This window comes from Silurus meridionalis, chromosome 4, assembly GCF_014805685.1.
Source record: "Silurus meridionalis isolate SWU-2019-XX chromosome 4, ASM1480568v1, whole genome shotgun sequence".
NCBI lineage: Eukaryota > Metazoa > Chordata > Actinopteri > Siluriformes > Siluridae > Silurus > Silurus meridionalis.
Genome location: NC_060887.1, coordinates 28,419,806 through 28,636,597, shown reverse-complemented (window position 1 = coordinate 28,636,597; position 216,792 = coordinate 28,419,806). Strand labels below are relative to the sequence as shown.

The 216,792-nt window shown below is 37.0% G+C and overlaps 10 protein-coding genes across 40 annotated transcripts; 7 read left to right on the top strand and 3 right to left on the bottom strand.

Annotated features, from left to right (window-relative positions):
- The first annotated feature begins 4,668 nt into the window (after positions 1-4,668).
- Positions 4,669-28,215, top strand: tmem200ca (transmembrane protein 200C, genome duplicate a). Its single transcript, XM_046846159.1, has 2 exons — positions 4,669-5,220; positions 22,458-28,215. The coding sequence occupies exon 2, from the start codon at positions 22,491-22,493 to the stop codon at positions 24,099-24,101; it is 1,611 nt and encodes a 536-aa protein (XP_046702115.1). The 5' UTR covers positions 4,669-5,220; positions 22,458-22,490; the 3' UTR covers positions 24,102-28,215.
- A 13,282-nt stretch (positions 28,216-41,497) lies between these two features.
- On the top strand, positions 41,498-112,871 carry epb41l3a (erythrocyte membrane protein band 4.1-like 3a). 16 transcript variants are annotated; one of them, XM_046846493.1, is made up of 26 exons: positions 41,498-41,514; positions 71,449-71,600; positions 72,020-72,211; positions 78,647-78,751; positions 78,839-78,881; positions 79,650-79,725; positions 79,997-80,215; positions 81,687-81,774; positions 86,656-86,700; positions 87,928-88,080; positions 88,173-88,270; positions 89,578-89,753; positions 96,002-96,216; positions 97,271-97,318; positions 99,481-99,516; positions 99,842-99,907; positions 102,251-102,439; positions 103,646-103,735; positions 104,021-104,680; positions 105,748-105,876; positions 106,742-106,870; positions 108,630-108,761; positions 109,070-109,168; positions 110,222-110,302; positions 110,623-110,738; positions 111,757-112,871. In XM_046846493.1, the coding sequence occupies exons 2-25, from the start codon at positions 71,460-71,462 to the stop codon at positions 110,731-110,733; spliced, it is 3,321 nt and encodes a 1,106-aa protein (XP_046702449.1). In that variant the 5' UTR covers positions 41,498-41,514; positions 71,449-71,459; the 3' UTR covers positions 110,734-110,738; positions 111,757-112,871. The 16 variants fall into 16 exon arrangements, with proteins under 16 accessions (XP_046702449.1, XP_046702451.1, XP_046702460.1 ...); XM_046846495.1 differs by lacking the exon at positions 41,498-41,514 and adding an exon at positions 51,297-51,316; XM_046846490.1 differs by lacking the exon at positions 41,498-41,514 and adding an exon at positions 54,725-54,863.
- Positions 112,872-118,203: 5,332 nt separating this feature from the next.
- zbtb14 (zinc finger and BTB domain containing 14) lies at positions 118,204-120,273 on the top strand. The gene is given in 2 exon segments (XM_046847383.1): positions 118,204-118,975; positions 118,978-120,273. Coding segments are annotated over 2 exon segments (1,434 nt in total). The 5' UTR covers positions 118,204-118,341; the 3' UTR covers positions 119,778-120,273.
- Positions 120,274-120,890: 617 nt separating this feature from the next.
- top1mt (DNA topoisomerase I mitochondrial) lies at positions 120,891-140,160 on the top strand. Of its 12 annotated transcripts, none has more exons than XM_046847371.1 (24): positions 120,891-121,042; positions 121,490-121,585; positions 122,946-123,039; positions 123,118-123,170; positions 123,259-123,319; positions 123,452-123,477; positions 123,594-123,665; positions 123,967-124,000; positions 124,075-124,151; positions 125,050-125,116; positions 125,396-125,727; positions 127,275-127,390; positions 127,470-127,591; positions 127,718-127,840; positions 127,944-128,131; positions 128,393-128,537; positions 130,048-130,191; positions 130,311-130,493; positions 130,708-130,776; positions 130,861-130,975; positions 131,844-131,971; positions 133,749-133,843; positions 134,352-134,501; positions 139,839-140,160. In XM_046847371.1, the coding sequence occupies exons 2-24, from the start codon at positions 121,503-121,505 to the stop codon at positions 139,939-139,941; spliced, it is 2,580 nt and encodes an 859-aa protein (XP_046703327.1). In that variant the 5' UTR covers positions 120,891-121,042; positions 121,490-121,502; the 3' UTR covers positions 139,942-140,160. The 12 variants fall into 12 exon arrangements, with proteins under 12 accessions (XP_046703327.1, XP_046703329.1, XP_046703328.1 ...); XM_046847373.1 differs by having other exon boundaries at positions 120,968-121,042; positions 121,494-121,585; XM_046847372.1 differs by lacking the exon at positions 120,891-121,042 and adding an exon at positions 121,055-121,183 and having other exon boundaries at positions 121,494-121,585.
- A 12,592-nt stretch (positions 140,161-152,752) lies between these two features.
- On the top strand, positions 152,753-160,381 carry LOC124385316 (protein APCDD1-like). Its single transcript, XM_046848572.1, has 5 exons — positions 152,753-153,214; positions 154,078-154,255; positions 154,413-154,932; positions 158,423-158,744; positions 159,017-160,381. Exons 1-5 carry the CDS (start codon positions 153,142-153,144, stop codon positions 159,445-159,447), a joined length of 1,524 nt encoding a protein of 507 aa, XP_046704528.1. The 5' UTR covers positions 152,753-153,141; the 3' UTR covers positions 159,448-160,381.
- vapa (VAMP (vesicle-associated membrane protein)-associated protein A) lies at positions 159,804-169,156 on the bottom strand. Its single transcript, XM_046848573.1, has 6 exons — positions 168,932-169,156; positions 165,603-165,755; positions 163,387-163,490; positions 162,805-162,885; positions 160,947-161,126; positions 159,804-160,769 (listed from the first exon to the last, which is right to left on the bottom strand). Exons 1-6 carry the CDS (start codon positions 168,987-168,989, stop codon positions 160,608-160,610), a joined length of 738 nt encoding a protein of 245 aa, XP_046704529.1. The 5' UTR covers positions 168,990-169,156; the 3' UTR covers positions 159,804-160,607.
- Positions 169,157-171,137: 1,981 nt separating this feature from the next.
- Positions 171,138-184,625, top strand: ppp4r1 (protein phosphatase 4, regulatory subunit 1). 2 transcript variants are annotated; one of them, XM_046848571.1, is made up of 20 exons: positions 171,138-171,219; positions 171,438-171,482; positions 172,696-172,780; positions 173,046-173,152; positions 173,804-173,946; positions 174,247-174,393; positions 174,489-174,596; positions 174,748-174,813; positions 175,620-175,778; positions 176,059-176,189; positions 176,715-177,412; positions 179,633-179,775; positions 179,924-180,016; positions 180,234-180,419; positions 180,525-180,686; positions 180,866-180,966; positions 181,059-181,179; positions 181,375-181,503; positions 182,063-182,204; positions 183,553-184,625. In XM_046848571.1, exons 1-20 carry the CDS (start codon positions 171,213-171,215, stop codon positions 183,714-183,716), a joined length of 2,937 nt encoding a protein of 978 aa, XP_046704527.1. In that variant the 5' UTR covers positions 171,138-171,212; the 3' UTR covers positions 183,717-184,625. The 2 variants fall into 2 exon arrangements, with proteins under 2 accessions (XP_046704527.1, XP_046704526.1); XM_046848570.1 differs by having other exon boundaries at positions 171,152-171,219; positions 172,645-172,780.
- A 1,216-nt stretch (positions 184,626-185,841) lies between these two features.
- twsg1b (twisted gastrulation BMP signaling modulator 1b) lies at positions 185,842-194,608 on the bottom strand. Its single transcript, XM_046848575.1, has 5 exons — positions 194,440-194,608; positions 193,570-193,722; positions 191,419-191,518; positions 190,882-191,145; positions 185,842-186,868 (listed from the first exon to the last, which is right to left on the bottom strand). Exons 2-5 carry the CDS (start codon positions 193,714-193,716, stop codon positions 186,687-186,689), a joined length of 693 nt encoding a protein of 230 aa, XP_046704531.1. The 5' UTR covers positions 193,717-193,722; positions 194,440-194,608; the 3' UTR covers positions 185,842-186,686.
- A 2,830-nt stretch (positions 194,609-197,438) lies between these two features.
- Positions 197,439-203,901, bottom strand: ssr1 (signal sequence receptor, alpha). 2 transcript variants are annotated; one of them, XM_046848254.1, is made up of 9 exons: positions 203,690-203,901; positions 201,967-202,094; positions 201,779-201,878; positions 201,281-201,543; positions 201,041-201,117; positions 200,828-200,906; positions 199,687-199,780; positions 199,300-199,314; positions 197,439-198,717 (listed from the first exon to the last, which is right to left on the bottom strand). In XM_046848254.1, exons 1-9 carry the CDS (start codon positions 203,868-203,870, stop codon positions 198,650-198,652), a joined length of 1,005 nt encoding a protein of 334 aa, XP_046704210.1. In that variant the 5' UTR covers positions 203,871-203,901; the 3' UTR covers positions 197,439-198,649. The 2 variants fall into 2 exon arrangements, with proteins under 2 accessions (XP_046704210.1, XP_046704211.1); XM_046848255.1 differs by lacking the exon at positions 199,300-199,314.
- A 5,948-nt stretch (positions 203,902-209,849) lies between these two features.
- Positions 209,850-213,487, top strand: LOC124384795 (serine/threonine-protein kinase pim-1-like). 3 transcript variants are annotated; one of them, XM_046847737.1, is made up of 9 exons: positions 209,864-209,923; positions 210,443-210,667; positions 210,837-211,151; positions 211,239-211,333; positions 211,962-212,009; positions 212,266-212,638; positions 212,716-212,892; positions 213,215-213,310; positions 213,427-213,487. In XM_046847737.1, the coding sequence occupies exons 2-9, from the start codon at positions 210,472-210,474 to the stop codon at positions 213,429-213,431; spliced, it is 1,305 nt and encodes a 434-aa protein (XP_046703693.1). In that variant the 5' UTR covers positions 209,864-209,923; positions 210,443-210,471; the 3' UTR covers positions 213,432-213,487. The 3 variants fall into 3 exon arrangements, with proteins under 3 accessions (XP_046703692.1, XP_046703693.1, XP_046703694.1); XM_046847736.1 differs by having other exon boundaries at positions 209,850-209,879; positions 213,215-213,466; XM_046847738.1 differs by having other exon boundaries at positions 213,215-213,466.
- Positions 213,488-216,792: the final 3,305 nt, after the last annotated feature.

Here is a 216,792-nt window from a genome sequence, read left to right as displayed (position 1 = left end):
AATGTAGAACAGCTTCCCTGCATGTAATCACACCACCTGGAGTCACTTTAGAACTACACAGAGTTTACATGGACAGGTTTTCTCTTTGAAATCAGATTCATTGGTCATCAGAAAAAAATTACTATAAGCTACTAAAAATGCAGAGGATCTGTGTTATATTATCATCTGCAAGATTTACAGTGCATCCGGAAAGGATTCGTCGGCGCATTTTATGTTACAGCCTTCTTCCAAAATTATTTCAAAAACCATATTTTCCTCAAAACTCTATATATATTTGCAGCATAAGTATTCACAGCCTTTTGCCATGACACTCAAAATTGAGCTTGGGTGCATCCCGTTTTCACTGATCATCCTTGAGATCTTTTACAGCTTGGAGTCCATCATTCATCTTTTCATTATGGGGTATTGTTTGTAGAATCTTTTAGGAAAATAATGCATTTAATCTATTTTGTAATAAGGCTGTGAACACTTTCCGCATGCACTGTGTTTCTATTCAGTTTAAAAGACTAGCAACTTGGATTCAGGTATAAATATTATGCTTATTATTTTTAGCTTGGTTATTTCTAGCTCTGCCTTACTATTAAAACATTAAGGGGGACCTTTCAGTAGTTGCATTAGCTCATCTAAATTGCCCTGTAGGTGTGAATGTGTGTATGCATGGTGCACTGCGATACACTGTGTGTGTTCCCAACAAACACTCATATTTAAGCTCTGGATCCAGCACAACCTCAACCCATATTTCTTCTTCTTCTTCTTTCGGGGTCCTCTACATCTGCCTCTTTAAATTCAACTACCTGCATGTCTGCCCACCACATCCATAAACCTCCTCCTCGTCCTTCCTCTTTTTCTTTTTCCTGGTGGCTCCATCCTTAACATTCTCCTACTGATATACCCCATGTCCCTCCTCTGCACATGTCCAAACCCATATATAATGAGATGAATTTTGTACATTTTTCTGTGAAAAAGCTAATTTTTCCTCATAAAAATGCAGCAACCCAAAAATTAACACCACTTATTTGAGTTGCATATCGAATGAACCTGGACCATTAATCCAAACCTGATTGTCCCATGGGGTCTTAGTGTCCCCTTGATGTTTTAATCAGTGCTTATGCATTCTGGCTGGTATGTACACTGTGATTGCATGCATACGTCTGGGAACACACAAGTGGTCATTTAGGCTCAATAAATCCTTTAGCTGCAGTGAGAAACCGGATGCATTTATCAGCCATTGCTCCTCAGAGACAACACTCTAACTGATGAGATTCATTTGAATGCTGACTGTTGAGGAGGCAGAGTAGGAAGGATGAGAACGATGAGTGGTCCAACTGTTCCAGTAGTGTGCTGTGTCCTCCAGCAAAATGGGCTGCAGCAGTCAGACTGTACGGGAAGCATCTCTTTAATAAAAGCACACACAGTGTTGAACTTTTGTTTTTATTAGTTTAGATGCTAAATATGGTCTTAGACTAGAAGCTAAATCCTATGAAATATGAGAATTTTAATGCTTTCTTAAACACTAATTCGGTTATTGATTTAACACAAAAAAGCTGAATAGCTTTTAACTTTAGAATGTATTATAATAATTCATTGGGACGTCTCATTTTATTAAAAATGTCAGCAACATAATAATTGTAATAGTGTACAAATAGTGCGCAGAAGGCCAGGGATCCTGATTAATGTCCAACAGTTACTGAAAATGAAACCCATTCTGAACACTGGTGAGTTTAATAATGAACATGTACTTATATTACTTTAATTTTAATAAGCAAGTTGCATTCAAACAAATTCTGATCATTTCCTCAGACTTTCCATTAATGATCATATATTTTGTGAAAAATTACTTTAAAAAAAAAATCTGATTTTAAATATAGTCTTGATGTATCTACATTAACGAGGGTGTTTTTCTATATTTGAGAATGAACAAATCACGCTCCAAATAAATCTTTTGCAGATTCTCCACACCAAAATAAGTAAGAGATGTATTTGTTTTGCAGAGTAGCTCATAGACATGGCATGGGAATGTGTTAAATTTAGGGATGAGTACATTTTCCTCTGTTTCTTGCTTAATATAAACATTGAATGAAGCTCTTGCTCTGTAACTGTTTCATTTGATGCATTGTGCTGCATGCTTAAGATTGGCTGAAAACAAAAAATATATGAACTAGCATGTGTATTAGTGTTCCTATTAAAATTGATGCAAGGTATTTATAAAGCCTGGGTGACACACCAGACCAGAACAGAACTTAATCCGATGCCAAACCCCTACTGGCATGTTTGCATGTGGGAAATAGAACATACATAAAAACCACACACAGTCTGCTTAGTTCAGGATCGAATCAGTGATGCATTTAAAGAATCCTGCAAACTAAGGGCTTCTTACTCACAGCATATCCACAGCATACATGATTCAAACAGTGTAATCATTTTGGGTGGTATAGCGGTACAGAATCTGACCGCATTTCTCTGTCTGTATGAAATTTTACATTTGTGTCTGTCTGGGTTCCAAATGAGTTTTCTGATTTCTTCCTACCTCCTGAAAACATGCAGGTATATGCTGAATTACTCCTAGGTTTTAATGAGAGTGTGTATATGTGTGTGCACACATGATGCCCTTTTGCATTGGCCTGGCATTCTGCCCAGTGTTCTGGGATATGATACAAATCCCTTGTAACCCTCACTAGGATAAAGAGGTCACTGAAAATGAGATATTGAGGAATTAAGTAAAAAAAGGAATAATCTTACTCTTTTCCGTAAGCCACTTAACAAATTGGGATTTAATTATGTTCCAATTATTCTGTCAGAGTCTTGCACTCAATCAGTTCATCACTTAAATGAAGCATTTGATTAATTTGTTTTAATAGCATGCTAAATGCATAAGAGTTGTCATGTAATTCATTACAAAATGCTCCATGTCACATTGATTATGTGTGGTGTGAACCAGACTTGTTTTTTATGAATGTTCTTCAGCCATATTGCTAGAAATTATGCAATATACAGTAATGTTGAAATGATCAATTTTCTAAATAATGATATATATATATATATATATATATATATATATATATATATATATATATATATATATATATGTATATATATATATATATATATATATATATGTATAGTAATAATGTGTTAATTTGGTTGCATTGTTATGACAGATAAACTATATGATCAAACGTACATGGACACCTGTCAAACACACTTATATATCAGCCTTCCCTGAACTTTTACCAAAAACATGGATGCACAGGATTGTGTAAAATGTCTTTGCTTGCTGTAGTGTTACAGTTTCTCTTCACTGGACCTAAGAAGCATAAAACTGTTCCAGGTCTGTGCATGAAAGAAGCTCCATAAAAACATGGTTTGACAGAGTTAGTCTGAAAAAAAACTCAAGTATTCTTCATCGAACTCTGACCTCAACTTAACCAAACACCTTCTCAGAGCCTGACCTGACATCATAGCCCGTGATCATCTCAGTCACACTCCAAAAGCCATGTGGAAAACCCTTTCTAGATGAGTGTCAAGTTTTTATAGCAGCAAAAAAAATGATGTGGATCTGTATACAGTATCAAATCCTGAACACTGGCTTTGTTCTGCACTCTGTACAAACTGATTTGTCATCCCTCACTTCAGAACGAACCTTTCAAAGAAATGTCACACAGTTTTACATGTCATTTACATTACAGCATAACCTGATATCTGTAATAACGTAGATTCTGTTATGTTCCACTGTGTTCTGTTTTACAGTTTAGAAAACCACAATATCTTTGCATTGCTCTCATGAGTAAATGATCTGTTTTGATTTGTTTATTAAACCTATGTGGATGAATTTATTTGAAACACTATAGATGTGTGACCTGCTTTGGTCTTCCATTACACAAAGTACTTCCCTGATGCTTTTATGTGTAAAATACCTGCTGGCCTTTTCTAAAAGCTCACTGTATTAATCAGTCTCTCTCTCGCTCTCTCTCTCTCTCTCTCTAGTTATATATCTACCTTCTCTCTCTCTCTCTCTTTCTCTCTCTCTCATTATATATCTACTTTCTCTCTCTCTCTCTCTCTCTCTCTCTCTCTCTCTATATATCTACCTTCTCTCTCGCTCTCTCTCTCTTTCTCTCTCTCTCTCTCTCTCTCTCTCTCTAGTTATATATCTACCTTCTTTCTCTCTCTCTCTTGTCTCTCTCTCATTATATATCTACTTTCTCTCTCTCTCTAGTTATATATCTACCTCTCTCTCTCTCTCTTTCTCTCTCTCTAGTTATATATCTACCTTCTTTCTCTCTCTCTTTGTCTCTCTCGTTATATATCTACTCTCTCTCTCTCTCTTTCTCTCTCTCTCTCTCTCTCTCTCTTTTGTTATATATCTACCTTCTCTCTCTCTCTCTCTCTCTCTCTCTCTATCTATCTATCCAACTATCTCTCTCTCTCTCTCTCTCTCTCTCTCTCTCTCTCTCTCTCTCTCTCTCTCTATTTACCTTCCCTCTCTCTCTCTCTCTATCTATCTATCTATCTATCTATCTATCTCTCTCTCTCTATCTATCTATCTATCTATCTATCTCTCTCTCTCTCTCTCTCTCTCTCTCTCTCTCTCTCTCTCTCTCTTTACCACCCCCCGCTCTCTCTCTTTCTCGCTCTCTCTCTCCGAATACGGCGGTATCATAGCAACAACAGCCGCGAATCAGCGCAACATCAGCATCCCGCCATCATGAGCGCTGGATTAGGAGCGCAGTGTTGCTGTTTCCTCATACCATGCCCTGTGCATAATCCCACAGTTTTAGAGAAAACATGTCTCCTGGCTGCTTTATTGGATTATTAAGTTACACTTGGGTCGGTGGAAAGCCTGGTGAAAGCCTGGGTGGGTTTTAAAAGCGTAAACCGAAGTGAGAATCCTATATACTGACTCCAATCTGGCAACCCCGCCTGGCTGTGAACTCCGCGCTCCGGACTGGGCGCAGCGCAGCGCCGTGCTGACGGACTGATGGACGTGTAGACGGAGAGACGCGAGCGCAGGGACAGAGGACGAGAGGAGAAGAATGGATAACGCGTAATGAGAAGATGGAGCCGAGCGGTTTGTCCCTGTTCATGCGGAATTACGCGCGGGTTCCCCGGGTTTTCTTTTTTTTCCACACTGCGCAAAATGATGATCTCGGCGCACAGAAACTTTTGTTGATCGTCGCTGAATCTGGCTGATGCCACCGCTGCTTGATGATTTCTCCCTCTGTAAGTAACGTTGCTCTATGAATGCAAAGATGCAATTTATTCATCCTAAACACATCCTATTTTCCTAGTTTTGAGTCGAGGTGCTTTTTTGTGGATACTCTCACGTCGCAGGAGCTCAATTTTCTTTTCTTACAACACTGCAAAATCATCTCCATCCCCTGTGTTTGGAATTGTATCTGTGATTTCTGTAGCCCACTGTAAATAAGCATGTAAACACCTGAATAGTGAGCTCAGCTCGAGTATACCTACTGCCTATACAATTATTGATACCATGCTCTGACCACTGTCTCCACGATTTTCTCTCAAAACCATTGCTTTTAATCAGAAATGGCCTTTATTTGTTGTTTTTTCTTCTAAAACCCCAGGTCTATATATAACCAAAGTATAGAACATTCTCAAGGCATTAATACATCATCATTTCTTTTTCAATGTTGGTGTACTGTAGGTACACCAGTGCAGATTAAATGCAGAAGAATGGTCTCAGCAGCTTTCATCAGAGGCACCTTCTGGTTGACTTTATTAATATTGTGCATTATTTGGATATTGTTTTGCCATGTGCTTTGTGGAGATTTTATTATCCCCATCCATCATTTCTGGATGCTCATATGTGATCCAGTCCCATCAGTCCACAGCAGCAGGATCATGGTCTTCTCATTGCATGAAAACATACACTGCTGTAATTGTGGTCTTTGTCAAGGCTCAAGGAGCCACAAATACAGTTCAGTAAATGGTGGGGAAGAGCAAAGACCTCACAGGACTTTTTAATTATTCAGATCCAAGTCAAACAAAACAGTGCAAACAATACAAAAGAGACACAACTAGGTCAACTAAAGCATTGAATAGTGTATATAGATTTTTTTTAATATATATATAGAAATAGGATCCACAAAGGAGGGCTTGTGTTGTTGAAAAAACTATGTTGCAACAGAACCTCTTTAACCTCTATTAATAAAACCTGGTGAACCTGGTGAACATATTCCCTAATCCAGTCTGTATCAGAACAAATTCTTATCCAAAACATTGCATTAATATAGAAATTGGCTCTTAAGGTTTTATTTCACTGACGTATGAGATCCTGTGAGCACTTATTGTTTTGATTGACACGGCACAGGTCGTGCACGTGAACCTGTCTTGAAGCAAGCATTGCTGTATCTGTGATGTTTCCTATAACCTTGCAACAGAAGCTTGCAGACATTCGGCTCGGTTATTGCGAGGATGTCAGCACTGAGTACATATCGGATGCAGAGCTCTGATAACTATATCACACTAAAAATAGAAGTGGAGCATTTTTTCCCACTCTGTCATTTTAAAAACATGCACACCTCAGACGTTTATAAAGTCAGAAATTCAAGGGGGGAAAAAGAACAGTTGGAGAGATGCTTCTTGGCAGCAGTGGCTGAGCCCTGTAACCACCTGAGGTTGATCTTTTGAGCAGGGCTGGTGGATTGTTTTGTGCAGAAAGAATGATAGCATGCTTTTATTCTTTAGAATGGATCGCTCCCATGCTTCACTCTCCAGTAAAGAAATGAACCCCTTTGATTATTTAGTCTTGAAAGAAAAGCAGAATAGATTATCAATCAAAGAGTTAAAACACTAACCTACTTTAACCTCCACACACATAATATATATATATTTTTTTTTTTTCTGTTTCTTAGTTTGTTTTTGCACCATTCTGTATAAACTCTAAAGTCTGTGGTATGTGAAAAATCTGTAGTATCTAAAATACTCGAACTAGTCTGGCACTAAAACCCTTGCCACAGTTTAAATCACAGAGATCACATTTTTTTCCAATTCTGATATTTGATGTGGACATGATTTTATATATTGTGCTTCTGCTACATATATTGGTAGAGTGTGTGTGTGATGCTTTGAGCAATGTTCTACTGGAAAACCTTGGGTCCTGGCATTCATCTAGATCTTACACTGACATTAAGCACCTACTTAATCATTATTAGACCAAGTACACTCCTTCATGACAGCAATTGCAGTGACCTCTTTCAGCAGGATAATGCTCACTGCCACAAGATTGGTTTGGGAAACCAACATATTGACAAAAAGACAACATAATTGACTTGGCCTCCAAATTTCCCTGACCTCAATATGATCTTACACCTGTGTGCTTTACATGCAATCCATCGAGACTCCACCTTGCAACAGGACTTAAAGGATTTGCTTCTAATGTCTTGGTGACAGACACTTCATCACGTCTTGTGGAGTTCATGTTTCAACAATTCAGAGATGTTTTCTATAGGGAGGCCAATACACAATACACAGCAGGTTTGATCCCAGAATAATGAAACAAGGCTGGTTCTAATGCTACCAACATCACATATGAGAATGGATCTCCAAAAACTGGCTTCAAGATATTTATAATGCTCATTATAATGCTCAATATAAGAATTGGTTCCTCCAGAGTAGTTTCGATATATTAACAGGTTTTTTACTTTCTACAAGGCTTCCTCGTTTAATTTCTTACTTAAAGGGAAATAAATGGTTGCAGATGTGACTATTTAAATAAATACTACTATAAAGCATTTTAGTTAGCTGGTGGACCACCACAAGTCACTAGAACAATATCAATGCATATTAGTATATTTTCTACACGTTTTTCAATTTGTATTGTATCTTCTTCTAAAACATTTCTGAAAACACAACTCCAAAATCTCTTGTTCAATTAGACAGGGTCACCCTGAAAAAACCCATTCCTTCTTAAAGTAATGTTTTATCACAGTATAAACGGGATCAGTCCGAAGAACTTTGTACTGATTTGCTGTCAGATTTTCCTCTAGAGGGACAGGTGGACCCAAAGCAAGCCAGCAAAATGCCACAGAATAACAGCGCCACTGGTTTTTCCTTTTATTAGTCACCTGTCTGTACATAAAACCTTTCAGAGTTGCCCCAAAGAGACCCTTTAACCTTTTTTTTTTTTTTTTAAGTGTACAATGTCATTGGTATCTGAGATATATTCATCACATCTGATCTGTACTCTGTGACTTTGCTCAGTATAATTATTCATCAGGAGCTACATATCAAAATCCTTTTAATCTGTATGTACCAGAGAAGGAGAGATTTCTCTTTAGAGCACTCCAGTCTGTTATAATGTTCTCTATAGGATTCTAGCTAATGCTGATCACTATCTCCTTGGCAATGTCCTTTTGGCTTGCTCATCAGGCTTCGAGTGTCTAGCTGCTTTGCTGCAATATGCTGTTGAAATGCTATACAAATAAAAGGATACAAGTCAATTTAATCTTCAAATGTATATCATTGAAAGTATTATATTAGGGATCATAAGGGTTGTAAACATTTCCTTATATAGTCATCAGCTTGGATGATCAATCATTAAACTAATCTGCCGTCGCCTCTATTGTTTACCCTATAAGTGAGCATGATGCTGTTTTTGTTTTATTCCATGTCACATGAAGTAATGTGGCTTCTTATAGTTTATTCAGGGAGTGGGGGTCGAATGAAAATTTATACTTTGCCATCTCAGTGTCTGACAGTTTAATTTTCAGATTTATTCATCCATGCTACCGCAGATCAAAGTGAACGTTCACACTGTGACAAGGACACACACACATACACACGCACACACACACACACACACACACACTTGTTCATGGGCAATGCTCACTGTAATAAAATATATTATAATACTGTACCATAACATTCACCGGCTGAGTTGGTTGTAAAAGTTAGCTAGCTGCTGCAGCCTCCTCATGGGTGCTGAGTGTCGAGATTCTGTGTTTAGAATGGGGACAATAAGGGTAGTCGTTAGTTTAATGATCATGTTCTTGACTGGGGCATATTTCACTGCTTGTTAAACTCTATATAAGCTTATCACTAGGCCATGTGGAGCTGCCTCATTATTAGAATATCCATATATATATATATATATAAAGTGTTGGGCAGTAACGCGTTACAGGCAACTCCATGCCTGAGGAGCTAGAAGCTAGAAGCTAACCCGGTGTTCTGTTCTACATTGTTGATAGTTTTCATACTTCAGCTGTGAAAGGAACATTTTTAGGCGCTCAACACAACAGCAGAAGCCACTTTAGTTTTTGATTGTGAATATATTATTCAGCTTGTTTTGTTATTTATTTCAGAAATCCTTGTGATATATTCAGTGTGTGCTGGTCTGACTTAAATAAAATAGTGTTTAAAAATGACTTTGTGTTTAAGTCAGTTTTGTGTTTGTATAGACCATACGCATAAAAGGGCATTAATGGGAACATTAAAAAAGGTTCTTTAAAAAAGTAACTAAAAAGTTACTTTTAACAGTAACGCATTACTTTTTGGTGTAATAATCAACAAAGTAACGGAGTTACTTTTTGAATGAAGTAACAAGTAACTGTAACTAGTTACTATTTTTTAGTAACTAGCATAACACTGTATATATATATATATATATATATATATATATATATATATATATATATATATATATATATAAAGGGAATGGAATATTGTGGTTGTTTACATTAGTTTCTGCAAATAAAATCATTTAGAAAATGACATAGTGAGGTTACGGCTGCTGCCTTTTACACTTTAATGCATATAAGGAATGTGACTTATACACGTAGCCTGAATCAGATGCTGAAGGTTAAAGCTGATATCGTGTTTGTTTTGTGCATTTTGTGAATGGAGTCAAATCTCAGCCTCCCTCATGTTTACCTCCATTATCTATAATGTGTCATTTGGGAACATTTTCACTTTGTTCTAATAGATTTGGTGGACTGAAATTGCTACAGCCATTCCAGGTTTATTAACAACATAACTGTAGCAGCTCCTTTTCTATCATTTTTATCTCTGCTTGTGCATTTGGGTAAACACTTCATTAGATTTCTCTCACCGCTCTGCTGCCTGCTCATCTTTAAGGTCAGATGTACATGCTGCAGATTCATGCTGTGAATGGCTCATCCTCCAGTCTATAAATTTCAGCCATTGACCTCAGGGACGACTGTGAATGTATGTGTCACCCTCTCAGACACTTTTCATTACTGTGTTTACACTTATTCTCTGCTGTTTGCTTTGAGGAAGGGAAAAAATAGACCAGAGGTGACAAACATATGGCACACAGGCCAGGGCTGGCCTAATAGAGGTTCTAATCTGAACCACCAGATTAATATTGAATCTGATTTCAATTAAAATTGAATTAAAAGTAAAAAAATAATAATTTTGCTATTACTCCACTAGGAGGCATCATATAATAATACTATTAAACTAAACATGCTACTCTGTAAACATGCGTTTCCCACAAAAAATGGTCTTAATACATATGCAACTTTGTAATTTTCTGACACTATATTATTAACTTGTTTCATGAAAGTGGGAAAGCTTTAAATAGTGGTTTCCCCTCAATTGCTACTGCTAATCAAATGAAATAACTGTATTGTTTTCAAAAATGTTGTGATATTAGTACCTTACAACACAGCTTGTGCTGAGGTCTTGAAAAGTATTACATTAAAAAGCAATAATGTCCAGACCTACAGAAGTATGGAAATTCAGAAAACATTTTGGAAAAAAAACTGTAAAAGTATATACTTTTGTGACAACACAGTCTCCTGGTATTTTGTTATATGGTCACAAACTTTAATCTGTTTATTCGTGTTCATGGACACGAATTTCCCTCTTTTTTTATATCACTCAGCACAAATGCCTCCATACATCTCCATCTACATTGCAATGGAGGCAAAGGATCATGGGTAATGCTGACAGAAATGACAAAGGTAATCTTTTTCCCCCATTTTTTTTATCAGACAATTAGGCAGAAAAAATATGGTTATGGTTAGGGTAGGAGTTAGAGTAAGAGTTAGGGTAAGAGTTAGGGTAAGAGTAAGAGTTAGAGTTAGAGTAAGAGTTAGGGTAAGAGTTAGAGTAAGAGTTAGAGTTAGAGTAAGAGTTAGAGTAAGAGTTAGAGTAAGAGTTACAGTAAGAGTTAGGGTTAGAGTAAGAGTTAGGGTAAGAGTTAGAGTAAGAGTTAGAGTAAGAGTTAGGGTAAGAGTTAGGGTAAGAGTTAGAGTTAGAGTTAGGATAAGAGTTAGGGTAAGAGTTAGGGTAAGAGTTAGAGTAAGAGTTAGGGTTAGGGTAAGAGTTAGAGTAAGAGTTAGAGTTAGAGTTAGGATAAGAGTTAGGGTAAGAGTTAGGGTAAGAGTTAGAGTAAGAGTTAGGGTAAGAGTTAGAGTAAGAGTTAGAGTAAGAGTTAGAGTAAGAGTTAGGGTTAGGGTAAGAGTTAGAGTAAGAGTTAGAGTAAGAGTTAGGGTAAGAGTTAGAGTAAGAGTTAAAGTAAGAGTTAGAGTTAGGGTAAGAGTTAAAGTAAGAGTTAGAGTTAGGGTAAGAGTTAGAGTAAGAGTTAGAGTAAGGGTTAGGGTTAGAGTAAGAGTTAGAGTAAGAGTTAGAGTAAGAGTTAGGGTTAGGTAAGAGTTAGAGTAAGAGTTAGAGTAAGAGTTAGGGTTAGTGTAAGAGTTAGGGTAAGAGTTAGAGTAAGAGTTAGAGTAAGGGTTAGGGTTAGGTTAAGAGTTAGGGTAAGAGTTAGAGTAAAAGTTAGAGTAAGAGTTAGGGTTAGGGTAAAAGTTAGGGTTAGGGTAAGTGTTAGGGTAAGAGTTAGAGTAAAAGTTAGAGTAAGAGTTGGGGTTAGGGTTAGGGTAAGTGTTATGGTTGTGGTATGAGTTAGGGTAAGAGTTAAGGTTAGGGTAAGAGTTAGTGTTAGGGAGAGAGTTAGGGTAAGAGTAAGAGTTAGTGTTAGGGTAAGAGTTAGGGTTGGGGTATGAGTAAGGGTAAGAGTTAGGGTTAGGGTAAGAGTTAGAGTAAGAGTTAGGGTAACAGTTAGAGTAAGAGTAAGAGTTAGGGTTGGGGTATGAGTTAGGGTAAGAGTTAAGGTAAGGGTAAGAGTTAGTGTTAGAGTAAGAGTTAGGGTAAGAGTTAGAGTTAGGGTTAAGGTAAGAGTTAGGGTTAGGGTAAGAGTTAGAGTAAGAGTTAGGGTTAGGGTAAGAGTTAGAGTAAGAGTTAGAGTAAGAGTTAGAGTAAGGGTTAGGGTTAGGGTAAGAGTTAGAGTAAGAGTTAGAGTAAGAGTTAGGGTTAGGGTAAGAGTTAGAGTAAGAGTTAGAGTAAGAGTTAGGGTAAGAGTTAGAGTAAGAGTTAGAGTAAGAGTTAGGGTAAGAGTTAGAGTAAGAGTTAAAGTAAGAGTTAGAGTTAGGGTAAGAGTTAGAGTGAGAGTTAGAGTAAGGGTTAGGGTTAGGGTTAGGGTAAGAGTTAGGGTAAGAGTTAGAGTAAGAGTTAGAGTAAGAGTTAGGGTAAGGGTTAGGGTTAGAGTAAGAGTTAGAGTAAGAGTTAGAGTAAGAGTTAGGGTTAGGTAAGAGTTAGAGTAAGAGTTAGAGTAAGAGTTAGGGTAGAGTTAGAGTAAGAGTTAAAGTAAGAGTTAGAGTTAGGTAAGAGTTAGAGTAAGAGTTAGAGTAAGGGTTAGGGTTAGGGTTAGGGTTAGGGTAAGAGTTAGGGTAAGAGTTAGAGTAAGAGTTAGGGTTAGTGTAAGAGTTAGGGTAAGAGTTAGAGTAAGAGTTAGAGTAAGGGTTAGGGTTAGGTTAAGAGTTAGGGTAAGAGTTAGAGTAAAAGTTAGAGTAAGAGTTAGGGTTAGGGTAAAAGTTAGGGTTAGGGTAAGTGTTAGGGTAAGAGTTAGGTTAGGGTAAGAGTTAGAGTAAGAGTTAGGGTTAGGGTAAAAGTTAGGGTTAGGGTAAGTGTTATGGTTGTGGTATGAGTTAGGGTAAGAGTTAAGGTTAGGGTAAGAGTTAGTGTTAGGGTAAGAGTTAGGGTTGGGGTATGAGTAAGGGTAAGAGTTAGGGTTAGGGTAAGAGTTAGAGTAAGAGTTAGGGTAACAGTTAGAGTTAGGTTGAAGGTAAGAGTTAGGGTTGGGGTATGAGTTAGGGTAAGAGTTAAGGTAAGGGTAAGAGTTAGTGTTAGAGTAAGAGTTAGGGTAAGAGTTGGGGTTAGGGTTAACGTAAGAGTTGGGGTTAGGGTAAGAGTTAGAGTAAGAGTTAGGGTTAGGGTAAGGGTTAGGGTAAGAGTTAGGGTTAGGGTAAGAGTTAGGGTAGAATTGGGGTTAGGGTTAAGGTAAGAGTTAGGGTTAGGGTAAGAGTTGGGGTTAGGGTTAAGGTAAGAGTTAGGGTAAGGTTAGGTTAAGGTTAGGGTAAGAGTTAGGGTCGGGGTAAGAGTTAGGGTTAGGGTAAGAGTTAGAATAAGAGTTAGGGTTAGGGTAAGAGTTAGGGTTAGGGTTAAGGTAAGAGTTAGGGTTAGGGTAAGAGTTAGGGTTAAGGTAAGAGTTAGGGTTAGGGTAAGAGTAGGGGCTAGGGTAAGGGTTAGGGTAAGAGTTAGGGTTAGGGTAAGAGTTATAGCAGTATATTCGGTTTTAATGTTGTTCAATAAGCTCAGGTTATCGGGGACTACTAAATTCAATTATTGCTTGATTTTTATCTTTAAAAATCCCTAGCAGTTTTCTGTCAAGACTATAAAAAGGATATATCTGATGTCATGCATTCCTTTAAGTACCACTTTCCACATCTCCGTATTGCTGAATGGTGAAGCATAGCAGTGATACATTGTGTGGAATAAAACTGTGCTATAATTTCTCCAGTACAAAGCAATCTATCAGCCCTGCCCAGGACATCAATCGCAGGTGGTTTCAGAGATTCTTTCTCTCTCTCTCTCTCTCTCTCTCTCTCTCTCTCTCTCTCTCTCTCTCTCTCTCTCGTTCTCTCTCTCTCTCTCTCTCTCTCTCTCTCTGTATGTCTTTCTCTCCAAACCTCGCTGTATATGGAAAAAAAAAATGCTGTGGCGGAGTACCCAAAAGACATGGAGGACTATGTTCTTCAAATGACCATATTTGGGTCTAACAGGAGGCAACATTTATGTAACGTGTTGGTTTTGGTTTTTGAAGTTTTCCTGCATTGCAAGGAAAAATATTTTAATGACCACTGCTCTGTGGCAGTAGATTCATTACCACAAATTAAGACAAATGTTCACTGAATATTCCCAGAAGGGAGCAATTGTACTTGTGTCTCTGCATGTCACCCTGCTGCTATAGGTTTGATGGACTTTTGGTTGTGGAAGTCCACTGTAGAAACTCTACTCAAAGATTTTAGTCTCTTTCAGTGAACCCAATCACAACAATCCAAAAACAACTACAATGGGTATTGAATTCAGAAATAGCAGTACATTTTTCAGACTCTATATTACTTAAATACATGATGTGCAATGTTTTTTTCTTTTTTCAGAAGTTAAAATGATAATGGGGTTTTATCTTGTCTAGGAAGATAACCATAGAAAATGTACAAAGCAAACTCAATAGAAAAATAGTCTGAAAAATACATGAGGTTTTTATTCTCCAGACCTAATTTAAAAAGTAAAATGTATAACGGTTACAGTTGGGTGACAAAATAAAGGAAAAAACCAACATTAAGTGTCTTTCTTATGTTGTAGAGCACCATTAATCACAACTCTACACATCTTACTTTCTAAAGATCCTTCAGCTGGTGCTTTTGATGATCGAAGAGTGTCAACATCTCCCACAGGTTTTAAATTGACCTATTTATATATCTATGTAAAAATAAAACTATTTTTTAAATGGAGAATATTTCAAAACATATTTCATCAGTGTCTCGCTTCACAATCATGTTCTGTTTACTCCGATAGTTTAGGAAATCAGAGAGAGGTGAAATTGCACCTCTGAGCCACAGTGTGATCCAAGCTGTCTGTTATCATTGCTGGATCTCCAGGTATCTTTTTAGCCATCTGTTTGTGTAATCAGATGTTGTTTAAGAAAAGCACATTTATTTATACTCGGTGTGTTTGTAATGGGAATTTAAACTCATTGTGATATACAGTGAGGAAAATAAGTATTTGAACACCCTGCTATTTTGCAAGTTCTCCCACTTAGAAATCATGGAGGGGTCTGAAATTGTCATCGTAGGTGCATGTCCACTGTGAGAGACATAATCTAAAAAAAAAAAAAACAGAAATCACAATATATGATTTTTAAACTATTTATTTGTATGATACAGCTGCAAATAAGTATTTGAACACCTGTCTATCAGCTAGAATTCTGACCCTCAAAGACCTGTTAGTCTGCCTTTAAAATGTCCACATCCACTACATTTATTATCCTAAATTAGATGCACCTGTTTGAGGTCGTTAGCTGCATAAAGACACCTGTCCACCCCATACAATCAGTAAGAATCCAGCTACTAACATGGCCAAGACCAAAGAGCTGTCCAAAGACACTAGAGACAAAATTGTACACCTCCACAAGGCTGGAAAGGGCTACGGGGAAATTGCCAAGCAGCTTGGTGAAAAAAGGTCCACTGTTGAAGCAATCATTAGAAAATGGAAGAAGCTAAACATGACTGTCAATCTCCCTCGGACTGGGGCTCCATGCAAGATCTCACCTCGTGGGGTCTCAATGATCCTAAGGAAGGTGAGAAATCAGCCCAGAACTATACGGGAGGAGCTGGTCAATGACCTGAAAAGAGACCACCGTTTCCAAGGTTACTGTTGGTAATACACTAAGACGTCATGGTTTGAAATCATGCATGGCACGGAAGGTTCCCCTGCTTAAACCAGCACATGTCCAGGCACGTCTTAAGTTTCCCAATGACCATTTGGATGATCCAGAGGAGTCATGGGAGAAAGTCATGTGGTCAAATGAGACCAAAATAGAACTTTTGGGTCATAATTCCACTAAACGTGTTTAGTGGAAGAAGAATGTGGTATCTTCATGCTTTGGGGGTGTTTTTCTGCACATGGGACAGGGCGACTGCACTGTGTTAAGGAGAGGATGACCAGGGCCATGTACTGCGAGATTTTGGGAAACAACCTCCTTCCCTCAGTTAGAGCATTGAAGATGGGTCGAGGCTGGGTCTTCCAACATGACAATGACCCAAAGCACACAGCCAGGATAAACAAGGAGTGGCTCTGTAAGAAGCATATCAAGGTTCTGGCGTGGCCTAGCCAGTCTCCAGACCTAAACCCAATAGAGAATCTTTGGAGGGAGCTCAAACTCCGTGTTTCTCAGCGACAGGCCAGAAACCTGACTGATCTAGAGAAGATCTGTGTGGAGGAGTGGGCCAAAATCCCTCCTGCAGTGTGTGTAAACCTGGTGAAAACTACAGGAAACGTTTGACCTCTGTAATTGCAAACAAAGGCTACTGTACCAAATATTAACATTGACTTTCTCAGGTGTTCAAATACTTATTTGCAGCTGTATCATACAAATAAATAGTTAAAAAATCATACATTGTGATTTCTGGATTTTTTTTAGATTATGTCTCTCACAGTGGACATGCACCTACGATGACAATTTCAGACCCCTCCATGATTTCTAAGTGGGAGAACATGCAAAATAGCAGGGTGTTCAAATGCTTACCCAAAATCAGGAATTTAAAATTTGTTATGTTTTGTTGTTTTATATCAAATGCACAAGCACATGCCATTTTTACAGTCCCCTAAAATAATAAAACATAGCTAAAAGATAAAGCATATTTCCCTCTCATTAAACTTAGTTGTGGGCCATGGTTAAAACAAGAACTTGAAATGGCGGAGAATTCATGTAAGAGTTACTGTCAAGGTCATTAAGTTAATGAGTCAATGACAGAGACAGCACAATAACATGGAATTAAAACCATGAATAAATATAAGACGTCATTACATCAATATTATACAGAGCTACACATAAATGCTTACTATAGTAAAGATCAATACTATTTCTTAATCTTTCTAGCATGAGGATATGTTTCGATGGAATCTATGAACCACTTTCACAGATACATTTAAGTAAGTTTGTTAGTCAACTGCTGTAAATGTTAATGCCAGTGGCGGACGAAGTGCACAAAGCACGTACTTAAGTAAAAGTAGAGATACACTAGATCAAATATTACTCCAGTAAAAGTGCTTCCTTTAAACTTTCACTTGAGTAAAAGTACAAAAGTATTTGCCTTCAAATGTACTTAAGTATCCAAATACTATGATTTGTTATGACTATACTGTTCCTATTATCATTTTTTGTTACAAGACTTGTTGCTTAATCAACTTAGTTTATGTGACAATACTCTAATGTTACTCTTAGCACAGTAATCTATTAAGAATTATATAGAATGATATAAATAAGACAAACACTGATTGATATTTATTTACATTATCAGTCCAAAACCTTCTGTTCAACTACTTGAAAAGATATTGTGTAAATAAGGTCACGGGTGTTGTGGAGAGTTCAAGTCAGGAGTTTCTTCCATCATTTATTCCTCTCAAAATGTTCTGCTTGCTGTTGAACTGATGCTGAACTGTATGTTGGTGCTAATTAGATACCACCAAGCAGCAATCAAAACAAGTTCAAAACCGAGCACACGCTCGACGCTGATTGGTGTCTTGCTGCGTGTTTGACCAATTAAGTTTTTATTCGCTCATTAATAAAAAAGGAATGACTGATTTCGCAAAAATGTAGTTTAGTAAAAAGTATGGCATTTGACTTTGAAATGAAGTGAAGTTGAAGTAAAAGTGTGAATGCGAATTTACTTATTTACTGTCCACCACTAGTAAATGTAAATGACACAAACACTGCACCCTGCACTTGGAATTGCACAGTTCCCCCTCTATGTATTTTCTTATCAGACATGAAAAAAATCATATCGGAGAACAAGACATGGTTTGCAAAATCAAGAGATCTGATTATTAAAATTAATATGCCATTTAAATAAAGCTCTTCAGGCAAAACAAAAACAAAGCTACAATGTAATATCCACTATATTAAGCTAACTGGTTAATTAGAAAATATTAAATATAACATTTTCGTGTATATATATTTTTTTTTTTTTTATATATAACCTTTATTTCATGCCCTTTCATGCCGTTTTTATCTTTGTATATTGAATTGAATTGAATTCAATTTATTTTTATTTGTATAGTGCTTTTAACAATGGACATTGCCTCAAAGCAGCTTTACACAGATAATGTGGTGATTAAAAGTGAATATGTTCTTTATAAGTAAGTTTGTCCCTTGGCTATGTTTCTTACTCATTAATCAACAAAGATGACAATATTTAAATAAAATCTTTTTCTCTGGGTTATTATAAAAACTGGCAACTGTGTAGTGTTATTCTGAGCAATTTAGGTATCTACATGTTTGTGCTCGGTCAGTCACAGGTTACTGATGTAAATCCTCAGAGTTCCACTTCTTCACTTCAGGCTAGAGGTGATAAATGAGAACAGGCAGGTCGGATGTCCCTGATGTACCATTACTTGGCTCACAGGAGAAATCTGTAGTAAGAGGTTCGTAGCCAGAGCCAGTATCAAGCTCTAGTCTTTTACCTGTTTTCATGTTACCAGACTTTTGTCAAGAGGTACTTGTTTAGGCAATTTAAAATGCATTCTTCTTAAAGCATGTTTACATTCCTATAAGCTGTTATATAGCAATGTAACTATTTGGTTGAGTTTGTGTGGCTTCTTTACATCTACAGGCTGTATTGTTATGCTGGCACAAAACATTATTTTCTCCAATATTGATAGTTCATTGCTAATTTGTTTGGGTAAAAGTAGCTCTTCTTCCTGCTTCTACCCATATGCTATTCTCATAGTCAGAAGAAATGAATGTGTATGCTCTAGCATGTGTGGAATTAAGCAACATGGGAAGTTTCATTCAAAATTCATAGATAAAGTGTTAATTTTAAATATTTTTTGAGATAATTCAGATTTGAAATGTTGGCATTGTACAGAGAACATTATATTGTTAATAAAAGCAATGAAATATAAAAAAAACTATCATGAAGACAAAAATAGTAAATATTAGCTCTACATCCTAAAGCAGGGGTCTTCAACATTTTTCAGGTCAAAGACCCCTTAGGCGAAAAAAACATGAGGCAGGTACCCCCCTGATACAAAATGTATCAACTGATATTAATAGAAAACAATCGTATTATGTTACATATATAATTATATGTTATATTATGTTAAGACAATTACAACTATGTTGTTGTACATGCATCATTATCTGTATAATTTTATATATTTTCAAAAAGATTTATGCATCATAACAAACATATTTTGCACCTGAAATCACAATTTATTAAGTTCTTCACAGTTGCCTTTTATTTTAATAGATTTGCGGTTTCAGGTTGACTATTTGTCAGGCTGGAAGAACGAGCAGAAGCCGAAGTGCAACAGAACAAAGATGTGTTTAATGATGAAGGGAATGTAGATAAACCAAACCAGCAGTAAGCACGGGATCACTGAAGGCACAGGCAAAGAGCAGTTCATAAGATATATCCACAGAATAGAACCACAATGAAATAAGTCCTTGGTGACAATCCACTAAGAGATAGTCCATAGAAAGAGCAGTCAGAAGGTCCAGTGATGTTCTCCAGACTAATCGGTAGAACGGACGGGACGGGGAGTGTTTGGAAGTGTGTGCTTATATAGTGTGAGCTGATGAGAGTCAGGTGTGCATGATTAGTAGGACGGGGAGCTGCTAGGAGGAGTGTGTGGCTCAAGAGAGGGTGTGGCTGGTGGATCCCTGACACTATTATACATTTACATGAACATTAGATTTAAGTTGAATAGATCTGTGGTGTAACAATTATAATATTTTCAAAATTAAATATTTCATCTTTGATGTTTTTATCCATGTTTTTTTAACAAAAAGTTATTTGTGATTCAACATTAATTAGCCGACCCCCTGCAGTACCACCGTGGACCTCATAGGGGTCGCAGACCCCCGTTGAAGACCCATGTTCTAATGCAGTGGTCCCCAACCCCTGGGCCAATTGGTACTGGGCTGCACAGAAAGAATACATAATTTACAATATTTCCATTTTATTTATTATCTGATTCTAAACTATGTTTTATTTTGGAAAATTACCAGATTCTCTCCTCCACATCTGTCTATGACTCACTCTTGATGCATGTCATGATGCCTCGGTCACAAGTCTTACCTTCATCCTCTACCTTCTTAAAGTGGCTGCTCTGGCCGTTAACACATAATAAATTACCGCTACATTCAAACCCCCAAGCTAGCAAAATGAACAAAAAAAAGCACAGTGGATTCACGTTTATTATTATATTTAGAAAATACCAGTTTTTATGTCGGTCGTATCATTTTATTTTGTTGTATTTATCCGCCACACCTTAAAGGCCGGTCCGTGAAAATATCGTCTGACATTAAACCGGTCCGTGGTACAAAAAAAGGTCGGGGACCGTTGTTCTAAGTTCTGTTCTAAGTGCTCACACAATAAACTAAATACATAAAAAACACACAAGGACAGTTTAAAGTAGGGAAGTAAAGATTTGATTGGGAATCACAGCCTCAACACAAATCGTGTTTTTTTTTTTCTTTCAAACTAATCTTTATGAATAGTGTATAAACTATCTATAAATCACCTATATACATCATCACTTCACCTGTTCAGTTTGGCTGAGCCTGTGCCCGCTCCTCTTTCTCAGATTCCTGTTCTTGGCTGACAAAAGTAGAAGCTAGTATGGTTTTATACAATTGTGCATTCAGAGATTTTTTTTTATGCTCACCAAAATTGTAAAAAAGTGCTAATTTGGTTTACAGTAGACTTTCTGCCACATCTTTTATCAAGAAGGCATTTCCCAGTAGTTTCTGACAGACTTAAACCAGCCCTTCTTGCATTAAGAACCATGCCACAGTTACTGAGATAAATTTTTTTTAACCGTGAAGTTTGATGTGAACATTAAAATGAAGCTCATGACGTGTGTCTGCATGAGCTCATTCATTTCTCTGTTGCCAAATGATTGGCTGATTGGATAATTGCATGACTGTGCATGTGTACAGATGTTTCTAACGAAGTAGAAGCAGGATCATGCTTAGATGTAATGCTTTTTTTTGCATTTGATTTGTGCCATGAGGATAATAAATTCAAGTTTTGATTTTATTTAGCTATAGAAGTCTAAATGTAAGTGAAGAATATTCCCAGAAACCACATAGGAACATTTCAAATAATTTGTCATTTTCCTGAAGGGCACAGAGAAGGGCCATCACATTTTTGTGTCTGGGTAGTTTGCGGTTGTATATTACATCTTGTTTGCAGACACATCTGTCTGGGAGGCAGAGTATAAGTGCTCTCCTGGTCTCCCACACACAGCTGTTAATCTGGCTCACTCTCCAGGTCTGCATCAGACACCATACCACTACACTGCACGCATACGTTCACAGTGACAATGCCGCTATCCTTTAATTCCTCACATTCCTACAGCAAATGAACAGATTTCTTACCATCTGCTCAACTAGCATGCCTTTTCAGATATCATTTATCTAAAGTAGTTAAATCATGTATACTGTACATGCACAAGCCACCCTCCCACCACCACTAGGACTGATTTGACACTGTTACACAGCAACATATGCTCCAGTTTATTATTTACTCTTTGGCTTCTTTATATGCAGATGCTTTGCATAGCTATGCTGTTTACTTGTTTGCAATAAAACATTTATGATATATAGGTCTTACATTTGAACATCATTCAGAGATATATTATGCAGTTAAGCCTTCAACCCAGCAAAATGAACACATGCTTATAATTCTCACATTGTATGCAGAAATCAGTACATATTCACCCTGACTGAAGCAATAAAAGCATTTCTGTAAAGCAGAGACTGTTTCTTCATCATCATCATCATCATCATCATTATTGTTATTACTGAAGTGTTTATTGTTGTTGTTGTGGGTGGTGGTGGCTTGACTGTCACACCCATATGTGCTTTTTAAACAGCTCATTCCAGATTTATTCCCTGTTGTAATCACCTCCACTCCTCTGGGAAGATTTGCCACTAGATTTTGGCATGTGTCAGTCAGCTGCAAGAGCATTTGTGAGATCAGGGACCAGATTTTGGGTGAAGAAGGCTGTGGATAAGTCATTGTTCCAGTTCTCTGTGTGTTCACTGAGGTTGAGGTGCAGGCTACTCAATTTCTTACACAGCAACTTTGGAAAGTTATGTCTTCATGGACCTCACTTTGTGCCCAGGGGCATTGTCAGTGCTGGAATATGTTTAGTGAAATGTGTCCTTAAAACCACTGCCTACAAAGACAATATTGTGCTTCTCTTTTGTGTTTAGTTAAGGTTCATATTTAGGTGTGATGATGAACTCTGCATATAGTGTATATGTTTTTGTCTCTTCATTTAAATAAAACTTGTGAATTTACTCTAATAGTCTGATTCTTGCTCTGTCTTTCTGTCAAATGCAGGATGATTAGTTGACCACCAGTTCAGGCCTCATTATGATTGCTACTGGAGGCCTCCTGCGAATCTCAGCAAGACGCCAAGATTCCCTCCGTGCCAAAAACCGGGCAGAGAACAAGCGGAAAAGAAAAGCCAAGAAGAAGAGAAAGAATGAAGTGGTGGTTGTGAAAGGAAAATTGAAGCTATGTTCTATCTCTGGGCTGATTGCTGGACTGGGCATTATTGTGCTGCTTGTTGGGATTGCCTTGGCTGTACTAGGCTATTGGCCTAAAGGAAGTTCTCCTTACCCAGAACTGGTCAAAGTAAAGGGTTTACAGAAACCAGCTTGGTCCAATGACAGAGGAGGACCCAAAGTATTGAACTGGACCACTAGTGGTAAGCTTGTTTATCAGCTGGAGCAAGATGTTCTAAGCTCCAATTATACTAATGGCACAACTGAGAAATCACCAAAGTTGAATGTCTTTGCTGAGTTTCTAAACAGACACTTACATTCAGACAAACTAAAAGTGTTTGGACCATTGATTATGGGCATTGGTATCTTCCTGTTTATTTGCGCTAATGCAGTACTGCATGAAAACAGGGACAAAAAGACAAAAATTATTAACCTTAGGGACATTTATTCAACTGTTATTGATATTCACAGTTTGCGATCCAAGGACAATGCTTCACTCAATGGATTTGTGAACTATATGCAATCAAAGGGGGTAGAAGGCAATTCAAGCTCTGTATACAATGCTGCTATGCTAGCAAAGGGCTCGTGGCCATCTTCAGGCTCGTTCAAACAGGACCAGGATAGCCTGCCTTCATCCAGAAAGTCATCTACTGGAAAACTGGAAGGCTTACCTTTGCGTAGTCTTGCTATAACAGACACAGTGTATAGCATTTGCAGGGATCCGTCACCAGATGCCAAGCAATGGAAGACCAAAACTTTTGGGACCTCCCCAGTCAATGCTTTCACATTACCATTGATCAGGCTCAACCACAGGTCAGCAGGAAACAGAAGGGGTTCAGATAAAACCGGGGAGCTCAAAAGTGAATGTCTGGATTCAGATGCTGTTCGTCATTGCTTGGAGTCTCTAGCAGCATCAGGGAGTATCACCAAAGCCAAAGTGAAGACTTCTCACGCTCAAACCATTCTTTCCATGGACTCAGTGGAAGTTTATAAGGGTAGCAACAGCCTGCAGGAAATGCCACACCTCTCCCTTCAAGGCTCTCGGGTGCAACTCCTTCCTGCCTCACCTGGCCCTAAGGTGACAGGCTCTCACCTGTCCTTAAGTGCCCTGTCAGACTACTCAAGGTCCATTGACTTGGGAATCTGTCCATCCACCCCTTTGGATCTGCACATTGAGCGAACCAGGCGACGTAGCTGTCCTCGACTGGAGGGCCTGAGCAGTGGGGGTTATATTAAACTTGAGGGTCTTGGAGGGGAGTCTTTTGAGTCCACCGATGTGACAAGTTTCAGTCGTGGAAGTTCTTCTGAACTTTTATCGAAAGAGCAAGTTTCAAAAAATCCCCTTGCCCAGGAGGAAGGTGCCTTCAATGAATCTGATCATGGCTTGATCAGACAGTACTCAAACAAAGAAAAACTGGTGATGATTTCCCATTCAGACACTTTAGAGGACCTGGAAATAGAGAGTGTAGAACTCTAACTGAGCAACCGGATTGTATCAGAGAACTTGTAACATGAGGTCTAATAGAGATATTACATACTAAAGACATTACAGCAATGTATATTATCCCTTTCAGAGTGAAAATGGATACATTAACTTGCTGTGCGGCCTTGGGTACTAATGAATATATTATCTTCCTTTCTTTGGAATTATGTTTAATGCCTTCCTGAGACCAAGAATTGAAAAAAAAACTTGCATTGCAGAGAAGAGCATTAAAACCTGCTGGCATGCAAGGAACATTTATTATTGTTATTTAATAAGCAAAGTAAAAATGAGAAAAAAACAAAAAGAAACAAACAAAAAAAAACAGTTTTGAAGTGTGGTAGCACATCTCTCTACAAGGTTCCATTTTTGTATTTACAGTAGAAAAACAATATGTGGCTGTTTCACCTGTCCACTAGTGTGTTTCTTTCTAGTTAATTAACTTGCTGTCTCAACAGCATGTGTTTTATACGGTAGTGTCCTTGCACTTTTTTTATATTAACCAGGATAATGGTTTGACTTAATACATAGCAATATCTTATTTGAAATTTCATCTGCCTGTGGGAGACGCATTATGTTTGCATTTGACTTTGGATGAAAAGTTTTTATTACAACTGTATGTTTCTTTTTAGACATCTTGCCTGTTTAGAAATCTCTGTAATGCTTTGTGCCTGAAATCTGAACTAAGTCCACCCTCTAGCACAATGACTCATCGTCAGAATCATAAGCACCCTTTTTCCATTCAAGTGATCCTGGAATCCTGAGTGGGGTTTTTTTCACAACTGATTATAAGTGTATAATACCATATAGTATGTTGTACCATGTCATCTTAACTCAATGTTCCTTGTATCGAAATCATAAAGTCACGATATTCATATGTTTGCAGTATTTTCTCAAATATAAACTAGAATCATGAAACTGATGTCAAAGTAGTCTTTAAGATTCTGGTATTCAAACACCACACAATTTCCAGGTTTGACCTGATTTTACAATGGATTAAAGCAATGCAAATAGGCCTAAAAAAAAGCCCAATGTTTATCATGTGCGCAAACTATACTTTTCTACTTGAATTTCTCATGTATGACTCACGCTTGCTTCATGCATGTAAAACCTATATAATATAAAAGTTTTAGTTTACAATACATATATAAAATTATTTGTATCGAGAGATGGTGCATGAAACACAGACTGTAAACTCAGGCTAATGAAATGCATTTAAATATTATTATAGCAAGAAGGATTAACATTTTAAAATGTTAATCATAAAAAGGTTAATAAGGAATAATGTGCAGAAATGTTGATCAAGCAACAAATCATTTTGATGTTAAATGTTTTCCGCTTCATATAAACCCATTAAAACAGCTTTTATGTTTCTTTTGTTGATTCCTGACCACAACTAAAACCTCAATTCCAAAGTTAGGAAAAATGTAAAATGTAAATAAAATCAGAATGTTATGATTTGCAAAATATGATAAACCCATAATATATTCACAATAGAAAACATATAAAATTATTATTTTTGGAAAATGTACCAATTTTTTGAAAATAAATATTAGAAATTTTAAATTGAAAGGTTGCAACACATCTCAAAACCTTTGTGACAGGGCCATGTTTACCACTGTGTAGCATCCCAACTTCTTTCAACAACAGACTATATACATTCGAGAACTGATGAGACCAGTTGCTAGAGTTTTGGGACAGGAATGTTGTCCCACTTGTGTCAGATATAGGATTCTTAATTAACAGTCCTGGATCTTATTTGTCACATTTCTTGCTACATGTTGTACCAAATGTTTTGAACTGGTGAAAGGTCTGGACTGCAGGCAGACCAGTTCAGCACCCAGATGAAACCTTGCTTTTGTGATTAATGCAGTATGTTATTTAGCATTGTCTTGCTGAAATATGCAAGGCCTTCCCCGAAAACTGAAAGCATTTGTTGCTCTAAAACCTGTACATATATAATTTCTCCAGATTCTTAGAATCTTTTCATGATATTTTGTACCGTAGTACAAGTGTTTGTAATCCGATGTTAAGGAACATTATTCTGAAATTGTTCTACAATTCGCAGATAAGTGAAACGCTGCCATTTTTACTTCTGAAAGTCTCTACACCTTTTATGCCCAATCATGTTACTGACCTATTGCTAGTTAACCTAATGAGTTACAAAATGTTCCTTCAACTGTTTCTCTTTTTGGAACACTTAGTATTCCAGCCTTTGATTGCACTGTTCCAACTTTTTTTGAGATGTGTTGCGGGAAATTAATTCAAAATTTACCTTAAAGATTTTTCCTCAAAATGGCACATTCCCCCAATTTAAACACGGTATATGTTTTCTGTGTTCTACTGTGAATAAAATATAGGTATATGACATTTTACATTTTACATTATAGGAATTGTTTTTGTATTGTTTCCTATTGAAATAATGATTCCATAATCTCATTAGATGAACTTAGCGCTCTGGCTGGATACTAAGCTTGGGTTACTGTCTATGTGACATTTTGGTACTCTGTGTGATCTTCCTGTTATTTACAACAAAAAATGCCTTTACAAGGATTACCTACACTTAATTGCCACTAGGAATGGATGTGAGTAAGTTTTGCCCTGCAACTAATTAATTTTCCCATTTAGGTTGTGTCTTTGACCACTCTGACCATCCTGACCAGAATCCAGCACACATTCTGTGTTTTATATTTAGGGTATTGAAAAAAAAAAATGTAACTGCTCCCTGAAGAAATTTCTGAAAATGTTAAAAAAGGTTTGTTTGTTTGTTTGTTTGTTTGTTTGTTTGTTAAAAAGGTTGTTTGTCAGTTTGGTAAGGTAGCGTTATTGCCAAGATTTATAACACCTGTTTTGATACAAGTCCAGTTCACATTAAGCATTTAAAATGATGCTTTGTCACAGCTCAGTCTTGCAGGCTAGATTTGACTTGTCATTACCCCATCTGATATTAAGCACTAATCACTGAGATAGACTCTTCTAACTTAGTGGGTTCTTACATCAATATTATTGTTAGTAATTATATTGTAATGTAAGTTTAGCACATCATGTTGACTGTAATGTTCTGTAAAAGCCTCACATCATTTGAAGGTTTCTAAAGAAGAAAAGATTAGGCATCTTACCAATAAATAAAGTCAGAGAATGAATATTCTTTGGCATCTGCTTTACTGTAGGCATCAGTGCAACTGTTAGTGTCAGTGTTTATTTATATTAACATGGTTTATAAACATTCGCTTAATGTACAGCCAGGTTCCTGGGAAAATAAACGCAATGCCATTTGTATTTTTGCATTTTGTTTGGAGCATTAAATATTATTTCAAAGTTGTTTCTTTATCTGAATAACCTCTGCATGCTATTTGAGTTTTTCAGCAGTGAGTAACCCTCACCCCAGGAGAGTTTAGAGCCTTGACTAATACACCATGCAGTGGTTTAAATTAGATTTTTGCTTTCTTTTTAACAGCCTTACTTTACACTAATGTAGTCCAAACTGTGTTGTTCCACCTTTTATTCATGCCTCAGTTTCACAACAACTAAACAATTGGGGAAAAAACACGAGTCACACTGGCCTAAATACACACTTCAACAGCAGTACATTGTAGATGAATATGTAAAAAAACAATAAAACCGAGAGAAAGAATAAGAGATACAACAATGTTGAGAGAAACAAATCAGTGTCTGTGTATCAGTTTAATGACTCATGAATTGCATATGACTCAAAGCAAAAACACTTGGACATAAGCCCTGTATATATCAGTTATCACTGCTATTACTTATGCTGCAGTGAGTAGTATTGCTGTCTCACATCTCCAAGATCCCTGGTATGATCCTGAGCTTCGGTTGCTGTCTGTGCAGTATTTCTGTGTTATCTCTATTCTTATATTCTCCTTATGTTTGTATTGGTTTCCTCCAGGTTCCCTGGTTTCTTCACACCTCCTCAAAACACACCAATAGGTAGATGACCTATTTTAAAATGGCCTCTGTTTGTGAGTGTACAGTATGTGAATATGTGTGTGTAGCCCTACAATGCTCTGTCAGCGAGCCCATGGTGTACTTCTGCTATGTGCCTGGTGATACTGGGACAGGTTTTGGCTCCACCAGCACCCTGACCACAATAAATTGCTTTCTGAAGATGAATATATTTCTGTGTACATTATTTCTTATTTGGTGGAATTAATATACATCAGGGGTGTAATGTTGCAAGTATTTGTATCGAAATCTTTCAGTACATGTTTTTTTTTCAGTTTGGTACACATGTGTACAGAATGCAATGCTTTTTACCTGCAGAACATAAAATCTGAGTTCCCTCACGAACGTATTAAGTGGCAGGCTGCAAGTTTTTTTAGACTCCGGCTTGCACTTTGAGCGAATTTTTGTTTTATTATTATTACTAATGAAAATTTCATTACATGAAACACAATACACAATAATATCAGGGGTATCCTAGCTCTATGAATTCTTTAGCATTTTATGTAAACATTTGTTTAAGAATTTCTCTTAAAAGGAGAAAATCCTGACAATTCCACATATCGAGAAAGTGAATGAATGAAAGATGGAAGGAATGAAGGTATTTGTTAAAGAATATTAAAATGAGCAGAACAGGTAAGTAGATCATATCTTTAAAAAATTACATAGTAAATGTAAACACACACACACACACACACACACACACACACACACACACACACACAGTATTACCCAAATGGGGTCTAACAAATGTACACCATTTAATTAATTTTTCCATGTATTTATTATAATTAATTTATTATATTTAATTGGTGACAACTTCTTAATTTAAATCAAAATAATAAAAAAAAGTGTATTGCATTAATTTGATTTATTCTATTTTATTTTAATAAAATATTATAAAATATTATATTTTTATATATTTTTTTAACCAAGCAGTCTTTTAATAAAATGATGCTTTACAAATTTAAACTGTTCAAATGTTAATGATCACAAATGTCAATAATAATAACAATAATAAAAAAAGGCAAGCAAAAATTGTTTCGCATTTCTTCCCTCTAACCGTAACGAGACTGAACAAAACCGTGACTTAAAAAATCGCCCTAATAAAAAAAGTTAAATTTAGTGCTTTTTTTAATGACGTGATGAATGCTGCTGCTATTATATACTGTATTTTCATTCATTAATTTACTTTTTTTTATTGTAAGTCACAATCTTTGCATCATTTATCTCTCCCTGTGTAATACTCAAGCCTTGTTTATTACTGTCTGCTATTTTTTCTCTTACTCTTTCCCTCTGTCTAAGCATCCAGGTGTAGATGACCTTTAGAACAAAACTAGTGTTTATTGTAAACTGCCATTATTGGTTCTCATCTCTCTCTCTCTCTCTCTCTCTCTCTATCTATCTATCTATCTATCTATCTATCTATCTATCTATCTATCTATCTATCTATCTATCTATCTATCTATCTCTGTCTCTCTCTCATGTCCCTTTAACTCTATAGTAGATATTTAAAATATAGAAATGTAATATAATTTCTGTCCTGCTTTGAATCTTTCCTCTCTTTCACTTTTCTTCTATATCATGCTGTCTCTCATGTGCTACATCTTTCAGTATTGTTTGAATATTGGATCAATATGGTAAAATGCTTTTAAATGCGAATTGAATGTCTCCTATTACCAGGATTGTACTCAGGAGTTAAGTGAAGATAACAGGATTTGGGTGGCATGTGTTCATATTTAACTACCAGTTGACCTGACATTATCATTATGCAGAAATTAACTAGATTCATATATATATATATATATATATATATATATATATATATATATATATATATATATATATATATATATATATACACACACACCGCTCACTTTTCAGCAACCATTTCAGTAAATTTTCAATGGACAATAAATTAGAAATAAAACCTGGATATATTTCAGATTAGTCAATAACAGCTTGTATAGCAGTACAGATTTACTGTCCTCTCTATCTATCTATCTATCTATCTATCTATCTATCTATCTATCTATATATATATATATATATATATATATATATATATATATATATATATATATATATATATATATACAGTGAGGAAAATAAGTATTTGAACACCCTGCTATTTTGCATGTTCTCCCACTTAGAAATCATGGAGGGGTTGTCAATTGTCATCGTAGGTGCATGTCCACTGTGAGAGACATAATCTAAAAATAAAAAAAAACAAAAATCACAATGTATGATTTTTTAACTATTTATTTGTATGATACAGCTGCAAATAAGTATTTGAACACCTGAGAAAGTCAATGTTAATATTTGGTACAGTAGCTTTTGTTTGCAATTACAGAGGTCAAACGTTTCCTGTAGTTTTCACCAGGTTTGCACACACTGCAGGAGGATTTTGGCCTCCTCCACACAGATCTTCTCTAGATCAGTCAGGTTTCTGGCCTGTCGCTGAGAAACACGGAGTTTGAGCTCCTCAAAGATTCTCTATTGGGTTTAGGTCTGGAGACTGGCTAGGCCATGCCAGAACCTTGATATGCTTCTTACAGAGCCACTCCTTGGTTATCCTGGCTGTGTGCTTCGGGTCATTGTCATGTTGGAAGACCCAGCCTCGACCCATCTTCAATGTTCTAACTGAGGGAAGGAGGTTGTTCACCAAAATCTCGCAATACATGGCCCCGGTCATCCTCTCCTTAATACAGTGCGATCGCCCTGTCCCATGTGCAGAAAAACACCCCCAAAGCATGATGCTACCACCCCCATGCTTCACAGTAGGGATGGTGTTCTTGGGATGGTACTTATCATTCTTCTTCCTCCAAACACGTTTAGTGGAATTATAACCCAAAAGTTCTATTTTGGTCTCATTTGACCACATGACTTTCTCCCATGACTCCTCTGGATCATCCAAATGGTCATTGGCAAACTTAAGACGTGCCTGGACATGTGCTGGTTTAAGCAGGGGAACCTTCCGTGACATGCATGATTTCAAACCATGACGTATTAGTGTATTACCAACAGTAACCTTGGAAATGGTGGTCCCAGCTCTTTTCAGGTCATTGACCAGCTCCTCCCGTGTAGTTCTGGGCTGATTTCTCACCTTCCTTAGGATCATTGAGACCCCACGAGGTGAGATCTTGCATAGAGCCCCAGTCTGAGGGAGATTGACAGTCATGTTTAGCTTCTTCCATTTTCTAATGATTGCTCCAACAGTGGACCTTTTTCACCAAGCTGCTTGGCAATTTCCCGTAGCCCTTTCCAGCCTTGTGGAGGTGTACAATTTTGTCTCTAGTGTCTTTGGACAGCTCTTTGGTCTTGGCCATGTTAGTAGTTGGATTCTTACTGATTGTATGGGGTGGACAGGTGTCTTTATGCAGCTAACGACCTCAAACAGGTGCATCTAATTTAGGATAATAAATGTAGTGGAGGTGGACATTTTAAAGGCAGACTAACAGGTCTTTGAGGGTCAGAATTCTAGCTGATAGACAGGTGTTCAAATACTTATTTGCAGCTGTATCATACAAATAAATAGTTTAAAAATCATATATTGTGATTTCTGGATTTTTTTTTTTTAGATTATGTCTCTCACAGTGGACATGCACCTACGATGACAATTTCAGACCCTCCATGATTTCTAAGTGGGAGAACTTGCAAAATAGCAGGGTGTTCAAATACTTATTTTCCTCACTGTATATATATATATATATATATATATATATATATATATATATATATATATATATATATATATATATATATATACACATATATAAAATATCTATTTATTTTGCTCTTCCTGCAAATTATATTAAACAGAGTTTGCTCTGCAACACAGACTATCTGTTATCATCTAACTTTAGCACTGTAATGTTGATTTCCCATCAGCTGTGAATTAGCTGTCTATGTGAGGATGCCTTTCTTCAGCACCCTCTCTAAAAATTTTCTACCCATAAATGTGTATACACAGTTCTATAATGTATATACTGTTAACTGATATACTGTGACCTAACACCACATCCATTACACGATTATTTATTGTTAATTTGAGGTTCTGCTAGAAATAAACACACTACATGTGAGTTGTTTTTGCACCTATTTGCAGAATATATTTTTATGGATGCAAAGCATGCCACATTTGAGTAGATTTTGTCAAGAATTTGTCAAGCTGCATGTACTGGAGATTTACATTTCATTCTAATTATACACAGCTTTAAAAATGCACTTCAAGAACTGGATTACATTATACATGATAATAGATTAGATAGACAAGGGTTAATTTAATGTCACTACATGTGACATTAAATTAAGTATTCTATTGTTAAGCCATACCTTTTATCTACATACTTCTGTGCCCTGTTCAGTCATATGTAAATATCAGATATTGTACATGTATGATGAGCTCCAGCTCGTAACATGTATACATGTAAATTCTGTTTACGCTCAGGCCGAAGCTGATTAGAAATTTGTCTAATTCAGGGTGAACATACTGTATAATTATTACCTCTACCATTACAAACATTGATTATGTTTTTTTTTATATAACGTTCTATTCCTGAGAGGGCCTGTAGAATCTCTGTCACTCTTTCAGGGCAAAAGTACATAATAAAACATCCTGATCAATATTTTATCTTTGCATTTCTCTGAAATGACACTTATGACATAACCAGGACAAGTCAGACCTAATGCATTGTTAAATCATTTATTTCTGCATACATAACTATAAAAATATCTCAGTCCACATCACCATGTTTTAAGTACTGCAAACTCAATGAACCATGTAACATCCTGTGACTATGATGTGGTATAATAAAAACAGAACATAGACAAATTTGTAACAGATTTATCATATAATTATTTAATGACATTTGCAGACCTGATAATTATAAATGTTTTATAACAACATACATTTTTGCAGTATATCTTTTGCATGAATACCCCTAAATGTAAAGTTTCACTAAAGTTCTTTACTTGTCCTTTTGCATAATACTTTAATATTTCATTGTCCTAAAAGACAATACCACAATACCTTAAGGTTTTACTAAATTATATTCCGGGTTAAATTATAAGATGAATTATGTGCACATTTACATACATTTGTACTTACTTTATACATTTAGGAAGCTAGAAAAAATATATTAATTTATATCTGGACACTGTGTCTGAAATTTGTAAATATGCATGTCAGTGTTCACTCTGGCACTTCTCAACATACTCAGAAAATGTATAAATGCTGAATAGGAATCTTTCTTTATATTTGTAATTGGTATTACCTAGAGCTGAACTTATTTTGTTCAGATTCTATACACAATTGCAAATCAGACACCAATATCAGTCATAACATTATGGCCACCTGCCTAATATTGTTTTGGTCCCCCTTTTGCTGCCAAAACGGCTCTGACCTGTCGAGCATTACAGCTATTAACTTCTTCAGCAATTTGAGCTACAGGAGCTCATCTGTTGGCTCAGACCACACGGACCAGCCTTCGCTCCCACGTGCATCAATGAGATTCATTGGACCACTTTTGATAGATACTGACCGCGGCAGACCGGGAAAATTTCACAACAGCTGCTGTTTTGGAGATGCTCTGACCCTGTCATCTGTCCATTACCATTTACACCTTGCCAAATTCACTCAAATCCTTACGTCTGGCCATTTTTTCTGCTTCTAACACACAATCAACTTAGGGACAAAATGTTCACTTGCTGTCTAATATATCCCACACACTAACAGCTGCCATGATGAAGAAATAATCAGTGTTTTTTACTTCATCAATCATTTGAGATGGTTTGGACACGTGCAGAGGAGGGACATGGAGGATATCTGTAGGAGCATGTTGAGGATGGAGCCACCAGAAAGGAGGAAAAGAGGAAGGCTAAGGAGGAGGTTTATGGATGTGGTGAGGGAAGTCATGCAGGTAGTTGGTTTGAAAGAGGCAGATGTAGAGGACAGAGTAGTATGGAGACAGATGATCCTCTATAGCGACCCCTAATGGGAGAAGCCGTAAGAAAAATATTTACTTCACCAGTCATAATGTTGTCATAATGTTTTGAATAGTTGGAGTATGTATACAAATAGCTAAGAACAATTATTAGCAAAATTATTTACTAGAAGAAATACAAAAGATGCTGCCCATTTAAAGCCTAAATTGGCTCTAATTCACCTACATCAGAAGCTAAACAATTAGTCTAGTGCTATTTATAAAGGTTTACACGACAGAAATGTTAGAGAAATATACATTAGGATATTTATTTATTTGAAATTTTAATGCTCTGTAACTCAAAATTTCTACAACTGTTAGAATACGATTCTGTCAGTACGATTACAACACAGAAACAACCAAATTAACATGGTTTTTAAAGCCTAGAGTTCTGAAGTGCTGTTCACCAGACTTTCTGAGCCACTAGGTGGCAGGATTGTAATACTTTCTCCGAATAGCACGTGACTACAGATTACACGATAAAGGCTATACTGCACATTTGTGCTGCATATTTGCATTTTATATTGTTGAAACTGTTATATTCGAATGTCAAAATGGTATAAAACTCTATAGAGTGTAAATTAAAATTAGGAGACGACTTCTTCCTCTTTTGGCTGCAACCGGTAGGGGTCGCCATAGTAGATCATCCGTCTCCATACTACTCTGTCCTCTACATCTGCCCCTTTCAAACCAACTACCTGCATGTCTGTCTTCACAACATCCATAAACCTCCTCCTTGGTCTTCCTCTTTTCCTCATTCCTGGTGGCTCCATCCTCAGCATTCTCCTACTGATATACACCATGTCCATCTCAATCTCGCCTCCCTCACCTTGTCTCCAAAACATCCTACATGTGCTGTCCCTCTAATAAACTTATTTCTAATCCTGTCCATCGTCGTCACTCCCAACGAAAACCTCAACATCTTTATCTCTGCTACCTCCAGCTCCACCTCCTGTCTTTTACTCAATGCCACGGTCTCTAAACCATACAACATCACAGGTCTCACCACAGTCCTATAAACTTTCCCTTTCACTGTTGCAGATACCCTTCTATCACAAATCACTCCTGCTATCACTCTTCTCCACCCACTCCACCCTACCTGCACTCTTCACTTCTCTAACACACACACACTCACTGCACAGTTGACCCCAGGTACCTAAACCTTTTTCATTACTTCTGACACTGTTAAATCACAGATGTGCTGTAAATAAATAAGATGAGATCATTTTTTTTTTGTTTACATGTTTTGATTAAGGTTTGAAATGTAATTTATCCTCCTTTTATTTTTAAATAATTGTCTCATCTGCCAATAAATCTGTTTAGAAGTGTCACTGATAGACATAGGGTTGAATTTATATCAAGAGTTAGACTTAATATAGAAAGTCAGAAGACAACAGATCCTCCAAATTATAGGAAAAAATAAAGACAAATAGACAATCGGTTTGGGAACTTGCAACAACAGCTGGATTTTGCATGATCAGTCTGCTTGCCTGTGATAATCACTCTGTTTTCTTTAGAAGATTTTTTCCTTTGTGTGTTTGTAGACGGATTCAAATAAAAGTATGTTTACTGACTTATTATACAGAATGTAGTTGTTGAATAATGAACCGTATGATAGTTGGTATGGTATGTCAGGCCGACATCATGAAAATTACATGGAGAATATGTCAAATAAAATGGCACCAGCTGCAAAGTGTACTTCCTTCTTTAGTCTGGAATTTTCAAAGAACATTAGAACCAAGCTCTAAATATACAGTGATAAAATATGTTTTCTCAGTTGTGTTTACCTATGTATCTGTAATCAGATATTATCTTGTGAGAGATGTTTTATGATCGTTTTCTGTCTTTTTTATTTATTTATTTATTTTACCAAACCATTGTCCATTAGGCACACTGAAATATAATAAGTGCATAATTATCATGCTAGTGTTGCACTAAATAATCCAGTTATAATGATACACAACCAAAGCACATCAGGCTCATCAGGCAAATGCCTGCTCTTGTCAATTTCAAGAGCATTACTCATTGACACATTTGGATTAATGAAAGCACATTAATAAATGATGCATTATGCATGTTGGGGAGAGGGTAAGATGTGACCTCGGTGCTCAGTCAGAGCACAGAGGCGGATGGGTGTCTCGGGGTGAGTAACCCTCTCTGTGTATTATTGTAGCTATTTGTAATTTTCTCACGGGATGATTTTACATTTTAATGTTCTTTATTCCTCTTTTTGATTATGCTGGAAGCTTAGCAGACCTGTGTGCCCACTCTATGGACTGAGGTTTGTGAGAGTCACAGATACCCTGTGGTGAAATGAATTCTGTCTACAAAATTGCTTCTGATGAAATGAAGTTAGGAATCTAAAAATAAGCATAGAATCAGCATAGAATCAGCAGACACACTTTTATCTGCCTGCTTCCCATGGTGTTCCTATTGATTCTGCAAGAGCTCTGCTCTGCTCCATTCAAAGCTTTGGCTAGCAGCCTGGAGTTAGTGATTATCTGAACATGGCAGTAGGAAAATCAGATTGAAATTACTAGTCAATGTTTTCCATGTGTAATAGGCTAATACAATTTCAAAAAGTGGTTCTCAAAATGGGGCCTACATGCTGTGTTTGCAGAGGGTATTTATTATTATTATTATTATTATTATTATTATTATTAAGAGTAGTATTATTATTATTGTAATTGCAGGATGATGTATTAGTATTAGGTGTATTAGAGAGTCAAGAGGCTTTTATTGTCATTTCTACTATACACAGTGGTACACAGTACACACTAAAAACGAAACAACATTCCTCCAGAACCCTGGTGCTAAACTAAACAACACAGAGCTACAACACAACTCAAAACTACATAAAGTGCATTCAATGCAACCTAGTGCAAAGAGAGTGCAACAGACAGAGAGTGCAGACAGACAACACAAGACAAAACACATAACCCAAGATAGCGCCGACCAGTAAACCTACTGTATACTCTGATTATTAAGTGTAAAAACTATAACTGGGAGTAAATATAAACAGACACAATGCAGTGCAAAAAACAGCAGTAGCAGCAGTCAAGAGGTGCAACAAAACAGCAGGTAAACAGTGTAATGCGTTTCAAGTATAAATAATTACAAATAAATGATGGTGGAATGGATTGCGATGAGTAATGAGTGTGTGTTAAGTTCAGGTTGTACAGTTCGGTAACACACATTTGAGTGAGTGTGTGTGTGTGTGTGTGTGTGTGTGTGTGTGTGTGTGTGTGTGTGTGTGTGTGAGTTCCATTTCAGTCAGTTCCATTTCATCAGGTTTAGATTAAAATAAAAGCAAAGTTGTTATAGATATTCATAAGCAACTGCCACATTCTACCACTCCCACCCTGTCTTCTTTTTACACACACCAGTTTACTGAATGTGTAAATGCTGCAGTGTGCACTTTGCACAAGCTAACTGACTATACTAAGGAGGCATCAACACAGTGCCATAAGCTGTACAATATCTAGCTTCAAGAAAACATATACAGGGTCAGTTTTACTCCATTTCCTACAACCACTGTTATTTGTGCTTTAACACTAAAGCGTTTATTCGGAAACCACTATTTTTTTCTAAATCGCAAACAAAATTGCAATACCTACACCGTGTTCTTGACCAAATTTGAAACGTGACCAAATTGTTAAAGTAATTAATAGTTAATTATACATACTGTATATATGACACATTGAATGATCACTTGAATTTAAGAAATTTCAGATTAGGCACTGATGTGTTTTTATAATCACAACTATTTATAATTTTTTTTTAATAAGTAACATCCAGTTTGAATTCTGGCATAAATAAAAAGACAAATAACAACAACAACAAGGATTTATTCATTGTTTGTTTTGCTTTGTTTCACAGATTTACGTTTAATAAATAAGTATATATATATATATATATATATATATATATATATATATATATATATATATATATATATATATATATATGCAATTCATTGTGATTCATAGGATATTTAAGAAGATAAAGGAAATAATTTCAACCTGGGTTTTACAATTACCTATAAAATTAATGTTGCTAATATTCTCCTGAGCAATGTTTATGGCTTATATAGGAAAGCAGTGGAGTATAATAATAAAACTAGATCATATTCTGCAAACAGAAGAGGGTTTGTGATGTGTTCCATACTAAAAAGGATTCATAACTGCAGATGTTTTAAGCTTAAGAGCAGAAAACTGTGTCAGATAAATAGAAGCTGTGTGTGTAGCAGAAGTTTGCCTCAGGTTATCATATTATATCTGATTCATGTTACGCTGTCATGGGTAACAAAGTACGATGTTGCTTTATAGTATGTGTACTGATTTGGCTCTGATGCACAAAGGTAAAATCCCTCACATGATCACTCAGCTATCTGTGTTTACTTTAAAAATCTGGGAGAGGAAGAATATTTCTTTATTTCAGGTGATAAATCTACTCTGAATAATCCATCAAATAGCAACAGTAGTACAAAATCTTTAGCCAGCCCTGGCATGGTGTCAATTTGCCTGCAGCAAGGTTGTCTGTCCAACCAAGCTCTAAACTATTATTTTTCTCTAGATAATGTATGACACCTGCATTATTTTACTCTCTGCCTCCATATACTGGAGTTTACATGGCAGGGTATGGGTGTATACCAGTAATTCTTATGGATCGAATAATTTTACAGACATTATGCATGACATTATCCATCCACTGACAGTTTAGTCTTTTTTTGTTACCTGACATGCTACACTCTGTGAAGCATAAAAGCTGCTACTCCTATCATTTTGAGCTTCTTCAATCTCTAGCTCCTGCTTCTTTGTTTGACTGCTTATTGTCTCTTTTTTTGTCAATATAAAGATTCCTCTGATAACTAGCACCATTATTGTCAATCAAACAAAAAACATACAAACTGAGCTTTTAAGAAGTGATAAATCATATTCTGTTTGGAGAAGGTTACAGTGTTACAATGCTGTAAAGTCCTCCAAGGCCACAGTTCGACCCTAAACTGGTGTTTGTGTGGAGTTACTTGCCTCTGTATTTGTTAGAATGTATTAGTCCTGCACACACAGTTTTTCAGCATAGTGAGGCTTGTAGCTCTTTAACTGCAACTCTGACAAGGATAAAGTGATTATGTGAATAATCTAATAATCTTAGTCGTTCGATTTTGTCTATCTATAGGTAAGCGTATATTATTAGACTGTCCGGCAGAGGTCAAAGTTAAGAGCTGATACATTTCATATAAGTAAATCTTGGTCTGTGCAGACAAGCCACAATTGTTCTTGTAGAACTAAATAAATCTATATCTTGCTGTGACTTTTCTTTGTTACACCCCAAAAACTATAAAAAAAAATATTGTTTATTATGTAATAATATTTAAAAAAAGTTCTATAAGCATATCTTTTCATTTATTTGTTTTTAATTATTATTTTCGTGCTTTTTTTTGTTGACAACATGTACAATTTAATTCTAATATTAAGAGAGAGGGACAGAGAGGGAGAGAGAATGAGAGAGAAAGGGGGGGTATTTGACCCATTACAGTAGCAGCTGTATTTATCTACTAATGTATATTCATTATGATAGATAGATAGATAGATAGATAGATAGATAGATAGATAGATAGATAGATAGATAGATAGATAGATAGATAGATAGATAGATAGATAGATAGATAGATAGATTTTCATTGCATAGTACAGCAAGTGCAGATGAATATGTACAGGCTATAAAGGTGTGAAAATGTGCATATACTAAGTATACTAAGAGTATACATATAAAATGTATATATATTATAGCAAGATGTGTGTAAGGCACTGTATATTTTCATAAATATGAGATAAATGTACAATATGGGATATGTACAATGAATGTAAAACTGTACAAAAGTAAGGCACAGTGTATATATACAGTAGATGATATATAGACAATCTAGGATGTGCTATGAATTTACATTTATACTAAGTTTTAATTATCCAGAGATGATATGAAAGTGAATCACTTGCCATTGAATGTTATTAATGCAATTAATTACTTTTGAACAATTTGCAATACGCAGGTTCATTTGTTTTGAAGGATACCCAGTTATCCAATCACCTTTCATCACGGCATGCCCCAATTATCATAAGTGGGCGTGGCTTGCAAAGCTGCGCGCGGGAGCCTGGTTTTCAGAAAGGGGCGTCCTTTAGAAGACAGACTGGAGGGTCTGCGTGTCTGCGCAGCTCACGTATAATATACGGTGTCTAAACGTGTGCGTGTGTTTGTGCGCGTGATGCGCAAGTCGCTGGCTTTCAGGTCTCTGTGCAACGCGTGTTGGAAGCACTAGCGCACTTCTGATATTTCTCTAGAGGTGTGTGTGTGTGTGGTTTTTTGGAGTAACCAAACAGATACTGAGCAGGTATGTAAGCCTTTTAAATGTGATTCGTCCCACAGAAACTGTTTTGCGGTGTAACATCTGTTTGTGCTGTTACACCAGGCATTCTGCATGCATGCACAATAGTTTAATTAACGTTACATACCATTACTTTGTTGTTTCTTTGGGACTTTGCGGCGCGCGTGTGTGTGTGTGTGTGTGTGTGTGTGTGTGTGTGCTGAGCTGAATTTTGATTATTATTATTATTATTATTATTATTATTAATTGTTCATTGTTTGATTTCGGTAGCTTGTTTCACAGCACTGGCTTATGCTGCTGTAGGTGTTTTCCAGGTGTAAAAGGTTGTCAGCATATTTTTATTGATTTGCAAAATAAATGACCTTTAAAGATTTTCTAGTGAATTTGTAATTTTCATTAACCCCCCTTTCAAAAAACAATGCCCTAGATCTATTTTACTAGAAAAAAAAAAAAAAAAAAAAAAATATATATATATATATATATATATATATATATATATATATATATATATATATATATATATATTTATTTGTAATAGAAGATTTATGAACCTGTCATTATTTCATGTGCCTTTGGTGTGTTTTTAGATGTATTTCTTCATGTATTGTGCATAATGCCTGAAACTTTATACCTTTTGTCAAGCATAAACAAAAATCCTCTTATATTAGTCTATCTGAAATTGTTACATCCATTTTTCAGTCTAATTTGTGCACAATGTATCTCACTGCACCTAAATGTATGTTTTAACATGAGTATTTTATGAATGAATGAAATACATGTTACATAATATAATCCATTGGCAGCTGCTCAAAACCAGTGACCCGTAACCAGGCATTCTGAAACCACCACATAGTCTGTTTAACACAAGATCTGCACAGACTTCTGTCTGTTCCACCACTATTGAGGAATAGCCCATGACATTTTCTTATAGAAATTGAAAGCTATTTTATCAAAGTTATATGACAAGTATTATTAAAAAATGTTTTATGATTTAATTTCTCATCCCTTTCTATTGTGAACGATCTTGGATCTTCATCGTAACGGATGGATCGACCCTGGATGTGCCGGATGTTCTGCAATTGTAAGTACATGTATAAATCACTGACTGTGTGCTGTGGTTGGATAAAATCTGAATTGTCGTGCCGTACCTTCATTGCCTGCTGTTTCTGTAGTGGCATAAATCAACACACAGGCATTTCACACACTCCCCACGTGGGGATCAGTGTATCCAGATGGTTTCCATTTTGGGACTCATACTCATTCACAAAACTATCAAAGGATTTGTGGGTGACCAAGAGGTATAGTCATTTCCAAATCAAACAGCATCTACATCAAACTGCTTTCCTTTAGGTTAGACTAAATCTACAGCACTTTTCAGTCAACGCTGTTAGCTGTGAATAAATGGCATCAGTCAAGATAATAGTGCAAATTTGTGTTTATGTTCATTTTAAGTATGATTTTTCACTGAACTTGTTGGGCTTGTCTTTGTTAAGTGTCCTGTTTTGGGTTTTTTCCCAAATCGCCTGGTTTTTAATCCGCTAAACTCCAGCATGATGGATTAAATGCAACAAATTCTGAAGCCTTACAAACCAGAGATTAAAAAACACCCACATCTAGCCAAGTCTCCAGTGACTGTGCTGTCAGTGTTTTATTTTGTTTTACCACATTAATTTCAAATGACCTGTTCAAATGAGCTGAGAGTAGTAAGGGGAAACCTCGAGTGTTTTTCCATTTCATCCCAAGCCCAGGAAGCATGAGCGCTGGAACAATCCAAATGATTGCTATTGATCAGCTGTTATAAATCACAGTCCTCTCAATTACCATCAAGCCCTAAATAGCTCAGTTGCAAGAGCGACTTATTATACCTTGCTGATATACAATGTGATTGCATAAATTACTGGAAAATTGTGAATTTCTGTGGAGAACTGTGGGAACTGGAATGCTGATATGAGGGAGAAAATATTTCTTGACTCATATGCCACAACTCACATTCTCTTGATGCTGGTCTTTAAGGGCTTTATTTGCTAATAGACATTTGTGTGTTTGTGTTTGTAAAATAGATTTAGGTTTTTGGTGTATTTATGTATATTTATATGAATAATATTCTACTAACTTGTGTATGTGTATATATATATATATATATATATATATATATATATATATATATATATATATATATATATATATACAAATTAGTTTTGTCATTCATTAAATTCCAGGAAAAGGTGTATATTATATTTTCACTTCAAATTGATCTGGTGAAGCTTAAAGGTGCAGATATAAAGACTTTGCAACTTTCAGATGCCTGATGTCTGTCTAATGTACAATATCATGTATAATCTTAAAATATACATTTACTGAATTGGTTAAACTTTGTCAAGACCAGGCTAACTCATAATTCGCAATTGCAACGTAGCCACACACACACACACACACACACACACACACACACACACACACACACACACCATAGCTCTACTTGTTTAATTTACCTCAGGTTTTGTTTGATTTATGGACAAGAGGAAGCTCATTTTCGATCAATACTTTTGTATTGACCGAGCATGACCATACAACTTCCATTTCAGTCAGATATTCTATGCAATGCTCTATCCAAAAGGTCAACTTATTTGCTCTACTCTTACAGTCACACTTCTTCGTTCAGAGTAGTTCATATTTTCATTATTTGATGTTAAGCTTGGAACTGAATCTAAAAACATGTAGTGTTTATTATTTCACAGTAGCCATTAGGGTTTTACATGGCTTCCAGCTGTACACCATGATTGCTTTATGTGATCCATGCGGAGTGACTCCAGTGGGGCAACACTGACTTTTCATGTACTAATATTCATCATTTACTGTTGAACAGATTTGAGTGCCTCAGTTTTTCTGAAGCTAACTCTTGTAGCAAACTGTGACTGGATGTCATTAGTAATTATACAAATGTTGTTTTTAAAGGATGTTGCTTTTTTTTTTGCCACATATTTTGTATGGTGTGCATTTTAATGTGAGGTTTGACATGTTTTGGGCATGTATTAATGAAAAACCAAATGTTCTTTCTGGAATAGTCATAAAAGACAAACAGTAATCAACAGACTCAGTACCTCAGCACTGATTAGATCCTTATAATTTAATCTGAGGTATTTGATCAAAAGATAAAGTGTGTAGCACAGCATGACTTTGTATTTGAGAACCTTGATCTAGACATCAAGTTATGAAAGTCTGTAAATAAAAGCACTAATGGTATAACTGGAATTTCGCATGCCATACTTTTATATTATTGAGGTGGCTGCATTTGTCGATTGAAAGCTGACTCAAGTGCCAGATGCATCAGTTGGGATTTGTCTCTCAGACACTCAGACTTGATTAGAGGCTTAAAAATAATGAACAGTTGGAGCATTCAATGCTCCCTTATGTCTCTGTCAGTGATGAGTAACAAGCACCCTCAATAAAGGCTTTTTTCTCCAGTCATGATGCTGCATAGTGACAGCAAGTAAGCATTGCAGGTAACCGTTTGCAGAAAAATGTAGAACCTTATCTCCTGATTGCATCTCTTACACACACAAAAACACACGAAAAATGTCTATATTTGTTAGTTGAATAATGAGTTTCTGATCTAACTAATTCAAGGCTAATTCAAGACGGTGAAATCTTCAGCCATTTGATTCATTTGTCCACTAGGGTTAATAGCAGAGAAAGCAGCTTGTTTTATCTATTTGCAGTGTAAAATGATAGCTTCACCTGCAGAATATGAAGTGTCATGACATTTTCGTAGTGCTCTGTTCATTTGCTCTGCTGTTGGTTATAACAATAAATGATCATTTGATTTGCTTCTTTGCAAAAAAAATGGTCATTTTTTATTAATATTTGAATCTTTGTTAAGTATAGAAAGAGTATCCCTGAGATGTATATTACCATTGTAGAAAACCAGGAAGACTTTTTGTCTATAGTGCCTATGTCCAATATCTCTTGATTTGTGGTCATACAGATGTGTGTGTGCAGGTATTTAAACCAAATCACAGGTTTTCACCTAATGTTCTTTGCAAATAAACTGGTACAAATACGGTTCTTAAATCTACAGGGTGTCCAAAAAGTGGACTCATCGGCTTGATGATGAGCACCTTTGCTTGTAATCAGGAAGCCAATGTTTTCCCTATGGATAGAGCGTTTTCAACCAAAGACAGCTTTTTTTACAGTATGATTATTGCTGATTTTTCAAACGGAACCAGTGAGATAAATTGCTGTGTCATGGCAAGAGACAACTTGCCATGACAGGCACTGCTTGGTTACTGAAGTTACTGAATACAAACATTTCTCTTATTAATCTAATATTTCCTAATACATTTTAATTAAATCCTATATTCTACTATGTAAACCTTAGAGAATGTTGTGTTTCAAAATCTTAGAAGATCAGCAGTTCATCAAAATCTGGGACAAACAACCATGCCACAAAGTCTCTGTAGTCACTTTGTTTTCTATTCAGATATTTGATGAGAGCATTAACTGACACTTTTGATTTGTACCTGTCTTATTTATGTTATGCTTTAAGCTGCTGCCACGTGATTGACTGATTGTATAATTGCATGAAAGTGGCCGGTGGGTGTGAAATGTTTAATCCCTGTCTTTGGATCTCAGTGTTTTATCATTCTCCATTGCACAGCCAAATTTGACCTTATTTAACACCCCATTTACAACTTTTCATCTCATTACCTAGGTGTTCATGAATTTGCTTTGACAGAAAATGCAAAACACATGTTTTTGTAACCCTCCAGGACACTGGTTTGAAAATCCTGCATTTTGGGTGTTTTTTCTCGTTATTCTCTTTTTAGATCTATTTATTTTTATCTTAACATCAAATACAAACAACATGACCAATACATGACTGCATAATATGTTTCATTCAAATAAATACATTTATATAAGTATTTATTTGGTATTCTTGTATTAGCAGTGTTATGCTTATTAGAGGTGTTTCGCATGACCTAATTTCAGCAGTAACAGCTGACAACAGAGACAGATTATTACATAGCAATGTCTCTAATACGCAGGAGCTAAATAACACATACAGAGCCGTCCAGAATTTTTTGCATTCCTCCAGAAATGTTAGTTTAAAATAAAAAATTACAAAAAATAATTCAGATTTCGCTTTCAAACTATAGAAACAAAAACTCACTTTTTAGAAATGATTTTTTTAAATAATATTAGTTCAAATTTAAGGTATATTTGAAATAAATTTAAATAAATTTATATTTATTTATTTATGCAGAACAAAGAACCATTTACTAGTAGTCTTTAGGATGCTAAAAGCTGAAATTCCTGAAATTTGTCACATCACTGAACTATATAAAACACATCTGACAGACATTTCAACCAGTACTGATATAGAACAACGTGATGAGCTTCATTTTTAAAGTAGGCTATTCAGTTTTTTCAGTAGAGTTCTTTTTTGAATTAATGTTCAATTCTTTCTCTGCAGTCTAATTAGTAGTTAATTGTTTGAGTGTATAGGATTGCTTTCACTCTTCCCTACCAAGATACATCGATCTGTCTGCAGTCAGTGATCTCACTGGGCAAAAGCGTAGAGTGTCACCAGTAACACTAGGAAGAGCCATATTCCCAAAATAACACCTCAATTTTATCTCTCTCTCTCACTCATATATACATATATATTATACTCGCATGCAGACAGACACTTCACTCTGTCATTTTTTGCTATGCTATTCTGTATTCATTTATTATTTGGTCTTAAGTAGTTTTGTGTGTGCAAGTATTGTCTATGAATTAATGTGTCTATGTCTGGATGATGCCCATCTGGGCTTTTCAGCAGAGTGTAAGGAAATGAAAGAAAAACATAATGTGGAGAATATGTCATAGCAAAAGAGTATTAATGTGTAAAGAGTGTTAACGTAAATGTGTTATAGTTACTCTTTTAATAATGAGCACATTGTGAAGTCAAACCATTATATGCATTTTAAGCATCACATTATGGCTTTATTTTTAATTTTAGGCATTTTAGACTCATTAATACACATTAAACTTTGTGCTGTTTTTTTTTTTTTTTTATTGTAGAGAACTTTATACGATAGGATTAAAAATAATAATAATAATAAATAATAAACTTTTTGAAGTGTATTCTTCTATTTATAAGATGTACAAATTACATGTGGAATAATGTTATTCATAATTTATTATTTCAGCAAGTATTTAAGCTGTTGCTGCGAGAGCGTAATGTACCACACATTCAATGGCCCCATTTTATCTAAGAATACCAGCTGCTCTTAGTTGGCAAGACCTCACCCCCAAATTCCAACATTATAATTTGTTATTTAATACAACAACTGTAAAACTTTTTCTCAAGTGCTCGAAATCTGGGTTTTTTTTTTTTTTTTTGTCTATTTATTTTACATTAGAGTCACATAGTGCCACCTTGTTACATTAAGCTTTTACCATTACTGTATATAGGAGAAATTAGATGAAAAAACAAAAACCTAATACATAACATGACAATAACAAAACAATTGGGATTATTTTTGCTGACTCATAGTCAGGCTTCCGAGGATAGGCTTTAGAAATACAGAACCATAACCAAAGGGGTTATTAAATTTAATGAATGAATGATTTTTGCTAACAAACAGCAATGGAAGAGTGACAAAAACAGCTTATCAAAACCACAGTAATAGGATCCTGGAAAAATGTAAAAACACCCGATATAATCAGTAACTAGGACAGTAATATATATCAGGTAAAAGGTAATGACATAATGATCAAGCAGCCATATGTTCCAATTAATTTTACAGTATGACACAACTATAACAGTCTGTGTAACTGGTTTAAATCCCTGCTGTTGATTAAATCCCATATTTTAGTTTTTACAGCATATGATAATATATCTGAGCTCTAAATGCCAGTTGCTTAAAGGTCTTATGCAAGGCAGCATTTACTATTGGTAAGATTGTAAAACTCGAATGGTGCTTTCTGCTGACATACAAGCGATCCACAGCACTATATTCACTTCTATAGTGCGCATTTCCATTAACAAGGCATAACTGCCTACAGAAGTTTCTGATGCACACCCTATACCAGCCCTGATTCATTAAACCTAGATGACTGTTTCTGTGTTAACTGCAGTGGAAGATAAATGCAGACCTTTATGAACAATAATATTGGAAAACCCAAGGCCTATAGATTCATTTTCTCTTGATGTTATTCACACATTTTCTCAAGAAACTAGAACTGCTTAATCTAGAGCAGCTCCCAAGCCTGTAACTGACATCATTATGGAAAAAAATCAATTAACCTGGTCATTTTATTCAAGCTATCTGTGAATATAGTGATGGTGAATTTCACTTCTCTCTAGCCTAGAAGCAGTGGCCCATCATAAAACTGTATTGCCACGCAAACCCTTTCCTAAAAACCTTGGTTTAGTAATCTCTTGGGAAATAATTTGAAAGGGTGATGTAGAGAGTAATGTTTTTGGAACCTTGAAAGCACCCGTTTTTTTACAAAATAATATTGATGGTCTTCTTCTATCTGCTTTGTATGTGTTCCAGTAAAGAGCCTCTGAGGTAATTTGGCATTCATGAAAGTTAATGGAATATTTACAGTAGCATGAATAAAACATGATGGATCTCAGAGTCAGCTGTGGTTGCCAGGCTCAAGGTTTGCCCGAGGATTAATTGTAAAAACATTTTAATGACATGTATGTCGTTCAATGCTTTTAATATTACTCCTACTTCACTTCTTTTGTCTACTTAATCAGTATATTCGCTGGCTAATAAATATTGGGCTTTGCATTTTTGAATATTAACTCCAGCCAGTGGAGGCACTGACCTTGCCAATTAGATGACCTTTTTAGAACGAATAGGTTTGTAAAATATAGGAATAATTTGCCTGATGGTAGCATGACCCCAATACTTATTTTTCCTTATTTTCCATGCTTAATTTATCATACAGTAACATTCTATGCTGGAAAAGTCTAAGATATTATAGAATTGTAATCTCTCCTCAAAGACACACAATCATGAAATGATGAAGGAATATGGACTGAAGGTTTTTTTTGTGCAAAAAGGTTTTATTTATTTTTGTAGGTTTTTTTTATTTTTATTTTTACCTTATCACTTACTGTTTGGGTTTGAGGGTCTTAAAAAGGCATACACCCTAAATGTGTGTTTGCCAACTGGAATTTAGAGTGACATGTCATCTGATGCCTGCTTCACCCACTGGAACTGTGACATTTCATTCCGCATAGCAAAGTGTTCAGCAGCAGACATGTCTGTCATTGCCATATAGAAACTGTTAACAGAAATGATTACTTATGTCCTTTTTTCCACAATTATAAAGTTTTTAACAGAAAAGTTTCAATAAAATAGTAATGCTAAATGCCCATTCTTACAAAATATATTCAAGTAACAAAGGAAGTACACCCTCTTTGAAGTCTATAGTTTTATTTATTAGGACATAATAAAAATCATCTAGTCCTTAGCAGGTTTGAGATTTAGGGAAATACAACCTCAGATAAACAACAGCACATAACATACTACACTGTCATTATTTATTTTACAGAAATAAATTCAAAATGGAGAATCCCGTGTGCAAAATTAAGTACATCTTGTGATTCATTAGCCTTTAGAAACACCTATAGCAACAAAAACTGTAGTTGAAGTAATCGGTTTCTGTATGACTTTATTATTCTCTCACATTGTTGTGGAGGAATTTTGACTTGCTCTGCTTTACAACATTATTCTAGAGCATTGAGATTTGTGTGCATGTGTTTATGCACAGCTCTCTTAAGGTCCAACACTAGTTTTTTAGTTCTGGACTGGGACCAAATTGCAATAAGCAGATTTTGTTACTTTTCAGCTGTTCTGTAGTAGATTTAATGGTGTCCTGTCACAGGCCCCATTTTGGCCAAGCTTTAGCTGTTGTTGGATGGGTGGCCTTACATTTGGCTCTAGAATACTTTGGTATACAGAGGAGTTCATGGTCGACTTAATGGCTATCCAGGTCCTGTGGCTGCAAAAAGGTGCCCAGCTCCTGTGGCTGAAAAACCAACCTATCTTCCCTCCACCAACCTGCTTGACAGTTGGTATGATGTGTGTGTGTGTGTGTGTGTGTGTGTGTGTGTGTGTGTGTGTGTGTGTGTGTGTGTGTGATATGCTATGTCTGGGTTTTGCCAAACATTCTGCTCTGCATTATGGCCAACCATCTCCAGTTTGGTGTTTTCTGTTCAAAGACTATTGTTGCAGAAGTCTTGTGGTTTGTTCAGATGCAACTTTACAATCTTTACAATGGCCATTGTAAAGCCATGGAATAGACTTCCTCTTGGCAACTCTTTCAAGCAAATCATACTTGTTCAGTCACTCTAATTATGCTGCCATGAACTTTAACATTTAACTGCTAACTGAGGCGTGTCACTCTGAGATGTAACTCTTGAGCTTTTTGCAATTTCTCTAAACATTGTACATTCTGACATTGGGGTAAATTTGCTGGTACGTCTACTCCTGGGCAACTGTCTTGAATGTGTCCATTTATAAATGATCTTCCTCACTGTTAAATGATGGCCTTTACAGTAAATTGTTTGGAGATGGCTTTATAACCCATGCCAAAATTATGGGCAGCAACAACGGCTTATCTAAAATAATTGCTGATGTCTTTACTCCTTGGCATTGTGTTAGCTCACACCTTAATGCTCCAGACAAACAAACTGTTAAAACTTGGTCTTTCACAAAGGTGGACACACTTGCTGGTGATCAGTTAATTAAAGCCAATTGATAGCACCACCTGGCAGCTCCTTACGATATCCTCTTAAATTCTATGGAAACAGTAAGGTGTACTTAGTTTTTCACACGTTTTTTATTTTTTATTTTGGCTCTATTTTTGTAAAAATGATAATGCAGTTTAATATGTTGTGGTGTTCATTTGATGTTGTATTTAACTAATTTTAGGAGTGTTTTAGTTTTGTGTTCTTTCTTAATCTTTGTAAATCCACTGTAAAAAAAAAATTAATTAATTAATTAATAAATAAACAAAAACCTTCCACATGTCAAATTCCTCTTCCATTTATCAAATTCTACACGGTTTGTTTATCTTGGAGGCGTACATGAACATCTCAGGGATTATGGTCAATTGTCCACAAACATTTGGCCATGAAGTGTAAATGATTAAATGGCAAACACACATGATCAAAGAGGAAAGGTCAGAAAATATCAGAAAAAGATTTTTTTAATTTGGTGAATCAAACACTGAAATAAATTTATAATGAATATTAGCTGTTATACATGAATTCACAGATCATTTATTTAAGCTCTGTAACAGGTTGTAAGGTCTACAGGGCATTTCACACACTTAAAATCCGCATTCCGTTTGAGCAGCAACCTGCTCAGTTTTCACAGCTTGTTGAAGAGCACTTGTAACTAGGTTTCTGCTTAATAAATTGAGTGACCTGCCCAACACACCAAAATCAGTCAAGCAGCAAATTCATTTAATCACTCTGGCCTCCTTTTACTCTATTAGATAATTGTGTTTCCTGTGTTCCTCAACATGAAGCCACAATACTAAACTGTCATGAAGCTACTAAACATGAAGCTTGAGCAACTCGTATCAGTGAAGGGCTTAAAGCATCTTATCATTGCACTTAGAGTTTTCATAGGTGGCTCTGAAAGTAAGAGCTTCACTAAAGAGCTACACTAATGAACTTTACATACTCAACGTGTTACAACGGCTTGTATCTAAACAGTAGCCTACCAAGAAAGTCATTGTTCACTGTCTTCCTCCTTCCTTTCACAACTACTGTATTTCTCTCAGGAGTTTATCTTTTGGCATCGTTGTGCGTTTAAAAATCACCCGGTGGAAGTTTTTCTCCCGATGCCGTGCAGCTCAGAACACAGGTGAGGTGCGTTTTTTCGTTTCCGTTCGGAAATTTCATTGGTCTAATGTTATGTCGCTCAGTTTTTTGGCTTGAAGTTTGTGAAACTGGGAAAAACCCAGAAAAAATGTATAAATGAGCTGCTTCGTTGTTTAAGCCGCAGGGTTCAAAGCGTAGGAAAAAAGTAGCGGCTTATAGTCCGAAAAATACGATATATGGAACACAGGTGCTAAGCAGGCTATCACAGGTCACCATGCACACAACACCATCCATTTCTATTATGGTATGTAAAGCATAAACACTAGTGCTACTGGCTGTTAGTAGAGGTGAAATATGGTGAAATAAGAAATAGAGGTGAAAAAAATGGAATATCAAAATTGTTTGAGCCAAATAGAATTTGCCACCAGTGCACCTACTGGCAGGTTTTTAATTGATGCCAGGAAACCTTTGTAGAGATATGAGTGAAATAGTCTATATATCTATAGACTATTTCATGTGTGTGTGTGTGTGTGTGTGTATGTGTATATATGTGTATGTGTAAAATGTGTATATATGTGTGTGTGTATATATATATATATATATATATATATATATATATATATATATATATATATATATATATATATAAATATATATATATATATATATATATATATATATATATATATTATTAGACTATTTCACACGTGTGTGTGTGTGTGTGTGTGTATGGTTGTGTTGTGTTGTGCTACTAGTAAGGCGCCTGTTCATCGGTCTTCGGTAGAATGATTAGACTAAGCTACCTCAATATTAAAGAGACTCAGACTCATCAGCATGCACAGCAAGAGCATTCCAAGATGACAGGAAACTCAGGTTAAGGAGAATGAAAGAAATTAGGTGAGAGAGTGAATGTGAGGGTATGTGAACAAGGAGACATGAGAGAGAGAGAAAGAGAGAGAGAGCGCACAAGGTGAAGAACTTGAGGGTTATTGAAAGAGAAACAGGAGAAAAAATGTGACATTTTGAAAGCAACAGAGCAGGGAAAAGAGATTAGACAGAAAGACAGGATGAGAGATATTTGGACAGAGAAAGAATGCAGGATTGAGACTGTCAGTGGAACAGAGAAATGTCTGGGCACAGTGTACAGATGAATATTGCAGCAGCACATGTGGTTACTAAGCAGTACAACTTTATTACTGCAGCTGACAGTCTTTGTTCAGGCAGCATATAAATATTTTCAGTTACATTTAAAATGGTATAAGGCACTTAATCTTGATCATTTAAACCGATGAATTGCAAGTTTGAATATAAAATATAATATAAAAATATAATGTAAAAAAAAAGGCCATAACTGATATGGTTTAGATTTATTAGTCATATGTGTTTGTAGTTTATACATCAAGCATTTGGAGAAAGAAATCAAAATTAGATTAAAGTTAATAGGCTTTACATGTTTTCAAAATTTTTAATAGTGATGGATTTACATGAACTTTTTGAACTTAATTTGAGATTTTTTTACGTTTGATTTCATTGAATCGCCATTGTTACATGTGTTACCTGAAGCTGGATGTTTTCCAAGTCGAAAGTCAAACAATTTATGCCATTTACATTGCCTATGACAACCTATAGGGAAAAAATGATGGAGCCACAAGGAGGCCTTTTACAGTGACAAGCATTTAGTGTTCCTCATTTGCATACTTTCTTGGATTTTAGTAGCCCACATACATTGCTGTTCTTTTTTTTTGCAGTCTGTTGCTCTGTTATATTGAATATTTCGCACGAATGTATAGCAATATTGGTGGCTGATCAATTGAAAATTTGGCATCAGTTGAGCAATGGTCAATCTTATTTTAATTTTCGTGTGGAGCAAAATAAATACTTTCTTTCGGCTTCTCCCATTAGGGGTCGCCACAGCGGACCATCCACATGTTTGATTTGGCACGTTTTTACGCTGGATGCCCTTCCTAACGCAACCCTCCCCATTTATCCGGGCTTGGGACCGGCACTAAGGCTTGTGCAACCCTAATGGCTGGGGTTGGTTCCCTGACCGGGGATCGAACCCGGGCCGCAGCGTTGAGAGCGCCGCATTGTAACCACTAGACCACCAGGAAACCTGTGTGGAGCGAAATAAATAAATAAGATTATTATCACAAGGGTTGTGAGATTGCCAGCACTGTGAACTTGGCATGTTAATGAATATGAATGCATTATTGAGATTCAGCTGATAGACACAAACACAAATATGAATCGCAGATGCATTTGAAGGTAGAAGTGTTGCGTGACTTAATTAACACGAAACATTTAATCTCATGGTTGTGGGTTTGGGTCCCAAGATACCTATTATTATGAGTTGTTGGTGGATTTATTAACCATGATAGAGAAAGGTCTGTCAATCTACTCCTGTATCCAGGAACCAAAACTCTGGATAAAACTTGCAACTTTCCACAGGGTTTCCATGAGTTGGCATTAACATGATGGCACATGGCATGAGTGTAAATAGATAGATCGATCAATTTAATCAAGGAGAGGAACATTCAACTCTTATTTAACTTATAGGACAAAGAAAGACTTTATTAATATGAACAGACTGCACATTGCATTTACAGCATCCCTAATAACTGCCTGGTCAGGATCGCTGTATTTTTTTAAATAATAAACGCAAACATAATTAAAAACAGTCCTGCCACATCTCCAGTTGAGATTAATTATGAACATCAGTGAGGTATTAGGAGAATTCAGACACCATGCTGACAGTGGCATTTCTGCCACTATTTGTTTTTTCAGTGTTTCATGAAATAACGAGGCAGTGAATATATTTAATAAAAAAACACTTTCCAAGTCTGTTCATTTCTACTTTGGGTTTAAATACAAATACAGATCCAAATACTGATGATTAGATAGATAAGAGTGGTAGCTCAGTGGTTAAGGTGCTGGGTTACTGATCTGATCGGAAGATTGGGGGTTTAAGCCCTGCTGTCGCCAAGCTGCCAATCTTGGGCCCTTGAGCAAGGCCCTTAACCGTCAGTTCTCCAGAGGTGTTGTATCATGGCCGACCCTGCGCTTTAACCCCAGGTTTCAAACAAGCTGGTATACGCTTCATAATACTGCGAACAAAAATCACTGTGCAAAGTGTGCTTCAGTTTGACTTTCATTTATTGATTAATTCATTAAAAAAAAAAAAAAAATATATATATATATATATATATATATATATATATATATATATATATTATGAAAATTGTATGGGGGAAGGCTAATGTATATATTGATGCATTTCTGAAACAAAAATGCCATTAAATACAGACTTATGTGCAATTTCTTGAAAATAAAAGAAGTTTGACAGAAAAGCAAGAATGAAGGGCTCTATAGGGGCTCTCCTCTCCCAGCATGCTGCGCGCTGTCCCTGTCCTTGTGTGTGCGCGTGTGTGTGTGTCTGTGTGTGTGTGTGTGTGTGTGTGTGTGTGTGTGTGCGTGTGTGTGTGTGTGTGACACCAGTGAGTTGAGCTGCTGCTGCGAGCAGGAGAGAACACGAGGAGGCTGAGCACCACACCGGGAAACCGCATCACATCACAGCGTTTACTGAATAACCGGTAAATATGAGTATTCCGCTGTTTTGTTTACACCGCGGTGTGTAAAAGAAGGAGAACGCGTTAAAGCATGCCTGGAGAGCTCAAAGTGAGATCTTAACATCTCAGCATCCCAGCATCCCAGACTACACTAAAGAACCCTGTAGAAAAGCCCTACAGTACGGTATGTTATTGTGTTACAGTATCGCGGTAACATGCGCATTAGATGCGGATCATCAGCGTGTACATTGATTACATGAACCGCCGGAGCGATCGGAGGCGCGGCGCGGTGTGAACGCAGTGGGGGAAGGTTATAATAAGGCATAAGCGAGGCTGTGATGGAGATCTCAAAGGGAACCGACATTACGCTGGAGGTACAGTAGCAGGACGCAGGGATGCGCTTAGAGATGTTCTTCTGCGTGCGTTTTTTCCCCGTGACACCGGGACAGCTGATGACTTGCGTTAAGTTGCCGGCCTTCTTCCCCCTTTTTTTGCTTCTGCAATGCGGCGGGTGTGGTTTAGGTTTTACAGCACTGGGCTCACACTGTACTGTACACCAGCTTACCTCTGACTTCCACTTACCCCTCGCTTCAGATTTGCCCGTGGTTTCTCCATGTCACTGGATCTAAATCCTTTACATGCTGTAACGCCTCTCTGGAGCTCTGCAGTGACATGAAGCAGAGCCAGATGTGGATTTATAGGCTTAGGCCCGGTGCTGTTCTCTGTGCTGATGTGTGACAGACAGAACAACACTGCTTATTCAGCATACTTGACCTTCAAGTCCATGCGCTTATCTTCATTTATATATCTTTTTTTGTTCTGCTACTGTAACCTATTTGCAATCACTGTCGTTGAATTGTATCCTTGAACAGTTTGATTAGATTCTCTTGTAGTTATTTTATTGGCTACACAAATGCAGGAACACCGAAAAAGTATCTGAACATTTTGTTGCAAATAAATGTATAGGCGGGATCACATGGGAGACTTTTTTCCAACTAAAAAAACATAAGTGCTTTTATTTAAATGTCTTTACGTGGTATGTTTGTGTATACCCATAATATTATATTCAGATTCATCAATTTTTATTTTTATTATTGTCTGTTGTGGACAATGGCACGCCCTACTGCATGACTCAGAGGAATCACCAGCATTAGCATTAGCCTAACTGTAGTGAAGACTAATTCTGCTCTCTAAGTGCAGGGGCGCTAGGGTTTCTGATTCGGTGCTCACTCTAGTTGCAATTACTCAATTACCTAAAGGTGTCATAAGCAAACAGAATGGAGTATGTTTATTCTGTGCCTGAAGATTGGACTCTATCTTTAATCAGCACATTAATCATCAGGTTAAGAGCCATGCTTTTGATCTGTTAAATCTAATCTAAAGTCTGTCTATTGTCAATTTTACAATATCAGACTATTCAAATTCCTGTTTGGAAAGTGGTAATGTCATTTTGAATATTATTAATACTAGATGTCGGTATTAAATTATTAAATTTTTTTAAATGTTTGCTGAATATGTAATCTATGCATCTAGCGCTACAGGATAACTTACATCCATGTTTTGCTATATATCCATGTTTTTATTGGAATACCTCTTGTCTCTGGGTCGAATATGATTTTCTACTTTACAGGCTGAATATCTAGCTTCTAAGGCCATGTGTGTGCAATAAGTACATTGTACACCTTGTACAGAATTGTGTGTATGATGATGAAGAGAAGGCAGACACTTCATATATTAATATGTAAAGGACACTTAAGTTAGTGATTTAAGATTTTGCAAAGTCTCAGTTGCAATCCAAAAAAAACCCAAAATAGCTTATGCATTTGGAAAATCGAACTGAGTGTGAGCCAAACACTGAAATTCGGTTTCAATTTGTACAAATCACTAGAAAAATATGATGCCAATCTTTTAAAGAAGACTTTTAATTCATAACATAAAAGCATTTTGTTCTAAAAAGTCTGCCGGTGACATTTCTGAAGAGAAGCCACCCTGTCTATAGATAACTTAATCAGCTGCAACATCAAAAACTGAACAATTTCTGCTGAATTTCATCTCACTCATTTGATTAGTTTGATGACTAATGGTGATTAGAGTGGAGATAAATAATGTATCTCCAAGGGCTTACACTTTTTGATGCTCTCACTAAGTGACAACTCACAAATAAATTGGTTCACTCAGCAGTTAATGTAGCATGTTGCAACTTTCCTCATATCACTGGTATTAAAGTATGGGCATTGCACATTGTCACAAAGTTCATTTTTATCAGATTAACATGTATGCTGGTCTGTAAAAAAAATCTTCCCTTGGTCTCACTTTGACATTTTCTGCTCTATATAGTTCTAAAAGATACAGGTTTTCCTAATCTGAAATATGGTTCTTATTTTCATTTATTTCAATCAGATGTAAGCATTAATCTTTAAGCCTCTCTACCTCTAAAACCTTCATTTATATATTGCATTCAAAATCCACTGAAAGATCCACTCACCTCTGTATCTATTGCCTAATTTACTTATGGAGAATTACTCTAGTGGCAAATTTTAAAAATGACTTGGGAAGTAAGTAATCAATATGTGCTTCATCAGCACTTTGTCAGCGATATTTTCCAGTCTCTGTCTCTTCACATAAGATAAAATACTGCAAATTAATACTTTTAGCCTATCACTTTTTTCTCTTGATTCAACTGACCACATATTAACATGAAATAATAATTTATTAACCATATAATTTTAGTGAGTTTTAGTTTTTTTTTTTTTTTTTTTTAGCTTTTAACATATTTCATTAGGTCAGTTAGCATCTGTGATGAAGCACTTTTCTCTGTTATAATGATGTGAAGGTGCAAAAGCATCACAGATATTTCGACAGCTGGTATATGTTTACACATTGATTAAACAGGCTTGTGTCTGTTTTGCGTTGGCTTGTTACTATCCAGCAATGTGAACAAATCTTCGGAAAAACAGAAAATAAAAAAGTTATGCTTTTAATGTTTTTTGAGCAACATGCGTTTTCTTTTTGTATATATGCAACAAACTAAGTAAAGGGTAAACACACAAGAATTGGGCAAGAAAGTCTGTTCTGTGGACAGTGAGTCCAAATGTAAAATTTTCTGGCAATAGCAGAAGACCTTGTGAGAGCAGGAGAGAAGATATCAGCAGACTGCCTCATACCCACAGTCAAACATTTAAGTGGAAGCTTAATCGTCTGATGTTGTTTTGGATCAGGGAATGGTGGAGACTTTTTCAGAGTGAAAGGAATACTGGCTACCTACTGGCAGCATCATGCAAACAATACCAAAATGGCTACTATTCTATACTTTAATGCCATGCAATTCCATCTAGACTGCAGCTATCTGGACCCATTTTCACCATACAAGACAGTGAGCCATACGTCCAAGCTCTGTAAACTATATTTAAACAGCAAAAAGTTGGTTGAAGAGTTATTCATCGTGGAATGGCCTGGCCAATAACCACATCTTAATCCTATTGAACCGCACTGGAATGAACTGGATCGCAAGGTCAGAAAGAAATACCAAAAAATACCTTTGAGAAATTTTACAAGAAAAATATTTCTGATGAATGTTTGGAGAAATGAACTGCTGAGAGAGTGTAAAGCTCTTATTCATGCTAAAAGCGGATTTTTCAATAAAAAATTAAATGCATGAAACAAAAAAAAATGCACGTGTCTTTCAAAAACGATGAAAAATATTGTGTTTTCAAACTTTGACAGGCACTATACAGGTACACAATTAGTAGTTAAACAAACCCACAGTCAAAACACAACCGTTGTTTATTATTATTCTTGGGTATTATCTAGAACAGGGGTCACCAACGTGGTGACCCAGGTAAGGACCACATGAGAGCCTTTTCTAAAAATAGCTGTTTCCTACTTTGTTAAATCATTGTTGATACTTATTATGAGATAATTAACACGATCAGTGTCTTCACATAGATGAATATCATTAATTTTTAAATAATAACATATAATAAAAGGTAAATTGAGCAAATTTGTTATTTCAGATCAAACTAAAAACTGTGGGTATCAAACTGGTAGCCCTTCACATTAATGGTACCCAAGAAGTAGCTCTCAGTTTCAAAAAGGCTGGTGACCCCCTGATCTAGAATTTAGCCACATTTCACTTTCTTTATATTTCTTTTACCAGAAAAAAAAGGTGTTAAAAGTGCAAGTGTTTTTTTTAGTTTTCAGTTGCATTTATTGTGACTAGTTCACATATATTATTATTGCTTGTCATGAAAAAACTAACTCAGGAACAACTTCCACAGACATGCTATTATGATCAGCTCAAGTTCCTGTTTCCTCCTGTTGGCCAAATCTGACTCAGGATGAAAAATGAAAAATGTCTATGTAAGAAACATGAATGTATCAGTCAGAAAGTAAGACAATCACAGTGTAACCAGATTCAGTCAGGAAATATTGAAATCATTATGCAGCAGATGCTGGTGATAAGAACAGCAAGAGAAGTTATTTATTTATAACCACTTAATTGAATTACCACAGTGCATAATTACGTGTCAAAATCCATGAAATGTTAATAGCATGAATTAAAGATGATCATATTCATAAATTGTTAATATAGTGTGCCTTCATGTTTACTCACATTCTTATAGATGCTCAGCCTTTTTTTTACATCTTACTATAAAACAAATTCTATAAAATACTAGAAATAAAAATTTGCGAAAAGGCTGGAAATGGCAGTGGTAAATACATATTTTAAGAAGAAGGAGGAGCAAAGGATGACGTATAAAAGCAAAGGAATGATGATCCGCTGTGGCGACCCCTAAGGGGAGAAGCCTAGAGAAGAAAAAGATTATCATCTAAGCAATTATAGGCAACAGTTTTCTTATTGTGATCCTGTCTATGGTGTATTTGTGTATTGTTCCTCCTTTCATACCTCATCTCAAAAGACATGCCAGTGGGGAAATTGGCTAAGGTGTGTGTGTGTGTGTGTGTGTGTGTGTGTGTGTGTGTGTGTGTGTGTGTGGACATATGATGGACATCTTTGGTGAATTCTCTGTGCATGAGGCAGGAACAGCTTTAAGATCATGACTCTGGTCAGGAACATTTTGCATCCTCCTTCTTCTTGGAGGACTTGACAAGTAGAGTTAAGCAGTTTGTTAAAATCAACAACACTCCAAGTTCATTGCCTCAGAGTATTACAGTTACATACGTCCTGTTTAATTTTTGCTACAAACACATTTTGTTTCTGTTCGTATAAAATGTCCATCTACAGTATTTACTGCTTTCAAGAATGTTTTATGAACTCTTTTACCAAATAGCTAGAAATGATAAACATGCTTTAAGGCAGACTTAACTTTAATTTAACATTAATTTCTTTAATACTATTTTTAGTTTTTATCAGAAATTATTCTCTCAGTTAATCCTTTTAATCTGCATGCTAACATGTCCTCGGGCAGTATTCATTCTTATGCTCAGCTTTCTAGTCTTACAGAATAACATATAACAGTCGAAAGGTACAACAAACAATACAGAATATATAGATATGCAAATGAGTACATGCATTGGGTTACCGTTTAAAGTCAATCTTATTTGTGCTGCAGCGAAATAAATATACAGCTCAGTTAGAGAGTTCCCTAGTATGAAAAGCTTCTTCTTTTTGTCTTTAAGATAAAATGATCATGCTGCCATCCTTAACTCCTGTTGAGGTAAGAGGGGTTCCAAACATCACTTGAGTGGACCATTTCATCTCCACAGGAGGTGTTCTCCATTTCCTCTAAGAAAAAGAGGCACACAAGGCACATGTAAAGAGGGACCAGATGCAGTATGGCTTAGAGGTAATTGGTTGAAGCACTTCTGAGCTCAGTCTCGTACGGACTTTATCTTTAAATAAAGGATTAAGGTGGAGAGACGTGAAAAGTAGGGACTTTGGGGCCAAGCAGCTTGGTAGCAAAGGAAAGCTATTTCAAAAATCAATTATGGTTGGTTTGGGATTTTTTGGGACATATTTGTTCCTTTTGAAAATAAAGATATGTGCATTCGGTGCATTTTATCTAGTTTACAGGTAGCAAGTTTATTATGTATTGAGAAGAAAATCTTAATGAGAGCATTAACACAAAACATTATTGGCAACATGTAGATAAATGTTGTTATTAAGCATATTCATTCTTTTCTATTAAGTATTTAAAATTAATGAAGAAACATACCTGCATGAATACTAATGTTTATAAAATCTGTAAAGAATAGATTAGTAAAATAAAACCATTGTCACTACATGAGTAAACAGTTAAACATTTATGACTTTAGGCTGAAAAATAATATGTCATATCTTCCTGTTTTGGGATTTGACATTAATTATCTCATCACTGGTAGTACATAACCCCAGTTACACGCTGGTCACTGAGGTGCTCAAATTATCAATGCAATTATTTTAAGGATCTGTCTATTCTGACACATTCATTTACATTCCCAAGCCTAGTTTACCAAATACAATATAAAGGAGTATCAAAGCAAGCACAAAATTGTGCTAGCCATGTTAAACAAATTGATACACAGTAAATGAAAAAGAAAAATTGCATGGATAATTTTTATGGACATGGGTATAGCAACGATTGATAACTACATTTTTGATTTTTTACATTGTTTGTATCACATTTATTTAAATCAAATTCAGTATCACACATTAGAGGATAAATCCCTCCAGAAATCGAACTATAACCCTTATACTTAGTGTTCAGACCAGGTTCACAGTTCACACTTTGTGAAATTTTCATGCACATCGTTTTAACATAATGGTATTCAAAGTCATTAATCTGTTTTTTTGCCAGCATCCCTATATGTTTTCCAGGAATTCTACAAAGCACATCAGTATGTCGTTTTGTACAACATCTGCAAATGTAAACTGCATATAGGAGAAACACTGAGTATTCAGTCTGTGCTGCCCATTTAAAAAGTTGCATGTTCACAGAGGACCCTAACACAGAATGAAATTTCTTTTATATCTTACGAATTTTACAATTTTGTTACAAAATAAAAATGTCAAAAAACACCCAGTAAACAGTGATTTTAAACATCTTGTTAATAAAAAGAGGCCAAAGGACAATGTCCAGGCCAGTTGTGTGTCAGGAAGGCTATTATAACTTAGCTAATCACTCTTTAAATCTGCTGTAGGCAGAAAAGCTGCCCAGAACACACCAAACAAAATCTTGCGGCGGATGGGATTCAACAGCTAAAAGACCACTAAAAGAATCTAAGGTTAGAGTGAGTACAACTCATCAAAACTGGGAAGTTAAATATTAGATAGTGGTGATGATTTTACAGTCTTAACCTGCATAGCATGGATTAGCGTCGAGAGGACACTGCTAATACTTAAAAAAGGCAGCCCAAGGCTTGCATCATGGTTTTTGCTTTAAAGCTGTGTTAACTTGGAAGTTCATTTCACTCTTGGTTTTTAAATGTTAGTACGTGAATGCTGACAACTTGTGAGATAACTGTTTCACATTGATGGCCTGAGTGTTACCAAATGAATGTGTAACACACACCCTCCTGCTCAGTGTTGCCAGCTGTTCTGGCTGAGCATGTTAAGCCTATATACTGGCATCAGATCACATGTTCTAATTATAGCCCTCTGTGCACGGTTGGCAAGAAACACTGCGCATTCAGCAAGACCTTCTCTACTGTAGCCCATAGCAGCTGCGATCCTGCTGTACATCAGTGTTTACTGCAAACCATAGCCCCTCATAGATCATGTGGGAGGATCTTGGTCCACTACCAAACGTATGCCATTTCAGTGAGTTGTTTTCTTTTCTGTTTGTGCTACGGTTGCATTACTTAAATGTGCAGTGGCTTTAAAGACACTGGCTCAGTCCATTAGGATTGGTCTTGTGCTGTGAGGCTATCAATTCACAGCTTTAAATCGTCTCAAACTGTGAGATTGGTTACACATAGAACAGCACAGCTGAGACCCGATGTACCGATCACCGGGCTATGTCACTGAGGTAGCCAGCAAATAATGATTTTGCTATTTCACCACTCTTTTTATTTATTGCAAGCTTTACTAAAAAGGCATGTTTTACAATTAACTAAAGCCTTTGTTTAAACTTGTTGTGGTCAATGTGTTGTTACTTAATACTTTTGTACTGTATGCTGGGGTACAACTCAATGTAGCTGTTTTTGTATTTGTACATACCTAGATACTTATATGTTGAGCGTGGTCTAACTTGGAAGGCTTTTTATTATTATTAAAATCTATTGAACTTAATTTAAATCTATTTATTAAAATCTATTCCAATGCATTCTGGAATCACTCCAAAACATTTGGGAAGCCAAGTTCCACAGGTAGAAATAAAATCAATATTTTCTAATAAATTTGTACTTCACACAGTTTCTCATAATGTAAACAAACTAGTAACCTAATTTAAATCACAGAGACCATGTATCACACAGTACCTCAAGATCTTTGCTGTTTGTCCTGCAAGCCAAAAGATTTCAGCTTGCTCATTCCCAAAGAAGAGTGCAACCCTTCGATTAGTGTAGCTTTTTGTTTTGCCAGTTTTGATGCACACATTTAGTCACAAACAGATGCCATGCTAGCCTTCTGGGCAAGAATGAAAAAGTACCCATTTTTTATATGTTTAAAACATCAGTTATCTTTGTATCTGTTTCAATGTTATTTGTGTCTGATTTGAGCACTGTTCATTCAGTCTGTTACCAACGATGCACTTTTAAAACCATGATTTTTCTATGATAAATATAACGGTTGTTTTATTAATAATTACTTTTTTCTTCATTTCTGTTACATTAGTATAGTGATATTGTAGTGTGTATATAATGTATTGCCAGTTTGGTTTAATGAAGCTTTATCATATTCTATGCAAACTTGCATGTTGTAAAGGTTTGCTAAAGATGGCATTTTTCCTTTTATTTAAGGTGAGCACAAAGCAAATTCCTTCCCATCCAGGTTGAGACATTTTATTTTGTTTATAAGGATCAAATAGTCTCTGTCGGGCCTGATGCAATATTTATATATTCTTCCTACGGTGATATTGTGCAGTGTTTAAATTAGCTTTATTGCTGAACACTGCCAGTGCACTGCCATATGAAATGTGGATAGTGTGCAGAAAATGGTAAAAAAATTAAAAAGTTTAACCGAACTAGAGTTAAAGTTGTAGGTAGGTTAGACATTGGAAATTAATCTGTAGGCCTGATCTATATCTTTAAACATGTGTGTTGTGTTGGAAAGATTTAATAATCGAGGATCAGTCGTGTGCTCTCAAGCTTTAACATCAAACTCTGAGCTTTAAATTCAAGCTTTAAAGATAGCACATGTCACGAAGATGCAATAATCTTGTTTTCTAGCATGACGGTTAGATTGCAAAGGTGTTTGTCAGAGACACGTGTTTTGCTGTGTGACTTTTTTGTTATTATTTCTGGACAGGTGATACATTGCTCAGAAAGACGAATAAATAACACTCTGGGTGAGGAAAGCAGGTGTTATTGTAATATAATGACATTTTAATCAAAATTTTAAACAACAGGACCTGACATGCAATTTACAATTCAGGATTGGCAACTGAATGTTCTCTTTAAGACTTTCTAACTGAATCAGGATCCTGTGTTTCCTGTGTGTTCTCATCAGGGTTATATTTATCCTTCTCAAAGGAATTAAAATAGTAATTTGGGTAGGAAACACAGCTGTTGGCTTCCTGTTTGCTTTCTTTGATGCTGTGTCAAAATGTGATGCAGAGACTTCAAGTCTTTAGTAGGCTAGTGCTTTAATCTTCCTCCATCAGTCTCCTGGGGACCAACTTCTTTCTTTCTTTACCCCTCTTTCACTACACACACACACACACACACACACACACACACACACACACACACACACACACACACACACACACTCTGTTTGATTTGTATTATGCTCACTCTCTTTCTCACTCTTCCTGGGTCCTTCTATTTCATGCATATTACATAAAGTTCAACTATGTATGATAACCTGTGTTGCATGGAACAGGCTATTTCTAATTCTGTGTGGCTGCTTTGTCTACTCTTTGCATTGAATAGTGAAGACACAAGCTTGTAGATATGTAGTGATTGCTGTACAGCATTACAGTACAACATTATTTAATTGAAAACAAAAGGTTTTCTCATTACCTTCTTGTAAACTTCTTCATAAGTCTTTATATAAGTAAGTTCAAAGTCGTAAATCTTAAACTGATATCAAAAACAACCCTTATGGGCTTTAGACCTAATATTGTCTGACATTATATGTCTATTATGAAATAGAATAATGATGTTGTGGCGGAAAACGTTAAGCTAATCGTGCTAGTTAATTAACAATACATAACTTGGTGATAATGATTTTGTGTTTGTCCTTTTTGTTCAACTACAATACAGTACAATATAATACAATACAATGTCTGAAGTTAAAATGGTGCTAAGAAAAGAAAGAAAGAGAGAAAGAAAGAAAGAAAGAAAGAAAGAAAGAAAGACATTGTATTATATTGTGACAAGCCTTTGTAAGATAAACACTGCAATTAAATTAGATTTATTACAACCTTTATTTCTACATTTAATTTCAGCTGTTCCCTGTAATTCCCACTTTGTGAATGGGAAAACCTTTCACATCCACCTAGTTCAGGAATATTGTTTTTGACAGCACAGATTTCTTTAGATTTCATACGTCCAAATTAATATAGATTTTTTTCTGAATTAAAAACAACAAACCACCTGCATGACTTTTATTTAAGATTATGAAAAGATACTGCAATGCTTTGTATAAACCCATCTTTATGCTGATGTTAAATGGAAACTTGATCGTTATAATTTAGGGAATATTCAATAAACTCTAAATGTTGATTTAGAATTTGATTTACTGCATTATAAATTTTTATTTGCATAACTATTTTTGATAATTCCCTGTATTTTGCAATGGCACTGCTACCCTGGAGTTCAGGCATAAAGTTGTAAAATGTCAAGATGTTTCTCGAATTTTCCATTACAAGAACTGGATGAGTAAGAGGTCTTGAGGAAGGGACTTTATGATTGTTTTAGGCATTCAATGTATTATTTAGTTTAAAAGGACATGCACCTTTTTACTTTTATGTGCATTTCGAAAAGTGCATAGTCTATTACATTTGTCAAAAAACAGTAGTGTTATTAGTTTTCTCCGTTAATGTCAGTATTTTTACTGTGGACTAAAACCTCAGGAGTGTATGAAAGCAATTATGTTGATGTTTACCGATGTCTGAACTGTCCATATGTGGTTACTATGGAAATCAAATCCATTAAGCTGCTTCCATTCACCTGTGTAGTAATGATGACGTGAGGAGCTTATAATAGCACTGCTGCTGGTCATGCCACAATGTGGACCAGTGCGAGTGTGACCTACTTTAGAGTGTACACGCACAAACGAAAACACACACGCACAGACGTGAAATTAAGATTTACTAAAGTGAGAGTGTGTTCTCTGGGGCTGACCTATCCATTTCTTTTCATGTGAAAAAAGCATGTAGGTATTGAAGTGGAACAGTGGTTTCTTATTGATGGCTCTTTAAGAGAGCAGACTGGATTTAGAGGAGGATTTGCAAAAAGTGTTATCATCAGGTTGCGTAGTTAATCACCCTTTAAACAGAAACAACAGCTTTGAGGCGCAATTAGTTGTGCAATACAACAATACAAAGACAAACATAAAGTGGTAAAACATTTCTTTGAGGTATGAACTAGTCTATCTGCTGCAGGCCTTTTAACATATTTAATTACCATATGTAGTTATTTTGTATGACTATAAGAACCAATTACAAGATTACACTGAACAAACTGAACACTATGTTATATCATTACTTTTTTTCTCATAAACATTCAGCCTAATAATTCTTACAAATATTGTACATTGTGGTTTTGTAGATTTGTTGAATCTTACACGTAAAAGATTACTGTCAGGAATCACATCAACCTAAAGCATATCTTTTAGCTGTCCTTAATGCAGCATCCGTAAATTAGTTTAGTAGTTAGTAGTAACATGAACACATCAGACATATCAAATGAAACGGTATAATTATTACCGTAATTTCCGGACTATAAAGCGCACCCATATATAAGCAAATATTTAAATTTTTAACATAAATAAGCCGCACCTGTGTATAAGCCTACATTGAAACTAATTAACTTTACACAGGCTTTAATGAAAGACAGTGTCTGTTACACGGTGTAACGGGTGAAATGTGTTGTGGCTCCTTTAAGAGCAGAGCGGCATTTTGGGAATAGCCAACCGCCGCAATTTTTTTCCGGTATTACTGCATGTGTGCAAGACCGAGGAATATGTCCTTATTATTTTCTGATGCTCATTTCTAAGTGTCTTTGACTAACCTGTAACGCTGTTGCCAAGAAAAATAAAAAAGCACGAGTTTTGGAAACCCGTCTGTGCTTATATGATTTCTGTTGCAACTGGAGTTATTGAGTGAGCAGCAGGTCAAACGTCAGAGGAACCTCATCCATATTTATGATGTGGTGCGGCCTGATTCAGTGGGAGCGCGTCTGATTTAATATAAAAGAGTTTCATTGGTTCACCTGAACCCGTTCCGCAATTTCATTGGTCTAATGTTATGGGTCTAATTTTTTTTGGCTTTGAAGCTTGTGAAACCGGGAAAAACCCAGGAAATCCATAAATTAGCCGCTTCGTTGTTTAAGCCGCGGGGTTCAAAGCGTGGGGAAAAAAGTAGCGGTTTATAATCCGGAAAATACGGTATAAAAAATATATATTTTACAACATGCTATGAATGGCGCTCATACAGAAATAAAAAAAAGGTTGCTCAGCATGTGAGAACAAAATGCTGAAGGATAACATATTCCCAAGAATTTCTTATTAATTTATGTTAAATATTTGCATTAAATAAAAAGTTTTTTATAACGTTTTTACACTTTATATTGTGCAGTTCTTAAATATGGCCAAACCCTACATTTAGTTCATGCTTAGATTCATCTAAGTTCATGCAGTTATAAACGTTTGTTTAACGAATACATACTGGTAGACCAAATGTAAAAATATGTGGAAAAAATATTAGAGCATTGCTTGTGCTCACTCAGTACTGTCACTTCTGTCGACCACAGTGGTTCATTTTGTCTGTCATGAGACAACTTAAATTTTAAAATGTATAAGACGAGTACCTTTTTCTGAATTATTTCAGTGACACGTACTTGTGTGACAGTGATTGGCTCTGGCAGTTTAACTGAAAGGAATTAAACAGTTTCAAGACTTCAGGTATAATGCCAAAGAGAATTCTCTTCAGGGGTCATGACCATAGTAGTGGGTAATATAACAGTTGACGCATACACTAATTTATAGACCAGCATATTTAAATGAAGGACAGAATTTCCACTTAAATAAATATTAGAATTTAATACATTTACTGAAATATACAAATCAGTATTAATATGCTATTTCATTTGTCTATGGTTGTAACTACCTACCTGACTTTTGTCGAAAATGATTTGTAGGGAAAAAAATGTTTGTGGTCTTGATTTAAATATGTTAGTGTTCAAATATTTTTCAGTGTGTTATACATTTCTCCTGAAATATAAATTATATTCATACTGGTATGGATCACTTTTTATTTTAATGAGAAACGTAATCTACCGAGTATGCAACAGAGAAAAAGAGCAAGAAAACATTAATTTTCATCAAAGTGCCCCAAATGTTTGTGTGGCAACACGTGCACAGCATGACACCACTTATCACCTGAAAATCACTCACTGCTTTTCCACTGCTGGAATTTGTCATTTGTCTACTCTGACCTACAAAAGTGCTGTCACTGGTCAGAGAGTAATCAGAGTCATGATAGTATTTTAGAGAAAAAAAACTTAATGTGAAAATACATAATGGAAAAATCCAGCGCAGGCTTAATAACTGCATTCTGTTTTCTATTAACTATACAGGCTATTGTTAAAATTATTTGTGTATGTGAACAATATAATGTGCTTTTTGTTGGCTGGGGAGGTTTCCAATTAATATGCAACACACAGAAACCATAAATTATGTTTATGATTGTGCACATGCCATGAATATCTCCCTTTAAGGACCCTGATGCTACTCACTGCTTAAAGAATATTATTTTTAGCTCTCTTTTTCCTGCTTTGTGCATATTTTAGGAGGTATGTATGGCATTCAGAGCCAGTCTATACCAACTTGACAAGTTCTGATTGGCTGTTTGACCATTTATTCAGTATTTCTCTTAGGTTAATCTATGCTTTTATTCAGTTATCCAAATGTTAATAGTTTGCTTAAACTGTAGATTTTTAATTTTATTTAAATGCACTTTTAATACTGGCACATGTCCCATGGCCTTTGCTGTTCTTTTTCCTGCAGTGCAAAGTGTTGTAGGTTCAATTAGGGTTATGCTAGTGTGTATGTCACACACCCAGCAGACACCATAAGTCTGATCTCCTAAAATAGAACACAGGTGGGCATGTCCCATCCCTCTATCATTTTACACAGTGATAATTTCTCTCATGTGCCACTACAGTCTACACACTACAGTATATTTACAGTCACAGAGATGAAATGTATTGAAGACAAACATGTCTGTCTGTCTGTCTGTCATGTGGTTTTCCAAACCATGGTGGATCCTATACCAAATAATTTGTTATATTTTAAGCCTCTAATGGCCCTGTTGTCTTAAATATAATAAATGATTCCTTGTGCAAAGGAGTTGCTCCAGTAGCATTTAAAATTGCTGCTGTAACTCCTATACCAAAAACGGCTAACGTAGATTTGGGCAACCTCAATCATTTTTGTCCCATTTCTAATCTCTTTCTTGCTAAACTTCTTTAGCGGATTGTGGTTTCTCAGTTGTATACTCATCTCATTGTAAATAATCTTTTCGTAAATTCCACAGCACTGAAACGGCTTTAGTAATGGTTACAAATGTCCTGTTGATTGCTGCAGACTCTGGTTGTCCTTCAATATTGATACTTCTTGACACTGTGGATCACTCTCTATTACTCACTCGTTTGGAAACTATTTTTTGGTGTTTTCGACATGTATTAAATTGGTTTTAGTCTCATCTCTCCGATTATAGGCAGTTTATTTTCCTGGGTGGATATCGGTCTAAAGTTGGTTCAGTTCAATTTGGTGTCCTACAAGGTTCGATTTTGTGTCCACTGCTTTTTAGTATGTACATTTTTCCTCTTGTCAGCTTTTGGGAACTCTTTGTCTTAAGTTTCAACTTTTATGCGAATGACACCCAGATATACATTCATACAAATCCTGGCAATAATGTAGCCATTGGCTATCTTGAACACTGCATTTCTGAGATGAAAATATGGATGCCTCAGCAATTCCTGTGTCTACTTAGTGAAAATTCTGAGGTAATGCTTATCGGTTTACACCATCAAACCAATAAAGTCATCTCAGGAACATATTTTTCAGTTGTTGAAAAATGTAACAATTCTTTATTTTTTTCAAGCATCGATTACTTTAATGTTTTGCTTTTTGGGGTTTTGAAATCTACATTAAACAAATTACAGGTTGTCAAAAAAGGTGTGATCTCCGCTCCTCTGATTCCGACCTTTTAGTTGTTCTTCCTAACTGTTTACGTTCTATGGGTGATTGGGCTTTTTTCTCCCCATTGACATTACACAGGTTGAATATTTTAGTGTTTTTAACCTGCTCTTAAATCTTACTTTTTTGGGATACTTATTTATTTTTTTTCTTAATATTTTTTCCTATTAGTAGTATTATTACTACTATTTATTATTATTAATATTTTTTTATCTTTATTCTTATTTCTTCTTCTATGCCTGGAAAAAGCTTTGAAATGTATATATATATATATATATATATATATATATATATATATATATATATATATATATATATATATATATATATATATATATATATATATATATATATATATTTATTGAGTTTGTAGGAAGAGATTGTGGGCTGTGGCTTTTACTGGGAAATAATTGCTGCGCTTGAGATATACATTTTTCCAACTAAAAATAAATTGAAGTGGTCCTTTTGGTGCCTATAGATTTGTTGTTTTTCATTTCATTGCGAGCATTGTTTTATTTGCAATCACAAGATGTAAGAGCATGCTAATGTTTGAGGAAACATGTCCGCTTTATCCATGATGTCATTGAGCAGTTGGGTGTGTTGTAAACACCATCCCAACACATAGCATAGTGTTCTGTTACAAAATGTTCTGCCAATCATTCAGCATTACGTATTTAAATAGCTGTTTATCATCTTTAGCTGTTTCAGTTATAAAACCTTCCAGCCAAAACTTCTGATTGTGTCAGTATTTCCAGTCTGTCTATGCAGTGTCATCGTTCCTCTCACTGCCTGTCAGCTTCATGTAGATTTGTGACTGTTTGTAACACCCGTAAATTTAGAACATGAAGTAGTTGCAATTTCAAAGCAGTTACAGAGGTGTCGCCTTATATACTCGAATCATAACATCTCTGCGGAAGGGTGTTGTGTCTGCAACTGCATTGCCTCAGCAACACTGTTTGTTTTAAGTGTTCTTATTTTTTTAACAGTATATAAAAAAATAGGTCTGGTAACTAATAGTATGTGTTCTTGCATTAACAATATGCCTGTTATACAATAATAACAATAATACTGTTCTTGTTACAGTGTGAATTACCATGACGACAGAGCCGAATTCAGAGTTAGAAGGCAATCCGGAGCAGCAGGGGGCAGGTGCAGCTCCACCTCACACAGCCCCACCCTTAGATGACCAGCTTCCACCTGCAGCTGCCCATAGTACTCCAGTTAAAAAAGAACAGGTAACATCTGTTTTCTAAATCCAAGGCATATTATTGGGGTGTGTTGTATTTATTTTATAATGTTTTTTAATTCAACTTAGGGGGGATGTTTTGTAATGTATATTTTTTGAATGTTCTGGACTTTTTAACATGCATCAGATTAAAATTTGATTTTAGGTAGGAAACAAAAAAATGTAAGAAAACTCAAACCCTTTTAGAAATATCATGAACCAGGTAGAATAGCAAATAAAAAAAAACCAATGTGAAATGAACTTATATAATGCCAGAAATTGAACATCTCCACCCACCCTTAAGATTAATAAAAGTAGAAAAATGCCTCTAACCCATTCAGAGCACTAGTTCAAAGTTTATTTAGTCTATATGTGTTCGTGATGTTTAGGAGATTGGGCCATTTTCTTTATCTGTTTTCTCCTGAGCAGAACGGCGCGAGAGAGGCAGGGGGTGTTGCACAGGGGAAAGCTGATCAGCAGTCAACTGAGGACGAGTCCACCCCCTACAAGTCCACTTCCAGCAAGCTCTCTAGGTCTCCCATTAAGGTGAACAAGAAGCCCAAAAACATGCAGTGCAAAGTGGCGCTTCTGGATGGTTCAGACTACACCTGTGTGGTGGAAGTGAGTGAAGTTTCTCAGTTCTAACTTTTTTTTTGTCCTCATAAGAACCAGCCATTATGATTTTATTCAAATTTAACCAAGCTTATGTTTAATCTTATTCTTTTTATCACCATGCATTTTACCTAGGGAATCACTTTTGTGAGATACTGTCTGTCTGTGTGTGTTTCACAAATATACTGTATATATATATATATATATATATATATATATATATATATATATATATATATATATATACACACACACACACACACACACACACACACACACACACACACCGTGCTGTGCATCAGGTGCAGAAACTGGCTTCAAAAAACAGACGCATAAGTGCTGCCAGCACTGCTTTAGAGGTTGCAGAAGCGGAAGGAAGCCTCTTCTGGAACTGGCTCACAAGAAAACCTGCAAACATTTTGCTAAAAACAACCTGTCCAAGAGCATGAATTACTGGAACCATGTCCTGTGGTCTGTTGAGATTAAGATAAATTTGTTTGGCTTAGATGGTGTACAGCTTGTGTGGTGATGCCCTGTGAGGAGAACCAAGAAAACTGTGTTCTGCCTACAGTCAAGCATGGTGGTGGTAGCCATGGTGGTGGTCATTTTGAGGGAAACATGGATTACAACATGTACTGTGACATTCTGAAGCAGAACACAATTTCCTTCCTTCAAAACTCTTTAGAATATATATACATACACACATTTAATATGATTGCAAATCTTTTACAGGTGGGTTTTTTATCAGGCAGGGGTACCTGATCTGACTGGTGTCCTGAGCAACAAATTCAAGTCACCACTAAGCAGTGATCAGTGAACAGCTGTGTTTTTTTTCCAAGCATCCAGAACATATGACTTCAATTTTGATCACGAAGTCAATCACTGAACTTTGGCCCACTGTGCTTAGGTACCAAGTGAACTTTTGATCCAAAAAAGTTTTAAAATATAAAAGAAAAGAAGAACATAGAGAATTTGAAATTATTTCAAATGCAAGTCCTGAAATGTTTTTTTTTTACCTTTTACTTCTCAGAATGGAAGAAATATTTTTGCTTAATATTTGTAGTAATCTAAGGGCATAATAGTATAATATTCAGTATGTGGATACAACCAATTTTATTACATAAATTATTACAAATATCTTTATCTTTTATTTGAGTTTTTGTAAATATAAAATCGTGTTGCTAGGTTTGGGTGCATAGAAAGCAATATTCATTGCAATATGTTTCTTAATTGCCCTTTATGATCATATAAAGACTCTCCTTCAACATGTCTACAGTGTCCTACTGATTCCAAGGACCCGAGTTCCATTTGGCTATATAAATCTGTCATGCTGCATTTGTTTATGGTGTTTTAGTTGCTGTCTGTGTAGGACAGTGCTAAGTGTTAAATGACGTCTGCCAAGAGCTAGAATTTAAACTACTCAATGCTGTTTTATCTTAAACTACCGGATTTGGCTGGATTAGTAAATGCGCCTAATCTGTTTAAGATTTCTACTTGTAAAATGTCTTGTCAGGTACCTCTGTTTGTTTATTTACATTTTTATACTGTTAGAATGGCCTATTTTCTGAGCTAAACCCTGATTAGTCTGTTATGCGTACATGCAGATTGAGAATAAACATTTCAGCCTTAATATTCAAATATTTTAACTTTTGCCAACACATTTTACAAGCAAGGTGACACATTTATGACACATAGAAACTTAAGGCTCTATTTTATTTTTTAAGCTTGAGGATTAGCAGTGTATTAAGCAATAATAAAGTATAAAATATATAAACCTTTATAGCCTCTATGTACCAAAACATTCTAAATTTAAGCTAAATTCATTTTTGAACAATTCTTCCACGGCTGTCAGTTAAATAACAGGATGCTTGGGTAGTTAACTGTCTTCTTACTGAACTGTGACACACAATTAGTTTGGCTGCTACAGATAATGAATGATAAGCCACCAGTTTGTTATAAAAAGAGATGTGTTCACAGCTTATCTTTCAAAACACCACCACAGACACAAATTTTTTTATGAAATGCGGCAAGAATTCTCAGTCTGAACAGGCATGGAAATAAATCTCTTTGTTTTATAGCACTGCATGAACCCAGAATCCTGAATAGTTAGGGGTGGTTAGAATCCTTCAGATGCCTTCTTGTCTGCATGCACAAACATGTTGAGACTTCCTGACAATAATCAATCAATCAATCAATAAACAAAAAAGCTAATAAATAGATAAATGCAACTGACAAATTTTTTTTTTGGACCCTTCTGCTAGAGTTCCTACCTGGTTTTCTATTGTCAGGCAGTTTACCAAGATTCATAGAAGCAAAGTTTAAGTGACTGAAAAGGTTAACTTTTGAAGAATTTTAAGAAGGTGCATAGTAATGTTTAATTAGCAGTAGCGCAAGCAAAGCACATGGGTAAGAGACATTTATAATAGATTGATACAGACAAATAGGGTCTGTGCATCCAGTCTGCCTACAAACCATGGTGAATATGTCCACAATGCAGGTGGCTAGTTTCTGCTTAGGCAAGAGACTCTTTTTCCATTCTATTAATTTACAGTTTGGTGATCACATTGTGGGTTCACAAGTCATCTGGCCACAAAAGTATGTAAAGTAATCTTAATGCCAAAACATCTCCAATTGTATTTGCTAAAGTTAATGATCACAGTAATACAGGTTTTTTAGCACCCATTTCAGATTGGCATCTTAGATGGGGAATTAGAGGAGGTCTAATCGGGATCCAGTGCAAGGATGGAATCCGATACAGGGCTCCAGGCTCTATGGCCCTGTGTTGTGGCATGGTGCTGTGGCTACCATATTTACCTATCGAGTAGATGGTCACTTGAAGTGAGCATGTTGGTCAGTGTACCACATCTAGTTGATGATGCCAGGGTGTTCTGATCACTTGCACTGACCACTTTCATTGTGGATAAATGTGGATAGGTCCAGCAGTGGTGGAAAGATATATCTAAATTTTATCTCAGGTCTGATTAGTGTGTTTAAATCTTACCCCTCAAGCACTACACTGCTTTATAGCCAGTATGAAGGGGATATCCATTTTAAATGTCTTTCTACAATGGGACACTACCCCCAAGCAGACTTCTCTCATTAGAAAAGCCAAGCTAGGTCTATGCCCCAATGACTGAAATGAGGACAAGTGTCTGTTTGTAGTATTTGGAATCCAGCCATAGGCTAATAACCTGCTTCAGAACAGCTCTTAGTTCCAGCAACCTCAAGGGAATTACTGTGCAGTTATAACATCCTCAGCATTAACTGGTGCTGCACTTAGAAACCTGACTGAATATGACTTGCATGTACAATAATGTCCCCAGTGAAATTAGCTTAATGTCAGTGAATTGTGTAATCCATTTCATTTTCAGTTGATCTTTTCTGAGATCAACATGAGACTGAGTGCTGAAATGTATACATGGAGAGTGGAAATATCCTAAATGTTCTACTCAATAGTGGCAGTGCATGTTATGTAAAGAACCACTCACAGGCTTTAGATTTTTTTATATGGCAAGTGAGGTGAAATGTTCAGAGGGACCTAGTGCAGGTAGAAAACACAAGTTCAGCAACACAGCAACTTTAAAGTGCTAACTAGAGAACAGCAAAGTGAGAGATCGCAATGCTAATGAGGCAGAAATAACTGACCTGAGAAAAAAATTACCTGGTAGGTCACAATGTTTATGTTTTCTTTATTTTACATGTTTTGATCTAAACTTTTAGCACTAGCACTAGATCACATGTAACATTCTGGGGAATTTAAATAAATCTGGCTGTGAATCAAAAAAAAAGAAAAAGAGAAGAACGTCTTTTTTGTGTTGGTGTCTGTATTTGGTGATTACATAACCAACTCCAGAAACATTAATGACTAGTCAAGTTGTCATCGGTCTATTACCAAATAAAACATTGCAACCTTTCCTCAAACCTTCTTTACAGTAAAGGCCACAAATCCCCTGATTCATGGACAAGGAAAAAAGTGTGACAGATATTTGTTTTTAAGTAAAATGCCACCTATTACAAGACTTTTGAATCAATGCTTGTGTTTTTATTTACATTTTATAAATCATTATTTGAAAGGGTCCAGTGATTTAGAAACAGCAACATTATAGATGCAAATGAGAGCCTGTTCTTTCCATCAAATCATAAATTTTTTATATGACTATTTCTCCTCCTTCTCTTCTCTGCAGTCCCCTTCCTTTCTTTTTTAGTCATGTTCTATTTTTTTTCTAGGCTCATCTGCTATTACACACAGTTGTAACCCCATTAGCTTGTATCTTAATGAGGTCTTTGTTCCAGGTACCTGCAGAATGCTTCTGATTCATTGGAAGTCCTCTGCAACTCTCATGATGAACATTTTAAAGAAATAAGGATTTTTTTACTCCAGGAAAAGCTACATGTGGTGTTAGTTCATTGTAAGAACAGAATAATAGGTCTATAATCATTGTTTATATCATCTACCTTAATATATACTGAAGACAATGAAAGTTGTAGGCACAATTTCAAAGATTAGATTAACTTTTTGCTTTTTAGTCGAATAGAAACGGTGATGGTTGATTTGTTTCTAAATAATATTAATGCAGTCTGACAAATCTGCCCTGATCCATTGGCTAATGAAATAGTGGAGATGTTAAGAGCAGATATCATCCTGAAACACAACGTTGCTATCAGTTTAGATCAGACAAATATTTTACTGTTTACTTCACTTTTTGTTTTATTCAATCAATGCCCCAGACATGTTGCAGAGATCATGCATATAGACACGTATAACAAACTTACGTGAAATGCTCTGCTATCAGCTGTTCATATTAACATGGCAACAAAAACTTGCATTTCTTACTTTATTACTGTATTTTAGTCTGATATTAATATTAGATCAAAAATGTTAAAAAGTTACATTTGAAATAATTTGACTTGGGGTCAATATCTGTGTTTTATTGAACTGATGTAAAATTTAGCATCTTAAAATGTATAATGTACAAAAAAAATACATTATTATTTACCACTAATGACTGTCAATAATAACAGTTTCTGGTAGGGCTTATTTGTGGCTGCTGGCCTTATAGCACACACTGAGCATCTGTTGCCATTATGTTGGGTGGAAAAAGAGTGTGTGTGGGGGGGGTGAGTGCAAGGGAGAAGAGTTGCAGCCTGTCCCCCATTTACTGCCCTTAATGTGCATCAGACTGTCTCTGGGGGTGAGGTGTACTTTTACTGAAATGCTTTCCCCTGTGACAGACAGTAATGCATTGGGTCTCATCTGCCATGAAAAGGCTTAAAAATAGCTCTTCTACTAACTACAGCTTTTCAGGAGCACGGTGTAAAACTGGAATTCAATGCTTGAATATTTCAAGGCAGTGCCAAATGCAGTTAAATGAAATGTAGTAAAAAATTATCAGTTTATAATTGTACTGTAATGATGATGTATTCAACTCAGTTTAAGGAAATGGTAAGCAAAGTGAAAAAAAAAAAAAACTTTTACAAAGAAATATGTTATATTCACAAATATGTAATTTTGGTATAAATCTTCTGATATACTATCCACATGGACCTTTGCGATAATCTTAATGATTGATGTTTTAATTTCTGTGTTTCTTTGAGCAATGTATTAAGAACTTCTTTTGTGTTTACACTCTCCACTGTGCACTGAGACCTTATTTATAAACTCGGGGGACTCTGTAACCATAGATTTCCTTAGGGCTGTCTGTGTTTTTTACATGAAGGTTATTGGATTACAGATATTTATTCTACCAGAGCATCTGATTGTATCTGCCGAAAACAGGAATTGCCACAGCTTGATTTTTGAATCTTATGAACATGCAAAATGCATGTCCATTTACACAACGGATGAATATGATGAACGTTTTTGTTCTTGTGAGTGTTTTTTAATTTGTTTATTTGACTTTTTTTTTATTCCCTATTTTCATCCTAATTTTTATCTTGGTTAATGCATACCTGCCAATTCACAACCACAAACACTAATTAGCTATGTATCTGGTAGAGAAGGCTATCATGTATGTCCAGCCAACCATTAGCTGACATGTGACCAATCTAGTTATGACATGTGAAGCAAGCCAACTAGAAACATAACACTCTCGGAGAAAAGTGCTAGCCACCCCCCTTTCCCTTGCATCAGCGCACAAATGTCCATGAATGGTATTTGTGATATTTGGTAAACAGAGAATGCCATTCCTTCCATCCAATGAGCATAGCCATATTGGTTCTAATGGACTGCCATCATTGGATGCCTGTGAAATGGATGCATGTGATTACTTTTCTGTTGCACCACTCAATAGCCTCATGATGGTGTGACCTCAAAATATACTTGATGTAACAGTTGTTGATAGTAAAGTTAATGTGATGTTATCCGCATCAGCAGTACCAGTTAATGAGTGTATTGCAATGAGTGCATAATGTAATTGTGCTGACAAAGGATTCCTCTGTCCATAGAAGCGAGACAAAGGCCAGGTGATTTTTGACAAAGTCTGTGAACATCTTAACCTTCTGGAGAAAGACTACTTTGGAATAACATTCCGTGATGCTGAAAATCAGAAGGTGGGCTTTTTCTTATTTTAAGATGTGAAAACAATTTACGATCTTTTATTTATGCAGAATATTCTAAGAGCATTTTTATTTCCACAGAACTGGTTAGACCCAGCCAAAGACATGAAGAAGCAAATCAGGGGTAAGTGCTTGTAAACTAGTGCATGTGTGTAGATAATTCAGCATACATCATGTACAGTTGGGCTTTTTACTAAAAATCTAAATAAATAATGTATTTAAATGTATAAATTAAACGTTTCCAGTTGATTTTTCTGGGGAATGCACAGTTGAAACGTGTTTAGAAAGCATTGGGTTGAAACTAAACCACATGGATTAGTCTTGATAAAATATTACCAAGTCTAGTGAAAAATATATAATCTTGTCAGTTAGCTTGTATTACATAACAAACTTGTTATATAATTAATAGGTTTATGATTAGCTTACATGGAGCTTTTCATTTAAATTTTAATCTAAATTCACAGGAGGTACTATTGTGCAAATTGATCATTGTTATTAAAATGAAAAATGTAGAAACTAAGTAGATGACACGACACAGTAACACTCAATAATTATCAAATATCAATTAATTCATTTTTTTACATAATATAATAATTATCTGAATTGGGCCCTGCTAAATGTTCTATTCTGTACATAGTGCATCGAAACAGAGTTCATTACACTGTCTTGTGATGTAATGAAAATTATTGTAATTTTGATTTTATCTTGGTCTTTCTGTTACATTTGCATTTTTCTGTTTTAAATCTCTTGACCTACTGTTCCAGACGTTTGCTTTTAAGTTACCAGTCAGGCAAATGAAATGATTCATAATAGCTTTCAGCTTTGAAAGAGTGTCATTGAAGTCTTAGCCATTACTACTATGGGTGATTTATTTTCTGTTCTTTTCTTTCAGGAGTTGCCTGGAATTTCTCTTTCAATGTGAAGTTTTATCCCCCTGACCCTGCTCAGCTCTCTGAGGACATCACAAGGTCAGAGCAATCTGTTAAATTGCAGTAACAAAAACACTTGAACGTGCAAGCAGAATTATTTAGAGAATTGTTAATCCTATTCATGTGTGCTTGTATTTCTTATTGCTAGTCCTTTTGGAGTGGTACTATTTATTTAGTTAAACATTTTCTTGATTTTTAGCTTTCTTCATTGTAATTGCATATTGTAATTGATATGCTTCAATTTAATTGCCTTCTTGGAAAAAGATGCATGTTTTTTATTGCTGTCTGCTTGTTTCTCTTTGTATTTCAGGTATTACCTATGTCTACAGTTGAGAGATGATATAGTGTCTGGCCGTCTTCCTTGCTCCTTTGCCACACACACAGTGCTCGGTTCCTATACAGTCCAATCAGAATTGGGAGATTACGATCCAGATGAGTACAGCACTGACTACGTGGGCGATTTCCGCTTCGCTCCCAACCAAACCAAGGAACTTGAAGAGAAAGTCATGGAGCTCCACAAGACCTACAAGTGCGCTTCACATAGTCTTTTCCAAGAGATATTTACAGTATTTTACAAAAGTGAGTACACCCCTCACATTTCAGCAACCATTTTAATATTTCTTCTCAAGGGACAATACTATAGAAATGAAACTTGGATATGTTTTAGAGGAGTCAATGTGCAGCTTGTATAGAAGTATAGAATTACTGTCCTCTAAAAAATAACCCAACATACAACCATTATTGTTTAAATAACTGCCAACAATAATGTTGTACACCCTAAGTGATAACAGCTGTATGCTGTGTAACCGTGCAAAGCCACATGTCCTATTCATCATGTTCATATATATGTCTACTTGACAGGACCTTACAAATTTGTGTATCTTGTATTAGAGCAGTTAAAATGTAATGCTTTGAGTACAATTCTCTTTTACTGACCAGGGCCAGGGTCATGGAGGTTTTCCAAGACACGTTCCACTCGGAACAGGCCTTGCAAGGGTTGATCAAAGAAGTTGAGTTGAGGTGCAAAAGCTGTCTTAAAAAAACAGATGCATGAGTGCTGCCATCATTGCTTTAGAGGTTGCAGAAGTGGAAGGTCCACATGTCAGTGCTCAGACCATATGCCGCACACTGCATTAAAACCGCTTTGCATGGTCATCATCCAAGAAGAAAGCCTTATCTGAAGCTGGATCACAGGAAAGTCTGCAAACAGTTTGCTGAAGAAAACCTGTCCAAGAACATGGATTAATGGAACCATGTCCTGTTCATTGAGGGAAACATGAATTCCAACATGTACTGTGACATACTGAAGCAAAACACGAAGCCGTCCCTTCAGAAAATGGTCCGAACAGCAATTTTCCAACATAACGACCCCAGACACACTGCCAAGGTGACAACTGCCTTGCTGAAGGTGATTGAGTGGCCAAGTATGTCTCCAGACCTGAACCCTATTGAGCAACTGTGGGGCATCCTCAAGCGGAAGGTGGAGAAGCGCCGTGTGTCTAACATCCAGCAGCTCCGTAATATCATGATGGAGGAGTAGAAGAGGATCCCAGCAACAATCTGTGCAGCTCTGGTGAATTCCATATCCAGGAGGATTAAGCCAGTGCTACATAACAATGGTGCTCACACAAAATATTGACACGTTCAACACTCTTTTGACATGTTTTTACTGAAGTCACATTTGGTGCCAGTTATTTAGACAATAATGGCTGTATGTTGAGTTATTTTCAGAGGACAGTAAATCTGTACTGCTATACAAGCTGCAGATTAATGAATCTAAAATATATCCAAGTTTCATTTCTATAGTATTGTCCCTTAAGAACATGATAAAATGGTTGCTGAAATGTGAGGGGTATACTCACTTTTGTGAGATACTGTATATAGTTGTATATATTGTGCATGGTATATTTTAATGTTTAACGATGCAAATTCTTATAGCTCTATTAAAGTCAGTAAGGTTTTTTGAAAATGTGTATTATATATTGTCCATCTTCCACCAGAGGGATGATGCCAGCTGAGGCTGAAATGCATTTTTTAGAGAACGTCAAAAAGCTTTCGATGTATGGAGTGGACCTACATCATGCCAAGGTAAAGAAACTCGCTTTATCTTTTTGCTTTGTTACATCATTCTAAGAAAGGGGGAACTGGAGTCATGTAGTAGCTCGTAGCATGACAGCCTCTAACATGAAAATAACATTTTTTGTCATTTTGAAGGAATTTGCTTCCAAAACGAATTTGTTTTAAACAATAAAAATATAAAACTTTCAGTTCATCTTATTTACTGTTTGTTACTGTAGACTGTGATTGCTGACTTTTTTAAAATTATTTTGTTTTATTTTGAATTTAGCTCATAATTAATAGGTTTCCACTGACCAACATAATGCAAAATATATTGGATCCAATGATGTCCAACATATACATATATTTATTTTATTTATTTTTAGGGGTGTAACTGTACACAAATTTCATGATTCGGTACATAACTTGGTTTTTAAGTAATGGTTAGGTTAAATTTTGGTAAAGTTAGGGGGAACAAATTTTTCATAAACACAGATTATTATTATTATTATAATATTTGTGAACATTTAAACTGTTTATATTTTAATAACAATTTTAAATAAAATTCCTGCTTGGTTAAATAATATATAAAATAATATTTTATAATATTTTATAAAAAATAGAATAAATAAAATGCATGCATTAAACTTTTTTATTATATTGATTAAATTGAGTCATCAAATAAATCGGCACATATAAATCGATTAAATGAAATAAATTGAAAAAATTTAATTAAATAGTTTACATTTGTTAGACCATTTTGGTAATACAGGTGTGTGTGTGTGTGTGTGTGTGTGTGTGTGTGTGTGTGTGTGTGTGTGTGTGTGTGTGTGTTTTACATTTAAATTTTACATTTTCTTAAGATATGATCTACTTAACTGTTCTGCTTATTTTAGCATACTTTAACAAATGTTTTCATCCTTTATTCTTTCACTATCTCAATATGCGGAATTGTCAGGATTTTCTCCTGCAAGTTATATCATGCATATAACTGTTTTTGACAAAAAAAAAATCTTGAATCTTGAATCCATAGCCCTAGTGTTAGCCACGGGCCCTTTCCTGGATAGTGGTTGCACTAGCACTATCGATTCTTTATCATTTTAATGCATGCACAAAACAAATTCAATTTCAGGTACGGAGTGAGTATGTCACGGATACACCAGATGTCGGAATATAATCCGGGAGCGAAACAAGGTGTCGTTAATTGATCTTTAACAGAATAAACACAGGAGAATAAGAAACGGGAGTACATAGAATAGACTTAGCTGTAGCGTGCTTCACAAGAAGTGTAGCGAGGAGCATAGGAAACTCGGGGGATCGCAAGAGCAGTATGTAGTCCGGGTGATCTAAGGTAGTATACGGTAGATCGGACGGCGAATGAAGGGAAGAGGGACCTTTTAAGGGCAATGGGTTAATGGGAAACAGGTGCTGGTGATTAATAGGTGGGAGAGGCTGAGCGAGAGTGTTGAGAGTTGGCGGGAGGCGTGACTGGTGGTTCTATGACAGAGTAGCTACAGTGACAATACACTTACTTTAGTTTCTTTTTTTTTTTATTTTACCCCTGGCATTGTTGTGTATGTTTTAATGTTTAATAATGGTCACGCACGGATCAAGAATCAGAAACCGGAATAAAGTCAATTAAGCTTTATTTGCCTTAGTGCACGAAGCAGGAGCTTCCAGAAAAGCCAGCACCAGAAAACAGGTAGGGTACAGAGCATAGAAAGTCCAGGAATGATCTATAGTGCAAACAGTGAGCGAGTGGGAACGGGGGCCTTATAAAGGCGAGTGTAGATTAGAGACAGGGGTGGGTGATTAGTAGGAAGGAGAGTCTGAGCGAGTGTGCTGAGTGCAGGAGGGAGGCATGGTTGGTGGTTCTCTGACATTACCTCCTCCTCCAGGCGTGGCTCTTGATGCCCTAACTCGGCGGTGCGGGGCGGTCAGGATGACTTACGTGAAACTCCTCCAGGAGCACTGGGTCCAATACGTTCTGTCTGGTGACCCAAGAGCGTTTCTCCGATCCATATGTCCCAAGTTCAAAATCTCCTGGACGGAGTACACTGATGGCTGGTCCAGTATCTCCAGAGGAGGAGGATCTACATTGACTCCAGGGTCCTCTGTGGTAGGGGGTGTAAAGGGTTTCATCCGTCCAGGGGAAAAGCGGTGGCTGGTAGCCTAGCACGCATTAGAATGGGGTCAGGCCGGTGGCTTCCTGGCACAAGAAGTTCTGCGCGTACTTGGCCTAGGGAAGGAAATGGTTCCAGCTTGCTTGATCCTGGTTGCGGTAAGACCGGAGGTAGCGTCCCAGCTCCTGTATCTTCCGCTCAGTCTGGCCGTTAGTCTGTGGGTGATATCCAGATGACAGGTTGATTGTGACCCCTAGGAGCCGGAAGAACGCCTTCCATCAGGGAATGTGAACTGGGGTCCCCGGTCAGACACAATTTCGGCCAGGAGGATCAGGGGATCGACCTTAGTATGGTTTGATGGCAAGGCCCAGGAACAAGCGTTTTTCCCTTCTGGACATCCCGTGGGGGTTGACGCTCCCTCGGTCGTCGTCCGGATTTCCACCTCCAAATCCCAAATAAGCAAAAACCGATAAGATATCGGATCATGGTCCAATCTTCTGTCACGCACGGATCAAGACAATGGGGCTAAGAATTAGATTGGGCGGAACAATAGGTTCGGGGTCCGTGTGCTTGTCGGGGCCAAGGATCCAAGACAGGGCTTGCCATTCTGTCATGTTGAAGTGGAAGCATGTGAGAAATAGGGCTTATTTAGCTTGCCGGGGGTTTAGACGCTTGTATGGGGTAGTTATGTCGCTATTGGTGCTCCATATGGCTCTCGCCCATGACAGAGCTTTCTCAGTTAGCAAAGAAATCAGAAACGCTACATTGGATCAGTCGCTGGGAAACTTGTGAGGCTGCATCTCTATATAGAGGTTGACATGCAGGAGGAAGCCGTTGGACTCAGCCGCGTCCCGGAATAAGAAGCTGGAAGAGCCATTGGGCTGCTGGAGGTGGGTGGTAAACCCCCACTGGTAGAGGTCAGAGCGAAGGCCTCCCGGAGAGAGCGGCGGCGAGTTCCTTAATAGGATCCAAGATGGGAACTGGCTGTGGATACATCGAGGTAAGATATCGGTTCATGGTCCGATCTTCTGTCACGCATGGATTAAGAGTCGGAAACCGGAATAAAGTCAATTAAGTTTTATTTGCCTTAGTTTCCAGAGAAGCAAACACTGAAAAACGGGTAGGGTACAGAGCATAGGAAGTCCAGGGATGATCTATAGTGCAAACTGTAGATCGGACAGTGAGCGAGTGGGAACGAGGGGCCTTATAAAGGGGAGTGTAGATTTGAAACAGGTGTGGGTGATTAGTAGGTAGGAGAGGCTGTGCGAGTGTGCTGGAGTGCAGGAGGGAGGCGTGGCTGGTGGTTCTCTGACAATAATAATAATAAAAATAAAAAAATGCTCAAAGTGCGAAGTCAAGACTAAACAAAATTGCGGTCACCTGTGTACCGAATTGAAAGCCCTGTACCGAAATATTTTGCAACAAATACATGTACTGTTACACCTCTAATATATGTATGTATACATACATACATTTTTGTTGTTTTTCTAAATTAAATCTGCCAGTTTGTATTGGGTAAAGTCAGTTAAACAAATATGGTGGTAAAGAAAAAATAATGAATCTGCTTTGCTCACACATTGAATGTCAATCTTTGATCAAATTGTTGGCTAGCTACTTGCTGTTTTGAAATGGATATAAGGCTAATTAATAGTTTGTAATGAGATACAAATGTTGAAAAGTCTGTGATGGTCCTGGGTCACAGCTATCTCCTCACAGATTAAATTGAATTATTAAAGTTTACATGCAAATCGAAGAATGTTATATTTTAGCCTGTAGTTTTTCTAAACTATATGTATGAAAAGGTTTTCCAAGGTGCACGCACATACTGATGCAATGTATGTGTGTAAATGTCTATAGTTCATGTCTCCTACATACATAATTTATTAATGCCAAGAATGACTCTAGAATGTATGTTTTCCCATCACACGTTGATCATATATGTTTCTAAAATGCCAATCCACTTATACGTGACATAATTTATGTTATGTGTTATTTTTTATGTATCTCTGTGTGTTTTTTGTAGCATTTTATGTCCAAAGTGCAGTGTAACAGTGTAAGGACTATTCACCCCTCGAATAACAAAGGCACAATTTGGCATATATAACATATAACAAATTAATTTGCTCTGTGCTGTTGGTTTATAATGAAATTGATAGATTTACCTATGTAGAATCTTTTGCAAAGTAAATAAAACTTTGACACATTCAAGAATATTATTGTTTTATCTACTTCAGTATATGCAGCATTTAAACTAAATTAAACCAAATGTAATTCTTATTGGAAAAAAAAGTTTTGTTGTGCAATTTGGTATAATGAGGCTCCCCTTAGGGCTGAATAAACAATTATGAGGTAAACATTCTGTCAAACTAATTTAATAGTAAGTGGCATTAAATATAATCTGTCAGTTGATGAAGAATATTAGACTATTTTTCATATTGCATAATACTTTTATAAAAAAATTTAATTACATTTGCTTATGAATACATCATTTTCTTTTGCAAATTATAGAGCATGGAAGCATTAATGATTGTTTCATTACAGGTTAATTTTAAAACAATTGGCGACTGTTGGAAAAAACAAAAATAAAAAAACTTTCATAACACTGCTAACCCCAGTGATTTTTCATCTTCAGTTGATGATGTGTAAGATATATATCATCCCATAAATGGTCATTGAGCGGTCTCATCTTATATTACAAGAGACCAAGCAATGATGAGCATGGAAAATGTCCCTCACTTTGGTTAGATCAGCCCTCTTCTTTTTCCCTTTTTTTTACTGAATGGCCTAGTTGGTAGGAAGCTTCTTTGAGTGCTTGTCTCCAGCTAAAGGAGAGGTAAGGCATTTGTGCATCTGTGTGTCCTTGTATGTTTGTATGCTTCTTCCGTCTGACCTTAGTCTTCGTGCATGACCATGAAGTGAAGAGTCCCATTGTCTGAGCTGCAGCTGATTTAGCCACAATACATACACTATTGTGGCCCACTGCCTATTCTCAGTATGCCTGTTTGCAGAGGTTACATTCCCCAGAGAAAGATCTTCTCATAGTTCTACATGTTTCACATGTTACCATAGAAAGCATTGTTCAGTCCCAGGGTAATCAAGCTATCATTTCTGTAAACTATTCATTACTTTGTAAACATTTTTTAAAGCGTTCCATCACTATCAATTAAACATCACATCAACAAGTAGCATTAGTCACAGTCATTAGTCAGAAGGTGTTAAACACCCACTTGTATTTATGACATCCATTATCCTATCCTGAAAACTTCTTGAAAGATTGTTGTAATGGTTTTTGTGTGTGTGTAGGCTTAATAGTTTTAATATCTCTAATAATTAATAGGTGCAAAGCCAGTTGTGATCGTTTATCCTAGATGTTGAATTAAGTAGATGCCAATAGTGTTTTGTACAGCATCTGTCAGCTGTGAAATGCATACCCATCTTTAAAAGGCTTATTTTTGTGTCATATTCTGAATGCCCAAAAAATCTCAGTAACCCTCATTGTGATAACCCATCGCACAGACGAGAAACAAAATTGCATTCGTTTTGTGAGCGATCATTTGAAGCGGACCTGTCAGAGAATTGTATGCTGTGCTAGTACTGCACACAATTGGAGCACAAAGACATGTGGGGCTGACCAATGACATTTACACAGCCCAAAAAAGAACCAGATTAGTCTTCACATTGCCTGCTGAATGTCTAGTGCATTTTCTTCTCTCTCAGGGGTCTTACCTCATGGACTGCTTAACATTGGTTCCACATTCAATTTTTCTTCACATCTGTACACTCAACATTGCGTTATTACAGTGTCACACTGTTTACAAATCATTTTACATTTCGATCAGCCATTGATAAAAAGATAATATTAAACTTTTCTGATAGGCTTGATACACCAGCAGAGCATTTTGGCTCCCAGCAGATCTCTACTGAAAGATTATTATTATTTTGTTTTTATAAAATTTGACATATTACTTTGGAGCCATTTAGAAAACTTAAGCTGTTTGTCCTGTGATTGTTGTTTCTTTGTTTATGCAATGTCCCAGATATGTATCTGATTATTCTTTAGGACTCAGAGGGGGTGGAGATAATGCTAGGAGTGTGTTCATCTGGCCTCCTTATCTACCGTGACCGGCTGCGCATAAACAGGTTTGCTTGGCCCAAAGTCCTCAAGATCTCCTACAAAAGGAATAACTTCTACATCAAAATCCGACCTGGAGAGGTGAATTCAGAACTTACATACTGCAAGGACTTATAATGCAAAATGCTGACAAATGAACGAAATGTGTTTTTTTGTACATTGCTATTGTCTAGTTTGAGCAGTTTGAAAGCACGATCGGCTTCAAACTCCCCAACCATAGAGCAGCCAAGAGACTGTGGAAGGTTTGTGTGGAGCACCACACATTTTTCAGGTGAGAATTGTAAGAGTAGGAGGATTTTTTTTTAATAGTCTGCAATGATTAGTAATAACTTTTGGTCAGTTCTTACATTTTCATGGTTTAGAAATATGGTTATGTAAAGAAATGGGGACATACAAAGAACATACAACTATAGAAAAATAATCAGTAAGGGGGTGTGTGATGTGTGATAGTACCTTATTAAATATGATTATTGGTTTTATTACAGAAATTGTTTGAACTTAATATACTGCAGTAATTTTTTAATTATAAGATAAGATATACCTTTATTTGTCCCACATTGGGGAAATTTCTCGAATTTATTAGTCTATAGTTAATTTTATTCTGGAGCATTTATCTTGTTTGGTTAGTATCACTTGTTTTCAAAAATAAATTTTTATGTTACAGAGTAACCATAAACCTCAAAAAGTCTTCTGGCCTTAGACTTTTTTTTTACCAGAATAACTTTCAGTCTGTTGCCAAGAGTTTGAACTGAAGACTCATTCTATCACTGTTAATTAATCAAACACTACAAGCCATAATGATAGAAATTCATCAACACATTCTAGAATTCAAGCTCTAAAGGAAAGCAACCTACAGTTCTGAGCAGTAAACTGTATCTCGGGGTAAAATCGCACACACTTAATGATGTGGAAAAGTGGGCCACAGAAAAGTGAACTATCATTTCCTTAACAAAACAAAGCCTCAAGTAACATTTAATAGATGTTTGGCTTTCATTCAATAACCTCTACACTTCTGGGAAAATGTTCCACTAGATTTTGAAGTGTGCTTGTGGGGATTTGTGCTCATTCAGCCAAAAGGGCATTATTATTAGATATTATTATTAGATAATATTATTAGCTATTACCACTATCATGCATTAGGAGTCCTGGGATGCAGTCAGTTTCTAGTTCACCCCAAATGTGTTCTATAGGGTTAGGGCTGAAGCTCTATAGCAGGCTACACAAGATCTTTTACTCCAACCATATCTTTATGGACTTTATGTTGTGATTTAGAGCATTGTCATGCTGGAACAGATTTGTGTCCCCTAGCTTAAGTGAAAGGAAAATTGACTGCTACTGCATCCAAGGACACCCTATACATTTGTGTACCTCCAGTTTTGGGAAATGTTGGAATGTCTCAATACGTTTGTCCATATTGTGTGTGTGTATACGGTAGAATTTAAGGATTTTATGTGCAGTTTGTAAAGGCTTGTTGACTTTGGTGAATAATACAATTTTGATATCTGTTTGGTTATGTGACTGTTGTTGCACTGACCTATTAGCATTAGGTAACCAAAGCATATGAACATTATTTACTAGGTTGGTATCTCCTGAAACTCCACCTAAGAAGTTCCTGACTCTTGGTTCCAAGTTCCGCTACAGTGGCCGAACCCAAGTCCAAACGAGACGGGCCAGTTCACAAATAGTTCGTCCAGCTCCCTTCTTCGAGCGTTCCACCAGCAAACGCTACATCATGTCCCGCAGTCTAGATGGAGGTTGGTTCAGTCTTTTGTTTAGTATATCTGTAGTCTATGGTGAAGTGCTATATTCAATGTGTTTGCATATAAAATGTTTAAGTTATGCAAATTAAATCTATACAGTTATAAGGAAGTGATTAACATAACTGAACAAAATTGCTGCTACTTATTAAGGCATTAAAAACCTGAGCCTAAATGGATTGCATTATGTAAATTTATCTTTACTAATTAAAATATTTTACAAGCTCAAAATGCAAAACTGATTAATGTTCAGTTAAAAGTGTCTCTAATTTAAAGAGTAAGGTCAAGTTTAATGACTGCAGAGCTGATGTGCTATTCAGTGACATTGTTGAAACATTATTTCCTCTGATAAAACAGGCTTAAGCAAAGCCCACTACCAGTTCCAGCTACTGTAGTGAATTACTATAAGACATTGTCTAGCATAAAGTAATTATAATACATTTGTGACTGTAGTATCTTATACTGTATCAGTAGAAATTGTTTGACTTTTACACACTCCATTACCATAATCAGTTTTACAGTGTTGTATTTCTTAATCTTACTTGGCCAAGAGCTCACACACCTTAGCAATCCAAACTGTTTCCCCACAATGATGCCAACATGTTTTTGTGCCTCTGCTAATGGCAGCATGTCAGTCAGCCTCAGTGGAGTTTGTGTCATTGTTATCCTTTGTGTTCACATTGCCTTTTTCATCCAGCATGGCCTTTACTCTTTCTCTACCCACTGTTTTTATCAGCTGGCACCAGACCTTCATCAATGTCTTCCAAGTTGCTTTTTGGTGTCTCTTCTGAGAAGTGCTTGTTGCTGTGCTGGGGCGGCTTCTCTGTTAAACTCCAACATTGTTTTGTTCCTTTCTTTTCCTAAAACACATTGTTGAGAGTAAGACAGAAAGACCCACCACAGGGAAGTCTTAAAATGTCTGCTGCCAAATGCACACTTGCATTTTTATTGTCCCCACCCTTGTTTCTAATTAATGGAATAAATTAAAATCATATTGCTCCCCAAGAGCTTACGGAAGCCAGCAGACTTAAATTTGAATCTCAGTTTTAACACTGGGGTTTTGACTACTAATGTTATTATTCTTTTGGATTAAGTGAGGAAACATTTCATTGATGTAATTCACTGAAATGAGCCTGAAATGAAATTATAGATTAAGGAATGTTGTTTCTAATGTAGTTTCTATTATGTGTCCTTTATAATTAGCTCTTCTATACTGTAAAAGAGGACTATGGTTAAACTTCCTTTTGTGTCAGTAACTGCATATCACACACAATATATTAGACATATCAGACAAAAAACACATTTTATCACTTGGGTTTTGAATCTCTCTGTTAAAATTCTTGGATCACAATGACACTCTGATTTGTACATAACACATATTGAACATGTGTATATACTGAATTAAGAAATTACAACGAACAAATCAACTTCTGTGCTGGTCTTGATCATAAATGTGTAAAATGGCCAACTTTTAAAGAGGCATAAAGAACACAATTTGCATTAGCACCTATAAGTAATAGCTGGGAGTTGCAGGTTGATTACAACTTTTCATGCAAAATGCTTTTACAAAATGATACAAACTGTAGATATATGTGAGATACAGTACCTGTCACTTTTAGGGCTTCCAGTGCAATGCATATGCTAACTGCTTATTGCTGCATCATACAGCTTTTCAGATAAACACCGAATTAACTTGATTTAGCAGTCTTGTGTCCTCTGAAGCGAATTGTCCATAGTCTGTCATCACAAAACGAACACATGCTGCTATTTGTTTAACTTGTACACCTTGTGGACTGCTTTTTAGGAAAAAGAAGACAGTCGAGCTCTATTAAGCGAATATGAACATAGTTTGAGCAACAGTTGAAAAATGTGGTTTCTGGAGGAATGATGATTATGAAATTTCTTTAGTACAAGTCTTCTACAGGAAGCACAATTTAAACATTAAAAAAAACACATTAAAAGCATCAGGCATATGCAAGATTTCAGCACATGCAGCTGTTATACAGATAGCAGTTGATATGCTTTATGTGTTTTCCCCCTGAATTTCAGATATACAAATAAATGTCGAATATTATATAGGAAAGCTGCATCTTAGTTTTTAGACACATGTGGCATCTTTTCATTTGTCCAGTCAGCAGGTCTTCTTTTGCTGTTGACTTTTTCCTCAGCTCAGCGGAGCATCCCCCAAATTACATCGACTATAGTCCCAGGACCTAAACCACTTATCACTATGAATGGCACTAATCCAGCAGGTAGATATGTGCATCTACAGTACAACCCTAGCCTAGACCTTAAAAGCTTGCTAATTTGGAAGATTATAGATGCAATGGACTTGTCTGTCTGCTGCAATTCTCAGGCCAGCTCTGCATGCTTTTGACTGTTTAAGCTCTTAGCTCAGCATGTACAAGCTCACTGCAAGCTACAGAATCTCCTTGCTTAGCTTTTTACTCTTTTGTCTTCTGGGAATATTTGTAAGCATGGCTCATATCACTGACTGGTCATTTCAAAGTACTTTTCAAAGTTTCTGGTTGACTAAAATCGCAGGAAATTCCCGAGGGTAAATCGAAGACATTAAGCTGTTGGGTCATAAAGAAATTAAGAATAAATCTAAAATAATTCGAAAAGTACAAATGAAAACATATATCTACCTTTACTTAAAAAAAAACATACATATCGAGATCATACACATGGAGTTTATTAACAGAACTGTAGACAAGAATGTAGTGGTGTGTGTACACTACCGTTTTGGTCATTTGCAATCCAAATTGTTGGCTAAACCAATTTTTTATTGTTTACTTTAGTTTTTTTTTTTTGCTGTATATTGAATATACAGTATTGTTCAAAATAATAGCAGTACAATGTGACTAACCAGAATAATCCAGATTTTTAGTATATTTTTTATTGCTACGTGGCAAACAAGTTACCAGTTGGTGCAGTAGATTTTCAGAAAACAAACAAGTCCCAGCATTCATGATATGCACGCTCTTAAGGCTGTGCAATTGGGCAATTAGTTGAAAGGGGTGTGTTAAAAAAAATAGCAGTGTATGCCGTTGACTGTACAAACTCAAAACTATTTTGTACAAACATTTTTGTTTCTAGGATTTAGCAATCCTGTGAATCACTAAACTAATATTTAGTTGTATGACCACAGTTTTTTAAAACGGCTTCACATCTGTGTGGCATGGAGTCAACCAACTTGTGGCACCTCTCAGCTGTTATTCCACTCCATGATTTTTTTAACAACATTCCACAATTCATTTACATTTTTTGGTTTTGCTTCAGAAACAGCATTTTTTATATCACCCCACAAGTTCTCGATTGAATAAGGTACGGGATTGGGCTGGCCACTCCATAACATTAATTTTGTTGGTTTGGAACCAAGACTTTGCTCGTTTACTAGTGTGTTTGGGGTCATTGTCTTGTTGAAACAACCATTTCAAGGGCATGTCCTCTTCAGCATAAGGCAACATGACCTCTTCAAGTATTTTGACATATGCAAACTGATCCATGATCCCTGGTATGCGATAAATAGGCCCAACACCATAGTAGGAGAAGCATGCCCATATCATGATGCTTGCACCACCATGCTTCACTGTCTTCACTGTGTACTGTGGCTTGAATTCAGAGTTTGGGGGTCGTCTCACAAACTGTCTGTGGCCCTTGGACCCAAAAAGAAAAATTTTACTCTCATCAGTCCACAAAATGTTCCTCTATTTCTCTTTAGGCCAGTTGATGTGTTCTTTGGCAAATTGTAACCTCTTCTGCACATGCCTTTTTTTTAACAGAGGGACTTTGCGGGGGATTCTTGAAAATAGATTAGCTTCACACAGACGTCTTCTAACTGTCACAGTACTTACAGGTAACTCCAGACTGTCTTTGATCATCCTGGAGCTGATCATTGGCTGAGCCTTTGCCATTCTGGTTATTCTTGATCCATTTTGATGGTTGTCTTCCGTTTTCTTCCACGTCTCTCTGGTTTTGCTCTCCATTTTAAGGCATTGGAGATCATTTTAGCTGAACAGAATATAATTTTTTGCACCTCTTTATAGGTTTTCCCCTCTCCAATCAACTTTTTAATCACAGTACGCTGTTCTTCTGAACAATGTCTTGAACGACCCATTTTCCTCAGGCTTTCAAATGCATGTTCAACAAGTGCTGGCTTCATCCTTAAATAGGGGCCACCTGATTCACACCTGTTTTTTCACAAAAGTGATGACCTCAGTGATTGAATGCCACACTGCTATTTTTTTTAACACACCCCTTTCAACTAATTGCCCAATTGCACAGCCTTACGAGCGTGCATATCATGAATGCTGGGTCTTGTTTGTTTTCTGAGAATCTACTGCACCTACTGGTAACTTGTTTGCCACGTTGCAATAAAAAATATACAAAAAACCTGGATTATTCTGGTTAGTCACATTGTACTGCTATTATTTTGAACAATACTGTATGTGTTATTTTTAATATTAATTATACTGTCCGCTACTGTATACTGTTAATGTGTAATGTTAGCTAAGTGTTGTATTTTACAGTTTTTATTTCACATTAGTGGACTTTCTCTGTTTACTGTAACAGAAAGCGAGCGCAGCACGTCACTGAATCTTCCAAACGAGAAACGTGAAGATGAGACCACTGATTGAAACGTTGCTGAAGTGATAAAGGGGAAAGGGGATCGGACTGTCAGTCATTATGCATTTATATGTTGACTTGCCCATCTGATATTTTTATTATGAAAAAAGTAGACTGTTCTTTTGTCATATTACTGAGCGATAACTTGTCCTTTGTATTATCCTGTTAAAATGTGAAGCTCTCATGCAGTATCTGTAATGGTGGTCAGGTTTGGTCCAGTCATTTAAATATGTCCAATGCCTTTCTGCTAGTCTGTCTTCTTACAGTTTGCAATAATATCTCAGCAATATTTTCACAGCAAATTAATTTTCACAAACTATTCATTCTTGCAGAAAAATAAAGTGTTACTAGTGAAAAGTTACTGTACTATAAATGTGATAATGTAAGGTTTGTGACATGGATACAAGATTTGCCACTAGCTAGGGTAGTTAGGTAGTTACCATCACTTGTTCAATAGTATTTTGTCATGCAAGAGTAACTATGGAGAAACTGAAATGACCACTGGCTTCAATATATTGTATTAGTTAGCCTGATTTTTTACCACTAGCCTGTTTTCCTCGACATTTATTACTTTTAGCACTAATCTTCACCTCATACAGGCTTAAAAAACAAATTGTAAGCATTTTTGGAATTTATGCCACTTATGTACTGCCATCCTTATCTACAGAATATAGTAAAACCAACTGAATTACATGAAGGATTGTTTAAAATAAGTCTATAAACATTATTTAGTATAAAAGAAAAGAGAGACATAATTGATGTGCTTTTCAGCCATTAGGGAGGCACAAGCCAGTGCACTCTAAGTGCCGGTCCCAAGCCCGGATACATGGGGAGGGATAAAATATGTGCCAAATCAAACATGCGGATGATCCGCTGTGGCGACCCCTAATGGGAGAAGCCAAAAGAAAGAAAAAAAAAATGATGTGCTTTTAAATCAATACAGGAGAAAAGTTATATTGAGCATCGTTTTAAGAATGATGGCATTTCAGTAAACTGGTCATGTAAAAATGTTAACCTACCTCAATGGTAGTATAATTTAAAGTCTTTTGAATTAATCAATATTTAATTTATATATTTAAAAAAAATATTTTGCAAAATGCCCACATTTAACTAAATCTATGTATAAAGCTATGAATTATTGTATGACAATGACAATTTATTTTATAACTGTAGAAGAGGTGAAAAGCAGTAAAACACCTAACTAAACCTAACGAATAAACTAACGATTTGTAAACTGGTATAAAATGTTGTATGGTTAATGGAATGAAAGGGTTGCTGGGCTTTGACTGTAACTTTAACTGTTTACCATCTATAAAAAAGAATCATAATAGTGTTGCTTAAATATTGCTTTTGAGTCTTGTAGTAGATCAAGGCCACTATCTGGAAATGAAAGCTGCATCTTTGTGTTTTTTGTATGTTGATTTCGCCTTTGCTTTATGCTGTTCTCATAGTTAATGTAGGTTTAAAAATGAATGCAAGATGGCTTTGCTACTTTTGATTGCAATGTCATGACATCAACCCCCATGCTTTAAACATTCTGCATACTGCATATTTTAATTATTATGCAATAAATGACATGGGGTGTGTGTGTGTGTGTGTGTGTGTGTGTGTTGTAGAGATGGGCACAGCATTGTACGGAGCTGCAAAGGGCATCGCCATGAGTGACCTCATCACCACAATTACACCAGAGAAGAAGGCAGAGGAGAAGAAATCAGAGGAGGAAGAAGCGGTGCTTCTAGAAAACATTGTTGTTGAGGAGGAGGACGAGACAACCAAGGCTACAGAACTGTCCCTGCCAAGTCCACCAAGTCCTGCTCGACAAGACACACGGGTAGGATGTCTTTTATTAATATTTTTTTCTTAGAAACCTGCTACAACAAACCCCTTACAAACGGAAGTAGTAATATTTATGCATTGTATTTAATCACATAATATTTGCAGCTCATGAGTAATTAAACATCAAAATAGGTTTTAATATAATATCTTAATTCTTCATTCAGTACTAGAAGCTAATATTCATAATACTCAGTACGGGTACAAAGGAATCCTAAGTCTGAACAAATCCAAACGAATCCTAGACGAAATATAAAACTATTTCAGATCTCTGCTGCCAGTGATTAACATTGCAGTCAAATTTTGTATTGATATTTTTCTATTTTATGGCCTGTTATTAAAATGTATGATGTTGATTGCAGGATTATTTGACTGATTTTGTAATTGGAAAAGAAGTCACTTCATTTAAGTTGTGATCAGAATGTACATAACTGTCCACTACTAGGCCAGAGGATAATAGCACACATTTACATTCACTTGAATAGTAAAAAAAATTTGGGTGCACATAAGCCATTCAGTAAAGTGATTTCTGTTTGCAACCTCACTATAGGGAGTGAAGCTGTTAAAATAATACCTAGGAAACCTGGAGAACTTGTAAGCTACTAAAAGGAAGAGGCTTTTGTTTCCTCAATGAAAATGTTGCTTCACAAGTGTCATATGATTTATTACTCAGCCATACTAAACACTGCTAAAAGATTCAGAAACAGGATGTTTCCTCCTTGAGTATGAGTCCTCCTTATGCAAGACTTTGCAGTTGGGTTAATGACCTGCAATATATCATCATTCGATAGAAATTTGCCACAGTATATACCTCAAACCAAATATCACCACCACTATTTTCTTTACTGATAGAAAAGTAATAAAACGATTGTGTAATAAAACGTGACATAAATGTTTCACATTTTTAACTAACAGCACATCTCAAAGTGTTTATTTCCCTTTGGCAACATGTCGCATACAGTGCAATTTATGCAAAATATACAAGACATAATAGATTGATTTTTTTTCTTTGCATGCTTTCAAATGGATGTGTGCTTGTTTGCACATTACAGACTGATTTTACAGACACTGCTATTGATGGTGAATTGACGGCTACTGAGGTTTGTAATATAGCTCATGACCTTTTTCCACACACATCAGCACATTTATTATTAATTTCTTTGTTTGTTTTTATCAAGTATATATTTTTTACATTACAAAATATTGTGTTTGGACAATATATACTATATGGGCAAAGGTATTTGGACACCTGAATCTTTCAGCCATATGTTTTTTCCCCAATACTATTACCACAAAGTTGGAGGCACACAGTTTTATAGAACAGCTTTGGATGTGGTAGAATTACAGTTTCCTTCACTTGAACAAGGAGAAAAAAGTCTATACTAGCATTACAATGCCTCTTCGCACAAAGCCAGCTCCGCGAGGATATGGTTAGAGTGAAAGATCTTGAGTGGCCTGATATAGATTTCTAACCTCAACCCTATTGAACACATCTGAGATAAATTGGAACTCTGACTGCACCCCAGGCCTCCTCACCCTACATCAGTACCTGACTTTACTATTACCCTTGTGGCTGAATGAACACAAATGTCCACAAAACACTTTAAATTCTAGTGGAACATCTTTCCAGAGGAGTGCAGGTTCTATAAAACAGCAAATGAGGACTAAATGTGGAATGGGAGGTTCAAAAAGCAAATGCAAATCTTATGTTTTAGGTGTCTACAGACATTTGTCCGTATGGTGTATTTGAACATAACAGCGTATTTTTTTTCTGTAGTCATTGTTTTAACAGTTTGCTATAGTGGTATCTACAGATTTCTCATTTGTCTAAAGATCACTAGATTTCAGTGGCGGGCCATGCATTTGGTACCTAGGCCTTCAGTGGGGACTTTCCCCGACTTAAACCACCTCTTAATACCCACACTATCATGTCGCATTTATAGAAACCATCAATACTATACAAAAACCTAATAAAAAGAGAGAGGCATTTCACATATGAAGGATAAAAACCATTTTACTAAAGCAAGTTCAAAACCTCTACACTACAACCGCAACTGTGCACCTACATCATCTGGAGCAGTTCAGAATCAATATTTGTCTAATAACATGACAAAAACATAAAAATGTAAATAAAATACAGTCTACTCACCAGAGATGTATACTCATAATTTGCACCGCTCCTCAGAGGCTGTAATCCAGTGGTACCACTCAGATTTGCTGGTCTGGAAGTGGTGAACAAACCCTTTCCCGGGCTGAGACAAACAAGCTTCTGGGTTGGCCTACCTCTCCTCATGATGTCTAGCTTTTCTTGAAAATTGATTTTTAAGTATGTCAGAGACCAAATAAATTTCTGTTCCTCCATAGGCATAAAAAAGTCTAATTCAGATGTATTTGTGTGCCGAGCGCTACAGACGTGTTTTGCCAGTCAAACTTGGCTGTAACATTTTCCCTCTGACCAACCAATCAGAGAACAGAAAAACGCTGACTCTATTCTGGGCCAGGTAGCTGCCCTGTGAGGCGAATTTGATTGGTTAAAGAAACAGATTTATTTATTATAGAGACTAAGATAAAAAGGCCAGCAGTACTGACTTTGAAGGCGCCGGGCAGATTGACATGGCAGCACATGGAGGCTGAAATCTGATTGGACAAAAAAATCTAACATCCACATACACATACTGGAAGCAGTGCAGCCAAGAGAAACGCTACGAAATGAAGAGAATAAACAGTTGGGAATAAATTAATACAATTTCATGGAACAAATTTCAGAATTTGTGTTGTAAATGTAGGTCAGTGCTTCTGATAGAGAAGGCTTTGCTGGCCCTGACCGCCCGCTACTGCTAGATTTTAAGATCTATAGACCCGAGTTAAGCTCTATGTTTTACAGCATTACAATAAAAAATCTTAAAGCTTATCTCTGTATATACTGTAACTGCATCTCAATATAAATTTCACAATTGAGATACATTTTAGTAATTACAATTTACGTATTTTTATTCGATTAAAGTGCTGTGTAGCACTAAATTATTGGTATTTGACCCTTTTGCAGTCATAGGTTTACAATTGGTGGGGAAGCAGATATTAATATTCAGAAAACCATTTGTTTGTAAATTTTGTCCGCCATTATTATTTATTTCCTGTTAGATCAAAAATTCATTCATTCATCATCCCCATTTTTGTTTTCGCTGACATATTTGATGCACTATTACTCTGTTGATTTTGTTAATGATATAACAATGCTTAATCCTGTGCCTCTCTTTGCCAGTCGGATCAGGAAGATGAATCTGAAATAAGGAACCAGGTGAGAAGACTCTCTGAATGTTATGAGTTTCATTCCAAATATCAGGTATCAGGATCGTTATAGCTGTAGCACCATTATCAGTTTGAGAAACTAAAAAAAAAAAAAAGTTTCCTGATCAGTCTAAAATATCAAACTAAAGAAGTCTAAAATTAGTCTAAAGTACCACTTGTAATGAAAATACCACAGCAAGTATAAGCAGCAGCTACACTTCAAGAAACATCATATTTCCAGAATGTTGATCAAAAAGAAGCTGCTTCACAAAGCTCATCATTTGTGACTGTAGGAAGCTCCTGGTTGATAAATCGATGTCTCTTTCCCTTTGCAGCCCAGTTTTATAAGGAGAATTAAAGGAGAAAATGTGTTTATCAGACATAGTAAACTGATGCTGGAGGTTGGTAAGGAATGGGAGATGTAGTGCATGGAGTGATAACAAAACACTAATAAGAAAAGAGTGTGTGCAAGTATCTCGTGAATGGTGAAGTAACTAAGCTTTCGGCATATGTGGAATTTGTCTAACAGAACAGTTAAAAATCACGTAATAGCTGTGACATTTTCTTAACATCTTCCGTCTACAACTAAGTGCATAGTACTGCACATTGTTAAATGTGTCTTGCTGTTTTAATGTCGTGTTGTGGTTGTGCTTCAACATTAATAATAAAATTGGAATTTTGGCTTGCTTTCTTTTCTAACAACTGAAAAATATTGTTGTTATATGTATTATATAGTGACAACATATCAGCCACTGTGAGATGATTTGTTTGTTTGATTTGTTTGTATTACTTACAGTTATTACATACACTGTAAGTCAAAGTATTTGGACTTAGATTTGTTGGGGTTTTTTTGTTTTTGTTATTTTTGCTATTTGTCAGATGCTGGCAATTAGATGAGGAATAGGATTCTATCAATTATTCAATCGAATGCTTTGTACTTTAAAATTTCTTTATTGTTCACTGTCAGATTTATAAATAAGTGCTTTATTAAAGGCAGCTGTGTTTGTTTTGCTAAAGAAGCTTCTATAAATAACAGACGATATTAGATTAATAGTGTTCCCAAACTCTTTTATCATATTACCCAAAACGAATATTATTAACTAAATGTTTCCCCAAGCCTTGAGGAAAATACCAAACAAAATAGGGACAAACTTACACTTATAAAGAACAATCTTATTGATTCTTCCCTACCACGTTATCTCTGTAAAGCTGCTTTGAGACAATGTCTATTGTTGAAAGCGCTATAGAAATAAAAATTGAATTGAATTGAATAACATTCCAGATCTATAATATAGGACTGTTGTAACATTTTAACATTTTATTATGTCAGAAACATATGTACAATATGTGCAGCATAAGTGACTTTAAATGTTTTTTGCACTATTTCTACAGTCTGCTGCATGAGCAATAACACGTGGTGTCAGTGACACACTGTATACATTATGTACATTTAAAAGATTTAGATGTGACATTTACTAGTGAGCACAGTAGAGCCAACAAAATCGTGTCTATCAGGTTTTCAGTTTAAACTGTAAAATGTTTAGTTAGCACACATTATAAACACACAGTTGAGCTCTATCAATCCTAAAACATTCCATCGCCATCATGATTGTTGTAATGGGCTATACCTCAAAGTGACAACTCTTTCACTAATAATCGTTTTCTAGTCTTGAAAATATAAGACTAGTAAAGACTGACAAACAGACTTTTTCCAGTAGTTAAAAAAGCTGCGTGATAGGTTTTTAAACTGCAATAGGAAAGCTTATTTGTGTTATTACTCACTAATGGTCTACAATTACAGTACATCACAGTACATTACAGTTTGAGATACAATGCTAGTTTGTTTAGCAGAAGTAGATGGACAGTGAAATTTGTTCTTTTTTTGCCCTTGTATGGTCAGTAACGGAAAAAGCCTAAAGTGAGTACCCTATGAATTTTAATGTGGATAGTGTAAATGTGCAAAGAAACATTTCAGCATATTAGTACACAAAATCTCTAATGTTTCCAATACTAATTTATAAAATAAATGAAAGAATACATTTTTGGAGTTTTATTCCCACACTATATTTGTAAATTAGGTGACTTCGTGTGGTTTCATTACCCCGTATTAGATGGTGTTAGTAGCAAACTATCCAGAACAGGCTTTTTCATCTAGATTTTTTTATTTTTATTAAACTAAAGTTTCACACAATTTTTAGTACATTATGTTCTTATTTTATATGCTACTGCTTGAACCCATATTTTAAATTATAACAAAAGATAATACAGGATATTCAAAAACTTTCAGTTGTCATGGTAGTTTAAATAATTTTAACTTGCTTCATTGTAGAAACCTATTAATACATTTTTACTTAATATAATGTGCTCTTTAGTGCATTAGTTGATTTTCACTTTTATATAATAATGTAGGTCTTTACCAAGTTGAATGTTCTTATTCATGACTTCTTCACCGTCATCTCCTTATTCCCCATTATAGTCTTCTTCCCTGTAGTACATTCTTTTTCATGTCAGTTTAAAACTGAACCACGGTGACATAGATAATGTGAAATAGTGTACAGTATAAACTAACCTCTGTTAGTGGTCAATGTAAAAACAAAAATACATTAAATATGGATGGCCAAGTACATTCAATATTTAATTGTATAAGATGGAGCTAGTTCTGACTGCAGGAAAAGTGATGACAACAGACTTAAGGTTGGCAGTGACATTTTTATTTATTAACATAATCTTCCTGTTTTTATCAGGAGCTGGATCAAACACCAGATGAAATGGTGAAACACCAGACCAATATTAGTGAATTGAAGAGGACTTTCCTTGAAGGAGGCACTAATAAATCGGGATTAACAGAGTGGGAGAAGCGTCTCTCCTCATCCCCACTGCGATCCCCACGGCTAGACGAGGCTCCTATGATTGAACCGCTGGAGCCTGAGGATGTAAGCACAGTATTGACCCAGTCACTCAGCCAGCATTCAAAAAGATTTAGTATTTTTTTATGATCGGCCATTTTGATGCTGTGTCTTGCAGACAAATTGCTTTCTTCAGAGACATTTTCATGATGATGTGCAGGTTACTGAATGTACCTAGTAAAGGCTGAATTATTTCCAACACTCTTAACCTTGAGACATTAGTGCTGTGACCGCCACAGCTGACAGATGTTGGGAAAATGATTGGGGCTTGTTTAAAATCTCTTTGAATTGGATCTGAATGAATGCTTTAGATAAAAGCGGAGAATGATTTACTGATTTTCCTCAAGATTGTCGCATTGATTTTTTGCGGCATGGTTGTAAATAAAGCGTCATCTAATGGTCCACATAAAGAAAGTGTGGTTGGAGGTAACAATAGTCTCGAGCAGCTTCACATACCCATTTCAGGGAAGGAGGAATCATTTTCAACTGCACAGGGAGTGCAAGAAAAGTTATCTTTGTTCTATAGCAGTTGCATACCTGCAGGCATTTTTTTTTATTATTTATGATGATTATTTTAATAACATATACATGTAAATATTTTATCTAAATGATTCGCGCGGAAAAATCATGTGTTATATTAATCAGGCTTGACAGTTGTCACAGCATGCATGAATCCCTGGATTGAAGCCAAATTAGATTCTCAGTATGAGTGAGAGACATGCAGCTATGTACATGACAGCTGCTACAAGGTTACAATCTTCCATAAACGTTATATGAGTGATTCAGAGAATATGGTGAAAATCTCTCTCTAAATTATTTGTATGACATCAGGCATTATTTTATATCTTTACAAGTTTCAAGCTTGTTTTTTATTCCTTATTTTTACCGCCTGGTTTTAATAGTGTTTGTTATTTAGATGCATCAAGCCTGTTATATCATGTTTTATTTTTGTATACATTACACATTCTGTTATGCTTTTATGCAGTTATCTTTGTTCTGACTCATGAAATATATACTTATAATTAATTCCTGTCACCATATGAACAAGGACTGAGCTGTTGCTGTGTCAGACAAAAGTCAGGTCAGGGCAAAGTTATGCAATATGTCATTTAAAATAACAGTGGAATATAAATGTCAGACTGCTCGTGCACTATAGATCTCTCTGAGTCATGTTCCCCAATGTGCCGCCTTAAAGAAATGTCTGATATCGCTATCGTTCTACACTTTATACAGACCAAAGAGGATTCAGAAACAATGGATGAGAAGGGGGAGGCTGCTAGAGGTAACCAACAGGACAGCTTGGAGGACGGGAAAGATGATGTGGTAGGTGCATTACAATGTTTTGGTGCTGGATGCCTTTGAAATTTCATCTGACCAACTAAATAGCTCAGATTGTGCATTAAAGTAATTTATTTACTGTGTCTTTTTTTGTAAGCAGACAGAATTATCTGATTTGAGTTCAGGTCGATTTTATTAAATACGTTTAAAGAGATGTTTAAAGATCTATTAGAACGTGTAGGTAGGTACTGATATATATATTGGCTTTAAGTGTGTCTTCCACACCTCCCACAGTGGTACCTAACATGCCTTTCTGTATCTTATATGTAGGAGTCTGATGGTTGGGTAATTATAAACAAGGTTCCACCTAAGGTACCCGAGAAAAACATAGTCGGACACAATATAGTGGGCAGTACTAACACTGTTACTGCTGACGAAGCTTTGGGAGACGTAGCTCTCAAAAATGCATCAGCCATACAAGAGGAAGTACGTAAAAAGGCATTTGCACTTGGCAAGTCCTATGACACTGCAACAGGGAAGATCATGACCACCACCAAAGAAGATGACTTTCCATCCCCAACTCTCACAGTAGAAAAGCTAAAGCTCTTGGATCAAACTAGCACCACAGCTGTGAAGATCATACCAGTCTCCCCTGAGACGCACGAGCCTGCAACCCTGTCAGGCACGGAAGCAATAACAGCACCGGTGATCACAGTTAAGGAAGCAAAGACCCCTTCTCCATCTGAGCCTGCAAGCATTGTGAAAATGGTGGTGGCTGTCTTCTCCAGTGAGGACAATGAAGAGGCAAAAAAGGCTGAGCTGAAGCTGCTTACAGATTCCCCAATGATGGAAGCAATCACTCTTACGCCCAGATCCCCTCGCAGGTCCCCGATTAGATCTCCACTCAAATCTCCATCGAAGTCAGTGGAACTGGTTGTGAGCCCCAGCAAAGGCTCTTATATAACCAAAACCTCTCCAACAGCCAGAGTGGTAGTATAACACTAACACTGATAATTCCAGCACTGTGCTTCCCTCACGGCACCTGCCAGCTACCCAGGCCTGGCTTTCCAAAAGAATTCAAATGAACAAATTAACTTAAAAGCCAGCGCTTTGCAGTCTCAGTACATTATTATGAATGTTCTCAAAGTATATTGCGTTCCTTTGTCTTTTCCTTTGTGTTTCTTTTAATTTTCCGACTCAAATTCCCGGCAGAGGAATTTGATGTCGCTCCTGCTTTTAAAACCTGAGCCTGCTGCTTTTTGAGTCTAGCTTTGACCTGCTTCGTTTTTGCACACAAATGAGCAGCTTATTTTTGTTTTATTTCACTTTCTCCTTTTTTTTGTACCAGGCTTCCTGCTGCCAGTCACACATGGAATGTCTTTGGCTTCAGTCACAGATTGAAGAGATTTCTTTTCCTTTTATGTTCCCTCTGATGTTTATGCTGCTTGATGTGGAATGATGAGGGCTTTATTCATAAGAGGCTACTGAATCCCGGTAGAAACTGATGTAACTCTACTCTTTTTATGGTTGTTGTGAATTGAAATTCATCTGGAATTAAAGAGAAAGCAACAGCATCTCAATTAGAGTGATCTCTGTGGGGTTAAATGGTATTATGCCTTAACTCTGAAATGTCAGTTTTCACTTAATGCACACTTAAAAAGAATTACAATGAAAGTCCTATAATGACGGATTTATAGTCAAACTTTTTAGTGTTCAAGATTTATGTAATTTGAAGCAAATGGTCATTTGAACCAGTGGAATCTGTGGAAAATACTGAATTAGTTGCATCTCTTATGAATAACCCAAAATCAATATGCTAAATTTTGCTAAAATGACTCACACTGGACAGCATTGCAGTCATTGTTTCCCCATGTTTCCAGTTAATATTTTGACAAATTATATGTGTGTGTCTCTGTGTATGTCTTTACCTCTGTGTTTGTTTGTGTGTGTGCGTGCGTGCGTGCGTGTGCGTGCGTGTGCGCGCGTGTGTGTGTGTGTGAATTTAACCTCTTACGTGTGTGTGTGTGTATGTCTGGCTTTTGGGGGTCTGTGCTCAGCCTAAGCCTACATTCGATGAGATGTCTCCGGAGCTCACTGCTCTGTTAAAGTCTGCTCATGAACAGATCAGCACTCGTACCTGGTCTTCCTCTTCAACAACTACTGAGCAAACACGGGCCATCCTTAAGGTGGACTACACTAGAAACAACATTGTAATGTTTACAGCTTGGTATAAAAAACATAGCAAACAATAGGATATAGTTGCTATGGCTTTTTACATTATAGATATATTTAATGTTATATGCACATAGCTATGATTTTATATGCCCTTTTTTTTGTTTTTATAATCACAGAGCTATTGCAGCCTAGCCTACTACATGCTTTTATAGGCCACTGTGTCCCCTTGTCCTTGTTGCGTTTTTGTCTTTAAGCCATTTTTGTCTTTCCATTACCTATTGACAGATTTATTGTTTGGAGTACGAGCGGGGGATTTCTTATTCAAAGTCACACCATGTGTAATTTTTGCACCTACTGAAATTGCAAAGGGACATTACTAGTGTCCGTTCAAACTTATTATATATTATTAATATTATTTTAATTATTTGTTACATATGTGCAATTAACATACAGTTTACAGTTTAACAACAGGTTGTTCGGTTAGTACACATTTAAAATGTATATTTCAGTTACTCATATAAGTCTTTGTGTACTTACTGCATAATGCATAAATACAGGTTTTGTTTTTTTTTTATAATTCACTCAAATATTTCGATTTAAGAATTCATAAAGAAAAATCATTGATGGTCTCAATAACTGCTTTTTGACTTCTTAATTTTGAGTATTTCTTCAAAAACATTAACATAACAGAATGTGCCTTTTTGGCCACATTTTTGCATCATTGTGTTTATGTATTTTCTGGAGTCTTAAAATTCTAAGAAAATTTTGCATTCTTTTTAAAGTCAATAAAGTGCAATTATTTGTTACAGTACCATGTGCTTTTTTTTTTTTTTAAACTGAGAGCTCTGATTCTTATTGTTTTATGTTTTATTGTAGACATCTACCAGTCCTGAGAAGACTGTTCTACAGTCGGAAGATATACAGAAGCTTTCAGAAAAAGACCAGCCAAGAGAAGAGGAACAGGCAGTTGATCTAAAGCAGAATACTGCTTTGGAAAAGTCACAGGTAGAGGCACTTATTTCTCCAGATCAAGGGTTGGAGCCCAGTGTCTCTAAAATTAGCAATGATGAGCCTAGTAGCTCTGTGCATGTCTCAGTCCAATCCACATCAGACAGTGACACAGAACCTGATGAAGCCAGCAGTGATTCTGGCAGCGTGGCAACTGCTGAATTTGACAGGTTCATGTTCTCTATGGGCAATTCCCTCATTGCTGCGACCACTCGGCCCCTGTCGCCCAGTGACAGCGAGTCTGATGATGAGAGTTTTTCTCTGTCTTCCGACGGTGATGAACCAGCCTTAGAAGACCAGTCACGCAGTATGGCACTTTACTCCCCCACCATCCTGAAGGAGCAGAGGGGAGATGCTGAGGGTCACAGTGAGGAGGTAGAACTCCATTTTTAGTGGTGTCCCCTTCTTTTGGCCCCATAATCCACCAATTAGTACCTACACTTCTGCTTTAATTCCTCCCCTGAAACCCAATACTGTCTATGCACTGTCATTTTATCCAGTAGTTCATGTGTGTCCATCAGTGAGCTACACTGAGGTCTCTGAACAAGGGTTTTTTAATGCACAAATTGTTATGCAGAACAATACTGGGAGTTTTAGAAATAGGCTGCAATTTGAGCTTGTCAGGTTTTGAAATGTGTCACAGTAGCTCTGTGTGTATGAGCACACATCTGCATACACTTTCACAACTAGTACTTGTTGTTAGAATCTTTCTCATTGCCTTCGAATGTTTATCTTCTGATATATAAGAGTACATTGAGTTAGTAAAAAAAAAAAAAAAAAAAGGAATTAAGAAATTAGTTGTGTGATTGCTTCTTTCACCAAGTTGCATTATATTCTACAACAGCATACTCAGTCAGCTTTTTTTGAAGCGTCATGGAAAATGCTAATAATATCTAATTATTTGTTTTATTTGGACTTATATATGTATCTGTGGTGAACTTTATAATTTAATTTAGTATTACATTTCTGTTGTATTTATATTCACACTTAAAAAATGCTGGCGCAGCACTATGTTGAACAGTTTTACTGTCATTAAGTGCAACAATGAAAATGCAGACTAACATTATTCTAATTAAATTGAAACCAACCGCATTTAAACCACCCACCTAATATAGTATATGTCTCACTGGCATGGACTCCACAAGTTGTGCTGTGGTATCTGGTACCGAGATGTTAGCAGAAGATCCTTTAAGTCCTGTAAGCTGTGAGGTAGGGCCTCCATGGAATAGACGTGTTTGTCCAGCTCACCCCACTCCACTGATCTTTAATCAGACCTTGCGAATTTGTAGGCCAAGTCAACACCTTGAACATTTTGTCATGTTCTTCAAGGCATTTCTGCACATTTTTTACAGTCGGTTTCATTATTACTGCTGAAGGAGGTGACTTTGAGAACTAGTTGTTCATTTGCTGCCTAATATATCCCACTTCTTGACAGGTGCTGGTGTAAAAGGATAATTGTCATTCACTTCACCTGTCAGCAGTTTCAGTGTTCTGGTAGAACAGTGTATGCTACTTTTTTCCATTTCAGCAATGTGTCATGTTTACACAAGTGTTTTTCTAGTGGATAAGTGTGATGTATATGTGTCTGTGTCCTACCATATTGACATTGATGCCTTTAACTGGAAAGGTTTATCATAATTATTATGTCTTATCAATGCCAAGACTAAAATAGACATAAGAGATTTCCTATGAGAGCGTTGTATGCGTTTGAGATACCACAATGTTCAGACACTATTATCTGCTATTTTCTTTAAAGGTTTCGTCACTGCTCCAGACAGAGGTCGTAACCTTTAGCAGTACATTGCCAGGTGAGACAGAGAGACTTGTGACACAGGAAATGCCAGTGGTCCACACGGAAATGAAGACTATAACATACGAGGCCCTCCAGGTACAATGCTACTCTGCAGGAATAAGAAACACACATCGCAGTGTCTGTATGCATATCATTTTACAATATTTCATTAAAAAAAAAAAGAGACTGCATTGTTTACTGAAAAACAACAAATCCAGAAAACTACAAAACCCAAACTGGGATTAATGCACAAATCAGAATGTGTCTTACCTGATTTGAATGTGTGACTGTGTTGACGTATGAATGCAACATTAATGCAAACACTTTGTCTTGTGTCTTGTGTTTTAATCTGGAATGTGAATGCGTGGATGCTAATATCCCTTTGCTTTTTCTCTTGCAAACAGGGTGAAACAGAAGGTGAGACAGAGCCGGGGATTCTGATGAGTGCACAGACAATCACCTCTGAAACCACCAGTACAACCACCACCACACATATCACCAAGGTACAATCTGCTCATTCTGCCTCATTTTCTCTCTTACTTAAACTTTCTAATGTTCATACGAAATTATTTCTTATACCTGGTGTACCATTTGGGAATAAAATATACATTCAATAAGTTGAATACATTAAAAGAAGCAAAACATTGCTTGTATCACCAGATATGGACATGTAGAGATAAAACCTTCCCAGAATACTTGTCTTCTTGATTCATTATGGTGCCAATGACACAGATGACTCCTGCTCAAGTCAGCTGTTAAATGTTAAAATGTCCATTCTGTAGCACTTTTACCAATAAATCTTGTCACAAAGGCAGTAAGATCACATGAAGAAAAAGAGAAAGAGACACAAGGAGAGCCAAAAGAAGGTCACATCTGATACTGGTTTTTACGTTGCTACTCTTCTATTATTCTACAGTATTAAATGTGTTGTCCAGACTCCTCACAATATATTGAAGAGTCTTTATGATTACAGGAACAATTCAGATAACACACTGCCAAACTATTGCCATTAAAACAAGGAAGCCAAATTGATTGTGTTCTCTGAACGGTAGGGATAGTATACCTTTTATCTCCTTGGAAACACACTGATGTTGGCCAACTGTGGTTGTCTGTGCTTCATGTGTGCAGAGGAAGTCAGATATTGCTTTCCTCCAAGTGTGTTCTTGTGCACTGTGAGGCAACATAAGCAGCTGTTTAAAAATACTCAGATGGCTTGTCTGCATGTCTCAGGGGAAGCACAAGTCTTGAATCTGCCTCGTTTGAAGCTGTTGTGTGAATTGTCTTATTAGGGCGGTAAAAAAATGGGGTATAAATGTAATGAAGTGCGCGAATGAGTGAAGTCTGACCCAAAAAAAAAAAATTAACTGTCAATAATTTAACAGCACACAAATGAATATTTAAGTGCTGCCTTTTTGGATATTGAAGGGTGTGACACTCATTATTTTTATGTACTATGTATTTAGATGTATTTATTTAGTTGTGTTTGGATTGTTGTAAATTATCTTGTTTTTAAGTGTGATTTATTTATTTATTTTTTATTTTTTTATTGCTGTCAGACTGTGAAAGGAGGTGTTTCAGAAACCAGGATTGAGAAACGTATTGTCATCTCAGGGGATGCAGACATCGACCATGATGAGGTGAGAAACACACCATTCATTCACACTGAACAGCTGCTTTAGCTGGACTGCTGGTATTATGAGTTTACAGTTTTAACACTTTACAAGATTCTAATAAGTATCTCCTTTTGAATAATTATTATTCAATTATTATTATTATTATCCCTATTATTTGGTGAAATTCATTCATGTTAAGAAATTATTGTTCACTCTGTCCAGCTATACTTTTTTTTTCTCAACTATTTCCACTTTATCATATGTTAAAGACATAATTTTTATTACTTACATTACTTGCATTCCTACACCTCTGTGTTGCTGTTATGGGGTGCCACTGGGGCCAGGCCCTGGCTCAGGCCATTAAAGAAGCCAAAGAGCAGCACCCTGACATGTCAGTGACCAAAGTAGTGGTTCACAAAGAGACTGAAATCACACCAGAAGATGGCGAGCAGTGATGCAGGTAAGGGAAGAGCCCATCACGACTCTGTTTGACCTGGCCGACTGCGAACTAACGTGCCGCTTTGCTAATGCGCCAAAGCTTTACAAGCTGCTATTTAACCCTTGTCAATTTTGTCTGCATCTAAATCCCATTCACAGATGCTTTGAAGACAAATCTTGCGTGTCTCTCATGCTGGACATTTTGAAACAACATATATTTATGATTTGTGATTATTGTCTGCTTTATGTTGCTTTGACAATAAGCAATGAAGGGAAAAGGAAATTGTTGCTTTAGTGCTGCTGCTAAGTACATTTCAGAGCCATTGCGTTTTATTCGAACAGGTAGAGTGCCCTCTGGTGGACATGAGTAGTAGTACACGCTACTGCAGGTGATTCCTGGTATTTGTCTATGTGCATATTAAAGGATGGAGTGACAAATGAAGAAAGAAAAAAATATATATATATATATATATATATATATCTTTCATTAAATGCAAATATGTACGAGTAATACTTACTTTCAACAAACATTTATTACTATTTGTTAAATCCATCAATAAATCAATTGATCGATTAAAAACATTTAAGTAACGATGATGGATTTATTTATTTGTTTTAATTTATTTACTTTTTACTTACCTAATTAATGATGTGTTTTCAGGTATATCAACCAATTTAATGACAGATTATTTTAAATAACTGTTTTTATTTTATCTTTATTATTATCATATGCAACTCGCTATTAATGATGCTATCAATAGGACTAGCTTGTTCTATTACTTATTGTCAAATATTGTGCATGCATGTTTTAAAGTCTAATAAATGCAATAAATTCGCATGGCATTTTTAATATTTATGGCATTGTTGTATGTGTGAATAGTTACAGAAACATGCTGTTGTATGTCATGCATTGGTGTTGATTAATTGGTCAAGTGGTGCATTCATAATTGACATTGCTCATGTCCTTCTTCATTCTGCCCTAATTTTACTTATTGCCACTTGAAGATATAGTATGCTTAATTTTCCCCATGTTTTTGCAGGATTAGCGTGTCTTCATATTTCCCGGCGCAGTCTCACCTACACTATGTGGAATAAAGGACTTTTTGAAGATGCTGCCTATACAAAAAACAGCATTACAGATACACTGACGGATATAACTTCATCTGAGCACTTCTGGATTCATCTTCTAACAAACACATGCTCACTCTTCACTGCAACACATGCTTACAGATCTTCTGGCTTGCCTGGTCCAGCACCAGTCAATGATACTGCATGACAAAGGGAAGAACACCATTTCTGTAAAGAGAACAAACACTATATACCACGGAGGAAATGCTCAATGACCGCAGTGTAAATTTCCATCTCCCCAACAAACTCCCTGTGATGGGGAAAAGTAAATATGTGACAAGGATTTTGAAATAGTACTAATATTATGACCTACATTTTATTTATTAGAATACTTCTCAATACAAGAAAATAATAATAATAAATAATAATAATAGACTGCATCTGTATGAGCACCCAGTATTTAACCATGCAATAGGTGTGTCATTGAGTCCAGTCACCATGTCCTGTTCCAACCACCTCCACCCTGCCTCTGACTTGTTCCTGCTGAATGTCTGTGTGGCTGAGAATTTGAATGACGTTCTCTTGCTTTGTGTGCTTATTAGTAAAGAAAAAAAGTTTTTACAAGATATATGTCCATTTGTATGTTTTTTGAAATTTAATTATTATTTTCATTTTTTGCCTTAATTGTACTCACCGAAATATCTGACGTATTCAATGAATTCATGCACTGTGACCATATTTGTCACTGACTCCAGGACCTTGCTAAAAATAATGTCTTTGCAAGGCGTCTTCTGCACCACATTCACATTTTTTTTTTCCTCAAAATAATGACCTAGGTGGCATAAATGAGCCTTAAATTGTGCAAACTGGACATAAAATCAGAGCCATCACAAATAGTTTTTTATCCGTTTCCTGTCCCCCCCCCCTTTTAATATTATGATTATTATCGTTATTATTATCATTATTGCTGTTGTTGTTGTTGTTGATGGTAGCTTGTGTGTTTTCAATCCATCATGCTGCCATATTCTCCCTCCATGTTGAATGTGTTTACCTCATAAGCTCAATAAAAACAATATTTTAAAATGTATTTGAGAGATTTCTTGGTTTTCATTCTCTTCTCAAAACGTTTTGAATATACAAAGCTGTCAGGAATGACTATATATTGCAGATACCTTCTTATACAAAATACATTGACATTACTTTCACCTCAATGCTGGAATCAGTGTTGCTTCACACAGTGAGAACTACAATCATTGCAGATGAAGACCACAAGTATCCAACACATCTCAAACTGTATCAAGTTCACCATCCTAGTATTTGCAAACACCAGGATTAATTTACACATTCTCTGCTGAACATGAATTCATGTTAACACTCCAGTGTGAGTTGTATGCTTTGTGTCTTGTTTCTGCAATACCAAGCCTTAATATCGTGCCATAGTGTTTTTGGTTGCTCTGGTTCTTTGGTTTATATCTTTCTTTTGCCCAGGTTACTCTAATTGCACATTGCCTGACTGCTATCTGTATATACACTTTGATTTGTGTAATAAAAATCCAGTTGCAACTGTCACCGTCACTGTCACTTGATACGTGTATTGTTATGCTTGCTCTCATAAGGTTGAAATGTATTCAGGCATTTATACAATGAATTGCTCTTATAAACAATACTGTGGAAAAGTTTTAGTCTGGTGTGATGCTGTAAAGTAAGAATGCATTAACAATAGAAGTGTTAATAGTTTAATCAATTAAAAAAAAGGAAAGTAAAAAGAAAAATCCAAATCAAATCAATATTTGGTGTGATCACAGCCTTTGCCTGAAAAACAGCATAAATTCTTCTAGGTACACTTGCAAGCAGCTTTCTAAAAGAACTCGGCAGGTAGGTTGTTTTGAACATGTTGAAGAAGGTGTGGATGAAGTCTGCCTCGAATCCTTCTAGCTCCTCATGTAATCCCAGACAGACTTGATGCTGTTGAGAAATTATCAGGGCTTTGTGAAGTGCAAAACTAATACATACAGGACTCCTTGTTTTGTTTTGTTTTTTTTTCCTTTGCTAAAGCAAACTCTTAATGACATTGGCTGTATGTCTGGGGTTGTTGTCATTCTGCAGAATAAATTGGGGGCCCATCAGATGCCTCCCTAAAAGTATTGCATGATGGATAAGTATCTGCCTATATTTCTCAGCATTAAGGACAACATTAATCCGGAACAAATCTTAAATTTCATTAGCAGAAATGCAGCCCAAAACTTGCAAAGAACGTCCACCATGCTTCACTGTTGCCTGCAGACATCTGTCATCAGTCCAGAGTGCCTGCTGCCATTTTTCTGCATCCCAGTCCCCTTTTTTGTGCATAGTTGAGTCACTTAACCTTGTTTCCATGTCATGGCTTTTCAGCTGCAATTCTTTCATGAAGACCAGTTCTTTTTTGGACAATAGATGGGTGTACCTATGACTTGCCAGTTCTTTGATGATGGCACTCCTGTTCATCTTCCTGCTAAGGGAAGTATCATGATGTGTCTGATATGCTACAAATAGTTTCCTTGACCGATTACTGACTCTTTGGATCTCAACATTGCCCGTTTGTTTGTGCTTTTTCAAAATTGTATGAACATCCTGAAACTCAGTCTGATGAAAAACCTTTGCCTATAGTTGGCGATGCAGTATAACTACCTTGTTGCTGTGCTCACTCTTGCCATGGTGTGACATGACCTGTGACATGAAACTGTCTTTCACAACATCTTTGTGTTTGGCTGTTCCTCACCCTGTTTTATCCTCCTACACAGCTATTTAATATTTTACATATGAAATTGATGATCATTAGCACCTCCTTAGTATGACTGGTTAATCACACACCTGTTTCTGAACCTACAAAATCACTGACATTACGCAAGTGTACAAAGTGTAAGAAATGAACGCCAAAGGGTTTTCACACTAAACATTAAATTGATTTAGATGTTCATCTGTTCTCTCACTTTGTATTTTGTAAATTGATAAAAAAAAAAAGCCCAATGAAGATACATATTTTTGAAAGCATTCTTACTTTACAGCATTTCTTCACACCTGCAAAAAACGATATCACAGTACCATATGTATCATTATGTTTAGTGCAGCAACACTGCAAACCATGAACCACACACATAACATGAGCGACTTGTACCAACGGATGCAATATAGCTCCAGTGTGACTGCTGTGATGAAAATGATTCCTTCGCCACAAAAATAATGCCTTAGCAGCAGGGGGTTCACAATGGTCTCTTTCCATCCACAGCTGGAGTAGGGGATGACTGAAAATTGTGCACAGCAGTAAATAGGCCACAGTGAGTAACTGCATGACTATAAACCGCACTCACATGGTAGGCGTTATTGAATAAAAAGTGTAGATATAAAATATGCGTACCCAATAAACTGCCGGTGTATGTTTTAAACTGTAATCCTGATATATTAAAACCTGGGGTGTTGTAAATGTAAATCGATATTAAACAATAAATTAACATTTGTTCCATGTTGACTTGTCAAGAGAGACTACAATCAATAGGGTTTTTTTATTGGTACTTTTTTCCAGTTGAACTTTTTTTTTTTGCATTGGAAACTTAAAGAATTCTATGGCAGCATACTTGAAAATTAAAGGTTTTATTGCCATTGTTTACAACAACAAAATCCCCATACACACATAATAACTGAATTTATGTATGTGTCTAAATGAGCACAAATCTCCATAACCACAGTGCAAAAGTTCCCATTAGAGTGAAGATTATAATAACTGCAAATACAGACAAACTGTGAAAGGAGATGTTCAAAAACCACATCCGAATCTAATCTGTCCACAAATGTTTGTCTATATCGTGTGTCTTACACATAACAGACAACAAAAGACCAAAAAGGCTCTCCTCAAATAGTCTACACTGCTATTGCATATAGTAAATGCACAGATACTTACAGATGCGAATTTGTGATTTTTTTTCACATACTGTAGTTTATCGCACATTGTAGTTCTGCTACAAAGTAAGCAAAACGCAAGGTACTGATGTTTAAATAATCTGTACCTGGACGTGCATCCATGAGGTCATGGTTTGCCAAGGATGTTGTAGAAGAACATCAGTGACCTGCACAGATCTCTGACCTCAACCTTACTAGAATGAACTGGAACGTCCTCTGTTTGCCATGTCTGCTCATCTATACTCAGGGCTTGACCTCATTAATGCTCTTGTGGCTGAATGAACAAATTCTCACAGCCATGCTCCAAAATCTATTGAAAAGCCTGGCCAAAAGAGTGGAGCTTATTATAACAGCAACGGGAGGACTAAATTAGAAATGGCATGTTCACAAGATTCTCTCAGGTATAGATTTGATAAGAATCTTGGACATATTGATCCCCCTAAAAAAATTGGTCCTCAGCGCCCTCACGGAAATTCAGCTGTACACTCTCTCCACATCTTTTCTGTTAATGTATATACTTGTGACTCCTGGACTTCTGGATGTCTTCCTGAAAAAGTCATTCGACGTGTTAAATATGTTGTGCAGATAAGTGACCAGGAATTATGGTGTTAAATTTGGGGTTGTAGTCAATGAAGACTCATGACCTTGGTACAAGTTTCATCATGGTGTCTATCGCAATGGTGTTGTCAGAGGTCATGTTGCAAAAGTCAGGTAAAGTCTGGTGAGAGTCAGCAAATCTGGGCCATTTAGTTCCAGTTTAACTAAATTATATATCTTATATATCTTGCTATATAGTAAAACTGTATAACAGGACATCTGTGTGCTTGTAACATTGTGGTAACAGTTTGGGAAAAAACCCAGTTAGGGGTGTAGTGTCCAAATACTTTTGGACTTGTAAAAAAAAATTCAGGAAATGTGACGTCATTACATCAAGTGGGCAGGGTTTAGACCCTTCATCAGTGTCTATATTGCAAATAATAAAAAAGCAGCTTTTCTTTTATCACTGCCTTTTGACTCAACTTATTTTATTATCTAATCACTAGGTAATAACAACAGATTTGTCAGAAGATATAAAGAAGAAATTTCATTTGATTATTCCGTTTGAATACAACTTTTATTGCTATAATAGACCTCCAGGGATTTAACGGAATATCGCACCAGATGCAAGAATACGAAGGACATCACCTCATGTTTTGTTTTTGCTGTTGAATTTCTTCACATGATAAAAGTTTTATCTAACTTTATTTGACCATAATAAGATGAACGGTATGGAAGTCCAGTTCCACTGAAGCTCCGCCGGTGTAACGGCGGGCGCGCAAACCGCGCGCGCGCGCTCTCTCCAGTTTCCCGCGCGTGACAGTGGCCCTTTTGGCGCCAGCAGCTCTGTACCCGCGCTCCGCTCCCTGAGATCCTCCGATTCAGCAACAATCTTTGCGAAGGCGTACGTTAGGACCCGGGGCGCCTGTGCGCTGTTTGCGTAAGCGCGCTGCCTGGCGGCGCAGGCTGCGCACGCCCTCGCTCCCGTCTGCAGTTCCGTGCTGGCGCAAGCGCGTTCTCCCGCGTGTGTGCGCGCGTGCGCGTGTGTGTGTGCGCTCGTCCTCAGGCCAACAAAACACAAAGTGCATTATTCACTGGCGGTTGCGTGACACTCAACGCGGACTTCTCCAGGGGATCGGAGCGCCGCGGGAGGGTGAGGAATGCGCTTTTTGCGCTAACCGGAGCGGCTTTTTTTTCGGGGGCGAACCGCGCGGGCTTTGAGCGGGGATGCCTGCGCGCTCTCGGCTTCGTCATGTCAGGAGTGTTCATGGCTGCTCGTGCTTGTGTCCGTCGTGAACGGGCGTCCATATTACTAGCGCGCTGCTGAGGGGGGAAAGACTCGTGCACACACACATATTCGCGCGCGCACACATACACATATATATACACACACTCACACACTCACTCACACACACGGAGTCGAGTGTGGCCAGACACTCTTCGAACAAGATTTTATTCTACGGATTGCCGGTTTTAGTCGCGGTTATTTTAGTTGAGAAATTGTTGCGTGGGTTCTGATATAACAATGCTTTGCTAATGGTAGTTAGCTGCACTGTTAGCCTGCAAGCTAGCTAGCCAGTTGGCTAAATGCTACCCGTTCTTAGTAGTCTTTAGGGGATAGCATAACAAGATGGTTGCTAACCCGGGTGGCTAATGCGGCAGGAAAACTATAGAAAGAGACAGGATTATTAGCCCAAACATACCTTAAATAGTGCATGGGCATGTCTGTAAAGTATGAAACTCATTCGTGATATCATGTAATATTCAGACATTTCACACACCTTTCCTTTTTCGACTACGGGATGTTAACATCCTGTTAGCTAACAATATTATTTGGCTCCCTAGCTCTGATGTTACCTGTGATTGTAAACTCATTCACTCTTCTCATTCCCAAAACACAGCTCACAGTGATGGATCATTTAAGAAAAAGAAGCTCCAAACATGTAGGATATAAAGATATATATATTCATCTGCTTATTTACTGTAAAAGGTCCTGTTCTGGTTACAACCAATAATAAAAAGAAAAAACATTTAAAGATCCAACTCTAACTTCTAAACTGTAAAAGAAAGTGCTCAAGTCATTGTTTATGTCATCATTATTTCCTAAAAGCAAGGACACTAAACATTTAAATTTATTTCGCTATCTCACTTTCTCTATCTGTCTCTCTCCAGAACCCTGTTCCAGCATGTCAGAAACTTTGAAATATGTGGATGATGAACACAAAACGATTTTCCTGAAGATTTTGAACGAGCAGAGATTAGAAGGCGAGCACTGTGACATCGCTGTGGTGGTCGAAGACGTTAAATTCAGGGCACATCGGTGTGTGTTAGCGGCCTGCAGCAACTACTTCAAGAAGCTGTTTAAGAAGCACGAGGTGGACAGCTCGTCTGTGATCGAGATCGACTTCATCCGCTCTGACATCTTCGAAGAGGTGCTGAACTATATGTACACGGCGAAGATTTCGGTTAAGAAGAAAGATGTCAACTTAATGATGTCATCGGGGCAAATACTTGGAATACGTTTTTTGGACAAGCTCTGCTCGCAGAAACGCGACATGTCCTCCGAGGAGAAAAACGACCATAAAAACGCCAAATATCCCTACGAAGCCCTTGTGAAAATCGGGCTTCAACCGGACGAGTCTCAGTTGAATCAAGACAATGGTGTCCAGGTCATTGGGGACCAGGAAGACACGCCTTCTGACGATATTGTCGAGGGCCTCAAGGCAATCACGATCTAGACAAATCACCCAACAGTGCCCTGCGAGTGGAGGAAGCCACTTCACTTTTGAAAGAGCTAACGCAGGAGGAGGTAAGCAAGGTTGCCTGTTACGATCAGGATGTGGAAGCAATGGACGCTGAGCCCAAAGAACTCGGTGCTCACACCCAGACCCTTGCGTTTGCTGACAGCATGGGGGACGTTAAAGATGAGCAAGCTCCTGGATGGAGCACAGCTACTGCAGACATGAAGCTTGAATACCTGCTGTACGGCCACAGGGACCAGTTCCCCTGCCAGGTTTGCGGGAAAACATTTGTGGACGAGAACCGGCTGAGGAAACATGAAAAGCTTCATTCTGCCGAGAGACCGTTCATATGCGAGATATGTACCAAAGCCTTTACTACGCAGGCCCACTTGAAAGAGCATTTAAAAATCCACACTGGTTACAAACCCTACAGATGTGAAGACTGTGGCAAGTCTTTCATCCGCGCACCCGATTTGAAGAAACACGAGCGGGTGCACAGCAACGAGCGGCCCTTCAACTGCCACATGTGCGAGAAAGCTTTTAAACACAAGTCCCACCTGAAGGACCACGAACGGCGGCACCGAGGCGAAAAGCCTTTCAGGTGTAGCTCTTGCACCAAGGCTTTTGCCAAAGCGTCAGATTTGAAGAGACACGAGAACAACATGCACAGTGAGAGGAAGCAGCTGTCTGCAAACAGCTTGCAGAGCGAGACTGAACAGCTGCAAGCGGCCGCGATGGCAGCGGAGGCCGAGCAGCAACTGGAATCCATAGCATGCTCATAACGTAACGTGTGTGTGTGTGTGTACGCTCAACACACTCACACTAACGCACTGTAGAACAATCTTTTCTTACCCATTTCGATATGGTAAAAAAACAGATGCAGTCTTATTGTTTTGGTCTTGTTTTAAGTTCATTTTTTTGAACTATTAGAATATCAGATCTTGATAGTTTATTAATTTTAGACAGATAAGTTGATTAACACTGTCGGATGTTTTTAATTTTCTTCCAGATGTAAATGGTGCAAGAGTTGTTTTTTTCTCTTTTCTCACTGTAAACTTCATACCAAATGTATTTGAGTATTTGTGGCAGTGCGCTGGGCAGTGAATTGCACTGGCTTACACTTGTTGACACAGTTCACATGCAAAGGTGCCAGATTTGCTAAGGAAATCAGAATGATGAAAATTGTCTTTAAAGGTCAGTCTATCCATCAACTTTATCTTACAAGATGAAAAGATTTACATTATTGATATTTTTGCTGTAATAAAAACATTTCCAGAAGTGCAGACTTTTTTTGTGCATCAGTTGCATCTCTGTATTTTATCTTTATTTCGGTCTTATATTTTGTGTGTGCCACATAAAAATCTATAGCTTTTAAATCATTTGAAACAAACCTGTGGAACTCATTAAAGCAATCCTCACAACCTAATGATAACACTGAGGGTAAAACCAGGCAGGACAATGCATGTGTGCACGTGGTGTCCTATGATGGACTGATATGCATCTTCACATCACACCCAATGTTTCCAGGATAGACACCAGATGCATCGTGACCTTTACCAATTAAATGTTTGCTGAAGATGAATGATGTGTGCCAAACGAGAAATTAAAGATCAGAGCCAAACTTGTCAATAATGGAAATATATTTGACTAGATTGGTCCTCTTTATTGCTTGCCACTATGAAAAAAAAAAGCACATGGTCGGCCATGATACAGTGACCCTGTAAGGTTAAAGGCCTAAGAGTGGAAGTTTGGCAATATTTGGCAACCTTCTGACCAGTAACCCAGAACCTCAACCATGGAGCTACCACTCCCCCCTGGTTTGCGTTTACCAGAACAGCCTGATTGTATTTTTTGTTTTATTTTGTTTTACGTATTTCCCGAAATATTCTTTGGCCTTGTTATGTGACAATGAATAAGTTAGCAGGTTTGAGACGTGTGAACACCAGGCGTCAAATGTGCATTGCTCTATAGAGTGGGAGGCGCCGCTGCTAATGCGCATGCGCAATTAGCACTAGCGAGAACTTGCAAACCTTCAGGTGTGAATAAGGTAAGTGAACGCCATCACTTCTGTTTTGAAACGTGCGTTTCATTTACTTGAAGGAACAACGCCGTTTTGCTCTTTTCACACTTGTGTTAGGGGAAGATTTTTGAAAATTAACATCTCAGAGGGAAATAATACATTATATATGTAGGTGTTGATTTGTCAAAGTTTCATAGTTTAAATTGTTAGGGTTTTATTTTACACCAATTTTTGCTGCTCATTATAAAAAGAAATGCAATATTGTTAATGTCCTAGACATCCTGGAAATCTTGTTTACATTTATAATAATGAAAAAATTGACAAACATAGTATTAGCAGGGGGTCAATGTGAACATCACATTGTGTGTGTGTGAAGGGTCTAGTCCTTCTGATGGATTCTCTCTCTCTCTCTCTCTCTCTCTCTCTCTCTCTCTCTCTCTCTCTCTTTTCAACATTATCACCTACTGCTCAAAGTCAGTGATGAAGAATGAAGGCGGAGGAGAAAAGTAAGAGAGCCGGAGAAGGCCATTCACACAGCAAGAAAAGATCAGCTGAGACAAACGACCACAGGTAGAGGAAAACATTTGGTTTTCATTTATTTGTCTAGAAGTAGCAGACTTGCAGGTAAGTGTTGCCATGTCTGAGATTTAGATTTTAGTAACCATAACCCTTTACACTCAAAAATCATAACTAGCTAAGCAAACACTCACTTTCTGAGCACTTTGTCAGGAGTGCTCACTAATGCTGAGTAGAGACTCCATTTGCTCCTGTACAGCTTTAATTTTTCAAGTCAAGAAGCTTTTGTCATTTCAACCATATAAAGCTGATGCAGTACACAGTGAAATGAACCAACATTCCCCCAGAACCCTGGTGCTACATTAAACAACATAAAGTTATATAACAGAAAACACAGAGTTAAGCTCTGGTAAGTGTCCTCGCCACATAAAGCGCAGCCTTTAGATGCTGGAAACATCCCTTTGGGATTTTGGTAGATGTTATAATTGCACCACATAATTACTGCACATTGTTTAGGTGCACATTTTATCTGCGTTTTATTGGCTTCAGAGCCACTGACTGGGGAGGTTACGAAAAGAATAAAAATCATTGTCCTGTTCGTGACATGGTACACACTGGAGGTAGACATTTAGAAGTACAGTTTGGCCAAGAAGGGATGCAGCAACAATATTCATAAATGCTATTTGAATAACAGGCCCAAAGTGTGCCAAAGAAACATTTCCCATACCCCAGCTTCACCATTTTGGACTCTTGACACAAAGGTTCAACGGTTTTATTCTTCTAGTTCATCAGCAGAAAGAGATTAATCCGACAGCGATATGTTTTCGATTCTTTAGCCGTCTCGTTTTGGTGAGCCTGTGCCCACTGCAACCTCAGCTTTCTGTTCTTGGTTGACAGAGATGGCATTTTACCAGCATAAAACCAGTTTGCCACATTCTCATCAGCAAGGTGTTACTATCTGCAGAAGTGCTGCTCACTGGATGTTTAATTGCACCATTCTGGTAAACCATAGTTCCTGTTGTGTCAAAACCCCACGAGACCAGCAGTTATATAAATAAATACTTAAACTGTAACTGCACCAACAGTAAATCTGGAACTGGGTTGGGGCTTTTAGTTTCAGTAAAGGGGAATTATAAAGCTTTATTCAGCATGCAAAGGCATTCTGTACAGTTGTGTGCTTGCAACTTTGTTTTAACAGTTTGGTAAAGAACAACACACTGGGGTGATGGTCAGGTGTCCATCCTTTTGGTCATATAGTCAATATCCAATGAATTCCACATTTAGCTGGCAGAACACATTCACCATAGTAGTTGCTATTAGGCCACAAATCTAAAAACTAGATGAGGTGTTTGGGTCACAGTGCTATTTAAAACCATAAGTGTGACCTTTTCCTTTGCTAAATTTCTCATGCCAGAATTAGAAAGAAAGCGAAATCGACGAGATCAGGATCCAAGGAAAAACTTGAAGATTCTGAACTGAATGAAAAGTACCCCAGATCTTCTGTAAAGGTAAAATCACCAGGTCTCTATTTTATGTAACCCACATGTAAAATAAGTCTCTTTCGTTAATTTCTCATCATTTCTAAGAACTCTCACTCAAGGATTTCACACAAACCTCTCCAGGAGTCTAAGATCACAAGGTATGTTTAAGGGCAATCTTTCATGCATGTTAATGAAACCTGGTTGTTGGTCATACCTCATTATAAATCCTTTATGTGCTTCTCATAGCTCTGAAAAAGTCAAGTTTGATGCCGAGATCAGTGTATCTGAAGCCGAAAAGGTTAAGGTGGTATGATAAAAAAAATATTTTTGTGTGTACGTGATAATGACCATGTGATGGCACTGTTACCATTCTTCTGGTCATTTGCAATATTCTCTATGAGCTGTGATTTATGTAAGTAATTATGCTTGTTTCTATTAGGATTTGTATGAAGAGTTGGAAAAGAGGCAAGTTATTTATTAGTTGTTTGTTAAAATGATTCCACGCAGTTGTATAATGCTTATGCAGGAAAGGTTATAGCATAATATGAATGCGAGTATGAATGATGATGGTTGTCTTATAGAGTGGATGGAAACAATAACTTGGAGGAAGCAATGCGGGCACAAGGGAAAGCAGAACAAGAAGGATATGAAATGTTAGTGGCTCTAAAACCTTTCATAAACAATTATATCATGGTTGGTGCTGGGTTATTTGACACTATAATATTGATCCTGGGTATTGTTAGTATTTTTTATAACAAAATATAATCAGCCGCTTCCAATTATATTTAACATTTGTTATGAATTTGTATAAAATAATGTAACACCAGTGTTAAATTATTTATTTCTTTGGGAATGGTGTCTTTCAACTCAACTACAACACTACAGTTTTGCTGGCAGTTCTTTAGCAAGAATAAATGTTATGCTGCACATTGATTTGTGGTTTTGTATTTTTAGACCTTTTTTACCTGAGGGAACTAAGAACTATAAGGTATGATGATTATTATTTTTTTAATTCAGATTTATAAAGCCTCAGGCTAATTGCAATGCATTCTTTTATTCTAGTCTAACAGCACTAAAAGCAGTCCCAAGGATCCACACAAGATTACTGATGACGAAGATCCTAAACTCCAAGGAAAGAGGTGCAATTGTGCGATTTGAAAGACCTTTCTTTTGAACTCTCATTCATGGCAGTTCACACAGTGATGTGAAACACCCACGAAACGTTTGCCTATTTTAAACATTATATATCTATTGCCTCAACACTCAGTAAAATTTGAAGGATACAGCCTGAGAGTGTGAATTGAGGATTCTGAGGGGGAGGGGGGCAGATTTAGCTCTACTTTGAGTTCACAACCATGCATTTTAAGACTTTCATAAAAGCAAATAGTTGTAGATTGCTTGAAGTCTAATTGAAAATAGGGCCTGACATCTATGCGATTGACGTACGTTTATATGTATACACACATCAGAACACTAAGTGAATAAGAAAAATATCTATGCTAGAAGATATATTTTATGTCTAAAGGTTTGTGAGCACCAGACCATCACACCCTGACATGGTAGCAAACGATTATGGAGAATGGCATTGCATTTAGCAGCATTAAAATTTCCTGACAACATCCCTGTGCACGCTATTTGAATAAACTGAAATGCTGACTGTCTGACCTCACTAATGCTGTTGTAACTGTATGGACACACTTCCTCATTGCCATGCGCAATAATCCGGTGGAAAGGCATCCAAAAGTCATTAAAACAGCAAAGGGGGATTAAATCAATAATGGGCTGATTGGTCAGGTGTCTGCATACTTTTGTCAATATAGTGTAAATTCATTTATCACACACTGGATGCAGTCCTGTAAAGGATTTAGGAACATTACATTGCTAATTATAACCATAAATGCTGTGAAATGATTGTGTATATTCTGCAGTAGAAGGGTGTGTGTGTGTGTGTGTGTGTGTGTGTGTGTGTGTGTGTGTGTGTGTGTGTGTGTGTGTGTGTGTGTGTGTGTGAATAAAATTATCCTTCTTGCTTTTCAGATCTGAAAAGCTTCAGAAAAATAAAAACAGGAAATGTACTCCTGATGTCAATAGTCATTCAGTATGTGTAAGTGTAGGATTAAAATATTTCATATAATCTTTTAATGTCTGTCATAACTGATATTATCACAATCATCTTCAGAGAGCCCTGCACATTTTTTTCCTATGCTTTAGTTCAGTAAATGATTAAGATCTCCTATGTGATGATTTATTTATGATGCTATATATTAATATAAAGTGTTAGAATGAGGTTACAGCATTAGAGAATCAAATAAAATGTATTAGTTCAATATTATTGTTGATGCTGATCCAATAAAACTGTTTTCTTTTTTTTTTTTTTTTGAAGCAGATTGATAATAGCCACACATCTCTGACAGCTGTGAAAGAGGAAGATGTTAAAGAGCAAATCTTTAATCCCATTTCTGACCGTGCACAAACATGTCTGCCTGTTGAGAATGATCTAGAGGTGAGAAATGCTGAAAAGATGAGGGACAAAGAGTCCACTGTCAGTATTGCACAGGATAAAGCACAAGGCCAGAAGAAAAAAAGGAGCTCTCGCAGCACAGAACAAGAGCCAAAGAAAAATAAAAAGGCCAAGAGGGAAAAGGATGAGGAAAAGGAAAAACAGAACAAGAAAGGAGTGAAAAAAGCTGAGGATGAAGCTGGTAAATGGAAATGGTAAGAGTTTAAACTAAATTATTAACACACAATAATAAACTCTTTTCAGGATATAAGTATATTGTGTTTGTATGTGTGTTTTCCATTGATTGAAGGATGTAAAATTGTCCAGTCTTGTGGTATGCTGGTCCAATTTTCTATACTTTTTAGCAGCAGTCTTGTGAACTCAATATAATTAAATGATTTATTGTTGTTGAGGAAGGTTTCGAAATTTAGGCTATAATTTAAGCATACAATTAACATGTTTATAAAAAATTAAGTGTTAAAGGGTGGTCGCATTTTTATTTATAATTGACTTTTTTTTTAGCTTCGTAAAGTTAGATAACAGGTACACTAAACTAGCAAATATTCAAATCTATTAACCTGTGTTTTTCCCCTCATAGTTCTGCGCGGAACTCAAGCACATCACCTGTTTCCTGTAGGACAATAGCAGTTGTGACACCGTCATTGATAAACGTCTGTGTTTAGGCACTTCGTTAGTTTTCGGCTTTACGGTGTTGGCCCGTGTTTTATGTATTTTTTTAATCATCACGTGTAATGAAAATATGTTATGATTCGTTGATTCGCGTTTTCGTGCAGTTTCGCAGAACTGCTTTTGCGTGTCACTCTATCAGAGATTATGCACGTGCTGCTGCGAGTGCGCGCGCGCCGAGGTTGGTTGGTTGGCTGTTACATACAGTGGTGCTTTGGACGGAAAGATCAATCGTAGCAATGATCACGTTGTCTTTCTAAAGTTCCCAGATTCTCACATGGTGTGATTTTATTTATTTATTTAAGAAAGCAAGCCCTGGACAAAATTGCCATAAAGCACACATTTTATATTTCTACTCTGAGTGTTAGAGGGGGGAAAAAGATAAGTCTGAAATATGATTGGTTGTCACTGTTTCTCAAACTCTACCAGAAGTGTGCTTTCTGCTCAGCTTGTATTAGTGAATAATAAAGTAATGAATAAAATTAACAGCACATGCAAATAATTTACTATTTTTCTGACCACTGATGAGCCAACATCATATATGCATTAAACTGCCTGGCTGATAAATGCACATATCTTCTACCTGTTTTCACTGGCTATTTTGTCAGGCTAAATTGAAAAGCACGTTAGACTGTGTTGAATCAGTTCACCAGCTAATTTTGATGTAAATATCAGAAATCGTAAATTATTAAAGGATAATTAGTCCCATTTGCTTCTCTATTTTACGAACTGTACATTTCTCTAACACTAGGGGTGGGTGGGTGTGTGTGTGTGTGTGTGTTTTTTTTATATTTATAGATTAATTCTAGATTTCTAGATCTGCATGTTTTGTATGGGATATGTAGAATAAAATAATTGGCAGTAAATGTATAGTCACAGAATGCATATATTGATAGTGTTTTGTGTCTTTATAGTAATTTATACTTGTTTTATTTCCCTGCTATGTGCAGATGTTTTTTTTTTTTTCTCTCTCTCAGTTTCTTGCTATAATATGTTGACATTTTCTCAGTAACTTTAATAAAAGCTTTTAGAATGCTTTTAAGTGTGCGTTATATTGCTCATGACTGTTGTGTAGGTGGGAGGAAGGAAAGCATGCAGATGGTCAGAAGTGGAGAAGTCTTGAGCACAAAGGGCCTCTCTTCCCACCGGAATATGAACTTTTACCAAGCGATGTGCAGTTTTTATATGATGGTGTGTCTTCAAACATATACAGTATACCAGACTTTTTCTTTGTTGAAAAAGCTGAAGGCTTTGTTTTGTTTTGTTTTAGGAGCGCCTGTGCAGCTAAACCCAGCTGCAGAAGAAGTAGCAACTTTTTATGCCAAGATGCTCGATCATGAGTACACCGCCAAGCAGGTTTTTCAAAACAATTTCTTCACTGACTGGAAGGAGGTGAGGTCTTCTGAAATCCAACAATTTATCTGCTTTGTTTTTGATGCCTCACTTTATCTGGTTTAGCTTTAAAGAAAAACTTGTTTTTTATAGACTTGTATGTGCTGTCTCTCTCTGTCTCTGTAGGTAATGACAGAAGATGAAAGGAAACTAATCAAGAAGCTGTACAAGTGTGATTTCAGCAAAATCCATGCATACTTTTTGGAAAAGACAGAAGCAAAGAAAAACATGACGAAGGAAGAAAAACAGGTATGTTGCTCTATTTAATTTTTATTGCATTAATTCAATTTAATGGCACTGCTATTCGGCTGTTTTATTTATCTGAATAAATATCATTAATCATATCACTTAGGTTTTAAAGGATGAAGCCACTAAACTAACAGAGGAGTATGGATACTGTCTGTTGGATGGACACAAGGAAAAAATAGGCAATTTCCGTCTGGAGCCTCCCGGGCTGTTTAGGGGACGAGGGGAGCACCCCAAAATGGGCAAGCTGAAGAGACGTGTCCAGCCTGAGGATGTGATTATTAACTGCAGTCAGTAAGTAAAAGCTCAAATGGATAGAGAGTAGCTAAGCAGTTGATAACTCTTTAATTTTCTTCATGTATAAAATGCTGAAACTTGCATTACACCACAGTAATATGGCCCCAATAGGTCTATATTTTTTATATGGTTGATATCTTCTCATTAAATGCTGGCCCATGTAGGTGCTTCAAGGCATAAACAAAACTCTGTGTTGTTCCTGTTAAATACTTATTAAAGGGGATTTTATAAATACTTGATAATCTTTGCTTTGGTCAGAGACGTAAAGGTCCCAGAGCCACCTGCAGGTCATCGGTGGAAGAGAGTGCAGCATGATAACACAGTCACATGGCTGGCATCCTGGGTGGAGAACATCCATGGACACATCAAGTACATCATGCTCAATCCCAGCTCCAAACTTAAGGTAAAGGTCATCTACATAGCCCATGAGCAACTCAGTTATCCATATGTTTTTGTTGTAAGCTTATTTTCAGAGTGGTTTTAGAAGTGGTTTGTGCTATTTTTCTAAACCTGAAGGTGTTGGCTGAATATGAAAGCTATTTTCAGACTCAAAACATCATCCAGAAAAATGTTTCTAAAATAGTGGTCTGGAGTTTGCTGCAGGTGAACTCAAGTAAGAATTGCACTATACGAAGGAAAGCAATTCCTTCCCAGAGCTGGGTGTCAAATAAACTGATTGGTTTAATTTTTCATGGTACTTACTGGGAAAGGCATGTTGTGGCCCACGGCAGAGACCGAATTCCTTTTTAATATCTGGAGTGACTGATACCTTCGAATCAAAGTGACTACAAACCTGGGCCCAAAAAAGTTAGCTGAAATATGTAGTGAACCCAGACATGTGAATTTTGCATCAGACAGTTTTAATAAAAATTCATGATTTTACCTTTGCATAGAAGATTATAAAAGGGAATTTCCCCCTGGTTAGCTTTCCCCCGAAACAGTTTACTGTTGCAAAAGTAAATGAGCAAATGGTGGTTTACATCTGGCTCATTTTCTGTTCAATAATTTGTTATTGAGGCTGGTAAAGAATAGGGTTTTGGCCCTTTTTTTGTTAATTGTACTACAGCACTGTTGAATCCTTGATGTTCTCAGGTGTCCAATTATTTTTGTCAGACATCCAGTTTTCAGTGCCATATCACGTATCAAGTTAATGGCCAAGTTAACAGTTTTAACAACAAACAAAAATGGCAATTTTAATTAATTAATTATTCCTGCAAATGAACAAAAATTGAATTACTGGATTTTCTGTCTTATTACTGCAATCATAAATGCACTTTTGTGAGCATTTTTCTCCTTTTGCGATTTTTACTTTCTCTCTCCCTCCCTCCATTAACTGCATATCGACGGCTCAACCCTCGCTACTAGTTATACACTGACGTTTTGTAATTGGCGATGGAGATATAAAATGACATTCATTCTAAAACAAAAAAACTTAAATGTTTTAAAATAAAACATCTAAACAGTATTTTGATTAGTTTAATGTCATACTGGTTTATACATTTGTGGCCTTTGCTTCAAATACATGCATACTTTATACAAAACCATACATGGTACCACATGCAGTAGGATAAAAAGGCTAAAAAATGACAATGTAAGGAATACAATAAGAACAGAGGAATGTAATTTACAATATAATGAAATCCTATACAATAAAGTTAAATTACTATAGAAATTGAGTTGTAGAAGTAGAACATTGAGTGAACATGTGTAGCAGCATTTCCATTCCAGAGAGGCAGAAACAGTGCGATTATTATAATGATTATTTCTAATAAAGTATTAAATGAAGTGTGCATTTGTGCAAAATGTATGTTTGTGACGTAGTTGCGTGTTGTGGGAAAATGGTGCGTGTTATTGGGTGGATGGTAGTGAGTATTGAGTCCTATACTTTATTTTTTATTTTTTATCCCCTGCAGGGTGAGAAAGACTGGCAAAAGTATGAAACGGCTCGTAAGCTAAAACTGAGTGTAGACGATATAAGACGTGAGTACCGAAGGGCCTGGAGTGCTCGAGAGATGAAACAAAGACAACGAGGAGTTGCTTTATACTTCATTGACAAGGTAGATAACGGCATTGTTTTTAAAAAGAAATCAGATAAAAGATTCTATTTAAATTAGATATGAAGTAGTAATGTATTGCAGATAATGAAGACATGCATACATATTGTTGGCATATGTAGCTAGCTCTGAGGGCTGGTAATGAGAAAGATGATGATACCGCAGACACAGTGGGCTGCTGCTCTCTGCGTGTAGAGCACATCACCCTCCACCGACACCAGGATGGTCAGGACTATCTAGTTGAGTTTGACTTCCTGGGCAAGGACTCCATCAGATATTACAACAAAGTGCCTGTGGAAAAACAAGTGAGCATGTCTTTGTCTTTTGCAAATATCCTCTTAGTTTGAGTTTCTTTGTGGTGTGTAATGTTCCACTGTAAAAGCTTGAGTTTAATATTTAATGATCACATGATGTATGCTGCCATCTGTTGAATTATGAAATGATGTAATGTTGGCCACATTGCTCAGCACTAACATGTAACTCCGCAATCATATACTGAAGTATAATATTTTTGTACAGGTTTTCAAAAACTTGAAACTGTTCATGGAAAACAAGGATCCAGAAGACGACTTATTCGACAGAATTTCTGTAAGCGTCATCATTCATGTAATTTTTAAATCATAAGATCTAATAATAAATAGCAATGCATAATTGTCTGTTTTTTTCTTGCAGACAATCTACCTCAATAAGAAGCTAAATGAGGCAATGCCTGGACTGACAGCCAAAGTGTTTCGAACTTTCAATGCTTCTACCACTCTGCAGGAGCAGCTGGGCAAGCTCACCATTGGTCAGTATACACACACACACACACACACACACACACACACACACACACACCTTGCAGTAGAAGCAAAGATACTAGCTCAGTTTCCTGACTTTCATATGCTACAGTTCCCATGAGGTGGACTGGAGAAACAGGGCCAAGACTGGAAGTTGCTGAATATTTAATATAAAAGTTTTTTATAGTCCTAGCCTTCAGCAATCGAAAACTAACTCTCACATCTGTGTGTTGGACAATTATGTAAATAGCAAGCATTTTGTTAATCTCAGTGGATTGAAGCTTTTTGCCAAACTTGTAATTGTCCCATCTGCAAAGGCTAGATCCAGTTTAGGGGGGAAAATCGCTCTGCATATGAAACTGTACTTACCAAACAGTACAACACAGTAACAGTGTATTCATGTGATTACTTCGCTCTGAGTACCAGATAGTGTGCAAAACACATTCTACAAATGATATTTAGCAACCAAGAGCAGTTTGTGTATTAGTTTTAGTGTTTTTTTGTTGGGGGTTTTTTGGCGTAAAAATCAGCAAGGTTTTGCTCAACGTATACATAAAGAGCACTGCAAACTAAATTGGGGTATTATTTTTATTATTATTTACATCGTAGTTCTGTGTGAGAACTGTGATTGAGTATCTGAGTGGTCATACATTTTTTTATTTTTTTATTTTTTTAAAAAATTTTTTTTTTAAGGAAATTGGTTAGCGTAGAAGAACAGTGTACACTGTCAGCATTAGCATTGTGCCTTAAGTCATTATTAAATATTATTAATATCATAGGTAAGGGGTAATATTTTTGATGCAGTGTCGCATTGACCTTTATTTTAAACAAACTGCCATTGGCTGTTTGTGCATGTGTGTGTGGGTGGGTGGCCAGATGATATGACTGTGGAGGAAAAACTGCTGGCCTATAACCGAGCGAACAGAGCTGTGGCTATACTCTGCAACCACCAGAGGGCAGCACCCAAAACATTTGAGAAGTCCATGTTAGCCCTTCAGGAGAAGGTAAGACTTCCTATTAATTGTTAATGATTTTAATTATTAACCAGAGTAATTACATTTGTTATAGAAATTACATGTCGCCAAGTGTTCCCTCCGTGATTTTCTTTTCTAAGCCATTCATCTGAGGTCATTAGCATGTTGAGTCAAAATCAGGTTAGTGACAAACGACACTGGTCCAGTAATTAAGTGTGCTGATGTCATGCAACTTTTTAGTGACTGCATTTGATAGATTTAGAACTGATAACCCTGACTGCCCTCTTACTTGAATTTTATCGGTGGAGTTTAGTTATTGTGTAGAGGCAGATGAAGTGAGGAGCTGATGTTCAGGCAGTGATTTTGTAAGAGCTAGAAGTTATCAGCTTGTCCTACCATCTGTTTATTATTCCATAGACTCGTCAGTCAGTTCGTTTTGATGTGTGTTTGTCATTTACAATCTCTGTTTCCTTTTTGTTTGGCCAGTTTCTCACTGCTCATTCAAAAACTGAAACCGATCCAAACTTGCTCCCCCAGCACTTTTATGTTGTTTATAACCAATTTGAGAGACATTCTGACAGTAAGTGCATTGTTTTGAAACAGAACGTTGTAAACTACAGCATGGAAGAAGTATATTAGCTGTAAGGAAGTAACTGACAAAAAGGTTCATAAAAAGGCTCTTCTTACCACAGATTAGATGAAAAAGGGACAAACTTGCACTTATAAAGAACATTCATTCTTTATTACCACATTATCTGTGTGAAGCTCCTTTGAGACAATGTCCATTGTTAAAAGCGCTATACAAATCAAAAAAAGTTGAATTGAAATATCTTTTTGTTTTTAAAAAAAACTAAATTATATAAAAAAAATACAAGCTTTTTTTATACAAATAACAGAAACCAACATAATCTTGGTTTCAGCATGATCTTAGTCACAGCATTAAGCAATTTGTGTAAATTTTACATTTATTATAGTACATTTGCATTTTTTTTTTTTTTTCCATTGGGTGAAAAATGTGCTTTTTCCAGCAGCAATGTAATTGAGTATTTCCTTTTGGGGTTTTTTGTGTCATGGTATTCATAACTGTTTAGAAATTAATATCTTGAACAGATGGCAAAACCCATGTACCTAGGACTGTTACTACTTTAGGATTGTTGCAGAAGTGTTCAATTAAAGGTTTCTATTACCCCAAATTTGGCCTACCACCAGAAGTAAACAAAAAAAGCAAAGTTGCATGCTGAACTGATTAGGCTGATTTCTGTTTCTTCTGCAACACACAGCTAACAAATTGATCAAACTAATCAAAGCCTGACACATGAGCGTGTGTGGAAATGACATTTCACATCAGTGTTTTTTGTGATCGGTTAAATTGGCTTCATACCCAACATGATATTTTCATGCACAGCCTAGGCAAGATTAAATAACGTGAATAACATTGTGTTGTTGATTTTAAAATGTTTAGTGTTTTAGAAAGTGTAAACACTGCTTTATTGTAATAAGTATGGTTTCATAAAGCATGCTGTAGGAAGCAGAAATGTATTTTGTTCAAACTGTGATGATGATTATGATTATTCCCCCACCCAAACCCAGGACTCATCCACGGTGCTTTCCAACAGGTTTTTCCACACGTGGTGCACTAATTGATGATTTCATTCAGACAGACTGCAGAGTCTTATTTTATGTAAATAATCACTAACATCAGTAATGCATCAGTGGTAGTCTGCTCTTGCATTTTAAGTGTCCTGCCCATTTTTTTATTATTATTTCTGTGCTGATGCTTAGGTGGATGTTTTTTGTGTTTCTACAGATCAAAAAGAAAAAAGAGGAAGTGGAGAAAGCCAAAAAGGAGCTGAAGCAAGCAAAGAAAGATCACAAGGAGCAACCGTCGGAGAAGTCAAAGAAGTAAGAAATCAGCACTAAAACTACCACCGTTGTGTATTTGCTGGCTATTGTGTGTGTTTTGGCGTTATTTCAAGGTTTTTTATTTCAATGTTTTGCTTGACACAGGGCCTTTAGACATATTTTTGGTTATGGCAAACTATTCAGACTTGCCAGGTTTGAAGATTATAGTGATATATTTATGAAAAAATAAAATAAAAAAATAAGTAAATAAATAAATAAAAAGCAGAATTTGACTTTATTTTAACATTATTGCTGTTAACTCTTTGTGATTTTTCATTCGCAAAGTTTTGTATCATTTCATATATTAGTAGACTAACTTGTGGAGGTGTCTTTTGTTACATGCTTGTCTAAACATAATGTTAGCAATAATCATAAACCGAGCGAGCACTGAAAATGTAAGTCAGTGTAAATCCAACATGAACACACAGCAGCTCATCTGCATATTGTTCCTGAAGCATGTTATTTCTCTGAAAACAAGCCTCTCTCTCGTTTCATTGCTCTCTGTTAGGCTGGTGGAGAAGAAGGAAAATGCTTTGAAGAGACTGTCAGAGCAGTTAAAGAAGCTCAAGCTGCAGGAGACGGACCGAGAGGAGAACAAGGTCATCGCTCTGGGCACTTCCAAGCTCAACTACCTCGACCCCCGCATTACTGTGGCCTGGTAACGTGTTACACATTTCACACTTCCACTCTACAAGATGAGATTTTGTGCTGCTGGTTGGCGTAATGAAAGCTGAAGTAAAATACATTTCAACTTTTGAAATGGAGGAATGTTTGTGTTGGTAAACACCAAAAATATGTGCGCAACCGATGCTACTTGTTTTCATACTGACTACTTATATCAATTTCTTGATAGATTCACTTTTATTTCATAACCGGTTCTCATAATTAAACAGCGAGTGTTATTTGGCTTAACTGACCCTTTCAAATGGTGTAGCTTTGGCTTAAAATCCCCTCAGTGGTTAAATAATTCTTGGCCGTGATCTAGCCTGCAACGCCTGAACATGAACTATAAAAAAATTATTGGCAAACCTGACTTTCTCAGCCATGCATGCTTCTTCCTAAACTGTTCCCATAAACTTGAAGCTACACAATTGTACAGGATGCCTTTGGATGTGGTATCAGTAAATCCCCCCTTCATTTGAACTAGGAGACGGAAGAAAAAAGAATAAAGTAATACAAATGAGAAGTATGCTATTTAAGAAGCTAAAGGTGTTACTGGTAGAAAGTCAGCTTTATTGCTAAGATAATTTGCTGCTCAGATGAGATTAAATGGGTGCTGCAAAGAGAGCTCTATGGACCAATTATACCTCTTCCCAAATGCCTTAAACTACACCTGTCTTCTTATGGCTGGGAAAAGACATGACATTTTAGCAAACAAGTGATGGTTTACTGAAAAGTTTATAGTCCTTTGCTGTGTGTGTGTGTGTGTGTGTATGAGTCGTGTGAAAAAGTTGCCTGATTTCTTATTTTTTGCATGTTTGTCACACATTTGTGTTATCTTTTACTAATATTTGAATTGGTCTGATGATCTGAAACAGTAGTGAACACAACATGCAGTTTTTAAATGAAGGTTTTTATCATTGAGGGAAAACAAAATCCAAAACTACATGGCCCTGTGTAAAACTGTTTGCCTCCCAAACCACTTTGTGTGTGTGTGTGTGTGTGTGTGTGTGTGTGTGTATATCTATTTTATGTATACAGTACTGTATTAACATTTTGACTTTATTTTGTAATTAATAATTATATTTTTATTTTATCGCGCTGTCCGGGAAAATCAGCCAAACAAATTACTTATGTGGTAAATGCAATTCCGTGATAAACCAGGGGTACGAGATTCCAACCGCGGTAAAGCGGGAGATTACTTATATCTTACTTGTGTGTGTGTGTGTGTGTGTGTATATATATGTGTATGTGTGTGTGTATATATATATATATATATATGTGTGTGTGTGTGTGTGTGTGTGTGTGTGTGTGTGTGTGTGTGTATATATATATATATATATATATATATATATATATATATATATATATATATATATATATATATATATATATATATATATATTATATTTATTAATTACACACACACTATTTTTTTGGACTATAAGCCGCTACTTTTTTCCCACGTTTTGAACCCCGCGGCTTATTTATGAATTTTTCCTGGGTTTTTCCCGGTTTCACAAACTTCAAGCCAAAAAACTGAGCGACATAACATTAGACCAATGAAATTTCCGGCTTCGGGAGAAAAACACGTTTTTTTTTTTAAATGCACCATGATGCCAAAAAATAAACTCCTGAGAGAAATAGTTGTGAAAGGAAGGAGAAAGACAGTGAACAGACAGGTTTCTAAAACTCGTGCTTTTTTATTTTTCTTGGCAACAGCGTTACGGGTTATTAAAAGAAATGAGCATCAGAAAATAATAAGGACATATTCCTCCATCTCCACACATGCAGTAATACTGGAAAAATGCGGTGGCAGGCTATTCCCAAAATGCCGCTCTGCTCTTCGAGGAGCCACAACATATTTCACCCGTTACACCGTGTAACAGACACTGTCTTTCATTAAAGCCTGTGTAAAGTTTTAGTTTCAGTGTAGACACCTGCGGCTTATATAGTCCGGAAATTACGGTAGTGTATTTATATATAAAATATAATACTAAATCATCTCAAGGGACAATACTATTAAATTTAAACGGATATATTTTAGAACAGCGGTCCCCAACCTTGTTTGCGCCACGGACCGGATTAATGTCAGACAATTTTTTCACGGACCGGTCTTTAAGGTGTGGCAGATAAATGATACGACCGGCAAATAAAACTGGTATTTTCTAAATATTATAATAAACTTGAATCCACTGTTGTTTTTTGTTAATTTTGTTTGCTTGAGGGTTTGAATTTAGCGGTAATGTATTGTGTTAACGGCCGGAGCAGCCCTTTAAGAAGGTGGCGAATGGAGGTAAGACATGTGTTCGAGGCATCATGACATGCATCAAGAGTGAGTCATAGACAGATGTGGAGGAGAGAATCTGGTAATTTTTCAAAATAAAACATTGTTTAGAATCAGATAATAAATAAAACGGAAATAATGTAAGTTATGTATTCTTTCTGTGCGGCCCAGTACCAATTGGCCCGGGGGTTGGGGACCACTGTTTTAGAGTATTCAATGTGCAGATTTTATAGCAGTATTGATGTACTTTCCTCTAAAAATAACTGAACATACAGCCATTTTTGTCTAAATAACTGGCAACAAAAGTGAGAACACCCTAAGTGAAAGTCATAATTATGTCCAAAGTGTCAATATTTTGTGTGAGCACCATTGTTATGTAGCACTGCCATAATACTTATGGATATGAAATTCACCAGAGCTGCACAGGTTGTTGCTGGGATCCTCTTCTTCTCCTCCATGATGACGTCACAGAGCTGCTCGATGTTGGATGCATGGAGCTTCTCCACCTTCTGCTTGAGGATGCCCCACAGGTGCTTAATAGGGTTCAGGTCTGTAGACATACTTGGCCACTCAATCAGCTTCCTCAGCAAGGCAGTTGTGCTCTTGGTGGTGTGTTCGGGGTCGTTATTATGTTTGAAAACTGCCGTTTAGCCCAGTTTCTGAAGGTGGGGCATCATCTCCTTCTTGAGAATGTCACAGAACATGTTGGAATCCATGTTTCCCTCAATGAACCACAGCTCCCCAGTACCAGCAGCACTCATGCAGCCCCAGACCATGATGCTACCACCACCATGCTTGATTGTAGGCAAGACACAATTTTCTTGGTTCTCCTCACCAGGATGTTGTTACACATGCTGAACACCATCTGAGCCAAACAAGTGTTTTCTTAGTCTCCTCACCACAAGACATGGTTCCAGTAATTCATGCTCTTGGACAGGTTGTTTACAGCAAACTGTTTGTGGACTTTCTTGTGAGCCAGCTTTAGAAGAGGCTTCCTTCTGGGACAACATTCAAAGCATCTGGTCTGAGCACTGATGGAACCCTCCACTTCTGCAACCTCTAAAGCAATGCTGCAGCACTCCTGCGTGTTTTTTTGTTTGTTTGTTTGTTTTTATAAAAACAGTTCTGCACCTTACACACAGCATGAGGACTTAACTTCTTTGATCGACCCTTGTGCGGTCTGTTCCGAGTGAAACCCGTCGTGGAAAACCTCTGTATGACCCTGGCCACTGTACTGTAACTTGGGTTCAGGGTGTTACTAATGATCTTATAGCCTCTGCACCTTTGTGGAGAGCATTGCCATGAGGTGCCATGTTGAAAACCCAGTGGTCAGTATGAGAAATCCGTACTCAAAGCACTAAATATTAACTGCTGAAATACATGATACACACATTTGTACAGATCTGTCAAGCAGACCAGAACATGATGAATAGGACATGTGGCTTTTGGTTACACAACATACAGTATTATTATTATTATTATTATTATTTAGGGTGTACTCACTTTTGTTGCCAACCACATTGACAATAATGTCTGTATGTTGAGTGGTTTTTAAAGGACAGTAAATCTTTACTGCTATACAAGCTGTAGATTGACTACAATTTATCCAAGTTTCATTTCTATAGTACTGTCTCTTGTGAAGAAATACTAAAATAGTTGCTGAAATTTGAGGGTTGTACGTACTTTTACTATATATAATTAGTATTCCCAAATGGTAATGGCTTCTTTCAGAGGAACAATGCAGTCTGTCATAACGCACACACTGAGCTTCGTTTATCAATCTTTTAATAAAGTTGTGTGTAATTATTTGAATAAGCCAAACCAAAATTTTGCTGTATGTATTAAAAGTTTCGGAAAAGCAGATTTTCTTTGTACTCTCGTGCTTGTTGATCACCCGTAACGTGCACAGCTCGTACCAGACACAGCTCATTTGCATTTAATGACACTCATAAAACTGCATAAAAGTTCAAGGGCATAGTCGGCTTATAGCGCAAAACAACCAATCAGCAAAAAAAAGCTGAAATAGAGGGTATTTTTAATTCAGAGTAAATGATAATGGCTAAAGGCTGAAGGTGGAAGTTATTTTTTTTTTCCTCACTTCTATGCAAATAAAAGTATTTAGTAATGTGTGCCTGATTTATTCTTCATAAGCAAAGGCATTTGTTTTGCAGTTTACAGCCATGCACAGAAAAAGTGCAAGTCAGTTTATACAATGGTTTTTTTTTTTTTTTTTTTTTTGCAATTGAATTAGTGTTATTGTGGTAAGTTATGGTCTTGTGTTGGCTCTCTCTCCTTTTCTTACATTCTCTAACTGATGCCAGTTATATCAGACCTACTGAAGTAACACAAGGATGTGATTTGATAAAGTCAGGTCTTTTTTCAATTTTGAAGTTTTGTTTGTTTGTAGGAACAGATGATTTAGTGATAACAATGGCAGACCAACTACACGCCTGTTATATTACTGGCAAACCTTGAAAGTGATAATGAAATTGTGTTTATAATTTAAAAATGGTTAATTATTAATTTGATGAGGGACTGCACACATGATTCACTTGGCTCACCAGCAAAACCCTGAAGGGCCACTATGATTTTGGGACAGCCCTCTGGTGTCCATGCCACATCTGGTGCAAATTATAAGGGAGCAGTGGAGACAGGCTGTCCTCCTTTAAGTTCATGTTTTAAAGCTGTAATTGCTTTTTTTTTTTTTTTTTTTTTTTTTTTGTGTCTGCAATTCTTGGTCACTGATTGTTTGCAGCCATTTTGAACAATGAAAACAATATGTAGCTCAGCAGTAATTCTACACATACTCATTAACCATTACTTTCTGTTGCCTTCAGGTATATTATTTAATAAAATGTAGTGGGAGACATATACATGAGGTAAGAGCTAAGAGCCAGACCTCATCAACTTGTATATGGTCATTACGGTTGTGTAGTTCCTCTCGGGTTTAGTTTAGCTTTGGGTTGATGAGTCTTTGAATAGCTGACCATCGTATGCTCGTTTTTTTCTATTTATTTAATTTTAAATAGAAAAATATTTCTGTCACAGGTGTAAGAAGCACAACGTTCCTGTGGAGAAGATCTACAACAAGACTCACAGGGCGAAATTTGCCTGGGCTATTGACATGGCTGATGAAAACTTCCAGTTCTAACACAGAAGAATCTGTGCTTATTTTTTTTTTCTCTGCTCATTTGTTTTCCTTTTCATTTCTTGTTCTTTATTGTGACCATTTTGAACAGCTACTATTCAGTTTTCTGTGATGTCGTGTGTTTTTGTTGTTTTTTTTTGACAGCCTTGGTTTAAAAAATAATAATGTGATGTGTCTTGTGTTGGATTTATTTCTATAGTAAAATGTGAACACAAAGCTGAAGGTCATGCTTTGGTTTCTTTGCTACTGAATGGGATGGTATGTGGCTCAGGGAACCTCTATTTTCAGCAGCACAGGAAGGCTGTTTTTGAGGGGGGGGGACCTTGCTCTACGGTGACACTGACTATGTTTGTACTTAAAAGCTGTTCAAACACTGAACATAACACCAAGCATTTTAAATGGTTTGTAAAGAAAGTGTTTCCAAGTTTAGGTGAGCTTGAGCAGAAGTTCACTACATTCCTATGCATGGAATCATTTCAGCAGTGAATGAAGGATGTAAGCTGAAGTTGTTCCAAAATATACAAAATATGCATTGACTAATTGACTTTAAGACAATTTTGTTAAAGTGTTAAATTCAAATGCATAATCTGTGTAATTTTTAGTCATCAATGCAATGTAAGGCAGTGGGTAATGTTTCCTCAGACAGAACCTGCCTGGGTATTTTACTGCTTTTTAACATAAGGAATAGAAGGTCTTTAAGTACATAGATTTTCCAAAATATGCAGGACCAGATGGATTAAAAACCACATTATTTGTAAGACATATGTTCCATAATGTGTTCAACAGGGTATCAGAAACGTGAGCTAACAGTGGGAATACACTAAGAAAATGTCAATCAAAATTTGTTCAGCAAAATCTGTAAAAACAAGATACAGCAGCTGAGAAAATGTATAGAGCATATATTAAGTGTGTTTTAGTTTTTCCCCTCATTAGCTCTTAACTTTTCAGACACCATGTATATGAATAATTCTTGTAATTAACATTTGATTTAAAAAATATTTAAGGTTCACATAATGTATTAATTCTAGTTATACATGTTTTTCTCCCAGGTTATTCTTTTTTTTTTTATAGTGGTGATTTTGTAGGAAAAAAATCAAAATTTAAGATAAAACTTTAGCTGAGTAAAAATATATTTCTTATAAAATTCTATGTTGCAGCCTAATGCTATATTCAAATAGATGGGTTTTTTTTTATTGACATACAGCACTTAAAAAATAATAATAATTTGCTCGGGTGCCACCCAATTCTCTTGATCATTGATTAGATGTTTCTACACTTTGACTGGAGTCCACCTGTGTAAAGGTTAAATGATTGGGCTTGATTTTGAAACGCATACAATTCTCTATAGAATATCTTACAGCTGACAATGCAGAGCATCGAAGCAAACCCCAAGCCATGAAGTCAAAGGAACTGCCTGCAGATCTCTGATGCAGGATTGTTGCAAGGCACAGATCTGTGGAATGATGAAAAAAATTCTGCTGCATTGAAAATGTCCCAAGTTCACGGTCCTTCATAATTCTCAAGTAGAAGATGTTTGACACAACCAAGACTTTTCCAAGATCTTATTACCCAGCCAACTGGGTGAGAAGGGCCTTAGTAAGAGGGGTGACCAAGAACCCAATGGTAAATCTGACGGAGATCTGAATATCCTGTGTGGAGAGGGTTGGAAGTGTGGAAGTTCCAGGAGGAAAACCATTGTTGCAACCCTCCACTGGTCTGGGCTTTATGGCAGAGAGAATAGGCAGAAGCCTCTGCTCAGTGCAAAACACATGGAAGCCTGCTTTGATTTTGCCAACAGGTACCTGACAGACTCTCGGACTGTGTGGAACAAAAGTCTCTGGTATGATAACTCTTTTGACCTCAATTCTAAATGAAATGTTTGGTTGAAATTATGCCCAAACCCATCCCAGAAGTGAAGCATGAGGGTGGCAGCATCATGCTGTGGGGATGTTTTTCCTGTAAAAGGGACTTGGAAGGTAAACCGGTTGCCTACATGACCACATCCCTAAGCACACAGCTAAGACAACACAAGAGTGGCTTTGGGACAACACTGTGAATGTCCTACAGTGGTCCTGCCAGAGTCCTGACTTAAAACTTATAAAAGAGTTGTGGAGAGACCAAAAGTGGCTTTTCACCAATGTCCACCTGAGCCGTCATGAAGAGATTTGCCATGAAAAGTTTCAGAAAATCTCACGATCCAGGTGTGCAACGCTTGTCATACCCAAAAAGACTCAAGGCTGTAATTGCTGCCAAAGGTGCTTCAAACAAGTACAGCGTAAAGGGTTGAATACTTGTGATATTCATGATTTTTTTTAAAGAATAAAAAAGACATTTCTAAAATTATTTTTTCACTCTTTCATTATGGGGCACTGAGTGTAGATTAATGAAAAAAATAAAACTTTGAAAGATAGTATGAAGCTGCAGTATAATTAAATTGAAAAAAAGTGAAGGGGACCTGAATACTTTTTGAATTAAATATATGCAGGTGTATCTCAATCAATTAGAATATCATTTAAAAGAGGATTAATTTCAGTTGTATATTATATAGATTCATCACATTCCAAAAAAATATGAATACTTTATAAGACCAATCCATTTTTAGTGAATTGTTGTTCTGGAAAGTATGTTCATTTACTGTATATGTACTCACTACTTGGTAGGGGCTCCTTCTACTTTAATTACTGCCTCAATTCGGCATGGCATGGAGGTGATCAGTCTGTGGCACTGCTGAGGTGGTATGGAAGCCCGGGTTTCTTTGACAGTGGCCTTCAGCTCACCTGCATTTTTGGTCTCTTGTTCTTATTTTCCACTTGACAATACCCTATAGATTATCTATATACCATTATCTATGGTATTATATACCAACACCATGGTCATTTAACCAACTTTTGGTGCTTTTGGCAGTGTGGGCAGGTGCCAAATCCTGCTAGAAAATGAAATCAGCATCTCCATAAAGCTGGTCAGCAGAAGGAAGCATGAAGTGCTCTGCTTAAACTTCCTGGTAGAAGGCTGTGCTGATCTTGGACTTTATAAAACACAGTGGATCAACACCAGCAGATGACATAACTCCCCAAACCACCACTGACTGTGCAAACTTTAAATTGGACCTTAAGCAAGTTGGATTCTGTGCCTCTTCTCTCATCTTGCAGACTTAGGGACATTGATTTCTAAATAAAATGACACATTTTCTTTCCTTTCATTTGAAAAGATGACTTTGGCCCACTGAGCAACAGTCCAGTCCTTTTTGTCCTTTGTCCAGGTAAGACACCTCTGACGTTGTCTCTGGTTCGGGAGTGGCTTGACACAAGGAATGAGTCAGTTGTAGCCCATGGATACGTGGCTCTTGAAGAACTGTCAAGTCAGCAGTCTAGCCCCATGATTGTGTAGCCTGAACCAGACTGAGACACCATTAAAGGCTCAGGAAACCTTTGCAGGTGTTTGGATTTAATGAGCTGATTAAAGTGTGACACTACGAGTCTCCAATATTGAATTTTTTTTTTTACAATATTCTAATTTTATGAGCTACAGAATTTTGGGCTTTCATTAGCTGTAAACCATAATCATCAAATTAAAAGAAAGAAACACTTGAAATATATCAGTCTGTGTGTGATAAATAGACGAGTTTCCTTTTTTTTTATTGAATTACTAAAATAAATCAACTTTTAATATTATTGATAATATATCATTCTATTAATAGATTGATATGCTCTATTTAACATAAACTGATTTAATTTAAAGCAAAAATGACAAATATAATATGAACATTATAGACATAATAAATAATAGTATTTTGGATACTTAAGAAATTTTTAAAGCAAATACTTATGTACTTTTACTTCAAGTGAATGTTTAAAGGGAGCACTTGTACTGAAGTAATATTTTATCTAGTGTATCTCTACTTTAACTTAAGTACATCGTTTGTGTACTTCATCCACCACTGATTATCACTTACAGTGGGGCAAAAAAGTATTTAGTCAGCCACCAATTGTGCAAGTTCTCCCACTTAAAAAAATGAGAGAGGCCTGTAATTTTCATCATAGGTACACTTCAACTATGAGAGACAATATGAGGGGAAAAAAAAAATCCAGAAAATCACATTGTCTGATTTTCAAATAATTTATTTGCCAATTACGGTGGAAAATAAGTATTTGGTCAATAAAAAAAGTTCATCTCAATACTTTGTTATATACCCTTTGTTGGCAATGACAGAGATCAAACGTTTTCTGTAAGTCTCCACAAAGTTTTTACACACTGTTACTGGTAGTTTGGCCCATTCCTCCATGTAGATCTCCTCTAGAGCAGTAATGTTTTGGGGCTGTCGCTGGGCAACACGGGGATGAGATCTGGAGACTGGCTAGGCCACTCCAGGACCTTGAAATGCTTCTTACGAAGCCACTCCTTCGTTGCCCGGGCGGTGTGTTTGGGATTATTGTCATTCTGAAAGACCCAGCCACGTTTCATCTTCAATGCCCTTGCTGATGGAAGTTTTCACTCAAACTTTCACGATACATGGCCCCATTCATTCTTTCCTTTACACGGATCAGTCGTCCTGGTCCCTTGGCAGAAAAACAGCCCCAAAGCATGATGTTTCCACCCCCATGCTTCACAGTAGGTATAGTGTTCTTTGGATGCAACTCAGCATTCTTTCTCCTCCAAACACGACAAGTTGAGTTTTTACCAATATGTTCTATTTTGGTTTCATTTGACCATATGACATTCTCCCAATCCTCTTCTGGATCATCCAATTGCTCTCTAGCAAACTTCAGACGGGCCCGGACATGTACTGGCTTAAGCAGGATTTGAGTCCCTGGCGGCGTAGTGTGTTACTGATGGTAGCCTTTGTTACTTTGGTCCCAGCTCTCTGCAGGTCATTCACTAGGTCCCCCCTTGTAGTTCTGGGATTTTTGCTTACCGTTCTTGTGATCATTCTTTGACCCTGCGGGGTGAGAGCTTGCGTGGAGCCCCAGATCGAGGGAGATTATCAGTGGTCTTGTATGTCTTCCATTTTCTAATAATTGCTCCCACAGTTAATTTCTTCACACCAAGATGCTTACCTATTGCAGATTCAGTCTTCCCAGCCTGGTGCAGGTCTACAATTTTGTTTCTGGTGTCCTTTGACAGCTCTTTAGTCTTGGCCATAGCAGAGTTTGGAGTCTGACTGTTTGAGGTCGTGGACAGGTGTCTTTTATACTGATAACGAGTTCAAACAGGTGCCATTAATAAAGGTAACAAGTGGAGGACAGAGGAGCCTCTTAAAGAAGTTACAGGTCTGTGGGAGCCAGAAATCTTGCTTTATTGTAGGGGACCAAATACTAATTTTCCACTATAATTTGAAAATAAATTCTTTAAATATCAGACAATGTGATTTTCGGGATTTTTTTTTAATTTATTTTGTCTCTCATAGTTGAAGTGTACCTATGATGAAAATTACAAGCCTCTCTCAAGTGGGAGAACTTGCACAATTGTTGGCTGACTAAATACTTTTTTGCCCCACGGTACATGATGTTTTCACTTATGTTATAGCAGCTATAAAGAGTTTTCTCTCTCCATCCTTTTTTTTCAGACACACATTGCAGCTTGTCTTGTTGCCGAGAGACTGCAAAGCCTGCAGTCCATTAGAATGTCCTAGTTGCGGCTTTTTCTCTGATTGTTGCATAACAATGACCCTGGAGTCTCTTTACTAAATGAAACATTAATTAATTCACCTTACAATTTTTTTTTTACCACTTCAACTATAACCTTATTAAGAGGAACATCTATAGCCATTTAAATATATTAGACTGAGCTGAACAATTGTCGGAACTATGCTGTTATAAATTATTAAATCAACCTACTGACCAATCAGAATGCAGCAGATCTGTGGTGTAATTACAAGTAACTTGTCTTTATTCACTCACTTTAAAACTCTAATCCATGTGGTAAAGTTTAAACAGCCAGTACTAAAGAACAGCAGGACGGGTCATATATAAGATGTGATGCAGCAGAGCTGACAGGTTCTTTTAAATTTAAACTCAAAAAAGTCTTTGAAAAGACATCCAAAGCCCAAGATTAGGAGTGCATCTTTGATGATGGAGTGAGCTAGTAATAGTCTATGCTGCTTCTTCCTGCACAGAAATGTGTGTGAAATGGTTAAGCTGGAATGTAAACCTGATGCAGGACAGCTTCTTAAAGTAATTAGTGGTTTGTTTCTCTTTTACCGCTTATTCACTGTTATCCGTAGCTCCCTTTTGTTATTTATTCTTTATTGCTCAATTTATTGCAGTTGTATTTTGCTATTGTTTTTTTCCTGAAAAGATTTTTTAGCAGGAGACGTCATTAGCTTACATTTATATCAGTAAAGATCCACCCTTGATTGTTATAACAAAAAGCCACGTCATTTCATTGCTTTTTATTATCCCTAAAACAAGCCCAATGCTTTAGACCCTGCTTGCAAAAATGAAAACCTTGTTGTATTTTGTTACAACTCCTTTAACATAATATCATATGTTAGTCTGAGCAGAGTCAGACTCAAAGAAGAGTCATATGACCAAACTATTTGCCTCTTGTCCACATTGGGGCTCAGGCAGTGGTTTTATCATAGCTAAAGGAACGGCGTCTGGGGAAACTAGCTGCCATTGGCTATAGGATCTGGAAATGATAATGTAGTTATGGTTTTATGTCTGATTATTGGACCGAAATTATCTCTTTTCTTTGGGGATTGTTGTCTGAAACTGTCTGTCTTGGTGTTTTCTTGATGTGGATTGAATACAGCTTCTTAATAGAAAATGTTTTACTGGTTTCCCTTACAAATAGGAAGCACTGTTGAAAACTGATGAAAGGTAGCGTAATAGTTTTGCAGCTACAGTACCAAATGCTTTCCTTCCCTTAGTTATAGCTAGATCTTAAAAGCATACTTAGAGCATATGAATAGTTGACCCAGTCATCCTGCTTTTTATCCATTTCTGCTAAAAGGACTGAGTTACTAGCAGCACTATGGTGAAGGGCACACACAGGCCAGTTATTGGGCAGAGTTACAATGAAGAGGATCACCAAGGCTGACTAAAATAGTACCATTCAATCATAACAAATGTCTGTTTGTGTCCTTGTGCAGATTCTCAATGTCTTAGCAATGTTATATTTTATTACAACTAACAAAGATAAATTGGTTCTTTATTAAATGGGGAGTTTTCGGAAGAAAAATATTTTAATCTGTCTCTTTTCTGTGTTCATGCGTGCTTATTAGAAGGACTTATTTTGTAGGTAAACTGCTGAACAGTACAGCAGTGCTGTGTCTGCAAATGCCTCGAATCTTCATAAATATTCCTCTAGCACCAGTGAAGCGAAGCCCCATCTGGCTGCTCTCTGTTTAGTGCCCTACCCAGCACCACATCAAAGCCCCATGCAGCCCCTCCTGAAGAATAAGAGGAAATCTGGAACAAAGTCCACTTCCCTTCACAGCCCAGACGCTCACAGGGTGAGTGCTACTTTGTTTTCCAGCTACACAAAATGACTGCAGGACTGTGGGCTTTGCTTATGAAACCCCTCCTTAACTTGTAATGTGGTTTCTGCACTCTGAATTTGCTTCGAGTCAAAAGCATTGTGGCACTGAAAAACAAAAAACACACTGCTGTTTCCAGGCAGGTCGATTATATTAAAAAAAAAAAAAAACTCAGTTGAAAAAAAAGAAAGAAAGTAAGAAAGAAAACAGCCAAATGAAACTGCATGTATGATTTGATCTTATAGATCCTTGAGTTCACGTAAATCTAATTCTCTGACACCTGCAACCACTTGTACAATCCTGTTTGTTGTTATAGATGAGTTCTGGCAACAGAGTAACTCTCATTAATATACAGCACTTGTTTTCACTCTCTGTGGGATATCAAACAGCAGTATTGGACGCCCACAGTATATTAGAAATGTTCGGAGGGTCTGGGAGAGTTTCGGCAGCAAAGAAAATGCATAATTAATTGCAACTTGAAGCTTAATTTCGCTCTATTTACCGCATATACAGAAAAAGGACCATTGTGATAGATCGAGAGATAGATAGCTATGGACAGGAGATTCACTTTGGCATACATATATGTGAAAAGAAAAGCGGAATGACCTTTCGTGGAATGTCAAATCTCATCGCATATCACTGTATCGGATCTCTGCTGGTCTAATTCTCCTGCAGCTTAGTAAAGCTCTTCATCCTTACTGTTTTATTTCAGGAGCTTGCAAAGTCACTCTGATCCTAATCAGTAGTCTTAGCTGCTCCGCTGGCTTTTTTAACAAGGATTTTTTTTTTGCTCCTGTTTGCCCTCGGGATTAGCAACTGGAGTTCGGCAGCTTCAACAGGCTTACACATGAGATCCAAATCTGATACATATTTTTTTTGCATTTCAGTGTTCTGTGTTATGTGCCATTGTGTAAATTGGCAGTTTGTCCTTGGAGGAGTGTTTACTTGATTCAGGATGTCCCCCATTTTTTCTTTGATCAAAGCATACTGTTGCCTTCAAGCATTGTTTTTCAGGATTTCCTTGTGGTTGCTAAGGAGGCAACCAATAATCATAAACCCAGGATTGTTAATGGACCCGTGCTTTAAAGGCAAGCCCATATCTAATTGCCATTGTTAGGAATTGCTGTTGATGGCACTGTATTTCCCAACAGAATCTCAAAATGAACTTGTTCCTATGAAATTTATCATATGTTCTTGATCTGTGTGCATAGTGGTGACAAAAAGATGCTATGTTTCGTCCTGCATTTCCCAACCTCAAACAACAGAACCAAACATTCAGTGGAACATCCTACTGTTGTGGAAATTTGTTCTGGCTCCTTCTTCATTCATGTTCGAATTTATGTCTGATGCCAACAGCTGGAGTGATGTCTCGCCCATATCAGCGTCTGTTCATGTCTTCCACTCCTCCACTGTCGCTGTCAGTGTAACATGTGCTTGGCACACTTGCAGATGTTTTAACAACTGAGATTTGACAGACGTGTTCATCAACTTCTCTGTGATTCACTTTGGCAGTTTGGCAGGAGAGTGAAACATCAAAAAAAAAAAGTGATAGAATTTGCTCTGCATCGTAATCAGCTGAATGTAGCAGGGTTTGTAAAATAAAAAACACCCTGATTTCGTTCTACTTTTAATACAGAGTTTTGAACAGAGAGATCTGATTAGTGGCGGGAAAGGCATCCGTGTAGTTATAAAAGAAAGAAAAAAAATTAAAGCATGTGCAGCTTTAATGAAGTTCCACAATTTAGGTTTTGCCCTTGATTTTTTTTTTTTTTTTTCCATAGTGCATTTTCCATAATATTGTGATCGTATGCTCTTTCTACTTGTTGGAGCATAAGCTAATTATCCATTCTGCCCTAATAGCAGATGCGGTCTGTAGTTCTGGCTCATACATTTATTCATAATTTCTCTGCATTTTCTAAAAAAAAATGTGTTTTTAGGAAGTTCACGTATTTTTCTTATTCTTCCCTAATCAAGGTCTATAGAATTGATTTCTGCTTGCCTTTTCATTCCTTTCATCCTTCTGGTATGCTATGACAAGGGGGGTGCACTAAGTCATCTCAGTAGGATTGTACGACCTTTAACCCTGGCTAACCATCTCAACTAGTGACAAAAGAGCACAGGATTTCACCCTTAATCTGCCAGTACATTCCCTCTGTGTGCAAAAGGGACCCCACTGAGGCCAAAAGAGGATTGCTGTTCTTTTCATCTAGCTTCTGCTCACACCCTGCCACTTGCACTTTCCCCGTAAACGTTTCCTTTACTCTGTTAGGATTTGAAGTCCTGTTGCAAATTACACTAATAAAAATAATGTTTTGTCAATATTAGTGTTTAAAAAATTGCAGAGCAGGAGATTTAGTGATTTTGACAAGAACTGTAAAGTTGGGAAGGAGAAAAAACATCTGGGTTTACTTTATGTTCTCAAAATTGGTGTCAGTAAGGCTCTGAGTGTTTTATCGTGTCTGTTTATAGTGTGTTTATACACATTCTTAAATAATGATTCTCAAACATTTATATTGCTGTAGATATAAGGAAACACTTGCATGTTTTCTATACCCATCACAAATGCTTTCTGCAAGCATATTTTAGTCCTGTTAAATATGCTTTGGTTTCCAGATGGGTTGGCGGGCGAGTGCAAGGCTTCGCAAGCAGGCTGGCAGACACCCAGGTCAGTGCAGAGGAAAGGCCGTCTGTGCACTGCAAACACACACCCAGGTGAGAGCTACCATCACTGAAGAAGCATTTATGAGAAGCCAACATCACAAAGGTTCTTCTTGGGAGAGGTTTTGAGAGCTGTCAGAGATATGGCGATGATGGACGACCTGACATATAAGATCGAGGTCACGTGCTGGTACAAATTACAAATAGTTTGTGCAATAAAGACGCATATGTGCATATTTCTTTTCTTTTTACTTTACAAAACTGTTTTGTAAGGTGGAAAAAAATATGGTTCAGGAGGTGCACATCCTGTTGACGTGTTTTATTTACTCACAGCCCTGGTCAATATATTGCGGATTTATATTTGTCCCATGTGTGGAAGAGATGTGTTGGATGTGTTTGGCACCAGGCTAACACAGGCTACAGTGTGAGTAAGACATGGACATGAGTTTCAGTTTATTTTAAAAAGTGTCGAACGTGTTTAAGGTGTGAATCACTTTTTCTTTCACCAGACGATGATGATTCTCTCCTCACACCTGAGTTGCTTATTACATTTTTTCCCCCTCATCTCAGCAAATAAAATACTTTTAATGTCTGAGAGACTATGAAAAGAGCTTTAAATTAGATATGAACCTGGCACTTTAATGCAGGTAATATGATATTAATGAAAGAGCAAGGCACACTTATTATTATTCATATTCTTATATATATAATTATTCAAGTAACATTATCTATTTATACTGTCGAGTACAAGGAGAAGATGGATTTCTAATATCGTATCTGTGTTGTATATTTGATAATAACCAGACAGATCATACCCACAATAAATATCCTGTGGGACTAATTGCATTTCATGTAGACTATTGCCCTCTTTCACACAGCTATGTCGCGTCACAATTATACGCTTATGACAATAGCAACTCATCATCCAGTTTCCTTTTTTTCCTAAATCCTGAACTCTAAATCCTTCCAGATTTCAATGTTCATGATGATTAGTTTAATATCATACTGTCGTGGAAAATTGCAGTGACATTTCCTTTATAGAGCTGCTTAAGAGAGAATGCTGAGAAAAAAATAATAGGCCAAGAATGTAGAAGTAAAGAGGTACTTGTAGTTAATCCTGAGTGATTACATATCCTCTTCCATATGCTCCACTAATTGTGTGGTGGTTGTACAGTTAGGAGCAGGAGGAGGCTGGGCACAGTGTTGCCAGTTTAAAATGTTTTCCACTTGTTTAGTGTACATTTTTATTATTTAGACTTTGGGTATTAATGAGAATTGGATTAATACTGTTTTAAAATGGTGGAATACAAAACTTATTCTGGGTTAGAATTGGGACAAGTTAGAACATACAGCATGCGTATTTATTTTTATTTATTTGACAAAAGGTTTGAACATCATACACTAACATTTGAGGTATTATGAAAATGCATAACGAAGATTAAAAAACATTTATATTATATTTACTTGTATCAAATACATTTTTCCACATTTCTTACGTGTGGATTATTGTATAACAAATAATATTTAAAAAATATTCTTCATAAAAATGTCAAAATGTTGTAAATATAAGATAGAAAATCAAGGCAGTTGATTGCTATTACTAAAAAAAAATATCAATTCTATTAGGGTTTGTTCACACTTGTACTTTTTTATGATCAAACTCTTGATGTCACCCAAATGAGGATGGGTTCCCCTTTTGAGTCTGGTTCCTCTCAAGGTTTCTTCCTCATAACATCTAAGGGAGTTTTTCCTTGCCACAGTCTTTCCTTGCTCATCAGGGATAAACACACACCATTCACCTTAACTGTTGATTTCTGTGAAGCTGCTTTGAGACAATGTCTGTTGTGAAAAGCGCTATAGAAATAAACTTGACTTGACTTAAGTCCTCCAAATAGTCTCAGATGAATATGTTTATAACACAACATATGAATGCCATTAAATCAGTGCACAAGATAATCAGCCACCTGAAGAGATGGTCTCAGCACAATTTGTTTGTGGTTCTTGCCACTTGTAATTTTTCCGTATAATGATAATGATAATCACCTTTTCATGGTGAGCCATGTTAGGTACAGACTGTGTGACTGTTAGTAGAAAACATAGTACAAGACATTATGCTGTAGCAGGGATTAGTAGTAGCTACTCTGGAGTTGAAGGCTCAAATCCACCCTGTGTGTGTGGAGTTTGTGTGTTTTGCTTGTGTTTTGGGGTTTGCTCCTGGTAGTCCAGTTTTCTCCCCCAGTTTTTTAAATGATACACTGGAAGTGTATGATTGGGCCAAGGTGTCCCTTTCCCGGCCCAAGTTCCTTGTGATAGGCTCCAAGCCCCTCTGCAATGCTGTGTAGGATAACCAGTATAGAAAATGGATGTGGGGATGGTTTTGAACCTGCTGGGTTTGAAAGACTCTGTAATTCAGTGTTCACACAGCTAAGCACTGAGAACAGCTGTGGTATAGACGGACAACAACTGTTCTGAGAACTGACTTTATTGAAAGTGGGGGAAATTGTTCATTTAGAAGGAACTTTATCAGAATGCATGGTTGGAGAGAAGACGCTTCAGAAATCTCAACAAAAATGCGCCTAGTGCAATTACTGATTATTTAGAAAGGATCAAGCGGGATACACTTGATCATCGCGATTCAATCTGGCAACCCTGATGCCGCGGCGCGCGCCTGCGATGCTACTTGAGCGGTGCGCGCGTGAGATTTAAACAGTCCCCGTTATCCAGGCCGGTGGAAACACGGACCTGTGCTCTGATACTGCTTCTGTGGGGTTTACTATTCAAAACCTGGAGTTTTTACTTCTCTAAACGGACTAAACTCTTTTTTGGGGGGGGGGAATGTGTATCCGAATTACAGAGCGGTCATTGTCCTGAGTGTGAACAGGGCGCTTCATTTAATCCGGTTTTTTTGTTCATTATGTCTGAATTAAAGTGGTTCAAATCGGTGCAACAAAACGCGCCGGCTTGATACAAGGTTACTTTACTGGGGGGGAAAAAACTCTTTTATTTCAACTTTTGGGAGCTTGTTTGTCCTTTTTTTTTTGTCCTCATTGAAAGACAAGTTTTGAAGGATGTTTTTTTGCTACCCGATGAGTATGACCACGACCGTCCTCCTCCTCCTCTTCCTCCTCCTGATGACTGTTGGTAAGTGTGTTCACAGATTACCAGTATAGTAAACTCTCATCAATTTATACACCTATAATTAGGCATCAGTAGTTCAGGATCATTTGCATGAGATTGAACAGGATCAGTAATTATAGCGGGTGTGGAAAATCCATCGTGGTGTCACCGAGCTGTGTATAATTTGCACCTTAATTATAGTGCAGAAAATGAGTTTTCATTAATACGCGCGCGCGCGCCGAGGTCTAATCCAGCCTTGTAATTAAGGGCAAACTGCCAAAGCATTGGGTTGCATCTAGGGGTTTTATCTAGGATTTGGTGCTGAGCGATATCTTTGTATGTATCTGTAATAATTGCAGACGGTGTTGAGGTTGTGTACCGCATCCTCCGGGTTGCATCTGAATTGTGTGGTTAAAAAGTAGATTTAAAGAGGGAGGTGGTATAGCTCAGTGGGTAAGTTTATGGATTGCTTGTTGGAATGTCGGAGGTTTAAGCCTAAGAGTTGGCACTGTGGGGCCCTTGAGCAAGGCCCTTAACTCTTTGTGTTCCAGGGGTGCTGCATCATAGCTGACCCTGTGCTTTAATCCTAACATATGTGAAGAAAGATTTTCACTGTGTTTTAATGTGTGTGACAAGTAAAAAGCCTCCCCCTTTTATCCCCATCCCTATTTCGCTTTCAGAAATTATATAAAAATCTATTATCTAACCTATGCATTATATACTGTACGGGGTGTAGTTATGGGATGAAAATATCCAAATCATTTCCCCAATGTACTCCATAATATATAGATATAGTGTTGCCTTATAGATAGCACTTCAATATGAATTGTGTAGATGAAACAAATCCCTGATGTAGTAAAGATCTTCACTGTGTTTCATGGATGCAGGTTGGTGTGAGAAGTTGCCTCGTAAGTCGGTGAAGTCCACACCAGTACAGCTGGACAAAAGCTATGGGAAGCTCTACAAACACAATCAGTGTCACTACATGCTCAAACACCTACAAGACGGAGAGCAGATCAGTGTGCATATGCCTCCTGATATCACAGGACACTGGGTGTCTGAAAGGTACAATCTCTGCTTCTGTCAAAGTGCTCTTTCTCAGAGAAATCTCCCATCACATTATTCTTATTTTTAACCGCACAAGACTCACTTTGATGTTCTGGATTTCTTGATCTAGACATCTGAGTAACGCTTTTTTTTCCCTCCCCATCTTCTTTTAAAGTTGTGAAGTGCGACCTGGACCTGAATTCCTCACTCGATCCTACCACTTCTTCTCAAACCACACCTTCCAGGCCCTTCAGTTCTATTACAAGGACAACCACTGCACAAAGCCAAGCTACACTCTTCTCATCGAAGGTAGTCTGCACCCTCGTCAGGCATCGTGGCTTGTCCGTGGAGGAACAGAGTCGGATTACCAGCTGAGTCGAGTACTGCTGGTGAGCTACAGCCTGCCAGTGGCCAAAGATCTCCAGGTGAAACTGGAGATGGCCTGTGGTCTGACAGAGCACCTGGAGCCAGATATCAGCTATGAGTTGTGGGTAGAGGGCTCTGATCGTGACTGCACCCACGGCTTAAGCTTCAGCATGCAGGAGCTGGAGCTGCTACGCATGGAGAGGCGCTTTCGGCCCAATGAGCCTGAGAGACAAGCGGAGGAGTTGTTTGTGGGGGACGTGCACACAGAGCGCACTCAGAGGAGAAACCACAGGCCCACAGGCTACCAGCCCCCCCTGCAGAACATCAAGGTCAGTGCTTCACCTTAGTTCTAGCGCTTGTACAGAAGATTTTAAGTAAGTACCCTGCTTTTTTTATTCTGAAAGCGGATCTTAGTAATTTCTGTGAGACATGCCTTCACCATTTACTCTGCAAATTGAACAGTGGAATAGGTTAGAATATATACTTTGCACTTACTGTCCACTTTATTAGAAACGCCTGTACGGTCGTGCAGTTATATAATCGGCCAATCATGTGGCAGCAGCACAACACACAAAAAATAATCATGCAGGAACGGGTCAGTTGATGTTGATGTTCAAACCAATCAAAGGAATGAAGAAAGTGGGATCACTGTGGCTTTGATTGTGGCATGATGGTGGTACCAGATGGGCTGGTTTGAGTATTTCAAATCTCCTTGAATTTATTTTTACACAACAGTCCCTGGAATTTGCACTGGATGGTGCAAAAAACAAAACCAAAAACGAAACATTGAGTGACAGTTTTGTGAAAACTCTTTGTTGATAAGACAGATCAGATGAAATTGTCCAGATTGACTAAAGCTGCCAGGATGGATATAATCAATTAAATGAACACTCTTTTTAAACACAGTGAGCAGAAAAACATCTCAGCATGGCCAAAGCACTGAACCTTGATTGGGCTGCATCGGGTTTGACTCCTGACAGCCATGAATAGAAATCTGGGGTTATCATGGGCACAGACTCATTTGACGTTTAAGAAAAATTCACCTGTTTTTTTCCCCTCCAGTTTTCATCTGTCTGGTTTCACTGAGTCCATGTCCATGATAGTTTTAGAGTCTTATTCCTGGTTAACAGATGAGGAATCCAGTGTGATTTTAATACTGTTGTAATCCACCCACCTCAACGATTGATGTGTTGTGCAGTTTGAGATGTTTTTCTGTTCACCATGGTTGTAAAGAGTTTTTATTTGAGATACTATAGACTTTCTGTCAGCTCAAACAAGTCTGGTCAGTCTCCTCTGATTTTTCTCATCCACAAGGTGCTTCAGCCTGCAGACCCTCTGCACTCAGAATCCCCCTGCACAGTTTCTTTTGTTGTTGTTTTGCAGTATTCTGTGTAAACTCTAGAGATTGTTGTGTGTGTGAAAATCCCAGGGGATCAGCAGTTTATGAAATACTCAGACCAAGCCAAATAAAAGCAACAACCAGTGCCACAACCCAAGACAGAGAGATAACACCTTTTCCTTTGTTCTGGTTTTTGATGTGAACATTACTTGAAGCGCTTGACTTGTTTCTACATGCACTTCGCAGCTGCTTCATAATTGAATGAATTCATGAATCTACAAATGTTCCTAATATAGTTGACGTGAGTGTATATCTAAATGTACGAATTTGCATTTAATCGGTTTTTAGTTGACATAATTTAAAAATCATTTAAACTTTAACATCTGTCTGTCTGTCTGTCTGTCTGTCTGTCTGTCTGTCTATCGATCGCATTTGTATATAAAATGAGCATTTCTGTTTATTAGTTTTATTTATTTCTATGTTTTGTTGTATTTCAAATCCAACAGAAGATTTGTTTTGGGGATAGGAGATCGGCACTTCTGCACATCTTTGGCACTGGGTGCTCTGTTTCAGCTTAATCAGTTTTCTCAACTAGAATATTTTGTGATTGTGCCCTTAAAAAAGGAGCTTTAGTTGGTCATGTGGAGATTGAAGTGAACTCATACTTGTACTTTAGCATGGCCAGATTCTTCTCTGCTTCAGCACTTAAGCCCAGTTCTCCAAATCTCACACAACCTTCGTAGATGATAATATCCCGAGCATCCGGTTGGTATAGCCCAGGAGAAGCACCTAGTTCTGTGTCCTATAATAACAATAAACAAGGGGTGGAGTTGCACAACAAAAATAGGCACTGATTCATACTGACATTTTCACAACACATGCTGTTCAATGCATGTTCAACTAACTACCACTAGAAAGTAATAAATGGCTAAATGAAAATGAATAACAGCACAATAAACCATATATTACAACGGTCCCTTTGCCTATGAATATTAATAGGCTCCTTGGAGCAAGAAAGATGTTGGCAGTCATGGCATTACCCTGTAGACCTCTGTCACACTGTGTGTGCAGTCGAAAGCAAAAGTACACACAAAACTCAAAAATAGATGAAATATTTCACTGCAGCATGTTTAATTCACGAAGTGCAGTGTATTTTTAATCCGCTATACACTCGATGTCAAATGTGACAGAATTATGATTCATTCATGTCAGTAGAGTTGTCCTCCTCTTCGTGTGTACTTTGAGGTCGTTGTCATGTCCTTCTTTGTACACGCTTGAATGCATTATGTATTCATTGGCTTTCACTTTCTCCGGCCATGCCGTTTTGTTCTAGCATTACCGTGATCTGACGTCAACCACTCCACAATTTCAAACAAAACTGATACAGAACAAATATCAGCATTTCCCCTGCCGTTTTAGTGTGATTTCAGCTGGTGTCAGAGCGTACCCAGGCTGCTGATCCACTTCTATCCCCTGTCTGCTTCAAAGGGAATGAGGAAATAGAGCTGCAAAGGGCATCATTCTGAATTCCAGCTCTGACTTGGTGCGTGCCTAAGGCGCTGTGGCAAGGCTAAGGGAAAACTGCAGCAAGACTTAAGAGGTGGAACGGGAGCTTTCGGCTGGATTAATGCCTTTCATGCGAGCGCTCTCACCCATATACTCGCACTCACCGATCTTTATTCTGATGGCTATGAAAAGGCGTTAGGAAAGATGCAGTGTAGATGTAGTTAATGAATTCTAGTTCGAAGCTGAATAATTTATTAGTTGCATGTTGAGTCATGGCAGTCGAGCTGTAGGAACTGATCAGAAAGCAACCTCTTTTTTCCAATAAATATTCTAGGTGTATATTAGCCGTACCAAGTGAGTAGGGCAGGCTTAGCACAAGATGGTGGACTGTAATTCAAATACAATCACTTGCACTGTAGTAACTGCAGCACTGCGTAATTGAGTCAAGAACATGAATTTGTCAGTGCCCATAAAACTGGTGGACAAAAATGTCAACAAAAAATATTTATTTGAAATTCTCTTTAGAAAGTAAGATCATGCACATGGCTTATACTAGAGCCTAAAGGAAATTGGTGTAATAAAAAAAAAAAAAAAAACATGCTCAGATCATATTCTTCAAAAGATTTTCCTTGAGCCTAATCTCAAAAATAGTGATGAAAGACTTTTTCTTTAAATCTTCATACCGAATGTCGTTTTGTTTTTTTTCCTGATCATTTTATTGCTGTTATTTGCTGTGTAGAGCTTTTTGATTTGTGAGCCCATGACTTATAATGACTAAGTCCTGCTTTTTCATGCCTTACTGGCTTTAAAAGACGGCAGGTTTCTCTCTCTCTCTCTCTCTCTCGCTTGTCAGTGTTTGATTCTCTCACTAAATAGACTTAAACCAGACAAAAGTATCATTTTCCTTGTTGAATTTTATAGTTGATCACTGTAGTTTGTGTATCATCTGATTTTTTTCCTCTAATCTTTTTCAGACTTATGTTAATAGCTGTGTTGCGTGTCAGATCATCTCTGTAGCAGACGTCCATCATCCACCCGTTCTGCCCTCGCGGACTGACCACCCCCTGCATCTCTACGGTAACTGGGTTAGTAAGCGCTGTGAGGTCCGCCCAGGGGTGCTCTTCCTCACTCGTCATTTTGTCTTTCACAAGGAGAACAACATTTGGGAGGGCCACTATTACCACTACTCTGACCCAGTCTGCAGGCATCCCACTTTCAGCATCTCTGCTAAAGGACACTACAGCCCAGGCATTCCCTCCACTACAGTCATGGGAGGCACTGAATACACGTTCACAGGTACACAAAGCCTGTTCAGAGCTCCCCAAGCAGTAATTATAAAACAGGAGGTGGTAAAGCTAATGAGCAAGTGTGACTCATTTAAAGAAACAAATTATGACTTTTTACAGCTCAGTTGTGCAATTTTTCAAACCTCACAGGGTATTGAACATGAACGAAAATGTTTAACATATAAACCATTCTCTTGCTCACCTACACATCACACAATATTGTGGAATATCTAGACATATAGTACTACAAAATAATAAAATAGGGATTTGTGTCTGTTACAGTGACCCAGATGAAGGTCACTCCCATGGATGTGGCCACCACCTCTCTCCTGAACGTCTTCAGTGGGGATGAATGTGGAAAACACAGCTCCTGGAAGCAAGGGTTTCAACAGGATGTGACTCCTACATCAGGCTGTGCCGCCTTAGGCATCCGTCTGCCGCACACCGAATACGAGCTCTTCTACATTGGACGAGATTCAGCTGGACACCGCCTCCTCTTTAATGGACAGAGACCCACCAATGGCTCAAGCCCTGACCGGCCTCACAAGCGTGCCACATCCTATCAGCCACCACTGGTCCACTGTAGCGCCGGACAGAAAGGCATCGGAAAAGAGGGAGACCATCACTTCATGTTTGGCAACGGATGCAACACAAAGCACCAGTGCCTGGTATATGCCTTGATAATGGTTGCACTTGTCTTTTTTGTCAAATAGGATCAGATTTACATGACGACATTTGTGCTCCCGTTCTGCTAATCACAGAAATAAATTGAACTGTCCTATGTACAGACCCCAACCCTTATTACATCATGGGACTAATTCATTGTTAACTACTTGTTGAGTATGTTGTAGAATTGCCCCAGAAGCATTTTGTGGTGTTTAACACCGTCCTGTAAACAGACTGTATATTTTAAAGTAAATAATCACTATTGAATATTTATGATGTTGGTCAAGATGAAAGCTTGCATGCCAATTACGCAGAAAAAAAAAAAGTTAAAAATAAAATGAAAAGTTTCTGTTCCGCTGAAAATTTCAGTAGTGCGTACACAGTCGTCAAGCATACACAGAAACAAGAATGTTAGATATTTTTATTTAATTTTAATTTCTCTTATTTCCCAGTGGCTCAATGTTAAATACCATATACAGTCAGAGTGGTCATGTTTCAGTTAACAGTTGCCTCACAAATGAGTATATAATTTGCATAAAGTAAATGCTAAGACAATGTAGGAGTAAGATGTGAGAAAATAATGTACATGGAAGGAGGCACAGTCTCTCAGCAGAATTCTTCACATTCCTGAAAACAAAATTATTGTAAATCTGAAGCTCAGTTTCACTGTGAAGAGGCCAACCAGCAACACACAGCTTAATTTTTTTCCTTTTGAGTCTTAAATTTTTCAATAAAGGATTAGAATGACATGTACAAGACGCTTAAAACATTCCAACACTTATTAAACCACATAAAGGAAGCAAGGACATTTAATTTTATTTATCATAGATTTTTCTTTTCATTACCATAAAGGTCTCTACACAGTGCCGGCAATTTGACTGCAATTGATGTATTAATAAATGTACAGTTAAACTCGTCCCACCCTTGGAAGAAAAAAAGAAATACCCCTCACCGCAACCAAAAAGAAAAGAAAATGGGGGGGAAAAAACCAGAGACTTTGTTCTTCTCTTTTGAGTGTGTATGTGTACTAACCGTGTGAGATTGCAAAAAGGCAAGGCCTGTTTGAATGATTCTGTACACAGACGCATTTTTCCCGCCGCCTTAGGCCAGACTAGCACTGATGCGACGCTGAATGACAAGAACACACACTTCGCCCCTTAGGCCCAGAAGACACTGGAAGGAGCTGGGCAGAACACACGCATTTATCCTACAACACAAACTTCCCCAGGAAGAATCCAATGAAGATAGCTGCAATAACAACAAGCAGGGAGGGCAGCGACTTGGAACTGGTTTCCTTCCTTGCCATGGCTGCTGTGTTTGAGACCATGTTTTCTGAGCGCTGGACCTTTCTCATCCGCAGACCCTCATCCTAACAAATAATAAAAGGAGAATCAAGTTCTACACTCAGAGTAGCAACACATTCATTACATCTGCTGTTAACCACACAAATAGGTGTTTCTGTAACGTGAATAGATTTCGCTGTTCATATAATAAATATTGTGCTGTATAAAGGGCATCATGCCTCTACGTTTGGTCATTTCTTTACCTTAAGTTGTCGGTTCTCATCTCCCAATTTGCTCACTTCTGACTGCAGCCTCTTGCACTCCTCCATCAGCTTTCTCATCTCTGTGTCATCCATAGCCATGCTGCTGGGCTTGGCTGCCGATGTGCTGTCTGCCTTGGAGGAGTTGAGGACGGGGGCAGCTTTGGCTGGGTCTATGTCATTCTGTTTCGGACAGACACAAGAAGCTTTATAATTAAGCATGGTTTAATAAAAGGTGATGTTCCACAGCCAATAATATGTGCACAGTTTGTCAGTCATTAGATGTGCTGTCTCTGCCTAGATATCATTTGTAGTGTAATGTAGTAAATAACCCCAACAATATCCCTATTTCCTAAATAATACATTACAGGCATATGATGCTCTGTAATTGTATTTATTTCTATCCAGTTTGGCAATGTTGGTATATTCTTGGGCAGAAGCGTTGAACAATGATCAAAGACATTCTAAACACTCGTTTTCCATTTTGTACATATGTTTATCTGCTTTATTCTGTTTAAACAATCAGGCTGCTCCACCCCCAAAAGATATTAAACACCAAATTGTAAAATGTTTTGTTTGCCACTCATACTCAAGAAATGTTGACAGTGTTCCCTCTCTCACAAACTCAACATTGTCTGTCCCACCCTGATATTTGGCCTGGCCTGAGACTGGAAAAAGTCAAACACATCCTGCTGAACAGTGAAGTTTCAGCTGCCTGCAGGTGTGCAGTAGTTGACAGGAGTGGGGGCTGCGTGGTTGCCCACACAACTCTGCATCCTGGGGGTTCTGAGCACAGCCACACAAACCTGACTTTAAAGGACAGAATACAGTAGTACACTGTAGCTGCAACATGCAGAATGACAACAAACGTTTGCACATTTGCTTGTCTCAGGGCTGATTTAATATTTAGCTAATTTTTCACACAACAAATTTGTCATTTTTTGTGCAAATCCAACACAAATACATCAAGAACATTTAGTATATATATACACAATTCTCTTAGGAAAAAAAAGGACTAGACTATGTAGGGAAAAAAGTACAAACAGAAGGGTCCAGTCAGGTTAAGAACACATTAAAATTTAGTGAAAGGTTTAAAGTTAGAATAGGGAATGAACATTTCAAAACATCACCATAGGGCTGGTAAAATGATCATTGATTTTTGCATGATAAAATCAGGACCATTACAAGTCAGCCAACTACAGAACAAAATTTTGTTGCCCTGTGTTTCATAATTTATACTAAACCAAATTGTCTTTTTCTAAACATCATAAATTATATGACTTCCCCCCCCCCATCAAATATATAAAACATGTAAACAAATAAATAATAAATCAGGGTATGCAAACAAACACTGTTAAAATATTAATGAAAAGCTTGTGATGCAATACACTGGACTTAATTAAAAATGGTATCAAGGTGAGTCATTTTAAACTCATCAATATTGCAAATTATTGCAAGTTGAAAAATTTATTTTTAAAATGTGTGCTTGTCTGAACTACGTAAACATTGAACTATGGAGAAAACTGTTGAATTATATTTTTATACAATGTTTTAAAACATTAACAATCAAGAGTGTGAACATTCATACAACATTTTAAAACTTTGATGTCCTTGTCAGATCTGAATCAAATATTTAACATGCTAATGCTTATGATTACTGCATAATGTCAGATTTGAGACCGAGATTATAAAACACATAGCTGTCTCACTCCCACACTGGTCACAGTATATTAAGGGTTTAGCATGAAGGCAGTACAGCTAAAAGCTCAGCAACCCTCTCTGCTCATATAGTATTCTACATGTCACCTCTCTGCTGATTACTCAAGCTGTTAGAAAGACGAGGAAGTACAGAACTACTCACCATTTTATCATTTTCTGAAGGCAGTTCAAAAACACATCTGAGCTTGGAGTCCATAAGGTCCTCTGGCTTTGCATCCTTCCACTGGGAAGGTGAGGGAGAAAAAAAATAAATTGCTATTGTCTACATTTAATCTTCAAAATAATTTTGACCGTATTGACAGTTAGAAAGCAAAATAGTATTTGTTTCAGTGATCCTTGTAGCAGCTACGCTACTTAATAGATCTTTGATTGAACCTTGTTAACTGTTAACCACTGATGTAAGAACAAACAATTGCTTAATGTAAGAAACAAGAGTGACATGGAGGGAAGTGGAAGAAAAACTGGACACCTTGTTTGAAAAACAATTTTTTTTTTTTTAATATGCGGTTTCTAACAGGTCAGCAAGACAGCAACAAGATTTGTGGGATGATTAAGGCAGCATAAAATAATAAGTGTAACCCTATACTGCTCTCTGCTGGTGACCAATTTATATGCATCTGTTTAAAAAAGCCATGCATCAGTAGATCACAAAATAGAAAAACAAGTCACAAAACGCTGAACACACAAAAATAATAAAGAAAGAAAGATAGGGGAAAGTACTTACCACTGCTTCCAAGTCGGTTATGTTGGATGGCGCAAAAATGGTCTGCACCATGAATTTATGTTTACTCTTTTCATTTGGGTCGTAGTCAAAAGGCTGCAGCATTACTAGAGTAAAAAAAACAACAACGAATTAACTAAATTAGCACACAAGACAATAGCACCAATGTGTAACATACATTATGATCACACTAACAATACATTGGAACCCAAAAGAACTTATTAAAGTTAATAAAGACACACCACATGATTTGTAATTACATCTCAATTTACATCATCTGCCTAAACCCAAAAATATCAGCTATAACATTGTGTGCTCTGTTTAAACCTTTTCTGAGTAAATTATTAGTGCAAACAGTATTGTAACCAGTGAAACATCTGACAGATGAGAAGAGCAATCAGACTACACTAAAATATAAAGTTAAATGTCCTCATCACTTATTTCCTGTTTGTACATATAGCCTTTACGTGTCTTGAAAACATTTTGCTTTGAGGATGGATTTGGACTGTAGTTAATGTCAACAGTCTGCTACACTGAGTCAGGACTACAGTTTGCTTCTGATCACCATCACTGTACCCCGCAACATCGTATATCTGCTATAAACAGACATTCGGTGCAACCGAGACGAGTCTGGTTCCTCTCAAGGTTTCTTCCTTACGCCATCTCGGGGAGTTTTTTCTTGCCACAGTCGCCACTGTCTCGCTCATCAGAGACAAACTTACACTTATAAAGAACATATTCACTTTTTATCACCACATTATCTGTGTAAAACTGCTTTGAGACAATGTTCATTGTTAAATGCGCTACACAAATAAAAATGAATTGAGTCTTTCGTTGCAACAATTCTCTAAAATAAATTTGTAACTATTTATTGCTTCAGTAGCAACTATCACACCTAGGACATTATGTAATATTTAGTTTATTCGTGCAAATTATACGTGGTACACTTGGGTTGGCTGTTTGCATCTAATATGTAAAGAAACAGTAAGTGAACAGAATTTTGTTCCCACTCAGACAGAACTATTCAATTCAATTCATGTTTATTTGCGCCTTCAACAATGAACATTGTCTCAAAGCAGTGTTACACAGATAATGCGGTGATAACAAATGAATCAGATGATTCTTTATGTGTAAGTTTGTCCTTGATGAGCAAGCCGGTGGCAAGAAAAAACTCCCCGAGACTGGTTACCCTACTGCACTGTTGGTCTCAATGCTGCGTGACAGTTTCATGAATCAGACATGGAACAATGTATGTCATTCATGGCCCCCAAAGCTACACAACTGTAATGAATAAGGTTCAATTAGACCATACGGGCCAGTGGCTTCAGGAAATGCTTAGTGACAGGAGACACCAGCGACTGAATGTGTGTCTGAAAGGCTTGTTATGGTGTCACAGGTAGTTACAGTGTATGACATCACTATTGACTTAAAAAATAAATAAACAAAGAATAACACTGTTGATTCCATTTCTGTCTATTACCATATAGCCATGTTCTGAACCCAGATAAAGTACTTACACATTCCTTCAAGCCTGGTTGTGACTACACAAAGATTTTGAGACCCATTCTTTCTATACTTCCCCTACATAACATTATAGCCATTTCTCTGCACAGAGGATACAACTGCGCTGAAAAAGTGCTAAGAGTACTGCTGAAAAGTTTCCTAATCTTGTTATATTCAATTGCTATCAAAAGCTGATATGAGACACAGATTTCTCACCATAACTAAAATAAAATAAAATTAAAAAAAAACCCAATGTCTAATTTTATCAAGTAGTGCTGCATGCTTTTGCACAAGGTAATTAGCATGACTTCTTATATAATTTGCATGGATTTAAAGTATACAATTGACTGTTGAGTTAAAAAAAAAAAAAAAATTCCTCCAGAGGCGATTTTTCATTCTAGTTCACTAAGAATGCCTTTAAGAAATTTTGCCCAAACAAAATAAAAAGAAAAAAGAAAAAAAGTTGTTTGGCCCACATTTTTTCTTTACTAAAGATTGATGAATGAGACGAACTGTATGATTTTTCGAGAAAATCACAGAAATTATTACTGAATTTTTTTTGTTTTATATATAAATGATATTTGGAATTTTTCCCAAAACTTTTACTTGTACCACAGGCTTTTGATTAATACCGTGATCCTTTAATCTTCTTATGCCTTATGCCTAAATTTCATAGCGTATCACCCTTGTGTCTAAGATGTCTGTACATGTCTCACCAGAGATTATGATTGAGGAACCCGGATCAATAGAGCCACTGTTAGGCCGCACACAGTAGCGACGTGGTGCGGTTGTCTTCACCTTGAAGCATACTTTTCTTTCAGACGGGTTTCGGAGCTTGAGGTTGGTGGTCACAACGTCTGTGAACGGGCCTGTAAGTAAAACTGTCTTTAGTTAATGCAAGTTAAAAATAAATTAAAGTACGCAAACATGAAGAAAGTTTTCAAACTCCACTTATTACTATTTCTTACATTTTTTTTTAACCTTTTAGCAATACTCAGTATACAGGTTGCCTCATACAGTGTAAAACATACTATACAAAATGTGATCAGACGATATTACAGAAATAAATTACATTAAGGAGGAAAAACTGTAAAAACGGTGTCCTTTAAACACTGCTTACTACTTTCAATATTTCCATAATGGCAAACTCTATTCTAAATATCTCACACAGCATTTAGAAACAATCTTTTGGACTCTGTTTTCTCAAGTTTGTTAACATGTGTATTGGGGCAAGGCTAGGACTCGATCTTAAGAGGTTTAGAGAAGAGCTTTCCAGTGTCAGTACTGAGGAAACATTGTCCTGCACTGTTTCATATTTCCTCTTTACACACCTGATCCAGCTCTTGAAGGATTTGTTAATTAGCTGATACATAGATGATGCACTGGGTATGTTAGGAGTGCAAGAAACTTGAAACCATTCAGAGCAGTGGGGTTAAAACCACACCCTATTACATTAATCACAAGAAGTGGTTCTCCACTACTGTAACATATATGCAATTCTCAACTTTTCACAAATTCACCTCATGCTCACAATCTGCAACCTGGCAGGACTCCATTCATACCCACACTAGGGGACTCGTGGAGTGGATGCTTAAGGCAATCTTATATTTGCTGTCAAATATGCGTACGCATCTACTCTGTGGTCATTAGGCACGTAGCCCAGCACGCCCTCAGACGTAAAGCGTGTGATGCAATACCAGTGTAGATAGCGGAGGCAGTACGGTACCAAATGATGTGTCTGCTACAGAATGAACAAATGATTTTGATCAAAAGCGCATACTAATGCAGCAATTTGCTATTTTATTGAGTATGATTATCGCTTTTCCTATTACACTTCATATTTGAATTTTAAAAGCATCGCAATCCTGCCAAAACATCTGCTATGTGTACCTGTCTGTGTCATTTCTAGATTACTAAATATTTTCAATTAATTTAATTCAGTTCAATTAACAGGTTTTCAATTTCAGACCTTAACATCATGACAATAATTCTGAAAGTCACAGTTCATGAAACAGTTAAACACAACTGTTTGACATGGGAACCAGATAAACTGGATTTTTTTTTTTTTTTGATGTGCTATTTTGTGGACAACATTTCTAATCCTTCAGATGTAAATAACATTCAATTGGGCATGTAAACAATGCTGATCATGTAGCAGATATGTTTAGGTGCATGTACACTAAAAAAACAATAGATTTTGGAAGGAGAAAAGTTTCGCATGTTCTCATAACCCTTGCATACGAGTGAATTTCTTGGGTCCTTGCCTGCAAACTTCCATGTGAATTGTCTAGCTGGTCATTATCATGTGTTTTCACCCAAAGATGTGATCATCTTACTGGTCATTGCCTTCATTTGTAGATAAACCTTGAACTCTTGACTTCTTCCTCGATCATTACCATTAAATCCTATTGCTGATGCTGATGTTTGCGTTTAGTTTTAATGATTAGGTTAAAAATTGTTAGTATGTTGACTTTTTCATTTACATGACTAATTAGTAGCTAACTGGTCTATTCAAGAATAAGTCTGGGTATCAATATTGCAATGTAAATAAATCATAATACACATTTTACCACCATGTCTGCACGTTTATAACCCCTTTGTTATTCCAATATTGTTGTTATATGTGTACTGACTACTTATTTTTCATTCATTGTCTTAGTAAATGTATTATATTTTTGTAGAAGTACTGGACGGAGGTCCCTGAACCTATTGTGTATAACCGAAATATATTTACCCTATCGTCCACCCCAAGAGGAGAATCCAAGCATAGAGGCAGGAGATTTGAGCGTATACCACTGACCAATACAGCATATACTGTACAGTTATTAATATGGAGTACATGTTGCCAATTTTACAGAAGACACGTTTAAATGTATTATATAGGTAGAAAATGCTCTGTTGTTTAAAACAGATAGTTGTGGGACACATGCATATGTACAAACATTTAAGTATTTTAGCGATTAAGATGCAGCCCAAATATCAGTCTGTATTATTTACTGGAATTGTAAACATCATGAATACTTACTTGCCAATTTATTTCTCTTGTCTACCTTGTGTATATTCAGAGACTGATGCTTTTTTTGGTGTCATCTCCTACGCCTGTGCTCTTCTCTAGCTCTTAGGTAACATGTTTCCATGGAGGAAACATGCATTATCCTCTATCCCACTACACTACCATGTCAGAGGGCTGTGAAGCGTGTCAGAAGGTGCTCAATGTTCATACTCTGGCTCTGTAAATGAGCAGTGAGACATTGTGCAACGCATCAGTTCATCGCTACAGTGCATCTCTCTTATGGCCTGTCACACTGATCCAAGTGCACCTAATTCCTTAATACAATGACAACCAAGATATCACACTGCTGCCCAATAATGAAAGCATCCCTGACTGCTTGAATTCAGTTCCTCAAAACCATGTGAGAACATCGTCACTCCGAGGCCGGTGTGAATCAGCACTGTTGGACAAAATGCTATTGAATGGGAAAACTTCCCAGCGGAACAGCTACTTTCCAGCGTGCTAGCTTCGTTTTCTCTCCAGTGCTATTTAATCAGCTAGCTGGTCAATCCCATTTCCTAGCATGGACAGTAAAAGGGCAAGGCGATTAGTACTAGCATTGCGTTAGCAAGAAAATGGGCTGTAATGACATTTTGCTTGATAATATTATTAGCTCGAGAGTTTCGCCCAATTCCTCCACAACTGAAGGAACAGAATAAACAAATTAACTAACAGAACTAATAAGACACTGACGTTTCAATAGCATTGCTCAAGCTCTTAAACAAACCGGTAGGAGTAGTGTATGGTATTATTTTTATCGAAGGCCTAGAAATCCTCGTCTCTTCATTCAAAATGGCGGCGGTGGAGACGAGGCAGAAGTGGGCTTGAGCTACACGTATCCACGGGCTTGACGCCGGAGATCTCTAAATTAGCATGCTAGCATAAACCTGGGTTAGGTTAGCTAACTAGCTAGCTTAGTAATCCAATGACAAGCTCCTGCCTGGCTCCATCTACAGAAGAGAAAAACGTATGGAGGGTTTTTTTTTTCATTACCTTTGAATTTCAGGTCAGTCGGCGGCTCGAGAATTAACACTTGGTCCAGTTTGGACATGTTTTCTAAGCAGTGATGGTTTTTGTTCAATAAAATAAAGCCGGTGTGGCTGTAGGTTCGTCTCGGCTATCTAACTATTCACCTCAATCTCACTGAGTCACACAGGAGCGGGGGAGCGCGCACGGCCACGGCCACAAGCACGCGCACGACATCGTCGACGCGCGTTTCCGCTCCGCGTGCCCGTGACCCGCGGTTCCACTAAACTCCTTTTTTTGTTTTGGTTTTTCTTTTCAATCAGGAGAAAACATGATATGACACTATATGACCTTGCCAATCGCAAGTAACTTTATTCATGCGTGTATTCAATGTCCATTAGAATGAAATGCTCGATTGTTTATTTTCCTCACATCAGAATATCACACTACATCTTCAAAATTGATATTTCACAGTATAAAATGTTAAAAATGGATCATTGAAATGATCAAAATCTTTGAAAGAAATAAAGCGTCCCTTTTTCTGGTATGTGTTTCATAGTAAAGAACAAGTATAGTGGTACAAGTATATCTCATATACAGTAAAAACAAACCCACATTAATCTGAATGTAATTTTTTAATTAAACAAGCTTTTTTATATCAGAAATGTATCACTGTGTTGTTTTAATGATGCAATAATAAAACTCAATATATTTTTTGTATATATAATTATATTGTATATTATGATTATATAAATATATATAAATTGTGTAAATGTGCAACTATCATTTCGTTATGTTAAGACAAACATCACATGCTCAGCTGCAATTAGCCTTTATATGATGCATTTCCAAATCAAGAAGCAGACTGTGTATGTCCGTATGTATTCATTTGTTTCTTTATTTGTGTATTTTATCTCCCATGTTATTTAAATATGCATGTCTTCTTATTTCCATTTGTTGGTTGAATATCAGATTCTGCCTGTTCTTGCCCCAACATTGCTTCTCGGAATGCTCTACATTAATAAAACTAGTGGTACATGGCATAAAATCAATAATAGTACATAGCAAAATCACCCGAATTACAAATTTATAGTGGGTTTCATGAAGTTAAAATTACTTTTATCATACACATTTTTTTTTAGACATTCACACACTTGTATTATTCATCTAACTTTTAAATTTTTTTATGGAGTTTTTATGAAGTTTCTGCTGCCATTGCCAACCTGGGTTTCTTAAAATATTGATGGTGTTTTTATATTTTTGTAAACATTTCTGATCTGTATGATACCCATGAACTTAACAGATTAAACCCTGTTTCCTAAATGTATACTGTGAATCATATGCATGAAATAACAAAAATGTGATTTGAAAATACACCAAATGTGAAGATTATACTCACAAATGTAACACAGGTTACAGCTGGTTACAGATTTATTATTATAAGAGGGCAATTTAAACTAATGTTAATTACTGTATTTTCAATAGTTACTTGGGCATACCAGGCACAACAGTTTCATAGAATATATTTCATTTTAAGCTTATTTTAAAAACTTAATACAGACTTTTTTTTTTAAAGTAATGAAAAATCTTTGCTATAAGTTATTTTAATTATAAGATTTTTCATTACTTTTTTAAAAAAAAGTCTGTATTAAGTTTTTAAAATAAGCTTAAAATGAAATATATTCTATGAAACTGTTGTGCCTGGTATGCCCAAGTAACTATATGTTATTTTTATTTTTCCTTTTGTATAATCTGATATATTAGTTATAGTATATAGGATAATAGATATAGTTGTAAGCTATATAACTTACTGTAAGCTATATAACTTATAGTAAAGATTTTTCATTACTTTTTAAAGTAATGAAAAATCTTCATTTTCTAATCTTCTAAATTTTCTAATCTTCTAAATTTGGTTATGAATATATATATATATATATATATATATATATATATATATATATATATATTCATAACCAAATATAGTTTATTTGAGGTTTTTTTGATAGCCCTAGTCCTGCAGTCCTGCAATTTGACGAAAGTGCGTGTCGGTTCAGCACTTTCGTTACCGTGCACCCGATCACGCGGTGCCGGAAGCGTTTGCGCATGCGTGATGTTTGTCACGCGGGGCCCCAGTCAGATACGCGCATGCGCAGTGCAGCTCGGCGACGAGGCGAAGTTACGGGTAGTGACAGGGCTCACTGTGATCGCAGTGCCGCGCTCTGTTCCGTCCTTCTGCACAGTTCAGCTCCCCTACAGTTGTTGTCGCCTCATCGGCACAGACCACTTTTAAATGTAGGACCAGGACAAGATGGCGGGTATGTTAGAAGTCCACTAAAGTTATAGCACAAACCTCACAGAGTTTCGGATACTCCGATTTTGGTCGTTGCCTTTGATTTGGTTTCACGTTAGCGGGCTAATTTCTGTGATTACATTTCGAAAGAAAAGACGCTAGCCTGGCTAATCCGAGCTAGCCGAGTTTAGGTGTAGCTCGGTGATAGTCACGACTGAACTGCTTTTCATGTGTTTGTCACAGATATTTCGCTGCTTCAGGAAGATTCCCAAGAGGAGATAGACGGATGTAAGTATTATGACGTGTGCTTAAGTGAGAAACGCTGCTCTTGTATTATTATAGCTTTGCTGCTCTTACTGTCATCCGGCTCAACGTTTCCCAAAGCTAAGCTTGCTGTGAACTGTGCTAGTTAGCTACCAGCTCCACCGGGCAAACTTTACTCCACACAGAGGCCTACAGCACCGGTTAGTGCTCAGCGATAGTGATTTTCAGCCCCTTCTTCCAGTTTTTACAGCTGAATCCATTTATTTGAGTAAATACAATAGTTTAACAACGTTAACACTATTAACCATGATTTGTTAGAAACATTAGATTAGTCAAAACGGAAATAGATTACTCCATTCTTCCGTTTCCACTTCATTTAGTAAGATTCAAAGATTGAAGGTTTTGTACATGTAGGTCGTTTTAGTATAAGATTTTGGGTTTTTATACTCGTGTATAGGACTCACCTCAGCCTGGGTCAGTTTATATTTTGTACAAGTTCTTAATGTTGACTTTAATTGGAGTGATTTGGAGAGTTGATGGGTTTCTTGAATGGGAAATGATCAGTCTAATTGTGTAATCATGTCCCTATTAGAACTACCATAACCTGAAAGAATACATTACTGATCATTAAATAATCCTAGCTGTCAGTGAGCAATATCAAGTCAGATCTACATAGCTGACAGAAACAGCTCATTAGGGAAGTATGCACAACTTGTCTGATATGTCGGATTTTTGTAACTAACAAATCCTGCGCTGTGTATTGGGGTGGTACAGGGTTTTGTGTGTGTGTGTGTGTGTGGAAGGACGGGTAAAATCCTTACTTGCATAAAACCAGCACGTCAACGCTTTTCCTTAAGGAAACAGTACTTGGAAAAGGTGTCGGCGACTAGTGTGCAGATCGAACAAGCATGTGCATTGAGCTCTGTATCGTGCCTGAGCTGCTGACTTCATCACATATTGGTGTTTTGCTTCTTATCTGGACAGTCTGACTTTGATTGTGCTGTCGTATTACACTATGTACAAAAAAAGCACTCGAACGGTGTGTCTTGTCTTTCGGCATGTTGCTAAACCTGTGGGTGTGTGTTGGTTCTGGTCACTTTTCTTTTATGGGCAAAGGTCTTCATCGCTCCCCATATGCGTGCTGGGTGGTGGGTTCTGCTCATAATATTTCCAATTTTTCTAATAGTTGGTGTGGATGACTACAGCTCAGAGTCTGACGTCATTATTATACCTTCAGCCTTGGATTTTGTATCGCAAGATGAGATGCTGACACCCCTGGGGAGGCTGGATAAATACGTCACAAGTGAAAACATATTTAACAGGTACTCGCTTGAAGACTGTATCAAATATGTCACAGTAATGATGATCTGCCTTTTGGTGTCTTCACCTGAATCAGGGTTGTTGCAGATTGATAATGATTCGGATTCTGTAGTTTTTCTGTTTACAGCGTAAGAAAATGCAGCATATTTGAATGTTTTGCTGACCTAAGGAATTTTGTCATTATTTCCTGGCATTCATTTTGACCTTTTGTAATCCAGAGATGTTTTACAATAGCACACACACCTCTCATTAGTATTTTATTCACAGACAGATGGTGGCTCGCAGTTTGCTGGATACACTAAAAGCAGTTAGCGAGGATGAGAGGGATTGTATTGCAGTCCTCGAGAGAGTCAGCAGACTTGCAGAGGACTCGGGTAAACCACAGTTCGCTCCCTCAACCAATTTTTTCGTTTTTTTTTTTCCTGCTTGCTTTCCACCATTTTAAACGAAGTCTTATAATTTCTTTCTAAAATGATGTGTTTCTTCCTAGAAATGGGATGTGATATATGTAAATTATATTGTGCCCTTGCTGTGTCTCAGGTTCAGTGTTACAAAGAAATCTGCTCCCTTTAGCACCCATTAATGTTTGATGGGTCTGGTGTGACTTATTAAAGTCTTTTTGCCAAGCTGCTGCCTGACAAAGCAAAATTTAAAGGCTTATCCTTTTTTTGGATTAGCACACCTGACTAGCTTTCTGACTCTTACCTCTACAGACGTCTAGTAAGTTCTTGCTGTACAGTGCAGGGAAGGGTGATCAAGCTGTTAGGTTTTCTAATGAAGAACGCTGTTGAATTTCTTTTTATTTTTCGTAAATATCCTCATTCAGAAAGCTGTAGGAAGTTACAGGAAGTAAGCATCTCGCAGAGTTCGTATTTGCCATTAAGAAGGTGCCACACTGGCATTCACCATATGCTGAGTCCTTTGTGACACTGAAACTTGACACACTTTATCATTGTGGTCACTCGATAAGCACTCGCGTTTAATCCTCATGGTTTGAATATAACAAGGTGCCCATGTGTTTTCAGAGCCTACAGTTCGAGCTGAGCTTATGGAACAAATTCCTCATATCACCATTTTCTGCCAAGAAAACAGACCTTCCATTCCCTTCGCTTTTTCAAAGTATTTGCTGCCCATTGTAGTGAGATATTTAGCTGATCAGAACAACCTGGTAAGTGTGGATGTGTTTTTAAAGTGGCATCTTTTGTTTATATTCTGTTCTGTACTTATTTAGAGGTAGTTGGTATTCTATCCTTTGAATCCAGAGACTGAAAGAAACAGTGAAAACACTGCATCGCTAAATACATGTCTATCTTTTTTATTTTGTTTATATGTTTAATTTTCTATCATTATAACTTTTAGATTAAAGAAAAAACCCAGGTGGGTAATGATGATTACGCTGTGTAGCATGTATACCACTATACATAATGGTGATTATCATGTATTTAATTTTTTTTCCATCACCTAACAGGTAAGGAAGACGAGCCAGGCAGCCCTTTTAATGCTTCTGGAGCAGGAGCTGATTGAGCGGGCAGATATCGAGAATCTCGTCTGTCCTGTCCTTGTTGATCTCACCGCCCCAGACAGCAATGATGATGTCAAGACTGAGGCTATGGCAGTAAGTTGTTAAAAAATAAACAAATACTTGACATTCTGACCCTTTTTTTTTTTTTAGCGTTTTCTATTTTAACACGTTTAAAAAACCCAAAACAGATTATTTGCAAAATGGCGCCCATGGTGGGGAAGGATATTACGGAGCGCCTCTTCCTTCCACGCTTCTGTGAGATGTGCTGTGACTGCAGGATGTTCCATGTACGCAAGGTGAGATTCCCTGATTGGCCCTTTCACAAATACGATTGCCAATCAAGAACAGAATTTATTTTTGTTTTCTGTTTAAAACTGATCGGGGATGCATGTTTGTGTTTCATTGTGATCTAATGCTGATATAATAATCATTTTTTTCACTCGATAGGTGTGTGCAGCAAATTTTGGAGATATCTGTACAGTTGTTGGAGGAGAAACAGCAGAAGAATTGCTGGTATGGATGTCTTATTTGTTCTTGACTTTTTAAAAACATCTACACAGAGCTATATCTAAACACTGGTGTTAGAAAGTTTCTGCAGTGAGAGATGAAAAATGTTTACAATAATACCTTTTGCATACTGAGTTTAGTTTAGCATGTCCTGCATAACATTCCCCAGAACATGATGATAGGGGATATAGGCTGTGCCAATTTGCCCCTAGATGTTAATAAGTATTTGAGACTTGTATAGAGTATCCTGTAAGAACTTGTCTTGTCCAGGGTTTATTGCTACCCTGTGCTCAAGGGCAGGTTTTGAATCCAATGCCTTTGATCAGCTATTACACAAGACTGTACTTTTCTAGTAAAGTTTTGTATTTAAATCATGTGCTAAATTATCACATTGTACACTTCTGTTGCTTGTTTAGTTTTGTTTAACTATAATTGTGTGACCATTGGTATAATTATGCGGAAGTATGTGTTCCCTGAATTGTACTTGCCGATACAGGCCAAACCTGTATGATTTGCCCATCCCATGTTGTCTGTATTACCTGTCTGGGTGTCTGCCGTAGTTGTAATGTTTTTTTTTTCCCCTGTGATTAATTTAATTGAACCCAATAATTAACATAATTACACAGTTGATTGGGTGTATTTTTTTTATTATAATTTTTTTAAATATATAATAGCATATAACGTAACCAGATGTGATTTTTATGGTTGTATTTAAATGCATATTACATTCAGAGTGGGCTGGGAAAGATTTTCCTTTACAGGTGTGGCTTAATTGTTTTTCTTTTTCTTCGCTGCTTTGTCTTCCTGTGCAGCTGCCACGGTTTTTCCAGCTCTGCTCGGATAATGTGTGGGGAGTGCGGAAGGCCTGCGCAGAGTGCTTCATGACCGTGTCCTCGGCAACCTCTCAGGAAGTGCGCAGGACCAAACTCTCATGTCTTTTCATCAACCTCATAAGTGACCCCTCCCGCTGGGTGCGTGACTTCCCTCTTCCTTGGGCAACTGCTCTGAGGATGTTTGTTTGTCTAGATAAATAGGATTTCTTTTTTTCTCCCCTGAAATCTGGGTCAGGATCATTATTTACAGATGTGAAGTGCATGGTTATGTATTAGTATTGAACCATGTTGTATCATTTAAATGTTCTTTCTATATGAATAACGTTTTAAAAACTTGATGTATGAAACTGTTTCGGAAGCTTTAAGTGTTCGCTGCATGTAGTAAGTAGCTAATTGCTGCATGCTGTGTGTCTAACAGGTGCGCCAGGCAGCGTTCCAGTCTCTGGGCCAGTTCATCTCTACATTTGCTAGTCCAAGCATTAATGTGGGCCAGTATTTTAAAGAGGGCACAGATGAGGCTGAATGGAGAGGGCAACAATTGCACAACCGGTAGGAATTTTTACTTATTCTTTTTGCGCATCTCTTAAACTTTATATTACCATTTTATTTTTACATTGAATTGTTTGTCAGACATTCAGTGTAACTTCAAAGAAGTTCGTGGTGGTGCAACAATCCAAATGATTTATCTGTATTGATTAATACCCTGAAAGTAAAGTAAAGGCGCTGATGTTGCAGTGAGGAGGCACGGGAGTTGCTAAGTACTGTTTAATTCAGGGTTTTATGCAGGACATTCCACTTCAATCTTAATGGAGTTTATTGTAGCTTTGTGTATGGGGGCATTGTCATGCTGGAACATGTTTGGGCCCTTTAGCTCCAGTGATGTGAAATCATAATGCCATCCAATGCTATTGTGTGCCTCGCAATAGTATCTAAAATGCTAGCTTGTGTGTGATTGTCAGGTGTCCATAAACATTTGTCCATATAATGTTTCATCAGCCACCATGTTTAAAAAATAAATAAATAAAAAATCAGGTTTGTGATTTTCAGTATCATTTTCTTTCCCCCACTATCCAGGGCTAGTGAGAAATCCATGAGCACTAATACACCTGCTAAAGAAGACAGTGCTCAGAGCCTCCCACACAAAGAAAAGGCTGCCTCCTCACAGCCTAACTGCATTTCCCAGAATGCACCATGCATGCAGGATCATTGTGAAGACCAGCTATGCCAGTCAGAACCAGACAGTGTGGATATAGCGGTGGAGGGTGGAGGGGAGCAGGCAGCTGAGGTTTTACCTCTGGATGAGTCCTGTTGCCATGTTGATACAGATAGGCCCACTCCAAAGTGTCTTTCTGAATTGGGTGACCTAGACCCAGATCAGTCAGCCAGGAAACTTCAGTGCTCACCAGCCCCAAGCCCTGCAGCACAGGATGGCCCCTCAAACACCTCTGAAGGCCCTGTGATGGAGAATCCTACACAATCCATCACAGACACCACCACCAGTTCAAAGGTTCCCTTTGGTGCACTACCTAGTTATGTGGCAGAGAACGTGGAGATACCAGAGCAGGAGCTGTATAACTCATTCCACTATTGGAGGACACCCATCCCACAGATAGATCTTGACCTGGACCTGTTGGAGGAGAAATGCAACAATGTCTATGGGGTTTCTGCTGGCAGCTCTTCTACGCAGACTACCACATCTGTACTGGACAGAAAGCAGCTGGAGGAGCTTATTGAGAACCTGGAGCCCCACATTGATGATCCTGATGTCAAAGGTGAGGAGGGCTGTCTTTTTATTTTAATTACTGGGGAAAACAGTAGATGACGGGACCACAATTCTCACCAAGGCTTTATAAACATACCTGAATTTAGGGTACTGGCGATTTTGCTTCTTTTGTTCTTCCCTCTGCGCTTCAAAGTTCTTAATTCTAGTGTGCAACCATGTCCATGCTTGTCCATTTTTTTTTTTTTTTTTTTTTTTGTGAAGGCCATCATAGGAAAAAGCTTCCTATGGTAAGGTGGCAAATGACGATGTTTAAGGAGCTTCAGATTTAAACTACAGACTGTAATGACATCTTAATATAAGCAAAGTTTTATTTTTATTTTTCAACATGTATATTTAACTCTAGATTTAGACAGATATGTCTGAAAAACATTTTTAAATAGTATATGGCTGTTTTTTTTATTACACTGAAACCGAAGAAATTGGTGTCTTTCATGATAAATACCCTGGTATTCCAGAATAACTTGCAGATTTCTTCAGTAGATCAGATTATATGTTCTATGTATGTCTGCTTTGCTATGCAGCTTTTAATCAGCAAAAAGTTCTGGCTTACTTTGACGCTTTTTATTTGTGTCGATAAATGTAAAGTTTTAAAATATTCGGGGTTGCTAAAACACTTGTTGCTCAAATGGTTGCTATGTGACTTGTACATTATTAATAAGAGACTTTCTAGTCCTAAAGTTCTACCGCAGGTTTTAGAAGGTTCCCCAATCACAGAAAGTAGCAAAGGAGGCCAGGCTTAAATCTGTGTCTTTTGTTAAGAGGAAAGGAGCTCAGGGAAATTGAGCAACCATTGAATAGAAAAGGGCGTGTTAATGTTAACAGCAGTATGACCAAATGACACAGTGCTTAACACTGTGACTTACATAATGTCAGTAAAGTCACAGTTATCAAACTCCAGTGTTTTAAACGTGTTTGTTTGTGATGCATACAAAACTACCCTGTAAATGCCATACCATAGAATTGAAACTATTAATGGAAGATAACTATCTGCGTAAATGCTGCTCTTGAACAGTGTCATGTTTGTTGTAAGGAGTATACATGTTACTGTTGATCCTTATGGGGCGGTATATGATTTGGCTCTGTCCCAGAATAGAGCAGTTCTTACTCTTCTGGTTCCTGTCCCATATAACAGCCGCACAGTGTCTGCAAATGGCTTGAGTCAGAGATTTTGCTGCTGTTTACTTTGTCATTTATGTAATCAATTTATCATTACACAGTTTGTCCTCTCTGTTTAAAATTTGTGAGGACTCTGGTGTTACATACTGTACTAAGTACTACCTGTGCAGCATGTACTTTTCACCAGGGTATGATTGGCTTGGTTCTCTATGTTAGAAAGTTGAGAGAAATCTAAGAATCAAAGTTTTTGCCTTTAAATTCACATTGCCTCATATTTTAAAGACACGACTTGCTCCTTTGAACAGGGGTCTTGGGTAACTAGGGGTTGGTAGTGTTGCTATTTTTCCACTTGGAAAAATTCCTGATGAGGTTCCCCACAATGTCTAGATGCCAAGTCAGCTACTCAAGGTCAGAAAGAAGTCTGTAGCCAGTAGTTCATTGAAATGTTTAGGCTTTTTATTTCTTTATTTCTTTATTTTTTAATTGGAAAATAAGTTTTATTCTTGTAATTTATTATGACTTGTTTAAATATGTTATGACTATGGCTGTAATATGTGTAATGTATGTTATAAATGCTTCTTACATTCCAGCTAACTCTTGTTTTTTTTGTTTGTTTTTTTTATTACTTTTTTCTGAGAGAATGTTCTAAAGCAGTGAAATTAGAAATTAGTTTATTATGGCGTCGCGCTGGTCTGCACACCGCAGATGTTTCTGTCAGAAGATGAAAAGGTGGTATTGAACAGTACAAGGTACAATGCATACCTGTGTGTGACATAACAAGCAGGTGTGTTAATCGTGGGTTTCTGTGCACTCGCATAGCGAGCTCATGTCTAGGCCTGTGTTTACATTGCTAGCCAACAAGCATGCACTTTCATCTGCTTGGTTTTTAGTTATCAGGCTATTCAGACTTATTGCACCATGTAAATATACTTTATTCTCTGCAGTCATTAAATGGTATTCGATGAACATTCCATAAGTATAGGGAAACACGGGGATATGTTTGAGGCTTAAATGTTTATATGCATGATATATTTCATAAAGCAACAAAACTAGCACTCAATCTTTTGTGCATGATTTTATTTGTCTGTAACAGCACAAGTGGATGTGCTGACTGCTGCTCTAAGAGCCACATCGTTGGATACTCACGTTGAGGAGGCATTCCTGGAACCTCGGCAGGCTCATGAAAACCCTTTCAACTCTTGCCACGTGCCTCTCATTGACTCTTCTGATATAGAGGTATATAAAAAATCAGTTTTAGACTTGAACAAAATGTTTTAAATGGTCTTTTGCAACTGCTCATAGTATGTTTGCGTACACTCCTACATTAGACACTGTTGAATGGCATGAGTCATGCATGTTTAAACATAAAGCGTTTGTGTTTCAGAGTCGAGAATCCACCCTACCAATGAGTCATGGCGATGATTCGGAGTTAAGCGATAGCAGCAGTCCAGAAGAGGAGAAAAAATCGAAGCAACAGGTAAAATGCATTTGCCCCCTTTTTGTGGCTTGCTATGCTGACAAGTGTATGCATTCCGAATGCTTTGTATGTTTGAAATGGAGTGATTTTTACTTAATTATATAAGATGTTGTCCCAACTTGTGAGGGCTCTTGTGTGCGCATGTTCTCAAGCCCGGCTGCTGGTTACTGTGAGGAGCCTGTTTAAACATGTTTTTTGTCTTTGTGGAATGCTGTAGGATGTAGTACCTCAGGCGCTGTTGGACCAGTACCTATCTATGACTGACCCGTCTCGGGCTCAGACGGTGGATATGGAGATTGCTAAGCATTGTGCATACAGCCTTCCTGGTGTGGCGCTCACGCTGGGCCGCCAGAACTGGCATTGCCTCAGAGACACCTTTGAGACCCTAGCCTCTGACATGCAGGTGTTGTAAAACTGCACCTTAGAATGTGGCACTTCAATACATTTTCAGTACTTCTGTAGAACGCCTGTGCTTCTGTAATTAAAAATTACTCCTGCTTCATTTTAGTGGAAGGTACGGAGAACACTGGCTTTCTCAATCCATGAATTAGCTCTGATTTTGGGCGATCAGCTGACTGCTGAGGACCTGGTGCCCATCTTTAATGGTTTTCTTAAAGACCTGGACGAAGTGCGCATTGGGGTCCTTCGACACCTCTACGACTTCCTCAAGGTTAGTCACATTTTCTGATGATTTTTCCTGCAAAAGTCATACCCTGTAGTTTCTGTGTACATTAAGGATGTTTTTTTGTCCTGTGCTCGTTCTCAGCGTTTAGCAAATCTCTTCACCCATCTCTGTTTTTCACTTTATTTCACTTTGCTTGACATGCTTCTGTTCTTTCCTTTTTTTAGTTGCTGCATCAGGATACAAGGAGGAAGTACCTCTACCAGTTGCAAGAGTTCCTGGTCACAGACAATAGTCGCAACTGGAGATTCCGATCAGAACTTGCAGAGTATGACCAGCTAATGTCATGTTTATTAGCATTTATTAGCAACTGTCATGGTATTTAGTTATAAATGTTGTGTTTGTCATTTTGTCTAAAAGGCAGTTGGTTCTGCTGTTGGAGCTGTATAGTGGGCAGGACGTATATGACTATCTGAGACCGCTTGCTTTCTGCCTCTGCATAGACAGAGTCTCCTCTGTGCGGTGGACTTCCTACAGACTGGTATGCATATAGACATAAGATGCTCTCTTTGTGAAAGGTCACAAGCTTTCTTAGCCCCTATTTTGTGTAGATGTTGCTTTCTATGTTGATTGCTTCCCTGTTTGTCTTTTCTTTATAAATGGTGTGATGATTACTTGTTTATTAAGAGCTTTAAAAAAAAAATGTTTTAAGTATTTCTATGTATTCCTCTGTCAGGTCAGTGAGATTATCAGGAAACTTTCTACATGTCCAGCGCTATTAGTGGATTTCCTTGGCGAGTTGGTGGATAAATTCTGCCACTCTCCGAAATGGTCTGGACGCCAAGCATTTGCTTTTGTTTGTCAGGTGAGGACAAACATTCCCATTGCCCCACACCACTCTTAAACAGCCTTTATACTGAAGCCCCTAAATAGTTCATTCAGCCAGTTAAGTGCTTTCTACCTCAATGCATTAAAGCCTTTCATTTCACTAATGTTGCATTGGCAGTGAAACAGATGCAGCAGTAAAGCAGTGCAGAGCTGCTAAAAAGACAAGTTAAACTCTGTTGTTTTTTTTTTTTTACTTTTATTGTTTACTTAATAAAGTTTACTTAATTATTGTTTACTTAATAAAGACTACAATTTGAGGAATGTGTAATGAACTGTTCAAAGTTGTTAACATGAGCACTGGTCAGTACTCTCCTCCACCATGGCCAGAGTGTGGTAAAGGGAGTGTTGCATTTTCTGGCTGCCACCTGCTTATCATACTGGTGCTGCTGTTCAAAACATTAGATATTTATGCAAATATTGCATCCACTTACATGCGTACATTCATTCATGATTTCTCTCTCTTTCTGTATTTGCTTTGTCCCATTACTTTTAATGTATTTTTATCCCTTTTTCTTTAATGCACTTATTGTCTCTAGCTGGCTATAGAGGAGGACTGTGTGTCGTTGGATCAGTTCTCTGAGCACCTGCTGGCTCCGCTGCTGCAGCTGGCATCTGACCCTGTGCCCAATGTTCGTGTGCTGCTGGCCAAAACCCTGCGCCAGAGCCTGATGGAGCGAGGTCAGTGCCAGCCTATTGACTTGTTTCTTTGGGTAGTGTCTGTATGTTGAGCACAAGCTTGTAAAGTAAAACTGACTGCTGAAATCATACTATATTCAGACATATAATGTCCCGTAATGTATAATGTCTGACGTAATACTAATGGTTGGTATACTGGGCACAAATAAAGGTTTCTGTTGGTCCAAATTAAAATGGATGTCCAGTAGATGTAATCCGACAAAGCCCATTCAGTTCCTGAAATGTCACACTGTTGTTTTTGATCAAGTAATTGGATTAGAAGTACTTTTTCTTTATTAAAGAGCAATACTAAATATTGTTTATTTTTTTGCTGAAATTGCATACAAGAATATCTGTATAGCTATTTATTGCACTTAATTGGCATATTACATCAAAATGCAAATACAGTGCGTTCAGAAAGTCCCTTTAAAGTGGCCGCTTAGAGTAGGTAATGGAAAAATATTCATTTAATGAACGTACTAAATCCGTGTGTTTATCGCTAGCTTTAACAAAATGCTCCACTACTCCACTCTACGCCGCCATACATTATATACATTAAAATATAAAAAATCTATTTCTTTTTCTTTCGGCTTCTCCCATTAGGGGTCGCCACAGTGGCTCATCCGTCTCCATACCCCCCTGTCCTCTACATCTGCCTTTTTCACACCAACTACCTGCATGTCTTCCCTCACCACATCCATAAACCTCCTCCTCTTTTCCTTCTTCCTGGTGGCTCCATCCAGCATTCTCCTACCAATATACCCCATGTCCCTCCTCTGCACATGTCCAAACCATCTCAATCTCGCCTCTCTCACCTTGTCTCCAAAACGTCCTACATGCGCTGTCCCTCTAATAAACTAATTTCTAATCCTGTCGATCCTCGTCACTCCCAACAAAAACCTCAACATCTTCAGCTCTGCTACCTCCAGCTCCACCTCCTGTCTTTTACTCAGTGTCACTGTCTCAAATCCATACAACATCGCAGGTCTCACCACAGTCCTATATACTTAAAAAAATAAAAAAGAAACCGCACTGTACAGTGTTTTCTTTGTTTTAGTTTTAAATGCTCCCAAACTTTGGGGACTTTTTAGACTTTACATTGGCCTAAATGTTCTCGCCTCTCGCTGTTTTCTTCCCGTTCCTCCATTTTTACATTCTGCAGCATCTTCTGTGTTACCTGTCCAGAGCGCTCCAGAGTTTAGCAGGTGGTGTGCCAGTAATAATGATCCGTGGAAAACACAGTACTCAGAGTTTAGTTAAATAGATTTAACAAAATGTTTGTAATCTAATTAGTCGAGTTACTTTAGGAATCGGTTCAGCCCTGCTATAATTTTTATGTTTCTTCTTCTAGAATATTTCCTACACTCAGCCAACTCTCACCAGGAAGCCCTGGAGCAAACACTGGTAGCTCTGCAGATGGACATGGACAAGGATGTCAAATACTTTGCCAGCATACACCCAGGAAGCACACGCATTAACGAGGATGCCATGAGCACCACTTCCTCCACCTACTGAGCACGCACATACAACACCCCAAGCTTGGATAATGGTAGAGGGGCTTGGACTGGCCTCTGAATATGGGCACAAAAACTGAAATATTTGCTTGGGGATTCGCTTCAACCAACTCTCTTTCCCTTAGAGCAACTCACTACAACAGAGTTTTTGTGTAAATTTTTTTTTTTCTTTTGCCACAGAAGCCTTACAAGTGTCTTCCTTGAAACCAGAGAATACTTGAATATCTGGAGTCAGAACATCAAAAAACTACAGTAAGAAATGTCAGCATATCTCAGATCCAGGGAGTGGGTGACCTTCACTCTGCCTCTTCTCTCTTGATGGACCTTCTTTTTTTTCCCCCCTACAAGATAGAAGGAACTCTCAGCTTCACACATCCATGTTAGCAGGAAAGACTGTAATGCCAAGTGTTTCCCATATTTTAGCTCATTTTCCATTTTGATACTGTACTGTGCAAGTGACTCATATGCTGCGGATCAATTCAGCAAGGAGACAGTTATAACACACCATAGTCTGGGAGCCGTTGTTTGAAACCGGACATGTTTTTTTTTTCTTCTCAAGGGCTTGAGCCAATATTGTTTTAAAGTCTAGTGCAGCACATTGTTGTGCCTGAGGACACAGGCTTCCCCTGGGACGCAGGGATCCAGGTCCTATTGGAAAAGGAACTATTGTATTTTTAAACCAAAATCACAAGCGGTCCATTTTGCCGAGTATGTAGAAATTCATTATTGAATCAGTGTGGTTGTTGCACATAACTCTGGGGTATTTTAAAAGTGCTTCACTATGATCCATGCATCACATGTACTGTACATATCTATCATTTTTTTTTTGTTTTTAATTTTGATCAGTGATCATAAATAGAATTATATGTTCTCCTAACCTGTCCAAAATAAAGGTTCAGATGCAGTTGCACCTTGTCTTCTTTTTTGCTGCATACTAACGTAAAACAATCAGAATACAGTAATCCCCAGTTTATCAAAAATGCTATTTCATGTATACAGTACTGATAACATTTTATAAATTAATTTCTTTATTTCAACATAAAACTATATAAAAACAATTCCCTAAGTTTTTTGGTCTATCGTGCTATCCGGGGAAAATCAGCCAAACAAATTATGTGGCAAATGCATTTCTGCGATAAACCAGGGGATTACTGTACTCCAATCAGACAATTCACTGCTATTTCTATTATTGTAAATAAGACGAATCTAGATTATCATACCAAGTAAATCTTATATTTCATTTGTGTGTTGTGACAGTTTTTAAACTAGAAGAAATTTAAAACTCCTTTAATATTGTTCCTTCTACAAATATATTCTTTGGAACCGAGTCCCAACTGTTATCCATAATTTGTGCACTAAAACATCAAATAATACAAAAATAAATAAAGATTGAGTTACTAAACCCCTACAGTCAACATCTTTGTACTTGTTACAACACAAAATAGTAATCTTTAAGTAATGGTGTAAAATAACCTTAAATTTTGCTGACCTAATGATGAATTTGCATGTAATGTAATCATTCTGACTTATAAACCCACCTAAGCTGGATGGCAAACAGGGCTTCAGGATGAGTCCATGTGAATCTTGTACCTGGTTTCAGTGCCAAGACTGAGTGGTCATGTGATTGCACTAGTTGTGTCTCAATCTCATCTCAGGAGAGAAAGACTCCTTTGTACTGATTTAAATGTGTTGCAGAGGGAGGAGCCTGCAGCAAGCCCATCCTTATCCACCCAGCCCCAACCATCTGCTATCTGACCCAGAATCCATCAACAGTCATACACAAGTTGATGTGAACATGCTCTCCTTCATTTAGATGAATTTTGGAAGACGGATTAGTGCACCTGCTTAAAGAATGCATCCATAAAAAGATCAAACACTGGCATGGATGCAACTGATTAAAACACTAACTTTAATATTGTGTAGGTGTTTGACTTTTCATTGAAATTACAAATACACGAATGCCAGTTTGCTCTTTAAGGTTTACAATTGAAATTGTGATTCTACAATATTTCTACGATTAAAAAAAATAATACAATGGTTTATTTTTATTCCCACCCTTTTTGATTAGGTTTTAAAATGCTTGTTTTGGACCAATTTCTCGTAAGCACATTACATTACTGCAGAAGTACAAGGAGAACTAAATACTTGTCGTTTAATGAGGATTATTGCAAAACAAAAACTTTTTTTTATGGAATTGCAACCTTGATCAATATGCATTAAGTACCTTGAAGTAACAGCACTGACACACAGCACTGCTCTGACAGAACGACTAAAATGAATCCTAAAGCTGTAGTCTTTCCCCATCTCTTAAAAATCTTGGGACAGTATTCAAACAGCTTAACCAGAATTAAAGTCCAGATTAAAGTATAGGTGTTCTGTTTGCCTCCTCATCATTGTATGTGTGGTTAAAGCAGAAACATCTAAGAAATGACACTTTGACACAGGCACTTTCGGTATATGGCACCAGTCCCTTCATCTGAAGTGTAGAAGAATTATGACTAACAAAATGTCACTAGAATCTTCAATGCATCTGCAATTGTTTCAACACAGTGTGCTATTGGATTGATTTTTTCCTCACACATAGAAGCTTGATATCAGTCAACAAAAAATTTTAAAACTAGGTTTGATGGATAAACATTAATGAAAATTGGTAACAGTTAACAATCTATAAAAAGCATTAATTTGGCAGAACGCCCTTTGAATAGCATGTGAATAGCGACTGCCTACTCAATGGTTTACATTCAAGAAAAATACAAAATCCATATATACTTTTTTTTTTCTAGAAACCTATAAAAAAGTGTAAAAGGTTAATACAAAAGAGCAAAATCACAAGGGCTTGTAATTTACATGATTGTCACATGCCGTACCCCCCAACCCAATCCTAGGTCAGTGTCTACTGAACCTACAGTCCCATTATTGTGCCCTCTAGTGGCAGGAGTATGAGCATCCACAACACTCAGAGGCTGGTGGTTCAGAAGAGACAATTCATGCACTTCACTGCTCTGCTGCCGTAGTCGATACACTCGGGCCCAATGCATTCGCAGCATGCGTTGTGAAACCAGCGGTATTTAGAGCCTCCCATCGACTCACAGTACTGCTTACACTGACGGATCGAAACACAGTCATCAAAGTACACGACGGTGCACATGTTTTCTAGAGGGATGGAGAATAAGATTAGAAATTGATCAACTTTTGTGAGGTGCTCATGTTATTTTACATTTCAAATAAATGAGTTCCCAATGTAACATACACCACTGCATAGTTAATTCCTTTCTTTAAAGTACGCTAGTGTTAAATGCTTCCAATGGAATGGAAAGCGAACATTTTCAGTAACAGTATACCCAAATCAATTATTTCATTGCTAAATGTCTGTTGTATAGAGAGTGGTGAAAAAAAAAGTGTTTGCCCCCTTCCCGATTTTTTGCATGTTTGTCACACTTTAATGTTTCAGATCATCAAACTAATTCAAATATTAGTAAAAGATAACACAAGTGAACACAATATGCAGTTTTTAAATGAAGGTTTTTATTATTGAGGGAAAACAAAATCCAAAACTACATGGCCCTGTGTGAAAAAGTGTTTGCCCCCTAAGCCTATTAACTGGTTGGGCCACACTTAGCAGCAACTGCAATCAAGCATTTGCGATAACTTGCAATGAGTCTGTTACAGCGCTGTGGAGGAATTTTGAAGTCATGCCACAGCCTCTCAATAGGATTCAGGTCAGGACTTTGACGAGGCCACGCCAAAGTCTTCATTTTGTTGTTCTTCAGCCATTCAGAGGTGGACTTGCTGGTGTGTTTTGGATCATTGTCCTGCTGCAGAACCCAAGTTCGCTTCAGCTTGAGGTCACAAACAGATGGCCAGATATTTTCCTTCAGGATTTTTTGGTAAACAGCAGAATTCATGGTTCCAATTAACACAGCAAGTCTTTCAGGTCCTAAAGCAGCAAAACAGCCCCAGACCATCACACTACCACCACCATATTTTACTGTTGGTCTGATGTTCTTTTCCTGAAATGCGGTGTTACTTTTACGCCAGACGTAATGGGACACACACCTTCCAAAAAGTTCTACTTTTTTCTCGTCAATTCACAGTGTATTTACCCCAAAGTCTTGGGGATCATCAAGATGTTTTCTGGCAAAACTGAGACAAGCCTTTATGTTCTTTTTGCTCAGCAGCGGTTTTCATCTTGGAACTCTGCCATGCAGACCATTTTTGCCCAGTCTCTTTCTTATGGTGGAGTCATGAACACTGACCTTAACTGAGGCCTGCAGTTCTTTGGATGTTGTTGTGGGGTCTTTTGTGACCTCTTGGATGAGTTGTCGCTGTGCCCTTGGGGTTATTTTGGTCGGTCGGCCACTCCTAGGAAGTTTCTTTACCGTTCCATGTTTTTGCCATTTGAGAATAATGTCTCTCATTGTGGATCGCTGGAGGTCCCAAAGATTTAGAAATGACTTTATAACCGTTTTCACACTGATAGATCTCAATTACTTTCTCATTTGTTTCTGAATTTCTGTGGATCTTGGCATAATGTCTAGCTTTTAAAAATCTTTTGGTCTACTTCACTTTATCAGGCAGGTCCTATTTAAGAGATTTCTTGATTGTGAACAGGTGTGGCAGTAATCAGGCCTGGGTGTGGCTAAAGAAATTGAACTCAGGTGTGTAAACCAGTTTTAACGCTTTTCACACGGGGCCATGTAGTTTTGGATTTTGTTTTCCCTCAATAATAAAAACCTTTATTTAAAAACTGCATGTGTTCACTTGTGTTATCTTTTACTAATATTTAAATTAGTTTGATGATCTGAAACATTCAAGTTTGACAAACATGCAAAAAAAAGAAAGAAATCAGGACTTATTTCAAACACTTTTTCACACCACTGTAACGAGTTTGGACACTGTTGAATTTCTGTGTGTGGAGTATCATGACCACCTGCTTAGCAAACAATTCACACCACTCCACATAATTACTGGTAACACGATTTTAACTTTGATAGAGATTTATGAAAAACTGCAATTCTTGAAACCCTAAAACGTCTGCTTTCATAGTATCTGTGGAAAGAAAAAAATAAATTTAATGCTGAACCCCGGCACTCCACAAAACCAGCTGGAAATTAACTCGGCTGGTCTTCACCTCCGAGTTAAATGAGAATAATTTTCTAAACCCTTGACTTAAGCTGTAATTTCCTCCTGAACATCAACACCTCCTCTCTGCTGGTGGTCTGATTTAGTAGTCAGACAACAAAGATGGGGTCACAGGCTCACTGTAAAGAGATTTGCTTCACAATAAATTAAAATCAGTAACACAGCATGCTCCAAAGCTACTGGAGCATATAAATGAGGCCCTAAATCAAGAAGACATTTTATGCCAGGGATAAAGGGTTTAAAAAATATATTTCTTTACAATATGTATTATGTTTTTTCTATTTTTATATTGAATGCATACAGGACATGTTATTTTAATGAAACAGCTGACAGATCCAAGAATCATCCACTAACTCTGAAAGAAAATTGTAGGCAGTTAAAAATGAAGAAACTAAACATACTGCCAAGCAAAAATGTACCTAATCAAGTTGTGATGAACATTACAGTGAGGAAAATAAGTATTTGAACACGCTGCTATTTTGCAAGTTCTCCCACTTAGAAATCATGGAGGGGTCTGAAATTGTCATCGTAGGTGCATGTCCACTGTGAGAGACATAATCTAAAAAAAAAAAATCCAGAAATCACAATATATGATTTTTAAACTATTTATTTGTATGATACAGCTGCAAATAAGTATTTGAACACCTGTCTATCAGCTAGAATTCTGACCCTCAAAGACCTGTTAGTCTGCCTTTAAAATGTCCACCTCCACTACATTTATTATCCTAAATTAGATGCACCTGTTTGAGGTCATTAGCTGCATAAAGACACCTGTCCACCCCATACAATCAGTAAGAATCCAACTACTAACATGGCCAAGACCAAAGAGCTGTCCAAAGACACTAGAGACAAAATTGTACACCTCCACAAGGCTGGAAAGGGCTACGGAAATTGCCAAGCAGCTTGGTGAAAAAGGTCCACTGTTGGAGCAATCATTAGAAAATGGAAGAAGCTAAACATGACTGTCAATCTCCCTCGGACTGGGGCTCCATGCAAGATCTCACCTCGTGGGGTCTCAATGATCCTAAGGAAGGTGAGAAATCAGCCCAGAACTACAGGAGGAGCTGGTCAATGACCTGAAAAGAGCTGGGACCACCGTTTCCAAGGTTACTGTTGGTAATACACTAAGGCGTCATGGTTTGAAATCATGCATGGCACGGAAGGTTCCCCTGCTTAAACCAGCACATGTCCAGGCACGTCTTAAGTTTGCCAATGACCATTTGGATGATCCAGAGGTCATGGGAGAAAGTCATGTGGTCAGATGAGACCAAAATAGAACTTTTGGGTCATAATTCCACTAAACGTGTTTGGAGGAAGAAGAATGATGAGTACCATCCCAAGAACACCATCCCTACTGTGAAGCATGGGGTGGTAGCATCATCTTTGGGGTTTTTTCTGCACATGGGACAGGGCGACTGCACTGTATTAAGTAGAGGATGACCGGGGCCATGTTTTGCGAGATTTTGGGAACAACCTCCTTCCCTCAGTTAGAGCATTGAAGATGGGTCGAGGCTGGGTCTTCCAACATGACAATGACCAAGCACACAGCCAGGATAACCAAGGAGTGGCTCTGTAAGAAGCATATCAAGGTGCTGGCATGGCCTAGCCAGTCTCCAGACCTAAACCCAATAGAGAATCTTTGGAGGGAGCTCAAACTCCGTGTTTCTCAGCGACAGGCCAGAAACCTGACTGATCTAGAGAAGATCTGTGTGGAGGTGGGCCAAAATCCCTCCTGCAGTGTGCAAACCTGGTGAAAAACTACAGGAAAGCGTTTGACCTCTGTAATTGCAAACAAAAGCTACTGTACCAAATATTAACATTGACTTTCTCAGGTGTTCAAATACTTATTTGCAGCTGTATCATACAAATAAATAGTTACAAAAAAAAAAAAAAAAAAATCATACATTGTGATTTCTGAATTTTTTTTTTAGATTATGTCTCTCACACTGTATATAATTATAAGAGTTGGGGTGAAAAGGTGTGTGTTACTGGAGAACGAAATCTAACAGTGTAGCATACCTTACCTTGAGTGTTATCATAACTAGAATGAATGCTGTTGCCAGGCAACGAGACATTTTGATGCTGATCTTCCATTGTCTCCAAGAAGGACACCAAGCTCTCATGGTAGGACAATTCCTCTGCCACAGGAAAGGAGACCACCATCATGTTGATGGGGGCTTCACCCTCAGTGAGTGCTCTGAACAGGGAGGGAATGGGCCTGTACAGATCCTCCACTGTGCTTTTAGAGGTGGCTGGTGTGTCACTGTAATTCCTCGGGTTGCACATGCCTGAGAGGGAGTGCAATAAATTAAACACAGCTGTTATCAAAGCACAGATTACTAAACAGGAAAATAACACTACAAACAGCATTCTGCCTGTTAAAATCAGGTGGCAACACTCAATTTCACATCAACAGGAAGGACACGTCATGCATCTGTCAAATTCACCAAATACAGAAAAAAGAATGTAATAGACAACAAGTTACAGAAGAATTATGATGTCTTCATGTTGTCAATTTAAATGTTACTGTTACACTGACTAGAAATGAAATTGACACTCACCCACACAGTCACAGCACTCCTCCCACAGCGTGCCCAGACACAGCATACACTCCTTACAGCACGAACAGTTCCCATCTGACGGCCTGCATTGGCATAGCTCCTGAAAAACATAAATATAGCTTCTAGCAACAGAAGAACTACCTTAAAAAACATAATGCAAGTAAAAAAAAAGAAAGAAAAAAAAAAAATATCAGGAATCAAGCATGATTTTTACATTTTTAACAGATAAAGCAATTTCACAAGTCTCAATACAAATCATATTGTTTATGTGACAATTCTGACAATTTAGATCTAGATTTTCTCTCACATTATAGTTAGATAGATAGATGCATATACACACATTTAGATCATAAGTTATTTCAAATTTATTCAAACACTTAAAAATGTGTGTGTGTGTGTGCGTGCGCGCGCGCATGTGTAAACAGTTATTTTTCTGGTGAAATGCACATCTCAGATCAAGTTTGAGTATGCTGTGGTTTTCTGGAGTGCACTCTGAAACATCAGCCTGCCAAAACAGCAGGAGAGGTAAAGAGCAGAGGTCACATTCCAGATGTGCAAAACGCAGCCCAATACCCACCAAAGGCAATGTAGAACCTGAATCAAAATGGCTCATAATAGCATACCATGAGACAATACAGCTCACTATTTACTTACACAAGACTATGTAGTCTGATCAACCACAACCCTAAAACCACAAAAGTAAACTGAATGTCAATGATACTCAGATAAAACTTATATGACTTGCTCATTAACACTACAAAACAAGATATGCAAGAAGGTAAGAATAATGTAAATAAATAGAAATAAAAGTAGAAGTGTTAATTACAAAATAATAGCAGGTTACGTAGTGCAGTAAATAGACACCAAAAGTGTACAGATTATGCTGGTACAGTATATCACACATCAGACAATTCAGTGAAAGGAGTATGAAATATTACAAGACACTAAATAATAAAACTATATATATATATATATATATATATATATATATATATATATATATATATATATATATATATATATATATATATATTATACACACATGAAAAAGCTCATCTGGTTGTTATTTAGGTAATGTAATTTGTATTAAACTTGCTATATCATCAATTTCTAGAAGGCTGAAAAGAGATGTTGCAAATAATTTACTGTATTGCTCAATGACATTGTACAGCATTATGACTAAGCACACTTTTCAAAATCCTTTCCGTTTTGTTTGCTTGAGCCGCTGTAACCTAAACCTTTTTCTCATCAACATATTCTCTTTTGCTCTGTATTGTGGGAGCACCCACAATAAATACTTGTTCACGTTTGTATTATTGTCTCATTACTATTTCCCAGCATATCTCACTCTTTGTCTCTGTTCAAAATGTGCGATTCAGTTTCTGTCCATAAAGGGCTGATGTTGGCGCTCTCTGGCTCTCACTTGCTGTTTTTCTTTTTATAACAGTTTATATTTTGTATGATAGCTTTTTATTATAGCTTTGCTTTTTCTGGTGCGGCCAGTTCTATACTTTGCCATGGTGGAGGTATTTAAGCCTTCACTGCCCCATGTTCTCCTCTGGCTAAAGTGTAATATATATTATATGGCCAAAGGTTTGCAGACACCCAAGACCACACCTGTAATGTGGTTCTTGCTACAAATTTGAAACACAATTATATGTTTAAAAAAACAACAACAACAAAAACTATATGGACAAAAGATCTGGACATAAGATTTCTATGGTCTTTTTGAACATTTCATTTCATGTATTTGCGGTCATAAAAAGGTGTTCAATAGACTTCAAGTCAAAGCTCTATAGCAGGCCACTCAAGATCGTCCACTTTAACCCATGTTAAGCATATCTTCATGGAGCTTCATTTGACTGTCCTGCACACAGAGCCCCTAAAACCTTTTTTTTTTTATAAACTGGAATATTAACACACATCAGTAAACGTCACTAATGGTCTTGTGGCTGAATGACCACAAAGACCCACAGCCAAGCTCCAAAACCTAGCAGAACTCTTCATAGAAGAGTGGAAGATGATTACTATAACGGTGGAAGTGGAATAAGAAGCACATTTGATGGTCAGGTTTCCTCGTGCTTTTAAATGATTAGTGCATATACTATATGAATCCTGAAGGTATTTGCTAAAAAGAAAAGCTCTCCTTACCTGTATTAAACACTTGCTGACGTCGCTGGCACACAATGCTTTATTGCATGCAGTAGAAACAGAAAGTCCGGCCAAAACCACAAGAAGCACCGCAGGCAGTGCCGTGTGTGGCCAGGTCGACTGCATCCCGACTCGAGCAAACCTCATCCCCACCTGCAGCCTCACAGGAACCACAAGAAGTCACTTCTCCAACAAGGAGCAGTCTACAAAAATGGAGGCGCGCGCATGCACACACGCGCGCACACACACACTTTCCACACTTTCCTCGCGCCATTGTTGTGTTAAAATGGGCGGTAACATCAAAGCGTTGACGCCAGGTATCAAAGAACTAAAAAGGACAAAACCTAAACGGCTTCCTTTCGGACATCAAGTACACTACAGTGGGTGTGGGAGCCATTATTACACAGGACACTTACAAAAGGGAATGAGCAGCCATTTGGGATTCAGCCCGAGTTTTGTTTGCTCGAGAAAGTTTTCACTTGGAAAAAAAAAGGCAATACATGCATAATATTCATAGTCGAATAAGCCATGTATTTGATCGCATGTGATTCCAAACATATAGATCAATCTAATGTAACCTTAAAGCCCCAATTCATTACTCGTGCACAAAAAGCACTCCGACTACCAAACACTATAAACTCTCATTACTCTTCCAAGTTATTCTGTTTGTCCATCACAAGTGTTTCCTGACGCTTATTTATAAAAAATAAAAAATATTTTGCTCCCTGGTATAACTTCATGCAACGCCGACAGTAAACACGAACAGCATGCCATCATTTGTAACCCATAAAAGAAGCAAAAAGAGAAAGTTTGTTGCTACAGTTCAAACAATACGCCATAAACATGTATGCATGCATGTCTCAATCTTACCGTGTCACTTTAAGACTTTTTTATATATTATTTGCGTCGTTCAGTTGCAAACCGTGTATGTTGGGTATCCTCTCGTTTGCTTTTCCCCCCTGTATAATTAAGGCATGTTTCGTGTCTTGCGATGGCGTGCTTTTTCCTCTCACACAAAGCCAGATGCAGCAGCAGCAGCCGACAGGCGCCTTAAAGAGACAGACACCTCTTAACATCTCAAACACAGGTGAGCTCAGAGGCCCAGCCCTCCTACTCATACCACCACCATGCAATAAAGTCGAGCACCAGTGGTATCAAACTCAGCAATACTGTCAGTATTTAATAAACAACTAAACAAACAGGATGCAGAATAAAGTGCACAAATAAAACAGTAAGGTACAGTAAGTACATTCTGCTCGTATGCACATTTGCCTGAGCGAGATGCTTGGCATCATTTCTTGACTGTCAGTTCATTAGTTTTTCCCAGTTGCTTTGGAGCATTTCTCGAATCATCCTTAAGATTTGCAAATCAGTAAGTGCATTCTCAAAACAGTGTGTACAAAATAGCACAATACATTGGATTTCTTGCAAAAGCCTGTTTTTTGCTAAAAAAAATCCTTAGTTCTTCTCTCAAAATTAAGTATTTGTGTCAATGAACATATCATTGCCATCAAAATAACAAGTCCTTTTATCATTGTTTACGAACAAGATAGTCAAAATGTTCAGTCATTTTTTCATTATGACAATGCTTTATTTTAGTATTTCTTGATGTAAACTATGTTTTGGATTAAAAGTATTAAAAATGCATGAGGCTGAATTGTCAACTATGAATTTGGACAGCACAAATTTACACATTACTGTATGTGGGATATTGATTGTAAGAGACTGGACAGGATTCACACTTTTTTACTGTATTTATTTTACTAGTGGACTGAATATAATGTGATTGTGAGAGAAAATAAAAAGACACAAATTAAGATTCCAAAAAGTACACATAGGAAACACTTCTTAGGCAGGACTGCACATGCTGCACTATACAGTGCAATCTGTCTTTACCCCCTGACGTCCCATTCTGTCGGGCCACAAATTGCATCCCTTGCAATACCATTGTGAGGCCATGATTGACAACATGGTCCACAATAGTGGCTCTAATTTCATCTGAAATGTGTCTCTGGCCTCTTCTTCCTCTTCCTCTATTTTGCCTCCTTACCCTTCCAGCATGCATCCTTATTCTTGGCTCTTAACCATGTTCATTTCCTAGTTGTTCATCCATTTTCAACAATTGTAAATCTGTGTTTTGCTCTTTTTATATACACTCGCCAATTACAGTAAAGGTTCACGAGATTCAGCCTTGACCTATTTTAGAGAACTAGTTGATTATTGGTTGATCTGAAAGTGAACACGCCTCTTCATTATTGACATTCAAGGTTCATCTGCACAATTCATCAATTCAAGACACATTTACCAAAAATGTTTAATAGAACTGTGAAGAAGAAGAGCTTGACAAATTTCTAAACTAGTATAATACATTTTGATCAACATGACAAACAACTGATAATGTGGGAAAAAGCAGACACTTGTACACAATCGATTAAATGATGTACCAAAGCATTCGCAATTTGATCAAAGCAACGAGAAATGTTCTTATGTTGAGCACAAATGACTAAATGATGTGGAGTTTGAACAAGTAGTTTTGAGAATTTCATTTCTAATCTGAGAAACGCTCCAAAGCGACTGAGAAAAACTGTAATGTTTAGGTTTAGGTTCTGCGACAAGGCAACTCTCAGGACAGAGTGAAGGTGTGCATCAGTAAAACGACTCCTGTGTTCGCTTTTGTTCATCTTCATAACAGAGAAAAATTGTTCACACAATTATGCTTTTCCAAACATGCAGAAAGTGTAAGCAGCTTGTAGGCAAAGTACCCACCATGTCAAACTTTTACAAAGCCAATTACAATAGAAATGTGATAAATACCTCGCAGGCCAGATATAATGGATCCGTGGGTCAAACGTGGCACAGGGGCCTTGAGTATGACATGTTTGGTCTACACTGTACTGCTGTGTTAAGCGAATAATACATTCCAACTTATTTGATTTCAGTTCCTTTATTTTCTTCAGGATTGTGAACGCCATTAAAAATGCTGGCACTGTGCACCCATTCCCACACACATTTGCATAAACAGGCATTATACAATATCTAGCCCAAATAAAAAAATGTTTATAGGACATAGGATGAAACTTCAGACCCTAGAAGTGTGTGGAGAACAGGTAGAAATCTACACACACCAATGGTCCTAAAGCTGTGAGGTGGAAATGCCACCCCAGATTTTATTATTAATAGACTTTTTTTTTTATATTTTACATTGAGATTATACAAAACAGAGTGGTTTTAATCCCTGTTTAATAGCTCCAGAATTTGCAGATTCAATCCTATACCCAAGGTTTTGTTTTCCTGTTTTTCCTAATGTTGATGTGGGTTTACCATAGGTTCTTTTGTTTCCTGCTGCATCTGAAAACAAGCTGAAATGTGGAAAGCTAATGTGGTGTGAATGCATATTGTCCTGTGAAGGACTGCCGTAGCTGCATGATTGTCCTGTTGGATAACTGCACATATGTGCAAATGTTGCTAATAAAGCACATAGCTAGTGTAAGTAAATATTTAGATTTTTTTTGGCTTTCAGGTTATTTGAAACAGTAGAAAGGGGAACTTTGTGCTTGTGATGTGGCCTACTGACATGGCTTAGAAAGACTTCAGCCACAGGACAACTGCAAGAAATTACTTATTTTGACAGACTGAATCTGTTAGAACGGTTTCTGAACTTTCAAATCAGCTTAGTTTTCAAGGAGAAACGTTTTGCATACATATTTTCTAATCAATTTATTACAAAAACCGTGGCTATTATTGCTAAAGGTTTAGATGCTTTACTGACCCTTTTTTTTCCATTTTCTAGCAGGTGGGAAGTTATAAACTTAGATTATTTAAAGTTACTTTTTGTGTGTGTGTGAGGAAAACAAACAAACAAAATCAAAAACATTGATGTCCATCTTTATTTTGTACTTTCCATAATCTCTTCAGAACTCCCTCCTTCTAGTCATTAATACTTGTGTGGGCAGTCTTAATGGCAACATTTGTTCAACAATAAATGGGAAACAAAAACGTTTTAGTTTTTCTTTGGAAAGTAGAGCAGAGCTGAAAGTCCCAATAAAAGAAAGCCATGACTAAGAGAAAAGCCTTGCTAACTGCCTGTTTTCAGCTTATGCATCAATTGGTTCACTTTGCCATTTCTACTTGTAAATTATTCTCAAAAATGTATCCACTGAACCTTAAAAACATCAATAAGGAAGCAATCGGTCAGTAAATCACACACCTACTGAAAAGCAAGTACATGTCTATAGCACTAATTGTTTATATACCATGGGTTGTCAAAGCCCACCTGAACTATAGGGGCCATTTGTGTACAGTAGTGTACTACACAGTATTTATTACAGGCATCAAAATTCATGCCACAAGACAAAAAAAAAAAAAAAAAAAAAAAAAAATTTATCCACAGACTCCCTATTCCCAGTTTATATCATCATCAGTGTTCCTGGAAATCATATGATATTTAATATCCTGAAAACACACTTGAAAATCAGGAGACATTCTGAGAAGTGAAAAGACAACGGAGAATAATAAAAATAGGCACAGTCGGGGCGCATGGTTTTTATCTAGTCAGCAATCCTCCAAACCCACAATGGCAGAATAAAAATGGCCAAAAACAAAAACTCAGTGCACGTGAACATGGCAGATGCACACTCGTACTGGCTGGAAACAAGTTACCAAATTAGTGAGGAAGACCCAGCTAAGAATACATGTGCATAAAGTCAATCAGTGCCAAGAAAAAACAAACAACCCAGGAGAGGGATTAATTTAAAAAAAAAAAAAAAAAAAAAAAAACATGGCTTTCTAGAAACCAAACAAAACCATAATTATGCCTTTTGTCCACAGATTTAAGCAAAATTGATAAGTCAGACTGACTAATCTCAAAAAGCAAAACAGGAAAAGAAAATAATTACACCACTACAGTGGCTGGAGTAGCTTTTCATTGTTGTCACTTTTTCGTTTTTATTTGTTATATTTAGAAAAAAATTTGACCATATTGGTATACGAATGTTGACCGCTATAGGTGTTTGTATGATGGTCAAACTGTGCTCAGTAGCATGCACCATACAGCCAAGAGCAACAGAACTACACTCCCTCTTCACTCATCTGATCCAGCAGAGCGCTTCTGCGTCCTCTTACGGGGTGATCTTCTGGGGGAAGCCTTATCTGAAAAAAGGGGAAAATATAACAATGCCATTAATTCAAAATCAACATACTTCAGATTATTATTAATAATTATAATAATATTATTGTCATCCCTCTGACCACCTGACACTTTAACCATAATACTTTTCAATAAACAATTTCTGTGCCTATTTTCAATAATACACTGCCCTAGCAACATTACTCTTTACTAAGTGTCCAAGTAGGTCACTTCAAAATCACTTTACTGCTTAAACATTTCAATTTGAATCGCTGTAAATGTTTATATTAACAAAAACAAGCACCATTTAACAATGAAATATATTTTAATGTCAAACTACAAATCATGTTTATGATAAAAAAACTCATAAGAAGAACAGTGCAGTAATTTTGTATAGTTTTCGTATTTCATAATTCCTAAAACCTATTTATCTTTGTAAACTTTGGAATAATGCCCATTGTTAAAAGCGCTATACAAATAAAGCTGAATTTGACTTAAAATCTAGTAAAAAAGTAAAAAGCAAATGATAAAAATACAAGAGAGAGAGACCTCATCTGCTACTTTCCTATACTACAACATTTCTGACAAGCAAAAGGAACTCTCACCTCGCCGACTCTGCACTGAGGACGCAAGAGAAAAAGAAGGAAACAGAATGAGTGGTCCAGAGAATAAGCAAAAGCATCATCAGCCAAGACCATGCAAGACAAAAGATAGAAAGCAAAGCTTGTGTTTGTCTCAGAACAGTTAATAAGAACGTGTACTCAAAAGTATGAATGAAAAAGGCAGAGGATTTTTTTTTTTACATAAGAAATGAGAAGGAAAAGTTTTAGATCACCATTTCTACCAAACAAAGATTAAAAACTCTGAACAAATCTGAACTTCTATTAAAACTAAAAATAATATATACGCATATATACACATACACAAACACACACACATATATATATATATATATATATATATATATATATATATATATATAAAAAACTTACTAATCTGATTGAGTGTTTCCTGAGGGATCCAGCTCATATCAACATCATTATGGTTGGAGGTCCCCATCTCCACCTTGGCCACAGGTCTCCTCCTCTGCAAAGACGTACAAGCATCCAAATGCTGTCAAGTTTGATTTCTCCTCTGAACGCTCATTAAAAATACTCCCATATTTGTTTTAATTATAATAGAATTCAACCTCTATAATAAGACCTCGTTCACACCTGGTATAAACATGCATAGTGAGTAATCTGATCACAACTGGACAGTGCTAAACACAGATTTGAACGGGGGCCAATGTATCTTAAATATGCTCTGTGATTCAATCATAGAGACTCTTGTGTCACATTATACTCAAACCACCATTGAATGTAGTTTAATATATATAGGTGACCTCAATATCTTGATGCATCTTGGACAGAAACAAAGAAAACCCAAAAACAAAAAAAATAAAAATAAAAAAAAAAACACAGAAACACCCAATCACATCACTGCAATAAGATTTTTGCAACACTGATCAGATTTATTTTAAGTTCCTGAAATCAAATGAAAGATAGCTTTTACAAATACGTGAAAGGATTTGTCATTCATTTCTGCCCTAAAATAAATGTGGAAGACTGACGTAAAGAATGAAACCTTCTCAAGGGGAAACATATGAAATTCTATCCAAAGTAGTCACTAGAAACCTGAACGATTATGCATTTCAGTAGTTTACTTGTGATTGGATTACCAGGGGCTACTAATACCTGTTAACAGGGCCTGATGCAAACTTTAAAAGAAGACTCCCTTCTCCTAATTCCTGTAGTGCAGCTTAAACCCACCACTTGTACACCAAACAACTTTACTGCAACATCTTATTGTCATGGTAAATGTTTGTGTGCTTGGGATATTTAGAGACCCCCAACCCCCATGTACTCATGCTTACTGTTTCTCCATCCCTATATGAACTTGAAATATATTGGCTCGTTTCAGTACTGTGTACATCATGCATGTGTCTTGATCATTGGATCTAAGAAATACATAAATTCATCTCGGTGTACTTGCCTTCAACTTAACCTAGTTTGTTCATGACCAGAACATCATGTCAAAAACAGGGAAACCCTACACTTCATACTCTATTCATTCCATTACTGGATTTTTTACCTTCCTAGATTCCAGTAGCTGATGCAGGCCAACAACCACCAGAAGTCCAAGGCCAGAGAGAAACACGTACATGAAGATCCTGTAAGAAAAGGACAACCTAGACATTATTTAACATTTTTGGAGGTCTGTCAGAGGAAAGATTTACTCTTAATTTAACAAATTAATTAACACGTTTATTTCTGTCATATATATTTTTTTTTTCCCCCCACTCACGTTTCTCCATCCAAACCATCCTCCCTCTCAGTGATGGTGACTGTCTGGTTAAACACTGCATCCTGGAAAATGTTGCCCTGTTGATAAAAGATTAAAAAAATATATATATGAACTGGTGTTAGTGTCTATTACTTGACCTTTTTTTTTTGTATAAACATTTTATTTTAGAGGGTTTTATACTATGACCAGCCCAGACAGCTTTATAAATCTCTAACATCTATGTTGTAGTGTCACACTCACACTGCTGTCCTTGTAGTTGAGGTTGATGACCAAGCCAAAAGGACGACCACCCATGGGCTCAGCAGGGATGAAAGAGTACTCAAACGTGGCCTGGCGCTGTGGAGGTACCTCTATACCCAACTGCAGAGCAGTGAAGTTCTGGATGTAAAACTGAAAGTCTTGAGGGTAGCGGAAGGAAGCATCCAGAGACTCGACCACAAAATTCTCACTGCCTTTATTAGTGAAGCCCATCAGGAATTTCACAATGTTGTTGGCTGGGAAGTCTAGAATTAAATCAAGAGGAAATATATAAGCAAATTAAATGTAAACTGTTCCATTTTTCAACAAACAACTTCGATTATACTTAAACACAGATCTGTAATTATCAAACAGAATTGTGAAGATAAAAAAAGACTTTGTAACCAAGTTGAATAGTGTCAGAATTGTAAAGATTTGTACATGAACTAAAATTTAAAAGAGAAACTACAAAGTTAAGGCTTAAAAGTGTAATTTGGGTACCTTCTCCTTTGACAAACAGAATTGTTGTATCAGCATTTGGGGAAGGCTTTATTTCTCCTGCTAGAGCTTCTTCTTCTTCCTCTTCATCTTTTTCTTCAGTCTGACCCAGATCACAACACAATGATTAGATTTATATATTTGTGTTAATTAACTACCCCTGCAATTACGATATAATCCTAACTTCATACCAATTCTGTGTTTTCATCATCTTCCACTTCTGCTTCATCATCCTCATCTTCAGCAATCACATCATCAGTAGTATCTTCATCGGCTGCCTCTTCTTCTTCTGTAACATCCTGTGCAGCTACAAACGTACCTGAAAGAGATATTTAGAGATTTAGTTTGTATAATAGGTTGTAAAAAAAATATAAAACCTCTTCACTTTCTCAGCTCTCATAATGCCAGTGGAGTAGGAGACTATTTTGTCTATTGCAATATCACTAATGTCTGAATTATCTTGTCCCTTTCTTCTTTCCAGACCTGCCTAATGCATTTTTATGCCCTACCTCTGGATGGAGTTCTCCTGCTGCTGAAGATGGTTTCCCATGAGCAGTCTAAAGAGCCATCGAGTTACTAAGCAGATTTACTCTTTAAGAGCCATAAAGATGGCTTTTGTCTCAAATATATAGAATCTGCTACAATGGCATAGGACTACAGTTGCCATGAACAGTTTTTGCATTCAAGAGTCAACCAGTGAACATCTGATAACCTCGAAAATGGTTGAACTGTAATGAATTGACATTCAATGTCACCCAGATGAGGATAGGTTCCCTTCTAAGTCTGGTTCCTCTCAAGTTTTCTTTCTTATACTATTTCAAGGAGTACCATTTTTTTATTGTAATTGATTTGCTTCTTTGAAGCTGCTTTTGGACAATGTCCATTGTTAAACGTGCTATACAGATAAAACTGAACCGTCAGATTTGTTTGAATAAAAGAAGGATCAGAGTTCACCACTAAAATAGTCTTTTCAATCCAAGAAATTGCAATGGTCAACTTCCACATTCTTCATTCCCCAGCCCTAAAGGAGTATTGTTTTGTATCTGAATGTTTTTTTAAGTAATGTTGGCATACATTGTGTTGCCAAATCATGAGCTGACTTACACAACGCATCAAGTCGCGGTGCAATATCCAGCAGGAACTGTGTGAGGCCTCACAACCTTTTGTTATGACAATGCAGTCTCCTGTTATTTATGCTCAAAAGATTTGCTGATTTAACGCTGAGGCACATTTACAGAGGACTAAGATATAAAATCTAACTATTCAACACTGTCCATAAAGCTCTTTCCTTTAGCGCAAACATATTTGAGTAACAGATACTGCAGACTGTGTAATTCTCGTTATCAGTTTACACATGAAACACTACACAATTCAGGCCACCACGACCAATACTGGTGACCCTGACCATTCAGGTCTAATCTGTTATTGTGCGTGCCAAGTTAGCAACTTGATTCCCCATTAGCTACATCATCACCCTGCTACATATTCCGTATACATACTAATAACATGTTGAAACAATAATGCCTCCAAGTCTACTTCCTCATTAATCCATATTTGTACCAGTCTACATGACCATGCCTTTGCAAACATCGCTAGTAATGCTGCATTGTAAGCTAGCACTAGCCTAGCAGCACTAGCCGTTAAGGACACGTCAGTTAAGACGTGAACGGAGCAAGCTAACTATTTAGCTTCACTGAGAGAATAAAGACTTTTAGCGTGTATTTAGTGTCTAAAACCTTCCCACGTATCAGTTCCGAATATTACGCGTGTAAATAAAACGTAAATCTTACTACATTTTACATTTAAAGGAAGCTCATCGTGCACGAGTCGACCTACTTCAGGTTTCCAGCTAGCCAAGAAACCCAGGCTAGTTAGCTAACAAACGCGGTGGTGAACAATCGCTTTACAACTTACCTTTCATTAAAATGGTTACCGGGAATGCTAGCAACAGCAAGAGCAAGAATTTCGGAAGGAATTTGAGCATTTTGGCGGAGTCCAACAGCAACAAGCGAAAACACGCGCAGCTCCTGCTCTTTACCTGCTGCCGAACGAGAACGCGCGTCTTCTGCGCATGCGCGTTGTGAGAATCACGCATGACGCCGAAAAAAAGAAAGACCCAAAGGAGAGCCAGATGAACACACACAAATAGCACAATAAGCATATTTCTGTTCAATATAACAAACTACTTACTAATAATTATTACTAATTACTCATCTACTCATTTATTCTCTATGCACGTCCTGTTCAAGAGCCTAACCTTTGACAAATGAGACAGAAAATATGATTAAATATAAAGACACACATTCCGTACTTTATTAATCCCAAAGGGAAATTGTAATTTTTGCATATGCCATCTTGTAAGAAAGCTGGGGTCAGAGTGCCAACAGTGGCAGAAGATTGTGGAAAATTTAGGAGATCCACAATGACCAGCCCTCATGGCACCAACACTATCCCCACATATTTTTACATTAGGGCTGTCAAAACGCAAAATAATTTTACAGGACTAATTTTATTAACACGCGATTAATGCAGCACATATTTCTGTTTGACCAATTTTTATAAAAAAATATAAATAAATATAAAAGAGGCCAAATTAAAACCTTTAATGCAACACATTTATTCACAATGTCTTTTCGTTACTCAGACATAAACAATACAAAATAAATCTTTACTGGAAAATGTTTTAATCAATACACATTTGTTGTACTGATGCGCCAAATCTCAAATCTCAAATCAAGCACCAAAATCCACCATAGTGCACATATCCGGCAGTAAAAACCGTCCGTGTGGAAACATAGCAAAAGTTCTGTTTGGTGTCCTGATGATTCACATAATTTAAAACACCATAATTACTTTAAATCGAGCTGCCCTGTCATTTGAAATGTAAACAGCCTTGTTTGCAACTGGCTCAGTGCAAAGAAAGAAAAGTAATGGGAACCTGTGTTTTTTCTATGTTCTTTTTTTCTATGTGTTTAATAGACATGAACAAGTTCTTGAAAAACATCATTTTTGAAACATGTCTATGTTCTTTATGCTCTATGTTCAGGTAATAATAAACATACATTTGCATAAAGCATCCATGTTTGTCCATGCTTATTAGAGTTTTAAAAACTTGGAAAGTATCATTTTAAGGTACATTTACAACAGATTAAAATGTGCGATTAAGTTGCAAATAATCACAAGTTAACTCATGACAATCATGCAGAATAGTTAGACTGGTTCCAACTAATCACCCTTTAATTAAAATAAATTCAGTTTTATTTTTATAGCATTTTATCAATGGACATTATCCCAAAGCAGCTTTACAGAAAAAAAGCATATGCATATCATGTAATTAACAAATTATATTTATAACTGAACACTGATTTTCCAATATATGTGTTTAAGATAAGATAAGATAAGATAAGAAAAGATAAGATAAAATTAAGATAAGATAGGATAAGTTTAAGATAAGATAAGATAAGATAAGATAAGATAAGATAAGATAAGATAAGATAAGATAAGATAAGCTATACCTTTATTCGTCCTACAGTGGGGAAATTTCTTTGTTACAGCAGCAAAGGAAAGAAATAAAAATAAATGCAAATATATAAAAAGAATATACACATAATATAATATACAGTGTATACACAGTACAATGTATAAATACAAATAAGGGAAGAAAAATAGTACGCATTGCAGGTAGTATTTCACACAGGTAATATTGCACATATTGCAGGTTATATTGCACATGTTGCATGTAATATTGCACACAGGTAATGTTATTGCACAGCTAAAAAGTAATAACAGTGTGTAATTTGGTGACTGGTTTTACTGGGAGCAGCTTTGATTGTAGAGTCTAATAGCAGCAGGGAGAAAAGACCTTCTCTAACGCTCCTTCAGACACTTAGGGTGTAACAGTCTGTCACTGAAGGAGCTGCTCAACGATGTCGGTTACATACAGGGGGTGAGAGGCGTTCTCCAGCAATGATGATAGTTTTGCTACCATCCTCCTTTCTCCCACCTTCTGTACAGTGTCCAGGGGAATCCCCAGGACTGACCTGGCCTTCCTGATCAGCTTGTCCAGTCTCTTCCTGTCTGCAGTAGAGATGCTGCTGCCCCAACAGACCACTCCATAGAATATGGCTGAGGCCACCACAGAGTCAAAAAAGGCCTTCAGTAGCTCTCCTTGCACTCCAAAAGACCGTAGTCTCCTCAGCAGAAAGAGTCTGCTCTGCCCTTTCTTGTAAATTGCCTCAGTGTTGTCTGTCCAGTCCAGTTTGTTGTTTAGGTGAACACCCAGGTATTTGTAAGAGTCCACTCTCACAATGTCCATATGACATTGTTTATAGATATGTGTTGTCAGTTGAAAACAGTGAAATGTGCAGGACATTGGTACACTCCAGGACCAGGGTTGGGAATCTGTGCACTACCAAAAGGCATGAAATATTTTAGGAACTAGTATCTGGTCCACATTTGTTTCCAATAGGTGGCGTTAAATCACCAATCTATTATTTGGTAGCGGACAAATAAAAAAAATGAGAAGCTAAACAAGAAGGCGGAGGAGGAGGAGGAGAAGGAGAAGAAAAAGAAGGCAGAGGAGGAGGAGGAGAAGAAGAAGGAGGAGGAGGAGGAGGAGAAGAAGAATAAGAAGGAGGAGGAGGAGGAGGAGAAGAAGAAGGAAGACAAACCAAGTACATTTTTCCAAGTACATTTGATATAACTGTAGAAACGAACATCACCTTCTAATCAGAGTTCATTTAGTTTGAACCCAACCATGAAATTTTCTAATAAATTATTTTGGTAAACAAAAATGTATATTAATCAGACAGAAAAAAGCAAGATGTTGGATGGTTGAAATGTGCAACCACACTGCATCCAATATGCTTTCAATTTAATCACAGTTTTCTTTGTCTCATGAGCTGCATAACAGTCTGCTAACAAGAGAATAAGATTAAAAAGAGATTTTTGGTTCAACACTCTAACTGGTTTTGCAAAGGCCCTACGCTAATTTAAGCTCTACAACTGCTTTTATTGTCTTTTTCTCATACTTCTGTGTCTCGGCTGCATTGGTACTGACAATATTGTTTTCTGACTATACCCTTACCAAGACCTGTATTTATTACAGTGTTTATATCAAGAAGAAATGAAGGACACATCGTTTCATAGGTTTATTGGCAGAACCTCGCTTTTAGTCAGTTCAATATGAATCTAGTCCATCATATTATTTTTAGTTACTAATATAACTGTGTGTGTGTGTGTGTTTGAGAGAGAGAGAGAGAGAGAGAGAGAGAGAGAGAGAGAGAGAGACTGTTATATACCCCGTTAGACCATATTCAGGAATATTTTTTTAGCAAATTAGCTAAGACCTAAAGGCTGACTGCTTGCTACACATTTCTGCTATTCATGTGAGCTTTATCATTTCAAACAAGTATCTGATCATGAAATACTGAATTATGAAATATTATAAACATACATATATTTATTGACAATACAGCATAGAAAACATATCATGCAGACTGCAGTAGCGTTGCCTTGCTCGAATATGCAAGGTCTTACCTGAAAAAGACGTTTTTTTAGTTGGAAGCATTTGTTGCTCTAAAACCTGTGTGTACCATTCAACACTGAGCGAGCCTTTTCCACTGTGCAAGCTGCCCATTCGACAGGCACTAAAGCACTCCCATTCCATCATAGATAACTATTAAAATTTACCTCTCTAATCTTTAAGTCCGAGTCATTTGTTCTTTCATCATGTCAATCCCAAAGACACTATGCAGTGCATTACAATTGAAACACAATTGAATAGCTCATCTCATGAGTCCTCTGACCTAAGGTTAAGTCAAGAAGCCTTTGTCATTTCAACCATATATAGCTGATGCAGTACACACTGAAATGAGACATTGTTCCTCCAGAACCCTGGTGCTAATTAAAACAACATAAAATAACATAAAGCTACTTAACAGAAGAACACAGAGCTAAGGACTAAGTAAGTTGTCCTCGCCACATAAAGTGCATCATGTGCAACCTGTGCAAAACAGCAAGACAAGACAGTGTAGGACAAATACACACAACACGAAAGAGCACCGCCAGTAAACCTACTGTGTATTATACAGTACAGTGTGCAAAAGAGAACTGGATACAGCAGTGTACTTGTAAATAAACACAAAATGTAAATACAAAAGGTTGTGCAAAACAGCAATAGTAGCAGTCAAATGAATGTGCAAAAAACAGCATGTAAAATTATTTATTCCAAAATAAAGAAATATGGGTGGTACTGAAGACATGGACGTGTGAAATGAGTATGAGTGTGTGTGAGTTCAGATATGAGGCAGCTCAGTAACACAGTTGAGTGATTGTGTGTGTGTGTGTGTGTGTGTGTGTGTGTGTGTGTGAGTTTCAGTGCATTAGAGAGCTGAGTCGTTCGTTCCTTTATCATGTGATTCTGATATATGCTATGCAATTTTATATATATATATATATATATATATATATATATATATATATATATATATATATATATATACACACACGTATACTTTACGTTGAAAATTTTACATTTATTATTTTCGGATCAAACAAATGAAATTAACTAATGACTCGAAAGGAGATTCACTCATTTTGATTAACGAGATTCAAAGAACCAAGTCAATTAAATTATTCGATTTTCCCATCACTAGTAAGAAGCTGGGGTTTTATATACACAAATGGAGATTTCTTAACATTTCTCTATATTTTGAGGCATTTAAAAATGATTTGGGAATCTTCTTTCAATCCATAAAACGGCAACATAATCGGATTGGACCCCACCCCACTCGCTCTCAAATTTTATTAAAATTTGTCTTATGATTTCTTGTACATACAGTACAGACCAAAAGTTTGGACACACCTTCTCATTCAAAGAGTTTTCTTTATTTTCATGACTATGAAAATTGTAGAGTCACACTGAAGGCATCAAGGGCTATTAGACCAAGAAGGAGAGTGATGGGGTGCTGCGCCAGATGACCTGGCCTCCACAGTCACCGGACCTGAACCCAATCGAGATGGTTTAGGGGTGAGCTGGACCGCAGAGTGAAGGCAAAAGGGCCAACAAGTGCCAAGCATCTCTCGGGGAACTCCTTCAAGACTGTTGGAAGACCATTTCAGGTGACTACCTCTTGAAGCTCATCAAGAGAATGCCAAGAGTGTGCAAAGCAGTAATCAAAGCAAAAGGTGGCTACTTTGAAGAACCTATAATATGACATTTTTCAGTTCTTTCACACTTTTTTGTTATGTATATAATTCCATATATAATTCCACGTGTTAATTCATAGTTTTGATGCCTTCAGTGTGAATCTACAATTTTCCTAGTCATGAAAATAAAGAAAACTCTTTGAATGAGAAGGCGTGTCCAAACTTTTGGTCTGTACTGTATATTTATTATTATTTCTATTATAATTGTTTTTATTATTTTTATCATTATTATTTTTATTATTAAAGTTATTATTTTAACTTTTATTTATTCATTTTTCTTGCAGTTATTATGTGCTGCTCGGAAAAATAATTAAATAAATAAATAAATAAACACACAATTAATTACTTAATTACTTAATTAATTACTACGAAGCTGAATTCTGCGCCGCTAATGCTTTAATACACCTTACAGTCCTATTACTTTTTCTTGTTTCACAATAAAAGACACGGCAAGTAATGAAATGAAATTAAATACAATAATTACATAACTAAGTTTACTACTACTACTACTAGCTAGCGCCCATAAACTAGCTAATAACTGCAAGAAAGGAAGTAAAAGGTGCTTGGAAAATGCACAGGTGTGTGTTGTTATTTTAATATAGGCAGAGATGTTACAACTGCTATCTGTACAGAGCTAATAACCGATTTTCTGCACACTTCAACTATTCATGTGATCTTTATCATGTATTATTTTTATCAGTATATCATTGATTGATCAGTTAGATGTTTCAGGACATGTATAAATACAGGGCAGTGTTAGTGGAACCCCTCAGTTTGCTCATTTATACACTTAATAGGTGCGTAACCTGGAGACAAAACAGTAAACATATATGTCGCCATCAAAATCAAAAGTTGCCATGGATACCGAACGCATTTCACTGCTGATACAGTGCAGGTAGGATGCGCCATCTTGGGATGGAAAGTGATAAAATTAAAACGGTAATTTAATCAATATAAGACCCTGAACACCGTATTAACATCCTCATTTAGTTTTATGCTCTGGTTATTACCCTGTCACTAAGATTAAATTAGTTTAATCGAAACCTTAAAAACAAGAAGATTTGTATACCAAGCTAAAAGTAATGTTTCTGTCTAAGGAAAGTTCAGAAAGATCCAGTATAAACTCTACACAATTAGTATAAATACTGGTAAAGTGGGACATTTAAGATGAGATCTCTGTATTTTCACACTCACTGATATAAATTCTCTACTGAGTTCAGTCTTGTTAAATACAAATCAAATGAACTAAAACTAGGATTGTGAGAATAAATGGTAAATAAAATGACATCTGTATTAGGAAATCATATCAAGGTAAAAAAAAAAGAGAAGAATCTAATAGAAAGATTATTAAGCGTTTGTGAATAGGATGTACATTCATACACACTTTGTGTTTGTGTGTTTTATTACTGGATCATTTTTTTTGACAAATTATGTATTCTTCTTCCTTTCTTTATGCAGCTTTAATTAACATATAGTGGAAGACAAAAATGAAGGAATACTTCAAACATGTATGCATCGATAGAATTCAGCATCAGGGGTCTAATCAGACAGATCTTCCCAAGTCATCATCTAGGGCCAAAAGGAAATCTGTTCACTTGCCAGATGAAAATGAGCCTCAGCAAAAGAGATCAAGAACACAGATGACACAAGACAATCATGACCTTGCAGATTCAACTAAACTAGGTAATAAAAATGTAAAGATTATTAAGGGTTTGTGAATGTTTTCGCTCACTGTCCACTTTATTAGGAACACCTTTACATTCATATACACTGTGTGTGTGTGTGTGTGTGTTGCTGCCTTATTACTACATTATTTGAACAAATAATACATTTTCATCATTTCTTTAATTAGTTGGAAACAACAACCAGCACAGTGGATGCTGGATCGTAAAGAAGGCATACACCAAACATTTATCATACTTGGGTGCACTGAAATTGCTGGAGACCCAGAAGTCCTTATTCCAGTTGCAGTCGGTGGACTTTAGAGCTCAGCTTCAGGGGTCTAATCAGACAGATCTTCCCAAGTCACCATCTAGGGCCAAAAGGAAATCTGCTAACTTGCAAGATGAAAATGAACCTCAGGAAAAGAGATCAAGAACACAGATTACACAAGAGAATCCTGACCTCTCAAATTCATCTAAACTTCCGACTAAACATGTTGGCACTGGTAAGACAGAAGAAAGTTGAAATGTATAAAAAAAAATGAGGACTAATTATGTGAATCAGACAATCATATTTGTATGCATTTTTGTAGCCCATTTTGTGAATGAGTATGAGGAGGGAGAACTGCTGGGCGAAGGAGGATTTGGCTGTGTGTTTGCTGGTATTCGCAAAGCAGATGGATTGCCAGTAAGTCTTTTCATTCCTTTCTTTCCTCTAATTAGATTAGATTAGATTAAACTCTATTGTCATAGAGTGCAATGGCAGCAAGTGCAGGATATACAGTGTTAACATGAGTTGAATAAATTAAATTAAATGGTAATATAGGAGTAATTTACCGATGTGTATGTACTATAAACATAATATATAGATGGCTATTACCATAAACTAAAATGTACAGATGGATATGTGCTGTAACAAAATATATGGCTATTATTATAAACAGTAATTTACAGATGTGTATGTACTATGAACATAATATACAGATGAATATATATGTACTATGAGCATACAATACAGATGGCTATTACTATAAACTGAAATTTACAGAAGGATATGTGCTATAAACAAAATATATGGCTATTATTATAAACAGAAATATACAGAAGTATGACTGTACTTATAATTATCTGAAGAGAATTTGTGAATTGCTACTAATGGACAATGTTTTTCATTCAGCATTTATTTTGATATCTTTTGCTGCTACTCTTGACATCATGGATGTATCGTTGTGGAATTGTCAGTAGAATTGCAGAAGCAATTAATCTATGTCAATTTATGTCATCTCATTTCACATAACACATTTATATTTCCTCAGGTTGCAATCAAGTATATTTACAAACAGAAATCTAAACAACTGAAAATTGTAAGTTTTATTTCACATGTTAATTGGTAATATAACAGCTTACCTGAAAATATAACCTAGCATAATAATAATAATAATAAAATTAATAATAACAATAATAATAATAATAAAATTAATAATAACAACAATAATAATAATAATAATAAAATTATTAATAATAATAATAATAATAATATCATCAGCAACAGCATATTGTTTATAAGAATTGTATAAGTAGGTTGGGATTATAATATGTGCCACTTATTCTTTACTATAGCCTGGACATGGTTACCTGCCCACTGAGGTAGCTTTGATGTCTATTGTGAACACTGAACCATTCTGTTCCAACATCCTGCGGATTCTCGAGTGGTACGATGATCTTGACAACTACATCATGATACTGGAACGGCCTGAACCATGTGAGGACTTGGATCAATTCCGCAAAAGGCATGGCAGCTGCTTGCCTGAGTTTATGGCTCGTAAACTGATGTTTCAGCTGTTAAAGGCGCTGAAGCATTGTAAAAGCCGAGGAATTCTGCATCGCGACATCAAGCCAGAAAACATCCTAGTTCAGACAGACACTCTTAATATCAAGCTGTTTGACTTTGGGTGTGGAGACTTGGTCAAGGACTGTTACAATACATTTGCAGGTACATTATATGAGACTATAAGTTCTGCATGGCAGTGAATATTGTGCTTCTTTTACTAAATGTATCTCTGTTAACAGGCACGTTAGACTACGCTCCGCCTGAGTGGTACAATAAGAAACAGTATTTGGCAGACCCAGCTACTGCCTGGTCTGTGGGTGTGACAATGTACAAGCTGGTGTGTGGCTCTCTGCCTTTCAAGACCAGGAATCAATTGAGACTTGGCTTTGTGCACTTTCCCAAAAGCATGTCTCAAGGTAAGGAATTGCAAAGACTGATAAGCTATGGAATAGATTATAGCAGGATCAACTCTATTTTGTACATTGACTTGAACAGAGAAACATGTATTTTATTTTATGACTGTTATAAATTATTTAGTAAGTACAATGAAATTCACAGGAAATTTGCACAGCTATAAGTGTGAGTAATTTAATTTGCACTTAACAGCAGTTACTTTAAGGGTTATAGGGGATATTTCTTTAATGTCATAAATTATACAGCGTTTTAGGGTTAAGTATTATATTCTTCTTTCTATGCCTTATTGATTTATGTACTTATTTACTTCTGTACGTGTAACAGAGTGCAGTCATTTGATCCGTTGGTGTTTGCATGTGAAATCAGAAATCCGTCCCAGCCTGGAACAGATAGAGCATCACCAGTGGTTTCACTTATCAGGTATTTGCAGTGTTCTTTTGCTGCCACATTCTTTATGATAATCATTTTTTAAATACACGACAGGATCCTGTAATTCATAAAGTAATTCTGTCCTTCAAATCTTTCCTCTGATTTAGGGTGAACAATACAAACTGCTGGACAGGAGACGAAGACGCTGCACTGAAACAGAGCAAACACAAATATAAAATGTATTATGTTTTTGAATAAAAATTGTGATTTGTTTTTAATTCTTGATATTAAAGATATTTAGTTACAAACACACTTTACGTTCATAAATGCATTTTACTGCTTATGAATTTCAGTTAACATATTTATATAAAAAATTATAGCTTTTTTTAAGATTACAGTAGTATTTTATATATAAGGGTTAATTTTATATTATAATTTATATTATAATATAATTTATATTTTATATATAAGGGTTTTTATATATAAGGGTTAACTGGTGCAATTCTGCACCAATTCTGGGTGCAGAATTGTGTATGTGTATATATATATATACACACACAATTCTGCACCCATAACAAATTATGAATGCAATCATTGGCAATTCTCATAAACACTTGAACACAGTCCACCTGTGTGCACCTTCCTCCACTCTTACACGTCACCCTATGCTCCTCCTTCTTAAAATAAGTGTTCACCACTGCCATTTCCATCCTTTTATCAAAATCTACCACCATCTGCCCTTCCACATTCCTCTCCTTAAAGCCATGCCTACCCATCACCTCCTCAGCACCTCTGTTCCCTTCAACAACATGCTTATTAAAATCTGCCCCAATCAGCAATCGTTTATTCCTAGGTACCCCTTGTACCACTTCAGCTAACTCACTCCAGAATTTTTCCTTCTCCCCCATCTCACAACCCACTTGTGGAGCATAAGCACTGATGACATTTATCATCACCCCTTAAACTTCCAACTTCACGTTCATCACTTTATCAGAAACTCTCTTCGCCTCCACTACACACTTACTAAACTCTTCCCTTCAGAATCATCCCTACACCATTTCTCTTTCCATCCACACCATGATAGAACAGTTTAAACCCACCTCCAATGTTCCTGGCCTTACTACCTTTCCACTTGGTCTCCGGAACACACAACATATCTACCTTTCTCCTCTCCATCATATCAGCTGACTCTCTCCCTTTACCAGTCATAGTACCAACATTTATAGTACCAACCCGAACCTCCACTCTCCTACACTGCTCCTTTTCCTGCCATCTCTGTAGACGTCTTCCTCCTCTCCTTCTCCTCCTTCGGCCAACAGTAGCCCAATTTCCACCGGTACACTGTTGGCTAACAAAACTTGTGGCGGTCGTTGGTAACCCGGGCCTCGACCGATCCGGTATGAATTTCTATTTCGTCTATCCGCATATTTTATTTCGTGCATGTTTTACGCCGGATGCCCTTCCTAACGCAACCTCCCCATTTACTCGGGCTTGGGACCGGCACGAAGAGCGCACTGGCTTGTGCAACTCTAATGGCTGGGTTAATTCCGACATACGCTATGTAGTTAAATATACATATAAATAAAGTACTGAAACTATAGTCAAAGACTCAAAAATATATGTTGGCCTTACTTAACATTTTTATTTCAACAGGTTCCACGTAACTTAGTTAGGCTGCATTTAAGTAACAATATTTATTTCAGTAAACTTAAGTTAATTACATAAAGTAATGCAATGTTATTTAGTTAATTCAACGTAACATGCTTAATTTAGTTTTAATATATTAAGTTAATTAAATCCAATTATTCTAAAATATATATTGTTGCCTTCAACCAAAACAAATAATCCAGTTTTATGGATTAGTTTATTAAATGAATCATAAAACTGGTATTTACATTTTTTCCCCAAAAATAATGTGTAATAATTTTCAACATCCTAAAAATATCAAGTATAAAAAGAGAATTACCAACAGATCAAGGGTGAGAGGAGGGGTTGGTTGCAGAGAAACATACAATAAGTTTTTAAAAAATGTAAATGATTTACCATATACTCCTTTTGTAAAAAGTCAAGTTTGTTAATCCTAGCAACCAGTACAAGACAACCAAAAATAGTCCTAAATCAGGAGAATTATCCAATCTCTGCTATGGAAAAGATGCACAATAATCTTTGATGTCAGAGTTGTTCCAATTGTTGCAGGTGCAAAAACGCAACTCTGGTGCTGAGTATGATGACGCTATAACGTAGCACTCATTAAGTCAAGTCAAGTCAAGTCAAGTTTATTTCTATAGCGCTCTTCACAACAGACATTGTCTCAAAGCAGCTTTACAGAAATCAACAGTCAAGGTGAACGGTGTGTATTTATCCCTGATAAGCAGCCGTGGCGACTGTGGCAAGGAAAAACTCCCTTAGATGTTATGAGGAAGAAACCTTGAGAGGAACCAGACTCAAAAGGGGAACCCATCCTCATTTGGGTGACATCAAGAGTTTGATCATAAATCTTTCAACAATACAGAACACTGGGACTAACATGAGTACTGGAGTATAAGATTATAAGTAATGTTCTTTCTACAGTCTTATACAGTCTATATGGTTAGTAGCTCCTAGTTTTATGAGCTCAACATTTGTGATCATCACAGATTCGGCATCAACTTCTCCATGCCAGAGCCTTTAAACACTCCAGGGGTCCAATGTAAAAAACACACATGTAGCGGGATCCAATTGGCACTGGTACGTCTCTAGATGGTTCGAGATGTTTGCGAGTTCGGCATCTACTTCTTCAAAGGTCCATAGTCTTCATGAGGTGGGACGTGACTGGAGCTGACCAAACCTCAGGATGCCTCGGGATGGGGAGAGAAAGAGAAGCAGTGGAGAGGAATTAGCGTAGCTGTTGCTCCCCACCCCCTTATTAGGTCACATTAGCTTCAGGTGAGGCAATCCCCTCAAAAGACAAAACAATTTACAAATCTCAGTGCATTTTCAATCATGTTCCAAATTCAAACACTCATTAAACATTTTTCTAGATAGGTTTGTTCAATCTTTCAAATAAATCTCATTTACAGTGTCCCTGTCTATTACTGTATTAAATTTCAACTTATTTTACTGTGGAGTTTTGGAGAAAAGTGAAAGGAAAATTCACTCAAAACATAAGTGGATTTTTAACCATGTTCCACGTTTAAGGAGAGGCAAAATGACTCCATATTCAAACACTCCTAAAACAGTTTCCTTGATAGGTTTGTTCAATCTTTTAAATTATTCCTATTTAGAGTGTCCCTGTGTATTACTCTGTTTAATTTCAACTCAATTTACTGTGGAGTTTTGGGGAAAAGTAAAGGCAAAATCACTAAAAGCATCACTGCATTTTCAAACATGTTCCACATTTAAATACTCATAAAACATTTTTCTAGACAGGTTTGTTCAATCTTTTAAATTATTCTTATTTACAGTGTCCCTGTGTATTACTGAATTAAATTTGAACTCATTTTACTGTGGAGTTTTTGAGAAAAGTTAAGGCAAATTGACTCCAAGCATCTGCA

What these genes read in the sequence shown, in the direction of transcription:
- ppp4r1 (XM_046848570.1), top strand. An exon ending in GGATGTTCCATGTACGCAAG is followed by an intron (nt 174,597 to 174,747) that starts GTGAGATTCCCT and finishes TTCACTCGATAG; the next exon opens with GTGTGTGCAGCAAATTTTGG. An exon ending in ACCTCTACGACTTCCTCAAG is followed by an intron (nt 180,687 to 180,865) that starts GTTAGTCACATT and finishes TCCTTTTTTTAG; the next exon opens with TTGCTGCATCAGGATACAAG.
- vapa (XM_046848573.1), bottom strand. Translation starts at nt 168,989, where the DNA reads ATGTCCAAACTGGACCAAGTGTTAATTCTCGAGCCGCCGACTGACCTG. An exon ending in GACTGACCTGAAATTCAAAG is followed by an intron (nt 165,756 to 168,931) that starts GTAATGAAAAAA and finishes TTTTACTTACAG; the next exon opens with GCCCGTTCACAGACGTTGTG. An exon ending in TAACCGACTTGGAAGCAGTG is followed by an intron (nt 162,886 to 163,386) that starts GTAAGTACTTTC and finishes TCACCTTCCCAG; the next exon opens with TGGAAGGATGCAAAGCCAGA.
- LOC124384795 (XM_046847736.1), top strand. Translation starts at nt 210,472, where the DNA reads ATGAAGGAATACTTCAAACATGTATGCATCGATAGAATTCAGCATCAG. An exon ending in AATCTAAACAACTGAAAATT is followed by an intron (nt 212,010 to 212,265) that starts GTAAGTTTTATT and finishes TCTTTACTATAG; the next exon opens with CCTGGACATGGTTACCTGCC. An exon ending in TCCCAAAAGCATGTCTCAAG is followed by an intron (nt 212,893 to 213,214) that starts GTAAGGAATTGC and finishes TACGTGTAACAG; the next exon opens with AGTGCAGTCATTTGATCCGT.
- ssr1 (XM_046848254.1), bottom strand. Translation starts at nt 203,870, where the DNA reads ATGCGTGATTCTCACAACGCGCATGCGCAGAAGACGCGCGTTCTCGTT. An exon ending in ATGATGAAAACACAGAATTG is followed by an intron (nt 201,879 to 201,966) that starts GTATGAAGTTAG and finishes GATCTGGGTCAG; the next exon opens with ACTGAAGAAAAAGATGAAGA. An exon ending in AGCTACTGGAATCTAGGAAG is followed by an intron (nt 199,781 to 200,827) that starts GTAAAAAATCCA and finishes ACGTCTTTGCAG; the next exon opens with AGGAGGAGACCTGTGGCCAA.
- twsg1b (XM_046848575.1), bottom strand. Translation starts at nt 193,716, where the DNA reads ATGAGGTTTGCTCGAGTCGGGATGCAGTCGACCTGGCCACACACGGCA. An exon ending in GGAGTGCTGTGACTGTGTGG is followed by an intron (nt 191,146 to 191,418) that starts GTGAGTGTCAAT and finishes ACTCCCTCTCAG; the next exon opens with GCATGTGCAACCCGAGGAAT. An exon ending in TAGTTATGATAACACTCAAG is followed by an intron (nt 186,869 to 190,881) that starts GTAAGGTATGCT and finishes CCATCCCTCTAG; the next exon opens with AAAACATGTGCACCGTCGTG.
- top1mt (XM_046847371.1), top strand. Translation starts at nt 121,503, where the DNA reads ATGAAGGCGGAGGAGAAAAGTAAGAGAGCCGGAGAAGGCCATTCACAC. An exon ending in TCAATAGTCATTCAGTATGT is followed by an intron (nt 125,117 to 125,395) that starts GTAAGTGTAGGA and finishes TTTTTTTTGAAG; the next exon opens with CAGATTGATAATAGCCACAC. An exon ending in TGTGCAGTTTTTATATGATG is followed by an intron (nt 127,391 to 127,469) that starts GTGTGTCTTCAA and finishes GTTTTGTTTTAG; the next exon opens with GAGCGCCTGTGCAGCTAAAC.
- tmem200ca (XM_046846159.1), top strand. Translation starts at nt 22,491, where the DNA reads ATGATTGCTACTGGAGGCCTCCTGCGAATCTCAGCAAGACGCCAAGAT.
- LOC124385316 (XM_046848572.1), top strand. Translation starts at nt 153,142, where the DNA reads ATGTTTTTTTGCTACCCGATGAGTATGACCACGACCGTCCTCCTCCTC. An exon ending in GGACACTGGGTGTCTGAAAG is followed by an intron (nt 154,256 to 154,412) that starts GTACAATCTCTG and finishes CTTCTTTTAAAG; the next exon opens with TTGTGAAGTGCGACCTGGAC. An exon ending in CACTGAATACACGTTCACAG is followed by an intron (nt 158,745 to 159,016) that starts GTACACAAAGCC and finishes TGTCTGTTACAG; the next exon opens with TGACCCAGATGAAGGTCACT.
- epb41l3a (XM_046846493.1), top strand. Translation starts at nt 71,460, where the DNA reads ATGACGACAGAGCCGAATTCAGAGTTAGAAGGCAATCCGGAGCAGCAG. An exon ending in CATGAAGAAGCAAATCAGGG is followed by an intron (nt 78,882 to 79,649) that starts GTAAGTGCTTGT and finishes CTTTTCTTTCAG; the next exon opens with GAGTTGCCTGGAATTTCTCT. An exon ending in CCACCACACATATCACCAAG is followed by an intron (nt 109,169 to 110,221) that starts GTACAATCTGCT and finishes TATTGCTGTCAG; the next exon opens with ACTGTGAAAGGAGGTGTTTC.